The sequence below is a fragment of the Triturus cristatus genome, chromosome 8 (genome assembly GCF_964204655.1).
Source record: "Triturus cristatus chromosome 8, aTriCri1.1, whole genome shotgun sequence".
NCBI lineage: Eukaryota > Metazoa > Chordata > Amphibia > Caudata > Salamandridae > Triturus > Triturus cristatus.
In genome coordinates this window covers 261,360,824-261,649,181 of record NC_140591.1, presented here as the reverse complement: position 1 = coordinate 261,649,181, position 288,358 = coordinate 261,360,824, and positions in this window count along the sequence as shown.

Sequence of the window (288,358 nt, the reverse complement as noted above, 5' to 3'; positions counted from 1 at the left end):
AATTATTTAAAAAAAAAACAAATTATGCTGGTATCCTTTCATGCAACCAAGACTTTTTTTTAACACATCTGGAAAATCACTCATCAAATTGTTAACAAATTTCTCATCCTCCACTATTTCCACAGCACATACTTTTTCTCTTAACAAAATAGGTGGATTAGAATTGGGATCAAGGTAACCCCCCAAATCACCTTGATGGATCCAACTAATAACACTATCTCCCTTCTTGGAGACGTAAATTTTCCCATAGACCATTCTGCCCTTATATTCAATCAATCCTATGAAATATCCATGAAGTTTAATTGGTTCACCCCCATAAGCCAATGTAGTTATATCTGCTTTAAGCAAGACAATTTTATGCTTTAACCTTTTAGTATAAAAATCACTTGAAATTATTGTAATTTTTGCTCCTGAATCGAATAAAACACGAGTCGTTTCACCATCAACCAAACTTTCATCAGTTGGACACAATTTTTTATCACAGCGATTTCCAACTTCTAAAATAATTTGACCACATTCAAAATCCTTGTGAATATCATCCAATTCTTCCTCCTCATAAACATCTACTCTCTTAATCTTCGAATCCAGCTTGCTCTTGCAAACAGATTCAAAGTGACCCTTCTTCTTACACCTTGAACATTTATGACCAAGAGCAGGACACCTTCTATCATTAGCAAGATGCCCTATTTTATCACATCTGTAACATTTGAAAGTTTTTGTCATGTCATATGAAGTATTACCCAACTTACTTTTGTCTACTTGAAACTTGTCTTTTGTTCTAAACTTAAGATTGTTATTCTTTTCTTTAACCACTTGTACCTTGACATCTTTTACTCTATCTTTTTTTATGACTGCAACACAGTTTAAAGAGTGTTCAATTTTATTAGCTCCTAGAATGACCTCATCCAGTGTAGGTTCATCCCGTAACCATAATTCCTCTCGCACTTTGTCCATGTTGCAACCCAACATGAACCGATCACGCACATGTTTATCTGTTAGGTTCTCAAATCTACACGACGATGCAAGTTTTCTTAAACTTGTTAAATAACTTTCTACAGTTTCACCATCATTTTGAACTCTCTTACCAAAGTGGTACCTCTCTAGGATTGTGCTTATTTTTGGAAGATAATGTTTATCTAACTTGGTAATACACACTTCGTGATCATTTAGGCCATCGGCTTCAGAGCTTGGCAAATCCGGGAGATGATCAAAAACATCTTACCCTTCAGAACCCAAGCAATGGAGCAAGAGAGATGTTTTCCTTTCAGCACTTAATGAAGCGCCGCAAACTCTTGCATACCTCTCAAAAACACTCTTCCATTTTTTCCATTTATTAGGAGGTTCACCTGGTTGAGAAAGAAAGAAAGGAGCTGCCGTAACATTCTGAATTGCACCAAACATACAAAATGGAATGCTTAAAAATGATATATGCAAAAATGCAAGAACATTTTTGTACAGTTATGTGACTCAAACTGGCAACAAAATAAATAAAGATGTGACATAAACAGTTGATATTACTATCAAATGATTAATATAAAAACAACATGCGCATCACTGAAGAAATAGTCATAAGTAAACGCCCTAAAATAACGTACCAATTAGCGTATAAATCGCTACTGTAAAATCATAGAAATCACATAAAGCAGAAAGGCAAGATACACTTCAATCATCGTGTGTATTGCTGTTGAAAATGTTGTTAAAATCACATAAATGGAGTAAAATGCACTGCAATAGACCTGTGTATAACTGTCACTCGTTGCTATGCAGCTGTAAGGGCAATTAAAATGATATCCAGCGTGTAAACGTAAAGACGCTTCAAATTAATTCTCAAACCTTTAAATAGAAGCTTCCAATCAGCGCGTGTATCGCTGTTGAAGATGTCGTTAAAATCTCATAAATGAGATGAAGAAAGCACACTGCGATCAATGTATAAATGGCTGTATAATCATTGCTAGGCAGTAGTAAGTGTAACAAAATAGCTTCCAACTTTTGACGTAATGACGTGGACCGTGATGACGATGGGATGCAATGTAGAGACGTGTAGAAAAGAAGCTGGCGATCGAAGATGGATTATACAGGTAAGACGACTCTCGCGCGTAACAATTGTTTAAAACATCAAGTTTATGATTTTCAAATGATGCAAACAGGTGCGCAAGAGTAAATGTTTAAAGAATGCAGCACTAAAGTTTAACGTATTTTCACCGGCCATTAAAATCACACCTTTCCTGGAGCGCAATCTTTCAAAATTTAAGTCCAGAGTTGGGAACAGTACTTTTCTCACGTTCTTATTAAAACAGAGATAAGATGGCTTTAGCGCTTCAAAATAATAACGACCATTAAGGCTTTAGCACTTCAAAAACGTAATACAAATCTTTCCAACAATGTTTTACTACGATGTCTTACTTCAGATCCAAATACAAATTAGCAGAACAACAAGACGGTCTCAGAAGAGATTTCTTTAAACAAATACACCAGATTCCTGAAAGAGATCAAGGGTGAGCCCACATCGACTAGAACTTAAACTAAGCTCATGGGTGGCGAAAGACTCCCAACCCCATATTCAAGCACGAAAATTCAGAATTAAATTGAAAATGTTGTACTCTTCTTAACAGGAACTTCAGATGTATAAATTTAATTTATTCCTCTATATACATATAGAAAAGAGTGAGCCCACATCGAATAAATCCTTTCTATTCATTTTGGGAATGTGGCGAAATGCTCCCAAAGCTTAAATCAATAGTATAATAACAGAGGAAAATGATGAAATCTCTTTCTCACCAAAAAGTGAAAATTCCTTGGTGTCAGGGTGTTAGAATCCTTGCTGTTGAGATCTTCTTGAAGACTGCCGACTACGCCAGTGTGACATTTGAAGAAAATACTTTGCAGTCTTCAAGGGGTTTAAAAGAGGTTTAATCTTCAATGAAAGATCCCATCCATACAGGTTACACCATACCAAGCTGTCTAGCTCCAACTGCTACTTCTTCTCCTATCACCTATATACATTTTGTTAACAGAGTAAGCAGGACAATAGATACAGGGAGTGATAGACAATACAAACCATAGAGAGGATACAGTAGAATTGAGGATAACAGGATACTACACCAGTTTAGGTAGATAATAAATTGTAGGTTTATTGAAGAGGATTACCAGTTAATTACAGGTTACAAGTCACTTAAGGGAAACCCCACCAGGAGCAACATCCTCCCTGCTCAACCCACTCTATCTGTCAATAAGCCTCCAGTCATCCACCAGCATTCCAAGGCATTACACACTCTGGCTAACCATAGCAAGGAACCATGAAGACATGCACATAATACATCTAAAGCACAGCAGATTATAACACAATTATTTAGATTTTGGTGGATGATTTACCACCCGTCACAAATATGACAGGTTTATGGATATCTTGTTTGTCTTATAACAAGATTCATAGAATATAATGCACTTGTAACAAGGTTGACAGAATAACTGTCACGTTTGTGATGGAATAACTCTAAACCAGGTTCAAAGCACCTAACTTTTCATTCCTATCTTCATTCCTATCAACGTTTAAAAATAATTTTCATTATTCAGTCTTGTAAGAAGTCTGAAATCTGAGCCAGGCATTTATTCTATTTCCTTGAAAATATAAAATGTCCCCGTCCATAAAACATTCTGGTCCACAACAGCAAGCATCATAGTGTGGCGCACACTTCTTGAATCCATCACCAGTGATCTCATCTCTTTCTGACGTTTGACAGTATTAAAGGTCAAATTTAAGTGTGGTGCTGATACATCTTTTTTGTCTGTCCTGAGCAAGAATCTTCTCCTTGATAAGGTAGCCCTAAATGTACACAATGAAAGTAATTGGAGCTCCACCTTCCTCAGAAACTGAAAATGGTACTCAATGAGCCTAGATGACAGTTGGCTATTTTGGTAAAGTCCATATTTCATCTCTCAGGGCAATTTTTTGTAACATTACACCAATCAACTTAGTGTTCACCTCTTTGCTTTCTGTTGTTTCAGCAGTTACATTTGGAACAACTACAATTCGAATGTTGGCTCATCACGAACAATATTCTAAAACCTCATACTTCTTTTCTAAACTTTACATTCTTCCTTATGTTCACATAGGTGTGGAGTATAGAGTGGCTTCCAGTTTGGACATGTGTTTGTCCATTGCCACATTAACTCCTGTTAAGGACTGTAGGAAACTGGGTTGCTGGTTGAGGGGTGTGAAACCTTACTCAAACTGTAACTGCAATCTCTGTCCAGGTGAAACACAAGCAAACTACAAATTAACCTTTGCTTAACCGCCTGGTAGATTGGCACAAAGCAGTCAGGCTTAACATAGAGGCAAAGTGTAAAGAAATTATCCAGCACTTCCGACAATAATAAAGTGAAAACAGAAAAAAATTAATTGCCACATCTCAAAATTCTGATCAGTAGAATCGGAGATATGCAATTTCAAAGTTTTAAGTAAAAATAGTGCCTAGAAGCACAAATCGTCATGCCAGACTGGGACAAAGTCACATGTTCAGGGTGACCGCGATGGAGCACGGGCCAGATACACAGACCAAGTTAGGCCCGCTCAACAAAGTACCTTAAATCTCAGTTGTGAAGTGTTGCGAGATCCCACGTCGAGGATTTGTTGTGCAGTGGCGGTTTCGATAAAGCTGCGGGGCAGTGATGTGGAATCCTATGTCATTATCAAGGATGCCATTGACATGGGGCTTGCATCCCGCTGCGGCAGCTCCTAGGAAGCTGTGAGGCTGCGATGAGAAGTCCTGCGTCATAGTCATGGATGCTGTAAATGAGGGGCCAGCGATACATAAGCCTGCGTCGAGGGTGCATCACACAGCGGCTGTACCGAGCAGGCTGCTATGCGTGGTCCTCTGTCTGTGATGCATCACGCAAAGTTGGTTCTGCCCACAGACCACAACTGAGTTGGCAGAGCACCTTCAGGCTAACTTCCAAGAGTCCAGGACTTGGGTAGCACCATTTGGAGGGATAGGACCCACAGCAGGTGTGGTCCAGGTGCTGGCAGCGTAGCAGTCCTTCTTGCAGAGTAACACAGCAGTCCTTCTGATTCCTCCACAGGTCCAGAGGTGTACTGAAGATTTGGGTCTGAGGGTCAACTATTTATACCTGGTGCTAGCTATGAAGTAGGAGAAGGATCTGGAGGTTTCTACGCCCCTCCCTCGAGGTGTCTGGAATTTCCTGCCCCCAGCATGTCTGGGGGCACAAAGGACAAGTGTGTAAGTGTGCTCAGATGGAGGCTTAGTGATGTGCAAGTGCGGTAGGTGGTATCAAGTCAAGTCAAAATATCTTTATTCAGCATATATTGATATAAAAGTATAAAAACATAAATAAACAATGCAATAAAAACAATCTATTTGATTCTTTCCAGTTACAGCATTGAAACATGATCATTAGCTTAAAGAAATAAAAATAATTGAAGTATGGGAATCCTGCAAGGAACACGATTTAATGTGAGTTAGAGGGTTATCTGTTCATATTGGTTTCTGAATTGTAACACATAAGAACCTTCATGACAGCATGACATATATCTATCGAAGAAAGCCACTGTAGAAACTCCATAGCAGGCACATAAGCAATGCTTATCTCAAAAGCGATGAAAATCCTAGCGCTAACTGCCAAACGTGAGATTATCGCTGGAAATCCAGCGATAATCTCACAAAGTTTGGCGTTAGCTTGATGATAGGGCAAGGCAAACTTAGCCATGATATCCACCTTCCATAGGATATCATGGCTAAGTCAGTCCTGAAGCAGGCGTAAGGAAATTAGCGATAACATGGGTTATCGCTACTTTTCTTGCCGCTATGCTTCATAGCGTGGGGCTTGATGATAGCTTAGCGACATTTCTCCTGTCATGTCAGGGCAGAAACGCCCACTTTGCATCTCATTAGAGATGCAAAGCTGGGCGTTCAGTATTCAGGCGCTAATGCAAGGTTTCACACGATAGCGTGACCTTGCTGATTAGGCGATAAAATTATCGCCGCTTTTCACCCGAAAACGGACGCAAAAGCGGCAATAATTTTTTATCGCCTCGTTGCTGATATGCCCCTGAGTTTGGGGTTTTGGACCGTGACAATAAAAACCTACTTCACCACGGTCTTCAAATTCAGCACATTGCATAGTCTTTTATATGTGCAAAACTCTGCATAGAGAAATTTCACATTATCCTTTGCATCACCCTTAATCTGTGAGGGTTGTGGAAACATTTCAGGGAGGCCTAATTTGCCAAAACATGCTTTCATATTAGCCAACCACGGTATGTTATTCACATTTTGCAGACATAAACAATCTAAAATGCACTCTCTCTCCAGATATGCTTCAGGGTTCAGCCAACATTAGAACCATAGTAGAAGTGGGGCAATATTTAGCTGGTCCTCTATAAAGATTAGCCCAACTCTTGGCAAATAAAATTTATGGTACTTTTCGGAACTGCTAATAACCAGCGTGCAAAACCATTCTTAATGCGCTACAGTGCGTCAGCCTAAACAGCAGCCAAAATATATGTTGTCTTAAACAATGTCATCATATCTAGCAAAGGCTTGTAATTTAAAATCCCTGAGAAACGAAAGATAGCTTCCATATTTTTCCCATTTGTTGGAATTTCATTAAAATGTGGGCTTTCCATCTTTAGTTATACCCAAATAGATACAAAAAATATTTTGCCTTTTAAGTATAGTCCCCCCATTCTAAGGGGCTTAGTGTTTGTAAGGCCACATGTCATGATATAATATTTTGACTGATTTATTTTTAAATCCAGCCCCTCCGTATACTCTGTAAAGTGCTCCGATAATATCTGTAAGCTGTTAGATGTGCGGGAGATCAAAAACGCATCATCTGCGTACAGAATTATAGGGAGTGACTGCTATTCCATCTTTGGTACATCCACCCCGCTTTTAAAAGGTGTTCAGTTATGCCATTTCTATATAAACCAGGAAGAAGAATAGGGCTAAAATGCAACTGTCTTACCCCTCTGTGGGATTCTACTTGCAAAGTTAGTTCCCCCTGCAGCCCATAATGTACAGCGATCTTTAAATCGTAGTGCAAACGTTTTAACAGGGAAGCGAGATCTAATTAAAACCCTAACTTCTGCATTATTACCTTAAGTGTTGCCCTATTGACTAGTTCAAATGCACTTGAAAGATCTATAAGGGCCATGTGGACAGCCCCCCCACCTTTTACCTTTACATATTTGCTAACGATACGATGAAGATTTAGGGTTTTCTCTATAGTGCCAATTCCTGGTCTAAACCTGAACTACACAGGGGTTAAAATCTTATTCTCCTCAGCCCAGGTTTTTAAAGCAGCCAGGATTACCCGTAGAGGGTTTTAGCAGTAACATCAATTAAGGAGATTGGCCTATTACAGGTTGGGGTAGTTTGTCTCCTTGTCACCATCCACCGCACATCTCAGGACATTAGTTAAAACTGGTCCCCACAAATCAATATCTAGTTTGAAGAGGTCCACTGGCACCCCGTCAGGGCTGAGGGCTTTTCCTGGTGCTGAGAGGTTCAATGCCCTGACTACTTCATCCAGTGCTACAGGCATGGATAGAGGCACTGAGGGTACATCTGAAAAGGGTGCCCCAGAGCAGTCATCCATGCGGAACTTGTCTACCCCACTCTGTTGAAAAATTCTAGAGAAGTGAATTATCCACTCAACTTCGGGGATCAGGGCTTCCACTTTGGGAGTGTCAGGCTCAGAGAAGAAATGGTGATTTATGACCTCCCAAAATTTTGTGCTGTTCCTTTAGGCAGCCGTGACTGATAAGTCTTCCCAGGCTTTTATCCTTAGCTCCCTTTTTCTTGCCTCTACTATTTCCTTCTATTCACATCTTATTCATATACCATATTCATTTTAATGTGGGCTTTAAATGTTTATGGGAGGTCGAATATGCAGCATTGAACCAGCGATGTAAATGGAACCCTCTGGTGGTTTATCGGCCCTCAAACCTTCTCTGATTGCTCCACGTAATTTGTTGAATCCCTCTTAATACTGTCAGACTGGAAGAGTCCAATGCCAAGCAAGCTTGTATAGATTCCGTATTCTACCAAACTATTTTATGAGTAAAGTTCATGGGGTCAGTGTGTTCCCATCTCATCTTAATGCCTTTACTCTTATTAAACACCTGTTTGTGCCCTATAAAGGATGAAATAATCCTAGTGTTTAAATCAAGGGTAATGGTACCTGAGGCAAATGGGGATAGTTTTATGATCTAAAACCAGAGGGCCAACACCCGTCGAGATAATCATAAAATCTGTAGTGCTCCCCATGCCCCGTCCGGTAAACGCAGGGATATTTTCACAGTGGTAACCCCCTTGGTTCACAAACATTTGTTAATCTAACTTAAACATGAGTGTGTTTATGGCATTGCCCAGCAAATTGTGCTTAAAGCCACCCTGTTCAAACCATCATCCTCCCGTGGCAAGTCGCATAGCTGGCTATCTCCCAGGGAACAGAGTGTATGTAGTATTAAAATCCCCTATCCAATGCCACAATTACTTTCTTATTCAGATGCAAATAGAAGCTGTCTAGGAATTCTTCAAGATACTCAATTGCTTTAGACACCTCAAGGTCAAAAATATGATTATAAAAATTGATCAACAGAATATCCCATTCGCCCCTTAGAGATATTTGTAATACTAGAAACTGCAAAGATGACCATTAAAGAACAACATTGACTATATCAATTTTTACTGAGACAAAAGTAGCGAGCCTACCGCGTGGTCTGCCTGCAGAAGAAGCCGGAGCTGTTTGGAACAGAGTGTGAAACAATTAATGTGACAAGAATTTGTCATCCAGGTCTCTTGCGCACAAATAAGATCAAGAGAAGACATAAAATGTAACCAATCCGGGTTATCTAGCTTGCGATGAGCACCTGCAATAGTCCACAGGGCCATGTTCAGCCATTTTTGTTGATCTTTACTAGCTGTGGGTGGACATTTTGGGTTCCAATACCTTGGGGGCCATTGACCAGAACAGGTAGCTCTGGCGCCAGAAGAGTCCCTCAGTGACTCGAATGAGGCGCTGGATTGCTGTCCTCTAGATCCACTCTGTCCAAAGTACCTGGCTTAGGAGAGGAGGTCACACAAAGCAGGGGCCATTCTAAAGCACCAGGTCGTCTCTGTGATCGAAAAAACTAGTAGATTAAAAGCTCTCACCTAAGGAAAGTCAATCATTTTGATCCAACGAAGCAAGAGCCCTGAATCTTTTACCCACCAGCACCAAAAGATCTGAGCAGTACTTGTTTCCCTCATTAAAGCAGGACTGGGTGGGTTTACCCTTCTAAAAGACGAATATAAATGTCAGTAGAAGAAAACACGGGGACAGGATTTTAATGGGGCTTAATTTTGCCATCACTGCTCTGGCCAATGCCAGGATTTCTCCCGCTGTCCTGGGATTTCTAAAATGTATAATGACAGAGTCTCCTTGAAATTGCCTTTCTAGCTAACCGATAGCCCGTGCACAGAGCACAAAAATTACATCATTAAACAAATCCCTCTGGTCACCGATGTTGTGGCTCAGCCAGTGAACCACTTTTTTTGCCAGAGCACGAGTTGACTCAGCTGCACCGTTGATAAAGGGGGGACGTTTGCCAGGACAACCACATATGTACTGGCTTCTGGATGAATATGGATCACTGTTGGCAGGGCTGCTCTAGCCTCTGGAGCAGTATGATTTACCATCAGTTTTATCAGTGAAGGCTGCAGCCTACTTCCCATACTTGTGGATTTGGCAGTTGATCCTGTGCCACTATTACCACTCTGTGTACTATCCCCGACTCCTTCTTTCACATGTGTAGGGATAGTTGGTGAATGGACATTAACTGCAGGAGCTTTCTTCTTTACACCTCTTGATGTTTGCGCAGGAGGAGAGTTTGAAGCCTCTTTATTAAGTGTGGTGAGAGCTTTTAAACCAGCCTCAGTGGCTGTAAGAAGTTGGACTTGAGGACGTAACCTCAAGTCCAGCAGATCACTGTGAAACCCTCTAAGATTTGCCATAGAGCCTCACTTGGAGAAGATGGTGACCAGTGTGCTGCCTTAAAGCCTGCTTGACCTACTCAACTTGCTCATTTCAGGTTTTTATAGTTGTGTCCTGCACTTTGTTGCTGGTTCACACTCCAATGATGGGATATTAGATTCGGCTCTCAAAGTCTCGGCTGGCCCACCCCCACTGTCCGCACTTTCCCCAACATCAGCTGCCTCCTCCAACCTTCCTCAGATGCCACCACAAGAAGTTGAGATTTGGACTGACCAGACAGGGGCATAGTAATGGGGAGTTTGTTTGTGAAGATGACCTAGATAGAGTAGGAGGTAAAGTCCAGGCAAGATCCTCTGCTTTTAAAGAAAGCATCCTTTCTGCCAGCTTTATTTCGTTAGCTATTACATCTACCGCCCAAAGAAAATATTGTCAATCATTGAATGTGGTTGTACCTGGGAGCAAGCGGTTACTGTACTGCCGGTTTTTCTTTTCCTCATTTCCACAAACAGCTCATGGACTGGGAGAAAAAAGAGCAGACAGTACCTATTCTTCAACTTCTTGGTAGACAGAAGGCGCAAAGGAGTCCCCAAGGAAACCACAAGCCACATGAAAGAGGAAGCACTCAGCCCAGCTTCAGTCGGGCTATGATGGGCTAAGAAAGGCCTGGCTTGGCCTGGTCTTTGCCCAGGCACAAGCCTGGGAGCATCCCCTGCTATAGGAGTTCATTTGCGCTTTAAGCACGTCCATCACCCTCGGCCCCTACCTACCTTGTGTTGTTCTGGGGGATCTAGTCCCACCCCAGACAGCAAGGAAAACAAAAGTTCAGGATGGCAGGAGCAGCATTTAAAACAACCTGCGCTGCGGGACTTCACTTGAACTTTTAAGCGTGTCCGTCACCTCTAGTCTTTGCCTTCTTCATGCTGTTCTGGAGGATGAAGTCCCACCCAAGACAGTAGGGAAAACAAACGTTAAGGATGGCAGGAGCAGCGTTAGCCCATTCTGCAAATACTTATTTCACTGTCTGGTCAAAGACCAACTGCCAGCTCATGTCATGCGACCCAGGATACAGACTGTAGGTATCTAATGGTTAGGACAAGAAAATGGCAACTTTTTAAAAGTGGCGTTTTTAGAATTGTGACTTAAAATCTGAGTTTATCATTACAGAGCGTTTTTGTAAATGACAATTCTTTAGACACCAAACTCAACATTTCTGCTTGCTCCCAATCGAAAGTTTGCACTTATTAAATGTAAGAAGGTAACCCAATGTTATTATATGGGAGAGGTAGGCCTTGCGGTAATGGAAAACAAATGTAAGAGTTTTTAACTACCAGGACATGTAAAACTTAAAACGTTTTAAATACACTGCACCCTGCCCTATGGGCTGTTTAGGGCCTACCCTATGGGTGACTTATATGTATTAAAAAGGAAAGTATAGGCCTGGCACACAAAGACTGTAGTGGTAGCCTGAGACAAGTTTAAAAGACGACTTAAATGGGATGATCAGTGCTGCAGTCCCACTAGTGCATTTATTTACAGGCCCTTGGTACATGCATTGTCACGTCACTAGGGACTTACAAGTAAATTACATTTTCTAGTTGAGTGTAAGCCAACTTTACCATGTTTTTAAAGGCAAGAGCACAGCATGTTAGCACTGGTTAGCAGTGGTAAAGTGCACAGAATCCTTAAAGCCAACAAAAACAGGTTCAGTAAAAAGGAGGGTGAAGGCATAAAGCTTGGGGATAACCATCCAAAACGGGACAAGTCCAACAAGGACCTAATCTTTCCTTATAGCTCCTTTACTTTCTCATTTCAGCATTCGAGGTTAGCCATTTGTATTGCTCAAGTGATTTTAATGTATTTCACTTCTTGAAATATAGATTGTAAAAGTTATTCAGAAGAATTTTCAGGTTACCAAACTAGGATCTGCACCACCAAGATGGTAAAAGTACTTGGACTCTCAGGCATCACCAGTCAAAAATCAATCTTACTGACACGAACACTCAGCATTGAATAACTGTGGTGTCCTCCAGCCATGCCACTAATCCAACTTGTCTGCCAGGTGCAAGACAGCAGGACAATAATGAAAGTACATCTCAATCATTTAAAAACCCAATTTGGAATTCAAGAAGAAGAGCTAACATGCCTGGTGAAAAGAGAAGTAAAGGTCAAAGGAGGGTACATCCACGACTATGATAAAAATAAGAACCCCAAATCCTTTGAACCTGACTGAAAAAAGAGGGTATCTCCTGAACTGGCTTCGTCACTGATGGGTCTACCTCTATAGCCTCAAAGGGCCTGCCTGGGTATAGAGAGACAGGGCACAGAATGATCCCACTACCTTAAGAATGCAAAAGAGATTCTCTCAGGGGCAAGAACTCGAGAAGTCACCAGGATGGAGGAAGACAATGATGTAACTAGATTACACAACATATGTGCTTAATCAGAACTCAAGATACAGTCTTCTACATCACCCTACTGATTCCTTTGCTACAAGTGAGCTAGAACAGTCCACGGATGAATTAGACATATCTTCCCTACCGGAAACTCAGAGAGCTATGATAATGCTCAAAGGGTTAATGGTAGCCTCAATTAAAAAATGGAAACAGAAACACTCATCCTGGCCCAAGCCCCAGACCAATTTGAAGTTTTCTATCCTATTGATATACATAATTAAATACATTAGATATGCATTATCCTTGTGCTATGGCTCTGACTGGACATTAATATTTATTGTTAGTGATTACTGTGTCTTACTGAATCTGAGTTCCAAATCTATTCCATCAAATTGAGAAAGGCTTCACTGCTTAACCTAGTTATCACTGGAAAATACAGAAAAGATTATGCAAAATGTACCAATTCTGTGGGTGAAGTTGTGTGAAGTTTTTTAAACTTTGTCAGGTTACAAAATTTGTGGGCTTCACGCAAAATTGCCGGTGGCAAATATTTACCACATTTATGTTTTGGGGAGAATTATGTGTCTAAAACAGGTTTGCATTTTTGTCCCCACAGAATCTAATTTTAGTGGGTTTTATTACACAACATATATTTTTATTTGTATTGAAACAATTTCCTGAAGTTTCAAAGTAAAGACCTGAAGTGGAAGTAGGCAATGTGCGACAACTTTACTGACCTGTAATTAAGAATACTGAAACTGTTATTGACAAAACAAAACCACGATACAGTAGTTTGAAATGCCCTGGGACACCACTGGTAACCAATAGTGCCCACCAACCATCACACTTACTGCTCTTTAACCAATATCTGCTACAAAATCCAATTTCACCACCATTTAGTTGGATTAAAAAAATAATATAAACACCAGTTGAATTAACTTTGTAGCTCATTGTAGGCGAAAGACACATAAAGTAGTATTTTAATTGTAATGTAACTTTTCCTATAGAGACACCACAGAATGTGCCAATCATATTCTTTTACATTTCACATTTAAACTCAGGGCACCCTGCTTTGTGAGCTGCAAGGCCTACATAAGTGTGACTTACTTAGGAGGTCATTACGATTTCGGTGAAATCACTTCAGCCCGACACCCCATCAGTTATGGGACCGACCGTCACCAGGTTGGCGGTCTCGACTACCTCATAAGGATGCGACCAAACACTGTTCCGTCGCATTCCTACATTTTACTATGGCAGCATGCATTCCGGCAGTAATGCATGCTCCCAACCTGAAATGGGAGGTGCTGTACATCCCTGCTTTCAGACATGGTTTCCATGTCGGACATACTGGCATGGAAAACATGTCAGAAATCGTCATCATAATCTGAAAGGTGGAAAGGCCCGTCCTTGAGATAACAGGCTGCATTCCGACTGGCGGATGGGCGCCTATCGGAAGCTAGCCGGAAGACCAGCCTGTTTCCTTTCCAGCCACCTCCATTGTAATGAGAGGGTCGGAAAGGAAACTGAATGGCTCATTGCGATACGGCTGTAAAGGGTCCGACCGCAGGTCAGAGCCTTTACAGCCGCATCATAATCGGCCACTTAATGTTTAAAAATAGGATTCCCTTCTATCAAAAGGAATTATTTTAACAGGTCTTCCTGCAGGCTTAAAACCGTTAGCTGTCAGGCTAGGCATGTAGGCCTGAAACCATGTTTTCCTTGCCAGCCCAGTGGATGGCACAATATGTGCTTCAGTCCACAGCCCAACATCTCAGAGAAACACTGTGGTACTTGTGATACAGTCGAAAGGGAGTGTAGTGAAAGGTAACCTACAGGCCACAGCTGTATTTTCTTCACCATATACAAGAGCCTTAATGAAAATTTAAATATGCCAGCTGGAGAGTACCCAATGTTATCTTGTTTTGTGTCAGAGCACGTGCACGGGGGACTAGATAGCAGTGGCTAGAGCAAAGAGTTACAAAAAACAACTTCAGTCCACAAATAAAGTGGGCATGCCCAAACCAAAGAAGGACTGTTTTATAAACTAAGTTCATTCACATTGCATTTTTTGGTAATGTGAATTTATGTGCACATCTCCACAAAGATATACGGTAGGGGTAGTACTTCTATATGAAGTATTGAAAATGTGTATAGTCAATGCTCCTACACTTGGTTTTGTTTTTTGAGGTGATTTTAAATGCAATTCTTTTTAGATATTTACAGTTTTTCACTAGGACAGCTTGAGGCAAAACCTACAACAATCATTTTGTCTTCATATTACTGGCTGTAGGAAGTAAATCAAATATTCTGGACCACACTGTTGGCAGAGTTCATACAGGTCAAACAAGCTAACACTTCTTCAGCAGGAACTGATAGTTGAGCAATCCATAGTTTCTTTATAAGGTAACCAGGTACACCCTGGCAATCAGGAGGCTACAGTCAGAGCCAACAAGGAGGCCACCCAACAGGTCACCTGCGGAAAATTACCAAGTGCCACCAACCCTATAACGAGCACACTGATCAAAAATGCAGGAAGGCAATGCAAACTCCTGACTGCGTGCAAGCTTCAGGTAACCCTCAGGTCAAGCAGACGCTTGAAGTGCAGACGGGCTAAAGGACTGCAATACTTGGATAAATATGTAGACGATTAGGAGATTAACGCTTTTAGACTTGTCATGATACATAATGTTTACATTTCCAATTCAAAGACTATTTTCAGTGTGAGCACACAGTAGGAGCCTTACACTGGGAATACATTTGCAGTGATTATATCATTCTATGCAGTGCTTTTGTAATTTATAATGTTACCAGCTCAGTCGTTTTAGCTTCCGAGCCAGAGGCTCGATTCATGCATAGCATTTACATTTGTTTGCATCACTTTGGGAAATGCGTGCATATCCTCAATTCATTTAGCAAGTCATCAGAAATTGTCAGCCACGCTGATTAAACTATTCAAAGGTGTGTTGAATAGATTTGTATTGCAAATAAGCAAGCAAGAAAAAAAGGTTTCAAAGCCAAAATGGCAACTCATTTGAATTACCCAGATGGCATGTTTAAATAGCAGAATCATTAACCTTGAGTGATGTGAATAGGGAGGTTTGGCAAATAACAAACATCTAATTATAGGAGAGACAAATGTTATTGACCTAGAGGTGCAGAGGATTTCCAGGTATAACTTGTAAATACACTCAGAGGAAAGGTTTAACTTGGGTTTTGCACCACCTCGGTGGTACTCACAAGGATGCAGCTTGTCTTGCACTAGACTCGTAAGAAACCCCTGCACTTCAGCAATGAGACCCTCGAGCCATCTTCTAATGCAGGAGAAGCAATTCTGCGTCAGAACAGGTGGAAGGGCCATTGAATCATTCCTGTGTATGTGCGTTGAGATGGTTTCTTAGTACTAAGCAACCGAAGAGCCAGCACCTTCCTTGTTACACCTGTCACGCCCTGTCTCATCTCCATTTCAGGAAGAAAGTGAAGACATATCTAAAGAAGAAGCACCTTGTTACGTCGAAACATCTTCTGAAACTTTCTCTAAGGCGCACTCCCCTGCCCCCTTCTCCTATTCCTGACTGCCCATTCCCTCCTATATCTACTTGCCCTATAGCTGTCACCCATCTGGGTCCAGGCAGGGGCTAAGCTTCCATTGGTGCAGCTGGCACAGTGGCACCGGGACCTAAAGGCACGAGGGGACCCATCCGGGTCCAGGCATGGGCTAAGCTTCCATTGGTGCAGCAGGCACAGTGGCACCGGGACCTAAAGGCACGAGGGGACCCATCTGGGTCCAGGCAGGGGCTAAGCTTCCATTGGTGCAGCAGGCACAGTGGCACCGGGACCTAAAGGCTCGAGGGACCCATCTGGGTCCAGGCAGGGGCTAAGCCTCCATTGGTGCAGCAGGCACAGTGGCACCGGGACCTAAAGGCTCGAGGGACCCATCTGGGTCCAAGCAGGGGCTAAGCTTCCATTGGTGCAGCAGGCACAGTGGCACCGGGACCTAAAGGCTGGAGGGGGCTCATCCGGGTCCAGGCAGGGGCTAAGCTTCCATTGGTGCAGCAGGCACAGTGGCACCGGGACCTAAAGGCACGAGGGGACCCATCCGGGTCCAGGCAGGGGCTGAGCTTCCATTGGTGCAGCAGGCACAGTGGAACCGGGACCTAAATGCTCGAGGGACCCATCTGGGTCCAGGCAGGGGCTAAGCTTCCATTGGTGCAGCAGGCACAGTGGTACCGGGACCTAAAGGCACGAGGGGACCCATCCGGGTCCAGGCAGGGGCTAAGCTTCCATTGGTGCAGCAGGCACAGTGGCACCGGGACCTAAAGGCTGGAAGGGGCTCATCCGGGTCCAGGCAGGGGCTAAGCTTCCATTGGTGCAGCAGGCACAGTGGCACCGGGACCTAAAGGCTCGAGGGGACCCATCTGGGTCCAGGCAGGGTCTAAGCTTCCATTGGTGCTGCAGGCACAGTGGCACCGGGACCTAAAGGCTCGAGGGACCCATCTGGGTCCAGGCATGGGCTAAGCTTCCATTGGTGCAGCAGGCACAGTGGCACCGGGACCTAAAGGCTCGAGGGGCTTCATCCGGGTCCAGGGAGGGGCTAAGCTTCCATTGGTGCAGCAGGCACAGTGGCACCGGGACCTAAAGGCTCGAGGGACCCATCTGGGTCCAGGCAGGGGCTAAGCTTCCATTGGTGCAGCAGGCACAGTGGCACCGGGACCTAAAGGCTCGAGGGGCTTCATCCGGGTCCAGGGAGGGGCTAAGCTTCCATTGGTGCAGCAGGCACAGTGGCACCGGGACCTAAAGGCACGAGGGGACCCATCCGGGTCCAGTCAGGGGCTAAGCTTCCATTGGTGCAGCAGGCACAGTGGCACTGGCACCTAAAGGCACGAGGGGACCCATCCGGGTCCAGTCAGGGGCTAAGCTTCCATTGGTGCAGCAGGCACAGTGGCACTGGGACCTAAAGGCTTGAGAGACCCATCTGGGTCCAGGCAGGGGTTAAGCTTCCGTGGTGCAGCAGGCACAGTGGCACCGGGAACTAAAGGCTCGAGGGGACCCATCTGGTTCCAGGCAGGGGCTAAGCTTCCATTGGTGCAGCAGGCACAGTGGCACCGGAACCTAAAGGCTTGAGGGGACCCATCCGGGTCCAGGCATGGGCTAAGCTTCCATTGGTGCAGCAGGCACGGTGGCACCGGGACCTAAAGGCTCGAGGGGACCCATCCGGGTCCAGGCATGGGCTAAGCTTCCATTGGTGCAGCAGGCACAGTGGCACCGGGACCTAAAGGCTCGAGGGGCTTCATCCGGGTCCAGGGAGGGGCTAAGCTTCCATTGGTGCAGCAGGCACAGTGGCACCGGGACCTAAAGGCTCGAGGGACCCATCTGGGTCCAGGCAGGGGCTAAGCTTCCATTGGTGCAGCAGGCACAGTGGCACCGGGACCTAAAGGCTCGAGGGGCTTCATCCGAGTCCAGGGAGGGGCTAAGCTTCCATTGGTGCAGCAGGCACGGTGGCACCGGGACCTAAAGGCTCGAGGGACCCATCTGGGTCCAGGCAGGGGCTAAGCTTCCATTGGTGCTGCAGGCACAGTGGCACCGGGACCTAAAGGCTCGAGGGGCTTCATCCGGGTCCAGGGAGGGGCTAAGCTTCCATTGGTGCAGCAGGCACAGTGGCACCGGGACCTAAAGGCACGAGGGGACCCATCCGGGTCCAGTCAGGGGCTAAGCTTCCATTGGTGCAGCAGGCACAGTGGCACTGGCACCTAAAGGCACGAGGGGACCCATCCGGGTCCAGGCAGGGGCTAAGCCTCCATTGGTGCAGCAGGCACGGTGGCACCGGAACCTAAAGGCTCGAGGGGCCTCATCCGGGTCCAGGCATGGGCTAAGCTTCCATTGGTGCAGCAGGCACAGTGGCACCGGAACCTAAAGGCTCGAGGGGGCTCATCCGGGTCCAGGCAGGGGCTAAGCTTCCATTGGTGCAGCAGGCACAGTGGCACTGGGTCCTAAATGCTCGAGGGGACCCATCTGGGTCCAGGCAGGGGCTAAGCTTCCATTGGTGCAGCAGGCACAGTGGTACCGGGACCTAAAGGCTTGAGAGACCCATCTGGGTCCAGGCAGGGGTTAAGCTTCCTTGGTGCAGCAGGCACAGTGGCACCGGGAACTAAAGGCTCGAGGGGACCCATCTGGTTCCAGGCAGGGGCTAAGCTTCCATTGGTGCAGCAGGCACAGTGGCACCGGGACCTAAAGGCTTGAGGGGCCCATCTGGTTCCAGGCAGGGGCTAAGCTTCCATTGGTGCAGCAGGCACAGTGGCACTGGGACCTAAAGGCTTGAGGGGCCCGCCAAATCTTGATTCTTGCTGTATTTTACAATTCAAACAGCATCCAGAGGGGCCATTTCCTTTTCCATTCACTAGGCCCCATGACGCTGGCTGCGCCACTGGGTTCATCGAGCACTTCTTACCCATGCTCCCCTCTTTCCTCGCCTGCTGTGGATGCCCCATCTCTCTCTTGTGCATTGCTCTGTATCTTAGTAGCTGGGTTCTGATGCACGCCACATACATATCTACAAACACACATACACTCGGCTCTGGTGTAAGGAATCCAGCAGTGTTTAAAGCATGAACTCCACCACCCTGTAAAGCAAAAATTGAGGAATGACTATTTGAAATATAATGGATTCCAATGTGTTCTTTTCTCACCAGCGGCCATGGCAAGGGAGAAACCAGCATTCAGATTTCATATATATCAGGCACGATATATTTTCTTAACATTTGGAGGGGTTTGCGAATGCAATGCCAAGGTAAGCAAAGCCCCAGAAATGCCAGCTATGCTGACAGGGTTTTACAGAATGTGGACTTCAGATGCCAGTGCTGTGTCACTTGGGAACCATGCCATGCTGTATTACACAGAAAGTCTTGGATACAGGCCCACATGTTGGCCTTCAAATAAACAAACATAAGAAATATGGCACCACAAACATGGCTTTTTGTGTACTGTTTACATCCATGAAGGGATATGGCTCCCTAACATATCTACAGGAACGAGGGGTGTAGCATTTTAATGAGACAGTCTTATCAGTCACGATTATTTATTTGTTTGATGCTATGTTTACATAGGCAGCACAAACATTAAAAAGATATCAACTCACAAGGAAAAATTGATAAAAAACCTTAATTGAAGGAATATTTCAACAATATTAAAAAAAATTACTCGACACAAGCGATATTCTCTCAATTCATGATTAACTGAGCTAATCCATTACCTCTTCCCAGTTGCAATTTTCTGAAAATGAAATTAGTAAAATATACGACCATTTTTTAAATTCGGACAGAACAAAATCAAGCGTAGGAATGGAGGGTCACTCTGTTCACAAATAGGGCACTCTGTCCCACAGACTTGATTGATTTTCTTCATTTTCCATAATATGTGTTGAGGGACTTGTGTAAGTCTCAGTTTTAACATCCACCTTCCTGTGTCCCCAATTGGATATTTCTAAAATAAGACTGTAGTAGTCTAGGCTGGTCAGAGTTGATTATAGGTTCTGGCGTGTTTTATGCATGTAGATCAGCACTCTTCCATTGATGCATGTTTTTATTACCGCTGTAATGATTTTCTTCCAGTCAGCTTTAGGCAGAGAATTAGGCTTAACTTTTTTGCTTACATTTCAGCGCCCCTGAATTTGCTTAATATTTTTACATCACTGAGAATTACAATTTGACTCAAGAGATTTCATAATCAGTAGTAAAATTGAATCACGCTTTGCCACCCTTAGACTCTACCAATAAGTAAACATGCTTTGAAAACACTTATACTTAAGTCTGATTATTTCCAGTTCCAAGCACAGCACATGCTCAGATGTTCAACAATCCAAGTTTTCCAGATGGAAATTTTTACTGATTCAATTTTCACTCAATCATTTTGACCAATATGCCACATCCATATAACAAGATGCTTACAATTTTTTTAATATATGTTTCAGTGCCTCCATTGATTTATGGCTTAGCTGATGATCCAGTCTCCAAAAGACACCTGCGCATTCCATCACTTCTTCAATATGTTTAAAACTAAGGTTACTGGACAAAGTTACTCCCAAATTGGTCGGTAGCGACCACTCCATAAGGGCCGCTGGGCTATAGCCTGCATGTTTTGGACATAAAGAGTGTCTGTCAGGCTGAGCAAAGGTCAGTCTGACAGATGCTCTTTATTTTCAGGTCAGGCAGCCAGGAACTAGACATGCACTAAATGCACAGGCGCCTGGCTGCCTGAGGTGGAATTTGCTAAGCTGAGGATGTCACAACTTCTGTGGGTGTGACCTCCTCTTCCACTCAGAAAAGGTCCTTGAGGCCCTCCCCCTCGTGACGAGGGAGAGCGTCAGTGATAGCCTCGTACCTGGGCGCTTCAGTTTTAAGCCCTGAAGTGCCCATGGCTGAGTTTCTATCACTGACACCTCCTCTTACTCAAAACTACTCTGTGATGACGTATGGACTGCTGCCTCCCTTCACTGGCTCAGCTTACAGCTAATGAGGAGAGGCAGCAGTCCCAACACTGCTAGCACCTCCCAGGCTTCCCTCCCCAAGAGCAGCAGCAGGTAATTGGTTTTTATTGACTGTTTGGTGCATGTGTGTATCAATGGATGTGTATTTGTGAGTGAGTGTAGTAAATGAATGAATATGTGTGTGTGCGCATGTCTGCATGTGAATGCATGGGTGTGAGTGCATGTGTGTGTGGTCGCCCCCCCACCTAAGTGACTGCTGCATGTGTGTGTGTGCCTCCCCACGCTCCTTTAAGGTGTACTTACCGACCGCCCCTGAAATTGGTATACTTTTTTTTACCAGCTATAACTTGTGACCACTAATAATCCATGTGAAATTCCTTTTACTTTTTTAAATTAAATATCATAACTTTCGTTGCTTTTTTTAAAATCATGGCAATATTTGGCAAAAGTATCTAAAGCTCACTGTAATACAGTTGGTGTAAGGTTGAACACAATTGTGTAATCCACATAAAACTGACGTGATATGTTCTTGGTTTAATTTGGGAGCAAAACAGAAATTGTTTCTTAGGACATCTGGTGCATCTGCTATGTAGATAGAAAACAATAGTGGAGCGAGAATGCAACCAATCCTTAGACCTTTCTGGGTTTGAAATTGATGGAGCGGGTAGTACAAAATTTTGTATACCCCCTATTCTGCATGAATATACTAATTAAATAATCTATTAAACATAATAATATTAAATGAGTTTGCATGTTTTCTAATCAACATTATTAACTTATAAAATACACTTGGGATTTGCATTTTGCATGGCTAAATAACTTTTCTGACTAAAATCCGTACGCATACTAACAGTAGTATATGTAGTAAATAGATTTCTGCATGATATATGTTGCTTTTGTGATGTCATTGTAATGTTGCCCGAGATGACAACAAATGGGTGAATATGAACGCTTTAAATGTCGCTATACGCTAGATAAATACATACACATAGAGGGATTAGTAAGGGGTTAACATTAGATTCATTATTTCTATGTTTTAATTACTCTTTTGTGTTTGTTTTGCTTAAGTTATCCTTTGGGCCTAAAAACCAAAATGTCCGCCGACGCGACACAAGGTGATGGTCACTGCTCCACGATGTCTGGAGTGAAGTGCGCAGCTGCGACAAAACATCCCTGTGGCCTAGTCATGACCTGCGCCTTAGTGTTCCCGAGCAAGTCCACGGTGGGACCGCAGCCAAGCTGAATAACAAAAGGACTCTTAACAAAACCAGAGTGAACTGACTTTGTGATGTCATCTTTGAACTGTACCGAGACTCCGTCGGAAGATCTAAACCGACCAATCACGACTGCCCAAAATTTACAATTTGTATCTTCTTTACCTCCATTTCATTATAAATTACGTGGTAGAATAGAGAGAAATATTCCATTATATCATTTCACATCATCGACGAATCTTTGACGAAGAAGACGGTGACGCTGCGTGACGCTACTGCCTAGGGTGACTGATGCGTTCCTGAATCTTTGACGGACTAAATGCTGCCTATCATCTGATGAACTGCAAACTTATCTAAACCTATGGGCATAGGTAAATGCTTGCACGTTTCTGGACCTTGTCCACCCTTTGGGTCTGTAGCGTGCCAAGCGAAGAACTCTGATTTGCTATTTACCAATTGACTGCCAATTTGACTACGCTATGCGAATGACTTAAAGGACGCCCAATAGCCAGATTACGTAAATATGGTGTTCTGTGATTTACATGGAAATTGATAAAAACTTGCTAAATGCGATTTGAACTTTCAATAACTTTTAGATAAACAAATATTGATTAACAAGAAATGCGTTAGTGTGATTCATTGAGGGAGGTAAGATCGAAATCTTGAAATGTGTTTTAGCTGGTTCTAAAATCATCATCAACCAATCCAACTAATTTGATCCATCGATCACATGGGAGGAGTGCCTTGATGTTTTAAGATTGAGATCTGCAGGAGAAAGGGTGTTAATGTATAGATATGTAAATTATATTTCTTTCCATAGGTCATAAGGTAGTCCTTTCATGTCGAGTGCTTGAACCGCTCATCTCTCCTGTATGTGCAGACCAGTGTGGAGTGACGTGAATGTTGGTGTTATGGACCCCACCAATGACTGCATGTGTGAAAGCATTAGTGTGAGGTCTGGTCTGTGACGAAGGGAGGATATCGGTCTCGTCTATTTCCCCGTTACCTAGGTTTTCCGTGCTCCATCAAAGTCCTTGAGATAGTACTACATTTTCAAAGATGGATCCTTAACCAGGCATCTTTATGAAGATTACATATTAACTATAATAGTCCCAATTGTATTCCCCACTACAGCATTTTTCTCTGTAGCGTATTTCTATCTACATAGTTGAATGCCATTGAGAGGTCAGTATATGCCACATTTAATGGTACTCCTAGATCATTAACATATTTTTCAGCAAATAATCATCAATGAAGCTTTATTTCGACATCCAGTGTCATACAAGCAATAGCAGAAAAAAACATTGATAAGGCCAATAAAACAAATACAAAGGCATCTTATCACACGGCAATACACTACAAGTGATATAGTAAATAATCCATCCAGGTGCTCTGTTTCACCTTCAGTGTAAACTACAGTTCCCTGGATCCACCTTTTAAAAAGTTAATACAGATCATGTCAATAAAAACATACAACCAGTACAAGAAAAAAGAAGAAAACAGCGTAGCAATTCATCTTAGATGGGGTCAGATAACAGGATTCGACCCCCCAAAAACCTTATAAAGGAATCCAACCCTCCATAGGATAAAAACCGTATGAGATTAAAAATAGGAAAAAAAGTGCATGTGCATTGAATATAGGTTTAGGGCTAGGGGAACCATAGAGCCCTGCGGTGATTGAATGTCAACTTGCTTCGACAAATATAAAAACAATACGCTAAAAAGTGATGTGATATATTGTCTGTCCAGTACTCGATTTCGCCCTCAGTATAAAATATACATCTTATCAGTAAAAACATACAAGTAGTGCAATAATAAGAGGAAAAGAGAAACAATGCAATGATTAATCTTGAATGGAATTGGGTGGCAGGGTACGACCCCCCCTGAACCTTGTAGAAGGATCCAGCCCTCCATCCGATAGCAACACGTGATTAAGAGGAGAAAAAGGGGTATGTGTGTAACATATAATTTTCGGACTGAAAAAATCAACCGTGGAGCCCTACAATCATTAAGTGTCAGCGTGTTTTGACAGAGTGCTGTGCTAATCCTGTCCAAACCTTCTGTCTGATCAGCCATGCATGACCTAGAAACTTTGCAACACAGCACGCAAAGAAAGGTCTGGGATTGGTCCCAAGAATGAGCAGAGCAACCTGATAGTCCCGTGTTCCCAATTGCTGGAACAGTGGTTTTAGCCACTTGTCCCTCGGGAGGCTATAGGGCCTGCAGGCAAATAGAACATGAGCAACACCTTCTAACGAGGCCGCACAGCAAGGATAGTTCTTTGATGTTTGCTTGCACGAGTGCCATTTCGCAGCAGTCTCACAAACTGGAAGTGTACCGAACCTAAAATGGATGTATAACATCCTGTCCCGTGTGATCTGAATAGTATCTAAAAAGGGCTCTAGACATCTAGTTTGTTTGTGGAGATAAAATTCAACAGTTAGTATGCCTAAGTTAGGTTTACAAACTGCTTGGTGGTCCACCCATTCCCGGTAGCGATGTGTTAGCTCTTTCTTCGTGGGTGGGTCTTGCCTATCCCAATGTGCTTGGAGCCCCAGAGCTGACATCATTTTCCTTACATAAGAGATCCAGCCTATTTTGCCGCCAGTGTCTAATCGTATCACCTCTGTAAGGGCCTTGGCAAAGGGAAGGAGCTCTGGGTTCGCCTAACGCGTGCCAAAAAGAGGAGCGGGCGCAGCCGCGCTATATCGCCAATAGATTGCCTGCCCATGTCGAGCATTAGAGGAGTGAGGGGGGTTGATTGGGGCAACATCACCAGATCTCTGAAATACTTATTCTCAGATCTGCAAAGATCGTGAGCCTTTTCCGGTCCCCATAACTCTGCACCATACAATGCTGCTGCTGATGCTTTGGCGTCATAAACTTGGAGGGCTGGGGCTACCGGTCTACTGTGTGAGAGGCGATGTTCCCTCTGAAGTGCACCCACTACTTGTTTGTGCCCCAACAACATCTTTGCTAGGTGGGGCTTCCATGACATTTTGTCAGTAGTCAGACACCAAGATAATCGAAGGTGTCCACACTTTCTAGGGGTATTCCATCTAGCAGAGGGGTGCTCCTTTAGGACTTGGGAGGTTTGAAAGCCATACATTTGTTTTTTAGAGTGTTAATAAACAGCCCCCGGTCGTCACAGTAGAGATGGAACCTGTTGAGTGATTGCTGCAACCCTGCTGGTGTCTTAGACACCAGCAAGGTATCGTCAGCGAATAAAAGAGTCGGTACCTTATCGCCCTCCAGGGTTGGCGCATCTGTAGGGGCTTCTTGGAGGAAGCTAAGCACCCCGGTCATATAAAGAGAGAATAAAGTGGGGGCCAAGACTCAACCCTGCCTAACTTCCCTATTGACTTGGATGCTCTCTGTTAGTTGTCCCTGCGCCCCCATCTAACCTGGGCATAGTTTCCTTGGTGTAATCGAACCAGCAGGTTTAAGATGAATAGGGAAATGCCCATGTCCCCAAGAGACGACCACAATTTGCACCTAGGGACCAGATCAAAGGCAGTCTTTAGATCAATGAATGCCAGGTAAAGACTGCCTTTGCTAATCACTACGACCTTCCTATAGATAAGTAGTAGGCGGAGCACCTGGTCAATAGTTCCCGTCTTAGGTCTAAAACTGGCATGGTACTGGGAAATAATGTCATTATCATCTGCCCATAGCTGGATCCTCTGCAGTAGGACTCTGCCAAAGACCTTCTGCAAAACATCAATCAAACTAATAGGCCTATAATTTGAGGGGGCCTCTCTAGGGCCTTTTGTATTGATCGGAACTAGCTTTGCACCTTTCCGGGACCCAGGAACAGGAGCCCCGCTGGCTATGGAATTTGACAAAAGGAGAATGTAACGTTCCCAGTTCGGGGTATCTGCAAGAAATAGGTCACCCGGGCAGGCCATCCCGTCCTGCTGCTTTGGAGGGCACAACTCAGCCTCTATCTCCGCCTGGTCGAAAAGCTCATCGTCACCATAGGGTCCAGGGGGAGCCACAAGCTCCAAGGGGGGCATGGCCTCTTGTGTTGACTAAAGGCTCTGAAAGTGATCATACCATTCCTGACCTGTGATATAATTTGGGGGCAGGCATGCACCTGACCTACTGCCCCATGTCACTAGAGTCCAGAATAATTTAGCAGCCTTGGACGAGCTAGCTTCTTTGAGTTGTTGCCATCGAGATTCCTCCCAAGCTACCTTCGCCTGCTGCAGAGCAGCTCTATAAGATTTCCTAGCAGCTTTAATCAGGGGGCAATTCTTGTCCCTGATTGCTGCGGCTAAGAGTAGTTGTTTACATCTGCAGTCTTTAGTGTACCACGAGTGGGGTCCTTTTGCTGGGATACTGGGTTTAGTACAAGAGTCAGGGGCTAAGAAGTGTACGTTAAGCCTCAGGTACGCTGGCTAGCCCACTTGGGCTGGAGGTGGCAGCCTGAAGCTCAAGTGTGCCTGCAGCCAGATCGTGTCGCATGCCCACTATCTTAGACTCCTGTAGAGATACCTTCTGCCATTTTAAGAATCTATTACAATTCGAGGGGATGACCTCGCTGGTGGTAGTCGGTGGCAAGGTGCTCGCTGAACGGTTGGGGGCTTCTCACAGGGGTTTAATGGTTAGACAGAGGGGGTTATGGTCACTTTCTAGAGTGGTGCCCACGCTCATGTCGATCAGATCACCCCAGAGCCGCACACCAAGGAAGATATAATCAATGCGGGATGGGCTACTGACTCTGTTATATGTGTCGGCACCCTGCTTATCGGATGATGTTCTTCCGTTGGCTGCCCTAAGACCAAACTCAACAGTGGGGGCATTAAGTTGGAGCGCCAACTGCGTCCATCTTTTCACTGGTGGGAGATCTAATGGAGGAACTGCCCATTTGGTATCATCGTTCCTGGTTCCTAACAGATCATCTTTGTCCAGGGGCTCAAATTTACAGTTAGAATCACCTGCTATGACTACTTTAGCGTGAGGAGGGCAGATAGATAAACTCTCTTCCAGTGTTACGATGATGGGTGAGGGTCTGCCCCCTTTGGTCCTCCTCAAATAGACATTAAACAGATTTATTGTGACTCCCCCCTGAGGCCTCGTATGCTAATCCACAGAATGTCGGGGCTGGAAATAGTGAGACTAGTAATTTTTCAACACAAAGCAGTGCTCACCCAAGTGATCAATCCCCCTGATGGGCGCCCTCTTCCCATAGTTGTCGCTGGTGAGCACAAGCAGACATAACTTGATTTGTATAGAGGCACCAAGCTTCAAGTCTCCTGAAAAATGTAGATGCCAACATCATCAATTTGATCATTCTAATCGGGAGATGACATTTTGCTGCCTAGCTTGGACACATTCCACGCTATTACCCTCAAATGTTGGTGATTTGCCGGGTTGTATACATCATTTCGGAAGGGAATACAGTGGCTAGATGGAACGTGTGCAGGGGATTGGTGGCTTGGGTCTATTGGGAGGTTTTCTCACGCCTCTTCGCTAATGGTAGGAGAGGGGCTACTAATACCAACTTCCCACCAAAGACTCTTCTCCTTATTTTGGAGTATCTGCTGCAAGGCCATGGCACTGATAGAGTTAGTTAGACAATTAAATATGGAAGTGTGTAAACCAGGATGCCTCTATACTTCGCTGTGTAGTCAATCATTGGTCGCCAGAGAGGAGCCATCCGCTAAATGGGAGAGTAAATGGGGTGCAAACTGTCTGGCCTGATCGCAAATTGGGAAGTGCTTAAACTGGATGGAGGAGGTTTCTGGGGCACAGGTCCGAAATTCTAAGGCGATAAGATTTTCTGCCAGGTTAGCCTATTTAAGGGTAAGCTTGATGGAACTAGATGGCTGCCCGGGATAGGAACATCTCTGGGCCCTAATCATGTCATCTCGGATTACCGAACAGCAGTCCCTGACGTAGCGAATCCAATGGATTGCTTTGTTTAAGCAAATTAATTATTTTTTTGGGTGAAAATGCTCTTATAAAAATTTCAAACATGGAACATCCACTGAGTCCCGACCCAGTACAAAAACATGCAGTTCTAAGATAGGTTTGTGGGGGGGGGGGGGGGGGGGGGCGTGGTCTACACGCCGAACAAGATAGTGGCAAACTGCTGAGCTCCGCTCGAGCATGGAACCTTTCATCTGTGTACACTCATATTGTACGCTTGGATAGGCGGCTTCATGCCCCGAATGTTTTCCTATGGTGTTGACATCTTCTGAGCTTATTTTAGCTCTCCCAGAGTGCCTTATTTGACCTGGAGCTGCAGCAGTGAATTTCTCTTCAGACGAGCGCCCACCATTTTACAAGCGTGCCACTCACATTTCTATAGCGCCCTGCACAGGGATACCGGCGTTTCCTAAAACAAACACTCAGAAACGATTTCATGCATCTTTACCTGTCCGTATAGATGCCTTTTAAGTAAAAGACATGTGCAATGTCTTTTTTCATGTTTCTTTTGGCACTTTATTTCTTCACTGAACTATTTTTAAGTAATGTTGTTTGATATGTCTCCATGCTGTTTTAATCTCACAGCATTTATTTTCTTCCTAAATATTGCTCCTGTTTTGCTCTTTTACCCTTGGATTTTCATTATCTCTTCCTGCTGGAATTTTGACTATTGGAGTGCCTTCTTTGCTGCTGATATATTTCTGTTCAAACTAGATACTTTTATCAGTACAACAAGAAAAGGGGATGGTTGGGTATCAATTGCGCAAAGTTGTGATGTAATCAATTCAATATATCCGATTGCTCAAAGGATAAGATAATGGCCACACACCAATTACCAGAAATGTAGACCAAGTCGACACCATTATACACAAAAAAGGGGATATATCCTGAGCCAAATTCACAAAATTCAAGTACAGTTCTTAAATGAGTGTCGACACAGATGATCTTCTTTATCTTCTTTATTCCTTTATAGTCCTTCAAAAAAATGCCCTAGCCTCCAACACGTGTTTCGTCTCTTTGTTGTGTGAGCCACAGACTTCCTCAGGACAGAATTCATGCAACGTTCCTACAGGAGTATACTCGGAGCACGCCTTTCTTTTTCTACGGTTATGAGATGGATTCTTGATATACAGGAAATGGTGGATACACCTCTTCACTGTCAGCTAGATCGAGTGACTAACAGTACATTTGGAATGTGATATATGAACACTACTTTAACATTGAATACTGCTATTATAATAAATTTTGGAACGTTGCGTGAATTCTGACCTGAGGAAGTCTGTGGCTCACACCACAAAGGGATGAAACACGTGTTGCCGGCTAGGACTTTTTTGAAGGAATATAAAGGAATAAAGAAGATATAGAAGATCATCTGTGTCGACACTCATTTAAGAACTGTACTTGAATTTTGTGAATTTTGCTCAGGATATATCCCCCTTTTTTTAAGGATACTTTTATCTTCATTTTGGAGACCTTTGTACTTAATTTTAAGCCACTGCATATTTCTACGTGCTGTTGCTTTTTTACATGGCCAGGCTCAGACCACTCCCAAAGTTAGTACACCGCCCTTTACACTGCGCTAAAATGGCCAGTGAAATCCTTGCTACCCTAAGCCGCCTTCTGGCACCAAACCCAAGCGGGAAAAAAATGATCCACCCTGTCCCATTATTTAATCTCACAATTCTGCTCTTAACACTATACTTGATAAGGTGAGGGGTCTAAACTCCTTCATGAGTGCCATGAATGAAAAACTCCAGCAAATTGAAGATAGATGAATTACCATGGAAGCTAATCAGTTTTACATAGAGCAACATATAAGTGATCTACAAGATGCCACTACTAGGATTCCTCTTTTGTAACACGAAATCCAAAAGCTCAAATTTCATACAGAGGACCTGGAAAATAGAAACAGACGTAATAACCTATGTCTTTATGGCCTTCCAGAAAGTTTGTAGGGTCCTGACCTCCTTACCTTCTTGAAAAAGTTCTTTGCAGAGCTTTTACATTTTCAACATGATCCTCATCTGAACATTCAATGTGCACATCGCCTTGTGTCATTTCCAACCTCAGTCTGAAAAGCCTAGAGGAATTATAATGTTATTTCTGAAATTCACAGACTTGATCCGTGTGTTGAAAGCAGCAAAAGAGAAATGTCGTCTTATATGGTTTGCCCACAATATCTACATTTTTCAGGATTTTTCCAATGCACTAATGCCAGAAGTAAATAATTTTTTGCATTCCATTCTCAAATGATCAATTACAATGACATGCATTTTGCATCCCTGCTTATGTAAAATTACCTATGAAGGCACCTCATGATCTTTTGAAGATCCTGCCAAACTAAAATCTTTTCTCCAAAGTATTTTACCTCATTCTATGGATATTTATGCCCAGCGCTCTTAAATAACTCTCTTTACTAATACTTATTCTCTATTCTTATTATTTTTTTCTTCTATAATTATTCTTCATGGCGTTTTCATTTTTTTTATACTAATCTTTCTCTCTCTGCCACTCTTCTTACTCTTGGTGCTGCTAAGCCTCATGCTCATTTCTTATGCTCTTCATTTCAGATCTGGATTTTTTCACTTGGCCTGTCTTTTCATCTTAATATTCACTTCTCATTCCTTCATTATTTTCTCCTTTTCTTCTTTTTCTTCTTCTTATTTGGTGAGTGCTTTTAGTGTTGTTCATTTTTATTTTTTCATTACATTTATGTTTCATATTCTGTTAATAAATGGTGTCTTTTTATTCCCTTCAGCATAACTGCAGCTTGTCACGTGTTCCTGTATCTCTCATCCCAACCCCCAATATGTTTAACTTTGTCTCATGGAATGTTCGGGGTCTGGTACACCCTCTTAAAAGACAAAGGTACTTTCTCATTTGTCTGAATTCACTTCACATGTTGCTTTTTTGCAGTAAACTCACTGCAATGATGTTGAATCCCTTAAATTATAAAGGCAATGGGTAGGCCACATTGTTTATTCTCCTGCTGTCAATCATAAAGGTAGTTTGGCCATTCTTTTTTCATAAATCATTACATGCACAAATGATATCAACTCAATGTGATAATGAAGGATGATGGGTATTGGTGACAGCTGTAATTCATAATAGACACATTTAAAAAAATAAAAATATTTATGGTCCTGTTAAACCAGATCCAGAGTTCTGGAATGACATCAAGATGATATTAGCTTCTATTGATGATCCTAACATTATTGTTGCAGGAGACTTCAATCAATGGTTAGATCCTTTCGGGATAGGAAGTCTAAATGTAAATTAAATGCTGAAAAATCTAGAAAAAACATTTCAATCTGCCATTGCCACTCGTTCATTAGTCAATGTTAGAAAACATGTAATCCTGATACGTTTGAATTTATGTTTTTTCCAATGCGCATCTCACCAGCTCTAAAATTGATTATATATTGGTTACTAAACCTCTACTTCCTTCCATTCAATCCTCACAAATTATCTCCATTTTCATATCGGCCAATGCCACTGTGTTGTCCTCTTTTGATTTATCTCTAAATAACTCTAAAACTGGTCTTTGGATATTTAATAATTTTCTCATATTGGGGAATAATTTCATTTCAGAAGCTACTACCTTTATTAAAGTTTTTTTTAATGTAACCAACCTCTGGACACAGCTATTCTTAACACCTGGGATTATTTCATAGCTTCCTTAAGGGCCTTCACTATAGCTTACAGAGCAAAAAAAAAGAAAATAAGAAACTATGCCAAACATAATACCTTGCTACAGCAACTTAAAACACTAGAACATACTTATTTTTCCTCTAAATATTCTTCTGCTCTACATGAGTTGATTAATGTCAAGTCTGCTCCTAATATATTTGTCACTGTTGATGCCTGCAATATTCTCCTTAAAGCCAAAACAGAGCATATTTTTTATCAGCTAATAACTTTCCTTTGGATACCTTATAACTCACAGCTCATACACCATTATACAACATATCTCATGACTCTACTCCTAAGGCTGCCTATTTATATAATATGGTATCATCCTCTATTGATGTAAGATCCAAAACTTCTATTGAATTATTGTGGGAAGCTGACTTATCTATCTCGTTACCTACTCATGCTTGGGATAAAATATGGCTTAAAATATTTAAGACATCTAAAGCTGCTTGAATTACGCAGTCTTTATTTTTTGTTTATAACAGACTTCTCCTTACAACTTCTTCTACGTTATGCTAATCATGTTCTTCCCTTATAGGGACTTTAACTCATTTACAATACTATTGTTTCAATGTGTTTACATTTTGAGAAATAATCTCATAAGCCTATGTTATTTAATCTCTTTATTGCTCTTGCTTTTAAATTTAAAGTGATACTTTCATGCTGGAAAGACACTTCTAAATGATCTCTAGTAACCTGGTGAGATTTTGTTTGTGATGAACACAGAATAGCTACTGTTTCTGCATTTTTGATACATCAGAAAATTAAATCTGATCTATTCTGGTTATCCTTCACTACCTCTTTCTTCTCACTCACCTATATCTTAGATACCATCTTTTCCTTTCTTTTTCTTTTGTTTCTCTGTTTTTCTTTTCCATATATAAAACATATTTGTTATATTTTTATCATATAATTTACTGTCCGTATGAGGACATTGACGTTCCGCTCACCTACCAGGTGCACATAAACTGGTTTAAAGGCACCCTCCCTCACACAAAAGACAATGTAAGACTAGGTCCACTCGAAAGAGCCTGTCCTTGTGGCTTACACACCACATCCAGACATTGACATCATGTCAGTGGCAGCCTTACATCTGCTTCATAAAGAAATAATACAACTTTACAGAAACCTGACACAGTTCGTGATGAGAACACTCACACTTCAGTCAACAAGAGTTACACAAACAGGACAAATTCAGGGATCTAAAACTAAAATGACACCACAAACACTACAGCAGTTATGGGTAAAATCTAAAATGCCCACTAAACGTGAGCAAATGCCATTCTGTATTGCTCAAAAAATAACCCACCTACAGGCAGTATTTCCTCTCACCAGCCCTCTAGAAAACCACAGAATGTTATCAATCTGCTTGCCAATGGGGATAGCTCCCCAGATAGAGGATTGTACCACTTGGGGTACAGTTTTAGCTGCCATATATACCAGAACTTATGGTATCCCGACATTAGCAGTAATACCAGATGTATTAAAAGAAATACAGAATGAGTATGGAGCAGAACCTACTCTGAACTTAGGGATGAAATTGTTAGGTAATTTTGCCCAGGTATCAGCTATCATACTAGCTAACATTAAAGGGGATGCAGCAGCAGTGGCAATACACCAACGCCTGAGGGATTTCACTCCTTTACAACAGGAACGTGAATCACCTACAATTATTGAAGACACCTATGCTGAATTAGGTAGAGATAGTTTGGGAGCTAGAGCAACAAAACCTCAACTGATGGGAGGACCTGAAAAGGATGGCATCAAGAAAGCACCAAGAAGACATGGGATAATAACAATCAAAAACAAAAGTACAGAGAGAATAGATAACAATCCAGGGGTGGGTCCCCTCAACAGGAGCCCTCCGAAAGGAGGTGCAAGGTTAGGAATCGTGATAACATTAAAAATCCTGACAGGTATCAGGATACTGATACACATTCCTCTCGTTCCTTTCAGGGTTCATCAAAAACTCCGAAAGGGAAGAATGGTCAGAACACAGACAAGAAAAGCGTACAAAGTCCAGCGACACACCAGACACTTCAGATTTTACTTCCAAAAAATAAGAGAACCCAAAATCAAAACCTCAATTTAAAAGAAGAAATCAGCAGGCCTTAAAGTTAGACATGCCCAGAATTCTGAGGACTCAACTTCTGAACAGTGAATGGGCTTTGACGATGCTAGACAGCGCAGCAGAAATAACAATAGCTCGCCAGAACCTGATGGAATTTCTTGTGACAGTGGAGTTGAATGAGCATATCACGGTGGAAACACCTGAAACAAGGGTAAGTGGAGGGACAAACCCAGAAAAATTAAAGGTCTCTCTTGGGAGAACCTGAGTTATGGCTATGACCTCCTTTTAGATGAAAAAGAGTGGCCGCCTGAAATTGTTATGGATTGCCCAAAGGGAGAAACAGTAATTTTACCAGCTTTTCCCGACCTTGTTCCAATATACTTAAAACCCACATACGTGCAGGAGTGGGTGGTAGCCCTTGCTCCAGCACTATATCGCAACCATATTGGGTGGGATGCTGAGTCACCTCACCATATAATTCCAGTAAAAACTACTCCAACTCCACAGAGACAGTACCCAATAAAACAAGAAGCTAAAAAACAAGTCAGGGAGATCTTAGATCAACTTGAATACCAAGGTGTAATTGAAACTTGCACCTCTCCAATGAATAATCCTTTGTTTCCCGTAATGAAACCCGATAATTCATACCATCTAGTTTTAGACTACAGACATCTGAAGATATGCACAACAACAAGTCAGGGCAATACACACCCTGCACCACACAACAAACAATCATGGAGACACACACTGCAGGAGTGGCTGCACAGGAACACACAACACACAGCACTGTAGCACAGGGCCAGAGAAACACACACAAAACCACACTCAGGGAAATATAAATGAGGACAAGGAACAAATGAACACATACAAGGAATTAACATCCAAATGGACACACAGCCTGCACAGTCACACATACATACCACAGACTGACACACACACATATACACTCCCTACATGCCAACAGCAATGGAGTACAACAAATAGGGAAACCAAAGTGGGCTGCACACAAATGGAAGGCCATGGAGACACACAACAAGCATTTGTACATCACATCAACACAAGGAACAGAGCACAACACCCTCACACCATCAAATCACACATGGCTGGCACAATCAGTGAACACAAACCACAGACAGCACAGTGCTACAACACAGGGAGACAGCAAGGCAATCCACATATAGGCACAATGATGAAAGGAAGGCCCTGAAGTCAAACTGGGAACTGCCACACATCCATACAACTACTTCATAGGAGCACACCAGCAGCACTACACACAGGGACCATCTACACACCTCAGGACTGACAAACACCAGTAAGAATCTACACACATACCCTTCTCACAACAGCAGCACACAACACCTGTGCCAAACACACTGAAGGCTGGCAACACTTGACAGTCAATACACACACAAACAACCACACACCCTGGGGTCAGCCACAAACATCACACACACACAGACACATGGATGCGGCCACAAATGTGGAAACAAATACAACAGACAAACACATAGCCCAACAGAAACATACACAGAGCCACAACAACATACATGCTCTGTGCAGCTAAACTGGGGAAAGGCAATGGGAGCACAGACACAACAGAAGTGCACAACTCATCACTCAGGAACAATGCACAGACAACATACCACAACACACACAAGAAGTGCACCATCACAGAATAACACAGCCACAGCAAACAAACAACAGATGCACAGGCAGAACAATCTCATAGCAAACACAGCAGGACATCAGGGGATTCACACCAGGCACCCACAAGGCAACACACACACGCAGCACTGCATGCACAACAAGCGGTGTGTGCACACCAATCATACAAGACAAACACAGACATCAGTGACAGAACAGCAACCCACACAACACCATACAGCACCCCCAGGAAGTGCAGCAAAAACACAAACAACACACATACATCCAATACAACACCCAATAGATGCACAAGTCTGGGACACAAAGGTGGAAACAACTTGACCACAGGACTGGGCAGCACACACAGTTGATCTGCATAGGAGCAACCATGACTGACAAACAGCACGGGAACATCACACATGACCCATTGGGGAAATGCCCTGAGTGACACATTGACCCTGGACAAAGAACTGCACCACAAAGCACAGTGGCACAAATGAAGTCATGGGGAGGCACACACACATATAAACCAAGGGGACAGCTCACACCAAAGTGAAGTGTACTAGATGTCAGTAGGGGACATGGCAGGAGTGTACCATACCCAAAGAGAGGAAGTGCAGACCCACAATGGGTAGGCAGCTGAAGCACAGATAGGGGAGGGCATGACATCACACACAACATGCCACACAGGAGGCAAGAAGGCACCATGGGACAGCAAGGCATGAGAAAACACAACTACAATGGCAGTGTGGAGCACAGTCCCCACAAACAGCAACAAGACACATGGATGTGCAACAAAACACTACACTGACTTGCCAGTAACACCCTCTGCATACACACAAGTGACAACAACAACAAGTAGGAGTCAGACAGAACTGCAAGGACACACCAACACACTGCACAGTGCACAACATACAACTCACACATGGGCATACAACCACATCCACATGGATGAACAATCAAAACAACAGGCACAACTCCTGGGTGACACATGTGTGTAGTTGACATTGCAGAGGCATGCACACATCAACACTCCCAACAAACTCACCCCCTTCACACTGCACACTACCTGGCCATCCAAGAGCACAAATGGAAAGTAAGCCATGGGACTAGGATGACTGGCCATCACAAGATGACCACACACATACTCCACTGGGCACACATAAAGGAAGAACACACATGCATGATGACCCTGGACAGCCTGCCTGCAATACTGTGTGCAGAAACCCACTCTGTGCTGGCAGTGACCTCCCCCTGGCATGTGTACAATAGAGCCAACATGAATCAATCAAGTAAATGACTACTGCTAACCATTCGAAATTGACACCATTGCCACCACAAGTATCTGGGTCAAGCTGAAATGAAGACCCTGTCACCCCTAAAAAAAGAGAGTAAGTGAGGCCAAACATTGACCATGTTGAAATGCCACACAGACCATGTGGCACAGTAAACCATTTACACACAGTAAAATAACTTTATTCAGTAAGGATACTGACAAAATAGACAACAGGAAAAAAACTGTCTTTATTCACATATTGCACAGATAGGTACCATGACAAGAGAAGAGCAAGGCACAAGATGCAGAGCATGTCCATGAGAAGCCGCACAGGCAGGGGGCACACAGCCGTGAACGACAAGGCCAGTGGGCAGGATAAAGGGCAGACTGAGTCCGTGAGAAGCTGCACGGGCAGGGGGCACACAGCAGTGAACGACAATGCCAGTGGCCAGTCCAGGGTGCAGACTGAGTCCATGAGAAGCTGCACGGGCAGGGAGCACACAGCAGTGAACAACAAGGCCAGTGGCCAGTCCAGTGTGCAGACTGAGTCCATGAGAAGCTGCACGGGCAGGGGGCACACAGCAGTGAACAACAAGGCCAGTGGCCAGTCCAAGGTGCAGACTGAGTCCATGAGAAGCTGCACAGGCAGGGGGCACACAGCAGTGAACAACAAGGCCAGTGGGTAGCACAAAGTGCAGACTGAGTCCATGAGAAGCTGCACGGGCAGGGGGCACACAGCAGTGAACGACAAGGCCAGTGGCCAGTCCAGGGTGCAGACTGAGTCCATGAGAAGCTGCACAGGGAAGAGTTCAACACAGCAAAGAGCAACAAGGCCAGTGGCCAGTCCAGGGTGCAGGCTGAGTCCATGAGAAGCTGCACGGGCAGGGGGCACACAGCAGTGAACGACAAGACCAGTGGCCAGTCCAGGGTGCAGACTGAGTCCATGAGAAGCTTCACAGGGAAGGGTCCAACACAGCAAAGAACAACAGGGCCAGTGGCCAGTCCAGGGTGCAGACTGAGTCTATGAGAAGCTGCACGGGCAGGGGGCACACAGCATCAAACAACAAGGCCAGTGGCCAGTCCAGGGTGCAGACTGAGTCCATGAGAAGCTGCACAGGCAGGGGGCACACAGCAGTGAACGACAAGGCCAGTGGCCAGTCCAGGGTGCAGACTGAGTCAATGGGAAGCTGCACAGGGAAGAGTTCAACACAGCAAAGAACAACACGGTCAGTGGCCAGTCCAGGGTGCAGACTGAGTCCATGAAAAGCTGCACAGGGAAGGGTCCAACACAGCAAAGAGCAACAGGACCAGTGGCCAGTTCAGGGTGCAGACTGACTCCATGAGAAGCTGCACGGGCAGGGGGCACACAGCAGTGAACAACAAGGACAGTGGCCTGTCCAGGTTGCAGACTGAGTCCATGAGAAGCTGCACAGGGAAGAGTTCAACACAGCAAAGAGCAACAGGGCCAGTGGGCAGGACAAAGTGCAGACTGAGTCCATGAGAAGTTGCACAGGGAATGTGTGCGCCTGTACCTTTCCATGGTCAGCAACACAGTCAGGGGGCAGTACAGGCCCACCTGTGTGAGAGACAAGTGTGTGAGGGTGACTACCACTCAGACTTGGCTGTCAGGTGGACTGGGAGCTGGCTGTGTCTCGGGGACTGTCGGGGCACTTGCCAGGGGAGAGAGAGGAACAACTGAGGTAGAGCTATCAGTGGCTTGGCAAGCCGGAGGGTTGCTTGGACCAGGTGGTGTAGTGGCACATGGGGGTGGAGTCATGCAGACGGGAGACACGGTGTGGCTGGGAGATTGTGGAGGGGTGCCCTTCCATTTATTGGGGATCCTAAATGGCTTGCCTGACTTTGGATCAATTGGAAGTGGTATGGGCACAACAGGCACACTCACCACCACTGCTGCAGCAGGTGCAGGCGCTGGCAGCCCCTCTGGTGATGTGCTGGACCCAGCGGAACGCTTTGTCTGGCTTCGCCTCTGCCCCCCCTTCCCCTGTTTACTAGCTAAAGATTTACAAAAGAGGTCTAGGATATAGATACAGCACTTATCCCTGTCTCGGGAATATCAGTAATTGTATGGTGCAAGGATCAGAGAAGCAAGACCCCTTCGCTTCCCAAAAAGTGGAAGAAAACTTTCACTCAATGCAATTAAGAAATTTTGATCCGCACTCAAATGCAAAACACAAGTCCATCCAATTTGTATGTTTTTAAATTGTTCTTTATTTTCATATTCTTTCTTCTAGTAGCCTTCCAAGTAGCCAACGCGTTTCGTCCTGTTTAGGGACTTCTTCAGGGCTACAACATAAATAATAACTATTGTTAAAAAACTTTTACCATAAAAACTTTTTTTTCTTTTTTTTAGATACAGTCAAATTTACAATTATAATTGTATTAATTCGATGCAATTTTACATTCCAAAAGGTTCATGGATCTAATCCACCAGGCACATAGTCCTTCATGACAATACTAACAGAAGTACCATGTGTATCAGTATGGAAATTAGACAGTATGGGAAACTCATAGAGTACTGTCAGACGATTACTAAAAAGACCATACTGAAACAAAACAGACTTAATTTTTTCATTTTTTACATTAAAATCATATGCTTATGCATCTTTCTTTTGGAAAAAAGGGGAAGTCCTATGTCTCATTTCCTTTGTCTCTAGCCACAAAATAGTCCCATACATCATTGTATATTTCTTGTTTTACATTTATGTACAACACCAATTACACTTTCAATACCTCAGCCGATGATTTTCATATAAGTGTTTGAATGATTCTCGTTTCGTTGGTTCTACCTCGTTTTTCTCTCTACAAGAATATATACATTACAATGATTGCATAGTATCATCAGTCATGTTTCAAAAACCAATTATATATCAGTGCATTACGTGTATTATGATAATATTCATATATAAAGATCGACAAAAATCCCAAATTTCTTATTTATAATTTTTAAGAATATAGGTGGCTAGAGCATATCAATCGCAACGTTTTTTATACGAAATTCAAATATCACTAAAATCAAACCATAGTGTCATACCTTAAATAGTATTCAGCCGTGTTTGATAATTTGCGATCAAGTTGGTGAACATCCTAAGTGTAGGAGGATATGTCTTTTAATAGCTTTAGGTCATCGCTATTTCAGGCATCTAATAAACAAAGGTAAAAACAAAACTCTTTTGTATATGCCAAACAAACACATATGTGCATTACCATGCACACACAGTAACAGGCTGCATAATTCTAAATCAATATAACTATATGCAGCAAAATAAGCAAACTGCCCTCATTAGCCCTAAATAATCGGCAAGCGAGGCTATTTTAAACACCATTATCGCCCATCTTCGATGGGGCACAGAATTGGTGGTTTCAAAAGAGCTATCACTCTATTATCATGCTTCACAAGCATGGCGAGTTCAACAAGCCACGAGCTTAAGAAGCCAAATCTCAGGATTGGTGCAAGCACTATCAGGCATTGCGCAAGCACTATCAGGCATATAGCATGTAAAGGATAACCGCCATCTTGGAAGGGCTTTTTAATCAGATTCTACTGTACATGTGATGAGCGTGCATTCAAGAACCAGTCTCCATTTATATTTGAAACATAACACCAAACATACAGCGATCTCTACATGAAAAATTTAAACATCGTCAAGCGCGGAATTCTAGATGCCAAATAGCTATTCTTATCACAACGTGCTAAAGTCAACCTTTAATGTTGTTAGGAGGGAAGTGATCACATACGGGCATAGGTACATGATACAAAAAAGTTCTCGCCCTTATTTACCGTAAGTGTGGTTTTCTAAGAGCTGTCACTCCATCGTCATGCTTCACAAGCAAGACGAGTTCCACGGGACACCGACTTAAGACGCTACATCTCAAGGTTGGCGCATGCGCTGTCAGACACATATCGTGTAAAAGATATCCGCCATCTTAGAAAGGCTTTTTGATCAGACTCAAGCCCAAAATTCTAAATGCCAAGTAGCTATTCTTATTACGAAACTAGTGTCGGCCTCTAATGTTATTTAGAGGGAGGTGATCACATACGTGCATCGATATATAATGCAAAAAGTTCTCGCCCTTATTTACCGTAAGTGAGTCTTAGAAGAGCTGTCACTCCATCGCCATGCTGCACAAGCAAGACGAGTACAACGGGCCACGGGCTTAAGAAACTAAACGTCAAGATTGGCGCATGCGCAATCAAGCACATATCGCGTAAAGAGTATCCGCCATCTTGGAAAGGCTTTTTTATCAAACTCTACTATACTTAAAGTGGGCTTGCATTGAAGATCCGGTTCCCATTCATATTTGCAATATACTACCAATTACACAGCGATCTCTATACGGAACAACCATTCTCATAATAACATGATATTCATATCTACTATACTCGGAGATATAAGTCCATACTATCCGATGCGCAACATGGTGAGTGAAAAATTATAAATAAAACCGCCATCTTGGACGGACTTCCAATTCAAAACAAACATGCTCGATCTAACCGGTCGGCTTACATTGTATATTCCACACTTGCCACCAAGTGTGAAATGATGACCAATAGATAAAATATAGGCCAATAATGAAAGGTAGAATAGTCATTTTATGAGATGACCACTATTATACCGAGACCCAAATTTTTCCACAGTGAATGTATTGCGAAACCCATGATGCAAGTTCACTACGTAGATATTATCATAGTGATACTCCATGGCAATATAACAGTATTTGAACGTTTATATATCACTTAGGATTCCGTATGTTTTCAAACCCTATTAAGTTTAAACGTTTCTATATCACTTTGAGTTTTATATATTTTCTCAAACCTCATCATGAGGTCATAATTTAGAAAATTCCATCACAAATCAATAAATATTATAATTAATGTCATGTTGCAAATACAGAAGACATAATTATTTAGCAAACGTCCGTCTATTACATCATAGAAATTATCCTATCCATGATTTTATCAATAGTGACATAAATATATGACAAACATGTAGAGAGTGCTTGTAAGCTTCAGAAATCTCATAGCAAGACATCCCATTACCAGAATATTGCTGGATAAGAAATACAGTTACAATACTACAGGAAATAATGCATTTCTGAGTTTACATTCAGTCCCTGATGCATAGTCCTCAAAACACATATCCATTTTGCTTCTTTCTGTCTGAGGAAAAGTTCTCTATTCCCCCCTCTTTCACCTACAACCACATGTTCTATTGCATGAAACCAGATGTTCTTATTCTCCGGATGATCATTTTTTATGTGCATCGCAACTGAATATCTTTCATCCATGTTTTTTATCGCTCGCATGTGCTCTTGTATCCTCACCTTCAGGCAACGTATACTGCTGCCCACATAGATCTTGCCACAAGCACAGCCTATAATATAGATGGAATAAGTCGTATTACAGTTGATGAATGACATGATTTTATATGTCTTGCTTGTGTTGTGTGAGAATTCACTAGTTCTATTTTTGCCTATTTTGCAAACTGAACAATTGCCGCACACAAAAAAGCCATTTGGTTTACTAGGTAACCATGTGACCAAAGTCTTGTCTGTATCCATTGTTTTTACATAGCTAGGACAGAGCTTCTGTTTAATAGTAAAACCTTTTCGATAGACAACCTTAGGTTTACAGGGCACAATATTTGAGAGACTTGTATCCATATTCAGCAAAAACCAATTTTTCTTTAGTACATTGTAAATATGATTGCTATGTTGATCGTACTGTGTTATGAATAGTACATTATTCTCTGGTTCCATGCCTTTCTTTTTATCATTCATTTTATGTACATTGCCTTTTAATGTTTGTTTTCTGTCAAGTTTTTTGACTTTTCTCTCTGCCTTTTCTAAACATTCATGGTCATAACCCCGAGCTGTGAAATTCGATTTGATGTTATTCACAGTATGTACAAATTCAGTTTCTTCACTACAATTCCTTCGGGCTCGAACCATCTCACCATAAGGTATGGCATTGATGGTATTCCGAGGATGAAAGCTCAAGGCATGGAGCACACTATTGCATGCCGTAGGTTTTTCAAAGATCTTACTTTCAATTTTTCCAAGTTTGATATACAGATTGAGGTCAAGAAAGTCAATGCCCTGTTCACTATAGGCTATAGTAAGCTTGACATTAAATCTGTTATTGAGATACGCATGGTATTCTCTAAGGCTTTCAGCGCTTCCATTCCAAATCATCAAAATGTCGTCAATATAACGACCATAGAAGATGATTTTATCCAACCAAGCATGGGCCCCTCTGCCAAAGGTCTGCTCCACCTCATACAAACCCATGAAAAGGTTTGCATAAGATGGAGCAAACCTCGAACCCATCGCTGTACCTTGTTTCTGCAAAAACCATGTTCCATCATGCAGAAAGACATTGTTTGTAAGTATCAATTCTGCTATTTTTATTAGCATTTGAGTGTGATCTAAGTGACTAGCACTTCTTCTGTACAGGAAAAATCTTAGGGCTTCCAGCCCATTTTTCAGCTGGATACAGGTATAAAGACTTTCAACGTCCATGGTGACAAATAACAAATCATCACTGTCCCAGTTGAAGTCCTCTAGTTTGTCCAAAACATCACCACTATCTCTCAAGTAGGATGGTAGGTTTTTCACATGTGGCTGCAAGAACCCATCCAAGTATTCTGCTAGATGTTCCGTTGGGCTACCATTCCCAGGGATTATTGGTCTCCCAGGAGGGTTTATAAGTGTCTTATGAATTTTAGGGAGTGAGTAAATGCATGGAAACCTTGAATTATTTGCTTTTAAATACTCATACTCCCTGTCTGACAAAAGGCATATCTCATGCCATTCCCTTAAGTGTATGTTTATGTTGTTTTCAATTTCAGGGATTGGGTTGCCCCTCAATTTCTAATAGCAAACCTCATTGTTTAGTTGCCTTGGTAGTTCGCCCAGGTAATCCTCTTTGTTTAAAATAACAACATTACCCCCTTTGTCTGCCTCACGTATGACAATATTACTCCGCCCCCTCTATCAACAGCCAGTATAATATCTGAAGGTATTACGCGTCAGCGGGACGCGTTTGCGGGACATCACCCGGGACAAAGCCCGGACTAAGGGCGGACCCTCTGAGACCCTCCGAGGCCGATCGAGGCTGGGCTGGGCCAGGAGTGACTCTGCTGCATCGTGGTAATTGGGAGTTTCTCTTTTCTTTTAAACATTGCCATGGCTTCTAGTGAGACTGTTATGCCTGGGGAGAAACCAAGGCCAGTGGTAAATGGCCCCCTTGACAGTTATTTTAAAAAAACTATCGTAACGGATAAGGAGCTGGACACTACCCTGGAGGAGCGCAGACTAGAACGTCGTCGCTCTATTGAAAACATGAAACGTAGAGCTCCAGAGGTTGTTTCCCCAAACATTCCTGTTGTCGAGAGTGGTAGTAATGGTGTAAACGACACCCCCCTCTCGCAAGAGGGTGTTCCGCTATTGTTACGTGACTGTTCGCCCACAAACTGTGTCCCTAGTGTTCAGGTTATCAGCGATTCTCTCCCCCCACATGCCATAAGTCATTCTAAACTTTTTAATACGCGGCTTGTGGGACGGGGGGTAGGAAAAAAGGCTAAGAATCCGAACAAGGGGATTATTCATGGCCCTCCTCCCAGGAAAAAAAGGCGTAGGGTGGGGGTGACCAATGGCCCCAGAACACAGCATTCAGAATTTGGCCACTATCTTTCTAAAGGGTCTGTTTCTGGGTTATTAATTGGGCCAGATCATAGCCAGACGGCGGCCACTAGTACCTGTCCAACGGCTGTGAACCCTGTTGTGACCCCCCCAGAGCCTGCTCTATCAGCTGAAGTTATTCCACAGGTGCCCATTCCCATAGATTTTTTACCCCAACTGGGGGACATGATTAGCATTCTCCTTTTACCAATTACTGACACCTTAAGGAAGCTGGAGCATAGGCTAGCGAACATCGAATCTACAATGAGAAATATGGCCGTTGTAGGTAAGGTTACAACGGATGGTACTAGTAAACAGGCTGGAGCTCCCCTTATAAATCCACCCAGGGAACCTCCTGATCTTAGTAGGAATGTAGTGCAGACTGTGGGCCACCTAACTACGGATCAGGGCAGAAATGAACCTTTGTTGCCGAAGGAACATTTAGTTAGCAAGCCCGTTATGGATTTGGTGGAGGAAGCCAGTATTGCCCCAGAAGGGAGCACTGTCCAGGCGCAGGGTAACCTTAGGTGGGAGGGGGTTCCTGGGACTCATGGTCTTCGGGTTGATTTACCCCCAGAAGCTGCACCCTTAGTGGTGGTGTTGACTGGGGTTCCTGTTTTAACTGTTAATAAGAGTGAGGATTATGCCCAGCTTAAAAACAAAACTATCCACTGGCTAAGAACATATAGACCCATAAACAGGAAAGTAAATGGTGAGATATTACATGTTAGACGTCTCCCATGGCTTGGTGGAAGGAATAAAGACGTCGAAGGTGATATAGTTCTGATTAATTTCAGAGACCCAGAAGCGGTAGCTCTTATATTGAACTGGCCCCTCGGCAATGGTAATAGCCAAATTCGCCCTCGATCTTTGACCTATTTCTATCCCAGGTCTTTGGTTTTCCCCACATCCTATGTAAGGAAAAATCGTTCAGTTTACGCAAATGACCCCACTGCCCTTTATGCACCAAATCAGCGAATCGATCACCAAGGTTGGAACACGGTTCCCTTTAGTGGCCACAGGAATAACAACATTCGGAGAATGGAGCACCTGAGGCCTTTTACACCTTTAGAATTAGGGAACAGGTTTGATGTTTTTTCCAGCATTGATGATTGTGATTGAAAATTACAGTTTGGGCAGGGTAGGCGGGAGGGTCCAATTGGAGGTGGAGTTGCGGGGAACGTTACTGTGTTACCCAATGTGGTTGATGACCCCCAAAGTAGTGATGTGCTTCTCCAGGATGCAGAAAACACTACTTTAAGAATTCCTAATGTGATAGATACCACCACATGTACTGCCGAAAAAAGTATGTTAAATCCAATAATATTATCGGCCACAATAGATACCAACCCATCCCAAGTAGCCTTAGAAGAGAACCTAAGGGCCATTACGTGGAATATAGCTGGGCTAGCCTCTAAGGTAAACACCCCCATATGGGCTGATTTTATTAAACAAGGTTATGATATTATTTGCCTGCAAGAAACTTGGGATAGGGCCGAAGTACATGTTGAGGGCTATACTTCTTTTAACGTGCAGGCTGTGGCATCCCAAGCTGGTCGAGCCAAGGGTGGACTCGTGACCCTGATATCCACTGCACTGACTGAGTTCTGTGTTAGTGATCATGTAGTTCTAGGCGAACATGCCTCGGTTCTGCGTATGGTCCATAGCGGATGCAGAGACTTAATAATAGTGAACTTTTATAACAACATTGCTGGGCACAAACAGGGAAAGTTTATTTCTGATATAGAGCAGGCCATTGATGCCTTTTTACTGAGTACACCCAAACCTGCTGCCATCATATGGGTGGGAGATTTTAACATTAAATCATGTACCTATGCACTCAAGGGGGCTTGTGGCCATAGGGAGGAGTACTCGGGAACGGAAACAACATGTGTATATAATCATTTCCCGCATAACAACTATGGTAGTGCTCTGAATAACCTATTGGCCAAATATGACCTGGACCTCCTTGAATGTAATAAGAACAAAAACAACGTTAGATGTCCAACATTTCATGGGAGGAACAGTCAAACATTTATTGATCATATTATGATATCTTGCTCTGTAGCTTATATTAATGTTTGGGTGATTGAACAAACGGTCAGTGATCACAACAGTGTAACCGTTGAACTATTGGGTTGGGGAATCAAAAGGAATACCTTTGGTCAACCAATTCAGGACATTGTTGCAGTAAGACCGAATGGGATGAGAGTGAAATGGACAAAAGTTGACCCCATTAAACTTGTTGCCAATGTGATCACAAACTGTTGTGGGGAGGTCGAATATTGCTTATTGCTGGACCCATGCCCACGAATTCTGTTATCCAAATTCCTAACTATTACCAAAACCATTGAGAAATCCCTGACACACAAACCTCGGAAATCAAGGAAAGTTAAGGCGGTGTGGTTTGATGACCATTGTGCGCAGTCTTTAAAAAGGCTAAAAACTTCACTTGATGCAATACCAAGAGACGTTTGTAAGATCAGGGAAGAGCGTCATAATTATAAAACTGCACTTTCCATTAGGAAGAAGGAATTGCAGGATGCGGCATGGGAAAAATTAGACCAGGCTGCAGATACTAAAGATCATAAACTTTTTTGGGACACCATAAATAGCCCATTCTTGAAGAATGACAATGTCCCTGAACTAACTTCGCAAGTCAGTTGTCAGGCCTGGATAGCTCACTTTACTGGGATTTTTAATTCTGATTTTACTACCGTTTTTAATTCTAATGTTTTAACTGATACTCCAACCTGTTTTAAATGGGAGAAATTATTGTTCTCGGTGACACTAAGCGAGGTGATTGTGGCAATTGAAAAGAGTAAGGGGGGGAAAGCCCCGGGCCCAGATGGGGTCCCCGTGGACTTTTTTAAATCTGAGATTGTTCTATGGGCCCCCATTTTAACCCGTTATTTTAATGCTGCAATCGAGGACGAGTTACCAACCTCATGGGGTCAATCCATCTTAGTACCACTTTTTAAAAAGGGTTCTAGGGCTGAAGCACGAAATTATCGCCCAATTTCACTTTTAGACTCGTCGTTAAAGATTTTGAGTCGTATACTTCTGGTGAGACTAGAGACCTGGGCTGAGGACAATAATGTTCTTTCGCCTATTCAGTTTGGGTTCCGAAGGGGTTTAGGAACTATGGAGCAGTGCGTGAATCTTGAACTTATCATCGGCAAGTACACTAAAGCCAAGGAGGGGAATTTGTTTATGTGCTTTGCCGATTTAAGTTCTGCTTTTGATTTAGTGGAACACGCACTGCTCTGGCCAGTACTACTTGACATGGGCGCACCACCTGAAATCATCCACCTCTTGGCTAGAATGTATGGTAATCTTTCAAGTAAGGTTAGATTCGGAACAAATGGTGAATGCACCCCCCTTTTTAAAATTGGTAGAGGGATCCGACAAGGGTGTGTGCTTGCTCCCCTTTTATTCTCCCTTTTTATGAATCAGGTTGATCAATTTTTACAAGAATCTTATGCTGATGCTCCCATCATCAATGGAAAGCAAATACCCGTCCTACTATATGCGGACGACGCGGTCCTGATCTCCAGGACCGCGAATGGGTTGCAAAAGTTAATTGAGAAATTTCATATTTTTATTCAGGGCAGAAAGCTTAAAATTAACAAGGGTAAGACTATGACTATGACTTGTGGTAAGAAAATAAAGAAAAACAAGTCATTCTTTTTAGATGGGGATAAACTTGAGGCAGTCCGACATTTTTGCTATTTAGGTATCACCTTTTCAGGTGATGGGAGATGGGTAAACGAGCAATCCTGTGTTGGTATGAAGATGACCAGAAATACAAATTGCATCTTCAGATTCGCCTCGAAATTGGGGGGTCGTAGAATCCGTGAGATGATTTCTATCTATAATTCAAGGTGCATGTCCTCTGCTTTGTATGGAGCAGGGATATGGGGATATAATCGTCAGATTGCTCTGTCCATCCAGCAAGAGGAAAACAAGTACCTGAAACGACTATTATGCCTCCCCGCTTCTGCCTCAAACGAGATTACCCACAGAGAGCTAGGCATAAATCATGCCGCAGATCTGATTGCATTGCGTCCCTTGTCCCTATGGCGGTCCATATGGGCCAAAGAAGAAACTAGGTTTACCCAGGAAGTAATTTTGGACTGTATCCAACTAGATCGTCATTCGAAAATTCCCTGGTTAGAACATATTCACTCCTGGTATAAGATTCTCTTTGGCCAGGATATTTTTAAAGATATTTTAACAACATCGGTTTTAACAAAGCGTAACCTTAAAACCATTTACTTGGACCATGCAAAAGGGACCAGAACGAAGGAGTATGCAATGCAAAGTACGTTCAAATTATATTTGGAGTACAATCTTAGTACAAGATTCCCACCTTATCTTACATTTGTTAGTATTAATTCTCATCGCTTCGTTCTAGCACGCCTGAGGTTGGGAATAGTCCACCATCTGGTGGCTTTCCCAACCGTAAAAAAACCCGGGTCATGTCTGTGCCCATGCGATGGGAAATCAAAACAGAGCATCTGCCACTTTTTACTTTTTTGTAATTTTTATACTGGTTTTAGGAAGTTTTATTTGAAGCAACTATTTTTAGAATATAAGATATACAATACAAGAGCCGCAATACAATTGTTGTTTGATTTGGCATCCCCGAATGTGTGCTATCGCGTGGCCACCTACATTTTAAAGTGCACCTGGCACAGGAAATCAATTATTATATGATCCCCTCGTTCCGTTATCCCCGCTCACCCGTTGGCTATGACTATCGGTGATTTACTGTTAAGTTACATTGTTTGTTGTATATTTATTTCTGTACTGGCATTTGCACAAACTTTCATTACAAACAAATTGCTGCTAAAATGTCTAAACTGAATTAACTCCCCCCTTAACAACTATTATTAAAATGTATTTAATGATTAAATTTAACTCTGCACACAAAGTGATATACTTTATTGATTTAACAATATTGGCATGGATAGTGATGTAATTTTAAATGTTTTTGTATTTAATTTGCATAAATTTGATTCTTTACTGTTTTGATGTATGTTGCTATATGGTTGTACTTGTACATACCGAATAAAGCATTTTGAATTGAATTGACAATATTATCATCATTACGGAGATCAGACAAAGTCTCTTTCTCTTTTTTAGAGAGATTAGGGGGACAAGTATATAATTTGTTGTTTAGAAACTTGTCTTCCAATAAATGGAGATCAGTCGTGACCTTTTTGTAGAATTTTTCTATTGCTGTATTATTGCATGATGGTGGAATGAATTTAGATGTAGGCCTCAAACCACTATCTAAGGTAAGATCCTCCTCAATGTTCAAATCATCTGCCGTCACTCTGATATCATCAGACAAATTTTCATCTTCCAAAGTCAGCAGTGTATGAATAGTATTGACCTCTTTAATGGAAAGCAAAGACTCAGAAATTGTCTCAGAAATATTAGGCATACCAGTTTGGTTCATTTGATTTTCATGAAAAAATTGTTTTAATTTTACTTTCCGGACAAATTTAAACAAGTCAATATGGGCATTCGTGAAATCACATTTTTCAGACATGCAGAAGTTTAGACCTTCCATTAACACATTTTCTTCCATCATGGACAGATTACGTTTAGACAAGTTTACAATTTTCAGATTATTGCTGTCATTATCATTTGCTGTTTGAGGAATGCCATTTCCTATCGAACGGGCTATCTCCTGTTCTGATTGAATTTTGTTTGCTGTCTGGTTTGGACGCCTGCTTTTATGTTTGCGTCCGCCCCTCCTGGTTCTCCTCTTCCCATGGGTTTCTTTTTGTTGCCCAGTCGATATCTCTGAACTTCCCTTAAAAAAAGGGAAGTCTGATGTTCTGGAATATCTGTTCCTGTGGCTCCACTGTGATCACTCTCAATTGAAGAGAGAGAGATGTCACTTGATGTAGCACTACGATCTCTAGATCTGTTTAGGTTGGTATTATCTTGTCTGCTCGGAACCTCATCGTATTTCCTTGCAAAGGTAAATATCCTCCCCTTTGAGTAATCACCTTCATCTCGGATAATTTTTTTCTGTTTCTTATCCCTCAAATAAGTTTGGTAACTGGCCAGCTCATTTTTCAAAATTTCATAATTTTTCTTTGTTGCATCATCCAGTTTCAATTCTTTAATCTCTCTCTAATTTATCAATTTCTTCCCTTAGTTTAGCTACTTTTCTTTCTGCGTTCTTGACTAGCAATTCCATCATCTTGTAGGATGCATCATACAATCCCTCTTCCCAATCTTTTAATAAATCAGCGTCAAGATCTTCAAAATTGGGGAAAATTAATATACGTAACCCTCTAGGGATTCTCCTGTTCTCCAGGTACTTGCGCATGGTGTTCCCATCCCACCATTTGCTAAGCTCCTGCTTCCTTAGACGTTCAAGTTTAATAAATGTATCTTTGAGGCCCTCATTACCAGGGACCCTCAAATTGGTATTGACTGTCGTGCCTGGATTTTTATTAAATAAGTCGCCAAGCATGGCCTCTCGATTGTCCTCAAAATTCATACTCGGTATTAATTATATAAATCCCAGACGAATAGTGCAGGTTATCCAAAAACAGCAAAAGATTTACAAAAGAGGTCTAGGATATAGATACAGCACTTATCCCTGTCTCGGGAATATCAGTAATTGTATGGTGCAAGGATCAGAGAAGCAAGACCCCTTCGCTTCCCAAAAAGTGGAAGAAAACTTTCACTCAATGCAATTAAGAAATTTTGATCCGCACTCAAATGCAAAACACAAGTCCATCCAATTTGTATGTTTTTAAATTGTTCTTTATTTTCATATTCTTTCTTCTAGTAGCCTTCCTAGTAGCCAACGCGTTTCGTCCTGTTTAGGGACTTCTTCAGGGCTACAACATAAATAATAACTATTGTTAAAAAACTTTTACCATAAAAACTTTTTTTTCTTTTTTTAGATACAGTCAAATTTACAATTATAATTGTATTAATTCGATGCAATTTTACATTCCAAAAGGTTCATGGATCTAATCCACCAGGCACATAGTCCTTCATGACAATACTAACAGAAGTACCATGTGTATCAGTATGGAAATTAGACAGTATGGGAAGCTCATAGAGTACTGTCAGACGATTAATAAAAAGACCATACTGAAACAAAACAGACTTAATTTTTTCATTTTTTACATTAAAATCATATGCTTATGCATCTTTCTTTTGGAAAAAAGGGGAAGTCATCTGTCTCATTTCCTTTGTCTCTAGCCACAAAATAGTCCCATACATCATTGTATATTTCTTGTTTTACATTTATGTACAACACCAATTACACTTTCAATACCTCAGCCGATGATTTTCATATAAGTGTTTGAATGATTCTCGTTTCGTTGGTTCTACCTCGTTTTTCTCTCTACAAGAATATATACATTACAATGATTGCATAGTATCATCAGTCATGTTTCAAAAACCAATTATATATCAGTGCATTACGTGTATTATGATAATATTCATATATAAAGATCGACAAAAATCCCAAATTTCTTATTTATAATTTTTAAGAATATAGGTGGCTAGAGCATATCAATCGCAACGTTTTTTATACGAAATTCAAATATCACTAAAATCAAACCATAGTGTCATACCTTAAATAGTATTCAGCCGTGTTTGATAATTTGCGATCAAGTTGGTGAACATCCTAAGTGTAGGAGGATATGTCTTTTAATAGCTTTAGGTCATCGCTATTTCAGGCATCTAATAAACAAAGGTAAAAACAAAACTCTTTTGTATATGCCAAACAAACACATATGTGCATTACCATGCACACATAGTAACAGGCTGCATAATTCTAAATCAATATAACTATATGCAGCAAAATAAGCAAACTGCCCTCATTAGCCCTAAATAATCGGCAAGCGAGGCTATTTTAAACACCATTATCGCCCATCTTCGAAGGGGCACAGAATTGGTGGTTTCAAAAGAGCTATCACTCTATTATCATGCTTCACAAGCATGGCGAGTTCAACAAGCCACAAGCTTAAGAAGCCAAATCTCAGGATTGGTGCAAGCACTATCAGGCATTGCGCAAGCACTATCAGGCATATATCATGTAAAGGATAACCGCCATCTTGGAAGGGCTTTTTAATCAGATTCTACTGTACATGTGATGAGCGTGCATTCAAGAACCAGTCTCCATTTATGTTTGAAACATAACACCAAACGTGCAGCGATCTCTACATGAAAAATTTAAACATCGTCAAGCGCGGAATTCTAGATGCCTAATAGCTATTCTTATCACAACGTGCTAAAGTCAACCTTTAATGTTGTTAGGAGGGAAGTGATCACATACGCGCATAGGTACATGATACAAAAAAGTTCTCGCCCTTATTTACCGTAAGTGTGGTTTTCTAAGAGCTGTCACTCCATCGTCATGCTTCACAAGCAAGACGAGTTCCATGGGACACCGACTTAAGACGCTACATCTCAAGGTTGGCGCATGCGCTGTCAGACACATATCGTGTAAAAGATATCCGCCATCTTAGAAAGGCTTTTTGATCAGACTCAAGCCCAAAATTCTAAATGCCAAGTAGCTATTCTTATAGAGAGGGGCCCATTCTTGGTTGGATAAAATCATCTTCTATGTTCGTTATATTGACGACATTTTGATGATTTGGAATGGAAGCGCTGAAAGCCTTAGAGAATACCATGCTTATCTCAATAATAACAGATTTAATGTCAAGCTTACTATAGCCTATAGTGAACAGGGCATTGACTTTCTTGACCTCAATCTGTATATCAAACTTGGAAAAATTGAAAGTAAGATCTTTCAAAAACCTACGGCATGCAATAGTGTGCTCCATGCCTTGAGCTTTCATCCTCGGAATACCATCAATGCCATACCTTATGGTGAGATGGTTCGAGCCCGAAGGAATTGTAGTGAAGAAACTGAATTTGTACATACTGTGAATAACATCAAATCGAATTTCACAGCTCGGGGTTATGACCATGAATGTTTAGAAAAGGCAGAGAGAAAAGTCAAAAAACTTGACAGAAAACAAACATTAAAAGGCAATGTACATAAAATGAATGATAAAAAGAAAGGCATGGAACCAGAGAAGAATGTACTATTCATAACACAGTACGATCAACATAGCAATCATATTTACAATGTACTAAAGAAAAATTGGTTTTTGCTGAATATGGATACAAGTCTCTCAAATATTGTGCCCTGTAAACCTAAGGTTGTCTATCGAAAAGGTTTTACTATTAAACAGAAGCTCTGTCCTAGCTATGTAAAAACAATGGATACAGACAAGACTTTGGTCACGTGGTTACCTAGTAAACCAAATGGCTTTTTTGTGTGCGGCAATTGTTCAGTTTGCAAAATAGGCAAAAATAGAACTAGTGAATTCTCACACAACACAAGCAAGACATATAAAATCATGTCATTCATCAACTGTAATACGACTTATTCCATCTATATTATAGGCTGTGCTTGTGGCAAGATCTATGTGGGCAGCAGTATACGTTGCCTGCAGGTGAGGATGCAAGAGCACATGCGAGCGATAAAAAACATGGATGAAAGATATTCAGTTGCGATGCACATAAAAAATGATCATCCGGAGAATAAGAACATCTGGTTTCATGCAATAGAACATGTGGTTGTAGGTGAAAGAGGGGGGAATAGAGAACTTTTCCTCAGACAGAAAGAGGCAAAATGGATATGTGTTTTGAGGACTATGCATCAGGGACTGAATGTGAACTCAGAAATGCATTATTTCCTGTAGGATTGTAACTGTATTTCTTATCCAGCAATATTCTGGTAATGGGATGTCTTGCTATGAGATTTCTGAAGCTTACAAGCACTCTCTACATGTTTGTCATATATTTATGTCACTATTGATAAAATCATGGATAGGATAATTTCTATGATGTAATAGACGGACGTTTGCTAAATAATTATGTCTCGTGTATTTGCAACATGACATTAATTATAATATTTATTGACTTGTGATGGAATTTTCTAAATTATGACCTCATGATGAGGTTTGAGAAAATATATAAAACTCAAAGTGATATAGAAACGTTTAAACTTAATAGGGTTTGAAAACATATGGAATCCAAAGTGATATATAAACGTTCAAATACTGTTATATTGCCATGGAGTATCACTATGATAATATCTACGTAGTGAACTTGCATCATGGGTTTCGCAATACATTCACTGTGGAAAAATTTGGGTCTCGGTATAATAGTGGTCATCTCATAAAATGACTATTCTACCTTTCATTATTGGCCTATATTTTATCTATTGGTCATCATTTCACACTTGGTGGCATGTGTGGAATATACAATGTAAGCCGACCGGTTAGATCGAGCATGTTTGTTTTGAATTGGAAGTCCGTCCAAGATGGCGGTTTTATTTATAATTTTTCACTCACCATGTTGCACATCGGATAGTATGGACTTATATCTCCGAGTATAGTAGACATGAATATCATGTTATTATGAGAATGGTTGTTCCGTATAGAGATCGCTGTGTATTTGGTAGTATATTGCAAATATGAATGGGAACCGGATCTTCAATGCAAGCCCACTTTAAGTATAGTAGAGTTTGATAAAAAAGCCTTTCCAAGATGGCGGATACTCTTTACGCGATATGTGCTTGATTGCGCATGCGCCAATCTTGAGGTTTAGTTTCTTAAGCCCGTGGCCCGTTGTACTCGTCTTGCTTGTGCAGCATGGCGATGGAGTGACAGCTCTTCTAAGACTACACTTACGGTAAATAAGGGCGAGAACTTTTTGCATTATATATCGATGCACGTATGTGATCACCTCCCTCTAAATAACATTAGAGGCCGACACTAGTTTCGTAATAAGAATAGCTACTTGGCATTTAGAATTTTGGGCTTGAGTCTGATCAAAAAGCCTTTCTAAGATGGCGGATATCTTCTACACGATATGTGTCTGACAGCGCATGCGCCAACCTTGAGATGTAGCGTCTTAAGTCGGTGTCCCGTGGAACTCGTCTTGTTGTGAAGCATGACGATGGAGTGACAGCTCTTAGAAAACCACACTTACGGTAAATAAGGGCGAGAACTTTTTTGTATCATGTACCTATGCGCGTATGTGATCACTTCCCTCCTAACAACATTAAAGGTTGACTTTAGCACGTTGTGATAAGAATAGCTATTTGGCATCTAGAATTCCGCGCTTGACGATGTTTAAGTTTTTCATGTAGAGATCGCTGTACGTTTGGTGTTATGTTTCAAATATAAATGGAGACTGGTTCTTGAATACACGCTCATCACATGTACAGTAGAATCTGATTAAAAAGCCCTTCCAAGATGGCGGTTATCCTTTACATGATATATGCCTGATAGTGCTTGCGCAATGCCTGATAGTGCTTGCACCAATCCTGAGATTTGGCTTCTTAAGCTCGTGGCTTGTTGAACTCGCCATGCTTGTGAAGCATGATAATAGAGTGATAGCTCTTTTGAAACCACCAATTCTGTGCCCCTTCGAAGATGGGCGATAATGGTGTTTAAAATAGCCTCGCTTGCCGATTATTTAGGGCTAATGAGGGCAGTTTGCTTATTTTGCTGCATATATTATATTGATTTAGAATTATGCAGCCTGTTACTATGTGTGCATGGTAATGCACATATGTGTTCGTTTGGCATATACAAAAGAGTTTTGTTTTTACCTTTGTTTATTAGATGCCTGAAATAGCGATGACCTAAAGCTATTAAAAGACATATCCTCCTACACTTAGGATGTTCACCAACTTGATCGCAAATTATCAAACACGGCTGAATACTATTTAAGGTATGACACTATGGTTTGATTTTAGTGATATTTGAATTTCGTATAAAAAACGTTGCGATTGATATGCTCTAGCCACCTATATTCTTAAAAATTATAAATAAGAAATTTGGGATTTTTGTCGATCTTTATATATGAATATTATCATAATACACGTAATGCACTGATATATAATTGGTTTTTGAAACATGACTGATGATACTATGCAATCATTGTAATGTATATATTCTTGTAGAGAGAAAAACGAGGTAGAACCAACGAAACGAGAATCATTCAAACACTTATATGAAAATCATCGGCTGAGGTATTGAAAGTGTAATTGGTGTTGTACATAAATGTAAAACAAGAAATATACAATGATGTATGGGACTATTTTGTGGCTAGAGACAAAGGAAATGAGACATAGGACTTCCCCTTTTTTCCAAAAGAAAGATGCATAAGCATATGATTTTAATGTAAAAAATGAAAAAATTAAGTCTGTTTTGTTTCAGTATGGTCTTTTTATTAATCGTCTGACAGTACTCTATGAGTTTCCCATACTGTCTAATTTCCATACTGATACACATGGTACTTCTGTTAGTATTGTCATGAAGGACTATGTGCCTGATGGATTAGATCCATGAACCTTTTGGAATGTAAAATTGCATCGAATTAATACAATTATAATTGTAAATTTGACTGTATCTAAAAAAAGAAAAAAAAGTTTTTATGGTAAAAGTTTTTTAACAATAGTTATTATTTATGTTGTAGCCCTGAAGAAGTCCCTAAACAGGACGAAACGCGTTGGCTACTAGGAAGGCTACTAGAAGAAAGAATATGAAAATAAAGAACAATTTAAAAACATACAAATTGGATGGACTTGTGTTTTGCATTTGAGTGTGGATCAAAAATTCTTGACTGTTTACTAGCTGTTACCCCTACAGTGCCCTCCGGCCCCTGCTTCACTGGGCTTGGAATGGGAGTCGAGGTGGTTGGTGATACTGCCTTGGAGCCCTTCCTAGGTGTACCCTTGGTATGCACCACCTCCTTGGTGGGCACAAACACTGTACGATTATCTTTGCTCGATGCTTTAGGGGCAGGAAAGTCCTTGGATGGGGATGCCACTGAGGCATGTGTGCCTGAGGTCTGCTGCTTTGCTATTTGTCCACTGGAGTCGCCTGACAGGCTTTTCTCCCTGCGCTCTGGGGTGCCTTTGGTCTTCTGTGGGGATGGCGTCTGTGCCCAGGGCTGCTGGGTTGCTGCTGCTGTGTGCTCCATGTGCTGTATCGTGACTTTGATGAATGTGGACCATGGTCACTATCGTCAGACGTGGCCACTGCCAGAGGGGTGGACAAAGGGACTGGAGCTGGACTGTGAGTATGTGCCTGTTGCAGGGCAGACGTCACTGTTAATGACAAAGCCTGGACTGTCCAGTGCAGCACACCCACGTCGGAATGTATGCCCTCCATGAATCAACCACCTGGGCCAATTTCTTGTCGTGGTCAGTGAAGGCATTGAGGAGAGCTGTCTGGCCTACACACAGCTGGTGCAAAAGGTCCACAGACTCAGCACTGATGGCAGCAGGGGGGACAGGGGCAGGGGCAGCGGTGCCAGGGGTGAATGACACTCTTCCCCTCTTACTGAGGCGGACATGGGCAGCACCAGAGGAAGTGACTGGGAGTGTGGGCAATGGCCGCTGTGTGGTGAAAGTCGATGCAGAGTCCCCGTTCCCTGTGCCCTCCAACATGGATGCATCCCCGCTGGCATCGGATGATGTGGTGCTTTGCTTCTCAGGCTGGGATTCCTCCAGCAGACTCCTGTCCCCCTCTGAGGTGCTGGTGACATCTGTGTCGCTGGGCTTCTGGGCAGCTGTGGTGCTAGTTTCACCCCCACTGGTGTCCGTCTCCTGTCCCTCCGTAACCACAGGTGATGCTGCATGAGAGAGAGAGATGTAGGGTCAGGTCAGTGGCAGCAACAGAACAAACATATGCAAGCAATGCATGACAAAAGTTGACCAAATCTACATGTTGCACACCACAGTGTGCAATCACATTGTGCCAACTCACTACATAGACTCAAGCAGTGCGTCAAAACTGGAATCTCAGGCATGAGTGAGCCATGTGACGTCCACAAAGCACAACACCCTGCTTGTGGCTCTGTTCAAACAGACACACACCTAGTTCTGAGCACACCTAGGGACATGATGGGGGCACACTACTTGTTGCCAATGACAGAACTGGATGGAACAGGAGGGGACAACACAGACCCAGACTACAACATGACAGTCCACAATGGACATTAGCCCATGCCACCCACCATGTCGTATCTTGGGGACAATATAATGCTGCACATTGCTGTAAGATGTGTAGGCCTACCTAATATGGGTGCATGCAATGGATGCATTGATGTAGGCACAGTCAGATTGGGCACACTGCCGTTCCCTCGCATGGGATTCCCAAGACTACACCAATGCAGAAGAAACCTGAAGAGCACAACTCAGAATGTAATGTGAAGGCACATCATCCAAATCACCTTTGTAAGTACAGGTAGGGCAAATACATGCCACAGGCACCCAGCCAGCAGCCACTTACATGCCACAGCATCACACTACCAACATCACATAGGCCAGCGCTGGCACAGGCTCTGTACACATGCAGCGACTCCCGGCCAAAGTCAGACTCCCCAAATGCTCACCCCTTGCTTGCTGCTGAGGCTCCTTCAAACATGCATCTAGCTCAGGCTGTATCACCGCCAAGATGCGCCCCATTAGTGGTGTCACGCTGCGCCGTGCCAGACGCCCAGTGCGAGGAATCAGTCCCAAGGTCACCTCCGCCACATTCTTTGGCAGCTGGCTGATGTCGTCCCATCTCTTGTGGCAGTGGATGCGCCGTCGGTTTGAGACACCAGAGCTCGCACCTTTGCTGCAATGGCACTCCACATGGCCTTACGCTGGTGTACCTTGAGCTGCAGGCATGGGAGACAAGAGGGGGAAATGATCAATGACACAGGGTCATGTACCGACATCTATCAGTATAGCAGCAAGATACAAAATCATCACATATCCAACGAAATAGGCAATCAGAGACTAAAGTACAGCTCACATGGGACACCTGCATGGGAAAAGCTGATGTTAAAGCATGCAGGTGTGAGGGGGAACACAGTCCCTGCACATCTCACACACATGCAGGATGCCAGCACTGAAACACCCATGTAGCCTGCCCACATCTCCAGTCCATTGTTGGCTTGAGCAACACATAAATCACATGTCAATCTGTGTTTGGGGGTGGACTTACTGTGGCCAAGACTGCGCAGCCATCAATGTCCCTGTCCTGTGAATAGATGAATGTGTCATGGTGGTCACATTGAGGGACATCATCACACAAATACAAAATGCCATTCACAAGGGCAGTTGTGTGCAAAATACAGTGCTGAGATGGCCCATAGCTGGAGTGCAATGTGAAAAAACTGATGTCATACTCTGTAAGTTAAGTGAGGTGTCCTTGTCTTTGTAGGCGGGGACTGTGCAGGCCAGCTGGGCTCACACTGAGATGGACTACAGAGGCACACACAGCCATCCAGCCAAGCAATCACTGTCCTGACTACAGCATGGACAACCTTCTGTGTCACTGTATGGCTGACAAAACAACACAGGTCACTCATACATACATGTGCAGGGAGGGAAAGCTGTGGTATTGGGTACACACACCCTCCCACTGGAGACAGCATGTCAGGCAGTGCATGACACACACTACCCCACACCCCCAGGCACATATTGCATCAGTCCAACAACATGTGTGACCCCCCTGCCCTACCCTACCACTGTTGAAGACTTACCACTACAGTTGAGGCACCATATAGCCTTGGGTACTGTGTGAGCACCTCGTCCACCAGGACCTCCAGCTCCTCGCTTGTGAAAGGACTTACACGGATCTTATCTGTCCTTGCCATCACTGTGGACATGAGACAACAGCGGCGGGATTGGGTGGTGAGGGGTCTCAGGCAGCAGTCCCTGTTGGCAGCAGCAGGTGAGGGGTCTCAGGCAGCAGTCCCTGGAGGCAGCAGCAGGTGAGGGGTCTCAGGCAGCAGTCCCTGGAGGCAGCAGCAGGTGAGGGGTCTCAGGCAGCAGACTCTTGAAGCAGTGGAAATGTGAGGCTCACTTCCACACATATATAGCCCCCTGGGGTCATTTCAAATGTGCCAAGCTGCAGCAATTGGTGGTCCAGGTCTGCCTCTTTCAAATACATCCAATGACCACCTCCGCGGTGGCGGAGCACGCTTACTGCGATCTTCAAAATTGCATCATGCCATCGCAATCATGGCTCCCATTGGCTGTAAGGGCATGCTCCATGGCAGTGACACAATGCTGTGGCCCGAGGTGTGCTACCACGATGGTGCATCTTTCAAATGCAGCCAATGTCCGCCTCCGCGGTGGCGGAGCACGCCTACCGCGATCTTCAAAATTGTACCATGCCACCGCTTTAGAGCTTCACATTAGCTCTATGGCAAGCTCCATGGTGGTGAAACACCGCAGGGGCCTGGTGTGCGCTACCGCAATTTTAGTGGCGGAGCATGCCAACCGCCATTTCCACATATCTGCATGCCTATCACTACAGCCCCTTTGTGAATGGGGGTGCTGGTGACACACCGCCGGGGCCAGGCGGTAGCTACCGCGATTTGGGTGCCATACATTGACACGAGGCTCCGCCATTCAGGCGGCGGAGCATGGCAACCGCCATTTCCACATGTGTCCATGCCTATCACTACCGCACTTGTGTGAATGGGGGTGCTGGTGACACACTGCCGGGGCCAGGGGGTAGCTACCGCGATTTGGGTGCCATACAATTGCAATGGCCATCTGTCAAACATCAACAGTGCACAGTGCCAACATGCTCAATGGCACATCATTGTGCACATGATGCCAATGTTCAATTTACTCCACTGATGGCTACACATGCCATGTTTGTGTGTGTGTGTCGTAGATTGGCCTGTACCCACTCACATGTCACTTATTGTTATTGTTAATTTTAGTTTATAGAGCGCTTAATACCTGCAGGTCTCTAAGCGCTGCATTTGATGTTGGTGTAGGCAGGACAGTGTTGTTCTGGACTGTACAATGTGTACACATGTCAATGTGTTGAGGTCCAGTGACAATCACAGCGATGCTCGTCTCAGTGAATGATGATCTATTTTGCATTGCCTCTCATGTCTGCTCATGAACACATTCGTCATTCCAGCGCCGACTGTGGCCATTGTGTGGTGGATGTGTGCCAGGTTGTAATGACGCATTAAGGTGTGACAGGTACAGCAGCTAGGTATGAGACAGTGGTTTTGATTAGTTACACATATGCTGGATGCTATACTCCCAGCCGTGCCCATGTGAACTGTGGCCATATCCCTATGTGCATTCACATTGACCAAGGTGGTGTTTGATGTACTTGTCTTGTGTAAGTTAACAGGTGTGCCCTTTGTGTAGCTGAAGGTGTCCCTTCATGTAAGCTGGTCTGTTAGTCACTATAGATGTCAGTCATTTTTGTCGTTGTGTCATCCAGAACGTGATATGCTGTGCACATCTCATGATGTATTGCATTGACATGTGTCCACTATCATCTCAAATAGGAGGAGGCCAAATTTGACTCGTAACTTGACTGTGCTGGAGGACATGGAGGATGTTGCAATCATACGGAACTGCCGCCTGGACAGAGCCACCCTGATAATCCTTAGTGATCTGTTGGAGCCCCACCTGCAGCCCCGCAGGACATATCCAACAGCTTTCACCCCTACTTATAAGGTGATGGCAGCCCTGCATTTTTATGCCACTGGATCGTTCCAGGAGACAGTGGTCAGCGCTGGTGGGATGTCACAACCGATGTTCAGCATGGTGCTGCGTGATGTACTGTCCCCCATGAGGCTATACAAGGACAGATACATCCATTTCCCCAGGGGTGCTGAATTGCCAGCTGTGAAGGGAGACTTCTATCCCCTTAGACACATCCCCAATGATGCTGGTGCCATTGATTGCACCCATGTCGGTCTTGTGGCACCACAGGCAAGTGAGCACATTTACCGCAATCGCAAGCATTACCACTCCATCAATGTGCATGTGGTGTGCCTGGCAGATATGACCATCTCGCACGTGTGTGCCAAATTCCCAGGCTCGGCCCATGACTCCTACATCCTGTGGAACAGCATAGTGCCGCAGCTGATGGCTAATCTTCTTCCCGAGCGTGCATGGATTGTGGGTGAGTATGCCCAGTCGTGTGGCGTGCTGTGTGTCTGACCTGCTGCCCTGAGCCTCTGCGATTTTGCAATGTCTATTTGTGCTTGTCATACCTAGGTGACTCTGCATATCCCAACCATCCCTGGTTGCTGAGCCCACTGCGGAATCCCAGGTCCCTGGCTGAAGTCCGCTACAATGAGGCACATGGGAGGACACGTCGTGTGGTGGAGCGTACATTTGGTCTGCTCAAGTCACGTTTCCGCTGCCTGGAAAAAACTGGGGGTGCACTGGCATACTCGCCCAGGAAGGTGTGTCAGATTGTAGTGGCATGCTGAATGCTCCACAACCTAGCCATTTGCAAGGAGATTTCCCTGCTCCTGGATGATGGTGAGGACCCAAGGCTCCAGCCTGCAAACCAAGCCATGTCCAGTAATGAGGACAGTGGAGAGGAGGAAGGTGTTGACCTGCGTGAACAGTACATCACCCGCTACTTCACTTGATGGTGGGTGTCAATGTGCAACATACCCATTGTCTGATGATATTGCTGTTGTCATGAAGGGGCATGTGAGAATTGTAGCATCAGCCAGTTGTAGACTCAGTGGTGGTTGAAAATGTTTCTGGGACATGTCATTTGGGAACATCAAGAGGATGTGTATGTTGACACTTGGTGGCCATTGTGACATGTGCATGTTGGGTTATCCTAATTGTAGGGGTTGTGTGATGTCTGTGATGCCACACCCAGACCAGTGACAGTTGTTCTGTTGTGTTTCCCTAGGTGCCCTCGACTTCTCCGTGCCTACATACAGCCCATGCTCCTGGTACATTGTGATCATGTTGAAGACTGTACATCCTGCAATAAAGACGGAGCAGAAACGACAACATGTGTGTGAGGCTATTTTATTTACAATGGTCAGATGAGAGGGGGATGTACATTTTCATTGGGGGTGGGGTGGAGCAGTGAGTTGCCAGTTGTGGTAGATGAGATAGTCGAGTAGTCACCACATTGCTGTGGTGACCCATTTCAACAGACAGATGCCATTCACAAGGCAGTGTGAGGAAGGACAGTCCAAAAAGTCAATGCAGTGGTAGAGAGAGTTGCCATCATGGCTGGTTCCTTGACTGGTGTCTGGCAGGTGCTTGGCATCCAGATACTCCCAGGGTCTTCTTGGGACGGCCCTTTCGTCGTTTGGTGGGGGGCCCTGCTGCAGCGCCAGTGGGGTCTGAGGACTCACCCCTCCCTGTGGGCGCAGGGGAGGATGGTGAACTGTTATCGTGCGGCCCACCAGAGGGAGGTGGAGTTGGTGTTTGTGGCACATGCCTGTCCCTCAGTACCGCCACTTGCTGGCCCAAGAGGAGCACGATTTGTCCCATGCGGATGTCGATGGACCTCATCAGCAGGATGAGCTCGTGCAACAATTCGTCCGACCGGCCCGTTCGTCCCAGGGCCTGTTCGTATGCACCCAGGACTCTGGTGATGTGTTCCAGGGAGTGGGTTCCAGCCTCCTGGTGTCCATGGGTGACTCTGCCCCTCCCACCTGCCCTGCTGCCACGGACCTGTTGCCTCACCACTGTGGGCACCCGCATCCTCTCTCTGCCCTCCTCTGTCGGCGGTGTGTGCTGGTCATCCTCTGGGACATGGAGGGTGTTGCAGGCAGCACTTGTGGTAGTGGTGGTGGTGGTGGTGGTGGCGGTGGCTGCACAGGCCGTGACAGCAGGAGTCTGCTGTGAAGTTGTTGTTGGCGCAGATGTGGTGGGGGGACGATGGGGTCCTGGGACCTGTTGCTCCCTGGCACACCAGATGGGCCGGCCTCGAGCTCATCGTCCATGGAATCCTGGGAGTCATCATCCGAGAGTCCATGTACTGGGGGTGGAGACTGGCTCTGCAGGTTGCTGGTGTTGTCCTCTGGAGTGAGTTCTTGGTCACCTGTGGGTCAGATGTGAAATTGTCATTGCAGTGCACCCGGCAAGCTTTGTGCTAGCTGTGTGTCATTCACTTTTTGAACACTGCACAACTGACATATCATCACATTGTTGACTATGTGCACTACTGTGCTTCCTGACATGATGCAGTGATGCAGGCATTACTTGTCTATGGTGTAAGTTGTCAAGGCATACCATGCGAGCCGTGCATAATTAAGGTTTACAGGGAATTCTTGCCATCTAGGGCCTGGCACATCATGTGTTTAATCGAGAACTCATTGTTGATTTGTCTGACCTGGCAGGCGCCACATCTGGCCATGGACTGGCCATTGTCATCTCCTGCATCCCTTTGTCCTGTCATGTGCATATCTTGATTTGTGCCACCACACATGCCTTCATATTTTTCTGATGGTCCTTGTTGCACTTGCCCCATGGCGATGCACATGTAACTAGGTGCTGTGCATGATTGTGCCCTGACTTTCTTCTACTTGTGCATTGGTGTGTCACACTTTTTAGCTGTGACAGTTGCCTTAGCTTACCTGTGTGCACTCTGTGCTTGGCAATGGGGTAGGTATGCCTCTTTGTGCAATGAGAGGGCTGGTGTTGTCATATGGCACCATTTAATTTGTGAAAAATCTGTGGGTGCACGTACTGGCTACTTATCTGTAATTTTGTTACGTGTACTGCAATGGCTTCCAACTGCTCCTGGGTGGGGGAGTGCTCCATCCTGCTCAGGTGTGGGACAGAGAGGATGTTGGGAGTAGTAGTGCAGGCCTCCTAGCCACAAACGCCCTCCCGGGGAAGATGGCTACCTACCTGTAAGTTTGATGAGGGTTGTGTAATGACTGACACATGCTTCTGGGTGGGGTGGGGGAGAGATACATCTTGGTAGGCTGCAGGACAGGGGGCATGGTGGGAGTAGTGGTGCAGGCCCCCTACCCCAGACACCCTCCCAGGGAAGATGGCTGCCTACCTGTGAGTTTGATATGGGTTGTGTAATGACTGACACATGCTTCTGGGCGTGGTGGGGGAGGGATCCATCTTGGTAGGCTGTGGAACAGGGGGCATGGTGGGAGTACTGGTGCAGCCCCCCCACCCCCAGACACCCTCCCAGGGAAGATGGCTGCCTACCTGTGAGTTTGATGTAGGTTGTGTAATGGCTGACACATGCTTCTGGGTGTGGTGGGGGAGGGATCTATCTTGGTAGGCTGTGGAATGGGGGCATGGTGGGAGTAGTGGTGCAGGCCCCCCACCCCCAGACACCCTCCCAGGGAAGATTGCTGCCTTCCTGTGAGTTTGATGTGGGATGTGTAATGGCTGACACATGCTTCTGGCTGTGGTGGGGGAGGGATCCATCTTGGTAGGCTGTGGGACAGGGGGCATGGCGGGAGTAGTGGTGCAGGCCCCCCACCCCCAGACACCCTCCCAGGGAAGATGGCTGCCTACCTGTGAGTTTGATGTGGGTTGTGTAATGGCTGACACATGCTTCTGGGTGGGGTGGGCGGAGGGATCCATCTTGGTAGGCTGTGGGACAGGGGGCATGGTGGGAGTAGTGGTGCAGGCCCCCACTCCCAGACAGCATCCCAGGGAAGATGGCTGCCTACCTGTGAGTTTGATGTGGGTTGTGTAATGGCTGACACATGCTTCTGGGTGGGGGGAGGGATCCATCTTGGTAGGCTGTGGGACGGGGGCATTGTGAGAGTAGTGGTGCAGGCCCCCCACCCCCAGACACCTTCCTAGGGAAGATGGCTGCCTACCTGTGAGTTTGATGTGGGTTGTGTAATGGCTGACACATGCTTCTGGGTGGGGTGGGGGAGGGATCCATCTTGGTCGGCTGTGGGACAGGGGGCATGGTGTGAGTAGTGGTACAGGCCCCCCACCCCCAGACACCCTCTCAGGGAAGATGGCTACCTACCTGATAGTTTGATGTGGGTTGTGTAATGGCTGACACATGCTTCTGGGTGGGGTGGGGGAAGGGATCCATCTTGGTAGGCTGTGGGACAGGGGGCATGGTGGGAGTAGTGGTGCAGGCCCCCCACCCCCAGACACCCTCACTGTGAAGATGGCTACCTACCTGTAATTTTGTACTGCAATGGCTTCCAACTGCACCTGGCTGGGGGAGTGCTCCTTCCTGCTCAGGTGTGGGACAGAGGGGATGTTGGGAGTAGTGGTGCAGACCCCCCACCCCAGACACCCTCCCGGGGAAGATGGCAACCTACCTGTGAGTTTGATGAGGGTTGTGTAATGGCTGACACATGCTTCTGGGTGGGGTGGGGAGAGGGATCCATCTTGGTAGGCTGTGGGACGGGGGCATGGTGAGAGTAGTGGTGCAGGCCCCCACCCCCAGACACCATCCCAGGGAAGATGGCTGCCTACCTGTGAGTTTGATGTGGGCTGTGTAATGGCTGACACATGCTTCTGGGTGAGGTGGGGGGAGGGATCCATCTTGGTAGGATGTGGGACAGGGGGCATGGTGGGAGTAGTGGTGCAGACCCCCCATCCCCAGACACCCACCCGGGGAAGATGGCTACCTACCTGTAATTTTGTTAGGTGTACTGCAATGGCTTCCAACTGCTCCTGGGTGGGGGAGTACTCCATGCTGCTCAGGTTTGAGACAGGGGGCCTAGTGAGAGTTGTAGTGCTGTCTGCCTGTACACATGCACCCATGGTAATGTTGGTAGCTACATTTGTGGTGAATGGGAGTGGGTGAATGTTGGATCTGTGAGCCATGTTTTTGTGAGTGTGTGGTGCAGATGGATGGAATTTGTCCTAGGTGGTGTAGCTTTGTAGTTGTGCAAGACAGTACATGGCAGAGTGGCGGTAGTCATTTGTTTGTAATTACCAGCCTCCACTCCCCCGGCTACTCCTGTGAGACTCTCTGGATGCAGTATAGCAAGCACCTTCTCCTCCCATTGTGTGAATGGTTTTGGTGGAATGGGAGGGCCACTGGCAGTCCTCTGAGCCAGCTCACGGTTCTTGCTCCTCCTCTCCTTGACCACCCTCTTCAGATCATGCAAACGTTTCATGATCTCCTTTTTTGATCTTGGGGTGGTCCCTACTACATTGACCCTTTGGACTATCCTTGCCCACATTTGTGTCCTTGTGGCTAATGGCGTCTGTTGGACCAGGTTACCAAAAAGCTGTGGTTCCACTCTGACTATCTCATCTACCATGACCTTCAACTCACTATCAGTGAATTTGGGCATATTCTGTGTGGCCATGGTGTGTGGTGTGCAAAGTGGTTGTGGGTGCAGGAGTGTGAGTGGTGGTTGTGGTTGTGCTATGTATGGTGTGTGTTGTGCAGGGGGTTGGTTGTGCTGGTGTGGAGGTGGTGGTGGTGCTGTGTGTGGTGTGGCTAGTGATGTTGTGCCCTTTGCCTCTCCTGACAGTTGGAGTATGTGTCCCTTCTCTCCTGGAGTATTGCAAGGGATTATACTCAGCTATTTGGGTGTGTCCAATTGGGGTGTTTCTGACAGGTGTGTTGACTTGGGATTTGTATTTTTCGTTTTGCCACGTGGTTGTGTCATTAGGGTGTGTTTTGTGTATTTGGGGGACATGGCTAGTTTTCTGTGTGCACTTTTTGGCCTTCTTGTGGGGTCTTGGCTTCGTCCGCCATATTTTTTACGGTTTGTCCGCCGCGATAGCTGTGCTTCAGCTCTTCTGCTCTTCCATTCATCCCATTGTGCGACCATGGCAGTCAGAGACAGCGGTACGTACCGCGGGACCATCGGGGATATCCTAATTTCCGGTGCGATGTCTCCGCTATACTTGCGGCGGGTTGGTGTTTTTCCGCCGCAATTCCAACTGCCGCGGACGGATTTTGGCCATCTCCGCCCACTACTCGCGGTTTTTCTCGGCCTCGTTCTGCTGCGTTCTGATTTTTTGGGCGGTTAATCCTAATTCGGCCACCGGTTTTCCCACGGTGCCGGCGGGTGGTTGTTTTCCGCTTCCATGGAGGTTGGGGTGCTTTTCCGCCCGTCATCCTAATGGACCTCTAGATATCTCAAATTGATTTTTCTGCCGAAATAAAGCACCTGAAAGCAGGTATCTGACAGCATTCTCAGCACTAGGTTCCCAGCTTCAATTTTGTTGACTCCCCAAGGGTATAAGAATAGACCTGGGTTTTTCTCAGCTAGGGTGACAGAGTTACGTCAGAATTTCGATGAAGAGGCATTGTCCTATGTAGATGATATTTATCTGATGGATGATTATTCAAAGGTTCACTTGGCCAGGGTGAGTAACATAATTTTGGGGTTTGCGTCTGAAGGCTACAAATTCAACTTTAAAAAAATCAAAAATAGCTCACCTCAATGTCCTATTTTTGGGATACTAGTTATCAAGGGAAGGGAAAAGCCTGGCAGCTATCTTTTTAGAAAGGTGTGCGATGGTCCAACCTCCTAAATCTTTGAAAAACGCACAATCCATATTGGAATTTTTAAATTTCGGCAGAACATACATTTTAGATTACACAGCAAAAGTAAAACGTTTCTACAACTTAATAAGACCAGATTTTTCAGTTAGGCATTGGACACAGGATCACACAGATATCCTTTGTTCCCTACAAGCTGACATGATAGCATCAAAACACTTGCAGACACGCGTCAATGTCCGTAACCTGGTGGTCCGTGTTATAGCGGGTCAATCTGGGTTCTCTTAAATAACCTTCAATGGAGGAGAAGCAGTACCCATAGCATATAAATCACACTTGTACACAAACGCTGCAATGCGCTTTGCTTCTACAGAAAAAATGCTGACAGCAGTACATACAGCTGTAGTAAGAGCAAGAGCACTGGCTCAGGGGAAATGAATAATTGTCGTTACAGGCCTTGGAGGATGCTACAAAGGCAATTTATTTATTTACTTATTAAGTTTTATATAGCGCTGGCAGACCCGGAGGTATCAGAGTGCTTTACATGAGGAAGAAACAGTGTTTCAGAACATGGTTACAAAGTTACATCAGTTACTGGAGCGTAGTTACAGGAATTATATGAGTACAAAGGCATGGCATAATCATGAGGAATAAAAAAATAGGCAAGGGGAGAGAAGAATGGGGGAGTGAGGGAAGGAATAGGGGAGGTAGAGGATAATAATGGAGGGAGGAGGAGGGGAGAGTATAGGAGGCACAACGGGGAGATGAGGAAAAACAGTGACTCCTCTATAGCTGCATGGGACAGCTCCACCGGTCATCGGCCAGAGGTTGCTCAGGCACCGCAGTACATACAGATAGGTTATAGTTTCCGCCTAGGGGAGCATAGTCCAAAATGTTCCATCGAGCGCGCCGGTCACGCTGTGTTTCCAGTGGTAATGGAGTAAAAACCCAGGCCTCCGCTGTGAGAGACTCCCTTGTCGCTGTGGACTCTGTCAGAGGGATCTCTGAGACTCCAGGACATAAATGCTTTGGAAAGGGGCCCACTCTTGGTGGCCATTATTAGAAAATTAGTGTGTCATATTAATGCTTACAAGGCGGAGGAGCATCGTCCATCACAGCATGGTAATCGCAGGCATCCAAGAATTGGGTCGATAGAAACCTTTTGGAGCAATCAAGGGGCCATCATTTTGAGGAGGACAGAGCGGAGAACAAGATGCCGGCGGTAGAAACAGGGTACGGCAATCAAAGCAATCAGGGTCTCCTCATTTTAAAGCTTACAAGGCAGAGGGAAGCCGGCCATTGCAGTGCGGTGATTGTAGGAACAAATAATGGTGTGTGTAGGCACAACATCTGAACAGAAATTTAAAAAGCATCAGAATGAGCGGGGGCATGCGGGCAAACAGCAGGTGCAAGCCCCCACCACAGCATTCAGTCAACAGATATGAGAGGGGGGGACCAAAGCTTCCAGAGAGGGACCATCAGAAGCCCAATGGGGGCGTAAGTGCATTGCCGATCAATTGGCTTATACATCAACCTATTGCGGCAGAAGTTTACCCCAGGGCAGTTCGGTCGGGTAGGAGAGCGGTTCGGATCATAGGCCCAGACCGCAGCGGTTCTCCAGAGCCAGGTGCTTCATTCATCAGCTACTCAGGGAGTACCACTCTTGTGGCCCGTCCTTGCAGGGGAGCAGTGCGGTGCAACGGCACATGTCACTCCGGAATCTTCAAGCACCATGCTTCAAACCTCATGCACTCAGGGAGCACAGCAGGAGAGGTGTAGCGTGGGTCACCGGTTCCAGGGGACCATTTGAGGCAGAGTGCAGCACCATGCCCCAGTTCGTCAAACGAGGTGCATAGCAGAATTGCCAGCCAGGGAACACAGTCCTCGATGTTGGGATCTGCAGGGAAGCAGCGCGATGAAGGACGCAGGTCCACAGACATCGGGGGCTGTGTGGCGGCAGGGGGTAGACCAGGCCCTGCCATCTCGGAAGTCTCCCAACCGGATGCCAATACCCCAGGCAACTCGTCCATCCAAAGCCAGTGCCATATGCATTCCGATGAGCTCAGGTGGCGGTCTGTGTCGAAAGGCTCCTCAAGGCAGCAGGCAAACAGAGGCGCTTGCCCTAGCAGTCCTGTCCGTGGTGGAGCATGTAGAAAGGGCTCATGCAGGTGGCCAGAGAGCGAGGACAGGCACCAGCAGCCCTGGCAGTGGGGGCAATCAGGGAGAACCTCACTCCAGTGCCCATTAGCGCCCTAAAAAAAGGGCAACGAGAGGGAGCATGTCCCAGCCCGAGGGAGAGCTCGACGAGCAATGGGATGGTGTGACTAACGCTGGGAGCAACCTCGTCTCCGAGCATCTGGTGGTGAAGGAGTCGCATTCCGGAGCGAAGAGGCAGGAGTGTCCGGTCGCCTGAGGACGGCTCGGGGGGCCTGGTATGACGAGGAGCGGTGAGGCCAGCGAGGCGAAGGAGTGTCGGGTGGTGAGGGATCATCTCTCACAGTAATAAACTCTTCAATAGTAGTCCGATGTTGGTGGTGTTAGGTTGTTTGTAAAATTAGGGGTGGATGGCCGAGTATGCAGCAGGATTTTTATCAATTTTAGTAATCCCTGACCCGGGAGCTGCAGGGGAGAGCTCCTGCCCAGTGGCCATCTTGAGCCAATCGATGATGTGGAATGCCATTACTTTCTGGCTTGAAGTTGACTTGAGATATCTTTCATCCAGTCCATGACTTGCGATGCGCTCCACTTGGTGACGGGCTCCATGTTCGTCCCCCCAGTCCTACGGTGACTCCCCGCTCAGCGCCAGTCCCACTCCTCCATGGATCCTGTGCTCTGCCCCTTTGCTTGGAGCCCCGCAGGTGCCTTGGCATTCCCTGAGCCTGGCCACTGGCTGCCTGTCAGCCGCCCGCGCGCTTAGGCAAGCGTTTCTAATGCTAAAGCCTTAAATCCAAGAAGGATACAATGGGCTAATCCTCTCACTGCAATGGATCTAGGATACAGATATGACCCTAGTCTAAAAACACAATTTTCCTGCAATATGAACAAGAATATCCTCTACCAAATGAAATAATGCCTCTAGATCAGTATGAATATATCATTTACACTGATGGATCTGCTCAGCTGGCCGTAGGAAGTAAACAACAATCATGCTGCTTGTGCGATTGTAAAAGATCGTATACAGGATGTTAAGTTCCATCCTAGTGATATGAAGACACAGTCTCTAGGAGACTGCACGGCTCAGCTGGCAGAACTAAAAGCCCTATTACTGGCACTAATAAATACAGATCGATAATTCCCCACACTGATTGTGTCCGATTCTTTTTACTGTGTCCAGTCATACAATGAATATCTGCACTACTGGGGTCAAAATGGGTTTAAAGACTCAAAAGGTGGCACAATTAAGCATAAAATGATATGGGAACAGGTAGCTGAGTTGAAGAACGAACTACCAAAAGCTCACGTGATACACACGCTGAGTCATCAATGGGATGACATTCACATTGAAGAGAATTCATTGGCCAATTAAGCTGCGAAGAGGGCAGTACGAACTGCTGCTGTAGCTGCAATCAGTTGTTCAAAAACAAGAATAGACGGACAGATAATGGTAGCTGTCATTGCTTCACGCAAAAACAGCACAGCCTTACTGAAAGGTTTTACACTCAAGTACTCCTGCAAGTTAGATGCAAACAACATTCCGTATGCTCAGATTCCAGGAGTGGGGGATAGAGTAATACCAAACATGGATTGCAGATTAGGCTTTATACAAGCTGCACACAAGAGTCTAGGTTCTACACACGCAAGGAATACCAACACAGTTTATTTACTGACACAACGCTATTGGTGGCCTGGTTTATCTAAACAGACAAAGAATTTTGTCCTGAAATTGCGACATCTGCCAGCAGATGAAGGGCTCCACCGTGGCACGTCCAGCGCAGACACGTTTACTAATATCAGACAGACCACTCCATTGTGTCTATTTGGACCACTGTGGCACATTAGATGGGGCTAACAGGTATATCTTGGTGGCAGTGGATTCATGCTCTAGATTCGAGGAGAGGAAAAACCGGGGCTTAAAGCAGTCTTTAACAGCAAGAGCATTAGGTTTGGGTGGTAGTTGGGTCAATCACCTATACGGGGTCCAACAAGCCCTTAATATTATGCCAACAAGTTCCATAGGAGGTGTCACTTCTTACGAGGTCCTATTTGGGACAAAAATGTGGGTACCTGATTTCGATTATGAAAGCACAGTGGCAGATGAAAAAACATTTGACATCGATAAACATTTGGCTGTTTTACAGGATCTGAATGAATCCCAGGCACGACTAAGCAACGTGCAAGTAAAACTCACCGCCACTGGGGAAGTCAAATCAGTAACGGCAAGACCTGTCTGGAACCCAAAACTCGGGGATCTGGTCAGAGAAAAGATCAAGGACAAGAAAGAGTTTGGGCCATCATACAGAAAGCCAGTCCCTGTCTTGCCTGTTGCAGGAACAAGAACAGTACTTCTTCCGCCTCTTGCCAGAAAAAAAGAAAAGAGATTTGTCTCCAATGATCTGATCAAACCACACTATGTGACCGATACTGAATAGTAGGCCTCATGAGCTTCTGGGTAGCCGACGCTCTCCTCTCGCTACCATACAGGAAGTTTAGACGGAAAGACTCATAACATTTGAAGAGTCACCAATACAAAATGATGGAATTTCCAACAATGAAATGGAAGTCGTGCCTTTGGAAACAGAACTTCAAAACAGAAATGAAAGACAAATTTCAATTCGGCCTAACACTGATGTCTACATCAATATTCCTCGACAAGAGACACATGCCAGTTCAACAATACCTGCTGATCTACCAAAAATAGATCGAACTGCATCTGGCTACTTCATCGATTTTGATACCTTCTCTCTTGATCCCAGTGAACCTGAGACAACCCCAGCTCCAGGTTCCCATAAGCAACTAATTCGTAACTTTTTGCACTTTTCTGATAAAACCTTACTTAGTATCACCTTGGCTCCAGCTCTGGATCATAACTGGACTGTTCTGGATTGGCCTAGTGACTGTTTTTTGTTTACTCATGAATGGAAAATATCTCCCAGAATGCTTTGCAGTATCAAACGTGAACCTGGTCCTGAAACCTCATACATCATCTCACGTTGAACAAAGAGACCTGTTTTCCGTGAACATTACAGCTGTTCCATTTCCTGATCGTATAGTTTGGGACAAGGTTGATTATGATGTATTTGGTCCCACTGAACTTTTGAAAATACCACATTTATTTACAATCTCTCTAAATTATATCATTACCTCCGGTACATTTTCTGATGATTGGGATTTTGAAACTGTAAATAATATGTTGTCTGATTTAGAACAATCCGCTGTATTTTCAAGAAATGAAATGTTAGAGGACACATCTATGCACTATGTACTGTTATCATCATTATGGTCATCACTTTTTACACAAATCCAGTATCCCATGAAATGTTTTTCCTTACCACCAATAGGACATTGGCCGACACCACCAGAAGGTAGTTCGATAACATTTGCACAAATATTTTCTTATTTTTCAGGGTTTAATACTTCTGACCCAACCTTATATTACTATAAGTTTGCACCTACACCTGCACAGAAAAATATGCTAACTAACACCAAACAGATTTATTCTGCATCCTTTATTTCCCAACTGTCTGAACAGGGTTTTGACTTATGGAAGGACACTATAGACATAAAATCAGTCTGGAGTTCAAAGGAATGGCAGGTCCAGGGAACAGAAGCACTATTTAGAGCATACCTCATTCCACAGCAGATAATATTTCTGAATGACACTGTGCAACAGACTTCCTGTCTTGGACTAGCCAAGAACAAGGCTTTGAACACACCTCGGATTTCCACACCTTCACACATCAATTTTACATCACGTGGAGGAGATACAACAGATGATATCATGTAGTACAATACATCAGACCCCAATTGGAAGAGATGGTTTGTTTGGCCCACAGACACAAACAGATGTCAATCAAGACTCAGGGGTACAAATGAAGGGTTTAGTATCCTAGGCCAGACCAACGCTATGTACAAAGAGAACATCCAGGGGTGGTGACATCATACAGTGTTGGGAAGTTGTGCCTCGATTGGCTAAAAACCTCAACACTGTCCCAGGTAAAACAGCACTTATCCTTACTCTCAGATGAGGTGGATTTAAGGGATGTTTTTGTTAGGCCCCCAAAAGCCACGTCAGAAATGTTTCTTATACGCTGTCTATAATGAAATCTGGAAAATCTCTCAACAAGAAGCTGCTGAGAGACTTTGAGAAATAGATAGAATTAACCTAGAAAAAGCATTAGCTGTGGCTGACAATGGGCTGACGACATTAACATCCAGGATTTATTTATTGGGCAACATTGTATCTTCTGCTACAGATATATGTAGTTGTGCATAATACAACACGGACAATCTCAACTACGTTCTATTATGTTTTTTAGCTAGACAATGCAATCATTGCGAGCTCGTTATGTGCCTTGGCGATTTATCAACAGTACGTCCCCATACAATCTAACTGAGAAGTAGATAACGATGGCACATAGGGGAGCAAAATATACAATGCTGAGTATTGAAAAACTAGCCAAGTTACCTTTTACTGTGGCAGAGACACCATCCACAAAATAGTCAATACAAGGCCATATAACATTACCAGTCACAACTTTCCAGTTTCAGTATTGCCTAGAACAACAACAGACTGGCAGATATGAAGCAATGGGTAGGGAATTCATCAAGGAATCTTGGGAATAGCCATACAGATTATGATGCTGGAATGGGGACATGGAAGTGTTTCTTAGCAGTACCAACTGCGAGAATTCTTTAAGTGGATCTCTCATATGCCAGGATAGCATGCTTCACGTGGCCTGCAAGGGTTCAGTTGCTAATTTATCCTGTCACTTGAAAGGATCCCCAGCTGCCGTGATTATTCCAGTGTTCGAGTTACTTTCAAATGGGAGTTACTTGATGCTGAATGATCAAGGTTGTTGTGGGATGCTCCCGGGCATCGCATATCTTGTCACTGTAAAATTCAGGGTTACTTTCTGTATTTAAGTATTGTTTCCACCGACCCATACAGTCTGGGAGGCACTGTTATGGCATTCATTGAATGTTTCCTTTATACGGTTTGATAATCTGAGCAGAATGAAAGCCATGTTTTTACAGCAAACCGTGCAATCAACCTCCACCACAGAAACTTATGATCTACAGGTTGCAAGGTCCTCGACACTAGTATGAACAAACTGCCCTTTCAACTTCAAAGAAATGGTACAACGTATCTTTAACATGTCTGATACGACGGGTATAGTACACCTATTTAAGACCACAGGTTCTAGACTGTTGTGCACCTCTCAGACAATCCTCTGAGTTATTACCAACTTCATGTATTCCGTATTCTGAGGCATTTCTGGAGGGCTTCCGCTGATCCTGTTCCTAATAGCAGGTATCATGATTGTCATTTTTCTGCTACGCAATGGACGTCCCAGTCACCAAGGAGATGGAAAAAACGTTCATGGAGCGCCGATACCGTGATCGCATGGTACTCTATCTGGGCACCCCTTGCCTTCGTGAACTAAGTTAATCTTGGTTCCTTTCATTTAGACCAGTCTGGATCGATTGTATTCTGCCTGTCTTCTGATGCCTGTTCTGCAGACAAGAATGCATGTTGGACTTCTGTCTAACACTTCCGTCAGTTGCGCCACCGGACGTTGATGCTTATCTGGACCCGGTAATGGCCCATGTTCTGTAGTGTCCTCAGCGTATTCCAATGTTAATGTCTGCATTCTTTGAGCCACCACAGGATGCTTCAGTCTTGTTGGAATGGATACCGGCTCCTCAACAAGTACTAAGGCCTTGGACGGCACACAGGCTTCCCCAGGGGCGGGTGTGGAGAATACAGAGGAAAATCTGTGTTCAATTGACCTGATCTGCAAACTATAGGACTTTCTTGCCTATATACATTGTTGGTTTCCGTTTGTCAGTATTTTTATATATATTTTTTATCACATGTTGTGTGTTAGACTGAATGACTGGTGTGCTATTGAGTGTGCTTGCTGGCGTGTATGATTTTGTTGGGGCAGAGAAGTGATTTATAATGGCATTCTTTCTGATCTTATTTGTGTTTATCTTGTCTAATCCTGTTTGAATTAATTGCAAGATTTAAATTTGTGATTTGTGTATTTAGCACTCTTTTTTTCAAATGAATTCTCACTCTTTGTAAAACTCAATATGAAAAATAAAAAATAATGCTTTTTACATAATGTGTTATTTCTAAAGAACATTTGTTTTTTAGGATAGCAAATTATTTTTTGCGAAAGTAACATGAGTCTTTCTTGGGGGACTATATAAGCCAAGGGCTATTAACAAAAGGAATATAGGTCCTGCAAGAGGTCCTTCACAGGTTTTTGTTGTCGAACTATATATACGAACATATTTTAGTAAGACTTTTACTGCTTAAACTACGATCTTAGCATTTTTTAGCATTTTTAAATATTTTTTAAACACACTAATGTTTTGAACTAATTAGTTGTTTGCGTACAAATGCCTAGAAGTATGTTCGAACTTTAGTATGTTGTTCAGTCGGATGAGGAGTGGGTGTTATGTTACATATAGGTACCCCAATATAGGCTCAGGTAGTCACCTAATCTTTCACCTATATTCTCCCCTACCATTACACTACATAACAGTTCTTCGGACTGACCGTCTTACCTAGTTATGATACTGCCTACAGGATGTAGGGTTTTCCCTGAAAACTGGCCTCATCCATTATGCATGAGGATTCTTTGAAACTCAGCAGAATTACCAACTCCTGCATTATAACTATGTAATAGGGTCATTCCTTCCATCATCCTAAGTCCAACATGACACAGCAAGGTAGAACCCCTGAGGGTACCACTTTGGGCATATAAACACCATATCTTGCTGATGTAGCCAGAGGAAAAAAGGACTTCAATGCTGACACACTGACACCAGACACTGAGGTTCCTGCACGCAGACACTCCAGCTCGCAGTGGTCTGACATCCCTTGCGGGGTGTGCATCTGGAGACCAAGATGGGGTCCCACAGTTGCTCACTTCAGGCAACGGGGTTGACTTTATCCTAGAGGGATTCTTGGCTTTACACCTACATACATGCTAGGTACACTTAGGTACATCTAGTTAGAGTTGCATCATAGGAGTACGCATTTTTACTGTTATGTATTTTATATACTTGCCTGTATTCATTGTTTTAGCACGATGGTAGGAATCCACCATCCTTTTACTCTCTTAGGGGCATATCATCAAGCCCTGGAGATAAAACTATCGCCGCTTTAGCGTCCTTTTTCGAATGGAAAGCGGAGATAATTTTATCGCCTAATCAGCAAGGTCACGCTATCGCGTGAATCCTTGCATTATCGCCCTTTCCCCCAACGCCCATCTTTGCATCTCTAATGAGATGCAAAGTGGGCGTTCCTGCCCTGACATAACTGGAGAAATGTCGCTTAGCGACATTTCTCCAATTATCAATGGGTACTCTAACCTGCAGGGCGACAAGCAAAGTAGCGATAACCGCTGTTATCGCTACTTTCCTTACGCCTGCTTCAAAACTGACTTAGCCATGATATCCCATGTAAGGTGGATATCATGGCTAAGTATGCCTTGACCTATCAGCAAGCTTTCGCCAAACCTTGTGCGATTATCACTGTGTTTCCAGTGATAATCGCACAATTGGCAGCTTGCGCTCTGAATTTTATCGCTTTGGAGATAAGAGTTGCTGATAGCACGCTATCTCCATGATAAAATTCAGAGTTGGCCGGCCATAATTATCCTCGCGCTAAGAGCGCTGAGCGATAATTATCGCATGGCCTTGATGATATGCCCCTTAGTGCTTCTAATCATTTATATCTGTTTCTGTCTAATGATTTTTTCAGCACACCTATTTTACACTAGAATGACGCTGGTTCAATAAATGCTTATTGAAAAACGTCCCCACCGTTTATTCTATGTATCTCTGAGACAAAGTGAGCACGAGTGACTGAGCGAAAAATATCACACTGTTTCCACCATTCTGAAGATCAGGGTTGTCATGTTCTATAGTTGCCAAGACCTATTCTCTCCTTGGTAAGAGGGGTTTCTAGTGGCACTGTGAGCTAGCTGGTACACAGGCTAACATACCCAGTGAGGGTGTCTAGAATCAGTCCAGACACCAATCCTACATTGTATGTTGTCTAAACTCGCAGGTCCTTAATAGGTTTTATGGAACTACACGACATGGCGCCACCAACTTTTGTGTGGTACTTATTTAACAGTCAAATCTGAGTAGTTCAGTCATGCTTTTCTCAGAGACCCCTACTCACATTTCCCCAGAGATGTCTGGAGTGGGAAGTGAACTATCCGCCACAGCTGAGTAGGCATATCCTATGTATTGGCTGTAGGTTTATCAAGCTAGAAGGACAAACAGTTCCTATTGTGCATAAAATCTTATCTCAAGTCCTATATAGGTTTATAGGAACTACACGACAATGGGTATTGGTGACGGCTGTATTTCATAATAGACAAATTTCTTTTTAGTGTATATTTATGCTCTCGTTAAATCAGATCCAGACTTCTGGAATGACATCAAGATAACATTTGCTTCTATTGATGATCCTAAAATTATTGTTGCAGGAGACTTCAATCAATGGTTAGATCTTTTTACGGATAGGAAGTCTAAAAGTAAATTAAATGCTGACAAATCTCATAAAACATTTCCATCTGCCATTGCCACTCGTCCATTATTCAATGTTTGAATAACATGAAAAACATGTAATCCTGATAGCCGTGAATTTATATTTTTTTCCAATGTGCATCTTACTAGCTCTAAAATGGACTATATTTTGGTTAATAAACTTCTACTTCCTTCTATTCAATCCTTCAAATTATCTCCATTTTCATATCGGACCATGCCCCTATTTTGTCTGATTTTGATTTATCTCTAAATAACTCTAAATCTGTTCTTTGGATAATTATTAATCTTCTCTTATTGGATAATAATTTCATTTCAGAAGCAACTACCTTTATTACCACTTTTTTTTAATTTAACCAACCTCTGGGCACAGCTATTCCTAACACCTGGGATGATTTCAAAGCTTCCTTTTGGACCTTCACTATAGCTTATACAGCAAAAATTAAAAAATAAACTATGCCAAATATAATACTTTGCTACAGCAACTTAGAACATGCTTATTTTTCCTCTAAATATTCTTCTGCTCTACAAGAGTTTATTAAAGTCAAGTCTGCTCCTAATATATTTGCCACTGTTTATGCCTACAATATAAGTCAAAACAGAGCAGGCAATATGTTGGCTAATTATTTAAAAATTACATTTGAACATAAAAACATTGGCCCTATTCGAAATGAACGCACCAATAAAATTGCCTCCTCAGATGCTTACATCTCTAACACGTTCCAAGAATATTATTAATTATTGACACCTACCCTTTAGAACATAACATGCATATTTTTATAAATGGTCTCCCTAAACCTCCTCATATCTCTGATTAATTTGATTTATTAGAATCTGAAAGAACTCTCCAGGAGATTACAGATACCATCAAATCCTTAAAAAAAGCTAAAGCCCAGGATTAATTTTCTATCAAATTTTTCGCTTCCTTATCTTCCATTTTCATCCTAAACTGCTTGAACTTTGTAATTCTTTCATTTCTAACTCTAAGGCCAACAGTTCCTTTTTAGAAGCCTTGATTGTCCTTTTCCACAGACCTGATAAAGATTATACCCTATATAAAAATGACCGTCCTATCTCATTAATTACTTATGATTGGAAGATATTTGCCAACATTCTAGCATCCCGCCTTGAAACTATTGTTCCCTTACTAGTAAAAATTGATCAATCTGGTTTTGTTAAGGGCAGACTTGCTGCAGATAATGCTAGAATGTTTTCAAGCATTCTTGCATTTGGTAAAAAATACCACTCTTCCCATTCTGCACTATCTCTTGATGCTGAAAAGACTTTTGACTGTATCAATTGGCAATTTATGTTTACTAATCTCCGATGGTATGGCTTTGGCCCTAATTTTATTTCGCTGGTATAATTGTTATATTCGGATCCTCGCGCCAGTGTTTTTGGTAATGGTCGCTTTTCCCATTATTTTCTGTTACATAGAGGTACACGACAAGAGTGTTCTTTCTCCCCTTTGCTATTTATTCTTTATTTTGAGCCTTTTCTCAAACGTATTCATTATAATGCTTTTATACGATGTTTTAAACATAATTAAGGCTCCCTGTTTTCTGTTTTTCCTGATTTTTACAGTTAAATACAGATACAAAATATTCATTTTCTTGTCTGTATTTATTTTTAATGTGGATAAAAACGGATATTTGGTTGCTTTTTCAGTAATTTTAAATACTGTCTGCCATGAGTGCCAGGCCAATAGATGTGTGGATTGATAGATAAGGATTTTAAAAAAGTGAGGAATCACAGGACTGAAACCTGGCAGACTTCCAAGCATGAGTGCATATTTATCGGCTTAATGCATGTGGAAATATACTAATTTCAGCTAAATTTTTTCACAAAGCCCAAACTTAATATGGATAAATACAGATAAAATTTGCAAAAAATAAATATGGATAAATACAGACAGAAATGGCTAAAAATAAATACCATAAAACCGGGAGCCCTAAACAAAATTCAACTGAAATTAAATTATTGGATTAAGTTTATGATATTTTTGTGTAAATGTCTAATCCCCTTTCCTCGTTGACTCCTTTTTTGATTTGATTTGATTTTTGAACTTGTAAAGCGCACGAATGCCCAAAGGCGTCTTGGCGCTACTGTTAGATACAATTCAGTTTACTGAAATTAAATTGTACTCCAGTATCTCTGTATATAAATTACATTTTGTTAAAACTGAAATATTACCATTAAATTCTTCATGTTATCAATATATGTTTGCTGATACTAATTTAACTTGTTGCCCTACTGAAATAAAGTATCTTGGTATTTGGTTTTCTTCTACAAAATCAGTTTATTTTAAAACCCACACTACAGAAAAATATTTTCAACATGGTCTCTTCTCCATGGTGGGGTATGTTGGACACCATTAATATGATGAGTGTAATGCTTGTCCTTTATACATTTTCTATGCTACCCTTTCGGAGATCTATGTCCTATTTCTTCCAAATTAATTTAATCTGCACCAAATTTCTTTGGAATCATAAGCATTTCCGTATTGCTTTGACTAAACCTAAATGCCCCAAGGCAGTGACCGTTTTCCTGATTTGAAGTTATATCACTCTGCATTTTGCCGTAGCATATGGTTTTCTTAATTCTCCCATACCACAATGGATTGCATTTGAACAATCTCTATTAAACAGTTTCTCATTTGAGGATGTAATTTATATGTCTAATTGTACCTTTATATCAACCAACCTCATACTAAAATACTCCCAACAATTGTAACATACAATATTGTCTAAAGGTTTTGCTTTATATTAATGTTTCCTTGCTTCCTGTAGTTAGTATAACAAATATATTATATTTCAATGTAAATCATTTTATTCCAAACACTGGTAAGAGAAGGGTATTATGTTTAGTTATCAGCTTATACGAAATAACTCTATTATTCCTTTTTCCCAATTGCAAATACAAATCTACCAAGTTCGTTTTTACAGGAATATCATTTACTATTGTCCTCTTTTCAATCCTACTTAGCAGCTAATAACTTTCCTTTGGATACCTTATAACTCACAACTCAAACACTATCATACAACATATCTCATGACTCTACTCCTAAGGCTGCCTATTTATATAATATGGTATTATCCACTATTGATGTAAGATCCAAAACTTCTACTGAATTATTGTGGGAAGCCGACTTATCTATCTCATTACCTACTCATGCTTGGGATAAAATATGGCTTAAAATATTTAAGACATCTAAAGGTGCTCCAATTACGCAATCTTAATTTTTTGCCTATAACAGAACTCTCCTTACTCCTAAATGTTCTTCAACGTCTTCTCCGTTATGCTAGTCATGTTCTTCCCTTACAGGGACTTTAACACATTTACAATACTATTGTTTCAATGTGTTTACATTTTGAGAAATAATCTGGTCCAAAGTTTGAAACATGTTCAATGCAACATTCAATTATTAATCCAATTTTGTTTTCTTGGAAATGCTTCACCAGATTTTGCTCAATTCTCTCATAAGCCTATAATATTTGATCTCTTTATTGCTTTTAAATTTAAAGTGATACTTTCTTGCTGGAAAGACACTTCTAAATTATCTCCAGCAACATGGTGGAATTTTGTTTGTGATGAACACAGAATAGCTACTGTTTTTGCATTTTTGATACATCAGAAAATTACATTTGATCTATTCTGGTTATTCTTCACTACCTATCTTTCTTCTCACTCACTTATATCATAGATACCATCTTTTTCTTTCTTCTTCTTTTCTTTCTCTGTTTTTCTTTTCCATATATAAAACATATGTGTTATATTTTTATCATATTATGTTATTATTATTCATATTCTAAGCAATCCCACTATTTTGTAATACAAATTGTTACTATTCAATATTGGTATGATGTTGCCACTGTTGACAATTTACTAGTTTTTAACTCTCCAAATAAAAAATATTTAACAAAAACAAATAAGATAGGTAGGTCAGCTAAAATGAACATTTAAGCAGTTAGATCATCGAAGCATATACAGAACACTGGTATCATAGTCTGGACATGGGCCTGTGTTTAACCCCCACCCAATCTGCCCATGCTCTCCGTACCCCAACTTCAGAAGGTAAATCCTCATTCCAATCTGTCCACCAAGAAATAACTCTCTGTAGTACATGGCTCATCTGTCAACATAATATGATAATACAAAAGATCAACATTCCAATGCCAAGCAGAGAGTGAACCTCACATTCAGACTCAATCAAAAATGCCCAAATTCTTTAAAGAAGGGTGGAGTACCATATGTGCTATACCGCCACTCCACAAAGCATGTACAAGCTTTCATTTAGTCTCATAAAGAAGTTGGGCACTGTTTGAATTGCTAATCAGTATATGTTAGACCTGGCATCTTTGGCGTGGTTACCCCTGACTTTTTTGCCTCTACCTCCTGTATTTTTTACGCTATGCTGGATTTAGTTTTTGCTGGTTTAGATGCTTTGGGCACTTTGCCACTGCTGATCAGTGTCAAAGTGCAAGTGCTCCCTTGGTAAATTGTTATATTGATTGGTTATCCATGATTGGTATATTTGTTTCACCTGTTAGCCCCTAGTAAAGTGCACTGCGTGTGTCAGGGCTGGTGATTCAAATGCTACTAGTGGGCTGCAGCACTGATTGTGCCACCCACAGGAGTAGTGCTAAAAAGAGTGCCTATGTGCAGTCCAGGACTGCCATGTCGACCTGGCCAGTGCACCCACTGACCAGGCCTTATCCTTCCCTTTCTGTATATGTCAGGCATCCCTATGGTGGCTCTAGGTACCCCCCTGGGCTGGGTGCAGTGTATCTGAAAGGTAGGGCATGTACTGAGGTGTGTAACATGCCCTGGTAGTGAATTACAGCCATTTTCGTTTTTCACTGCTGAGAGGCTATCTTGTCCATAGGATAGAATGGTGGAGGCTGTTTACATGCCTATCTTCCCATAAGGGCAAGATAGAAAATCCAAGTTTGGTATCTTTTTGTTCAGAATTTAATTATACATCTTTTTAGCAAGATGGTTTTTAAATTCACTGTGTGAGAATAGCACTTTTTAGAAAGTAGCTATTCTCCTGTTTAACCTTCCTGTGTGCCTGTGTGCTGGTTGGCTGACTGGTGTCATGTGATGGGCTAAGTGGCTCCAGGAGCCTGGATGAGTCAGCAGCAGGGTGAATAGGGAGATCTGCTTTAGATGGGTGGGAGGAGTAGTCCCTGGGTTTGAATAGGGCTGCCCCTGCCAGCACAATGCTGGCTCCACCCCCTGCTGGCCAGGCTGAGGACTCTGCCTCTGCTGGCACAAAGAATGCTCCACCTCCTGCTGAGCGTCTAACGACCCTGCCCCTCACTCTGAAAGGAACCAGGTGCTCCAGGGCAGAGCACACCCAGGAACCGGTTTGAGCAGGGGAATCCCCCCACTGGAACAAAGAGAGACAAAGACTTGGAGGGGTATAAGAAGAGGACCCCAGACACCTAAACTTTAGATCACTTTGGAACTAAGAAGAAACCTCTGCCAAGGAGAAAGCTGAAAAGAACTGAAGAGGAGAAGACTGCCTGCTTGCTGTTTTGCTTTGCTGCCAAGGAGAGGGGAAGGACTTTGCTGTGTCCCCTTCTTTTGATTCTGATCTCCAAGGGCCTGTGAAGAGCTGGCTCCCTGTTAAGAAGTCCCAGGAACAAAAGGACTTCACCACCAGCTCCCCTGGAACTCTGCTGAAGGAGTTCTGACCTGCCTTGGAGTGCTTGCCCAGTCTTGGGGCCTCAGGAGGTCGTTTTGCTGTGTTTGGGAGCTGGGAAACAGAAGCGTGAAAAAGAGTAACTGGTACCCAACGCATCATCCGATTGCGTGTCGCAAGAACGAGAGTGCGAGGAGAATTTCATCGCGGCGTCATCGCAGCACCCGGAGTCCCCGCATCGCCGAGTGCGTCGAGCATCGTTCCGGTGTGTGAAGATTCCTGACGCTGCGAGGGTCGTCGCAGAACCAGTTTGCGGGCCGCACCACTGCCGGTGCGTGAAAGTATCCAGTCGCTGCGTGTGTCGACGCAGAGTCCCGTCCCGCGACGCATCGAGGGTTGCGGCGCCAGAAGTCAGCGCTGCGCCGCGCATCGCGCCGCACCGAAGATCGTCGCATCGTACCTGTGCGTGAAGCTTCCCCCTAAGAAACCTACGCAACGAAAGCCAAAGTCATCGCATCCTCCCCCTACAGATCGGAGCCGGCGCATCCACCTCTGCTGCGTGAAGCAGGGCTGCTGCCAAGCCTCCCCAAGGTCTCAGGAGTATCGCATCGCCTTTGCCATCTTCCTTGTTATAGCTTTTGGGAACCTTATCGCAACTACAGGTACTGTTGGGCACGAGAGTGTCGCATTTTGTGCATTGAGAGTCGCATTGTGCAGGACACTGACTTTTACATCCTGGAATACTTTCTGCAAACTCTTGAACTATCTTTAAAGTAATCTTTTTAATTGTATGTTGGTTTGTCTGTAGTATTTGGTCTTGTGAAGTTTTTAGTAAAGATACCTTATTTTTCTAAAACTGGTGTGGAGTAAATCTGTGGTGTTTTCACTGTGTTACTGTGAGTGTTTGTACAAATACTTTACACATTGCCTTTGATAGCCTAGACTGCTCAGGCCAAGCTACCTAGAGGGTGAGCAGGGGTTATCTTAACAGTGTATCCCCCTTTCCCTGACTAGAAGCAAGGGTCCCTACTTGGACAGTGGTACCTAGCCTGCCAACCTGAGACCCCCAGATCTAACATTGGTGGTCAGCGGTGAGGATTGAACTTGTATTTGTACTTGACCCACAGTAATTGGTGTACATCACTAGTTTAAGTGCAGACCAATACGCAACCACATACTGTATTTTTTGGTTCTATTTTTGAGTAACTCTTCAAGAGCATCATGTCTCAGGTGGCAACAAGTGAGAGGGCAGAATTGGAGTTTTCCATTGAGGATCTGTATTCGTACAAGGTTGAGGAGCTCAAGCAATTCTGCAAAGACCTTGGTTGCCCTGTGAAAAGCGGAGCTAGAAAGGATGTGCTACAAAGAATCTTAAAGGCCTGGTGGGAGGCCCAAGAGGAAGGTGGTGCAAATGAAGAGGATGGTTTTGTTCCCCAAGATCTGCCCGTGGGCAGAACAGTCTCAAGGGCTGGCAGCTCCCATTCCAGTAGGGGGCTCACTCCAGAGGAGTTGGAGGAGAATCAAAGGGTGAGAAACCATGAATTGGAAATAATGAAAATGAAAATGAAGCAATTGGAAGTAGACAAGGCGGCGGAGGAGAGCAAGAATTCCCGTGCCTTGGAGGAGAAGAAATTGCTTCTGGCTCATGAAGTGAGCATGAGAGAACTGGACATCAAGGCCAAGCAGGTGGAGTCCGGTTCAAATGGTGGCAGCGCATAGCCAGTGCAGGGGGGTAAAGTATATATCCCCAAGGATTTAGTACAGAATTATAATAGGAGTGAAGATATCTATGCCTGGTTTACCTCGTATGAAATAGCGTTGAGAATGAATGGTGTGCCTGAACAGCATTGGGGGGCGGGCCTGTGGAAACATTTTGAGGCTTCTGGGAGGAGTGCTCTAGAGCCCTTAGAATTAGCAGGTACCATGACCCATCCCAATATGAAGGAGGCCCTATGTCTCAGGTATGGACTTACTCCAGAACAGTATAGACTGCAGTTTAGGAACTCCAGGAAGAAAGAGTCTGAGACTTGGATGGAGTGTGTGAATCTGTACTCGCGGGCACTGGAAGGTTGGATGAAGGGCAGCAAGGTAACTGATTATAAGGGGTTGTTACATTTAATTAGTTGGGAGCACTTGAGTAGTCTATGTGTTCCAGAGCTGCGCCAGCATCTTTTAGACAGCAAGCTGACGGACCGCATTGAGCTTGCTAAGGAGGCGGACCGCTGGACCAGTACCAGGGTCCACAGAGGAATTGTGGGTACCATTGCCAAAGGTGGGCAGGGTCCCCAGCAGAAGAGTGGGGGGGACAAGGGTAACCAAAAGGAGTTCTCACAAGGGCCCCAAAACAGTCCCCAGGGTAACCAGTCCCAGCCCCCCAAGTCAAAACCCAAACCAACCTGACCCCCTAAGGGCAGGTCGGATAACAAGGGTCCCATTAGGTGTTATCACTGTCAGGAATTGGGTCACAAATCTCCTGTGTGTCCCAAGAAATCCCAGGCACCCTCTGGTGCTCCAACACCGGGTATAGCTAGTGTAGCTTTTGGTGGGGATTTAATTTCTAGCGATTTGGAGGGATTAGCAGTTATGTCCCTTGTCTCTTTAGGAGACACAGAGATGGTCCAGGAAACCCCTGTCCCTGATAACACTAAGAAGTACAGGCAGTGGGTGACCATCAATGGGAAGAGGGTGGAGGCTCTCAGGGACACTGGAGCCAGAGTGACCACGGTCAGGTGTCAGTGGGTCCCTGAGGAGCTGATCATTCCCGATGTACTTCACCCTGTAGTGTCAGCTGACAACTCTGTGTGCCTTTGCAAAGTAGCACATGTTCCCTTTGAGTGGGGGGGGGGTCTCAGGTCCTCTCAGAGTTGTTGTTTAGTCCATCCATGCCAGTAGACTGTCTGCTAGGTAATGACCTGGAGAGTTCCCCATGGAAGGAGGTGGAACGCCAGGCTCATTTGGAGATGTTGGGTTTGCCTGAGTGGGTCTGTGTGACCACCCGGTCCATGGCAGCCAGACAGGTTTGTGAAGCAGACCTGCAGCCTGAAACAGTGGCCCAGGTCCCTGCCAGAAAGAGGAAGGGCAAGGGGTGTGGTGCGTCCACCCCCGCTGTTCCCATGGTCCAGGAAGGAGCCGAACCTGCGGGGATGCCCTGGAGCCTACAGGGGAACAGGTAGCTGAGCTGGGAGACATACCTGAGCTGACCCATTGGCAGCAAGAGGGTGGTCCCTCCAGAGAGGAATTCTGCCAAGCGCAGAAGGCATGCCCTACTCTTGAAGGTCTGCGGCACCAGGCTGCAGACCAGGCAGCAGGTGCTGATCCGAAGAACTTCTTTCTCTACTGGGAGAATGACTTGTTGTACAGTGAGCATAGGTTTGCTGATCCCAGTGGATCACGTACCCTGGTGGTACCCGCAGGGTTCAGAGACTTCCTACTGGGTCTGGCTCACGACGTGCCTCTTGCAGGACATCTCGGGCAGGACAAGACCCGACAAAGGCTTGCCACCCACTTTTACTGGCCCGGGATGAAGACGGACGTCGCTTCCTTTTGTAAACCATGCCAGACTTGCCAGGCAAGTGGCAAGGCTGGAGGAAAATGCAAAGGCCCTCTCCAGCCTTTTCCGGTAGTGAGCACCCCTTTCTAGCGGGTGGGGATAGATATTGTGGGGCCACTGGACCCCAGGACAGCCTTAGGCAACAGGTTCATCCTGGTCCTGGTGGATCATGCCACCCGGTACCCGGAGGCTATCCCTCTCAGGACAACCACAGCCCCGGTGGTGGGCCGTGCGTTGATGGGGATCTTTTCCCGTGTGGGTTTCCCCAAAGAGGTGGTATCTGACCGGGGTACCAACTTCATCTCCAGGTATATGAAGTCTCTGTGGGAGGAGTGTGGGGTAACTTATAAGTTCACCACTCCTTACCACCCTCAAGGAAATGGGTTGGTTGAAAGGTTCAACCGGACCCTGAAAGGCATGATCATGGGGCTGACAGAGCCCATGAGACGGAAGTGGGACGTCTTTTTGCCATGCCTATTATTTGCCTACAGGGAGGTACCACAAAAGTCTCTAGGGTTCAGTCCCTTTGAGCTTTTGTACGGGCACCCTGTTAGAGGACCTCTCAGTCTGGTGAAGGAGGGTTGGGAGAAATCCCCTGGGAAAACCCCCCAGGATGTGTTCAGCTATGTGCTGGCCATCCGCAACCAGACACAGCCCTTCCGGGCCCTCGCTTAGGCGAACCTGGAAGCCAGCCAGGATGAGATGAAGAGGTGGTATGACCAGCATACCACTCTGGTGGAATTTCAACCTGGGCAGATGGTGTGGGTGATGGCGCCAGTGGAGCCTTGCGCGCTCCAAGACAAGTGGACTGGGCCATATGAGGTGGTGGAGCGCAAGAGTGAAGTGACCTACCTGGTCAACTTGCGGTCTCCCAGGAACCCCATGAGGGTCCTACATGTGAACCACCTCAAACCCCATTTTGAGAGGTCTGAAATAACAATGCTACTTGCTACAGATGCAGGGATGGAGGAGGATAGCGATCCTCTTCCTGACCTCCTGGAAGCTAAGGAGCAAGATGGGTCAGTGGATGGAGTGGTCCTCTCGCCCACCCTGACCCCAGAACAGCAGAGGGACTGTCGCCATGTGCTGGGTCAGTTTGCATCTCTGTTCTCCCTGACCCCCGGTATCACCAACTGGTGTGTCCATGACGTGGACACGGGAGATAGCATGCCTGTGAAACAGAAGTTTTACCGGGTGGCTGACAAGGTCAGGGCCAGCATCAAGAAGGAGGTTTCTAAGATGTTGGAACTAGGGGTAATTGAGCCCTCCAGCAGCCCCTGGGCTAGCCCAGTGGTACTTGTACCAAAAGCTGCTGCACCAGGTGCCACTCCAGAACTTAGGTTTTGTGTGGACTACCGTGGGCTCAATGCGGTCACGAAGACTGACGCACACCCCATCCCCAGAGCTGATGAGCTTGTGGATCGGTTGGGAGCTGCCAACTACCTCAGTACGTTTGATTTAACTTCTGGGTACTGGCAGATTGCCTTAACTGATGGGGCCAAGGAGAGGTCTGCGTTTTCAACGCCAGAGGGGCACTTCCAGTTCCGTGTCATGCCCTTAAGGTTGAAGAACGCCCCTGCCACATTCCAGAGACTGGTCAACCAGGTGCTGTCCGGGCTGGAGCAATTCAGCGCCGCATATCTGGATGACATTGCTGTGTTCAGCTCCACTTGGGAAGAACACTTGCAACACCTCTGCGCAGTGTTGAGGGCTCTGCACAGTGCAGGCCTCACTATCAAGGCCAGTAAGTGCCAGATAGGGCAGGGTTCGGTGGTGTATTTGGGACACCAAGTAGGAAGCGGCCAGGTGGCGCCCCTACAAGCCAAGATAGATACCATCCGGGCCTGGGAACCCCCCAAGACCCAGACAGCGGTGAGAGCCTTCTTAGGACTCACCAGGTACTATCGCCGTTTTGTCAAGGGGTATGGCACCATTGTTGCTCCCTTGACAGAACTAACTTCCAAGAAGTTACCGAAGAGAGTGATTTGGACCAGTGCCTGCCAATAAGCTTTTGATGCCCTGAAGGAGGCCATGTGTACAGCACCTGTACTCAAGGCGCCTGACTTCTCCAAGGAATTCATAGTGCAGACAGACGCTTCTGAGCATGGAGTCGGAGCGGTGCTCTCACAACTAAATGATGAGGACTTGGAACAACCTGTAGCTTTCATTAGTAGGAGGCTACTTCCCAGGGAACAGAGGTGGAGTGCGATTGAAAGGGAAGCTTTTGCTGTGGTCTGGGCGCTGAAGAAGCTGAGAAGCTGGTTGGGACTCACGGGTTCAGACGGACCACAGGCCCCTCAGATGGTTGATGCAGATGAGGGGTGAGAATCCTAAGCTGTTGAGGTGGTCCTTTTCCCTACAGGGGATGGACTTTACGGTGGAACACCGCCCCGGTACAGAACACGCCAACGCTGATGGTCTGTCCAGGTTTTTCCGCCTTAGCGATGAGAACTCCCAAGAGGGTGGGTAGTTCTCCCCACTTTCAGCTGGAGGGGACACGTGTTAGACCTGGCATCTTTGGCGTGGTTACCCCAGACTTTTTTGCCTCTACCTCCTGTATTTTTGACGCTATGCTGGATTTCGTTTTTGCTGGTTTAGATGCTTTGGGCACTTTGCCACTGCTGATCAGTGTCAAAGTGCAACTGCTCCCTTGGTAAATTGTTATATTGATTGGTTATCCATGATTGGTATATTTGTTTCACCTGTTAGCCCCTAGTAAAGTGCACTGCGTGTGCCAGGGCTGGTGATTCAAATGCTACTAGTGGGCTGCAGCACTGATTGTGCCACCCACAGGAGTAGCGCTAAAATGATGTCTTAGGCCTGCTTGCAGTGCCTATGTGCAGTCCAGGACTGCCATGTCGACCTGGCCAGTGCACCCACTGACCAGGCCTTATCCTTCCCTTTCTGTATATGTCAGGCATCCCTATGGTGGCTCTAGGTACCCCCCTGGGCTGGGTGCAGTGTATCTGAAAGGTAGGGCATGTACTGAGGTGTGTAACATGCCCTGGTAGTGAATTACAGCCATTTTTGTTTTTCACTGCTGAGAGGCCATCTTGCCCATAGGATAGAATGGGGGAGGCTGTTTACATGCCTATCTTCCCATAAGGGCAAGATAGAAAATCCAAGTTTGGTATCTTTGTGTTCAGAATTTAATTATACATCTTTTTAGCAAGATGGTTTTTAAATTCACTGTGTGAGAATAGCACTTTTTAGAAAGTAGCTATTCTCCTGTTTAACCTTTCTGTGTGCCTGTGTGCTGGTTGGCTGACAGGTGTCATGTGATGGGCTAAGTGGCTCCAGGAGCCTGGATGAGTCAGCAGCAGGGTGAATAGGGAGATCTGCTTTAGATGGGTGGGAGGAGTAGTCCCTGGGTTTGAATAGGGCTGCCCCTGCCAGCACAATGCTGGCTCCACCCCCTGCTGGCCAGGCTGAGGACTCTGCCTCTGCTGGCACAAAGAAGGCTCCACCTCCTGCTGAGCGTCTAACGACCCTGCCCCTCACTCTGAAAGGAACCTGGTGCTCCAGGGCAGAGCACACCCAGGAACCGGTTTGAGCAGGGGAATCCCCCCACTGGAACAAAGAGAGACAAAGACTTGGAGGGGTATACGAAGAGGACCCCAGACACCTAAACTTTAGATCACTTTGGAACTAAGAAGAAACCTCTGCCAAGGAGAAAGCTGAAAAGAAGTGAAGAGGAGAAGACTGCCTGCTTGCTGTTTTGCTTTGCTGCCAAGGAGAGGGGAAGGACTTTGCTGTGTCCCCTTCTTTTGATTCTGATCTCCAAGGGCCTGAGAAGAGCTGTCTCCCTGTTAAGAAGTCCCAGGAACAAAAGGACTTCACCACCAGCTCCCCTGGAACTCTGCTGAAGGAGTTCTGACCTGCCTTGGAGTGCTTGCCCAGTCTTGGGGCCTCAGGAGGTCGTTTTGCTGTGTTTGGGAGCTGGGAAACAGAAGCGTGAAAAAGAGTAACTGGTACCCAACGCATCATCCGATTGCGTGTCGCAAGAACGAGAGTGCGAGGAGAATTTCATCGCGGCGTCATCGCAGCACCCGGAGTCCCCGCATCGCCGAGTGCGTCGAGCATTGTTCCGGTGCGTGAAGATACCTGACGCTGCGAGGGTCGTCGCAGAACCAGTTTGCGGGCCGCACCACTGCCGGTGCGTGAAAGTATCCAGTCGCTGCGTGTGTCGACGCAGAGTCCCGTCCCGCGACGCATCGAGGGTTGCGGCGCCAGAAGTCAGCGCTGCGCCGCGCATCGCGCCGCACCGAAGATCGTCGCATCGTACCTGTGCGTGAAGCTTCCCCCTAAGAAACCTACGCAACGAAAGCCAAAGTCATCGCATCCTCCCCCTACAGATCGGAGCCGGCGCATCCACCTCTGCTGCGTGAAGCAGGGCTGCTGCCAAGCCTCCCCAAGGTCTCAGGAGTATCGCATCGCCTTTGCCATCTTCCTTGTTATAGCTTTTTGGAACCTTATCGCAACTACAGGTACTGTTGGGCACGAGAGTGTCGCATTTTGTGCATTGAGAGTCGCATTGTGCAGGACACTGACTTTTACATCCTGGAGTACTTTCTGCAAACTCTTGAACTATCTTTAAAGTAATCTTTTTAATTGTATGTTGGTTTGTCTGTAGTATTTGGTCTTGTGAAGCTTTTAGTAAAGATACCTTATTTTTCTAAAACTGGTGTGGAGTAAATCTGTGGTGTTTTCACTGTGTTACTGTGAGTGTTGGTACAAATACTTTACACATTGCCTTTGATAGCCTAGATTGCTCAGGCCAAGCTACCTAGAGGGTGAGCAGGGGTTATCTTAACAGTGTATCCCCCTTTCCCTGACTAGAAGCAAGGGTCCCTACTTGGACAGTGGTACCTACCCTGCCATCTAGAGACCCCCAGATCTAACAGTATCTCAATCACTAAAATGGTCTAAAGTCAGCAATACTAATGCATCAATTGAGGACAGTTTGCACATTTCCAGTTATGGGTGGTATTCAGTTTAGCAACTCCCAGAAACTGCAATACCATATACCATTCCTCTTTTGTTGTAGACTTCAAGTCTGCAGGTTTTAAGCCCTAGAGCTTCACTTTGGGTGTAAAAGCTACACGGAAACCCTGTATGTTTATAAGCATTTCAGTCTGCAGGTTTTATGCCCTAGAGCTTCACTTCAGGTGTAAAAGCTACAGGGAAACCCTGTATGTATATAAGCATTTCAGCCACTCTTTCCCAAAAAGGTTGAACTTGAGGACATGCCCACCAAATATGCAGGGTCGCCCACAAGGCCCCAAAACCTCTCTAACACCAAGGAGATACATTGTGGAATATGTGATGCAGTTCAAATAGAGTGTAGTGCCATGCAGTTCCTACTAATCCGTACGATCTGTTTGTTGGACAACATAAACTAGGGGCTTGGTGCCTAGACTGGTTCCGGACACCCCGCAGTATATATTAGCCTAGAAACTAGCTAGCTCACAGTACCACCATAAGCCCTCCCCCCTAACTTTAGCAGGGAGCGAATGGTTTCAGGCAACCACTCAACATGACAACTCTGACCCCTCAGGGATCACCGAAAAGGTACAGGACCTTTCGCTCAGTCACTCCTGCTCACTTATTCTCAGAGAGGTATACAGAGAATACACAGTGGGACGCTTTCAATATATTTATTGAACCAGCTTTATTCTGGTATAAAATATTTGCGCTGCAATGATTAATAGACAGAAGCAGATAAAAGTGATTACAAGCACCAAAAGCATAAATAGTAGATATAGTTCTACCATAGGGCTAAAACTGTGCATATATATGGCGGCATATTAAACAAGGCAGTAATCGAGCGTACTCCTACTATGCAAGCCCTACTCTGAGTGTGTGTAGGTGTGGAGACAAGAATCCCCCAAGGGACGATCCAACCCTATTACCTGATGGGAGAGAATGAAGGACCCTGACTTGGTCACAAAGTAGGCACCACTCACGAGATGTCAGACCGCTGCGTGGTGAAGTCTCAGCATGCAAGGACTCTTGGTGTCAGCTGAAGTGCCTCCTCTACTAATCTATCAGGATGCTCATCTTGTATAATAGAAAGTAGCATTTTTTTCCCCAAGTTTTATATAGCGCAAACTTGACCTGAAGTTATCAGGTATCAGAGCGCCTTACATGAGCACCAGTTACACAAGGACACATTCATTTTAATTAGGCACAGGAAGATTAAGAGATTTGCCCAGAATCACAGGATGTTGAGCATCATTGCCGAGATTTGAAGCTGGTTCCCTAGATTTGACTTCGACCGCCTTAGCCATTAGACAACATCCATTGCCATGTGCATATAGATTTGTGATGTTAAGGATATGTAGATAGCCCTGTCACCCTGTGGATGAAGATAGAGATGACATTTGTACATAGTGAGAAATGAGACCTTGTACATGATGTTCAGAGCATTATGATAATGGTGTGCAAAAACTAGATGTGTAAACAAGTTTATTTTCAGAGAAACTAATCCAACATTGTTGCGCACGCAAATATGTGCAAAAGTTCAAGGCTAAAATGTTATTGTGAAGACAATGTAAGAAATAAGCTGCCTCGCTACATGGGCCAAAATCCGGAATATATATATTTAAAAAAAACATATTTTATTAATTTTCTTGCTGTAACTAACCCCGGAATATAACAGTAGTGCCAGTCAAATTGAATTTTATAGTGAATTTCTCTTTGTGGGACCAAAGCAGAAAATGAGCGAATATCGGTTCCCATGTGTTCCTGGTGCTTATGTTTAATCCATTTTCGAAGAACCTGTTCCTACTCCTCATAATGTTTCTGCAAAGTGGCCAATTCCTGCATGAGAAACAACTTTTAAAGTCTAGAGGTAGCGCACCAAGTGCCCACGAGGGAAGGGATAGAGATTTTAAATGGGGTTTTATCCCAATCCCTGGTAGTGGCTCAGTGGAGAGGAGGGTGAGTGATCCAATGGTGGATCTGAGAGTTGTGTGGACTTTCTGCCTCAGGGAGATTAAACTCTACCTTGCCTTGCAAGAAAGTCTTTGTGGTTGCCCCAGCATACATATCCAAAATCATTCTGTACCCTCCCTCCACTATCGAAAGGCCAGTCTCTCCACAGACTAAGTAAAAGCAGCATTGTAGTGAATTGACATCCCCTCAAAATGACTTAGGTATCCCATGCTCTCAATGTGGTGCTTGCAGGAGTGCTAAAGTAAGCATTGGGAGGAGCCTATATTGCTTCTCCACTCAGACTAAATCACAGATGGGTCCATTTTGCACCAATTTTCTTGGATTTTAATACAGTTCATTCTGTAACAACTTTGAGTTGGGCAGCCGCATAGTAATGAGGAATTCTGGGCGCAGCTATTCCCTCACCCAATTTTGAATCAGTACACATTCTTTCATGGACCCAGCCAACAGAGAAGCTAGAGAGCTATGCAAACCCACAGTTCATGGATATGTGTTACTAAAGTTGTGCCACGGTGCTGGCCCTATTTAGAAGTGCTTACCACTCCCCAACACTGGTTTCTCCTTAAGAGATTCAGGTTAAATCCATTGCACTGGTTATTAGCCAATTCACAAGGGTAGAATACAGTAGGAGATCTGGAGCAATGTGACTGTGATCATTTCTCAACCCAAGATACCATGCACTTTGTTATGTTCTGCCATCATTTCCGCTCATTAAGGCAACCCTTCACATTGGTACTATTAAAGGGATGGACTTTGCACAAGCATGACCTGCTCTACTTTATCTGCATATACTACCAGGTGCATTAGTCTGTTTCCGTATGGCTAGCTTTCCAGTGGGGGCAGTTATGTCTAGAAAGAGACAACCCACTCTAGTGGTGGGTTTGTAGATGCAGCTGATGTTATTATAAGGAGTATGATTTGTAATTTATTCATTGGCAGTATGGATTGGTGTTCATTTATTGTTTTTATTGTCTACCTTTTAACCTGCATGAAGTGTTTATATCATTGGGATATCGTTCTCTGCTATTTTTATCGTTGTCTTTTATGTTTTTATTTAATTGAATAAAGACTAATTGAATTGAATTGAAACAGTAGTTTCTGAGGGTCCATGGAGATCTGCTACTCCAAATAAATTTCAGTAGTAGTGGTTGGATTTGCTTCAAGCCCTGTCCAGCCAGACTGGAAGCGCCTGAAACATATAACGTGGGTGCGGCAGGATGGACATCTTTAATACATCAGTCCTGCCTGTCTAACAAAGAATAATATTTCCCCAGGACCCTAAGTCCCTCTTTACAGATGCAATCGGGGAGGGGGAGGGGGGGTTAGTTAAGAGTAAAGCTCTCTGGGGGGATCTTCAGAATTCAGACCCTGAGATATTTGATAGAGTTTTTAACCCATCTGAAGGAGAAGGAGGCTTCCAGTGTCACTACCTCATTGTCTGGCATCACCTCAGAATGTCATAATTAATTGTATGCTCAACGGTGGCCTCAAAAGTTCATAAGTGGTCCAATATCACTGGCAGAGATGTGTTGGAGGAAAACAATGTTAGCAGTACATCATCTGTGTATAACAAGATTTTGTAATCCCATGCCCTGAATGACATACAAAACACTGATTTGGTTTGTCCTATCAGGCTGGAGAGGGGTTCAATGAAAAGAGCAAAAAAATGGGGAAAGTGGGAATCCCTGCTTGCTGCCCCTGTGAAGTGTAAAATACGTAAATGTCTGGTCATTCAGAGCAACCCTCACTGTTGGCTCAGCATAATTAGAAAAAAGATTAACAAAAGCGGGGCATATATACGTCTTACGTAATGTAATGCAGGCAAGACAGATAAACTGCCTTCCAAAGACAAAAGGATGGCAGGAAGTTTCTGAAGATATGCTTTTTCGACCAGGTGCATGGTAGCTAAGGCTATTTTAACATTAGGAACTGAATTAACGGCCTATCCTAAAGCCGACTTGACACTTAAGTAGTATCGGAGCACTATAAACTCAATCTTCAAGGTATTTGAATATATGTTTTATTCAGATTTTACCTGGGAGGTCCGCTAAGGAGGTCATTCTGTAATTTTTTATCAGAGTCAGTTGCCAGGGTAAAACAAGTGAATGATAATGCACCTCTTATTACTGTTCAAGCCTTACCAAATCCCGAACAGGCACTGAGGTTAGGCATGTCATGGAATCTATACTGGGGGTGGCCACTGACAATTTCTCCATGTTCCTTTATGGTGGCTGATGTGCTGCTCACCTGCTCTACTTTCGAGACATTGCCATTGCAAGGCTTACCTCTTTTCTTCATGACCAGTTACAATTTGTCTTTAGCTATCCTTTTCAGCTCTTTTTCAACCCACTTTCTTGCAGAGTTCCATGGTGCTCTTCGGTAAGCCCCACCCTTTTTAATTTCTATTCTTCACCCCTTTCTGCTTTTATCCAATCTTTTGGATTTGTTGCAGGGATTCTGCACATATACAGAACTACGCGCAAGAAACCAGGACCTCGGTGTACAGTGGTGTACCAACCGCCCACCTTAGTGCCCGGAACACCTATCCGACTAGCTATAGTATATCTCATTTGTTCTCTATACTACAGCGAAGCAACCAATGATTAGACATCCTAGAACATGTAACTCAGACTCTCTCAGTAATCGCAGGAGCAAGAACACTCCTTCGCCAACTCACTTATACTTGTCCACAACATAAGTAACCAGCGACACAGTATAGTTTAAAATGTTTATTTTAACTAACATGCTATATAATGCAGTATACAAGCCAATACTAGCAGCAAAATGCATAAACTCAATATAGTGAGCATTGTTACAATTCCATAAAATATGAACGGGGAGATCATTTTATAAAGCTAGTGGAGAAAAGGCTAATGAGCCCAGCCACCCTCCCCATGCTGGGAACTAATTTATAATAATTATAGAAGACCTCTGGGCTTTGTCAGGGGGACCACATACCTCCAGGTTTAGATGCAAAGATTTACATCTTCGGACAATCACAGCTCTTCTCCTCGGAAAGGTTTTCTTCGAGTGCCAAGCATGCATGTCATGCCATATTAAAAGCACTCGATTTTCAGTAGTGCAGCTGTGGCAGTATTATGTCTAACATGTGTGGGACTGACCAACAGCAGATTAACAGAGCACATTGTTTTTTGAGCTTGAACATGATGTGCAGACAGAGCCTCAGAGTACAGCAAGAGAAGTGAAAGGTAGACGGTTCTCATGTGAGCGAGCACAAGCAGAGGAATTTGTGAAAAACAAATGTATGTAGAAATGTATGCGAAAGCTGCAACATGGCAGCCAAGCTTATACTAACTTATGCTAACTTAGCAATGTATGCAGTGAATCCATAACCTCACTACAGATTCATATGTTTTTGCTATACTGATGGTAGTCAGCTTCTGGTCTATCTGGACATGGATATTCTTTCTACCAGCTCCTGATTTGTGTAATGACTTTCAATCATTGCCAGATGGATTGCCAGATGATGAACTTCAGTTGCTGGTGGATCAGGGAGGCAGGGCATCTCTTATCGTCCTCTAACTCAGTGTTTGACACTGTGACGCACTCTGCCAATCTTACTAGATTATCTCCTTTACTGTCTGTACGTTACTTTGATTTCTATCTTTTCTTTCACAATACTCGCAGTCTGTACATCCTGCACCTTTCACATCTTTTAACACTGAAGCTCTGGGGTCCCTTAAGAATCCTCATCGATTCCTACTCTTTTTCATTTATATGTCAACTCTTTACCAGTGCTTATCCACATTTTGGATCTTTTGGGGATGGTGTGCACTGATGACACTCAAATAGTCAGTATGGATTGTAATTAAGGCACTGTTTAGTCCAGCTTTCACAATTGGTTTTGAAAGGTAGCAGACTGGATGAAAGAAAACACTCTTAAGCTGATTCAGATAGGCATTTTTGTCATCGTATAACCTCCAGCATTATTGTATCCAGCCTATTGCTTCTCTGAGCTTGGCTCAGCCCTTCATTTGTGCCAAATGTGTAAAGAATCTCAGTTTACTCTTCAATGACAAGTGTGTATTTCCAAGTCATTCTTACTGCCAACATCTGCATCTGCTTTTTGTACCTACCGATGTGCAGGTAATTTCTTCTGATGCTCTCCATAGATCTCTGAAATCACTCATTTAGCTGAATATTTTCTGATGCTTAGAATGCAATAAATCACGATGTCTTGGATTTCCACACCTATAGGCTCTCTTTTTGTAGTCCAAATGCCGCCTGCCACATTCCCTGCAGTTTCTCAGTATCTAGTCAACCAGTAAGTATGCACTAGCTTATCATTGCACAATGGGTCCTCTTCAAGGCTGTATATGTGGCTCACATGGCTTTTCACTATACAGGACCCCTTATTTATAGCACCTATTCCGTATTCAAATCTCTATCCGTCTCATTCATTATGCAAATGTAAAGGGCAGAGTTACCAAGACTTTGCATCAGTGCAAAGTCCACAAAGTGTCCCAAAGTGTTGGATGGTTATTTACTTACTAAATATATTTTGCAGTGGAAAGGTGGCCTTTTCTTGGTGCAAATTGTGCTTTGTGCCACTTTGCACCAGGGGAGCATTATATGGACTGCGCAAGCACCCATAGTTTCTTTCTTTTTTTTTATTGCCTTGTTGATTTTGTATTATTTGTGATAACAATATCAACCATCATAGTCTTCCCTACCCCGACGCAAGTCTTCCTGGAATAACGCACACCCTTGAGCCAATGTCATAGCATTGTAAGTCAAATGTATTACTGTTAGAAATGGGGGTCTCTAATTGGCAGAGGTAGGTACCTTTGTCCAAATAGGGACCCTTGCTTCTAGTCAGGGTAAGAGGGATACACACTTTAGATAACCCCTGCTCACCCCCTTGGTAGCTTGGCACGAGCAGACAGGCTTATTCCAAAGGCAATGTGTAAAGTATTTGTAACAACACTCACAGTAACCCAGTGATAACACTAGAAATGGATACTACACTGGTTTAGAAAATTAAGTATCTTTATCTAAACTTAACAAGACCAAAACAACAAAAATCCAACATACAAGTATGAAGAAAAATTACTTTCAAAACGTTTTAGCAACTGAGTCCAAAACTATGGATGCATGATTTCTTGCAAAGTACCAATTGTTGCAACAAAGTTCACCAAGCCACACAGCTGCAGCGATGAGAGGTGTCGAAAAACAAAGAGATGCGTCATTCCTGAGACTTTCTTGGATGCAATGCTACAGTTCTGCTGTACACAGGGGAGCCATGCGCCGGGTCTGGTCTGTAGGGGGAAGCGATGCATCAGTTCTGAGATGACTCCGATCCACGGGTGATGCGTCAGGGAAAACTTGCGGCACAGGGATGATGCATGGAAATACGGGATGCGTCCGCAAACGATGCAGCAGAGGCGAGCGGCGCTGTGTCGACCTTTCCATCCGTGATCCCTCGATGCATCGATTTTTGCAGCGGCGACAGGCGCTGCACCGGTTTCAGCAGCGGCGCAGCGGTGCGGAGGGATTCTTCTCGCACCACGGCGTTGCATCGTAAAAACTGTTGCAAGAAGAGCGATGCGTCGATTTTCTTGTTGTTGCATTGCTTCCCAGCAGCAGAAACAACCTCCAGAGGCCCCACACAGTCACAGATACTCCTGGCAGGTCGGATCTCCAAGCAAGGAATTTCAGGGGAGCTAGGGGTGAAGTCTTTGTGTTCCTGAGACTTCAAAACAGGAGGCAAGCTCTACTCAAGCCATTGGAGACTTTCCTCAAGTAGGGGACACAGCACACAGCAAAGTCCTTCTCCTTTCCTTGGCAGAAACAGCAACTGCAGGCCAACCCCAGACACACCTCAAGGGCAGTACTTCTCCTCAGTTTCTCCAGCTCTACTCCTTAGCAAAGGTTCCTCTTGATTTCAGAAGTAGTCTAAAGTTCAGGGGTTTTAGGTCTAATACTTATACCCCAAAAAGTATTTTTTCTCTCAGTGCAGAGAAGCACTGTGCCCAGTCAAAACCAGTTCTGGGTGCCACTTTGCAAGTGCACAACAACCTCCATTGTCAGTGTGAGCCCTGGCTCCAGACACACCACAAGGGGGTGGAGGCATCATTGTAGAAGGCAGACAGGCCTATTCAGGTGCAGGTGCTAACCCTCCCACCACTCCAAATGCAGATCAGGCCTATTCAGCCTAGCACTGACTCATCCAGACTCTCTGGAGCCACTGCACATCCCCAGCCCCTGTCATTCCAAAGCCAGACAGTCAATACACATCCTAGCGGAAGCACACAGGATGCCTAAGCAAGAAAATACCTACTTTCTAAAAGTGGTATTTTGAAAAAAGATGCATCTTTAGATTCTGAGTTCAGGAATACTAAAATGTATTTTCCTACCTGGTCCCAATGGTAAGTTATATTTATAAGATGTTATACATTAACTCCCATGCTTTCCTATGGGGACAGATTACATTAGCGAAAAACGAAATTGGCAGTATTTCACTATCAGCCCATGCCACACACACCAGGGCATATCCTACCTTTCACATATACAGCACCCTGCCCACAAGGGTACCTTGGGCCTACCTTAGGGGTGACTGACATGAAGGAAATGGGAAGGTTAGGGCCTAGCATGTGGGTGCACTTTCCAAGTCAACATGGCAGTTAATAACTGTGCACAGACACTGCGGTGGCAGGTCTGAGATACCTTTTCAGAACTACTCATGTGGGTGGCACAATCAGTGCTGCAGGCCCACTCGTAGCATTTGATTTACCAGCCCTGGCACACTTAGTGCACTTTACTAGGGACTGACCAGTAAGTCAAATTTGCAAATCATGGTTAGCCAATCATGTACACAATTTATACACAGAGCATATGCACTTTAGCACTGATTAGCAGTGGTAAAGTGCCCAGAGTCCTAAAACCAACAACCACAGGTCAGGAAAAAATAGGAGGAAGAAGAAAAAAGTTTAGGGATAATCCTGCAAAAAGGGCAAAGCCAAACAATTACATAATACTTTGAATATGTGATATAACTTTATCTAACAGCTAAAGTTGAAAGTTCTATCCCATTATAGTTCTGCATGTTTCAATCCGGCACAGCTAGTGACTCCATCTTATCAATCTCCTGAGTTTCTTCATGTGTCAATTCTTTTTTTCACTAGTTCCCACTCCATTGCTGCCCCTGATTTTAATCTGTTTATTTCAAATTTTGTCTCAACTCACATTCATCCGAAATCCGTTGAAGCAGTCTTTTTCCTACCAAAACTTCATTGGTAGCTGGTTCCTGAATTATCACGCTGCTACACATGTTTTGCCACCACCAGAACTAATTTTATCACTTTAGACAGAACTTCAGTATGCTTAGTCCTAGGCACTAGTCCCAGAAGACAAGGTTGTTCCGTAGATTGCAACACCATGCCCATCAAACTAAGCTTTCAACCACCTCCATCCAAGATCTCAGTATTCCTGGGCATTCCCACAACATATGTATGAAGGTGCACTGTCTGTTTACATTTAGGACCGAGGTCACTGGCATTTGGCTTTATTTTGTGTAGCAGCTGCGGTGTTACATAAACTCTGTAGATACACTTATAATTAATAATCTTCAGCCTTCGTTTACCAGTGAATTTTTATCAGTTACCCCAAAGTTAAACCCCAGACACACTCCTCTTTTTCCTCAACTAGACCCTTCCCTATTGTGTCTTGAGCATGTCCAATGTTGTATCTTTCTTTGGTATGAGAAAGCCATATAACCTTGAAATTAGCTTGTCCTCTTCTTGCATCCCTATCAACACTTGAATAAAAGGATGTATGTCTGGCTCTTGAGCAAAAGCCTGCAACAGCTTTAGCATTGCTGCTGCAAATACCGCATAAAATAATAAGGGCCTGATTACGATGTCAGTAGTAGTTGCCGATGTTGCCGCGGATGCAGAACCGACCAACAGAAGGTCGGTGGTCTGACTCCGCAATTATGATGCAACAGCACATGGTGCGGTCGCAAGCTCCCAGTTCTCTATGGGAGCTTGTGCTGCCGTCGAAAACCGGCAGCACCACAAGTTCTCATAGAGAAATGGGAGTTTTTGTTAATCCTTCCGTGGTAGGCACATCACGGTGCCTGCCACGCGGTGTAGGTATTAACAGGGTAACAAACAAACAGATTCTCTTTTCTACCTGATAAGAATGAAATACACTTGTTCTAGACTACTGAAATCTAGGCAGCTCATGTGTTATAGGTACCATTGAGTGGGATCATCCAAAAAACATTGGAACATTGATCCCCAAATATCAAAACAGTGGTTTGAATGTATAACTGAAGCAGCTCCCCTCCCTCTGGGAGCCCATTGCTCATGGGGTAAAGAACTAATTAAGTAATATTGAGTCTAAAGCTGATAGGGTGCCCAACTTCATTGAATGTGGCCTCCATATTGCCCCATGTATCCACTGGGTCTCTGGTCATGAGAATGTCATCAGCATACAGTGATATAATCGTGCTCATGCCCTTCAACTAAATGTCATTGTTTGTACGTCGAAGTCATATAAATTGTGTCAGTGGTTCAGTTACTAACGAAAGAGGGGGGAACTGTTCCTCATGCCTCTGTGCACTACCCAAATCCCAGAAACCCTATTCCCCACCTTCACCTGTGCCACGCTCCCAGCATACAGGAGGTCCGACTTCCTCAGGAAATCATGTCCCAAATGGCATGCACCAAGTGTTTGCTTCATAAATACCCAGTCCACAGTACCAAAAGCCTTAAGTGCATCAAGACTTACACCTCCACTCTTCTCACCATTTTTTTCGTGGCATTCTCCATGATAAGAAATGCTTTGCTAATATTTGTGGCTGTTGTATGTCCTACCACAAATCTGCTTCATCTGTGTGGGCCAAAGTCTCGGCTGCCTTTGCTAATCGTGTAGGTAATATTTTGCCTAGAGTTATGGCATGCACATCGAATGTAGAGACTGGTCTGTATGACTCACAATCCAGAGGATCCTTCACAAGCTTAAGTGAGACCACTATGTGGGCCTCATGAAGAGATTCCAGAAGAGTCCCTTTCTCTAAAGCCTCTTGGAACATAGCTGGCAAAATCAGCAACACCTGCAAAATCAACAAATCGCTATATTGATGGAAGAATTTGTCCGGTAGGCAATCATTTCCAGGATCCTTTCACATTCTCATATCTCTAATAGCCATATAATATCTGCTTCATCTATAGTCCCATTAAGAGCATTACATAGTTCTGCTGATAATTTCTCCAACTGAGCCTCCTCCAACAAGGCAGCAATATGTACTGTATCTGCCAAGCCCTGGCCAGTATACAGCCAGCATAGAATCGATACAATAGGACAGTAGGCGTTCCACATAGTTCACCTACAACCCCTACATATCTGCCATTTTCATCTCTAAATGTGGAGTCCACTTTAAGTGGGACAGAAGGGGCCATCGACAGGATCACCACTTATACTGAGGATGTGAAACTGACATACCACCGTGCCCCACCATTTTGTTTGCAATTTGTCATGTTCTCTAGACGTCAAATGTGTTTCTTGAGATATAATTATGTGTGGGTGTTTCTTTGTCAGATATCTATATATACTTTGTAGCTTAACAACATTTTGAATCCCTTTTACATTCCAGGATATAGCTGTCACCTCCCATGTCAAGACATCAATATTTCATAATAATGCTCATGTCAAAAGTGTAATGACTTACCACTGTCACTAAGTGTGAGCTCTTCCATCCCCTTTCTGTCCCTCCTATCCTATCCCCCTCCAGTGTGGCAAACCACAACCTCGCCTCCAAAAATAGTACAAGCAGTACTCCCTCCTTTTACTAAAAATGGAGCCGTACATTCCCCATTAATGGGTGATTTCTTTCGATTCCCATGTGAGGGTCACAGAGGTTGCCCCGAGCACTGAAGAGAGTAACACGAATCGGGAATCTAAATAGGCACTTTGGCTCACACAGTTCCTGCCACATGTACTGGTAACTGAAAATCGAAGTACAAAACCTGATGTACTAGAATAGTCAAACCAGGTTTTGCGTTAAAAAATAGTTCCTCTTTGGAGAAGGCGCAAAGTTGGAGAAATGTTTTCATTTCTCCAATTATTCTATGCTTTGCAGTGTACTGCACTCTGTAATGCACATCCAATTTGTGGAATTCTATAGAAAGTGCATATCACTAGGCATCCTGTTTCTGCTCCAGCACAGATGATGAGAGCAAGAGCAAGCCATTTTCAGTAAGTATGGCCCTTTATTGCTTTCTTTCCCTTGCACAATACAGAGCAGAAACTTTGGTTGCCGCATTGCGTTATAAAACATAAATCAAATACTACATACAGCTGCCTCCTGTATACAAATCGACGTAGGCAGTCAGTCATGATAATGATGAGTAAAACCAAGAAATGGTCTGCCCCTAGTTCTGTGACTTCAATCTAATCTCTCTTCTGGATTAAGCTCCTTCACATCTTTTCTTTTTCCTGCTAGCTGACTCTATCTTGTGGCAGGACACCTTTTTTGGCATCAGAGCATTTAACATTCATTCATTTATTTATGAATCAAAACTGAAGGCCTTGTTATGAGTTTGGCAGTTTGTGAACCGCTGTACCTGTGGTCCTGGTCGACTGCCATATTATGAGTTGGGAAGATTGCTATTGCAAAGACTGTGGCTGAACCATCGACACCACCAGCACACTGCAGACCGCGTGGTTATGGAAAAATAGCAGCCATAGAGCAGTACAGAGAAGTTTAACTGCTGTCTGTATTACGAGTTGGCTTTCAGACGAGCTGACCGCAGCATTTGGACCACCAGCTTCAAGTTGGCGGATAGTAAGGATTTGTAGTGCATACTCACCCCTTTCCTGTTTTACCAACATAGTTCAACGTGGATCCCTATCTTCCGGTCCCCCTTCATAGCAGCATCTTCACACTGAGGATTATGACCCTGTTTGTGGTGATATACAGGTGAGCCCTTTTTGTGCCATAAACCCATTGCCTAGACTGACTACATATAAGCCAGACTCCAGCAATGGGTAGATGGTATTTTTCAACATGTATCATACATATATGGGCATTTGACAGATATGCAGTCAAAATGTTTACACAGGCATCAATATATATGGAAAAATATTCACCGCCGCAAGATCTCCGCAGCCACAGCGCCGTCCCTGAGGTAAACTTGTAATACAGCGATCTGAAAACCACCAGCACTGTGGTCTACTGGCTGCCGCGGACACGGTGTTCAGGCGGTCAGACCACCAAACTCGTAATCAGGCCTTAATTGAAGCTCAGCAGTGAGACAACTTAAGTTCTTGTCCTGAGTGCTCCAATACCCTTGGACCTGCCTCTTCCATGGGCTTACCAACAGCACCCTCAGCTGTATTATATAATATCTGTATTTTCTTTGATAGCAGAACATCCTTTAAACCCAGAAAGGTAAACTTGCTGCCTCCCATTTGCTGTGCCTCAGGACCTTGGAAGTCTTAGTTCCATTGCTTCCCCTTCATTGCCATAAACCAGCTATCCAGTATTTGGTGTCATCACGTCTTAATCATAGAAACTCTGACTATCTTGGTCTGAACAATAATTTCTGGCACATTTACAAACTATCCAGAGTGCATATGGCAGATTGAATTTTGACCTTTTTCATCGGTACTCATTATGTGAACATCTGACTGTGGTGCACAATATTTTATATTGTGTCAGACACAAACATTGTCAAAAAATATTGTGGTGACAATAAAATCATGGCACAGAATATTGCATTATGAGTATTATTTTTTAAGTGCTTGATATAATTTTATTAACACATAGCTGTATTTAATTTCAATTTCTAAAGATTGTGTAATGCTTATAATGTGTGTTTAAAGTCATTAATATGGTCATTTTAGTTGGTTGTAATTTTTTGCATTTATTTTTGTGATATTTTAAAGAGTTTCTGTTAGATTTTTTTAAATTTTGGTGGCCTGTGGGGTTTGTAGAGGAGTAGGATGGAAAGTTATTTAAATCTATATATTTCCATACTTCTTTACAATTTGTAAAAATGTATTGGCTAATCAGATTATTAATTATGTGAATTATTTGTTAAAATATTACATTTATATGACTAAAATTGTATTTGAATTTTCTATTGGTTCATATAGTATTCTGTCAAATATTAAATTAAAGAAATATTTTTAAAAATGTAATTGTTAATTATTTTATGTTTTAATGGAATAATCACACTAATAGGTATGTTCTGTTTAAAAGATCTACTTTAAAAAAAAATGTAAATATTTTTTGATGTATCATTTCCCATTTTTGGGTGGTTGTTGGCATGGTAGGGGAAAAAAGTGTGAAGTGTTTTTAGTGCAATTTGTGTGTTTAAATTGCTAAATAATATTTAAATTGCTCACTTTTTTAATAAGTTACAGTTCTGAATATTTTTTAGTAATTTAGTAAGATTCTGGTTATTTATAGTAGCTATTTAAATACAAATGTAACTTACTTATATTTTAGGGATTTATTTATCATAATTTCAAATGTTGTGATTTTTTTAAATACATTTAATAAAAGCTAATATATACTTTTTCAAAACTTTCCATATTGCTGTTTAGGTTGAAGTGGGAATAGTAATTTGACCCATCCAAAGTCTAACACTTTCCTTGCTATTGCTTAGGTTGCTTAGGTTGGAATTAGAATAGGAATTCTGATGCCTCCAAAGTCTAACCCTTTCACTAGTATTGCTTAAGTTGGAGTCGGAATAGTAAATGTGACCCTTCAATAATCCAACATTTTCTTTACTGTAGCTTAGATTGGTGTGTGAATAGTAAAAGTCATCTCTCCACAGTCCAACACTATTCCTACTGTTGCTTAGGTTGGATTAAGAATAGTAAATTTGACTGCTCTAAAGGCCAGTGTTTTCCCCATTGTTATCTAATTTGGAGTGGGAAGAGTAAACATGATTACTCCAAAGTCCCACAGTTTCTGTACTGTAGATTAAGTTGAAGTGGGAATAGTAAACCTGCCTCATTCAAAGTCCAACACTTTCCGTACTGTTGCTTAGATTGGAGTGGGAATAGTAAATCTGACCCCTCCAAAGACCAACACTTTTCCTACTGTTGCTTACATTGGAGTACAAACAGTACATTCGACCCTCCAATGTCGAGCATTTTCCCTACTGTTCCTTAGGTTGGAATGGGAAAATAAATGTGACCTCTTCCAAAATCCAACATTTGCCCTACTATTGCTGAGTTTGAAGTGGGAATTGTAAATCAGATCCCTCCAAAGTCTAGGACTTTCCCTGTTGCTGCTTAGGTTGGAGTAGGAATATTAACTTGGACTTCTCCAAAGTTAAATACTTTCAGCAACGTTTGTTAGGTTCGAGTGGGTGCAGTACATTTGATTCCCTTCTGATGCTTATAGAAAGCCAGAGTAGTAAATCTGACCCCTCCATAGTCCAATGCTTTCCCTACTATTGCTTGAGATGAAGATGGAATAGTACATTTCACCACTCCATAGTCAACTTACTATTATGTAGTTTGGACTGGGAATAGTATATCTGACCAATCCCTGGCACTCAAATCTTTCCCTACTGATGGTTATGTTGGGGTGGGAATAGTACATTTGAGTCCTCAAATTCTTTAACACTTTCCTTTCTGTAGCTTAGGTTAGAGTGGAAACCGTAACTTTTATCCTTCTAAAGCAAAATAGTTTTCCTACTATATTTTAGGTTGGAGAGGGAGTGGCAAACTTTATTTTGAAAAATGTAATATTTTTCAACTTTTTTGTGAATTTGGAGTAGTAATTTTATTTTATTGATGCCATTGGTTTTGTTTTTAATTTAATAAAGTTTTACTGTTTGTTTTATTATTAATATTTCATGTTTTGTTTCTTTAGATGTAGCTTTTAAAATATTTTCCCCTTTGTCTTGGTATATATCTACTTTTATAAATTAGTTTATTTTTTTACTTATGTTTACACTTTAATTGTTTTTGTTGAATATATTTGTGTGTGTTTATTTTACCATATATTTGTATTGTAATTTGAATGCATCTTCTGTTTTTATTAATTCTAATAGTTTAATAACAATATTTTGTTAAGATGTAATTTTATTTATTTTATAGTGATATTTTAATTTTAGTGTTTTCAATTTAAAAAAAATGTATGTTATATATTTTGTGTAACAATTATTTTTAGTTATTCTTAGTTTTATTTCTGTAAACATGTATATATTTGTTATATATTATTTAGTTTATATATTGTTTAGTTTTAGATTTCTTTATTTTTGGTTACTTTTTGGTGTTATAGTTTTTATTAGTATGTATTAGCTTTATTCACACTTTTTGATATATATATCTGCCAGCCAGACATTTTAAGATAAAATAACAACGAAACAAAAAAAACCATTTAATTGTAATTTTGTGACACATTTGTATATTTGCACTATGATGCACCAAGCACTTTTTATGTACTCATGCACTTATGGAATAGTAATTTAGCACATTTGCACTTTGAATAAGGACAGTCATGCTCGTTTTGCACATGATGATGGTAATGAGACATTTATTGAAGACTCTCTAGACGATTTTAATTATGTTAGATGGTCTAACATATGGATGGGTTGATATAAGCTATATAGGAGCGCATCAACATTCATGCAGTTAGAAACATTTTAGATACTGGCCCCATTAGATGTGATACTATGTGCTATGAATTTGAAAATCAAATGATTCTTAATAACACTATATCTATTATTTACAATGTATACTTATATTTATTCAACAGTAAGTTCTCCTTTTAAAAAAAAATATATATAATTGTTTTAGAGATGTACATAGAAAGTCTTTTTAATAGCGGAGATCGCACCATAATGTAGTCTGTTTATTATTTCTGTTTTAAAAAATGTCATGTGATATGGTCAGGTGTTTTGTTTCAGAGATGTTAACGTGTAGCAATTCACTATGTAATCAAGGTCACTCGTTGACCGAAAAGCGTAATGACATGAGGGATACATGACCAATAAACACAACTGCAAGTTTAGAGGAGTTTGTGCTCTTTTGGACTGTTTCGAGAAAAACGGAAGGGCGGATTTGCGAATTTGATATATATATCAATTTATGTCCATCAAGTTTGCTGTGCTCGGTGGTTCCCAGCATGCGGTGTGGGTGCCTGCAAACGGCAACAGCAGCCGTTAATTATAAGTCTGGAATCCTCGATAATTCCCCAAATGTAGAAAACAAGGAGCGGCACACCAGGAGACTGCACAATTTTTATTGTGCACCAATATCAAAGACGATGAGTTTCGGCGTGTAGCCTTTTTCGTGTAACTTCCTGTACAGCAAAGTCCTATAGAAATAGGCCTCGTTGTTCATAAATATGAACAAAATACTTTGCGCTACTATCACAATCATGATACAAAAATAAGATAATATAAATGTGCCATTGCTATAATAATCATTATTTGATGCATCCAGAAATTATCTAAGAAGGTAATCACAATTTAAATTCATCATTGTGAGAAATTTATACATAATCTGTTTTTTGTGTGTTTCGCGGGCGGCAGTTAATAAAGTTTGAATTCAAACCAAGTGACGGACTGTGCACTTCAATCTCTTGATAAGTGCCAAAGTAGTACATACACATTTATGTGAGCACGATTCAACAATGATCATTGATTGAATTATAAAGTGCATCTGTTATGAAATGATGAAATTCAAAACTTTATTAAATCATGTAGGGCGGCATTCTGTTGGACGGACCGACCAAGAGCTTATATAAGATATTAGAAGACTGTGTACATCGATATCTGAATATCATATTGAATTAATTGCAAGATCGAAATGCAAACAGTTGAATTGTGTTCACATAAATGTCTATGTACTACTTTGGCATCAAGAGTTTGAAATGCACAGTTCGTCACTATATATATACATATCTGTATAATAAGAATAGCGGTTGCTTCACGATGGGTAGAACAGGTGCGAGATGAATGGGGGAATTTAGTAAATTCCGATGCGCAGATCACGGAAGCCTTTGCAGGGCACTTTCGGGCATTCTATGCTGCTTGGGGCCTGGGCTCGCAAGAGGACGCGCTACAGTACATGGCGGATTTAGACCTACCGACGCTCGCGGATGGAGACATCAAAGAGCTGGAGGCCCCCCTTACGTTAGATGAGGTTAAAAAGGCGCTGGCCAAGCTGCGGGTGGGGAAGGTGCCGGGCCCGAACGGGTTCCCCGCGGAATTCTTTAAAAAAACGGCGGATCTTCTGGCTCGCCATCTGTTGGCGTTATTTGAGGGGGCACGGGGAGATTGGCCACGATCGTCCCAATTTTCAAGGAGGGGAAACCGCCGGAGGAGTGCACGTCGTATCGCCCAATCTCGCTGCTTAACACCGAGGTGAAATTACTGGCGACGGTGCTGGCCCTCCGGCTGCGGCGGGTGATCCCAGATTTGGTCCATCTGGATCAGACGGGCTTCCTCCCCAGTAGGGCGACGAGACTGAATCTGAGGCGCTCGCACAACTGGCTACAGGCGGTGAGTGGCCGACGGGACCCTCACTGGTTTCTCTCCTTGGACGCGGAAAAGGCGTTCGATGCGGTGCATTGGCCCTTCCTGGAGGGAGTCATGGGGCGTCTGGGATTCGGACCTGTCTTCCGCCAATGGGTGCGACTACTGTATACGGACCCGAGGGCGCGGGTGAGGGTAAATGGGGTCACATCGGGGGAATTCCCTATTTGCAGGGGTACGCGGCAGGGATGTCCGTTGTCCCCCCTGCTCTTCACGTTGACGATAGAAGTACTGGCGGCGCGGGTCAGACAACACCCGGAGATTCGAGGTTTTCGGAAGGGTCCGCTAGACGACCTGGAGGAAAAAATATCCCTCTATGCGGACGACGTCCTTCTTTATGTTCCACACCCCGACACGACAATCCCGATAATTTTCTCAGAGCTAGAACGATATGGTGCCCACTCGGGTTACAGGGTGAACTGGCATAAGTCGGTGCTATATGCCCCGGAGGGGCGGGAGGACTGGCCGTGTCTCCCAGACAGGCTCCAGATGACGACGGAGGGGTTTCAATATCTTGGAGTGTTTATAACACTAGACCGGACTGTCTCTTACAACAGGAATATTGGGAGGGTTCCGACCAATTTCGTGGAGGACGCACACAGATGGCGTCGGCTGCCGCTTACGCTACTGGGGCGTGCAGCCATGTTTAAAATGATAACGCTGCCCAGGTTCCTGTATGCGTTCCAGAATGAATACTATCCAGTTCTTAGTCGGGTCTTTCGAGAAATTGATTCGGAACTACGTAGCTTTCTCTGGTTAGGTAGACAACCCAGGGTGGCGATAAAGACCCTGCAGCGGCACCAGTATAGCGGGGGGATCTCGCTTCCCAACATTGAGGCCTACTACTGGGCGGAACACCTGGTATACATTAATGACTGGCTTCACGCCCCAGCAATGCACCCGACGTTTGCTTTGGAAAGATATGTCATGGGCGCCCACTCGTATCATTATTACTTATATGGTGGCAAGGGTACGGGACGGTTATTGACGGCCACTAAAATCACCCTGGCGATTTGGAAAAGGGCGACCCGGGTGATTGGCTGGGACAGGAAACTAAGTAGACAGACGCCCTTATGGCGCTGCACATGGCTACCAGAACTGAACAAGTTGAGGGGGTTCACGCACTGGGATAACATCGGGGTGTCGACACTGGGAGACGTACTAGTGAGGGGGGAGCTGAAGTCCTTTTTGGTGCTCCGCAAGGAATTTGGATTGCTCCCCACGCAGTACTATAAGTACGCGCAACTGAAACATGCTTGGCAGGCAGAGGGGTTACAGACGGTCTCTCTTCCCGAATACGCACCACTAGAGGGGAGACTGCTGCAGGAACACATGGTGGAAAGGGCGGTGTCCCTCACATATCGGACCCTCATGAACAATATGCCAGATACTATGGGGGCGCTTCGGGCAACCTGGGAGGCGGATGTGGGTGAGATGGACGAGGTGGACTGGGATACAGTTCTCATGCACCCACGAGCGGTGGCGATTAAGTCCCGGCTGCGGCTGATCCTATTCAATATTCTGCATAGAACATACTTTGATAGACTCCGACTGTTCAAAATGGGACGGGTAGGGGACACGTCGTGTCTGAGGTGCGGAAGGGAGGGAGGGAACTTCTATCATGTACTTTGGATTTGCCCGCAGATTCAGGGGTACTGGCGGGGGATCCTAGGGGAACTGAGTAAGGTGCTGGAGGTGCCACTGCAGGAGGACCCTAAGTTAGTGTTACTGGGTATGACACATGATGTGGACCTCCCCCGCCCGCTGTTGACTTTCCTGGTACTGGCTCTGGTGGTGGCAAAGAGGGACGTAGCAAAATATTGGGGGGCGCCCTCGCCACCCCGATTGGAGGAGTGGAGGAGGGGTCTTGACGCCTACATGGCGGCCGAAAGGGTCACGTACAAAGCACGAGGCTGCCCCAAAAAATTCACCAGGGTGTGGTCCTGATGGCGGAGATCTCATGGCCTGGAGGGGGGACTCTAGTGGGGCGGTGGAGTGGAGGGGACCGGCACGGTTCATGGATGATGTGTACAGCCCTAGGGCACGGACAGTGGTGTATACTGAAGACGCTGGTGCCACCCGCAGAATAAGTCCGGAACAGACTTCTTGTGTAATGAGAGAGGGGGGGGTGGAGGGCGGGCGGGGTGGGTGTGGTGCTCAGTACTGACCTGTTTGTTTGGTTGTTTTACCAATAAATGCCAATAAAAATGTTTATAAAAAAAAAAAGAATAGTGGTTGCTTGCTCAATAAAGGATTCCATGGCACTCCGGTGCAGTTCAATCGTTTTTTTAAAGCTGCTTAGGCAAAGGCACAAGCGCCAATGTGTTTTGGTGTTTGCACGCCACTTGGTCACAATATTGACCATGTTTCACAATACTTTTTTGTACTCATTTGGTCATACACCAAAATCAACACAAAAGAAGGAATAACCTTATATTTAGTAGCCCTCTTAGAGTGGATTATGATTCATAAATTGTTGTTTCACAATTCAAAAAACAAATTCGATTAGTTTCTGTGTGCATTTACATAGGTTATATGCTGCTAATTGCAAATCGCATACATTACATTATCTAATTTCACCTTTCTTTTCCCCTGGTAGACGGGCAGGCAAAGATTTCATGATATTTGATCTCCATTTTGGAGTCGTTTTTCTAGTGCATAGTAGAACTGTTAATTCACAGTCTACCACTCTTTTCCTCCTTTATGATTGTAATAAAGGATCTTAATTGGACACATTATTTTTGATGCCCATAATACTTATGCCATGTATTATATATTTTCTTGTTTCACACTTCTTGATGTTCTGCCCAAGTGGGCATAGTCTCTATTTGCAAATTTAATTTATCCAAATATAGGCTCTTGAACAGCATCTTTCTTAATTAAATAATCTATCAAAGCATCTATCACCTTAAAGCAATATTAACAAATATATCAATAAATCAAACCAGCATTGTTACTGCGACTCTCCTGTAGAAGTAGTCACTATGCATTAGCTACTACCGAGTTTTCCCTTGCTGCTTCTCTAGCAGCTTGTCTTCCTGTAAGCAAACACAAAATATAAACATAATTATGGTTAAAAACTTCTTTTGTGGATTGTTCATAATAACTTAAAATCATGATCTCAGAACTGGCACTAAGATTCTTCAAATATTTTGTAATTAAAGGTGTACAAAGAGCTCCTCATGAATGTTCAAACCTAGTGGTTCATTACAGTCCATTTCTAAATTGTACCGTGACTCTAGTCGTCTGAGCTCCTTCTCTCTGTCACCCTCTCTTGTTCTCTTGGGCACACTGTGAATTACACTGTATTTCAAAACCTTGTGGTGTGGTCCCATACATGTATTTTGTGTAGGTGTCGTGCCACTGGAAAGCTGCTGTCATTATTTTTTATCACTCTAAGGTGTTGCAGGATTTGCCTGTGCACAGGTAAAATAGTACTTCCTACATACCTTTTGGGGGCGGGGCACAAAAGGGCATATACAGCAAGATCAGTTTTACAAGTCAAATGTTTCTTTATTTTTATGGTTTTACTGAATGGAGTTTTCAATGCACTGAGATTCAACCCATTCTCACATGCTTTGCATTTAGAACACTTTTTGAAACCTGGTTTGGGTCTACGCCAAGTATGTACTGTAGAAACCACCTCATTCTTGACTAATAAGGTCTCTCACAGGTCTCTTTTTTAAATAAGTTACTTGCGGTTTATTAGGGAAGTTCTTTCCTATGATGGGATCTTTTTTGATCAAATGCCAAAATTTGGCAACATTTTTTCTAAGCATGATGTGTTTCTCATTATATGTGGTGATGAATCTCACTCCCTCATGATCAGTTCTCTTTTTTCCAGTAGTTTTGTCAGTAAACAGAATTTCTTCTCTTTTCAATCTAGACACTTTCTTTTTTGCCTGTTTTATTATCTGTGCTGTGTACTCTCTCTGTCACAATCTAATTAGCATACTAGATTATGTCTTTCAAAAATGTTCTTCAGTATTGCAGTTGCGTCTTGCCCTCAGTAGTTCACCATAGGGAACACTGCTTTTTAGTGTATACAGGTAAAAACTACTAGCATGCAATATGCTGTTCCCTGCCGTCGGTTTCCTAAACATAGTGGTAGTTAACTTAGAATCTTTTACAATAACTTGTTAATCCGAAAGATTCATCATTTTATTATTTATTTCACAAGGTAGTTTGAGTTAATTCTTTCTACAAACACTCTGGCTGTGTTCGCATCTCCCTTCTAGACTGCAAATACGCCATCAATGTAACATACCCACTTAACTATCTGTTCTGTCCATTCTTTTAATTCTGGGCCATTGAGCACCTGCTCCTCCCACCAGCCCATATGCAGATTCGCAAAGCCGGAGGCGAAGTAGGTGCCCATCGTAGCCCTTTGTTGCTGCTGGAAAAGCTCACCATTAAACGAAACAATATAGTGTCTCAAACTCCATTCCATCATTTGTAAGATCATCCCATTGTGTTTTGTAAAATTTCATGGCCCTAGCTCTTAAGAACTTTTGAGTGGCATTTAGGCCATCGCTATGTTTTATGCTTGAGTAGAGTGAAGTCACATCTAATGAGATCATAAGCATATCCTCCTCCCATATTATATCAAAAATTATTTTCCAAAAATTCTGTGGTGTCTTTAATATATGAGGGAAGATTTGGCACTAATGGCTGTAAAAAATGACCAATATAAATGGACATATTCTCATACAAACTATCTATGGCTGCTACTATGGGTCTCACCTAGTGGTTTAGCCTTGTTTTTATGAATTATAGAAATAAGGTAGAAAACCGGTAACTTGGGTACTGTTTAAAAAAAAAAAAATCCATTCATCCCAGTCGATCAGATCAGCATTTCTCCATTCTGTTAGTTGACTGAGGAGCTTTTCATTCACTTCTTCATACTCTATTATCGCAATTCTAGTGTAACAATCTGTGTTATTCAATTGTGAATACACTTCTCTTATGTACATTGTTTTGTCCCAGAGGACTACATTTCCCCCCTAGTCTGATAACCTTACTACACATTCTTCATATTTACTCTCCTTTCTCACCAGCTGTTCTGCTTTTCTAGTTTTCATATTAGATTTCCTCTGTATTTTCCTCAGTTCTATGGACGTTCAGTCTGAGAAGACCTCTATCCCATCCTTCATTGTGGGGGGGGGGGGGGGGGTGAATTTAGATTTTACTCGAAATTCTGTTATCACTTTCCCCTATATCAATGCCTGCCATTTCCAACATAAGAGTCTCATTAAATTGTTCTTGTGTTTCTGGATTACCTCTCTCTAGGGCAAGAAGGAGTCCCAGACCCTGGGCATCAGCCACTTGTAAATTGTCTTGTTGGTCTCCTTCCGTTTGCATGGGTTGCCTTGTTTAAGGTTTAATTTCAAAGAATTTCTTAAGTTTCAATTTACGAATACATTTATATAAGTCCACCCTAGTTTTGGCATAATCGAAAACTAAAAATGGACAAAAGGAGAGGCCCAAAGCTATCCTCTTGTGTTAACTTAATGTTTGTTAAGGTAATTACCATATTGGTTCCCGCTGTCAATTCGTGTAGCTGCGTGTAACTCTCCCCTTGGGTTCTTGGTGGTTTTCCTTGTCCCCTTCTCTTTTGTTGCCGCCTCCTTTTTGTTGCAGTTGTTTTCTGGGTCTGTGGTTTGTTCACCGGTCCATGCATAAAAAATGAAAATCTTCCTGTAGTGAAGTGCTTGCCTTGTCTTCTCGAGTCCACTCTGCTCTGTCTCCTTCTGATTCGGTTCCTGTGTCAGAGCTGAAGTTGCTTAATGAAACCTCTTTTCTCAGTTTGTTCTCTTCTCCCTGTCTTTGTCTGCACATGGTTTCAAATCTTCTGGCAAATGTGAATATTTGCCCTTGTGGGTGCATGTTATCTCTGTGGAATTTATGGGCTTTTCTTCACTTTACTCCTTCTTCATGTTTAGACATTCCATGATTAATTTCCGATTTGAATTGTGTTACTTTGTCTTTATTGTTTTCTTTGCTGATTTGCTCATTGATCTGTTTTATTTGTTCCAGCAAATCATTTCTCTCCAGTTCAGCATATCTAATTAGTGTGGTCGTCATGTTCATGGAGCTTTGCGTGTTGCAATCAACCCATTTCTTTATTAAATCAGGATGAGGATTTTCATAGCTTGGAATAATCATTATGTGTAGCCCAGGGAAATCCTCCCTACTTCCACATACTTCTTCAGGGCTACCGCATCCCACCATTTGGATATTTCGGCCCTTGTTAGTCTTTCCAATTTCCTTAGATTATTCTGTAGAGTTCCCCCTGTGTCCTGCCTCCTCCTGTGGTAGTAGGTTCTTCATTTTGATTATTCCCATCACAAGTTGTCAGAGGCTGCGCCCCCTTTCTCCACCACTCTGCAAAAGCACATCCTGATGCACTACTAGTAGGGGGATGAAGTCCCCTTGGCTATTGAGGGCCCTTGGGGGCCAACTACTCCTTCTGTTACCTCCAGCAAGTCCCACACAGTGAGTTTGCTTAGAGGATTTTGGTGGCCAAGCCCTCTTTCTCCTTCCCTCTGCAAACCCGCCTCTTGGTGCACTACTATTTGGGGCCTCCCTCTAATTTTTAAAATAGCCCTGGGGAGATGGTGGTTAGCCGGGACGCGTGGCCCATCACATTTGTATATCCTAGCCCCTGGGAGGTGATGTTCCTCAGGGCTGCATGGGGGGCCCCTCCACACATCTTATTTCATGATAGTCCCAGGAAGGTGGTGGACCCCAGGATTGCGGGGGGGCGCATGATGCCCCGCATTTCGTAAAATGAGCCCCGGGGTGGTGGCAGTCCCCGTGGCTGCGGGGGGCCACATGTGCCACCGCACTTCAAACTATTAGCCCTGGGGAGGTGGTGGTTTGTAATTGACCCAGGACCACGCCTACCTTGGGGGAATAAAGTAAACGAAGCACCGGAGGCAGCGCTTATTTTTGTAAAAAAAATGTGTCCGGATTCATGAATCCACTACGAATCCCACTGAAATGTTTTCTAAAATACTTTTTGGGGGCACTGGGGGTCTCTAAGAGACCCCTGAACAGGCCCAGGGGGTCAGGGTGTATCTAACCTGCCCCCTCTTTTTGTTTTGTAATGTTTTTTCTTGTGACTCAGTTCAACTGGCTGCAAGCACTTCCTGGTAATGTAGTCTTGACAGCCAATCAGATCTCAGGCACGATGGAGGGCTTGCAGATCTATTGTGGCCACAGATGTATATCTGAGAAATCTTTAAATTTCTCAGCAACTACTAAATGGATTTACACCATTTAACAAAAAGAGTGCTTACTGAACCAAGGGCTACCTTTCTGCCAAATGTGGTGCAATTCTGTTCAGCAGTTCAGGCTGTAGCTGTGTCTAAAGTTTCCTATGAAAATTAACATGGAGAAAAAGCATTTTGGACCCCCCCGTTTTCCTCGGCCCCCGCTTGATGGATAACTCAAGCATTTTCAAGACAACAGCTGACGTGAACACCCCATTAGTTTTGAAGATTTGGCGAAGATTCCTCAAAGAGCGCCAAAGTTATTGGCAAATCAAAAAGCGCTTCTCCTATGGAAACTAGGTCCGAAGTATAACTACCTACTGGCGACCACCAGTAGGTAATATATATATATATTCACTGAAAAAGCATTGGCAATAACTTACACCCCCGCAATGCACTACTTATGACCTCACATATTACATCACTCATGACATGGTCAGTGACATCAATTGTGACATCACTGACAACATCTCAAATGACATCACTGATGACATCATCCAGTGAGTGTAAGTATTTTCTAAGAGTTTATGATTGTTAACGATATATACTAACGTACTACAAAAGTTAAATTACTATATTAGGTGTACTACTACTGAGTGATACTGCTTCTAACATATATTATGTGAGTGGCTGTGTGACTGTATGTATCCCTGTGTGTATGGGTGAGTGAGTGGCTGCATGGGTGTATAAGTGGATGTGTGAGTAGCTGTGTGGGTGAGTGAGATGCTGTGTGAGTGGCTTTATTGGTGAGTGAATGGGTGTGTCAGTGTCTTTATAGGGGAGTGAGTGGCAGTGGGAGTGGCTCTATGGGTGGGTAAGTGTATGTGTACTGACTGTATGGGTAGTGAATAGGTGTCTGGCTGTATGAGTGAGTGACTGGGTATGTAAGTGGCTGTATGGGTGAGTGAGCAGCTTTATCAGTGGGTGTTTGGTTAAAATAGTTGGTGTGTGAGTGGCTGTATTGGAGAATGTGTGTCTGTGTGAATGACTGCATAGGTGATTGAGTGGATGTATGAGTGCTTGTATGGATGTTTGAATGGGCAAGTAGTTGTCTGGGTATTGAGTGAGTGTTTGAGTACTTGTTTCAATGAGTGAGTGGTTGTGTTGAAAGGCTGTATGGGTGAATGAGTGGGTATGTGAGTGACTGTGTAGGTAAATAAATTGGTGTGGGAGTAGTTGTATGGGTGTTTCTATGTGAGTGGCTGTATGAGTGAGTGACTGGTTGCATGAGTGGCTGTATGGGTGAGTGAATGGTTGTGTGAATGGCTGTACCAATAAATGAGTGGGTGTGTGAGTGCCTCTGTGGAGGAGTGAGTAGGTATGTGAGTACTGGTATGGGTCTGTGAATAAGTATATGAGTGGTTGTATGGGTATGTGAGTGGGCATACAAGAAGTTGTATCGGAATGTGAGTGGATGCGTGAGTGGTTCTGTGGATGATGCAATTTGAGATGTCATCAGTGATGTCACTGACCATGTCATGATTGATATAATGTTAGGTTATAAGCAGTGCATTTCAGGGGCGTAAGTTAAAGTTAGCTCAGGCAAATATAACTGCTGAATTTCTCTGGTTTTGTATGAGTGAAATCTGAGCCTAACTATAAAATCCCTGTAGCATTTGGTTTTCCCAGTGTATTTCTAAGGTTTTTTTAATTCTATTTCCTAACTATAACGTCCTGTAACTTTTGTTTTTAAGGGAATTTCTAAGGTTTTTTAATTTTATTTTATAAATGAAAATTGTAACCTTTGAGAGGGAGTGTGTGAGGCGTGAGTGTCTCAGTGGGTGTCTGAGTGTCTCAATTGGTGGGTGTCTGAGTGGGTCTGGGTGTACCTGCATAAGTATCTCACTGAGTGTGAGTGTGTGCTTGAGTGTCTGACCTGGTCTGTGAGTGAGTACATTAGTGTCTGAGTGGGTCTGTGGGCGGGCGCAGGATGTTATATTCTGTTTTACATATTCAATTATATGCACGTTTTCACACTGTGTATTAATAACATAAGCACTGTGCATCTTTCATAAGGCATTCCATGTTCCATTTGGATTGTCTTAACCTACATTCCACTGGTTGCCTCAGTTGTCACTGGAGATCAACCTGTGAGGATGTAAGCCGTGCTGCCAATAAATCATCTTCAAACTAATTGGATTATAATGGATTACTTACAATGGCGACAAAGGGAAGACTACCATACACTCCAGTCTTAACTGCAGCACGGACGCGGAGTGTATGCAGTTACCGACGCTGGATTTAATTGATTTCCTTACTGTATACTCATCGAGGTACATTATTTTCATTCATAGAACTTGTGCTGTATCGCTTTGGTTAGATTGGATTCGCATGTCAAGACTCGAGATTTGTGTGACTTTCCGACTTTGAGTTATTCAATTGCCTGCCTTATTTCCAAATAACTTAAAGAAAAACAGTGTTAACCTATGCCTACCGTTCTCGAGACATCTGCCATCACTGTGTGCGTCAAGATTCTATTTGGACTCCGGTGCCGAGAACCTACGAAAATGAACGCGCAACAGGCCAGCGTAATCAGTCAATTGTCATCACGCTGCAATGTGCGTGCAACGTACATCCGGACGGGCATTTCACACGTTACCATGACAACAGATTAGAGTCACGGTTCACCGTAAGAAGAAATTCTGTGTTTCGCTCTCGGATTGAAACGCTAATTCTTCTTAAGCGTTTCAAAGGATAATACTAATATAATTTCACCGCTACCACGAGGCTGTGCAATTTTATTTCAAGGAAATATAAGGGCAACTTTGATATTCGAGGTACAGGTTGGTTTTCATTTCATTATTTACTCAGAGAAGGATTCCTGAAATACAGTACAATATATCCATTACACAGTTATTTATTTCACACTTTTGACTTTCAGAAGGGAATTTTATTTAAATATACCATATCCAGATATCACACATCCTTAAATCTTTTGTGCAAAATGCAATTTGAGCCACCAGCCAAATGTTTACAAAATAAAGGAGACCCACCCATTCCTTGGTCAAGATGGAAAGAGGAATTTATAAACTATATGAAGGCTATAGATGGTGAACATATGGGTGCGAAGAGGAAAAAGAGTATTTTTTTTCATTGCTTAGGATCAGAAGGACTGGATGTATTCAGAGCACTTCCTCAAGTTACGACAGTGAACGGGAGTGGGGATAATATGAATGTTTATGTTAAAGCCCTAGCTAGGATGGAAAAGAGATTTTAAAAAGTTACTAATATCGCTGTGAACAGATTAAAATTTTATACATAAGAACAAAAGGAGGAAGAATCGTTCGACGACTTCTTAACTGCACTCAGATCCTTGAGTTTACATTGTAATTTTGGTAGCATTACGGACGAAATGATCCTTGATCAAATTATTGTTCACGTTAAAAATAAAAAAACTCAAGAAAAACTATGGGTCATGGAAGATCCCAATTTAGAAGAAGCTATTGCCACAGCAAAATCTACTGAACAATCAAAGAAATGAATGGATATTGTAAACAAAAAGTCTAACACACAACCAAAGAGGAGGAGATTTGTGTTGTTAAATCAAAAGCTGAACCAAAAAATGATAATTCACATGGAAGCGTGTCAAAACCGGCCTATAGTCATCCAAACAGGAAGTTAGACACAATCAGTGGTCACACTTTTTGTTATAGGTGTGGCAGTAAATTCCATGTTGCATCATTTTCTGGTTGTCCCGCCATTAATAAAGAATGCAGAGTTTGTGGTAGGTTGGGTCATTTCAGTAATGTTTGTAGGGATGTGAAACGTCATTCCAATCGTACACGTAACATCTCCAGTAATTCGGAAGCCTACAAAGTCACCAGTATCAAAGAAGCTTCAGAACAGGACAAAGGATTTGTGGTCTCAATTTTAAACAAAGATCCTGACATTAATCTGTCATCACCCGTATGCACCTTCAGCATCATGGTGACTGATATAGATCTCATGGTAGACTCCGGATCACCTTGGACAATTATCACTATGAAATATTTCAACGAGAAATTAGTTGATGTTTGCGATTATAACAATTTACAACCTTCAGATATTTGTGCAGAAAGTTTTGATGGTTTTAGGATCGATATAGATGGTTTCCTACATGTAACCTTAGGTTTTAAAGGAAGGTTGGTTCAGATTAAATTATACATTGCCATCAAAGGATTAAATGTTTTGGGATGGTGTGACCAATGGAGGTTGGGCATAATCCTCAATCCACGATCCAATGAACCTGTTTCCTTAAGTGAAGAATATGGTAAAAACATAGCTATCATCAACCCAAATGATAGTTTAATTAACAAAGAAACAAAAGTTTATTGAAACTTATGATAAAGTGTTTTGTGACAAATTGGGAATGTTGAAAAACTTTACACACAAAATTATTCTAAAGGCAAATGCCCTACCTGTTAAACAAAAATTAAGAGGTGTACCCATAAACATAAGGGAGGAATTAAGGGATATGTTGAAAGATTTAGCGGCTGAAGGTATAATAGAACCTATCGAGTCCTCCGAGTGGGTTCCGCGCATTGTTTTGGTGCGCAAACCAGACCAGAAACTCAGGGTGTGTGTGGACTTGAGGGTCTTAAATACAAATATTGTCATAGATTGTCATCCACTTCCAAACATTAATGAAGTAGTATCTATGTTGGATGGTGCTAAAAAAAATCCACGTTAGATTTAAGATCTGCATACCACCAAATAGAGCTCACAGAAGAGTCAAAGAGATTAACTGCATTCATCACCCCACAAGGCTTGTTTCAGTATACCAGAATGCCTTTTGGTTTGGCATCTGCAGCGTCTGTGTTCCAAAGTGTTATGTTCCACATTTTCAGAGACATAGATGGGTATGTTAAATGTTTCCAAGATGACATCTTAATTTTCTCGAAGGATGTTGAAGAACATGAATCACATCTAAATGAAGTATGTAGAAGACTAGGTAGTCATGAACTAACTTTGAAAGCCCATAAGTGTAAACTATTTAAACAATCTGTGGAGTACTTAGGACTGGAGATGGCGTAGTACCAAAAAAGTCTAATGTTGATGCCATAATTAATGCTCCCACTCCTAAAAACAAATATCAGCTATTATCATTCGCAGGAATGTGCGAATATTATAGCAAATTCATTGAAAACTTTGCAACAAAGATGGAGCCCTTACGAAAATTATTAAGGCAAAATGTTACATTTTCTTGGGAAAATGAACAGCAGAATGCTTATGAAAGCATAAAAAGAGATTTTGTGAATGCACCCACGTTGAAACCTTTTAGAATGAAGAAAGAGTGCATTATTACAGTTGATGCCAGCCTATATGGTCTAGGTAGCGTACTATCCCAGAGGGAAGGTATGCATGAATGGAATGTTGCATTTGCATCAAGGACTTTGAATGAAACGGAACGTAAATATGCTGTCATTGAGAAGGAGTTACTTGCATGTGTATGTGCAGTAGAACACTATAGAATTTATGTGTGGGGAAGTAAGTTCATACTCAGGACAGATCACAAACCCTTAGTTACCATTCTGTCTACAGGTGGAGGTTGGAATTCCACTGCCAGAATTTCTAGGTTGGTATCAAGGCTTCAAGAGTACAATTTTAAGACTGAGTATGTGTCAGGAAAGAAAAATGTCACTGCAGACTTCCTATCACGATTACCATGTAACCATGATGATGTTAATGTTGTTAAAGAGACAGATTTTGTTGTAAGCATTAATGACTTTGTTCCTTCACAGTTCCAAGACATTACAGAACAATTGTGGTCTGAATGTGAAAAAGATGATGACAGATGGAGTGATCTAAAAAGAATTATTTTAGATGGGTGGCCAAACAAACATCAAGTAAGGTCAGAATTGATACCATTTTTCAATGTCTCAGATCAATTAGAACTAGAAGGAGATTTGATTTTGAAAGGTGGCAAGTGTGTGCCACCTAGAAGAGTTTGGGAAACAATTCTTAAAATAGCTCACAAAACTAATCCAGGAATTTCAGCGATGAAAAGGTTGATTAGAAATTATTTCTGGTGGACAGGTATGGATAGGTTTATTGATCGTGTGGTCAGGGAGTGTGATGAATGTATTTCCAGTGAAAGGATGTTGAAGGTAAACTTCCCACCCATGAAAATTGTCCCTTGGCCCAAGGAACCTTGGCAGAAAGTAGCATTTAATATTTCAGGACTGTTTAGTAATTTACCTGAGAATTGTAGATTTGCCTTAGTCATTATTGACTATCATTCAAAATGGCCTGAGGTTAAGTTTGTGTCAAAAGCTACCACCAGTGACATAATTGGTTTCTTTCAATAAATTTTTGCACATGAAGGATGTCCTGCAAATTTGCTATCTGGTAATGGTGTGCAACTCACATCACATGAAATGAATGTGTTTCTTAATAATTGCAGAATCAAGCACACGTTTACGTCCCTTTACGAACCACACGAAAATGGGCAGGTGGAAAGGTTCAATAGAGTCCTTAAATCTTTTGTCTCAGATTCTGTAAAATATGGTAATGATTGGTTGAGTGCCTTGAGAGAGCGTCTTTGGGTTTATAGAATAACTCCACATACCACTACTGGCATTAGTCCATTTAAGTTACTAAAAGGGAGAAATCTTTCATCTAGTCTATGCCCATGGTGGTTCAAAGATAAATGTAAGGAGTTGGCTAATGATAAAGAATGTGTGCATGTTACTGCGGAGAGGGTAGAATGTAAACAACTCAAGACCAAAAATTGGTATGACAACAAATGGAAAGTAAAAATGCATAATTTTAAAATGGGAGATTGGGTTAAAGTTTTAAAACCTGGTCTAGTTAACAAAGGCTCTGGAAAATTTGGTAAGGCCATACAAATAAAATAAATCTTCTGTAACAGCGTTATTACTCAAGATGGAAAGGTCTGGAATGTTAGGAGATTAGCCAAATGTCCTGTCAAAAATCCCAGTCAAATTTTTTGTGCTAGAAATTATGATCACAATTCCACTATTCGACCCTCAGTACATCTTAAAGATACAGTAGCTTCAAGAGTTAAATTCAATAATCGTATAAGAAATGTCCCCAAAAAATCTTATGATTTTGTTTAATTTAAATGTTATGTTCCATTTATGTTCACGATGATATATGTATATTTTTCATGGGTATATTACCTTTTTGTTGATAAGGGAGATATGTTATATTCTGTTTTACATATTCAATTATATGCACATTATCACACTGTGTATTAATACCATAAGCACTGTGCATATTTCATAAGGCATCCCACGTTCTATTTGGATTGTCTTAACCTACATTCCACTGGTTGCCTCAGTTGTCACTGGAGATCAACCTGTGAGGATGTAAGCGGTGCTGCCAATAAATCATCTTCAAACTAATTGGATTATAATGGATTTCTTACACAGGAGTCTCTGAGTGGGTCTGAAGGTGGATGTGTGAGTGTCTAAGTATGTCTGTGAGTGAATGTGAGTGTATGAGTGGGTCTGTGAGTGGGTGAGTGAGTCTCTGATAGGGTCTGTGATTGGGTACATGAGCCCATGAGTGGGTCTGCGAGTGGGTATATCAGTTTCTGAGTGGATCTGTGAGTGGGTGAGTATCTGTGTGGGTCTCTGAGTGGGTATGTGGGTATGTGAGTGGATGTGTGAGTGGCAAGGCCACATTTGAATTGGGGTTGTGGCTGCACGGCCCCCTTACTCAGACTGAATTTGGCCCCATGGACCCCATCCACTGGGGCCCTGTCATAATTTAGTTGGGAAGGGGGACCATGTGAAACCTCCTCCCTGGGCAGACTTTGCCCACAGGGACCCCTCCCCCAGGGCCTGGCCATAATTCAGTAGGGAAGGGGGACCATGTGACCCCATCTCCAGGCTGATTTTGGCCCCAGGCACCGGCCTTTAAAAATACCTTCTCAATAGGAGAGGAACCATACAGCCCCTCTCCTCTAACCAATCTTGGCCCCAAGGACCCCATTCCCTGGGGCTCGCCCATGGTTTCCTGGGTGCCCCTAGTTCACCAAGTGTGCAGTGGGACTACAGGGAGCATAAAGGCCCTCGGTCCCTGCCATCTTCCTGCCTCTTGCAGGAGCCAGCTTTGCTTTTACACACAGTGAGCTGCTAAAAATGCACCACCCTATGCATGAAAGCAGTTCATCTGTTTCCCTACTCACTTGACAGTGGGCAGGGAAACAGATGAAAGCTCCACTTCCAGCAAGCAAGAGCCTTTTCAGAGCTATTGCTTGCTAAAAGGTAAGTGTTGCATGACTTAGCAGGAGTGGTTAAAGTTCCCGCTAAGGAACAGCAAACAGCTATTTCCTGGGGTGGGCACCTTAGGACATAGTAGGAGCGGACATTAGTGGGTGGTGGTCCCTGGAGCCATATGTGGCTCCAGGTCGGAGGCCCCCCTCCATTGCAGTACTTTGCCCCAAGGAGGTGGTAGTCCCTGGGGCTCCAGGAGGGTGTGTGCCCCACTTAAATTGAAAGAATTGACCTGGGGAGGTGGTGATCCCTGGGGCTGTGGGCGTGCTTCGTGGGCCCCCCACATTAAGTTGATGTCAGCCCCGGGGAGGTAGTGGTCCCCAAGGTATGAGCAGGGCCAGTGGGCGCACCTGCATACATATTTTTAAGTGCCCCAGGAAGGTGTATGTATGTATATATATATATATATATATATATATATATATATATATATATATATATATATATATATATATATATATATATATATATATATATATCCACAGAAAAAACGCACACTTCCTCCAGCAGCGTCAAACAGGCCACACCAACGATGCTTTTCAACCAGTTCATTTATTTAAAACAAACCAAACAGGCATTACGCGTTTCGAGTCCTGCGACTCTTAATCATATGCCAAGCTGACATTACGGTGGGTTCGTTCAGCTTTTAAATACGTGACTTGTTAGACATTGAGAAAGGACAATCTCTCCAATTAAAGGAACAGAATCTTTTTCAAGTGTTCAAAAAATGCATCACTCATTAATACATTTTTGCGCAGCGAGGGTAAGTACCAACTTTTCATTATTCTTCAGGTTCATCCTTTACACCAAGTGGTTGTTATTCAATGTTAACCCTCGTTGACACATTTATTCCGTTATTGACTTTGTTTTAGGACTTCATATCCCACAATGCTTCACATCTGTCCTTAATGCTTTACTGGTTCCCAATGTCGATATTGGTGAAATTTCACTGATTTGCACGGTTTCAGTTCATCTGAAATCCACAGTCCATATGCCATTCCAAATGGTGGTGCTGCCTTCCTGACCTGGACCGGCCGATATATTTCAAAAAAACGTTTGCCCACAAGCGAAGGCGCACACAATGACAGGCGGATGCAGCCTTTCACGGAAGTATCCTTTATTCAGCAAAACCGGCAAACTGATGTACTGAAACCGTGCAAGCAGGATGGCAGGTTTGCATGTATTTAAACTGACTATACACTGAAGGCTCTATGGAGAGTTTGAAAAAATGTTGCTTGAGGCAGAACCCACTAAGGGGTATATTGCAGCAATAGAACTACAGGTCCCAGAAGCCTTGTGATGAAGAAAGCCCAGCAGAGGGCGATAAAAATACCTAATTAGGGACTTGTTCTTCTCGCATCTGCCCATTTGCAAGTTGTCCCGTGATCAAACGGCAGGAGCTGCGAAACGCGTTGGGAAAGGCTAAAGGAAATATTCAGCTGTGTTTGCCAGTTTTGCTGAATAAAGGATACTTCCGTGAAAGGCTGCATCCGCCTGTCATTGTGTGCGCCTTCGCTTGTGGGCAAACGTTTTTTTGAAATATACCGGCCGGTCCAGGTCGGGAAGGCAGCACCACCATTTGGAATGGCATATGGACTGTGGATTTCAGATGTACTGAAACCGTGCAAGCAGGATGGCAGGTTTGCATGTATTTAAACTGACTATACACTGAAGGCTCTATGGAGAGTTTGAAAAAATGTTGCTTGAGGCAGAACCCACTAAGGGTCATATTGCAGCAATAGAACTACAGGTCCCAGAAGCCTTGTGATGAAGAAAGCCCAGCAGAGGGCGATAAAAATAGCTAATTAGGGACTTGTTCTTCTCGCATCTGCCCATTTGCAAGTTGTCCCGTGATCAAGTGGCAGGAGCTGCGAAATGCGTTGGGAAAGGCTAAAGGAAATATTCAGCTGTGTTTGCTGGTTTTGCTGAATAAAGGATACTTCCGTGAAAGGCTGCATCCGCCTGTCATTGTGTGCGCCTTCGCTTGTGGGCAAACGTTTTTTTGATATATATATATATATATATATCTGTATATAGATATATAGATATATTATCTACTGGCAGTCGCCAGTAGATAGTTATAGTTAGGACCTATTTTCCATAGGAAATCCGCAACATTCTATTCCCAATAAGTCTGGCGCCGGTTGATGAATCCTCGTGAAATTTTCCAAACTTTTGGCCAGCTCCGCTTCGCTCCTACCCTGAAAGTTTCGTGGTGATTCGTAAAGCGGGGGCCGAGAAAAAAGGGGGTCTCAAAACACGTTTTCCCCATGCAATTTCCTATAGGATCTGTTGTCGCAGCTACATCCCGAACCGCTGAATGGAATGACACCAAATTTGGCAAAGAGGTAGTCATCAGTTCAGACTTGTGCCTTTTGCATAAATGGTGTGAATCCGTTCAGTAGTTCCTGCGAAAATTAGAATTAAAAGTACATAAATATCTATGGCCGGGGAGGATCCGCGGACCCTACCCGCACCGTGAGCCCACCCTCCCCGAGCCGAGCGCGCACCCTCCCGATCACTCGCTGAATGCTAATTGGCTGTCGAGTGTCTCTCTACATTCGAAACCAGGAACTGTTGGCGGCCATTTTCTGCCTCGGTAGAAGCGAGGCAGAAAATGGGAACAAGTGTGTAAAACATATAAAGGGGGCAGAGTGGAAATACTCTGACCCTCTAGAGGTGCTTAGGGGGTCCCAGAAGGACCCCCTGGGGCACCCTTTATTAAAAATAAAAAACGGCGAAATGCGCGCACGGTGCGCGCATCCTATCACGTTGGCTGCGCGGCACCAGGGAAATTTTCTTTTTAAAAAGACAAGAAATCATTGGTTGTATGACTACTTTGTACACTGAAAGGTAGGGTGTATATTTCTGTTTTTTAAAGGTATGATTCTTATTGGTTAACAAAAACAGATTGTAAGGAACATTATATATGATTAGCTGATATGTTGAAAAGTGAAGCACACTTCCTCTCTTGTTTAGCAACATTGTGTACTGAACTTCTGACTTGTGTGCTCAGTGCAGTGTTCCATGACCTGTTTCTATGGTAACAGGGAGAAGGCAGATTGGGGGAAGGGTTGAAATGTATTTCAGTTGGAAAGGGTTGAAATGTGTAACCAATAGAAATGTGTGTTTGCTTTTGAGTTTATGTGTGAAGGATTGTGATTTGATGTTTACATGTATATGTGTGGAAAATGAAAGGGAAACTTTTCCATTCTTTGTTTTTGCTGAGAGGTGCACAGTGCAGAGATTCTATAAAAGAGAATATGGTGAGTGACTGATATACTTCTTAATCTACAAAATAACTTGAAAGATGAGTTATTTAATTGTGAGGGGATGTATGTAGACTATTTTGATTTTAATCAGACTAATGTATTTCTCCTGCTAAAGTGTAGGGAGTACTTTTTTTTCTCTACAATCTTATTGACAGTGTGTGTGCATGTAGAAACCATTCTGTGATAAGCATTTGTGTTTTTCATGTGTTTGAAGACAGATAACTGTGCTGTTTTTATATTTTGGTAGAATTAGAAACCAGTCATTGTTTATGAATTTGTGAAATGAGTTATGTTATGTTTCTATACTAAAATGTAGTACTTCTTCTAGATGAAGAAATGTGTTTTGGTATAGTGCAAAGGATAGTGTTGTTTGTCTAGAATCACACAGTGAGTATGTGTGCATTTGGGAACCACTGTGAGAGAAGCATTTGGTAACATCGTGTATTTGCTGACAGATAACTGTTTTAACCTGTCATGTTGTGAAGTTTTAGTAGCATTAGAAGACAGTTACGGCTTATGCTTTGTTTAAATGAGTCAGGCTTTGACAGAAAAGTGCAGTCCTGAAATATGTAGATTGTGTGCAGTTCCCTTACCACTTGCACTGTAGTGAATGAGTTTTGGTAAACTCCTAGGGATAGTGGTGCTTGTCTAGAATCACACTGTGAGTTAGTGTGTATTTGGGATCACTGTGAGAGAAGCATTTGGTAACATCATGTATTTGCTGACAGATAACTGTTTTAAAACCTGTCATGTTGTGAAGTTTTAGTAGCATTAGAATCCAGTCTTTGCTTATGCATTGATTAAATGAGTCATGCTTTGACACTGATGTGCTGTACTTAAATATGTAGATTGTGTGCAGTACCATTAACTCTTCTAGACTAGTGAATGAGTTTTGGTAAACTCCTAGGTATAGTGGTTGTTGTCTAGAATCACACTGTGAGTCTGTGTGCATTTGGGAACCACTGTGAGAGAAGCATTTGGTAACATCGTGTATTTTTTAGCAGATAACTCTTTTAAAACCTGTCATGTTGTCAAGTTTTAGTAGCATTAGAAGCTAGTCTTTGCTTATGCATTGATAAAATGAGTCAGGGTTTCACACTAAGATGCAGTACCATGTACTATTCTCTTCACTGTGGCAGAACTGAAAATTTAAAAGTTTTACCCAAGCACTGTCCTAGAAGTAGTCTGATGATTTAGTCACTTTCTAAGTACCAAATAGACTGCTTCAAATGGCTATGCAGTATGCATGTAGTGTTCTAACATACTATACACTTGTCTTTTACACCTTCAATTCCCTAGTCAGTATCCATACACTTCCAGGAAACACCCTGTCACTCCCTTTGCAGTCCTCTAGTGACCCATTCAACACCATGTACTAATCCATTCACTGTGCCAAAACCCAAACACTTATAAATTCACCAAAACACTCTCTTTCCAGTACTCTAATGATTCCGTCACTGGCTAAGTATTCATGCACTGAGCCAAGTCTTAGCACATGGACTTCTTCAAACTCCTATCCACTATGCATGCAGTCCTCTAACCACCTACACACTTGTCTTTCACACCTTCAATTCCCCAGTCAGTATCCATACACTTCCAGCAAACACCCTGTCACTCCCCTTGCACTCCTCTAGTGACCTATTAAGCATCATGTACTAATCCATTCACAGCGCCAAAACCCAAACCCTAATAAATTCACCCAGGCACTCTCCTTGCAGTACTCTAATCATTCAGTCAGTACCCAAGTACTCATCCAGTGACCCAGGACTTAGCATATGGACTGCTTCAAACCCCTATCCACTATGCATGCAGTCCTCTAACCACCTACACAATTGTCTTTCACACCTTCAATTCCCTAGTCAGTATCCATACACTTCCAGGAAACACCCTGTCACTCCCTTTGCAGTCCTCTAGTGACCCATTCAGCATCATGTACTAATCCATTCACTGTGCAAAAACTCAAACACTTATAAATTCACCAAGATACTATCTTTGCAGTACTCTAATCATTCAGTCAGTGCCTAAGTATTTATGCACTGAGCCAGGCCTTAGCACATAGACTGCTTCAAACCCCTAGCCACTATGTATGCAGTCTTCTAACCACTTAGACACTTGTCTTTCACACTTTCAATTTCCTAGTCAGTATCCATACAGTCCAGCAAACATCTTGTCACTGCCTTTGCACTCCTCTAGTGACCCATTTAGTACCAAGTACTAATCCATTCCCTGTGTGAAAAGCCTACCACTTATAAATTCACCTAGGCACTCTCCTTGCTGTACTCTAATCATTCAGTCAGTACCCAAGTAGTCATGCAGTGAGCCAGGCCTTAGCACATGGACTGCTTTAAATGCCTATGCAGTATCACACCTTCAATTCCCTAGTTAGTATTCATACACTTCTAGCAAACACCCTGTCTCCTTATAGTACTGTAATCATTTAGTCAGTTAGCATGTAGTGTTTTAGTGAGGTAGGTTTTAGGGCATGAACTGCTTCAAAGTAGTATGCACTATACATGTAGTGTTTTAACCATCGTCACACTTGTGGTTCAGGGCTATAGTTTCTTAGTCAGTATTTATATAAAATGTGTTTGTACAGTAATGGAATAGTATAATTTTGAAAGTTATTAACCCCTTGCGTGCGGGAGAAATAAACGGCGTTCGCGATCACGACGGCTCCCGGCCGTCGTGCGCACACGCCCACCGTAATGCACGACGGCCAGGAGCCGTCGTGCGCACACAAGGGGTTAATATACATTTATTTGTGATTCTTTTTTACAGATACAGAACAGGAGTGTTTCTCATCTGTTTGCACTCTTCTCGTGCAAGATTGTTTGGATGAAGGGTCCTTAGGTGTTTCATCATACTTGCTGTGCCGCACGAGTATTTTTTGTTAGCATCCCCTCGTAACAGAACTCTTTTGAAAATCTTGCACATGAGAAAGTTGGCATTGGTCTTTGTTTGCCCCTCGAGAAAAGTAGAAAATTTCCACATCACTGAAGGAAAACTTTTTGGGCGTGGTGTATCGTCCAAAAATTCATCTTTAGATTTGGTGAATATTTTAAAGCGACATCATTTACAGGTTTTGTAAGTTAAAGTTAAAAAATTATGTTAGCTGTGTGCATTTTATATATCTGTGATTTGTATCTTGTTTTTTTTTTTGAGAATGGCATGTTGGTTTTTTTTTAACAATCTTAGAGATTGTGTTTTTTTTGTCCGCTGTTAAGTGATGAGTACGATTGAAATCACTATTTTTAGTCAAATTTAATATATTCTGAGAACAGCAAAAAAGGCAATAAAATAACTTTGTGGAAATTATGCTGTGTTGTAAAAAATGTATTATTACATGTTATAATTTTTTTTTCCTTTTCTTTCACAGATCCACATTTTAAAATAAGTTATTTATTTGAATTTATATTGGAATGAAAAACAGAAAAAAATGTATACCATTTTTTATTCCTATTACTGTGAAGGTAAGTTTAACTAAGTCTCAATATGCAGAATGAAGAGGTCTGCAAGAAGCTACAAAGTTGAAACATGTTTCTAAAAACACTCTGTTTATGTAGTTTTGAAATCTGACCATAATCAGATATCATGTGACCTGCAAAAAAAGAGATTTGAGGGGTTCATAATATTTCCCATTTTAGCTATTGAAGGACCGCAATCATTTCAATCATTCTTCTTTGAACATCTTTGCAGACAAAACTCTGTGCTTACCTTCTATCATTCGCAAGGAAATTTAAAAACGGAAATATGTCACTTTTTGTAACATAGTTATTGTGCAAGATACTCTTTCATATTTACAAAGAGAGGAAAAGGCACTCTGTGCACTTTTTATACTCCATGTAAATACAACCTCATCATGCACACCACTTTGTGTTGAAAGGGTGTTCTATAAGTGTTGTTGTGCATGATTGCACTTAATACTCATAGAACAAGACACATGTCTAGATTTATCAGAAATCATAAATATCGATATGTGTGTGAATGCTGCACCATTCTAAAATTGGTGTAGGAAAGCACAAGGAGAATTGTTTTAATTTCTCCACATTTTTATATCTTCAATGCATGCTGAAATGTTCAGCATACATTGAAGGAGCAAAATGCATTTTCTCATTGTTTTTGTGCAGGAAGGTGTGTCTTCCTGTAGAAAAACAAACAGCACATGACACAGATGTCCTTGCACTATGATGCAAGGGTGCCTGTGTCACCACATGGCTGCAGTTTAAGAAGCCGTGCAGAGAGAAGCATAGATTTGCAACATATTTATGTACATATGTTGCATCCCTGTGCTTCGGAAGTACTACAGCACACTGCAGTTAAAGAGGTTACTGTGTGATGCTGCAGCACTTCCTCATAGTTCTGCACTTATACATTCACCATATGCTACTAATGCATTCATTCAATCAATTACGTACTACACATACATTCATCTAAACTTTCACACACTAACAAAGAAATTTAGCTCTTTTTTTAAACCAGGAAAGTTAGTTCTTAGAAGAACTTTTTTTCTTCTTCTTTTTTGTTTTTTAATTTTTTTGTACTTTTTGGAACAATTTTCTTATTTTTTAGTTTTTTTCAAAAGGAAAAAAGACAACAGGAGGAACAAAACAGTCAACTTCTGCAAAAAAAAAAATAAACACAAGTTTAGCACTTGTGGTTTTGCTGCGCTCGGCAGATTAGTTCAATTGACTGCTCGCCGTAGCATTGTAGTTTGTTGCATCTAATGCAACTAATTTTTAGTTTTCCAAATTCTGGACGTATGTCCGGGTGAGTGCTTGATGGTGATGCTGCAGAAGTGCTTGCCACTGCTGGCTGAGGCTGCTGTCGGAGTCTTCTGCATTCCTGCTTGGCCAGGTTCACGGGATGCAGAGTCCTCAGGTGTTTTAACATACTTGCAGTCCCACAAGAGTATTTTTTTGATGTATCTCCTCTGGAAAGCACTCTTTGACATATTTTACATGTCACTTTAGTTGAATTAGTTTTATTTTGTCCTTCTGGGAAGGAAAAAAAATTCCACACCACAGAGGTGTATCTTTCTGGACGAATGGTCTGATTCTGATGGTGGCTGCTGTGCAGAAGCCATTGTCTTCAGAAAAATTGCAGCTGTGGAAATCTTCCCCAAAAAGTTTCTTCTAGTTCTAAGGTGTGAGATGTTCCTCCAAAGAAGCTCTAAGAATGATTGAAATGGGTGGGGTCTTTCAATAGTTAGAATAGGAAGTGTAATGAACCAATCAAATCTCTTTTTTTGCAGGTCACATGGGATCCGCGCACCGTGCGCTTACGCAGCACACACCCAGCGCGCATCCGCGAAATTGAGTAAAAAAAAAATAGGATTAGATGTAAAAATATATTAGTTTTAGGACTAGTTTAGAGTTTGTCTTCAATTAATATTCACATGAAATAGATATATATATGTTTTTTTAAATGTTAAATAATTCGCGGGATCCGCGCACCTACCACGTCATAGACGCAGATGACGCATCGCGGAAGCGCGTAAACGTCGCGTTACGTACATCGAACGTGTCGCGTATACGCTGGGAGTCGCGTACCGGTCGCATTGCGATCGCGCACTGAACACGTACCCAACGCATACCATGCGCGGATGCTATCGCGTAGTGTTGGAAAACCACTCCCACACTAGAAGGGGTGGTGGTGGTCTTCCGGACACACTGTGGTAGCTTGGCTCGAGTGGTCAGGAATCAGGCTCCGTGCTAAGCATACAACATACCCAAACAATAACCATGCGTGCATCCGTTCCAAAAACGACTCTACACCGTAAAAATTATGAAAATATTCTTCTTTATCTTTTTCTCTTAGTTGCTGATTGGAAAAATAAATAGGTCAATCACAATATACAATTTTAAATAGTGCAGGTTAAATAAATATTATCTGAAGATTCAATAAATAGGGGTGATCATAAATACAAGGGACATAAATATCAGTGCAGGTAATACAGGCAATTAAATATTCTGAGGCAATAAATACTGTACCAATAAATATTGTACACCATCAAGTCCTGTGGACCTATAAATATAGTGAAGCAATAAATAGGTAAAAAACTCAATAAATACAGTACCCCCAATAAATAATTAAAAGTATACAGCAACACTCATGTAATCAGTTGACATTTCAATTCCTAAGGGCTGATTTGGCCCAGGCACAGCTTGTAGGGTGGTGGAAGGCTTGAGGGGGGCTACTCCCTGGCTGAGACAAGGCTGAGGCCTAAACTGAGGTAGATCAAAGGGGAATACCAGTGCCCTGGCTTTCTCTCTCCACACAACCTCTCTAGGTTAGTCCCAGTTCATCCCAGGCACAGTCAGGTTGGTTTCAGCACCTCCCTAGCCCCTTAGAGCAGTCTCTCAGGTCTCCACAGGGCCTTAGGCGCCCTCTACTCCACTTACTGCCCTTTTTCTGATGTTCCGACGCCGCTGGAGTCGTGTCGACGCCGTGAGGCGGTTCCGGTTCGGTCTCGGCGGCCTCGGCACAATGTCAGTTCTTTGACGACGCCGGTAGGCGGTTCCGGTCCGATGTCGGCGGCCTCGGTTCAATCTCGACCTCCGATTCGACGGCGTCGGGCAGTCTCTACTCGATGTCGACCTCGGGCGGCTCCGGTCCGATGGCGCTCTCGGCTTCGATGACGTCGGCCGGCCCGGCCTCGATGTCGACTTCCGGCGACTCCGGGGTGCGATCCTCACCCCCGACCTCCGGTGCTCCTCCTCTCAGGTTCCGGGCGACTCCGGAGTGCGATCCTCACTCCCGACCTCCGGTACACTTCACCTCGGTCTCCGACGACTCCGGAGGGCGGACTTCACTCCTCCGATGACGCCGCTCACTCGACCTCGGTTAACTTCCTCCTCGACCTTTGGTATTCCTCACGACCTCCGTCGGCGCCCTCTCACGACCTCAGGCGGCTCCGGGTACGACGTCTGCTTCTTCAGTCAGCGCCGCTTCTCCACCTCGGGCTCCAGGTCTTAGGCTACTCGACGCCGGACTCCAGGGAAACCAGTTTCCAGGTCAGGATCTTGCTGCTTTCTGCTTCTAAGGCCTGTTCCTGCTGTCCAGGTCCTTAGGATGAGTTTTTCTGGCTTCTTCCCACACAGGGCTACAGGCTGGGATCCATCAGTAGGGACAAGTATCAAGGGTGGGTTTATGGACCCCACTCCAGGCACAAGTTTCCACCCCTGCTGCTTCACTCCTTCCTCCTTCACTGTTGTGCTGCTCTCTCTTCACCAGTCAGGTGCCAACTGCCAGCTCCAACTGCCAACACTCTGTCTTAACCTCCCAACATTCTAAACCGCCTCCAACTGTCACAGAGTTCTGGAATCTTCTGGAATGTTCTGGAAGGTGCTGGTAGGTTCCAGTGGATGCTGGTGATGTCACAGGTGGCCACCATTTTGTGCTTCAGGCCCTCAGACAGAAGTTTCAGGGGTAGGTAAAATGGCTCCCTGAATCTGCAGCAACACGAAAAAGTCTGGTGGTTCCCAAAAAGGAAAAATTCAAACAGGGTTTGAGGCAAAAGTGGGACAAAATAAATAATGATGAGGAGGGACCACCCAAAGGGCTGACAGGTCTAACACGCGTCCCCCCCAGCTGAAAGTGGGGAGAGCTACCCAACCCCTTGGGAGTTCTCATCACTAAGGCGGAAATACCTTGAGAGACCGTCTGCATTGGCGTGGTCCACTCCAGGCCGATGTTCCACCTGAAAGTCCATTCCCTGTAGGGAAATAGACCACCTCAACAACTTGGGATTCTCCCCCTTCATTTGCATCAGCCAACGAAGGGGTCGGTGGTCGGTCTGAACTAGGAAGTGCGAGCCAAACAGATATGGCCGCAACTTCTTCAGAGCCCATACCACTGCAAAGGCTTCACACTCTATTGCACTCCACTTCTGTTCCCTGGGAAGTAGTCTCCGGGATAGGAAGACCACGGGTTGATCCAGACCCTCTTCGTTGAGTTGCGATAACACTGCCCCAATGCCATGTTCTGATGCATCTGTCTGGACAATGAACTCCTTGGAAAAGTCTGGGGCCCTTAAGACCGGGGCCTCGCACATGGCTTTCTTCAATTTCTCAAAGGCTTGCTGACAAGCCTCCGTCCAGACTACCCGTCGAGGTTGTTTCTTGGACGTGAGCTCCGTGAGGGGGGCTACGATGGTACCGTATCCCTTCACGAAGCGACGGTAGTATCCCGTGAGGCCCAAAAATGCTCGGGCCTCAGTCTGTGTCTTGGGGGGTTCCCAGGCCATGATGGCCTCGATCTTCGCCTGGAGGGGTTGCACCGCTCCCCTACCCACCAAGTGTCCAAGGTACACTACCGACCCCTTCCCGATCTGGCACTTGCTGGCCTTGATCGTCAATCCAGCTTGTCTCAGGGCCTGGAGAACAGCTTGCAGGTGACGCAAGTGATCCTCCCAGCTGTTACTGAAGACGGCTATGTCATCCAGATAAGCAGCAGAGAAACTTTCCATTCCGGTGAGGATCTGGTTTACCAGGCGCTGAAACGTGGCAGGTGCGTTCTTGAGCCCAAAGGGCATCACACAGAACTGGTAGTGGCCATTGGGCGTGGAGAAGGCTGACCTTTCCCTTGCTCCATCAGTCAACGAGATCTGCCAGTACCCTGAAGTAAGGTCAAAGGTACTTAGATATTGGGCAGCTCCCAGCCGGTCAATCAATTCATCCGCCCTAGGGATCGGATGAGCATCAGTTTTTGTCACTGAATTCAGTCCCCGATAGTCCACACAGAACCTCAGTTCTGGTTGGGCACCCGGTGGTGCAGCTTTCGGTACTAACACCACCGGACTAGACCAGGGGCTGCTAGAAGGTTCAATCACTCCTAGCTCCAGCATCTTAGTGACTTCACTATGAATGCTGGCCTTCACCTTGTCTGACATCCGGTAGATCTTGGACTTCACAGGTGGGCTGTCTCCTGTGTCCACGTCATGGACGCACAGGTGAGTCCTACCCGGGACAAGGGAGAACAACGAGGAGTACTGCCCCAGGACCTGGCGACAGTCCTCCTGCTGTTCAGGAGTTAGAGATGGGGAGAGAATCACTCCCTCCACCGACCCATCCTTTTCTTGAGACGCAAACAGATCAGGGAGAGGCTCGCTTTCCACGTCCTCTCCTCCGTCAGTCACCATCATCAAGATGACTTCGGGCCTCTCGTGGTGGGGTTTGAGGCGGTTGGCATGCAGCACCCGCAGGGGCTGACGAGGGGTCTTCAGGTCCACCAAGTAGGTAGCCTTACCCTTCTTCTCCAACACCTCAAAGGGTCCTGACCAGCGATCCTGGAGGGCACTAAGCTCTCCTGGTTCGATCACCCACACCTTCTGGCCAGGCTCCAACTCCACCGGGTGAGCATTGTGGTCATACCACGCCTTCATTACTGCTTGGCTGGCTTCCAAGTTGTCAGAAGCTTGCTTCCACAACTTAGCCATTTGGCTCCGGAAGGCCAGCATGTAGCTCACCACATCCTGGGGGAGCTTTCTGGGAGTTCTTTCCCATCCGTCTCTCACCAGGTTAAGAGGTCCACGTACAGGGTGCCCATACAGAAGCTCGAAGGGGCTGAAGCCCACTCCCTTCTGTGGCACTTCCCTGTAAGAGAAAAGTAGACAGGGTAGGAGGACGTCCCATTTCCTCCGCAGGCTCTCAGGCAGACTTCTGATCATGCCTTTCAAGGTTTTGTTAAACCTTTCCACCAGACCATTGGTCTGGGGGTGGTAAGGAGTTGTGAACCGGTAGGTCACTCCACACTCCTTCCACATCGCCCGCATATACGCTGACATGAAGTTGGTCCCCCTGTCGGACACAACTTCCTTGGGAAAACCCACTCGGGTAAAGATTCCCATCAGGGCCCTAGCCACAACAGGTGCTGTTATGGTCCTCAGAGGTATTGCCTCTGGGTACCGTGTGGCATGATCCACCAAAACCAGGATAAACCTGTGACCAGCTGTAGTCGGCGGATCTAATGGACCCACAATGTCGATGCCCACCCTTTCAAAGGGGGTGCTAACGACAGGAAGTGGTTCCAGGGGAGCTTTCAGCTTCACCCCTGTTTTCCCACTGGCTTGGCAAGACACACATGTCCGGCAGTAGGTATCGGACGACACTTTCATCTGAGGCCAATAAAAGTGTGGGACAAGACGGGCGAAGGTCTTGTCTTGCCCCAGGTGTCCTGCCAATGGTATCTCGTGAGCCAACTCCAGAAGGAAGGCTCGATAACGTTGAGGAACTACCAAGGCTCGTGACGATCCATGTAGGGGTGCCTTGGGTTCACTGTAGAGGAGGCCATCCTCCCAGTAAACACTGTAGTTCCCTTCAACGTTCCCTGCTGCCTGGGCTTCGGCCTGTCGCCTCAGCCCCTCAAGGGTAGGGCACTCCCTCTGGCCCTGGCAGAATTCCTCCCTGGACGGGCCTCCCTCCACGTGCCACTCGGCCGGGATGGGTAGGTCCTCCAGGTTGGTAACGTCCCCCTCCGCAGACTCCTGGTCCACCACCTCCGGTGGCCTATCCGTCCTACGGGGTGGAGACGCCGAGGCAGGCTCCTCCTGTCCTCGGTTCTTCCCTTGACTGGCAGCTGGCTGGGCCTTTGTTCCAGGCTCCAGCCGAAATGAACTCCCTCTTCGGGTAGTCGCGGACCTTGTGCTAACACAGGCCCAGTCAGGTGTACCCAGCATCTCGGTGTGAGTCCGGTATTCCACCTCCTTCCAAGCGTTGTGCTCCATATCATTCCCCAGCAGACAATCGACTGGCACGGCAGGGCTTACGGCAACTCGAAGTGAACCTGCAACCCCCCCCCATTCAAAGGGAACCTCGGCCACGGGATAGTGACCTGTTCTGCCGTCAGCCATCGCGGCTGGGTGGAGTACATCGGGAATTACCTGCTCTGGAGACACCAGTTGACTACGCACCATAGTCATACTGGCTCCTGTGTCTCTCAGAGCCTCCCCTCTTTGGCCGTTGATGGTGACCCACTGCCCATACTTTGCGGTATTTGCGGGCACCTGGATCTTAGGAACCATCTCCCGTTCTCCCAGGGACACTAAAGTGACACCCGCCCACTCCCTTCCCTTAGTTAAGGGCATCTCCTCCCCGAGCACTACACTAGCTACTCCGGGGGTCTTTCCTCCAGTGGGAGGGGGTGATCGTTTCTGACACTTCGGATCTCCTTTATAGTGTCCAACGCCACCGCACTCGTAGCAATGGACAACCCTTGGCTGCTGACTCTGGCCAGGATTAGGGTTTCTGGGTGGGTTAGCCTTAGAGGTGAATCCTGTTCCCTTCCCTTGGAAGTTATTTTGGGGGCCTTTGGAGAACTCCTTTTTCTTTTCCCCTCCCTCTTTCTTCTGGGGGGCGCCCTGTCCGGCCTTTTGAGTATCCCCTCCAGTCCCCCTTGTGGATACCCGGGTACTAGCCCAAATGTCCGCCTCCTCAGCAAGCTTCCGGGGACTGGTCAGCTTGCTATCCACCAGGTGTTGCCGCAGTTCAGGGAAACATTTCTCGAGCAGGTGTTCCTTCAGTACTAGGTCAACCAACTCCTCGTAGTTCCTCACTTCACTGCCCTGAATCCAACCCTCCATTGCCTTCTTCGCATAGTCCAGGAAGTCCACCCAATTCTGCGTGCCCAGTTTGTGACTACCCCTGAACTTCTGTCGGTACTTTTCAGGTGTTAGTCCAAACTTTCTGATGAGCGCCAGTTTCATGGTGGGGTAGTGGGTCTGCTCATCCTCTTCGAGGGCCAATAAAGCATCCCTACCAGCTGGAGGCATGTACTTGTACAATCCCCCTCCCCAGTACTTCTCTGGAACCCCATGGGCCCTCAACGAGACCTCATAGGCCGCTAGCCACTTGGCGATATCGTCGCCCACTCCATAGCTAGCTACTATGTCCTTTGGCAGGTATGGTTTAGGCTCCCTGGTGATCTCTTGGGTTTGGCTGCCACCATTAGGAACAGGTTGTGCCCCGATTCTCAAGATCTGAAGATCTATTTCTTTCAGTCGTAATTCATGGGCCATCCTCTGCTCCTCCTTCTCCTTTTCCAGCCTTGCTAAGTCCCATGTGAGCTGTCTTTTCTCCCTCCGGTCTGTTAGCTCCACTTCAGACAAGCCACCGCTAGAGGCACTGCTGCCCTTCCTAGAAATGGTTCTGGGCCCTGCTGACAGGTTCCCCACCTCAGGTTGGTACATCTCAGCCCCCTCGGGGTCAGGCTCTCCATCCCTGTCTTCCTCCTCAGCCTTGCTTTCTCGGCGTGCCTCCCCCCAAGCCCTTAAGCTGGTTTGGAGTGCACCCTTCTTTGCTCCTGGGGGACAGTACACCCCCTCCCGCTGGCAAAACTCCCTGAGTTGGGCCACAGTGTAGGTTTCTAGATTTTCTAGTACAAACTCCATCTTGCCCACTCAGGTTAGAGGACAGGTTTTTGTGCAGTAACTATGCAGGGGGGTACCTTTAATAATACCTCCTCCCACCACCAGAGTAAATTTGGAAAAAACAAAAACCCACAATTAGGAAGGCCGCAATTGAGAAAACTCCCGGTGTAGGCCTATGGACTACCCACAGTTATTGTTGAGTATACGTAGGCACAGCTCTATCCCACCACTGAACACCAATTTATGTTGGAAAACCACTCCCACACTAGAAGGGGTGGTGGTGGTCTTCCGGACACACTGTGGTAGCTTGGCTCGAGTGGTCAGGAATCAGGCTCCGTGCTAAGCATACAACATACCCAAACAATAACCATGCGTGCATCCGTTCCAAAAACGACTCTACACCGTAAAAATTATGAAAATATTCTTCTTTATCTTTTTCTCTTAGTTGCTGATTGGAAAAATAAATAGGTCAATCACAATATACAATTTTAAATAGTGCAGGTTAAATAAATATTATCTGAAGATTCAATAAATAGGGGTGATCATAAATACAAGGGACATAAATATCAGTGCAGGTAATACAGGCAATTAAATATTCTGAGGCAATAAATACTGTACCAATAAATATTGTACACCATCAAGTCCTGTGGACCTATAAATATAGTGAAGCAATAAATAGGTAAAAAACTCAATAAATACAGTACCCCCAATAAATAATTAAAAGTATACAGCAACACTCATGTAATCAGTTGACATTTCAATTCCTAAGGGCTGATTTGGCCCAGGCACAGCTTGTAGGGTGGTGGAAGGCTTGAGGGGGGCTACTCCCTGGCTGAGACAAGGCTGAGGCCTAAACTGAGGTAGATCAAAGGGGAATACCAGTGCCCTGGCTTTCTCTCTCCACACAACCTCTCTAGGTTAGTCCCAGTTCACCCCAGGCACAGTCAGGTTGGTTTCAGCACCTCCCTAGCCCCTTAGAGCAGTCTCTCAGGTCTCCACAGGGCCTTAGGCGCCCTCTACTCCACTTACTGCCCTTTTTCTGATGTTCCGACGCCGCTGGAGTCGTGTCGACGCCGTGAGGCGGTTCCGGTTCGGTCTCGGCGGCCTCGGCACAATGTCAGTTCTTTGACGACGCCGGTAGGCGGTTCCGGTCCGATGTCGGCGGCCTCGGTTCAATCTCGACCTCCGATTCGACGGCGTCGGGCAGTCTCTACTCGATGTCGACCTCGGGCGGCTCCGGTCCGATGGCGCTCTCGGCTTCGATGACGTCGGCCGGCCCGGCCTCGATGTCGACTTCCGGCGACTCCGGGGTGCGATCCTCACCCCCGACCTCCGGTGCTCCTCCTCTCAGGTTCCGGGCGACTCCGGAGTGCGATCCTCACTCCCGACCTCCGGTACACTTCACCTCGGTCTCCGACGACTCCGGAGGGCGGACTTCACTCCTCCGATGACGCCGCTCACTCGACCTCGGTTAACTTCCTCCTCGACCTTTGGTATTCCTCACGACCTCCGTCGGCGCCCTCTCACGACCTCAGGCGGCTCCGGGTACGACGTCTGCTTCTTCAGTCAGCGCCGCTTCTCCACCTCGGGCTCCAGGTCTTAGGCTACTCGACGCCGGACTCCAGGGAAACCAGTTTCCAGGTCAGGATCTTGCTGCTTTCTGCTTCTAAGGCCTGTTCCTGCTGTCCAGGTCCTTAGGATGAGTTTTTCTGGCTTCTTCCCACACAGGGCTACAGGCTGGGATCCATCAGTAGGGACAAGTATCAAGGGTGGGTTTATGGACCCCACTCCAGGCACAAGTTTCCACCCCTGCTGCTTCACTCCTTCCTCCTTCACTGTTGTGCTGCTCTCTCTTCACCAGTCAGGTGCCAACTGCCAGCTCCAACTGCCAACACTCTGTCTTAACCTCCCAACATTCTAAACCGCCTCCAACTGTCACAGAGTTCTGGAATCTTCTGGAATGTTCTGGAAGGTGCTGGTAGGTTCCAGTGGATGCTGGTGATGTCACAGGTGGCCACCATTTTGTGCTTCAGGCCCTCAGACAGAAGTTTCAGGGGTAGGTAAAATGGCTCCCTGAATCTGCAGCAACACGAAAAAGTCTGGTGGTTCCCAAAAAGGAAAAATTCAAACAGGGTTTGAGGCAAAAGTGGGACAAAATAAATAATGATGAGGAGGGACCACCCAAAGGGCTGACAGGTCTAACACGTAGGGATCAGGAACGGTGCGCTTAGGGTGCACGGATCCGAAAACATTGAAAAAAATATATAAAAGAAAGTTTTGCACATATAGTTAAAAAAATATTTTGAAAAATATAAAAAAATATGTTTGAAAAACCCATTAAGTTCAAATAATACTTTTAAATTTTTAAAAGAATGAACTGAAAAAATAAGTTTAAAAAATGTTGATTAAAAAGTATTTTAAAAAAAATGTAATTAATGAAATTGACACACTGAATTTGAAAAATATACAAATCCAATCAAAATCATTAAACATGATATCTTCAGAGATAAGTTATAGATAGGAATTAGCATTTAAAAAACCTTTGAAATTCACTGAAAAAACCAAAGGCTTCAGGGGCGTTATAGTTAGGAATTGGCACTTAAAAAACCTTAGAAATTCACTGAAAAAAACATAGGTTTCAGGGGTGTTATAGTTAGCTGGACATTTCCCTCGTACAAAACCCTAGAAATTCCCCTGTTATAGTTAGTTCAGCTAACTATAACTCGTGCCCCCGCAATGCACTGCTGATGACGTCACATATTACATCACTCATGACATGGTCAGTGACATCACTGATGACATCACTGATGACATAACAAAAACTGATTGAAAGGAACATTAGATATGATAAGCTGATATGTTGAAAAGTCAAGCACACTTGCTGTTTTGATTAGAAAACATTGTGTGCTGAACTTGTGACCTGTGTGCTCAGTTGAGTGTACCATGACCAGTTTCTATGGTAACAGGCAGAAGGCAGATTGGGGGTTGGGTTCAAATGTATGTCATTTGGAAAGGGTTGAAATGTTTAACCAATAGAAATGTGTGTTAGCTTTTGAATTAATGTGGGAAGGAATTTTATTTGATGTTTACATGTATATGTGTGCAAAATGAGAGGGAAACTTTGCCATTCTTTGGTTTTGCTGACAGGGGCACAGTGCAGAGATTCTGTGTAAGAAAATCTGGTGTGTGACTGATATACTTCTTAATCTACAAAACAACTTGAAAGGTGAGTTATTTAATTGTGAGGGGATGTATGTGGTCTATTTTGATTTTAATCAGACTAATGTATTCCTCCTGCTAAAGTGCAGGGAGTACTTTTTTTGTCTACAATCTTATTGTCAGTGTGTGTGCATGTAGAAACCATTCTGTGATAAGCATTTGTGTTTTTCTTGTGTTTGCAGACAGATAACTGTGCTGTTTTTATGTTTTGGTAGAATTAGAAACCAGTCATTGTTTATGTATTTGCAAAATGAGTCATGTTTCTACACTAAAATGTAGTACTCCTTCTAGATTAAGAAATGTGTTTTGGTACAGTGCAAGGGATAGTGTTGTTTGTCTAGAATCACACAGTGAGTCTGTGTGCATTTAGCAATCATTTTGGTACTAATGTGTAGTAGAATATTTTCTGCAATGTGTGCAGTCACCTTACATCTTGTAGACTAGTAAATGTATTATGTACAAGGGATAGTTGGCTGTCTACAATCACACTGTGAGTCTGTGTGCATTTGGGCAATTATTGTGAGAAAAGCATTTGGTAAAATCATGTATTTGCTTGCAGATTACTGCTTTAAAATTTGGTTTGTTGTCAAGTTTGAGTAGCATTGGAGGCCAGTCATTGAAATATGTAGAATGTGTGCAGTCACCTTACTCCTTCCCGAGTAGTGAATGTGTTTTGGTATAGTCCAAGGGATAGTGTTGCTTGTCTAGAATCACACTGTGAGTCTGTGAGCATTTGGGTAACCATTGTGAGAGAAGCATTTGGTAACATCGTGTATTTGCTGACAGATAACTGTTTTAAAATCTGTCATGTTGTCAAGTTTTAGTAGTATTAGAAGCCAGTTATTGCATATGGATTCATAGCCCCCCTATTAAAATGGTTATCAATCTGGCAAAATTCGGAACTTGAGTTAAATCGTGAAATTATTAAAGATTGTTTATCGCTCGAGTTCGGAAAGGCCATTCCTTGGTTGCGCTATGTTAAGAACCTAAGTGACGAAATAGGTCGCCCAGACATATTTGATAACCCTAATAATTTATCAAAGGGAGACATAAAATGGGTAAAAGATACACATAAGCTTAGAACAACTTTAGCTAGAGAAGAAAAGGAGTTAACAAAACCTACAGTAAAGGCCCATCAGTTATTAATAACTTCAGGCAGCATAGAACCCTATTTGACCATAGTGAATAATATGAATCATCGCTTTTTATTGACCAGGTTTAGACTGAACAAATACCATCTTTTGCTTACTGATTCTGTTGGTTGGATGAAGGACAGGGACTTGGAGATCTGTTCTTGTGACAGATTCTCCCTTAAGGATACTGCTCACTTTCTCTTTTTTTGTAACCATTTGTCCCCTCTCCGTAAAAAGTTCATCATCCCACTTATTAAGAACAAAGGATTTAGACAAGTCAAACCTGCTCTTTTGTATCTCCAGCTGCTAGGTACTACTTGGGAGATTTTTAACATAGCAAATTTTTTGGCTATTGCGATGAGATTAAGGAAAAAAATCAAGTGGACATAGTGTTGTTTATAATTAATTGTGAATTTTGATTAAATTTGACCAAGTCTTATTTTTAGTATTGTTTTAAAATCCTTTGTAAATGCTCATTTTAATTGTTATTTATTGTATATATATGTGATGTTTTGCACTTTTATGGTTCTTGATACGAGCCGAATAAAGTAATTTTGACAGTGACTGACAGAGTCAGGCTTTGACACTAAAGTGCAGTACTGAAATATGTAGATTGTGTGCAGTCCCCTTTCCCCTTCTAGAGTAGTAAATGAGTTTTGGTAAAGTCCAAGGGATAGTGTTGCTTGTCTAGAATCACGCTGTGAGTCTGTGTGCATTTGGGAACCACTGTAAGAGAAGCATTTGGGTATATTGTGTATTTGCTGACAGATAACTGTTTTAAAACCTGTCATGTTGTCAAGTTTTAGTAGTATTAGAAGCCAGTTATTGCATATGCATTCATAAAATGAGTCAGGCTTTGACACTAAAGTGCAGTACTGACATATGTAGATTGTGTGCAGTCCCCTCACCCCTTCCACAGTAGTGAATGCGTTTTGGTAAACTCCTAGGGATAGTGTTGCTTGTCTAGAATCACACTGTGAGTCTGTGTGCATTTGGGAACCACTGTAAGAGAAGCATTTGGGTACTTCATATCTTTGCATACACATAACTGCTTAAAAACCTTTCTTGTTCTCAAGCTTTGGTAGAATTAGAAGCCAGTCATTGCGTATGTATTCACCCAGGAACTCTCATTGCAATACTGTAAACATTCAGTTAATATCCAAGTAGTAATGGAGTGAGGCAGGCCTTCGCACATTGATTGATTCAAACACCTATCCACTATGCATGCAGTCCTCTAACCATCTACACACTTGTCTTTCACACCTTCAATTCCCCAGTCAATATCCATACACTTCCAGCAAACACCCTGTCACTGCCCTTGCACTCTTCTACTGATCCATTCAGCACCATGTACTAATCCATTCACTGTGCGAAAACCCAACCACTTATAAATTCATCCGGCACTCTCCTTGCAGTACTCTAATTATTCAGTCAGTACCCAAGTACTCATGCAGTGACCAGGCCTTAGCACATGGACTGCTTCAAGCCCCTATCGACTATGCAGGCAGTCCTCTAACCATCTACACACTTGTCTTTCATACCTGCAATTCCCCAGTCAGTATCCATACACTTCCAGCAAACACCCTGTCACTCCCCTTGCACTCCTCTAGTGACCCATTTAGCACCATGTACTAATCCATTCACTGTGCGAAAACCCAACCACTTATAAATTCATCAAGGCACTCTCCTTGCAGTACTCTAATTATTCAGTCAGTACCCAAGTACTCATGCACTGAGCCAGGCCTTAGAACATGGACTACTTCAAACCCCTATCCACTATGCAGGCAGTCCACTAACCACCTACACGCTTGTCTTTCACACCTTCAATTCCCCAGTCAGTATTCATACAGTTCCAGCAAACACCCTGTCACTCTCCTTATAGTTCTCCAGTGACTCATTCCGCAACATGTAGTAATCCATTTACTGCGCCAAAACCTAAACACTTATAAATTCAACCAGGAACTCTCCGTGCAAAACTGTATAAATGTAGTTAATATGCAAGTAGTAATGGAGTTAGGCAGGCCTTAGCACATGGATTAATTCAAATGCGTATCCACTATGCATGGAGTCTTCTAACCACCTACACAATTGTCATTCAGACCTTCAATTTCCCAGCAGTATCTATAAACTCCAGTAAACACTCTTTCAGTCCACTTGCACATCTCTAGTGACTCATCTGGCACTATGTAGTAATCTATTCACTGCACCAAAACACAAAAACTTAAAAAGATTAACCCAGGCACTCTCCTTGCAGAACTGTAATGATTCAGTCAGTACCCTGGTAATCATGCAGTGTCCGAGGTCTTAGCTCATGGACTGTTTAAACGTCTATCCACTATGCATGCAGGCCTCTAGTCACCTACACACTTGTCTTTCACTTCCTCAATTAACTAGTTAGTATCTATATAATTCAATAAACGCCCTGTCACTCATCTTGCACTCCTCCAGTGACTGATCCAGTCCCATGTGCTAATCTATACACTGCGCCAAAACCGATAAACTTAAAAGTTTCACCCAGGCAGTCTCCTAGCAGTAGTTTTATGATTCAGTCAGTACCCAGGTACTCATGCAGTGAACCATGCATTACCACATGGACTGCTTCAAAGGTCTATCCAGTATGCAGGCAGGCTTCTAACCTACTATACACTTGTCTTTAACAGCTTGAATTCCCCAGTCATTATCCATGTACTTCCAGCAAACACCCTGTCACTCCCTTGCACTCTTCCAGTGACTTATTCAGCACCATGTAGTAATGCATTCACTGCACCAAAACTGAAACACCCAGGCACTCTTCTTGCAATAGTCTAATCATTCAGTCAGTACCCAAGTACTAATGGAGTGAGGCAGGCCTTAGCACATGGATTGATTCAAACGCGTTTCCACTATGCATGGAGGCCTCTAACCATGTACACAATTGTCTTTCACACCTTCAATTCGCCAGTCAGTATCCATACACTTCCAGCAGACACCCTGTCAATCCCCTTACTCTCTTCTAGTGACTCATCCGGCACCATGTAGTAATCTTTACTGCACAAAAACCCAAACCCTTAAAAGATTCATTCAGGTACTATCCTTGCATTACTCTAATGTTTCAGTCAGTATTCAGGTACTCATGCAGTGAAGCATGTCTTTTGACAAGCACTGTTTGAAGTAACTATCCACTATGTATATAGTGGTCTAACCAGTTTTACACTTGTGCATCAGGCCTACCTTTGCACAGTTACAACACAATTGTCTTTCAGACCTTCAATTTCCCAGTCAGTATCTATAAACTCCAATAAACACCCTGTCACTCCAATTGCACAACACCAGTGACTCATTTGGCACTATGTACTAATCTATTCACTGCACCAAAACCCAAAAAATTAACCCCTTGCGTGCGGGTTTATTTCTCCCGCTGTGCGGGAGAAATAAACAGCGTTCGGAAAAACGACGTCTCCCGGCCGTCGTGCGCACACGCCCACCGTAATGCACGACGGCCGGGAGACGTCGTGCACCCGCAAGGGATTAAAAAGATTCACCCAGACACTCTCCTTGCAGTACTCTAATGATTCAGTCAGTACCCAGGTAGTTATGCAGTGATCCAGGTGTTAGTCCATGGACTGTTTCAAACGTCTATCCACTATGCATGCAGGTCTCTAGCCACCTACACACTTCTCTTTCACACCTTCAATTACCCAGTCAGTATTCATACAGTTCCACCAAACACCCTGTCACTCCCCTTAAGTTCTCCAGTGACTCATTCGGCACCATGTAGTAATGTATTTACTGCGCCAAAAAACAAACACTTATAAATTCATCCAGGCACTCTCCTTGCAATACTCAAAACATTCAGTCAGTACCCAAGTACTATTGGAGTGAGGCAGGCCTTAGCACGTGGATTGATTCAAACGCCTATCCACTATGCATGTAGGTCTTTAATCACCTACACACTTGTCTTTCACACCATCAATATCCCAGTCAGTATCCATACAGTTCTTGCAAACACCCTGTCACTCCCTTTGCATTTCTCCAGTGATTTTTTTCAGTAACATGAAGTAATCCATTAACTGTGCCAAAAAACAAATACTTATTAATTCATCCAGGCACTCTCCTTGCAATACTCAAAACATTCAGTCAGTACCCAAGTACTAATGGAGTGAGGCAGGCCTTAGCACATGGATTGATTCAAATGCCTATCCACTATGCATGTAGGCCTCTAACCATGTACACAATTGTCTTTCACACCTTCAATTCGCCAGTCAGTATCCATACACTTCCAGCAGACACCCTGTCAATCCCCTTACTCTCTTCTAGTGACTCATCCGGCACCATGTAGTAATCTTTACTGCACAAAAACCCAAACCCTTAAAAGATTCATTCAGGTACTATCCTTGCATTACTCTAATGTTTCAGTCAGTATTCAGGTACTCATGCAGTGAAGCATGTCTTTTGACAAGCACTGTTTGAAGTAACTATCCACTATGTATATAGTGGTCTAACCAGTTTTACACTTGTGCATCAGGCCTACTTTTCCACAGTTACTATGCATACACTCCTGCAAACACACTGTGACTGCTGTTGCAAACCCATAGTGAGTCTTTTAGTAGCATGTAGTGATCTATTCAATGAAGTAACATTCAAACAACTGTGATTTCACTCAGTGTCTCTCCTTATAGTAGTGTAATCATTCAGTTAGTTAGCATGTAGTCTTTCAGTGAGGCAGGCTTTAGGGCATGAACTGCTTCAAAGTAGCATGCACTATGCATGTAGTGTTTTAACCATCGTCACACTTGGGCTTCAGGGCTATAATTTCTTAGTCAGTATTTATATAAAATGTGTTTGTATAGTAATAGAAAAGTATAAATTATAAAGATATTAATATACATTTATTGGTGATTATTTTTTACAGATACTGTTTTTCACCATTAAATAGAGAAATCATGCCAGAAAAAAAAGAAAAGATAAGAACAGAGAAAGGAGAGTTACTTGAAGAAAAATCAACCACAAGTATTGAATGAACAACATAACGTGGCTAGAAAGAAAAAATCTTCTGGTAAGATCACAAAGCAATTTATTTAAAATGTTTGTAGGACCAGACGGAATGTACAGAATGCTGAAACCTCTGAGAATGCTTCAACTAGAAAAAATATTCAAAATAATAGGAAAAGCAAAAAAGCAAATGGACAGTCAAAGGAGACGAAGTATGGTAAAAGAAGGCAAAATCAGTGTAAGGAAATACGCAAAAAAATATTTTACAAGAGAGTAGTACATAATTTGCTGAAAGATGTGAAGAAATATAAATATTTGAAAAGCGTGTGGTTGGTCGAAAAAGAAGGTTTGAGAATATCTGCACTGAAGGTTTAGGAGAAGGGAAAAGAACAAGATAATGTTGTGATTGCAAGTAAAAAGAAAAAGGACACTATTGAAGAGATTTGGTTATCAGTTTGAAAATAGTTCAGGTGTCAACTGCTATGCTAATGTAGTGGTCAATGTTGTTTTTTATCTTGAAGGTTTGCAAGAACAAATTATGCAGAATCGGCAAAAAAGATTTTGTTCCTTGTTGCATCTGTTTATGAAAAATTGACAACAGATACAAGTAAAATAACTGTTTCAGATGTTCGTAATATTTTGGATGTGTGTTCTGGTTCTACACAATTTACGCAAAATATCCAACAAGATGCTCAGGAAATGTTTATGTATATACTTACCATTTTTGAAAATGAAGGTGTAGAAATAGAAAATATTTTTGGCCTTTGTTACAAATGGGAACATCATTGTGAAAATTGCATGTATACATCTAGCACTAATGTAGACACTGAAAGATTTCTATATTTAACATTACCGGACTGTAAATCAGTGTCTTTCAATAAATTAGTTAAAGGTGCAAATAAAAACATGGAGTGTAGCCAATGTAAATCAGAAATGTTATCCACATTATTTAAAAAAAAAAATATGGACAATATATAATTTTAATGATGCAACGTTGTACAGCTGATGGAAGAAAATTGAATACTTTAATAAAGCAATTTGAGGCAACACAACTATCAATATCAAGAAGGACTTTTGTAGCAATTGCAATAATTTTCCATGATGGTCCTTCAACAATATCTGGACATTACACTGCCTATCTAAAATGTAACAAAGGCTGGACACTTTGTAATGATGCCCAGTTGGTTTTCAAACAACGTTTGCCTAGTGAATTTCCAAATTCCTACCTAATATTTTTAAAGCCAAAGTTTTAGGAAGATAATTCACTCTCTGAGGAATTTATTATTATAATTTAATAGGATTAATATTGGACAATTTACATAAAAAGGAGTGCAAAAATACCATTTGGCCTCAAGGAAAGGTATATGTTTGAATTATGGACTTTTTCATGCTCATTGACTCGGTGAATATTTTAAAGCGACAACATTTACAGTTTTTATAAGTTAAAGTTATAACATTTTGTTAGCCATAAGCATTTCATATATGTGTGATTTGTATTTTCTGGTATTGTACTGAGAATAGCATGTTGGTTTTTTTAAACAATCTTTTTGATTGTTTTTTTTTGCCCGCTGTTATGTGATGAGTACGATTGAAATCACTATTTGTAGTGAAATTCAATATATTCTGAGAACAGCAAAAAAGGCAAACAAATTACTTTGTTTAAATTATGCTGTGTTGTTAAAAATGTATTATTACATGTTTGTCGCCGTGCAGGACATGCAAGGAGGGTAGGCCTAAGCAAGAAAGCGGCCTCAAGGACTACTGCGTTTACGTCCTTTATTTACAGATATAGGGCAGACAGCAACACCAGGTTGAGTACGAAGGGCATCGACGTTCCTCTTCTCGTCAGAGTCCCCGGCTCATCTCCTAGGTCATCAGGCTCAGCCCAAAAAGAAAGATGAGAACGGGATTTAGTCGAGTGTCCTCCGGTCTATTTACCGTTAAGGGGAAGGGGAGTGTGGGTATGGCAAACATGCACTGGCCGTCACCATGTGTAAACCAAAAGATGTAGGAAGTGTGGCAGTCCTCGTACCCCAGCCAATAGGGAGAGTTAAGGTCACCACAACACAATGTGACCACCCGCTTGCAGCTACCCGTTCCCTCCCGTGGTGTATAGAAGTCCCCGGAGTTTCCTCCGTACCTGTTTTAGCCACGCTTCTCCTGAAGCTTGGCGGTGCGATGAGTGTTGTTGTTGGCCTCCTGGCTCTCCCTCCACTGGGCTCCCACAACGCTCTTTGCCAGTCGATACCTCCTCTGGCCGACAACCGCTTCTTCTCTCTGCTTCTCTCCCTCTCTCCCTCTCCGCTTCTCCGTCTTCACTCTAGGCTTTCGCACCGGCGTCTTCCGCATCCACCTCTTTCTCCACCACCGATGCGTGGGATAGGCTGGCGAAGGCTGACGTCACGGGGGCGAACTCCACCTCCGACGGGTCCGGATCGTCCTTAAAGGGCCCGTCCCATCCCTGTGGACGAGAACGACAATCACCTTCCGATCTGGTTCCGTCTGTCCCGTCGACCCCGTGACAATGTTATAACTATTTTTTCTTTTCTTTCACAGATCCTAATTCTAAAATAAGCAAATTACCCCAATTTACATTACAAAAAACATCTGAAAAAAATGTGTACCATTTTTTATTTCTATTACTGTGAAGTTAATTTTAACTAAGTATTAATATGCACAATGGGCAGATCTACAAGAAGCTACAAAGTTTGAATACGTTTTTTAAAACACTCTGTTTATACCTCTGTAGTTTTGGAATCTCCCTGTCATAGGATATCATGTGACCTGCAAAAAAACAGATTTGAGTGGTTCATAATATTTCCCATTGTACCTATTGAAGGACCGCAATCATTTTAATCATTCTTCTTTGAGCATCTTTGCAGACAAAACTCTGTGCTTACCTCCTATCATTCGCAAGCAATTTTCCAAACAGAAATATGTCACTTTTAGTAACATAGTTATAGCGCAAGACACTCTTTCATATTTACAAAGAGAGGAAATGGCACTCTGTGTACCTTTTCTTCTCCATGTAAATACAACATCATCATACACACCATTTTGCATTGAAAGGGCGTTCTATCAGTGTTGTTGTGCGTGATTCAACAGAATACTCATAGAAGAAGACACATCTCCAGATTTATCATAAATCATAAATCATAAATCTCGACGTGTGTGAATGCTGCTCCATTCTCCAATTGGATTAGCAAAGCACAACAAGGAGAATTGTTTTCATTTCTCCTCATTTTTTAACCTTCAATGCATGCTAAAATGTTCAGCATACATTGAAGGAGAAAAATGCGTTTACTCATTGTTCTTGTGCAGGAACGTGTGTCTTCCTGCACAAAAACAAACACCACATGACACAGATATCCTTGCACCATAGTGGCATATGGCTGCAGTTTAAGCAGCTGTGCAGAGAGAAGCATAGATTTGCAGCATATTTATGTACATATGTTGCATCCCTGTGCTTCTGAAGTACTACAGCACACTGCAGTTAAAGTGGTTACTGTGTGATGCTGCAGCACTTCCTCATAGTTCTGCACTTATACATTCACCATACGCTACTAATGCATTTGTTCAGTCAATTACGTACTACACATACATTCAGCTAAACTGTCACACACTAACAAACAAATATAGCTCTTTTTTTAAACCAGGAAAGTTAGGTCTTAGAAGAACTTTTTTTTTCTTCTTTTTTCTTTTATATTTTTTTTCTTGGTTTTTTGAACACTTTTTAATTTTTGGGGGTTTTTCTTGGAAAAAAAGGAAAAAACAGAACTGGAGGAACAAAACAATGAACTTCAGGGGGAAAAAAAAAAACTAGCAATGATGGTTCTCTTGCTTTCGACAGATAAGGTCAATCGACTGCCCTCCATAGCAAAGTACAGCGTTGCATTTTATGCAGAGCACTTTTGAGGTTGCAAACTGTGGACGGATGTCCAAGTTTTGCACAGATGGATCCACCCTTGAAGTACTCGGCTGTGATGCATTTGATGGAGCTGGAAGAACTCGCATTCTTCGGCATTCCTCTCGAGCAAGGTTTGCCGGATGGAGGGTCTTCAGATGCTTCATCATGCTGGCTGTACCACAGGAATATTTTTTGTTGGGATCCCCACGGGAGAGCACTCACTGGCAGATCTTACATGTCACTAAGGTGGCATTGGTTTTGGTTTTCCCCTCAGGAAAAGTGAAACATTTCCAAACCACAGATGTGTATCTTGGTTGGCGTGGTGGTTCTTCCAAAAATTCATCCTCAGATGAATGAGCAGATGCTGGTGATGCCTGCTGGCCTGAAGCCATTGTTTTTCAAAAAAGTTTGAACTAAGTGTAAACTTGGCCAAAAAAAGTTCTTCTCTGCAGAGAGATGCTCCTCCAAAGAAGATCAAAGAAGAATGATTGAAATGGGTGGGGTCTTTCAATAGTTAGAATTGGAAGGATAATGAACCAATGAAATCTCTTTTTTTCAGGTCACATGGGATTCGCGCACCGAGTGCAAATCCGCGAAATTGCATTTAAAAGGAATATAGGATTAGAAGTAAAAATATATTAATTTTATGAGTAGTTTAGATTATGTCTTCAATTAATATTTACATAAAATACATATATATTTGTTTTTTGACATTTAAAATATTTTGCGGCATTCGCGCACCCACCGCGTCAAACACGCACATGATGGTTCGCGGAAGTGCGCGAGCGTCGCGTAACGTACTTCGTACGTGTCGCGTATGGGCTTGGAGTCGCGTACCGGTCGCAAAGCAATCGTGCATGAAAATACGTACCCAATGCATACCGTACGCGGATCCTACACTACAATCGTAAAATGGCGACTATGTTCCACGCAGGGATCGAGAAAGGTGCGCATAGGGTGCACAAATCCCAAAAAAATGGTAAAAAAAACCAACAAAGTATTAAAAATATAGTTTAAAAAATATTTTCAAAAAATGGTTCTTCCAAAAATTCATCCTCAGATGAATGAGCAGATGCTGGTGATGCCTGCTGGCCTGAAGCCATTGTTTTTCAAAAAAGTTTGAACTAAGTGTAAACTTGGCCAAAAAAAGTTCTTCTCTGCAGAGAGATGCTCCTCCAAAGAAGATCAAAGAAGAATGATTGAAATGGGTGGGGTCTTTCAATAGTTAGAATTGGAAGGATAATGAACCAATGAAATCTCTTTTTTTCAGGTCACATGGGATTCGCGCACCGAGTGCAAATCCGCGAAATTGCATTTAAAAGGAATATAGGATTAGAAGTAAAAATATATTAATTTTATGAGTAGTTTAGATTATGTCTTCAATTAATATTTACATAAAATACATATATATTTGTTTTTTGACATTTAAAATATTTTGCGGCATTCGCGCACCCACCGCGTCAAACACGCACATGATGGTTCGCGGAAGTGCGCGAGCGTCGCGTAACGTACTTCGTACGTGTCGCGTATGGGCTTGGAGTCGCGTACCGGTCGCAAAGCAATCGTGCATGAAAATACGTACCCAATGCATACCGTACGCGGATCCTACACTACAATCGTAAAATGGCGACTATGTTCCACGCAGGGATCGAGAAAGGTGCGCATAGGGTGCACAAATCCCAAAAAAATGGTAAAAAAAACCAACAAAGTATTAAAAATATAGTTTAAAAAATATTTTCAAAAAATATAAAACATAGTTTAAAAAAATTTACATAAAAAAAATCATTAAAAACAAATTATTTTTTAATTTTTACAAGAATTAATTGAAAATAAATCTTTAAAAATTGAAAAACAATATAAAAAAACATAATTAAAGGAATTGACACACTGAAATATGAAGATTTAGAAATGCTATGAAAATCATTAAACATCATAGCTTTAGAGATAAGTTAGAGATGGGAATTAGCATTTAAAAAACCTTTGAAATTCACTTAAAAAACCATGGGTTTCAGGTATGTTATAGTTAGAAATTAGCATTTAAAAAACCTTTGAAATTCACTGAAAAATCATAGGTTTCAGGCAATGTATAGTTAGGAATTAGCATTTAAAAAATCTTAGAAATTCACTGAAAAAACCATAGGTTTCAGGGGTGTTATAGTTAGCTGGACATTATCCTCATACAAAACCCTAGAAATTCCCCTGTTATAGTTAGTTCAGCTAAATATAACTCGCGCCCCTGCAATGCACTGCTGATGACGTGACATATTACGTCACTCATGACATGGTCAGTGACATTACTGATGACATCACTGACGACATCTCAAATGACATCACTGATGACATCACTGATGACGACATTCATGTGATCATTTGATGCTTCTCGTCACACCCTAATATAACCTTTGATACACCCACTCTAAATTACATACTGCCACTCTCAAAACCATAGACACTCCAACACCAAAAAGTACATACCCCATCACAGAGTCTTACGTCTAACCCTGGGCGTAGTTCGCGAACTAGCACTTCGCGAAGCTACGCAAAGTGCAGTTCGCACTACGCGAGCTACGCGTAGCACTTCGGGAACTGCGTAGTACCTTGTTCGCACTGTGCCAGATGTCGTTTTCAATGACTGCACAGTGCGGACAAGCAACCGGCACTGTGCAATCATTGAAAATGGCATCGTGCACAGTGCGAGCTGTAGTTTTCTGCTGCTCGAGTAGATTTTTACTCGAGTGGCAGCTTTCTCAACGCGAACTGGTAGTTTCTCATCGCGAGCGGACGCGAGCATATGCGACCACTCGCAATGAGAAACCTGACCTCCTCGCGTTGGGAATCTCGCCGGGAGGTTTATTTACCATGCTCGCGATCGCCAACTTGATGTTGCTGATCGCGAACAAGGAAAAAGTCTCGCCGGGATGTCATTTTGCTTGCTCGCGGTCGCCAACTTGACGTTGAGGACCGCGAGCAAGCAAAAAATGACCGCAGCACTACGCAACACTACGCTACGCGTGTTCGCACTGTGCTACGTGCAGTTCGCTTAGTGCAAAGTAGCGTGAACTTCGCAAACTACGCGAGCGAAGCGTAGTGCTTTGCCCAGGCTTACTTACGTCTAAACACCCATCCACTCACTCACTCACCCGTACAATCACTCATACTTATGGTTACTCAGTACAGGACTATCATATGCACTCATACACCTATATAGACACTCCCACACAGCTACTCATCCACAGAGTTACTCACACACATACTCAGTCATGCAAGTAATTAATCACTCTGCAATTTACTCACCTATACAGTTATACACACACAAGCTCAATTACTCATACAAATACTAGCACATTCTTATGGTCTTATACAATTAATGATACAAGCACACACTCATCCATACAACCACTCACACTATCACACACTCTCAGTTATAGTCATTTTTGTACTCCAACATACATATATACTGCCGTTCACATATGTAGTAAATTACACATGTACTAATGAAATATATATTCACACACTAACACAACCATACAGATATTCACCCACCCATACGGTCCATTACAGACCTAGGTGCCAATTCCGATCCTGTAAAACCCGGGTACAAATGGTCGTATGGAGCGTTTTCTCCGTACGACTCGTACCCGGGAATTCCACCATACAAACCAGCAAGTACGATTCGTACAGAAATACCATTTCCGTATGAATCGTAAAAAACACTGTACGGCTAAAAAATACATACAATTCCGATCCCAGACAGCGCGTACGCGACGTCCGCACGGAGTCAGTCAGCGTTTTACGGACCAGCAAGTACGATTCGTACTCACAGCACTCCGCACGGCTATATTTTTACGGGAGCCAAAAAGTGCCGGAAAAGCTAAGTCCGCCGTAATGCACGAGGAAAAGGGGGCCCGCTAGGCGACGTGCACGCCATCACCCACATCGTACGTGTCATCATGTACGGTGCGTACCCCAACATTGCATATGTATGGACCGTATCTCCCACCCCCCGTATGTACGGACCGTACCCCCACCCCTGTATGTATGGACTGTACCCCCCACCCGTGTATGTATGCACTGTACCCCAGGCATACCCCCCACCCGTGTATGTACGCACTGTACCCCAGGCGTACCCCCCACCCGCGTATGTACGCACCGTACCCCAGGCATACCCCAATCCTCGCGTATGTACGGTCCGTACATACGCGGGTGGGGGTACGCCTGGTGTACGGTGTGTACATACGCGGGTGGGGGGTACGCCTGGGGTACAGTGCGTACTTACGCGGGTGGGGGGTACGGTCTGTACATACGGGGGTGGGGGGTACGGTGCGGACATACGCGGGAGGGGTGGGAGGCTGGGGGGGCCGTACGACTCGTACCCCGGGCACAAGTGTACTCGGGGTAGGGCTCGTACAAAGTTCGCTCCGTACGGAGCCTTTTCCATGCGCTTGTGTTTTCGGACGCGCGGTACGGATCGTACTTGCGCGCTCGGACTTCAGTTTTACGATTTGTATGTAAAACTGTCCAGGGATGTCTCATAGACTTTTCCCTAGGCGATTCGTATGTATTTTCTCACGTACGAATCGTACTTTGCTGTTTGTACGGGACTTGTACGATTCGTACGTAAAAAAATACGGATACGGGTCGTACGGGAAAAAAAAATCCAGGATCGGAATCCACCCCTTAGTGTTGAAACCATGCACCCAGTGAACCACCCACTGACACATCTATGCACAGAGTCACACACATCCCACCCATACAAACACTCAGGTACCCATACAGATACTCAGACACTCAGACAACCAATCAATAACTTATATAGACATTCATGTACCTATTAACAAAACCATGCATCCGCTTACACACGAACAGACAGACGCATAGTCATTCACACAGTTTAGTCATTAACTCATGCATTCAGAAAGATACATTTAATGACTCACTTATACAGTCAGTCACGCATATACAAAATGATCCATTCACACACTTATACACTCACTCATTCTTCAATATGCCTTTCCCTATATATAATAAACATATTTAAAGTTTATAGAAACACACAGACACTGGATGATGTCATCAGTGATGTCATCAGTGATGTCATTTGAGATGTCATCAGTGATGTCACTGACCATGTCATGTCATGTTTTGTATGAGGGAAATGTCCAGCTAACTATAACGCCCCTGAAACCTATGTTTTTTTCAGTGAATATATATATCTATATCTATATCTATATCTGTATCTGTATCTATATCTATATATCATGTGATCAAGGCTCATGTCGGGCTGAAATGCGTCATGGCGGCATTTTGCACATCTAAATAAATGAATTTGCACATAATTGTGGTCCGTATCCGTTGTCCATAAGGAGGCATTAGCGGAGTTCTTGGAATATATATATATATAGTTAGGAGCTAGTTTCCATAGGAAAAGCGTTTTTTGATTTGCCAATATCTTTGGCGCTCTTTGACGAATCTTCGTGAAATCTTTACAACTAATGGGGTGGACCGGTCAGCTCCTGTCTTGAAAGTTTCAGGGTGATTCGTCAAGCAGGGGCCGAGAAAAAAGGGGGGTCCCCAAACATGTTTCCTCATGTTAATTTCTATATGAATTTTAAAACAGGTCACAGCCTGAACTGCTGAACGGAATTACACCAAATTTGGCAAAAAGGTAGGTCTTGGTCTAGAAATCCGTTCTGTAGTTTCTAAGAAATTCAAAAATAAAAAAATATCACTATCTGGGCGTAGCCTAACCACACATCTCATCGTGAGATCTGATTGGCTGTCAGTACCCCAAACCAGGGAGTGTTGGCAGCCATCTTGTGACTCGGTAACCAAGATACAAGAAAACAGTAGAAAAAGATAAATGCAAGAAAAGGGGGCTGGGTAAAAACACCCAGACCCCCTAGGCCTGCTCAGGGGGTCCCACAGGGACCCCCAGGGCCAAGAAAAGCATTTTTTTTTTAATCGTCCAAATTCGTGTTGGGTGTGTGAATCCGTCCGAGAAAAACCCAGGGGCTTTGTATAAGCCCCCAGATGGGCCAAGTCCCAGGGGCAATGCACAGTTAATTAGCGGGGGCCCCCTCTCCGGGGCTTTATTCATTATGTGTGGGGGGCACGCAGCCCCCCCGCAGCCCTGGGGACCCCTTCATCCCTGGGGCTTCTAAAGAATGTGTGGGGGGCTCCTGCCCTGCCATGCTGCCCAGGGATCACCACCTCCGTGGGGCATTCAGCAATATGTATGGTGGAGCCACGTGGGCACCTGAAGCCCTGGGGACCACCACCTCCCCGGGGCTTAAATTAAAATAAACACGTTTGTGGGGGCCCCTGCCCCCCACTGCCCCGGTGACAACCACCTCCCTGGGGTACTCATTATTTAAATATGGGGGTCCGTTGCGGACCCCTGGGCTCCGGGGACCACCACCTCCCCTGGGCTTTGAAATGCTGGGAGGGGGCCGCATGGCCCCCCATCCTGGAGCCCTTGATTGCTCTGGGGATCGCCACCTCCTAAGGCCGGCTCCTGCAATGTCCCCGGATGCCCAGCCCAGGCCCAGGACCTTACCGTTTGCTATGGCAGGGCAAGAGCACGGCTCCCCCCGCCCTATCATAGCAAACTCCTGCTTTGATTTTTGGACGCAAGAGCAGGAAACCTGCTTTTGCTTCCAAAAAGCAAATCAGAATTGCGTTTGTACAAGGGGAGCTGCATGTCAGCAGATCCCCTTGTGCAAAAGCAATGCCGGCTCCCGCAGGAGGCAGGGAGCTAGCTGGGACCATGGGGGCATTGGGGCTCCCCCCACAGTCCCCAATGGTGAGGCCAGGCCCCAGAGGATGGGGTCCCCGGGGCCAGATGAGGCCCGGGAGGGGGCTACGCGGCCCCCTCCGCTGTAAATAAAAAAATAATTTTTAAAAAGGCAGGCCGGCCCCAGGGGATGGGGTCCCCAGGGTCAATAGTGGCCTAGAGAAGGGGGGCCACACAGCACCCCTTCAGAATAAATAAATGTTAAAAAGGAGGCCATTCCCCGGGGGATGGGGTCCCCGGGGACGAAATTAGCCAACTAGCCCACCAGGTACCACCAGTAAGTGCCACACAGCTCGATTGCAGAGAGGTGGTCTGAGGCCACGCCCCTTTTTACACCACTCTGCAAACACGCCTTTTGATGCACTGCTGGTGGGCGATGAGGTCGTCTTTTGTCCTGAGGACCTCAGGACACAAGTGGACTTCATCCCCCAAACAGCAGTGCGCTAGGAGCTGCGTTTGCAGAGTGGTGTAAAAAGGGTGTGTGGCCTCAGACCATTCTTAGCAATCCAGGTGTGTGGCGCTTACTGGAGGTACCTGATGGGCTAGTTGGCCCCCAGGGACCCTCAGGAATGAATACCCCAACTTAGAACATGCAGGAGGTGTATTTGCAGAGTGGTGGAGAAAGGGTGTGTGGCCTGTGTCCACCTCTCAGCAATCCTACTGTGTGGGGCTTACTGGAGGTAAGAGGTAGGGTAGTTGGCCCCTAAACGACCCACAGCAGCGAAGGGGACTTCAATCCCCATCCAAGAGCACACCAGGTAGTGCGTTTGCAGAGTGGTTGGCAAAGGGGACGTGGCATGCTATAAGAACTTACTAATCCTGCTGTGTTCGACTTACTGGAGGTAATAGGAGGGGTAGTTGGCCCTTAAGGTTGTCCTTGGGGGCCAATGACTTCTCCTATTACCTCCAGTAAGTCCCACACAGTGGTATTGCTAAGAGGTCTTCAGAGGCCATGCCCCCTTTCCCCAGCACTGTGCAAATGCGCCTCATGGCACACTATGGGTTGGGGGATGAAGTCCACTTTACTCTTGAGGGACTTTAGGGGCCTCCTGGTACCTCCTGTAAGTCCTTCGCAGAGGAAATCCTGAGTGCTGGTCGGAAGCCCAGCCCCCTTTCTCCGCCACTCTGCAAATGCGACTAGTAGTTAAAGAAGCATTTGCAATGTAATAGGTTTCACATTTGCAAGAGTTAGAGCTATTGGAAATGTAAATGTAAAAGATTTTTACTAATGTTTTTGGGAGTGGAGTGAAAGTACGTTGTGTGTAGTGGAATTATGTGGTATGTTGTGCAGTGAAATTATGTGGATAGAAAGTATGTGGTATTTAGTGTATAGGAATTATGTAGAGTGGGATTATGTGTTAAACTGAGTAATTGTGTAGTATGGTAGTCTATGTTGTGGAGTGATAACTTCAGGTTTAGTCTTCCTTGTCTCTATAGAAGTTACACTATAAACACGAGACAAAAAAAGAAGGAACCACTGAAGAGCACTTCCGGACCTAGTTAGAGGTATGAGCAAGGCCACTGGAATTATGCGACTGTTTGGCTGCACTGATTTTCGCATAATGACCAATTTTCCGCATTTGCCACATAATCCATCATCTGCTGTATAATCTGCAGACTTGAACAAAAAAATCTTGTTTCTAGCTCAAACGTTACCAAAAATGCAGCGACAAGTGTTACAGCGTGGTGGAAGGTCCTTTGCAAATCTCGAATGGTCAACTGTTACTTATTGCTAAATGTGGGTGTTAAATTGGTACAAATGGTGCGCAAGTCACTCTTGCTTCTTTTTGCGCTTCTCTTGCCTCTTTCTGTGCTTATCTTGCCTCTGTCTGCACCTCACTTCCCTCTGTCTGTACCTCTCATGTCTCTTTCTGCACCACATGTGCCTCTTTCTGCACTTCTCTTGCCTCTTTGTGTACCTCTTTTGCCTCTTTCTGCATCTCACTTGCCTCTTTTGTACCTCACTTGCCTCTTTCTGCACTTTTCTTGCCTCTTTCTGCACTTCTCTTTCCTCTTTTGGCACTACACTCACTTCTTTCTGCACTTCTCCTTCTTTCTGCACTTCTCTTGCCTCTTTCTGCACTTCTCTTGCTTCTTTCTGCACGTCTCTTGGCTCTTTCTGCACTTCTATTTCCTCTTTCTGCACTTCTGTTCCTTCTTTTGGTGCTTCTCTTGCCTTTTTGTGCAAATCTCTTGCCTGTTTCAGCACTTCTCAACCTCTTTCTGCACATTTCTTACTCTTTCTGAATTTCTCTTGTTTTTTTCTGCACTTTTCTTGCCTCTTTCTGTACTTTTCTAGCCTGTGTCTGCACCTCACTTGATTCTTTCTGCAGTTCTCTTGCCTCTATATGCATCTCACTCTCTTCTTTCTGTACCTCTCTTGCCTCTTTCTGTACTTCTCTTTCTCTTTTCTGCACTTTTCATGCTTCTTTCTGTACCTCTTTTGCCCCTTTCTGCACCTCTCTTACCTCTTCCTCCACTTTTCTTCCTTCTTTCTGTGCTTCTTTTGCCTATTTTAGCACTTCTCTTGCTTCTGTCTGCACCTCTCCTGCCTCTTTCTGCACCTTACTTGCCTCTTTCTCTACCTCTCTTGCCTCTCTCTGCACTTCTTTTGCCTCTTTCTGCACTTCTCTTGCCTCTTTCTGCACTTCTCTGGCCTCTTCATGTAACTCTTTTGCCTCTTTCTGCACCTCACTTGCCCTTTTTCTGCAGTTCTCTTGCCTTTATCGGCACCTCACTCTCTTCTTTCTGTACCTCTCTTGCCTCTTTCTGTGCTTCTCTTTCTCTTTTCTGCACCTCACTCTCTTCTTTCTGCACCTCTCTTGCCTCTTTCTGCACTTCTCTTGCCTCTTTCTACACTGCTCCTACTTCATTCTGCACATCTCTTGCCTCTTTTTGTACTTCTCTTGCTTCTTTCTGCACCTCTCTTGCCTATTTCTGCATCTTACTTGCCTCTTTCTTTATCTCTCTTGCCTCTTTCTGCATCTCACTTGCCTCTTTCTACACTTCTTTTGCCTCTTTCTGCACTTCCATTTCCTCTTTCTACACCTTTTTCTTCTTTCTGCAATTCTCTTGCCTCTTTCTGCACTTCTCTTCCCTCTTTTAGTGCTTCTCTTCCCTCTTTCTGCACTTCTCTTTCCTCTCTCTGTACATCGCTTGCCTCTTTCTGTACTTCTTTTGCCCCTTTCTGCACTTTACTTGCTTCTTTCTGCATTTCTCTTGGCTCTTTCTGCACCTCTTTTGCACTTCTCTTCCCTCTTTCTGCACGTCCCTTTCCTCTTTCTGTACCGCACTTGCCTCTTTCTGCACTTCTTTTTCCTCTTACTGCAACTCTCGTGCCTCTTTCTGCACCTTGCTTGCCTCTTTCTGTACCTCTCTTGCCTCTTTCTGCATCTCATTTGCCTCTTTCTGCACTTCATTTGCCTCTTTCTGCACTTCTCTTGCCTCTTTCTGCACTTCTCTTCCCTCTTTTTGTACTTCTCTTCCCTCTTTCTGCACTTCTCTTTCTGCACTTCTATTGCATCTTTCTGCACATCTCTTACTTCTATCTGCATCTCACTCTCTTCTTTCTGCACCTCTCTTGCCTCTTTCTGTACTTCTATTTCTCTTTTCTGCACTTTTCATGCTTCTTTCTGTACCTCTTTTGCCTATTTTATCACTTCTCTTGCTTCTGTCTGCACCTCTCCTGACTCTTTCTGCACCTTACTTGCCTCTTTCTCTACCTCTCTTGCCTCTTTCTGCACCTCACTTGCTTCTCTCTCCACTTATTTTGCCTATTTCTGTACTTCTCTTGCCTCTTTCTGCACTTCTCTTGCCTCTTCCTGTAACTCTTTTGCCTCTTTCTGCACCTCACTTGCCCTTTTTCTGCAGTTCTCTTGCCTTTATCAGCACCTCACTCTCTTCTTTCTGTACCTTTCTTGCCTCTTTCTGCGCTTCTCTTTCTCTTTCCTGCACCTCACACTCTTCTTTCTGCACCTATCTTGCCTCTTTCTGCACTTCTCTTGCCTCTTTCTGCACTGCTCTTACTTCATTCTGCACATCTCTTGCCTCTTTTTGTACTTCTCTTGCTTCTTTCTGCACATCTCTTGCCTATTTCTGCATCTTACTTGCCTCTTTCTTTATCTCTCTTGCCTCTTTCTGCATCTCAGCTGCCTCTTTCTGCACTTCTTTTGCCTCATTCTGCACTTCCATTTCCTCTTCTTGCACTTTTCTTTCTTCTTTCTGCACTTCTCTTGCCTCTTTCTGCACTTCTCTTCTCTCTTTTCGTGCTTCTCTTCCCTCTTTCTGCACTTCTCTTTCCTCTTTCTGTACATCGCTTGCCTCTTTCTGCACTTCTTTTGCCCCTTTCTGCACTTTTCTTGCTTCTTTCTGCACTTCTTTGCTCTTTATAAACCTCATGTTGCGATTCTCTTCCCTCTTTCTGCACGTCTCTTTCCTCTTTCTGTACCACACTTGCCTCTTTCTGTACCTCTCTTGCATCTTCCTGCATCTCATTTGCCTCTTTCTGCACTTCTCTTACCTATTTCTGCACGTCTCTTGCTTCTTTCTGCACTTCTCTTGGCTCTTTCTGTACTTTCATTTCCTTTTTCTGCACTTCTCTTGCTTCTTTCTGCCCGTCTCTTGCCTCTTTCTGCACTTCTCTTCCCTCTTTTAGCGTTTCTCTTCCCTCTTTCTGCACTTCTCTTTCTGTACTTCTATTGCCACTTTCTGCACATCTTTCTTCTTTCTGCACTTCTCTTGCCTCTTTCTGTACTACTGTTGCCACTTTCTGCACCTCATTTGCCTCTTTCTGCACTTCTCTTGTCTGTTCTATACTTCTCTTGCCTGTTTCTGCACTTCTCTTCCCTCTTTATTCATTTCACTTGCCTATTTGTGCACCTTACTTGCCTCTTTCTGTACCTCTCTTGCCTCTTTCTGCATCTCACTTGCCTCTTTCTACATTTCTCTTGGCTCTTTCTGCACTTCTCTTGCTTCTTTCTGCACCTCTCTTGCCTCTTTCTGCACCTCACTTGCCTCTTTCTATACCTCTCTTGCCTCTTTCTGCACCTCATTTGCCACTTCCTGCATTTCTCTTGCCTCTTTCTGCACTTCTCTTGCCTCTTTCTGCACTTCTCTTGTCTCTTTCTGCAGTTCTCTCATCTCTTTATGTACCTCTCCTGCCTCTTTCTGTTCCTCACTTGCCTCTTTTTGCACTACTTTTGTTTCTTTCTGCACCTCTCTTGCCTATTTCTGTACCTTACTTGCCTCTTTCTGTACCACTTGTGCCTCTTTCTGCACCTCAATTCCCTCTTTCTGCACTTCTCTTGTCCCTTTCTTCATTTATCGGCACTTCTCTTGCCTCTTTCTGCACTTCTCTTGCCTCTTTCTGCACAAGTCTTGCTTTTTTCTGCATATCTTTTGCCTTTTTGTGCGCATCTCTTGCCTGTTTCTGCATTGCTTTTGCCTCATTCTACACTTCTCTTGCATGTTTCTGCACTTCTCTTGCCTCTTTCTGCACATTTCTTACTCTTTTTGCACCTCTGTTGCTTCTTTCTGCACTTCTCTTGCCTCTTTCTGCACCCCTATTGCTTCATTCTGCACTTTCCATGCTTCTTTCTGCATCTATCTTCCTTCTTTCTGCACAGCTGTTGTCTCTTTCTGCAGTCGTTGTTGCTCTTTCTCTAACTATCTTGCCTGTTTCTGCCTTTCACTTGCCTCTTTCAGCACCTTTCTTGCTTTTTTCTACACCTCTGTTGCCTCTTTCAGCAATTCTTTTGCCTCTTTCTGCAGTTCTCTTGTCTGTTTCTGTACCCCTCTTGCCTCTTTCTGCACCCGTCTTCCCTCTTTGTGCAACTTTCTAGCCTCTTTCTATACCTCTCTTCCCTCTTTCTTCACCTCTCTTGTTTCTTTCTGTACCTCTGTTGCTTCTCTCCGCACTACTCTTGACTCTTTCTGCACCCTTTGCGCCTCTCTCAGCACCTTTGTTGCTTCTTTCTGCACTTCTCTTCCTTCTTTCTGCATCCCTCCTGCCTCTTTCTGTGTCTCGCTTACCTCTTTCTGCACCTCTCCTACCTATTTCTGCACCCCTCTTGTCTCTTTTTGCACCTCTGTTGGTTTTTTCTGCACTTCTCTTGCTTCTTTCTGTACCTCTTTTGCAAATGTCTGCATCCCTCATGCCTCTTTCTGCACCCCTCTTCCCTATTTCACCACCTCTCCTCCTTCTTTCTGCACTTTTCTTGCTTCTTTCTGCACTGCTCTTGCTTCTTTCTGCACCTCTTGTGCATATTTCTGTATCCCTCTTACCTCCTTCTGCACCCCACTTCCCTCTTTCTGTACCTTTCTTGCCTGTTTGTGTACCTCTCTTGCCTCTTTTTCGGCACCTCGGTTGCTCTTTCTGCACTTCTCTCGCCACTTTCTGTACCCCTCTTTCCTCTTTAAGCACCTTTGTTGCTTCCTTCTGCACTTCTCTTGCTTCTTTCTACACCCCTCTTGCCTCTTTCTGTACACCTTTGTGCACCTCTCTTCACTTTTTCTGCACCTCTCTTGCCTTTTTCTGCAGTTTTCTTGCCTCTTTCTGCACCTCTGTTGAATCTTTCCGCACTGCTTGTGCTTCTTTTTGCATCTTTGTTGCAAATTGCTGCATCCCTCTTGCCTCTTTCTGTACCCCTCTTCCCTCTTTCTGTACCTCTCTTGCCTCTGTCTGCACACCTGATCCCTCTTCTGCACCCATTTTACCTGTGTCTGCAACTCTCTTGCCTCTTTCTGCAGTTCTCTTGCCTCCTTCTGCACCTCACTTGCCTCTTTCTGTACTTCTCTTGTTTCTTTCTGCATCCTTCTTCCTTTTTCTGCACATCTCTTGCCTCTTTCTACACGTCTCTTGCCTCATTCTGCACATATCTTGGTTCTTTCTGCACTGCTCTTGCCTCTTTCTGCACTGCTCTTGCCTCTTTCTGCACCCCTCTTGCCTCTTTGTGCACCTCTTTTGCTTCTTTCTGCACTTCTCTCTCCTCTTTCTGTACCCCTCTTGACTCTTTATACACCTCTGTTGCTTCTTTCTACACTTGTATTGCCTCTTTCTGCATCTCTCTTCCCTCTTTCTGCACCCCTCCTGCGTCTTTCTGTACCTCTCTTGCCTCTTTCTGTACCTCTCCTACCTAGTTCTGCACCCCTCTTGCCTCTTTTTGCACCTCTGTTGGTTCTTTCTGCACTTCTCTTGCTTCTTTATGTACCTCTTTTGCAAATTTCTGCATCCCTCATGCCTCTTTCTGCACCCCACTTCCCTATTTCACCACCTCTCTTCCTTCTGCACTTTTCTTGCTTCTTTCTGCACTGCTCTTGCTTCTTTCTGCACCTCTTGTGCACATTTCTGTATCCCTCTTCCCTCTTTCTGTACCTCTCTTGCCTCTGTCTGCTCACCTGATCCCTCTTTCTGCAAACCCTTTTACCTGTTCCTGCAACTCTCTTTCCTCTTTTTGCAGTTCTCTTGCCTCCTTCTGCACCCCACTTGCCTCTTTCTGTACTTCTCTTGTTTCTTTCTGCACCCTTCTTCGTTTTTCTGCACATCTCTTGCCTCTTTCAACAAGTCTCTTGCCTCATTCTGCACATCTCTTGGTTCTTTCTGCACTGCTCTTGCCTCTTTCTGCACCCCTCTTGCCTCTTTGTGCAACTCTTTTGCTTCTTTCTGCACTTCTCTCTCTCCTCTTTCTGTACCCATCGTGACTCTTTCTACACCTCTTTTGCTTCTTTCTACACTTGTATTGCCTCTTTCTGCACCTCTCTTGCTTCTTTCTGCACCCCTGTTGTCTCTTTCTGCACTTGTCCTCCCTTGTTCTGCAACTCTCTTGCTTCTTTCTGCACTTCTCAAGCCTCTTTCTGCACCTCTCGTGCTTCTTTCTGCACCCTTCTTCCTTTTTCTGCATATCTCTTGCCTCTTTCTGCATGTCTCTTGCCTCTTTCTGCACATCTCTTGGTCCTTTCTGCACTGCTTTTGCCTCTTTATGCACTCCTCTTACCTCTTTGTGCACCTCTTTTGCTTCCTTCTGCACTTCTCTCTCCTCTTTCTGTACCCCTCTTGCCTTTTTTTGCATCTCTGTTGGTTCGTTCTGCATTTCCCTTACTTCTTTATACACCTCTGTTGCTTCTTTCAGCAATTCTCTTGCCTCTTTCTGCACTTCTCTTGCTTGTTTCTGCACATATCTTGCGTCTTTCTGCACCTCTGTTGCCTCTTTCTGCACTTCACTTGCTTCTTTATGAACCTCTGTTGCCCCTTTCGGCTCGTCTGTTGCTTTTTTCTGTACTTCTCTTGTCTCTTTCTGCACCCTTCGCGCCTCTTTCAGCACCTCCGTTACTTCTTTCTGCACTTCTCTTCCTTCTTTCTGCACTCCTCCTGCCTCTTTCTGTACCTCTCTTGTCTCTTTGTGCACCCCTCTTACCATTTTCTGCACCCCTCGCCTCTTTTTGCACCTCTGTTGCTTCTTTCTGCACTTCTATTGCCTCTTTCTGCACCTCTAACATAGAGGTATTTTCGATCCCCCTGCCCTATTATGTACTAGGGTCTTAAGGGGAGTTCATGCCAATCACAGGGGTACCCCAACCCATAGTGTACCCTAGTGTATGTAGATGTTTTCACTATATTCTATGTGTCGTTCAGCATAGCACTGGCTCCGGGCCTGGTTATTCAGAGTCACTTACCACCAGTACCAGTCAGCAAAGTGTTGGGGGCACGGGATGACTTTGCAACAAGGCCTCTTTCTGCATCTCCCTTGGTTTTTTCTGCATATCTCTTGCTTCTTTCTGCAACTTTCTTCATCTTTCAGGAATTCTGTTGCCTCTTTCTGCATTTCTCTTGCTTCTTTCTGCGCTTTTCTTCCTCTTTCTGCACATGTCCTACCTCTGTAGGAATAGTTATACATTTGCATTTCAAAAATCTTCAAAATTCACTGAAAAAACCATAGGTTTCAAGGACTTTATAGTTAGAAATTATCATTTAAAAAACCTTTGAAATTCATCGAATAAACCAGAGGTTTTAGGGACGTTATAGTTAGTAATTAGCATTTAAAAAACCTTAGAAATTTACTGAAAAAAACCACAGGCTTTAGGGATGATATAGTTAGGCTGACATTTAGCTGAGTGAACTAGAACTCGTGCCCCTGCAATGCACTGCTGACGATGTCACATATTACATCATTCATGACATGGTCAGTGACATCACTGATGACACCACTGATGACATCTCAAATGACATCACTGATGACATCACTAATGACATCATCCATGTGATAATCTGATGCACCTCTTCTTACCCTAATATAACCTTTGATACACCCACTCTTAAAATACAGACTACCATTTTAGAAACCATAGACACACCGATACCAGTTACTACATACCCACTCACTGATTCCTAGGTCTATACACACATCCACTCATTCACCCATAGAGTCACTCAAATATGCAGTCACTCATCAATATGGCAGTATCATATGCACTCAAATACCTATACAGACATTCACACACTGCCACTCATCCATAGAGTTACTCACACACCTAGTCAGTCATGCAAAGAATCAATCACACTCCCATTTACTCACCTATACAGTTGTACACACACCACCTCACTTATTCATACATATACTAACACATACTTACACTCTTATACAATCACTAATACAAGCACACACTCATCCATACATCCACTCTCTCAATCACTCACTCTCACATATAGTCATTTATATACTCCATCACTCGCATATACTGCCTTTTACATATGCAGTTACTCACATATGTACCACTGAGACATCCATTCACTCACTAATGCCCCCATAAACACACTCACCCACCCATACAGTCATCACAGATGCACTCTTGAAACCATACACCCAGTGAATCACCCACTCACACATCTATGCACACCCCCAACCCATGCACACAGACACTCAGGCATCCATACAGATACTCAGACAACCAATCACTAACCCATATAGACACTCATTTAGCTACTCACCAACCAATGCAACGGTATACACAACAACTGACAGACTAATACAGACATTCACAGTTTAGTCACTAACCCATGCATTCAGTAAAACACGTTTAATCACTCACTTATACAGTCACACACCTACTAAATCATTCATTCAGACACTTATACACCCACTCATTCTTCAATACACCTTCGCATATATATATATATATATACATAAAACATTTTTAAACTTTACCGCAACACACAGTCACTGGATGATGTCATCAATGATGTCATTTGAGATATCATCAGTGATGTCATCAGTGATGTCACTGACCATGTCATGAATTATGTAATATGTGACATCATCAGCAGTGCATTGCTTGGGCACGAGTTATAGCTGAACTAACTATAACAGCCACATTTTTCTGGTTTTGTACGAGTGAAATGTCTAACAAACTATAATGTCCCTGAAATATGTGATGTGATCAAGGTCGTGGGAACGCAACCGAAACGTGTCATGTCAGGGTGCACGGAATAAAGTTTGCACTGAATATTCATTTTTGGTAGTACGAGACTACGGAGAACGGGATGGTGAACTTTATATATATATATATATATATATATATATATATATATATATATATATATATATATATATATATATATATATATTATCTACTGGCGGTCGCCAGTAGATAGTTATAGTTACAACCTAGTTTCCATAGGAAATCTCAAAATTCTATTTTCAATAACTTTGGCGCCGGTTGACGAATCCTCGCGAAATTTTCAAAACTAATGGGGCGCTCCGTTCAGCTCCTATCCTGAAAGTCTCGGGGTGATTCATCAAGCAGGGGCCGAGAAAAAAGGGGGGTCCCAAAACACGTTTTCCCCATGCATTTTTCCATAGGACCTTTAGACACAGCTACAGCCCGAACGGCTGAACAGAATTACTTGAAATTTGGCAGAGAGGTAGCCATAAGGTCAAGGAAGTGCCTTTTGCAGGTCTGGTGTAAATCTGTTCAGTATTTCCTGAGAAAATAGCATTTAAAAGCATATATATATGTGGGCGGAGCCTAACCACACATCTCATCCTGAGATCTGATTGGCTGTCAGCACTTCATCCAAGAAGTGTTGGCAGCCATCTTGGGACCAATATACATGATAGCACCTCATTAAAAAGCATTGCAGTTAATAGAAGGTTTTAAGACTTTAGTTACATTATAAATCATTTGTTGATGGTACCATACTCATTTTAGGAATTGTGGTATGTTCTAAGATGATTTCACCATGTGAAAAAGCCTTCTGCTGGGATATCATGATTGAGAGAAATATATTTTCTCATGCTTTTACCACAGAGGTTTGGAAGGTGATCTATAAGCTAAACTGAGAGCTTATTTTCTGTAAATTCACATTATCTTTCTCAGTCATGTGAAAATGAAGTCTGACATTCTCAGTAAAACATGTACATCCAACAAGGGCAGAGACTGTCAGTTGATTCCTTTGTGTTCTACTGCAGCTTCCCAGAGTCTTCTAAAGAACAAATAGAGCGCTAACAGTCCTACTTATGACAAACGTATGGCACACCTGAAGCCATCTTGCTTGGATTAAAGTGGTAACTCTTAAAACATTTAATTTAAAAAGGAACAAAATGAGGGGGTTCATTTTTCCATAAAAAGTATGATTAGTGCTGCAGAAAGAAAAATTAGGGCACATTTTGAGTGACTTCTCAAATCCTCTTCTATTTCATTAAAAAATTCTGACATGCAGATTGAAACATGCACTTTCAATACCAGCAGCAGTTTTCCCTGGTGAGCAGTAGCTTTACTACAGTGATCTAATGAGCAAAAAGAGTGCTAACATTCTGAATTTATGGCAAATGTGTGACACATCTGAATGCCTTCTTGATGGAATCAAAGTAAAAAACTGAAAGTATTTCCTACTGAGGAGACTGCAGTAAATGAGTAAATTAGGAAACTTCATAACAAATAAGTCTCCCAAGATGGCCACCAAAGACAAAAGAGCCCAAATGTAGCCCAAATATCACCCAGATGTAGCCCAAGTATAGCCCAATGACAGAATGTCCCAGAATGTTCTTAAAAACAACTAGAGCGCTTACTGTCTTCATTATGACAAAAGTATGGCACACCTGAAGCCATCTTGATTGGAATAAACTGGTAACACTTAAAACATTTAATTTAAAAAGGAACACAATGAGGGGGTTCATTTTGCCATAGAAATTATGATTAATGCTGAAGAAAGAAAATGAGGGCACATTTTGAGTGACTTCTCAAATCCTCTTCTATTTCATTAAAATATTCTGACATGCAGACTGAAACATGCACTTTTAATACCAGGAGCAGACTTCCATGGTGAACAGTAGTTTTACTACAGTGATCTAATGAGCAACTAGAGTGCTAACATTCAGAATTTATGGCAAATGTGTGACATATCTGAATACCTTCATGATGGAATCAAAGTAAAAAAATGAAAGCATTTCCTACTGAGGAGACTGCAGTACATGAGGAAATTAGGAAACTTCATAACAAATAAATCTCCCAAGATGGCCACCGGAGACAAAAGAGCCCAAATGTAGCCCAAAATCACCCAGATGTAGCCCAAATATAGCCCAATGACAGAAGTGTGCAAAACACTTATTATTTTGTGTTTTTGCAGTGTTATATAGTGCAGACTTGTCAGGTATTGGAGTGCTTTACATGAGCATTGGTTACATCACACAAGAACAAATTCATTTTGGTTGTAGACATGGGGAGACTAAGTGATTTGACCAGAATCACAGAATGTCGAGCTGAAGCAGAAACTTCAACCTGGTTCCCCAGTTGCAAAGTCTGCAGTTCTGGAAGTAACACCACATCCTCTCCCCTAAGTGCAACATTTAATCAAGTGGTCAACTGGATAAAAAAACATAAAGATAACAAATAATTTAAAAGTGCTTTGTCGCTATTTGAAAACTCAGAAAATATGTCCTTATTTTAGTCTTTTAGAGCACTAACCATAATTTTGATGCCAATAAGACCCTCTCATATATGTAATTTCTAAAGGAAATGCTCTAGGTATTACAGTTTTGATTACATCAAGATGATGTCAGGCGTTCCACACTTTTGTAATAAATATAGAATGTTAGCAATCTAGTTGTTCATTAGGATACTGTTGAGAGGCAGAGGCCAGGGGCACGGACTCTGAAAATTGAAGGCAGGTAGGAGGGTGCAAAGGCAACAATTTAACCACACTGAGCAGGCAGGAAGGGCCGTGGAAGCACAACAGACTATGGAGGGCAGTGGAAAGGGGGGCAGGGGCAACAAACCAACAATACAGGACTTGCAAGAGAGGCTGTGGCAATGTAATAGACCATTGTGGGCAGAAGGAAGAGGCAATGGTAGTACAACCATACATGCCAACAGACCCGATTCAGCCAGGAAACGTCCAATGTTTTTAAGCTCAAATGGGCTTTATTTGATCTGTCTCCTGTCTACAATCTCCTCTTTTTCAATGTAACTCAAAGGGGAAAATCAAAACCCCAGTTTTTTTTCAAAATCTCCCTCTTACCAAGTTCAAAATGTTCGCAAGTATGGTACATTGGATCATGGAAGGAAATGGGATAGGGACATGGACTTGGATAACAGAGGACAGGAGGGACATGGAGAGGTGCACCAAACTGACCCTGCAGGGCAGGCATCAGGGTTTGCAGCAGCACAATACACCACACAGGGCATGCAGGACGGGAGTGCAGCACAACAATCCTTAGAAAGCAAGAGGGAGGGGACAGGACCATGCACATGGACAACAGAGAACAGAGGGGCAAGAGGCAATGGTAGCTAGCTGACCATAATGGACAGACAGGAGAGAAAGCTGCAGCATAACAGACCATAAAGGGCAGGAGGGACGGATCAGGGGCATTACAATGGAACAGACAAGCCAGGAGGGAGGGAGTAGGGGTCTGCACATGTAAACAGAGGGCTGGGGGCAAGGGGGCAGGGCAGGAGCAGCAAGATAGCCATGGAGGTCAGGCAGGATGGGCACTAGAAGCAAGACACACCATGAAGAGCAACAGTGAGACTGTGATGGCATACACACAGACCATGGAGGGAAGGTGGGAGGGGGTCAGGGACAGCTAACTGACCACACAGGGAAGGTGGGAGGGGCCATGGCAGCACAGAAGACCATGCATGGCAAGTGGGAGGGTTAGTGGCAGCACAATGGTTATGATGGGCAAGAAGTAGGGTGCAGGGGCGTGCACAAAGGACGATGGAGGATAGAAGGGAGGGTCAGGACCTGTGCACAGACAAGAAAGTTCAGGGGAAGGGGCCTCACACAGACCACATGGGGCAGGCAGGAGGAGCAGTTGCAGCACAACAGACCAGGGAGGGCAGAAGGGTGTGGCAGTACAATGGACCATGTAGGACAGGAGGAAGAGGATAGGGGCATGGCATGTGGACAGGCAGGGTGGAGGTGGCAGGGACAGGTTACAGTCATCTGACAATGCTAGGCAAGTGGGAGGGGAGTGTCAGCTCAACAGAACACTCAGAGTAGATAGGAGTGGCAGGTCCATGGGACATGGTGAGCAAAAAGGATGGAGCAGGGGCATGCACAAAAACATCGGAGGGCAGGGGGAAGGAGAATAGGGGCAGCAAGCTAAGCACAGAGTTTAAGCAGGAGGTCAATGATGGGGCATAGAATTGGGCAATGGAGGGCAGGAGGAGTGGACTGGTACATCATACTAAATTGAGGGCAGTGGCAGCACATCAGACCATGCATGGCAGTAGGGAGGAGGCTAGTCCATGGATTCACACAACAGAGGATAGGGAGGAGGGGGATGGGGCAGCAAGCTAACTGTTCAGAGAAGTCGGGTATTAGGAACTTTATTGTTTTTAAAACATTGTGTCTGTGCGAACTACTTAAAATATGAACAAGTATGCAGCATAATCTCACTTTTATTCAAGAAGAAGAGGACGTTTGTGACTGTGACTCGGGGCTCACTTGGCAGAAACACCCCCTGACCCTCCACCCCCTATCGCAAAATGTAATGCCCGTGAAAAGGGTAGGTGAACACAGTGTTATATAGAACATAGTCCTGAGAGCACGAATGAAAATGAAAACTAGATATAGTGTATGGTATAAACTATGCACCAAAAAGTGTGATATAAGATGAACCGGGCGTGAAATATAATATGCAATACATTGTGCGCAATGACAGATTCATTGGAGAGCGCGAGATAGCACAGGCACTAGCGTGTGCTATGCGATATGTGCCTTGGAGTGTAATATGCACAGGGCAGTGTTGTGTAACCTAACTAGTCTCTAAAGTTGTAATATAAAATATGTGCTGGGGAGTGTAACGTTGCATATGCACTGTGACAAAGATATGGATCCCAGATGTTAATATGTATGGCATAGCACTGTGCGTTATAACATAGGCATCGAGGAAGGCACGTTAGATGGAGCAATATAACCCGTGCGAAGACAAGTGTGGCATGACATATTCACGGGGTGGTGTTACAGTGCACATGGGCTAGAGAGTGTCATAGCATATGCACTAGCTAGTGGAATACAACACAGAGGTGTGTGGCACTCGGCAGGCAATGGTGGGTGTAACACAGCATTGGGCTCTGTCAGGAGCGCGCTGTGACTCTCAAGTGATGTTTGTCCCCTTTCCATAGAGTAAAATAAAAAGTATTACACATCTGGCAGTGGATGTGTGTTTTATTAACCGTGAGGGGGGTTTCTTGCATAGTTTTGGTCGAATTTTTGTCGAATCCCCTTTGAATGGCTTGGTGTGCATGTGTATTAAATGTGCCCGTCAATAGCTACCCATGTTTGTTTAAATGAACGACAAGGGTGTGTACCGGGATTAGGCACGGTAGGGCATCAGACATGTCAGAGCTTCACTAGTGGTGTAAATACATTCCACGTGGATTCATTGCATGCATAGTCGCCTTTTAATGAATATCACGCAAATCGTCATGGTGATAGGTACGTACGGTTTGTCCAGCATGTCCTAGGTGTGTCTATAAATATATATTTTTTTAAAATAATAAAAAACAGTTGCCGGCCCTGGGGACTGGGGTCAAAAAAATATAATTAGGAGACAGGCCCTGGGGGATGGGGTCATCAGGGCCAATAAATTAGAATAAGAAGGGGAACCACACAGCCCCCCTTCTTAAAAAATTTAAATAAATAAAAGACTGGCATCGTGCCGGAGGCCATGCCCCCTCCGTGCAGCACTCTGCAAACGCGCCCCCAACAGGCATCTCCAGTATGCGCCAGGGAGCTGCGCTGCAGACAGGTGTTCTGAGGCCAAGCCCCTTTTTACACCTCTCTGCACCGCAGCTCTGTGGCGCTTACTGGAGGTACCTAGTGGTCTAGTTTGACCCTAGGGACCCTTAGGATTCAAGGGGACTTAATCTCTCAACTTAGAACAGCCACAGGGCGTGTTTACACAGTGGTGAAGGGACGGGACGGGGCCTGAGGTGACGTGTGCAAACACGCACTATGGCACGTTTTAAATTGGGGATATAATTTCCCTTCAATACTGAGGGCCCCTGGGGGCTAACTAGCCCACCAAGTGCTTCCAGTAAGCGCCACTGAGCTGCATTGCAGAGAGGTGGTCCAGGCCGTGCCACTTTTTACACCTCTCTGCAACGCAGCTCTGTGGCACTTACTGGAGGTACCTAGTGGGCTAGTTGGACCCTAGGGACCCTCAGGATTCAAATGAACTTAATCTCCCAACTAAAAACGGACACAGGGCGTGTTTACACAGTGGTGAAGGGAGGGGACGGGGCCTGAGTTAACGTGTGCAAAAACGCCCTGTGGCCTGTTTTAAGAGGTAGTTTTAATCCCTATGCCCTATTATATACTAGGGGCTTACAGAGGAGGTCATGCTAATCACAGGGGGACCCCAACGCATAATGTTCCCTAGTGTATGTAGGTGTTTTCACTCTATTCTAAGTGTCTTTTAACATAGCACTGGCTCTAGGACTGGTTAGTCAGACTCAGTTACCACCAGTATCCGTCTGAAAAAGTTGAGGGTACAGGATGATTTTGCAACAAGGCTTCTTTCTGCTCTTCTTTTTGTTCTTTCTGCACGTTATCCTTCTTCCTGCACTTATCTTCGTATTTGAGGACTTCTGTTGCTTCTTTCTGCACTTCTTTTGTTTCTTTCTGTGCATTTTTTCTTCTTTCTTCACATGTCCTATCTCTGTAGGCATAGTTAGAAATTAGCATTTAAAAAACCTTTGAAATTCACAGAAAAAAACCATAGGTTTCAGGCACGTTATAGTTAGGAATTAGCATTTAAAAAACCTCAGAAATTCACTGAAAAAACCATAGGTTTCAGGGGTGTTATAGTTAGCTGGACTTTTCACTTGTACAAAACCATTGAAATTCCACCGTTATAGTTAGTTCAGCTAACTATAACTCGCGCGCCCACAATGCACTGCTGATGACGTCACATATTACATCACTCATGACATGGTCAGTGACATCACTCATGACATCACTGATGACATCTCAAATGACATCACTGATGACATCACTGATGACATCATCCTTGTGATAGAGTGGCAGACCTCCTCTCACCCTAATATAACCTTTGATACACACATTCAAAAATAGAGACTAAAATTTTCAAAACAATGGACATACCAATACCAGTTACAACAACCTCTTCAGTAATTCTAAGATCTACATACACATCCACTCATTCACCAACAGTCCTATACAGTCACTCATACATGTACTCACTCATCATATGTACTCATACACCTATACATCCTGTTACACAATGCCACTCATCAATAGAGTTACTCACACACATAGTCACTCATGCTAATAAAGAATCAAACATACATTTACTTGCATATACAGTTATACACACACCACCACACTTACTTCTACGGAAATTTACACATACTTAGTCTTTTAAACAATCACTTATAGAAACACATACTTATTCATACAGGAACTCTTTCAATCTCTCACTCTCACATATACTCACATATATACACCAATAGTCACATATACTAGTTTAAAACATATGTAGTTACTCATAAAGACACTATTGAGACAGTCATTCCCTCACTAACACACCCATACACACACTCATCCACCCATACAGTCCTGCACACATGCTGTGTTCAACACATACAAACAGTGAGTCACTCATTCATGCACCTATGCACTACGTAATACCCCCCACCGAACCATGCAGACACTCAGACTGATACTCAAAAAACCAACTAATAACCTATATAGACACCCATGTAGCTACTCACCAACCCATGCAGCCACTTATACACAAAGTGAGAGACTGATACAGATATTTACATATTTAAACATTACTCACTAAGCCATGTATTCACTATGATACACTTAATCAGTCAGTTACACTATCAATTTTTCAAAAACAAATCATCCATTTAGACACTTATATACCCATTTATTCTTCCATCGACCTTGAGATATACATATATAAAACATATTTAATTTTCAGAAAAACACACATTCACTGGATGATGTCATCAGTGATGTCATCAGTGATGTCATTTGAGATGTCATCAGTGATGTCATGAGTGATGTCACTGACCATGTCTTGAGTGATGTAATATGTGACGTCATCAGCAGTTCATTGTGGGCGCGCGAGTTATAGTTAGCTGAACTAACTATAACGGGGGAATTTCAATGGTTTTGTACAAGTGAAAAGTCCAGCTAACTATAACACCCCTGAAACCTATGGTTTTTTCAGTGAATATGTATATATATATATATATATATATATATATATATATATATATGAAATCCACAATCCTGAGCCAACCCAATCACGGGCGCAAGAAACAGGTACGGACCACACTTTAAGAGAAAGTTTTTCGTTTATTGTTTGCAGATAAACGTGGCTATTTCAAAACAAGTGCCCAGCCTGACGCGTTTCGACTGCCCCACGGCAGTCTTGATCACATGACGCGCAGGACCAATCAGTGCAAATATATAGTGGAAAACATAGAAGGCACATGTTACTGCTATTCTAATTGGTTTAAATAAACACAGTGCTCAAATAATTAAAGGGCCATATACTCTAATACATTTATGAAGATCTGATACCACATAAAACAGGATATATAAAATCCACGATGAAATAAAGAATCAAAGCATAGTGCTCCTATTGCAGACATAGTGTTCTGTAATTAATCTTCATTCAATCAACTCTTCCATATGAGTGCAGAGTATGTTTGTGGTTATCACCCTCATTCAAAATCTGAGCACTGAAAACATATTTTTTCTCATAATGAGATTTCAACAGTACATTAGAAAGTGCCAAGTGATTTAAAAATAAAGTGCTTATGTGCAAGTGCAAAAAAGTTCGAAAAATATTTACACATCAAATAACTGTATAAATACAAAAGGTAGCAGCATGTTTGTAAAGTGCCCTTCAAAAAAAAAAAAAAATATATATATATATATAAAATAATAATAACCTGGTATTTGTAAAGCGCAAACTAATCAGCCGTAAGGGTTTCAAGGCACTGGGGGCGTCGGGGAGTTTAAGTGAGCTATTGCCCAGAGTCACATGGTGCTGAGCCGATCTGACTCCAGTGCTGGGGATTGAACCGTGAGCCCCATGCTCTCCCTCTCCCTCTCCCTCTTTCTTTATATATATCACACATCAACTTCCTGCCTGCCGATCCTGGCAGTACACTCAGGCACGGACCTCAACAATATCCAAGAAAGACTTCAAGGAGACTCCAAACAACTTCAATGTCGTGAGGAAAGCAGTGTAGACTTTATTCGAAAATTATCCACATAGATGCAGGCATAGTTCCAGTCATGACGCGTTTCGCTTGCTACAAGCGAGCTTGATCACATGATGCGCCATGTAAGCAGGAAACCGAACAAATAACAAAATGTGCTCTAATGGCTCTGAAAACACCATCGCCACGTGAATAAAAATAAAGAGACTGGAGCATATATAGGATGATCTCATCCTACTTACTAAATGAAAGTGAAGAGCTCCACAAAAATGTTTACCTTGGAATGTACACAAGCATGTGTAAATAGAGATTGGTAACGATCTCAAAAACAATTATAAATGCATATTTTGACAGGAAAATCAGCCTAACAGTCATCATGACCTGATATAAACAGCAGCTCAAATGTGTAAATACGCAAAATGTACATTTAATACTGGAAAGTGGCAATGCCTAAGTGCAATATATAATGCCGTGCATATAGAATCCAAGTATAAATAAATGTGCAAATACGCAAAACTCTCAAAATGACTGATATAGTGCAAATATGCAACAAAAGTGCAAAATGCTTATATATATAAATCTTGTTTTTACCTTAACAAACATGATTGCACAAGATTACCAGAGACGCCAAACTATGTGCAGATATGCAAGCCATAGATGAATAAAGTCAGGATCTGTAAATTAGGGCAGTGTACTTAAGCAATATTGTAAATACACATAGAGGGCAGATGGATATGAACATTTGACAAATTCAAAATAGTGAACTGAAGGGTATGTTGGACATAACATAAAGTGCTAGTGTATAATGTGTCATGAAAGCCAATAGAATATATCACTTAATGCATGGTAACTACTATAATGTCCATTCAAACCAGATTGTAAAATATGAACATGTTGATATTCGTTAATAAACCATTGTCATACTACATACTGCCATAGATACCCAGTGGTTAACATTTTCTCAGCCCTTATGGCCATCATTAATATTGTGGGGAACTTGGCGTAATAATACTCTTAAAACAATTATATACAAACGTATTGATGTTAAAAAAGCACAAAACTACAGCGTAGCTCAATCCTATCAATGTAAAAACTTATACAAAGATAAAAACCAGTCTATAAAAACAAATTCATGTAATAAAGTGCAAGGTGAGCAAATGCCTGTGCAAAAGTGATACTGTGTAACTAACACATTCAATAGCAGCATATATACACACACTATTCAAGCCTGAATAGCTATAAAGTGCAAGTGCCCAAAGAAGTAATGTAGTTCACAGAAAAAAAGGAATGAATATTAAGAGAAACCTTAGAGAGCAAATTTAAACAGTAATTTGCCGAATAAAATCATGAGTGTGGAGAAACCTCAGAACATATGGCTGAACATATTCTAAATCAGTTATTACCATCATGCATGGGAGTGGATCTTATACCCTAGAGAAAGTTGTGCATGTCCTCACTCATGTTCATACCATTAGGCATTTTTGTATCGAGGGCCAGAATAAAATGAGTTTCGCGCAAACCTTTTTCTCTGTTCCCTCCCCTTCCAGGAATGGGAACAGCACCTAAAACAGTGTACTCTAAGTCTTCCAGTTTATTCTGATGAACCAGTTTAAAATGCCTAGCAACAGGATAGTTAGGATCAGAGTTTACAATGGCCCATACATGTTGTAGGATCCGTTTGTGTACAGGGAGCTTTGTGCCCCCTATATATTCAACAAAACACACAAGATGATGGACGGAATAGCTTGACTCTAGTGGCGTAGTGAGCACGGGACCCACGTCTGGGCATACCCTTCCCACATAGGGCGAACAGCAAAACACACAAGATGATGGACGGAATGTTGCACATTGGCAAAACATTCACCCCAATCACAGATCTGGGTTTTATCCATCGTTATTTTGCTCACCATGCCACCCCAGTTCAGACATGGCCATATGCAAATCAGTCTTGACCCTGTGCCTCATGGGAACAGTCCAGCCCGAACTGCCAAGCCATGTCTTCGTTGGACCGGAATCAAGCATTCTAGGACCGGTTTCGGGGTTTCACCCCTCTTCAGCCAGGATAGCTTCACTCCAGTGGTGTAGTTTGCACGGGACCCACGTTTGGGCATACCCTTCCCACATAGGGCGAACAGCAAAACACACAAGATGATGGACGGAATGTTGCACTTTGGCAAAACATTCACCCCCCAGTCACAGATCTGGGATTTATCCATCGTTATTTTGCTCAACACGCCACCCCAGTTCAGACATGGCCATATGCAAATCAGTCTTGACCCTGTGCCTCATGAGAAGAGTCCAGTCAGAACTGCAAAGCCATGTCTACCCTGGACCGGAATCAAGCGTCCTAGGACCAGTTTCGGGGTTTCACCCCTCTTCAGCCAGGATAGCTTGACTCCAGTGGCGTAGTGAGCACGGGACCCACGTCTGGGCATACCCTTCCCACATAGGGCGAACAGCAAACACAAGATGATGAACTGAATGTGGCACATTGGCAAAACATTCAACCCCAGTCACAGATCTGGGTTTTATCCATCGTTATTTTGCTCAACATGCCACCCCAGTTCAGACATGGACATATGCAAATCAGTCTTGACCCTGTGAATTAGCATTTAAAAAACCTTGCAAATTCACAGAAAAAACCATAGGTTTCACACACGTTATAGTTAGGAATTAGCATTTAAAAAACCTTGCAAATTCACTGAAAAAACCATAGGTTTCACACACGTTATAGTTAGGAATTAGCATTTAAAAAACCTTGCAAATTCACTGAAAAAACCATAGGTTTCACACATGTTATAGTTAGCTGGACATTTCACTCGTAAAAAACCAATGAAATTCCCCCGTTATAGTTAGTTCAGCTAACTATAACTCGCGCGCCCGCAATCCACTGCTGATGACATCACATATTACATCACTCATGACATGGTCAGTGACATCACTCATGACATCACTGATGACATCTCAAATGACATCACTGATGACATCACTGATGACATCATCCATTGAGTATGTGTTTCTGAACAATTTTAATATGTTTAATATATATAGGGAAAGGCCTGTTGAAGAATGAGTGGGTGTACAAGTGTGTAAATGGATGATTTTCTGTGGTGCGTAACTGACTCTATAAGTGAGTCATTAAATGTATCTTACTGCAGACTAGTGACTAAACTGTGTAAATGTCTGTATGTGTCTGTATGTTGGTGTATAAGTGGCTGCATGGTTTTGTGAATAGCTATATGAGTGTCTATATGAGTTATTGATTGCTTGTCTCAGTATCTGTATGGGTTCCTGAGTGTTTGTGTGGGTAGGGTGTGTGTTACTCTGTGACTAGATGTGTGAGTGGGTGATTCTATGGGTGCATGGTTTTAAGAGTGCATCTGTGATGGACTGTATGGTTGAGTGAGTGTATGTATGGGTGTGTTTGTGATTGAATGTATATCTCAGTGGTACATTTGTGACTAACTACATATTTGAAAGGCAGTATATATGCGTGTAAGAGTATATAAGTGGGTAGATGTTAAAGTGTGTGATTGTGAGAGTGACTGTATGGATGAGTGTGTGCTTGTATCAATGATTCTATAAGAGCGTAAGAATGTGATACATAACGCCCCTGAAACCTTTGGTTTTTTCAGTGAATTTCAAAGGTTTTTTAAATGCCAATTCCTAACTATAACGTGCATGAAACCTATGTTTTTTTCAGTGAATTTCAAAGGTTTTTTAAATGCTAATTCCTATCTATAACTTATCTCTGAAGATATCATGTTTAATGATTTTGATTGGATTTCTATATTTTTCAAATTCAGTGTGTCATTTCATTAATTACATTTTTGTTAAAATACTTTTTTATCACCATTTTTAAATGTATTTTTTCAATTAATTCTTTTAAAAATTAAAAAATATTATTTGAACTTAATGGGTTTTTCAAACATATTTGTTTATATTTTTTAAATATTTTTTTAACTATATGTGCAAAACTTTATTTTATATATTTTTTTCAATGTTTTTGGATCCGCGCGCCCTAAGCGCACCTTTCTCGATCCCTACGCGATAGCATCCACGCATGGTATGCGGCGGGTACGTGGTTAGTGCGCGATTTCAATGCGACCGGTACACGAGTCCTAGCCTATACGTGACACGTTCGATGCACGTAACGTGACGTTTACGCGCTTCCGCGATGCGTCATCTGCGTCTATGACGCGGTGGGTGCGCGGATCCCGCGAAGTATTTAACATTTAAAAAAACATATTTATGTATTGCATGTGAATATTAATTGAAGACAAACTCTAAACTAGTCTTAAAAATAATATATTTTGACATCTAATCCTATATTTCTTTTTAATTGAATTTCGCGGATGCGCGCTGGGTGCGTGCTGCGTAAGCGCACGGTGCGCGGATGCCATGTGACCTGCAAAAAAAGAGATTTGATTGGTTCATTACACTTCCTGTTCTAACTACTGAAAGACCCCACCCATTTCAATCATTCTTCTTTGAGCTTCTTTGGAGAACCACCTCTTTGGAGAGAAGAAAATATTTTAGACTAAGTTTACACTTCGCTCTAATTGTTTTCAACCATAAATGGCTTCAGGGCATCAGGCATCACCTGCATCACCTCAAACCTCTGAGGATGAATTTTTGCCGGAGTTACCACGCAAAGAACGTTTCTCTTCAGTGGTATGGAAATTTTTTACTTTTCCCGAGGGGCAGAATAAAACCAATGCCACCTTGGTCACATGCAAGATTTGCAAAAGAGTCCTATCGAGAGGGGATCCTAACAAGAAATACTCTTGCGGCACGGCAAGTATGATGAAGCACATGAGGACCCTTCATCCAAACAATCTTGCAAAATAAGAGTGCCGATGGATGAGAAACACTCCTGCTCCTGCGCCATCCACCTCATTGCAGCCGAGCACATCAAGAGTGCATCCATCAGACTAAACCTTGGACATCCGTCCTCAATTTCAATTTTTAAAAGTGCTCTGCACTAAGTGCAATAAGACTTTGTGCTATGGCGAGCAGTCGATCGATCTGATCTGCCGCCGCCAAGAAAGTCATATTTGCTAGTTTTTTTATTGTTCCCTGAAGTTCATTCTTTGGTTTCTCCTGTTTTGTTTTTTGTTTATTCTTTTCAGAAAAATCAAAAAAATCACAAAAGAAGAAAGAACAAAAAAAAAAGTTATTGTAAGAACTAACTTTCCTGGTTTAAAAAAAGAGCTAAATTTCTTTGTTATTGTGTGAAAGTTTACATGAATGTATGTGTAGTACGTAATTGACTGAATGAATGCATTAGTAGCGTATGGTGAATGTATAAGTGCAGAACTATAAGGAAGTGCTGCAGCATCACACAGTAACCTCTTTAGCTGCAGTGTGCCGTAGTACTTCCGAAGCACAGGGATGCAACATGTGCACATTAATATGTTGCAAATCTATGCTTCTGTCTGCACGGCTGCTTAAACTGCAGCCATGTGGTGACACAGGCACCCTTGCACAATAGTGCAAGGATATCTCTGTCATTTGCTGTTTGTTTTTCTACAGGAAGACACACCTTCCTGTACAAAAACAATGAGAAAATGCATATTTCTCCTTCAATGTATGCTGAACATTTCAGCATGCATTGAAGATATAAAAATGTGGAGAAATTAAAACAATTCTCTTTGTTGTGCTTTCCTACACCAATTGTAGAATGGCGCACCATTCACACACATATCGAGATTTCTTATTTCTGATAAATCTAGACATGTGTCTTGTTCTATGAGTATTAAGTGCAATCATGCACAACAACACTTATAGAACACCCTTTCAACACAAAGTGGTCTAAATGATGAGGTTGTATTTACATGGAGTATAAAAAGTGCACAGAGTGCCTTTTCCTCTCTTTGTAAATATAAAAGAGTGTCTTGCACAATAACTATGTTCCAAAAAGTGACATATTTCCGTTTTTAAATTTCCTTGCAAAATGATAAAAGTAAGCACAGAGTTTTGTCTGCAAAGATGTTCAAAGAAGAATGATTGAAATGATTGCGGTCCTTCAACAGCTAAAAACGTGAAAGATTATGAACCCCTCAAATCTCGTTTTTTGCAGGTCACATGATATCTGATTATGGTCAGATTTCAAAACTACATAAACAGAGTGTTTTTAGAAACGTGTTTCAACTTTGTAGCTTCCTGCAGGCCTCTTCATTCTGCATATTGAGACTTAGTTAAACTTACCTTCACAGTAATAGGATTAAACAATGGCATTCATTTTTTGCTGTTTTTCATTCAAATAAAAATTGTTAAAAATTGCTTATTTTAAAATTTGGATCTGTGAAAAAAAAAAAAAATTATAACATATAACAATACATTTTTTACAACACAACATAATTTCCACAAAGTAATTTGTTTGCCTTTTTTGCTGTTCTCAGAATATATTGAATTTCACTAGAAATAGTGATTTCAATGGTACTCATCACTTAACGGCGGGCAAAAAACAACAATCAGAAAGATTGTTAAAAAAAAACCAACATACTATTCTCAGTAAAATACCAGAAAATACAAATCATACATATATGAAATGCTTACAAATTACAAAATTTTATAACTTTAACTTATAAAAACTGTAAATATTTGCCGCATTAAAATAATCACCGAATAAATGACCACCAAAAAGTCCATAATTCAAAAATATACCTTTCCTTGAGGCCAAATGGTATTTTTGCACTTCTTCTTTATGTAAATTGTCCAATGGTAGTCCTATTAAATTATAATAATAAATTCCTCAGAGACTGAATTATCTTCCTAAAACTTTGGCTTTAAAAATATTAGGTTGGAATTTTGTAATTCCCTAGACAAACGTTGTTTGAAAACCAACTGGGCATCATTACAAAGTGTCCAGCCTTTGTCACATTTTCGATAGGCAGTATAATGTCCAGATGTGGTGGAAGGACCATCATGGAAAATTATTGCAATTGCTACAAAAGTCCTTCCTGATATTGATACTTGTGTTGCTACAAACTGCTTTATTAAAGTATCCAATTTTCTTCCATCAGCTGTACAACGTTGCATCATTAAAATTATGTATTTTCCATATTTTGTTAAGAATAATGTGGATAACATTTCTGATTTACATTGGCTACACTCCATGTTTTGAATTGCACCTTTCACTAATTTATTGAAAGACACTGATTTACAGTCTGGTAATGTTAAATACAGAAATCTCTCAGTGTCTACATTGGTGCTACATGTATACATGCAATTTTCACAGTAATGTTCCCATTTGTAAGAAAGGCCAACAATATTTTCTATTTCTACACCTTCATTTTCAAAAATGGTAAGCATATACATTAAAAATTCCTGAGCATCTTGTTGGATATTTTGTGTAAATTGTGTAGAACCAGAACACACATCCAAAAGATTACGAACATCTGAAACAGATTGTATTTTACTTCTATCTGTTGTCAATTTTTCATAAACAGAATGCAACAGAGAACAAAATCTTTTTTCCCCGATTCTGCATAATTTGTTCTTGCAAACCTTCAAGATAAAAAACAACATTGACCACTACATTAGCATAGCAGTTGACACCAGAACTATTGTCAAACTGATAACCAACAATCTCTTCAACAGTGTCCAATTTCTTTTTACCTGCAATCGCAACATTATCTTGTTCTTTTCCCTTCTTGACATCTTCAGTACAGCTATTCTCTAACCTTCTTTTTTGACTAACCATACGCTTTTCAAATACAGGATATTTACCTAAATTTGGAGCATACACCCTTCTTAACCTATTATACTCTTTTACACAGTTTGCATCTGCAGTAACCTTTGTCTCATCAAAATCAATCAAGAACAAACCAGATAATGTTCTAACTCGCGACAAAGCAACATATGCCATACCCTCTTTAAATACAGTAGATCCAATGTTCACCAATGCACTGTCTACACTTAATCCTTGAGATTTATGAATAGTCACTGCATATGCCAGAGAAAATGGAAATTGTTTCCTACGGACATATAAATCTTTAACAAGCAAAAAACAAACTGAACAATGACCAATTTCTTTAACTTCCTCAATCGGATCAAATTTAATTTTCAAAAATTCAATTCCTTCTTTTTTCTGATAATTCACAAAATCCACCACTTTTCCCATTGCACCATTAACTAAACCTTTCTCTACATCCAAATTACGCCTTAAAATTACCCGACAGTTTACACACACATACAATGTCTTTTCCAAACTAGCAGTTTTAGATATTTTTTTTTCTAAACAATCTAGTTTTGATCTCAACTTACCCGTCAAAATAATAGTGATTCCTTCATGTAGTATTTTATTGATGGCTTCCATTTTAACAATTTCTTCATTTTCCAATTTTAATAATTCTTCGTTAAATATTGAACACTTACGCAGTGTCGGCATTAAGCAAATCACTGACTTATTTTTAGCAATTTCCACGTACACTTTTGCGGCAACTGCATTTTCATTTGGAAAGACATTGCAAAGTAATCGACTCTCCAAAGCTTCTATCCCTTTTTTTGAAAGAATTCCAATTCTTATATCTTGAAGAATACTTCCATATTCAGCATCATTTGCCTGTCGCATATTTGTTGTCAGTTCTTTGTATTCAATCAATCAACCAATCAACAATAGCTTTATTTGGTTAAAAATTTTAAAACCATCAAAGCATACGACGATATTTCATATTGCAAATAGTTACAATTACAGTAATCTGAAAAATCCAATAATACAATACCAAAATAAACACAGTTAACAAAGTTTCATAAATAATAAATAATACAATATAATTGGCAAACAATCACAGTAAAAAGTATGTCAACCCAGTGATTCTACAATTTTTGCATCTCCATAAAACCAAAACTAATTCATTAATCCACGTTCTCCAACTGTCAGACAAAACTAAAAATGAGGGAGGTGCACAAAGAACTACACCCGATTTCTACACCTGATGGCCCCTATGATGTAACTGGCTACCCCGAAACATACCAGTGGTGACCCTAACATTTGCAGATAAACCATTGCGGGCCTCACTTGCTCAAAATTACAGTTCTTAAAAATGGGGCAGATAAATTTCTTGCACTGCAAAGTGTAAAATTTACAAAAGAAAACCATATGCAGCGTATTTTGTTCTGAGGTGCTATCACAAGGACAGGGCCCCAGGGTACCCTCTTTGAAAAAACCCTTCGGGTAGGCTAACAGCCAGGGAAGCATGCCATGCTTGAACCTTATTAACAAAAACAGATGGAATGGTTTGCTTATATAGGTCAGGTATGGCTGAATCTCACTGCCTATACTTAACATGACAAATCTCCTGACTGTCGGCTTACCCAATTCCCCTCCTTCCCTCAGCAACATTGCTCTACTCACAAACTGAGTCTTGATGGCCTTTATTTCTATTTTACTCATCACACTTGGTTTATCAAATAGGTCGGGGTAACCAAGTGACTCCAAATTAGATGTGATGTATCGCAACCAAGGAATACACATGGCTTTATCAAGAGACAAGCAGTCTTGAATAATAAGTTGATTTAGGTTCGGAGGATGCTGGGCCCAAACTCTTAACCAGCCTAATAATGGAGCCACAGAAATTTGATCAGTAAGGTAACCTACCCCCAGGTCTTCATGAATATTAAAAATAGGAGCAGATGAGGGGAGTGACAGCAGTTTCCGGAAAAAGGCGCTTTCTACTGATTGGATCTCTGTCGAGGCCTTGTAACCCCATACCTCGCTACCAAATAGGGCCATGGGAACACACTTGGCGCTATATATCTTCATGACCACGGGCAGGGGTTTACAACCCAAGCGTTTTGCAAAGCCCAACAGGACTCCTGTAGCCCTAGCAAGAATATTCTTTTTCTGGGCACGTTGCATGACCCAAGTTCTCCTATCATCAAAGACGATCCCCAAATATGGGAAGGTCTGCACTTTTGTGAGCTCCTGCCCGTTTACAGTAGAATTTGACCTTTTTCGCCCCCCCACACCCGATTGACATGGAATGAGATTTTTTAAAATGTATTAATAGGTCTAAAGAAACCATAAAATCGTTAAATCCATTTAAAAGGGCTTGTAGGCCTCTCGCGGTTCTTGCCAGCAGAACAGTGTCGTCCGCATACAGTAATGCGGGGATCAATTTAGTGCCGGCTCTGGGGATATCCTTGGTGGTCGAAATTAAAGCATCGCCCAGATTGTTAATGTAGAGCGAGAAGAGCAGGGGAGCAAGAATGCACCCTTGTCTTACCCCTCGCTTCACCTGCCAAGCTTCTGACAGACTCCCGTCATCACTGTAGCGGACGATAGCGGTGGTGTCCTCGTGAATGAGTGCCAGAAAGGCAATCAACACTGGGTCCAGCCCCAGTACCACTAGGGAGGCCCACAATTTTTGGCGATTTACATGATCGAAAGCAGTGGACAAATCCATAAACGCTAAATGTAAATCCCCCTGCTTAGCGACCGTGTACTTCCCAATGATAAGATGTAAATTGAGGCATTGACCCACCATGCCCTTTCCTTGTCTGAACCCATATTGTAAATCTGAAATAATGGATTTATCCTCCAGCCAATTGGTTAATCTAGCGAGGACTACTTTACCCATTATCTTCATAGCAGAGTACAAGAGAGAGATAGGCCGATAACATGCCGGATCCTCTCTTGAGCCTTTTTTAAATAATGGTACTATGACTGCTTTACCCCAAGAACTCAGAGCACCAGCCTTAGAAACTGCATTAAAAACAGAAGTTAAAAGCTTCGCCCAATACCTTGAATCTGCCCTATAAAGGTCCACGGGAACACCATCCGGACCTGGAGCTTTGCTTTTTGCCATTAACTCAATTGCCTCCTGGACTTCGTCTTCATTGAAATGAATTTTCGAAGCCAGGTTTATGTCCCCATAATTCACTGGGTTAAGTTGAGGAATTTCAGAATAGAGCCCACTAAAATGAGCCACCTATTTATCTGGTGGAATCAGACAGTCTTTGATTGTGTTCTCCAACTAATTAAAAAGTGGGCTATTAATTACTTTCCAAAATTGGGTACTATTTTTTAAAACACTTGCTTCTGACAATTCCTCCCAAGCCATATTCTTTAACTGAATTTTCCTTGCCTTTATTGCTTTTTTGTAGGTCCTTCTTGCCTCCACAATCTTCCTTGCGTCTTTCCCACTTTCTTTTAATGCCGCTAAGAGTACAAAATGCGCACTAGAACATGCTTGATCAAACCAGTTTTTAAATTTCTTAGGCCTTGGTCTCCCATGGTAGGTTAAGTTACCCGCTACTTGTTTAGTTATTCTCTCGAAAGCACCAAGGATTTCAACTGGTTGTGACTCTATTGACAAACATATACTTAGATCCACCATGTTACTATTGTACAGATTCTCAAGGAAATCAGTTGGGGTAATAACGTCCCATCTCAAACGTCTACCCTGATGAATAGGGACTAGGTTTAAATTAGCAATCGCAGGCAGAGGGTTTGACCTAGACACAGCATTTATATTAATTTCCATAGTCAGAGGATTATGATCACTTAAGGCATTTTGAGTGACACAAAAAGAACCTATGAGGTCCTTCAAAAGACAAGAAATAAAAATGTAATTAATAATACTATGATGGCCCTGTCCAGTGAATGTAGGGACAGGAGATAAGGAATCTTGTACAGGTGCAAATAAATGAAGGGCAGATACAATACGCTCTAGGTACATCCCACCCTTAGAGTGTTCAAAGTGATTTACATCATGAGGGCAATAGTCATAATTAAAATTTTCAAAACAGTTGAGATGACATACATGAATATTAAAATCGCCAAAAAGTAAAAAAGAGTAAGCTGTAACATTACTTGCATCAAACTCATCCAAAAATGTAAGCAATGCTTTTAGATGCTCCAATTCATCCGACCTAGTAAATGAGTTATAAAAATTCACCACTAATAATGACGGGAGATTGGCACCTTCAAGTTTAACCGCCAGTATGTTTGGAGAACTTGTCACTAATAGTTCTGTGCTATACAATAACTTGAGGCTGAACAGTAACAGGAGACCCCCCCCCGAGGTCTCCCCATCGAGGAGGGCACAGCGTTTTTAGTAAAAGACTGATACCCATCCAAATAATAAGGATCTTTAGACTCCCACGTCTCTTGCAGGGCAATTATATGGTAGGTAGAAAGGAAAGCCTCCCAATTTGTATCGCCTCTTTTCGTTCTCAGACCGGCAATATTCCAAGACAAAGTCATGATTTTATTTGTTGATGAGGTTTCCCCCCCCCCAACCCCCTCTCTTGTGGCGTAAAATTCACCGGATTTAATAAACGGGGTTGAAAATCACCAACCTCACTATTTATAGGAACCGTGACAGTCGCATTACCAATTGTAACAGGAGGAACTATTTCACTCTCGTCTACTTGAACCACCTCGGAGGTTCTCTGACTAGTTCCTTCACCATAGACTGCTTTTAGGGGTAAAATACTAACACCAAGGCCATTAAGGTCCATATTATATTCCGCAGTCAGCACCGTCCCAGGTTCTTCAAAGAAAGCCAGACTAAGATCATTATGGTGGGCTGGAGTGTTAACTACGCTGAGTCAATCATTGACATCTAAAGTGCTGAGGACCTCATATCTGTTGCTAAGAGCCAAAGTCCTACTCGCAGGGACGAAATGAGGGATCTGTCCACTGTTTCCAATGGTTCCCAGAATGTGGGGTGGGTAAAAAAAACCCAACGGCAGAACATTAACATAGTCCTGATGTAATCTAAACGACCCTGCCTGTCTTAAGATGTTAACTACCAGATCGGGAGAACTAAAGCTCACTACAACACAGTCACCCCTCAACGACTTATTGGTCTTTCCAACCCATGGAACCCTTCTAACCATCTTAAAACTATCAAAAAGACGGCTCCCCAGGACTGTCTTGCCTGCCAAAAAATGGAGGGCTTTATTTTTTAAGGAAGACCAATGCTCTTCCCTCCCATCGCTAGGTTTCGGAACTTTTGCCAGAATAACAGTATACGGGCAGGCCTCCGGTGGCACATGCAAAGATCGTTCCCTAGATGGCTGCACAGGAAGCGGGCTTGATCTCCCTATCATGTCCCTAAGCCTCAAATTGGCACCACCGTTAGATCCCAAAGCGGCTGGTAGTGAATTAGTGGGAGCTATAACAGTAGTCGTCATAGGCTCAACTAGATCAGAAACTCTATTTGCTTCTCCACTTAAAGGGAGCCTCTCGGAAGGGTTTAACCTTGGCAGTGATACTTCCTGGTCCGCTATGTGACGTTCGATGAGAGCGAGTCTGTCATCAATTTTATTAAGTCTGTCCATAACTGCCAGTAAAATTGCTCTCAATCGCTCGTCCATAATCTGTAATAAATCAACCATCTTAGCTCCTGTAGTAGTTGTTTCCCCCTGATCGATATTCTCATTAATCCCATGACTCTTGTCAACCGAGGACAGAGTGGCCGCAGTACTTTCCTGAGAAACCAACCCATAAGCGGAATCTAAGATCCTGGGTTGTTTAACTTGTTGACGTATGCCTTTAGGGCCTTTATTCGCTTTTCTTTTGCCCTTAACTATTTTAGTAGTACAAGCAACAGGGAGGGCACGTGACTGCCTAGTACGTGTGGCTGGCGGTGAGAGAAGAGGACTAGAAATATTCACAGAGCCTGGAGGAATAACAGAGCCAGGCTCAGCCACAGACTCCACGGAAAAATGACAACCTGCCTTTGTAATACTTGAACCTAAAATAGGATCACCAGGTCGTATCACAAAATTAGGCTGGGATAATGGCTCCAACGATAGCCTCCTTTCCACCATTTCAATTTCTCTAGAAACAACAGTTTCAGCCTTTTTCAAAAAAGCATCTAATGTCCCAGTACCCCCCATTACAGAACACTTACTGTTACTTTTAGCCATGACAAGAACAAAAACAATACTCAACGTAAAGATTTAACAACTTGCAAAAAGATGGAAACTCACAGCGTAGAAAACACCCCCCAATCACCCACAGCCTAAATTGACTTCGCGGAAAAATACCAGGGCAAGAGCCGTCTCAATAGCCACGTGCCGGTTCCGGCATGGCAATAAGCACCTTCAAGGCGCCAAACGTGCTACTCCACAAAAACCTAGCTCATATAGTCCTGGACAGCACGAACCGCCCCAGTCAGCAGAAAGTCAATGGCACCAGACAGAAAGTGTCCTATCTCGGGCAGTAAGGGGGGTGGCCCAGCCCAGCCTCTGGCTGCCCCTGACGGCCACAGACGGCCCGCCCTCTGCCCGGGCTCAGCCCGGCGCCGCCCGCGCGCGTCCCGCGACGCGGAGGGAGCCGCTCGAATTTAGCGCCTCCAGGCGCGGAAGTCGTCGTGCGTGGGGGCGGTGACGCTGCCGGGAATGCTGGAAGTAGTAGTCCCCCGCTGCACCGAGCAGCAAGCGCAATCAGCACAACAACGCAGGAAGGAGCGTCCACCTTCCGCGGGCGTGCAGCAGCCCCTGTTCAGCACCCACCGGACCCCAGGTAAGTTTCGTTGAAGGGCTCTCCTTCTATTTCTCCTGCAACAAAGGCACCCCTGTATTCAAAATTACTCCAAATGTTCACATTACCAACACTGCCAAGAGACTTTCTGGTATCTTCATGGGCAAGTGTTTTAAATACCGGTTGTCCTTTTACCGGTGTCAGTTGCAGTAGATCTCCAAAAACTATGACGTGTTTTCCTCCAAATAACACGTCAAACTCTGTTTTAAGAATTTTCTGCATTCTTAAATGCACAAAGGCAAGCATCAAGTTAGAAACCATGCTCACCTCATCAATAATGAGAAGTTTAATTTTCTTCAGCACTCTTGAAACTTCACAACAAGCTTCTCCAGATAGCTTGTGGTATTCCAATTTGCTCTCATGCTCTACTGGCAGCATTAGTAAACAATGTAAAGTAATTCCTTTAATGTTGTGTGCTGCCAACCCAGTTGGAGCAGTGACAACACAAGACAAATGCGACTCAGTTGTTTTTTGCAGATAACTTGTAATTACTTTAATTAAGAAACTCTTTCCTGTTCCAGCTTGACCACTCACATACATTCGGATAGGTTGAAATGATGTACATGAGAACACTCTCTTTTCATGAAGTAATCCATGGTCAATCTGCTCTTTCACTTGCTGATATATTTGTTTCTGTTCAACATTTAGTTGCTCTTCCAAGTTTCCTAACTGTATTGCATCTTCTTGTGCTTGATACATTGCTGTTTCCACCTCATTCACTGCAATCGCTGCTTCATTTTCAACAATTGGTTGTCCTAGTGGATCTTGAATCAGTGCAGCAGAACTTTGACTGTCTTGAGAACTGTCTCTAGCAATCTCAGCTGCAATTGTAGCTTCTTGATCAATTTCATCATTCAACATTTTCACATAATTTGCGAAAGCACTGCATTGTATGTTATCTTTACAAGCATTAAATGAATCTTCATAGCTGGGAAAATCTCCAAGTAATTCCAGTTCAGAACGCCATGGTTTGAACATTTGCAAAAGAGCTAAATAGTAAAATTCCCTTTTGTCAGCAGTGTCGCAACTCAGTTTTCTGTGATTAATTAAATTTCCTTTCCTTTGTTTCACCAGACATCCTTCAGAACCAATCACTCCATATTTTCCATTGTTGATGTTCTCTGTAATATTCCGTTTAAAAGTGTAGTTTTGCAGCACTTCATAGAGACACATGTTCTCAAGATGAAGACTTCTCTTTGGATAGTATGTGTTCAACATATTGGGTTTCAAAATATCTGTACTTTCAGGGTCATTTTCTGCTAAATATTCAATTTCTTGAACAGATTTCAGTACCTGATTTCGCATTCCTGCAAGACCTAGACTCACCCAAATGATTTGTCTACTTTTGGAATATAGACTTGCAGATGATAACCTATCTGAACATTCATATGCGCCAATTTCACGATGCGATAACATCTTCAAACTGAAACAGTTTAATTTCTTACTGAGACTCTCCTCGTGAGAAATCTCTTCCCACATTTCTTTCAATTCAGTCTTTTCTGATTTAGTAATGTAAGACGTTACATATCGAGCAACAGCAATAGAATTATCCGCAACATACTGAATATCCATGTTAGCGTTCCACATGGCTAAAATAACTGGATTGTAGTCATTTATGTATTTCGATTCTTCGCTTCTTCTTAAGTTGTAGGTGTTTTTCGGAGACTTTCTTGTGATGGTATGTCGTACAGCTGACATAAAACTGTTCACTCTTCCTTTGGCTAATTCAGGACGTGGAAATCCAAAACGACATTTGGTATAGAACTTATCCTTTGACTTGTACTTTCGTCAACAGTATTTTCCACACCTGTGGCTTTGAAATCGTAAGACTTGTTGTTTTAAGTTTTTCTCTTCTCTGCTATTTGGAAGAGCACATGTAGCATAATCTTCAATGAAAGACAAAACAGTTTCATCTGAATCTGTTCCAAATTTGGGGGCGTCCATGACCCATAACAACATATGTATGTGAGGAACACCTCTTGCTTGATACTCCTTTCTCCAAAAGAAATCCACAACTTCTCCAAGAGGAGGATTCTTTTTATTACAGATGAAAGACATCATAGCTTCAAATCTATGATTGAAATATCTGCATACATTGACAGGATCCAAGGAGCACAATTCTCCAGGTGTCTTGTATTCAATATTTTTTATATTGGAATTTGCCTCTCGAAGAATTCAAGTAAATCATCCCAAGCGTACTCAGTACAGCTTAGGGTAAGAAACCACGTAGGAGTTCCCAAGTTCCGTAGCATACATTTCAGTTCTCCATGTCGACGGTACCAATATTCATTAGTCCCACGCTGACATGCCATCAGATTAATCAACTGAGATTCTAAATGATCATCTCTCTGATGCACTTTATCCATAAAATCCTTTGCAGTTACATTTTGCAGATGCATTCCAGTTTTTAAAATGTGATTTACTGCATATGAAAGTCCAGACAAGTCACTTTCAAACAAAAGATGAAACATATAAGGGATACATTGTCGAAATCTTGGATCTTCTGCATATAATCTTGTTGTCCGATATTCAGATGCAGGAATCTGCACAGGACGTTCATCATATCGTCCACCTTTTCCTGTTGGAAACAACTGCGGGAAACAACGAGCTTCCAAGCTCTCTTCCCATACACTCATGGGACTTCCTGTTGTTTTTTTCATTTGAAACAACTCAATTGTATTCCCCATCACCTCTTTGGAATAAAGTGGATGTACACTGTAATGTTCATAGATCTCTTCACATCTGGACATGTCCACTTTTTCAATTTGTCCACTTAATGTTTCACTATCTTCTGCTAAATCTATTTCTTCTTCTCCAACAAACACATTTCTATAGTACTCATTATTTTTTATCAGATACAATGATGCCTTTTGCACTTTTCTAACATCCACTAACTCTTGCCAGATTTTCTTATTCTTAGTAGGAACACCATTAACTAGAATGACTAGTGGCTCATTTTCTGCATGATCTACACCAATAGTTTCAACATTTTTCCTTAAATCTAATGGTAAATAAATACACAACTCTTCTTTTCAATCCTCTTTGCAACTCTGATGGAGGTAATTTACTTGTTTTGGGCTCCATACGAACAATAGCCTGAAACGGGTGAACACATTGTATCAGAATAGACTCATACGTATTTAAATCCATCAGCTCTGGAGGAATAGCAACCAACTCTAGATTATTATGAACAGCTCTAACAGGCATTTTATTCTCATCTAATTTATTATAACAATATTTGCAAATACGCTGCTCACATCCCAAATCAAAACAATCCTCTACCAACAAATAAGTTGCAAATTCCATCCACTTATCATTATCTTCTATTTCACTTTTTAAATACAGATTGACACCCCTAGTCTGATTTTTATAGTGATTCCGCTGACAACAAATACAAGAAACATTTGGTCTTTCACCTGAAATTACCTTAAACTGTGATTTCATCCTCAAATTTTTCTGTAATTACAGGTTCTACATTGTCTTCAACATTTTGTTCTACTAATGTGTCAGTTTCTTCACTCTCTTGCTGAGGCCCAAAGTAACAAAACTCAATATCCTCATAAACCTGCTTCACATCTGAAACTGACCCACGTAAAAGAGCACAGTTCAACTCACTTAACTTTAGTGCTGGACTTTTGCATAATACAACCTTCTCACTAACTTCCGCATTGGAGTATGATGAACTGCCAGCATTCTGAAATGGTGAAAAACACTTTCATAAACTTTCCTAGAAAGATAAGCCAGAGATTGACCTTGCAAACCAGTATGTTTTCTCACTCTGCAAGGGTCTAGTCCTTGCAACAGCTTAATCTTTTGTTTTACACTTTTTTTAGTATAGACTCGAAAAAAACTATATAATTTTTCAATAGATTCCTGTCGTACACTACAAACACTACTGCAATCCCAAGTGTATACAGGGTTTTTAGCACGTCTCCCTAAAACTTCATCAGCTATCACTTCTTCTGCATTTCTTTCAATCATTTACTCTTTCTCCATTGGACAACCATCACTAACCTCATAACCTCTACCACTGGTGTCAACTGCATACAATAATTTTTCACTTAGTGAATAACTCTCTTCATTAAAGAAAGGCTCTGAACTAGAACTGTGTTTCCATTCTCCCAAAAAAAATCATTTTTTTTTTTATTAATAAATCTTTTCCTGCTACTTTTGGCCTTCATTACAAATATTGGTTTATCTAGTGATCGAATTCTGTTTAACAGTAAAATAAACAGTTTCCTTTTTACTTCAAAAGCCTTTTCCACAATGCTTTCAATATGCTTCTTCTTTTTATAAAATAAGGCTCTCTTTTTATATTTCTTCACATCTTTCAGCAAATTATGCACTACTCTCTTGTAAAATATTTTTGGGTGTAATTCCTTATACTGATTTTGTCTTCTTTTACCATACTTTATCTCCTTTGACTGAACATTTGCTTTTCTACTTTTCCTCTAATTTTGATTTTTGTTCTTACTTAAAAAAATTTCTGAAGTTGCAGCATTCTCTACATTCTGTTTGCTCCTACAAGCATTTTTAATAAATTGCTGCGTGATCTTACCAGAATTTTTCTTCCTTTTAGCCACATTATCTTGTTCGTTCAATACTTGTGGTTGATGTTTCTTCAAATAATCCTCCTGTCTCTGTTCTTTTCTTTTTCTTTTTTTTTCTGGCATAATTTCTCAATTTTAACGTTGAAAAACAGTATCTGCAAAAAAGAATCACAAATAAATGTATATTAATAACTTTCAAATTTACAGTATTCCATTACTGTACAAACACATTTTATATCAAAACAGACTAAGAAACTATAGCCCTGAACCACAAGTGTGACGATGATTAAAACACTACATACATAGTGCATACTACTTTGAAGACGTTCATGCCCTAAAGCCTACCTCACTAAAAGACTACATGCTAAGTGACTGAATGATTACACTACTAAAAGGAGACACACTGGGTGAGTACCAGGGTGTTTGCTAGAAGTATATGAATACTAACTGGGGAATTGAAGGTGCAAAAGACAACTGTGTAGCTGATTAGAGAACTGAATGCATACTGCATACACATTTAAAGCAGTCCATGTGCTAAGGCACGGCTCACTGCATGAGTACTTCGGTACTGACTGAATGATTAGACTACAGCAAGGAGACTGCCTGGATGAATTTATAAGTGGTTGGGTTTTCGCACAGGGAATGGATTAGTACTTGGTACTGAATGGGTCACTAGAAGAGTGCAAAGGGAGTGACAGGATGTTTGCTGGACTATATGGATACTGACTAGGGAATTGAAAGTGTAAAAGACAAGTCTGTAGGTGGTTAGAAAACTGCATGCATAGTGCATAGGGGTTTGAAGCAGTCCATGTGCTAAGGCCTGGCTCAGTGCATGAATACTTAGACAGTGACTGAATCATTACAGTACTGTAAACAGAGTGTCTTAGTGAATTTATAAATGTTTGCGTTTTGGCACAGTGAATGGATTACTGCATGGTGCTGAATGGGTCACTAGAAGACTGCAAAGGGACTGACAGGGTGTTTCCTAGAAGTGTATGGATACTGACTAGGGAATTGAAGGTGTCAAAACAACTGTGTAGGTGGTTAGAGAACTACATGCATACTGCATAGACATTTGAAGCAGTCTATTTGGTAATGGTTGGTTCACAACATAAGTACTTAGAAACTGACTAAATCATCAGACTACTTCTAGGACAGTGCCTGGGTAAAATTTTTTAATTTTCAGCTCTGGTGCAGTGAAGACAATACTACATGGTACTGCACTTTAGTGTCAAATCATGACTCATTTTATCAACACATAAGCAAAGACTGGCTTATAATGCTCCTAAAAGTTGGCAACATGACAGGTTTTATAACAGTTATCTGTCAGCAAATACACGATCTAACCAAACGCTTCTCTCACAGTGGTTCCCAAATGCACACAGACTCACAGTGTGATTCTAGACAAGCACCACTATCCCTAGGAGTTTACCAAAACTCATTCACTACACTGGAAGTGGTAAGGGAACTGCACACAATCTACATATTTCATGACTACACTTTACTGTCAATACCTGACTCATTTAATGAAAGCATAAGCCATAACTGTCTTCTAATGCTACTAAAACTTCACAACATGACATGTTTTAAAACAGTTATCTGTCAGCAAATACGCAATGTTACCAAATGCTTCTCTCACAGTGGTTCCCAAATGTACACAGACTCAGAGTGTGATTCTAGACAAGCACCACTATTCCTAGGAGTTTACCAAAACTCATTCACTACAGTGGAAGAGATAAGGGAACTGCACACAATCTACATATTTCACGAGTGCACTTTAGTGTCAATGCCTGACTCATTTAATCAACACATAAGTAAAGACTGGCTTCTAATGCTACTAAAACTTGAGAACATGACATGTTTTAAAACAGTTATCTCTCAGCAAATACACGATGTTACCGAACGCTTCTCTCACAGTGGTTCCCAAATGTACACAGACTCACAGTGTGATTCTAGACAAGCACCACTATCCCTAAGAGATTACCAAAACTCATTCACTACAGTGGAAGAGATAAGGGAACTGCACACAATCTACATATTTCACGACTGCACTTTAGTATCAATGCCTGACTCATTTAATCAACGCATAAGCAAAGACTGGCTTCTAATGCTACTAAAACTTGAGAACATGACATGTTTTAAAACAGTTATCTGTCAGCAAATACACGATGTTACCGAACGCTTCTCTCACAGTGGTTCCCAAATGTACACAGACTCACAGTGTGATTCTAGACAAGCACCATTATCCCTAGGAGTTTACCAAAACTCATTCTCTACACTGGAAGTGGTAAGGGAACTGCACACAGTCTACATATTTCACGACTACACTTTACTGTCAATACCTAACTCATTTAATGGAAGCATAACCCATAACTGTCTTCTAATGCTACTAAAACTTGAGAACATGACATGTTTTAAAACAGTTATCTGTCAGCAAATACACGATATTACCAAACGCTTCTCTCACAGTGGTTCCCAAATGTACACAGACACACAGTGTGATTCTAGACAAGCACCACTATCCCTAGGAGTTTACCAAAACTCATTCACTACAGTGGAAGAGGTAAGAGAACTGCACACAATCTACATATTTCACGACTGCACTTTAGTGTCAATGCCTGACTCATTTAATCAACACATAAGCAAAGACTGGCTTCTAATGCTACTAAAACTTGACAACATGACAGGTTTTAAAACAGTTATCTGTCAGCAAATACACAATGTTACCAAACGCTTCTCTCACAGTGGTTCCCAAATGCACACAGACTCACAGTGTGATTCTAGACAAGCACCACTATCCCTAGGACTTTACCAAAACTCATTCACTACAGTGGAAGTGGTAAACGAACTACACACAATCTACATATTTCACGACTGCACTTTAATGTCAATGCCTGACTAATTTCATCAACGCATAAGCAAAGATTGACTTCTAATGCTACTAAAACTTGACAACATGACATGTTTTAAAACAGTCATCTGTCAGCAAATACACAATGCTACCAAACGCTTCTCTCACAGTGGTTCCCAAATGCACACAGACTCACAGTGTGATTCTAGACAAGCACCACTATCCCTAGGAGTTTACCAAAACTCATTCACTACAGTGCAAGTGGTAAGGGAACTGCACACAATCTACATATTTCACGACTGCACTTTAGTGTCAATGCCTGACTCATTTAATCAACGCATGACTGGCTTCTAATACTACTAAAACTTGACAACATGACAGGATTTAAAATAGTTATCTGTCAGCAAATAAACAATGTTACCATATGCTTCTCTCACATTGGTTCCCAAATGCACACAGACTCACAGTGTGATTCTAGACAACAACCACTATCCCTACAAGTTTACCAAACCTTATTTACTACTATGGAAGTGGTAAGAGAACTGCACACAATGTGCATATTTCAAAAGTGCACTTTTGTATCATTGCCTGACTCATTTAATCAACGCATAAGCAAACACTGGCTTCTCATGCTACTAAAACTTGACAACATGACAGGTTTTAAAAGAGTTATCTGTCAGCAAATACAACATATTACTAAATGCTTCTCTCACAGTGGTTCCCAAATGCACACAGGCTCTCTGTGTGATTCTAGACAAACAACACTATCCCTTGCACTATAGCAAAACACATTTCTTCATCTACAAGGAGTACTACATTTTACTGCAGAAACATAACTCATTTCAGAAATTCATAAACAATGACTGGTTTCTAATTCTACCAAAATATAAAAACTGCATAGTTATCTGTCTAAAAACACATGAAAAAAACAAATCCTTATCACAAAATGGTTTCTACATGCACACACACTGTCAATAACATTGTAGAGAAAAAAAGCACTCTCTACACTTTAGCAGAAGAAATACATTAGTCTGATTAAAATAAAAATAGTCTACATACATCCCCTCACAATTAAATAACTCACATTTCAAGTTGTTTTGTAGATTAAGAAGTATATCAGTCACACACACCAGATTTTCTTATACAGAATCTCTGCACTGTGCACCTGTCAGCAGAACCAAAGAATGGCAAAGTTTCCCTCTCATTTTCCACACATATACATGTAGGGCCCGATTCACAGAACTAACTTAAGACAAAATCCTAAACTTACTACCATTTTGGTATTCACAGAAGGCACTTACTCATTTTGGTATTCACAGAAGGCACTTACTCATTTCGGTATTCACAGAAGTTAGGAGTCCTAACTTTAGGGCTCCTAAATGCCTTCTGTGAATACCGGAAGCCTTAAAATTAGGATTTTCTTCAGTTTAGTAGTAGTATAGTTAGGACTCCTAACTTTAGGACTCCTAAATGCCTTCTGTGAATACCGAAAGTCTTAAAATTAGGCTTTTTCTAAATTTAGTAGTAGTAAAGTTAGGACTCCTAACCTTAGGACTCCTAAATGCCTTCTGTGAATACCGAAAGCCTTAAAATTAGGATTTTTCTCAGTTTAGTAGTAGTAAAGTTAGGACTCCTAACTTTAGGACTCCTAAACTGAGAATAATCCTAATTTTAAGACTTTCGGTATTCACAGAAGGCATTTAGGAGTCCTAAAGTTAGGATTCCTAACTTCTGTGAATACCGAAGTGAGTAAGTGTCTTCTGTGAATACCAAAATGAGTAAGTGCCTTCTGTGAATACGAAAATGGTAGTAAGTTTAGGATTTTGTCTTAAGTTAGTTCTGTGAATCGGGCCTGTAAACATCAAATCACATTCCTTCCCACATAAATTCAAAAGCAAACACACATTTCTATTGGTTAAACATTTCAACCCTTTCCAAATGACATGAACTTCAACCCTTCCCCCAATCTGCCTTCTGCCCGTTACCATAGAAACAGGACATGGAACACTGTACTGAGCACACAGGTCACAAGTTCAGCACACACAATGTTGCTAATCAAAACAGCAAGTGTGCTTGACTTCTCAACATATCAGCTTATCATATATAATGTTCCTTACAATCAGTTTTTGTTAAACAATAAGAATCATGCGTTTAAAAAACAGAAATATGCACCCTACCTTTCAGTGTAGAAGGTTGTCAAACAACCAATGATTTCTTGTCTTTTTTCAAAATTGCATCTTAGCCACCATTTTAGAAACATCTTACTTTCCAAACAACCATTTCATTTGCAGAGACCATCTGAGTGCATCCAGACCTCCTTACAAGATGCTTACAGTGTGGATTGTGGGACACAGCTACATTTTCTGGAGCCAAAGGTATGCAGAAAACAAAGGCATTCACAAAGACCTAGGTTTGCCAAATTTAGACATTAAATGGATTGGACAGAGAGGGTTAAAGTGGCACCAATTGATGCCATTGGTGAAATCCTTCATGCAAATCCAACACTCTGTCCTCATAATAGTGCACTGTGGTGGCAATGACCTAGGCACTTTGACTGGGGTAGGTCTGGAAATGCTTATGAAGGACACCTTTGCAGAACTGATTTCACTTTTCCCTAAAACTGCCTTTGTGTACTCTAACATATGCCAAAGGCAATAATGGAACTGGTCCGATCATTTTTTTCCACAGATTGAGAAAGCTAGGAAACATGTAAATAAATATGTTTCTGCTTCTCTCCGAGACTACAGAATGGGGTCCATTTACAATAACAATCTGCACTTTCATATGCAAGAGATGTATAGGAGAGATGGAGTACACTTTACTGATGAAGTAAACAGAGTCTTCCTCAACAACTTTAGACTCTGTATAGGTACTTACTTATAAGTACCAAAAACTCTCAATGAACACAACAGCTCTTTTTAGAGCCACTCAAGAACAAAACACTTAAGCTTAATCTTTATCTCCCAAAAATTTCATTTTTTTCCCCTTGGATCCGCGAACCCACCGCGAGAGGATCCATGCATCCCGCCGTTTTTCTTTTTTTAAATAGGGGGCCCCAGGGGGTCCTTCTGGGACCCCCTAAGCACCTCTAGAGGGTCAGAGTATTTCCACTCTGCCCCCTTTATATGTTTTACACACTTATTCCCCTTGCTTCTTCAGCCTCGCTTCTACCGAGGCAGAAAATGGCCGCCAACAGTTCCTGGTTTCGAATGTAGAGAGACACTCGACAGCCAATTAGCATTCAGCGTGTGATCGGGAGGGCGCGCGCTCGGTTCGAGGAGGGTGCACTTACGGTGCGGGTACGGTCCACGGATCCTCCGCGGCCATAGATATCACTAACTTTTTTATCCTCATTTTCTCAGGAACTACTGAACAGATTCACACCATATATGCAAAAGGCACGAGTCCGAACTGAGGACTACCTCTTTGCCAAATTTGGTGTCATTCCGTTCAGTGGTTCGGGCTGTAGCTGCGACAACAGATCCTATGGGAAATTGCATGGGGAAAACGCGTTTTGGGACCCCCCTTTTTTCTCGGCCCCTGCTTGATGGATCATCGCAAAACTTTGAGGAGCGGAGCGGAGCTGGCCAAAAGTTTGGAAAATTTTGCAAGGATTCGTCGACCGGCGCCAACGTTATTCCAAGTAGAATGTTGCGGGTTTCCTTTGGAAAATAGGTCCTAACTATAACTATCTACTGGCGACCGCCAGTAGATTATATATATATATATATATATATATATATATATATATATATATATATATATATATATATATATATATATATTCACAGAAAAAAACATAGGTTTCAGGCATGTTATAGTTAGGAATTCATTTAAAAAACCTCAGAAATTCACTGAAAAAACCATAGGTTTCAGGGGTGTTATAGTTAGCTGGACTTTTCACTTGTACAAAACCATTGAAATTCCCCCGTTATAGTTAGTTCAGCTAACTATAACTCGCGCGCCCGCAATGCACTGCTGATGACGTCACATATTACATCACTCATGACATGGTCAGTGACATCACTCATGACATCACTGATGACATCTCAAATGACATCACTGATTACATCACTGATGACATCATCCAGTGAATGTGTGTTTTTCTGAAAATTAAATATGTTTTATATATGTATATCTCAAGGTCGATGGAAGAATAAATGGGTATATAAGTGTCTAAATGGATGATTTGTTTTTGAAAAATTGATTGTGTAACTGACTGATTAAGTGTATCATAGTGAATACATGGCTTAGTGAGTAATGTTTAAATATGTAAATATCTGTATCAGTCTCTCACTTTGTGTATAAGTGGCTGCATGGGTTGGTGAGTAGCTACATGGGTGTCTATATAGGTTATTAGTTGGTTTTTTAAGTATCAGTCTGAGTGTCTGCATGGTTCGGTGGGGGGTATTACGTAGTGCATAGGTGCATGAATGAGTGACTCACTGTTTGTATGTGTTGAACACAGCATGTGTGCAGGACTGTATGGGTGGATGAGTGTGTGTATGGGTGTGTTAGTGAGTGAATGACTGTCTCAATAGTGTCTTTATGAGTAACTACATATGTTTTAAACTAGTATATGTGACTATTGGTGTATATAAGTGAGTATATGTGAGAGTGAGAGATTGAAAGAGTTCCTGTATGAATAAGTATGTGTTTATATAAGTGATTGTTTAAAAGACTAAGTATGTGTAAGTTTCCGTAGAAGTAAGTGTGGTGGTGTGTGTATAACTGTATATGCAAGTAAATGGATGTTTGATTCTTTATTAGCATGAGTGACTATGTGTGTGAGTAACTCTATGGATGAGTGGCATTGTGAATTTCTGAGGTTTTTTAAATGCTAATTCCTAACTATAACGTGCCTGAAACCTATGGTTTTTTCTGTGAATTTCAAAGGTTTTTTAAATGCTAATTTCTAACTATGCCTACAGAGATAGGACATGTGAAGAAAGAAGAAAAAACGCACAGAAAGAAAAAAAAGAAATGCAGAAAGAAGCAACAGAAGTCCTCAAATACGAAGATAAGTGCAGGAAGAAGGATAACGTGCAGAAAGAACAAAAAGAAGAGCAGAAAGAAGCCTTGTTGCAAAATCATCCTGTACCCTCAACTTTTTCAGACGGATACTGGTGGTAACTGAGTCTGACTAACCAGTCCTAGAGCCAGTGCTATGTTAAAAGACACTTAGAATACAGTGAAAACACCTACATACACTAGGGAACATTATGCGTTAGGGTCCCCCTGTGATTAGCCTGACCTCCTCTGTAAGCCCCTAGTATATAATAGGGCATGGGGATTAAAACTACCTCTTAAAACAGGCCACAGGGCGTTTTTGCACATGTTAACTCAGGCCCCGTCCCCTCCCTTCACCACTGTGTAAACACGCCCTGTGTCCGTTTTTAGTTGGGAGATTAAGTTCATTTGAATCCTGAGGGTCCCTAGGGTCCAACTAGTCCACTAGGTACCTCCAGTAAGTGCCACAGAGCTGCGTTGCAGAGAGGTGTAAAAAGTGGCACGGCCTGGACCACCTCTCTGCAATGCAGCTCAGTGGCGCTTACTGGAAGCACTTGGTGGGCTAGTTAGCCCCCAGGGGCCCTCAGTATTGAAGGGAAATTATATCCCCAATTTAAAACGTGCCATAGTGTGTGTTTGCACACGTCACCTCAGGTCCCGTCCCCTCCCTTCACCACTGTGTACACTCGCCCTGTGGCTGTTCTAAGTTGAGAGATTAAGTCCCCTTGAATCCTAAGGGTCCCTAGGGTCACACTAGACCACTAGGTACCTCCAGTAAGCGCCACAGAGCTGCGTTGCAGAGAGGTGTAAAAAGGGGCTTGACCTCAGAACACCTGTCTGCAGCGCAGCTCCCTGGCGCATACTGGAGATGCCTGTTGGGGGCGCGTTTGCAGAGTGCTGCACGGAGGGGGCATGGCCTCCGGCATGATGCCAGTCTTTTATTTATTTTAATTTTTTAAGAAGGGGGGCTGTGTGGTTCCCCTTCTTATTCTAATTTATTGGCCCTGATGACCCCATCCCCCAGGGCCTGTCTCCTAATTATATTTTTTGACCCCAATCCCCAGGGCCGGCCACTGCTTTTTATTATTTTTTAAAAATATATATTTATAGACACACCTAGGACATGCTGGACAAACCGTATGTACCTATCACCATGACGATTTGCATGATATTCATTAAAAGGCGACTATGCATGCAATGAATCCACGTGGAATGTATTTACACCACTAGTGAAGCTCTGACATGTCTGATGCCCTACCGTGCCTAATCCCGGTAGACACCCTTGTCGTTTATTTATACAAACATGGGTAGCTATTGACGGGCACATTTAATACACATGCACACCAAGCCATTCAAAGGGGATTCGACAAAAATTCGACCAAAACTATGCAAGAAACCCCCCTCACGGTTAATAAAACACACATCTACTGCCGGATGTGTAATACTTTTTATTTTACTCTCTGGAAAGGGGACGAACATCACTTGAGAGTCACAGCGCGCTCCTGACAGAGCCCAATGCTGTGTTACACCCACCATTGCCTGCCGAGTGCCACACACCTCTGTGTTGTATTCCACTAGCTAGTGCATATGCTATGATACTCTCTAGCCCATGTGCACTGTAACACCCCCCCGTGAATATGTCATGCCACACTTGTCTTCGCACGGGTTATATTGCCCCATCTAACGTGCCTTCCTCGATGCCTATGTTATAACGCACAGTGCTATGCCATACATATTACAATCTGGGATCCATATCTTTGTCACAGTGCATATGCAACGTTACACTCCCCAGCACATATTTTATATTACAACTTTAGAGACTAGTTAGGTTACACAACACTGCCCTGTGCATATTACACTCCAAGGCGCATATCGCATAGCACGCGCTAGTGCCTGTGCTATCTCGCGCTCTCCAATGAATCTGTCTTTGCGCACAATGTATTGCATATTATATTTCACGCCTGGTTCATCTTATATCACACTTTTTGGTGCATAGTTTATACCATACACTATATCTAGTTTTCATTTTCAATCGTGCTCTCAGGACTATGTTCTATATAACACTGTGTTCACCTACCCTTTTCACGGGCATTACATTTTGCGATAGGGGGTGGAGGGTCAGGGGGTGTTTCTGCCAAGTGAGCCCGGAGTCACAGTCACAAACGTCCTCTTCTTCCTGAATAAAAGTGAGATTATGCTGCATACTTGTTCATATTTTAAGTAGTTCGCACAGACACAATGTTTTAAAAACAATAAAGTTCCTAATACCCGCCTTCTCTGAACAGTTAGCTTGCTGCCCCATCTCCCTCCTCTCTATCCTCTGTTGTGTGAATCCATGGACTAGCCTCCTCCCTCCTGCCATGCATGGTCTGATGTGCTGCCACTGCCCTCAATTTAGTATGATGTACCAGTCTACTCCTCCTGCCCTCCATTGCCCAATTCTATGCCCCATCATTGACCTCCTGCTTAAACTCTGTGCTTAGCTTGCTGCCCCTATTCTCCTTCCCCCTGCCCTCCGATGTCTTTGTGCATGCCCCTGCTCCATCCTTTTTGCCCACCATGTCCCATGGACCTGCCACTCCTATCTACTCTAAGTGTTCTGTTGAGCTGCCACTCCCCTCCCACCTGCCTAGCATTGTCAGATGACTGTAACCTGTCCCTGCCACCTCCACCCTGCCTGTCTGCATGCCATGCCCCTATCCTCTTCCTCCTGTCCTACATGGTCCATTGTACTGCCACACCCTTCTGCCCTCCCTGGTCTGTTGTGCTGCAACTGCTCCTCCTGCCTGCCCCGTGTGGTCTGTTGTGAGGCCCCTTCCCCTGAACTTTCTTGTCTGTGCACAGGTCCTGACCCTCCCTTCTATCCTCCATCGTCCTTTGTGCATGCCCCTGCACCCTCCTTCTTGCCCATCATAGCCATTGTGCTGCCACTAACCCTCCCACTTGCCATGCATGGTCTTCTGTGCTGCCATGGCCCCTCCCACCTTCCCTGTGTGGTTAGTTAGCTGCCCCTGACCCCCTCCCACCTTCCCTCCATGGTCTGTGTGTATGCCATCACAGTCTCACTGTTGCTCTTCATGGTGTGTCTTGCTTCTAGTGCCCATCCTGCCTGACCTCCATGGCTATCTTGCTGCTCCTGCCCTGCCCCCTTGCCCCCAGCCCTCTGTTTACATGTGCAGACCCCTACTCCCTCCCTCCTGGCTTGTCTGTTCCATTGTAATGCCCCTGATCTGTCCCTCCTGCCCTTTATGGTCTGTTATGCTGCAGCTTTCTCTCCTGTCTGTCCATTATGGTCAGCTAGCTACCATTGCCTCTTGCCCCTCTGTTCTCTGTTGTCCATGTGCATGGTCCTGTCCCCTCCCTCTTGCTTTCTATGGATTGTTGTGCTGCACTCCCGTCCTGCATGCCCTGTGTGGTGTATTGTGCTGCTGCAAACCCTGATGCCTGCCCTGCAGGGTCAGTTTGGTGCACCTCTCCATGTCCCTCCTGTCCTCTGTTATCCAAGTCCATGTCCCTATCCCATTTCCTCACAATGGAAAATATAGTTCCCAGGCAAACATACACAATAATGGTACAAATTGATAAGCACAGAAGTAGTAAAACAAACAAATAGTGTAGTTTACAATTTTAATTAAAAAAGAAGATAAAAAATCACATAGTGTGAATTGACAATATACAATAAAATTGAAAATTACAATGGTACAATTCAATAATATCAATTATAAGTAGTGGCAGAACATAAAATATCTTCACGACGCGCGTTTCGGCACAGAGTGCCTTCGTCAGGAGTAGCCACAACAGATCTAAATAATTAATGAGAACAAAAATTATTAAACATACAAGTCTGTGCTACAGCTTTAATATTACAATGCTGAGTTTGTCTGAAAAAAGGTTCTTTTCATCGATCTATTACATACAACTGATACTTGCGTTAGCATGATGTTGCAAATGAAAAAAAGAAGAAGAGAAAAGAGAAAAAAGAGGAAAAGAAAAAGTAAAGAGTAAGTGAGGAAAAACATAGTAAGAAAGAAAAAAGAAGAAATATGAGCGGAAAAAGCAGAAAAAATGAGGGGAAAGGGGGTAACAAAAGAAAAAAGGGGGGGAAGAAAAAAGAATAATGGTGAGTATGATAGATTGATTCCCAAGAAATATATAATTTCTGAACGTTTTTCATGATTGTGAATATATAAAACACCCGTGGTAAAAGGGGGGAAAGGGATGAAGAATAAGTTATAATAATGAATAGGTTTCTTACTTATGTGTTAAACAAAGGAGGATCAATTACGTATGTCTATGGGGGCAATATCGACCAGAATTATGGATTCTTCCTGTTCTTTATATGGTTCCTTTCGTTTCTAGCAAAACAAACGAGTGATTAAATAAAAGGAAAAAGTTGTAGTTAAGGTATTAATATAGGGAAAAAGATGAAAGGGTGGGGTATTTACTTCTTTGTGCGATGATTCTTTAGTAAGAAAGGGGATGATGTTATTCGATTTCAATCCTGTTGGTCGGAAAAGTGATGTTCCTAAGTCACACCATAATGCTTCTTCCAGCAATGTAATTAATGAGAGGGAATAAAACCTGTGATTCTAGGGATAATGAAAAATTGGAGTAAGAGAATAGAAACATCTGAAATTTAATGTTCAGAAAGCGGCAGTACTGTCTTGATATAAACAGGTATGAGTGCCAAAAAAAACGGTAATGAGTGTTGATTACATGTAGGATAACAGTTGAACTTGAACTGAGATTCTATATTCATTAAGGTAAATTAAACTAATTGGCGAGGCATGTGAACTCAAACTATCTTAAGAATATGTGTCTGTATATGAAATAGTTAGATTTACCTTAAATTACTGATTGTTTCAGAGGATATTCTGACAACTACTCGAATACGGCAAAGCGTGTAGACATTGGATAGGCAGATAAAATGATGGCGGAAATGAGAGATACACATGCAATGATGCTTAAAGAGAAAAAAGAGAGGGAATACTAGGTTAGGTACAAGTAACTATAACGATAATTACGGGAAGGTATAAATAAATATATATACGCTTACCGGGATACGTCTCATTAATCTGTTACAACATGAGACAAAAAAAAAAAAAAAAAAAACAGGAAAGATAGTTAGGCAACTTAAGGGTCAGGATGTGGGTATTGAAAGGGGAGCGTATGGAGACGATTGGTTCGCTTACCGGATGGTTAAGTATCTCGATTTTAAAGTTGATTCCGCTCGTCAGAGTGTTGTGTGATAAGATCAGAAGGTAGACGCGCTGTGAGACGTTAAATAAGCGGAGCTAGTTGGAACGCGAGATCACGTAACGGCTCTGACGGTACGTGTGTGATCAAAACTGTATGGGAAGATCTGATTGGATAAAGAGACTGGGACCAAAACTAGGTGGTGTGTGATTGGTCCATGTGATCTTTTTAATGATGTGCTTGTTGATGAGAAATAAACAAAAATGAGAGATGGTGTCTCATTGGTTGGGGGGTGGGGGACGAAAAGTAATCAAAAAAATGGACAGGTGTAATAGGTCCACAGGCCATAATATTAATAGGGAATTAAATGAACTGTATAAGAAACCGTGTGGTGTGTCCAATGACTGATTAAAAAGGACTAAGTTGTAACTGATTATGTGGCAAAAAGTATGGCGGAGATAAAGAAAAAGAAAATAAACGGGATAGTGAACAGTGTCATAAAGTGAATATGAAGTTCACAAGTAGAATATAAGTAGAATATACGTCTGAGTTAAAAGGATTGACTGAATCGATATTAAGGACAATGTATATAAGGCATAGAGGTAGATAATACTTGTAATGCACTTATTTAAGGAATTCAAATGATATGTTAACTTTGGAGGTAGCAGAGAGGTGGGTAAGAATCACTGTAGGGTATTAGATGATAGCGTTTTCCCAGGGTAAATCATTATTTAAACCATTTTTAAATGTGTTCAGATTAAAAATCCAATAAACTTCTTGTTTTTTTCGGATTTTTTGGCCACCTTCTGCATCTGAGACTTTGATTTTTTCTAGTATTCGCCATCGAATGTCATCTGGTTGGTGTTTGAAATCTGTGTAATGTTTAACTAGAGGTGCTGTAAATTTCTTGGTTTTAATCGCTGAACGATGTTCTGTCAATCTGGTTTGAATAGTTCTAGATGTCTCTCCTACGTAGCCTAGATTGCAAGGGCAGAGGAGCAAATAGATGACATTTTGAGTTTTACAGTTCCATAATCCTTGCGCTTTAATGGTGACATTGTTGAATGTCATGTGTTCCTATCCCATTTCCTTCCATGATCCAATGTACCATACTTGCGAACATTTTGAACTTGGTAAGAGGGAGATTTTGAAAAAAAACTGGGGTATTGATTTTCCCCTTTGAGTTACATTGAAAAAGAGGATATTGTAGACAGGAGACAGATCAAATAAAGCCCATTTGAGCTTAAAAACATTGGACGTTTCCTGGCTGAATCGGGTCTGTTGGCATGTATGGTTGTACTACCATTGCCTCTTCCTTCTGCCCACAATGGTCTATTACATTGCCACAGCCTTGACGGAGGGTTGATTTTGTATCACAGGGGGCCCCTGGCCTGTTCTGTCCACACCTGAAGTATGAGACCCTTGTCCTTGCCCTGCCAGCCGCATTTGTAGGCCGTATTAAATTGACCAGCGGGTCCTGTGTTGCTATATAATTATCCTGCGACATCCTTACCACTCAGCCAGCATAAAACCCCTGTGTAGGCCCTTCTGTTCAATATGTAGGCCTCTTTGTTAAATTGACCATAGCTCTGCAATTTTAGTGTATAGCAGTCTGAAGGCAGGTCTGCGAGGCCTTCTGCTCCAAACTAGTAGCCCCCACCCTACCCGAGTGCTCCGTGCTCGGTATCAAAGTTCAACATCCCCCTGAAGCTGTCGACATACAGTAGGCTGCATCCTGGACTGGTACTTGCTTCCTGGGCAGGTTTCCCGCTTTTAAGGAAGTGGCAACCGCAGAGCGTCAAGTTAGGAGAACTGAGGAGATTTTATACATGAATATATTGAATTCCCGTGCTTGCTCTATGGAACTTACGATAAGCGATTGGCCTGAGAGACTGACCTTTTCACCCAGTCCATTGTCAGCATTAAGTGGGTAAATGACGAAATGTCTGGTAAAATCTGCAGACGAAGCTTTTGGGTAGCATACGTAGGTAGATGTAGCGTGCAAAGGAGCCCACAAAATGATATAAAAAGGGAGCACCCACAGATATCGACGGACTACCTCGCCGTCTGTATGTAGGTTAACAGGCTGTGCAGGTTTTCCCCAAGAGCTGGGAGCTCTTGTCTTCCTTTGCTTAAAATGTCTTGCTCTGCTTTGCTTGAAGTATCTTATTCTATTTTACCTATATGAAATGTCATGTTATGTTTAACCATTGTTCTCTTTACTTTTGCATTTAAAAGATTTTGTATTGTAATTGCAGGAATGCTTGCTCTAAGAGTAAACGTGAGTGTTCCTAGGTAACATTTTCCTTGGTGTAACTTGTTTCTCATGATGCATTTATAGATGTGTTTTCTCTCTCTCTCTGTCAGTACATTAATTGAGATACAGAGAATATCATGACAGCTGTATGATTATCTGGATTCTGTATTTTGTACTTTATGTCTCTATTCTGCGGTTTCTTTGAAGTTGCATCTTCTCATTAAACTGCCATTGTATTTGCTTCCAATTCCATGTCTCATATGTCTGTTTTCTTCATTTTTGGAGCAAGCGTTCCTAAGCACCCCGGCTCAAATTAAGGTGCCCCTTTTGTCTCTGACTCACTCTCCTGCTCAGTTCTGTGGTGGCTCCCGGGGCTCTGGGGACCGCCCCTAGCTTCCTTGACCCGTAATAGATCTTCCCTCCAACAGCCTCTCTTGCAAGTCCTGTATTGTTGGTTTGTTGCCCCTGCCCCCCTTTCCACTGCCCTCCATAGTCTGTTGTGCTTCCACGGCCCTTCCTGCCTGCTCAGTGTGGTTAAATTGTTGCCTTTGCACCCTCCTACCTGCCTTCAATTTTCAGAGTCCGTGCCCCTGGCCTCTGCCTCTCAACAGTATCCTAATGAACAACTAGATTGCTAACATTCTATATTTATTACAAAAGTGTGGAACGCCTGACATTATCTTGATGTAATCAAAACTGTAATACCTAGAGCATTTCCTTTTAGAAATTACATATATGAGAGGGTCTTATTGGCATCAAAATTATGGTTAGTGCTCTAAAAGACTAAAATAAGGACATATTTTCTGAGTTTTCAAATAGCGACAAAGCACTTTTAAATTATTTGTTATCTTTATGTTTTTTTATCCAGTTGACCACTTGATTAAATGTTGCACTTAGGGAAGAGGATGTGGTGTTACTTCCAGAACTGCAGACTTTGCAACTGGGGAACCAGGTTGAAGTTTCTGCTTCAGCTCGATATTCTGTGATTCTGGTCAAATCACTTAGTCTCCCCATGTCTACAACCAAAATGAATTTGTTCTTGTGTGATGTAACCAATGCTCATGTAAAGCACTCCAATACCTGACAAGTCTGCACTATATAACACTGCAAAAACACAAAATAATAAGTGTTTTGCACACTTCTGTCATTGGGCTATATTTGGGCTATATCTGGGTGATTTTGGGCTACATTTGGGCTCTTTTGTCTCCGGTGGCCATCTTGGGAGATTTATTTGTTATGAAGTTTCCTAATTTCCTCATGTACTGCAGTCTCCTCAGTAGGAAATGCTTTCAGTTTTTTACTTTGATTCCATCATAAAGGTATTCAGATATGTCACACATTTGCCATAAATTCTGAATGTTAGCACTCTAGTTGCTCATTAGATCACTGTAGTAAAACTACTGTTCACCATGGAAGTCTGCTCCTGGTATTAAAAGTGCATGTTTCAGTCTGCATGTCAGAATTTTTTAATGAAATAGAAGAGGATTTGAGAAGTCACTCAAAATGTGCCCTCATTTTCTTTCTTCAGCATTAATCATAATTTCTATGGCAAAATGAACCCCCTCATTGTGTTCCTTTTTAAATTAAATGTTTTAAGTGTTACTAGTTTATTCCAATCAAGATGGCTTCAGGTGTGCCATACTTTTGTCATAATGAAGACAGTAAGCGCTCTAGTTGTTTTTAAGAACATTCTTGGACATTCTGTCATTGGGCTATACTTGGGCTACATCTGGGTGATATTTGGGCTACATTTGGGCTCTTTTGTCTCTGGTGGCCATCTTGGGAGACTTATTTGTTATGAAGTTTCCTAATTTCCTCATTTACTGCAGTCTCCTCAGTAGGAAATACTTTCAGTTTTTTACTTTGATTCCATCAAGAAGGCATTCAGATGTGTCACACATTTGCCATAAAATCAGAATGTTAGCACTCTTTTTGCTCATTAGATCACTGTAGTAAAGCTACTGCTCACCAGGGAAAACTGCTGCTGGTATTGAAAGCGCATGTTTCAGTCTGCATGTCAGAATTTTTTAATGAAATAGAAGAGGATTTGAGAAGTCACTCAAAATGTGCACTAATTTTTCTTTCTGCAGCACTAATCATACTTTTTATGGAAAAAGGAACCCCCTCATTTTGTTCCTTTTTAAATTAAATGTTTTAAGAGTTACCACTTTAATCCAAGCAAGATGGCTTCAGGTGTGCCATACGTTTATCATAAGTAGGACGGTTAGCGCTCTAGTAGTTCTTTGGAACACTCTGGGCAGCTGCAGTAGAACACAAAGGAATCAACTGACAGTCTCTGCCCTTGTTGGATGTTCATGTTTTACTGAGAATGTCAGACTTCATTCTCCCATGACTGAGAAAGATAATGTGAATTTACAGAAAATAAGCTCTCAGTTTAGCCTATAGATCACCTTCCAAACCTCTGTGGTAAAAGCATGAGAAAATATTTTTCTCTCAATCATGATATCCCAGCAGAAGGCTTTTTCACATGGTGAAATCACCTTAGAACATACCACAATTCCTAAAATGAGTATGGTACCATCAACAAATGATTTATAATGTAACTAAAGTCTTAAAACCTTCTATTAACTGCAATGCTTTTTAATGAGGTGCTATCATGTATATTGGTCCCAAGATGGCTGCCAACACTTCTTGGATGAAGTGCTGACACCCAATCAGATCTCAGGATGAGATGTGTGGTTAGGCTCCGCCCACATATATATATGCTTTTAAATGCTATTTTCTCAGGAAATACTGAACAGATTTACACCAGACCTGCAAAAGGCACTTCCTTGACCTTATGGCTGCCTCTCTGCCAAATTTCAAGTAATTCTGTTCAGCCGTTCGGGCTGTAGCTGTGACTAAAGGTCCTATGGAAAAATGCATGGGGAAAACGCGTTTTGGGACCCCCTTTTGTCTCGGCCCCTGCTTGACGAATCACCCCGAGACTTTCAGGGTAGGAGCTGAACGGAGCGCCCCATTAGTTTTGAAAATTTCGTGAGGATTCATCAACCGGCGCCAAAGTTATTCAAAATAGAATTTTGAGATTTCCTATGGAAACTAGGTTGTAACTATAACTATCTACTGGCGACCGCCAGTAGATAATATATATATATGTACTTGCTTTATAACCCCAAATGTTAAAGGTTAGTTATAGTGTTATAGTGTGAAAACATAATTTATATATATATTTCTATACAAAACAGAGTACACAACATTAGGAATTCATTACTTATAGTTATAACTTGAAATATAATATTTACCTCTGCCAATACTATCTATAACTCGCAGACCTCCATACACAGTGCTATACACCTACTAACCAGACTACATAAACTATAACTGGTGCCTTCTCCATGCGCAGCTTATAAGCTTTCATATAAGATCAGTTATACTACGTAAAATGAAAGCATTCATAGCAACACTCGATGTCTTAAATTACATAATTTTTGTGAAGATTGTGCGTGGTAAAAATATATAAATTGAGATGAGGTATAATTTACAATCTCTGTAATGTTGTTGAAGAAGAAATACAGCTGTATTGCTTTCTAAGAATCAGCAGAGTCTCTATGGTGCTTGGTGTTATTTAGTATTATTGGGTTGTATTTAAAGCCCAATGTTAATGTTAGTGTGTATTTGTAGAGCGCTCGTACGCAGGGTTGGCTTCATGGCGCTGGCAGACATCTTGACAAGGCAGCGGAAGCTAATCCTGAGTGAACAGCCAGGTTTTCAGGAGTTTCCTAAATGGAAGAAGATCAGTGCATGTACGAAGCTCAAGAGGGAGGGAATTCCACAACTTGGGCGCAAGAGTGGCAAACCTGCGGCCTCCAAGACGGGCCCTCTTGAAGTTCGGACTAGTAAGAAATGAAAGGTGAGAGGATCTTAGGTAATGAGTGGGGGAGTACCTGAGTATAATGTGGTTGATAAATTCCGGACTGGTACCGTGTAAAGCCTTGAAAATAAGGCAACCGGTTTTGAAAACACAGCGACGTGACACCGGAAGCCAGTGTAATTTCCTCAGCAGAGGAGAGGCGGGTTGCCATTTAGGTTGGTGGTAGATCAGACGGGCAGCCTGGTTTTGGACCAACTGAAGGCGTTTGAACAGATAATGGGGCATTCCCAGGTAGACCGAGTTGGAATAGTCTAAGTGAGATAGCACAGTAGAGATCATAGTTTGGACCAGAGCTTCATGAGTGAGAAAGCGATGAATTTTCCTAATTTTTCGCAGTTGGTAAAAACACTTGGACACCACTGCTCCAACCTGGGCTTTTAAGGATAGACCACTATCCAGAAGTACCCCTAGAGTCTTGGCGGAGCTAGAGGGGATGGGAGGTGGGCCGAGTGCAGGAGGGCAATATTGGGGGCCCCAGTGCTTAAGGCTGTCCCCGGTAAGGACCACTTCCGTTTTTCCAGGATTTAGTTTCAGGTGGTTCAGATCCATCCAAGTTTGGATGAACAACATAGTCTCCTGCAACTCCGTGACGGAGTCATTAGACCCGTCAACCCTGAGAAGGAGCTGCAGGTCATCAGCATAGTTGAGAACCAGTACCTTTCTCTCTTTCAAAGATTTAATCAGAGGGGACATATAGATGTTGAACAAGTGAGGGGAGAGGGCCGAGCCCTGAGGCTCAGTGTGGATTAATAACCAATCACGTGATGTTTTTCTTGTTAGTGTTATTTCTAACCTAGTTTCTCTTTGTTATCATTGTCATGTGACTATAAATGTGTATTTAAAATGCCTTTTTAATACTTGTTAAACATTATTGATGCAGACTAGTTTATTTTTCTTATCTCATTTTGGTTTTTAACATTACATTATTTGGTCAAATCAATTGGCTGGGTCTGAACTGGGGTGATGAAGTGAGCTAAATATGATGGATTCAACCCCGATCTGTGACTTTGCCAATGGATTCAAGCTAGCCTGGCTGATGAGGGGTCTTATATGAAAATGGTCCCAGGATGCTTGTTTCCGGTCCAGGGAAGACCTGGCTTGGCAGTACGGGCTGGACTGCTCCCATGAGGAACAGGGTCACGACTGATATGCTTATGGCTTGGTCTGAACTGGGGTGGTGAAGTGAGCTAAATAACGATGATGGATTCAACCCATATCTGTGACTGGGGGTGAGTGAAAGTTTCAGCGCTCCGTCCATTATCTCCTTGTATTTGCTTTGTTCACCCTAAGTTGGCAGGGTATGCCCAGACGTGGGTCCCTTGCTCACTTTGCCACTGGATTCAAGCTAGCCTGGCCGATGAGGGGTCTAATCCGAAAATTGGGCCTAGATGCTTGTTTTCAGTCCAGGGAAGACCTGGCTTGGCAGTTCGGGCTGGACTGTTCAAATGAAGAAGATGGTCACGACTGATTTGCATACGGCTGGGTCTGAACTAGAGTGGTGAAGTGTGCTAAAGAACAATGATGGATTCAACCCAGATCTGTGACTGAGGGTGAGTGTCAGAAACATTTCAGCGCTCTGTCCATTATCTCTTTGTGTTTGCCAAATTATATATTTGAGCAAATTGTTGTCCTCCTTTCTTTTCAAACCTAAAACCTTGGCTTGCCAAACATATTTAAATAAGTTTAGTTAATGATACAATTCTTTATTTATATGTCACTAAGTCCTGCAGTACTTTGTAGCTACTTTCACGAGAGTACCACGGTGCAGCCTAAACTTTTTTTTAAAACATAAGTCAATCAAAATACTTTTCCCTCCCTCTATAGTATTTGCTAAACGGACTCAATCAATCAATAAATCAATCAGGGATTCTTTAAGCGTGCTACTCACCCGTGAGTGTCTCAAGGCATTTGTGGTAGGAGCAGCTCCGGTCAGTCAAAGAGCCAGGTCTTGAGGGTCTTCCTGAAGATGGTCAGGGTGGAGGCGCGTCTAATGTCGATAGGGAGCTCATTCCAGGTTTTGGCCACGATGTAGGAGAAGGTTCTGCCACCCGTTTTTGCTCTGAGGATGCGAGGCGGTTCGATGAGGGCGAGGTCGGCTGATCAGAGGTTCCTCTTGGGTACGTGGAAGGAGATTCTGTTGTTGCGATATTGGGGTCCGGTGTTGTGGAGGCATTCCTAGGAGTTGGTGAGAATCTTGACAGTTACTCCCTTCTCAATGGGTCGTGGAGTGGGTGGAGTAGAGTATGTTGCCAAGGTTCCGGGGATAGTCTGTGAGGATGGAGGGATGCTGAGGGCAGTGGGCCACCAGGTGTTGTCCCATGCAGAGTGGGAGGGTCTGAGGACCTCTGTCTTCTCCGAGTTGAGCTTCAGGCAGCTGCTGCTTATCCAGGATGCAACGTTCTTCATTCATTCCTGGAAGTTGAGTCTGGTGGTGATGGGGTCTTTGCAAAGGTAGAGGATGAGCTTGGTGTCGTCAACATAGGATACTATGCTGAGTCCGTGCTGTCTGACGATGGCGGCTAGGGGGGCCATGTAGATGTAGATGTTGAAGAGCTTGGGACTGAGTGATGATCCTTGGGGTATTCAGCAGTTGATTTCCGTGGGTTTGGAGAGGAAGGGTGGTAGACTGACTCTTTGGGTTCTGCCGGTGCTGAAGGAGTGGTTCCCTGCATGCCGGCGTCGTGGAGTTTGGCAGTCAGTATGTGGTGGGAGACTGTGTCGAAAGCTGCAGAGAGGTCGAGTAGGATCAGGGCTGCAGTGTGTCCTTGGTTGAAGAGGGTGTGGATGTCATCTGTGGAGGTGAGTAGAGCGGTCTTGGTGCTGTGGTTGCTGCGGAATCCGGATTTTGAGGGGTCAAGGATGGAGTTCTCTTCGATTAATTTTGTTAGTTGGACGTTGACGGTCTTCCCGGTGACCTTGGCCGTGAAGAGGAGGAGGGAGATGGGTCGGTAGCTCTTGAGGTCCTTGGGGTCTGCTGAGGGCTCCTTTAGTAGGGGTCTGACTTCTGTGTGTTTCCAGTCATCGGGAAAGATGCCGGTTTCAAATGTGCCGTTAATAGTGCAACGTAGTTCTGGAGTGATGGCGGCGGCGGCTCTGTGGAAGATGTGTGGCAGGGGTCCGTGGGGGCTCCTGAGTGGATGCTTTTCATGGTAGATGCGCTGTCTTCGGTGGTGACTGGGGTCTAGGAGGAGATGGTGGTCTGGCTGGCCTTGCTGGAGGAGGGAGTAGTATCGGAGTCAGGTGTCTGGTCATTGAAGTTGTCATAGAGGCCCTTGATTTTCAGATGGATGTAGGAGCCGAGCTTGTTGCAGAGGTCCTGGGAGGGGGTGATTTCTGTGGTTTTGCTGGAGAGTTTGGTGAAATCCTGGATGATGCTGCAGAGTTCCTTGGGGTTGCTGGAGCTGGCGAGGATCTTATTCTGGATGACGGTCCTTGTGGTGGATTTGATGTGTTGGTGGTATTCCATCATGGCGTTCTTGTAGGTGGCGCGGTCTTCCGTGGATTTGCTGTTTCTCCAGTTCTTTTTTAGACATCTGCAGGTGCGTCTGGCTTCTTGGAGGTTGGTGGTGAACAGGTGGCTTTTTTGGGGCCCTGTCTGTTGGGGTAACGTAGGGGTGCTCATCTGTGTAGTTGGTGATTTATCTGTGGAGTTCTTTGGCTTTTGTTGAGGTGGTGGGGGCATCACGGTTTAGGGTGGAGTTGAGGTGTTCCTCTGTGACCTTGCTCCAGTTTCTTCGTGGAGGGCGGGGTGCAGGTTTGGGTGGCGTGGGTTTGTTGACGAGGAAGTGTACACAGTGGTGGTCCATCCATGGGGGTTGTGTGGTGGGGCTGAAGCGGACGTTGTTCCCACCTGCGAAGATGGGGTCAAGGGTGTGTCCTGCCTTGTGGGTAGGACTGATGATGAGCTGTTTCAATCCGATGTTGGCGAGGTTGTCCAGGATGGTGGTGGAATTGGGGTCGCTGGGGTTGTCAAGGTGGAAGTTCAGGCCTCCGATGAGTATGTAGTCCGTGGAGGCGATGGCATGGTGTGCGATGAGGTCAGCAATGGTGGTGGCGAATGAAGCGCGAGGTCCGGGGGGTCCGTAGGCGAGGGTGCCACAAAGTGTGGTTCTAGGACTTGTCTGGATCTGGAAGTGAAGGTGTTTGGGGGAGGAGTCACTCATGGGGGTGGCGGAGAGTCGGAGGGCGCTCTTGTGTGTGATGGTGTGTCCTCCTCCTGGGTCGTTGGGGTGATCCTTCCTCTGGATCTTGTATCAGTCAGGGATGGTGGTGGCGATGTCGGGGGCGGAGGAGGGGTTGGTCCAGGTTTCTGTAAAGAAGGCGACGTCTGGCGAGAGGTGGTGGAGGACATCCCAGATCTCTACAGCGTGTCTGTGCAGGGAGTACACATTGAGGAGGATGCACTTCAGGGTTTTAGTGGTGTTGGTGTCCAGCATGTGGGTGGAAACTTTGGGGGTGCAGAGGGTGTTGAAAGTCTGGCAGCAGTGATGGCAGGAGATCTGGCCATGGGGGTGTTCAGCGTAGACAGCTGGCAGTTGTTGTTTCTTCCGGGGTTGAGTGCGATGAGGGAAGCAGAGTCATAGTGGTGGGAGGCTGGATATCCCACCGCCCTGGCGCTGGTCACGGATGGAAGCAGACAGGTGCAGGCGGGCTTGCCTGTGGTGTGCCTTTGGCATATCAGTGGTGCGCCCGCACAGCTACTGCCATTAAATAGGGAAGGGGAGGGAAGCACAGCTGGGAGGCAGGAGCGAGAAGCGATAGGGAGAGGGGCCATGGGGGCAGTAGCAGCAGGAAGGGAGATGGGCATGGAGATGCAAGAAAACAGTAACTGGGCACAACATAACCAGAACAGAACCAGAACAGGAAACAAAAACAGAACAAGGCACAATAACAAAGCTACAGGGCACTGACCACAACAGATGCAAAATGAGCACTGCACAGAAGCGGCCGACAGCAGCCTCAAACACCTACCAGGCGGAGGTGAACGCCGGCAGCAGTACAGACAGTGGAGCTGCTGGAGAGGGAGCAGGTCTCAGACCTGGAGGTCAGAGGTCATGCCTTTCTGCACATTAGCAAAACAGTGATAAGCTATATTTCACATAAAAACACAGAACTAAGGAAAAGTGTGGTCTATACAATATGGCTGCCTCTTCACATTGCAGTGTGCTTTCAGTAACCAATCATATTGTGGTTTGTCATTGCCAAGTACTGTGTTGTACCATAAAACCACAACTGTATACCGTGGCCCAGTATAGCACAAAGTTGTTTTCCCTTATTACTTAAAAACTACTAAAGCCAATTTACATATACTACCGAAATGGATCCTTTCTGCCCAATAAGCTATGTTCCTTCAAATCTCATCATAATCTGTTCAGAAATTTAGAAATTCACTGGAAAAATAAAAGGTTAAAGTAACGTTATAGTTAGGTGAATATGCCAATGACAACATTACCATTTTGAGCTAAAACCACTCAGACATTCACCCGTTATAGTTAGGAGCACTCCCTATAGCTTGCACCCCCTCCGTGCACTGCTTTTGACCTCACATATGACATTACTCATGACATAATCTATGACATCATAGAAATCATTAAAGAAGGGGGCCATGAGCCCCCCGGAGCCATCAAAGGCCTATGGAGCCCATCCATGCGGCTGATTACTTTAAGGCAGGGGGCCACCCAAACCCTCTCCTTAAACCTTTAGTGGCCCCGGGGAGCGCACCCCGACAAATAGTGGTTTCCCTGCTTGCACTGGTGTGGGCAGGAGCATTTGTGAATCTCCTGCCAAGGAGGAGCAAACATAAAGTCTGCTCCCAGTTGGCAGGAACAGACTTTTGATCTGTTTCCCTTCCCACAGTGATGTGGGCAGGGAAACAGATCAAAATATTGCTCCTACCCAGAGGAAGCAGCATTAGTAGCTGCTCTCCTTGGGTTGGAGCAATGCTGGCTCCCACTGCATGTGTGGAGCTAGCTGGGTCTGCGGGGGCTCTGGGGCTCCCCCCATGGCCTCCAACAAGTATATGGTGGGTGCCCTGGGTGGGCACCAGGGCACCCATCTTTCATAGTGTGGGCCCTGAAGATGGGTTCCCTGGGGGCAGATAATGGCTATGGGGGGACGAAGCCCGTGCCCTTTATCACCCTTATTGTTACTAGTGGTCCTGGGGGATGGGGTTTCCAGGGCCTATCAATGCCTTGGTGGATGGAGACCCTAGGGCCTAATAAGGTTCGGGAAGAGGGTCTACATATCCTCCTCCCCTTTAATTGAAGAAAACAGCCCTACGTGTTGGGGTCCCCAGGGCCTAATAAATCTCTGGGTGGGGAGCAATGCAGCCCCCTTCCCTTGCATAAAAAAGGCTCGGGAGGGTTGCCATTTGGTCCCCCCCTCCTCTATGAAAAAGACTTGGGGAATGGGGTCACCAGGTGCTAATAAGGCTTGGGTGAGGGGGGCACATGGAACCCTCCCCTTTAAAAAACAGAAGGTCCTCTGGCCAACACCCCGCCGTGCATAGCCAAAGGCCATGAACAGCAGGAGTTGGCTTTCTACATGGTAATAAAATATAACTTTACATTAAATAACCCTAGAAATTCACTGAAAAAACACTAAGGTTAAAGTAGTGTTACAGGTAGATGTGATGAAAAGATTATTTTTTTTAAACGTACAAATTCACAAAAATATCCTAAGGTTACCGTAATGTTATAATTAGGTGAATATGTCAGCGACAACATTAAAATTTTGAACTAAAAAAAAAACAGAAATTCACTAGTTATGGTTAGCAGAGCTAACTATAACTTGTGCCCCAGCCATGCACTGCTTAAGACACGACACCACTCATGACATGTTCGATTACATAATTTATGAAATCATTATTAACATCTCAAATGCCATCATTGATGACATCACTCATGACATCTCTTATGACATCATCCAAGCTTCTTTTGTACACATTGCTCTATGAACTGGTATAGCATTAGAGCAATGAATGAGGGCACCTCTCATATAAATGCAAGCTCTGACAATGGTTGTATAAATAACATTATAGACCCAATATCAATTTATGAGCTTGATGTTAACAGAAGGGTTAAAATGAGTTTCACACAAATCATTCACGGTGTTCCTTAGGCTATGAACATGATTTTTGCTACAGGATAGATTCTGAAAGGGATGAAGATCAGGCAATTAGAGACATTTTGGTGGAAATGGGTTTTGACATTGATATGTAATCACAGAGTGATATCAAGCCTGAGAGTTGTTTTAACCCTAACACTCCCCATGATACTATTGATTTGTTTCAAGAAAAAATGGTAATGGAATTACGCAAATTAAGGGATTAGAAACATCATAGTGGATACAATCTGACAAAAGACCAGAAAGTAGCATTACATACATTGGCAAACAGCACACATATCATCATTAATCCCTCTTGTAAAGGAGGGAATAGTGCTCTTATGGACATTGTCCAGTATTGTGAAGAAAATCATAGACAGTTATGTGATGACAGATGGTATGCAGTGATTAGTCAGAAGGAAGTATAAAAAAATAAATCCTTGAGTAACATGATTTACCGAGGGTGTGGAAAGCTAAAGAAATAATTGATGAGGATGAGTATACATTTTTGAGAGTGGGTCATCTGAGAACACCTATAATATGTTTCTTACCGAAAGTGCATAAACATCTCACTAAACTGCCAGGAAGACTCATAGTTTCGGCTAATGGTGGTTTTCTGGAATCACAGCCATATATTTGAATCATTTCTTGGCACTACATGTGCTAGCATAACCCTCTTATTGTAGAGATAATACAGACTTTCTTACTAAGATACATGGGATCCATTAGGAAGACACCTATCAAATGATGACCCTGGATGTGAATTCCCTATTTACCTGTATTGATCAACAACAGGGTATAGAATAGATGCATGTATCTCGTTCCTACGCAGAACATCAATCACATTCTTGAATCCTACTTTTATTTTAAGTAAAATTATGACTTTCTGTTTGAGACAAAATAATTTCACATTTAAGAATGTCTACTACCGCCAGGTCTCCAGGACTGCGTTGGGCACCTGCTTTTACCCTCAGCTTTGCCAATGTACTCCTTGATTGGTAGGAGAAGCAGGTGATCTGGATTGAGGAGCATGAAATCTACACTTCCCACATAGTAATATGGAGAAGATATATTGATGATCTGTTTATTATATAGATTGGTCAGGAGAGGTTGGCAGAAGAATTCGTAAATAAACTGCAGGTGAATGATCTTAATCAGAGTTACAGTTAAAAACTGGACACCTGTCTTATGGTAGTTAAGGGACAACTGAAGACCAAACTTTATAGAAAGAGAATAGCTAGTAATAGAATATTTCATGCTAGTAGTTATAATCCTACCAGTTTAAAATGGAGTACTTTAGTAGGGGAGTTTATTCTGTGCAAAAAGAAATTGTTCCAAGGAGAACTTTTACAGCATGGATAAGGCCAGCATGATGAGTAGATTACAAGGAAGTGGTTATTCCAACAGAGTCCTCAGTGCAGTCCAATAGAGAGAGTGGAATCCATGAAACAGGATGATTTACTCTTTTATAAAACATGTGAGGATTTGTCCATAAATCAAATTCGATGTATCACTGATTTTAGTAGAAAATCCACTAACATCAAACTCATGAATGAGCACTGGGGAATCTTGAGTGCGGATCCAGTATTGCACTCTATGGTAGGGCTCCATGTGGGCATCACAGTAGTGTGATAGGTAATTGGCAATTTGATGTGATGTAATATGTAACATGCCTGTCATGTGATGTGTCATTAATGTAGCGTCAGGCACGTGTTAAGCTTTGAGTGTGTACATGCACCATGTTATCTTTTATAGTTGGATTCATTTGAGTTAACCTTGATCTCTGCGAGCGGTAAGCATTGATATTCCAAGCAGCACAGGCACAGTCTTTTGGGATTCCTGCTGTTGGCTCACAACTTACTTTGGAGCTTCTTTCTCATCTGCGTCGTCACTACAATCACCTATATGAGAGCAACAGCACTGAAGGATACACTAACACATAGTCATTTGCAGAAAACCACCAATGATGGGTGGCTAAATAGTTCAGGTAGATTTCACAAATGTGAAAGATGCAAAGCATGTAAGCACAGTAGCAGTCACAGAACGTAAGTATTGCCCAATCGAAAAGAGAGAACTATTCTACAATTTATCACTTGTACAATGGGCTACAGTGTTTACATCTTGGAGTTCCCTGCAATCTGTGGTACATGAGAAGCACAATGAGAATAAAAGTAAAAAGAGAAATTAAAAAGAGAATACTCGAATTTGTGTCCAATCAGGAATCATGATGTAACACATCCTGCTACAAGACACTTTGAACAGAAGCATAAGAGTAATCCTGACCTCTTCAAATTTTTGGGTATTGACAGAATTGATAAATTGTCAAGAGGAGGAGAAAAGAAACAATTACTATGCATACCTGAGTCACATTTCATTATTGATCTGTATGCTAAGATTCTGCGTGGGTTGAACGTGGATGAGGAACTTGCTGTTCATATACAAGAAAGAACTGTTTTATTTAAATTTGACATGCTATATATTGCATACAGATATCCTAGAGTGACTATACATTTATTTCGATCACGTTTGCATCATACTTCAATATCAGGTGGTATTGCTTTTTAAAAAAAAATGATCTAATGTAGTCATAATTTCTATACATATACTGAATAATGTTAATATTGGGATCAATTAATCTGATACAGCAAATAGAGAATAAACCTTTTCTTTTGTGCCAGAATATCTGAATATATAATATTGAGTGATATTCTCCAATGCCTATAACATTTAGGATCAGTGTTAACTTTTGCCCATTGGGACCCAGCAACCATGTGGAATGCAAACATAGATTGTTGAATATAGAAATGGATTCCATTATTTAATGGTAGCTCACTGGGGCGTTTCAAAACTGGCAGGGTCTCTCAATATGTATTTCACACAAAGGGCCCACTTGGGCAATAAGAATGTTTAGAAATTATAACTATGAAACAGCAGGTACATGTGGATGATTGAATTGTGGACATTAAAATGATTATTTGAATAGTGGTAATAATCTGTAAATGTGTACAAATTGCATAAGGTATGTATATATACATTGCACATCCAACCTATTATCAATGAGTTGTGAAAACAACAATCACTGTTTAAGAAAATGCTGTATTATTCATGATAATATAATAGTACCATTGGAGTGACATGAAGAGAAACAGTCAATGTCGTTGTTTGGTTAACTTTTGATGGGCTAGCTTGTTTTTTGGATTTTTATGTTAGGTGAGTGGTTTCCACTATATATTTTCTACAGTGGATTGAACACACACTCGAAAAAGACTGTAAAGCAGAAACACTATGTTGCTAACATCATAATAAATAAATAAATATATAGAAATGTAGAATGGCCTGGGAAGGGTCCCTCTCCTTCTGAAATGAGGCCCTGGGGATAGGCTCACCAGGAGCTACAATAGCTCTGGGATGGGGCACACTCACCCTACTCCCCTTAAGAAAACAACAGGGCCCAAACTAGTCTTGACACTGGCCCTCATGGAAACAGTCAAGCCTGAACGCCAATCCAGGTCTTCCCTGGACTGGAAAGAAGCAACCAGGGACCTGTTTTGGGGTAACACCCCTCCTTAGCCAGGCTAGCTTGAATCGAGTGGCAAAGTGAGTAAGGGCCCCACGTCTGAGCACAGGTTAAAATCTGATTTGTATATGGCTGGCTCTGAACTGGGGTGGCAAAGTGAGCTAAATAACAATGATGGAGTCAACCCAGATCTGTGACTGGGGGTGAGTGTCTGAAAAGTTTCAGCACTCCATCTATCATCTCCTTGTGTTTGCTTTGTATACAAACAGAAGCATGCCGTACTCTAGTTATGAAGTTCAGACCTGGTATTCTCCCAGCCATAGTTTATTAATCAAAATGGAGTAAGCTGTTCATGAGCAATGACCTTTGTAACTATGATTTTGGTGCAGAGACATGACACTTCATGCTGTTTGGCACAAAAACACAAGCTGCTCTCCATAAACAGCTTTTTTGTTATTTAAAATAACCTGTACCAAAGCTTTGACATTCTGTAATAGATCCGATGATCCTATAGTATAGTTTTAAGTACCTACCTACATACAGTCCACATGGCTTCTTCAGAGAAGGAATTGGAGAAAGCCCCAATACTCCCGTTCCCAGCTAAGGTCATCGAGAAGATAGTAAACACCCAGCTCACGCGACACCTCGAAGACAACAACATCCTAGACCCATCACAATCAGGATTCCACAGCAACCACAGCACCGAGAACGCCCTCATCGCCGCCACAGATGACATCAGGATCCTGCTAGACAACGGCGAGACGGCGGCCCTCATCCTCCTAGACCTCTCCGCCGCTTTCGACACCGTCTGCCACCGCACACTACGCACGCGCCTCCACGACGCAGGGATCCGAAACAAAGCTCTGGACTGGACCACCTCCTTCCTCTCCGGCAGAACTCAGAGAGTCCGCCTCCCCCCGTTCCACTCCGAGGCCTTCAAGATCATCTGCGGCGTCCCACAGGGATCCTCCCTCAGCCCGACGCTGTTCAACGTCTACATGGCACCACTAGCACGCATCGCCCAAAAACACAAACTCAACATAATCTCCTATGCCGACGACACTCAGCTGATCCTCTCCCTCACCAAGGACCCCCTCACCACCAAATCCAACCTCCACCAGGGAATGAAGGCCTTCGCCGACTGGATGGAGGACAGCTGCCTCAAACTGAACACAGACAAGACAGAAATCCTCATCCTCGGGTCCAACCCCTCCGCATGGGATGACTCTTGGTGGCCCATGTCACTGGGGTCCCCCCCGGCCCCCACCGACCACGCAGGCAACCTGGGAGTCATCCTCGACTCGAAACTCTCCATGACTAAACAAGTCAATGCAGTCTCCTCCACCTGTTTCAACACCCTCCGCATGCTCCGCAAGATCTTCAGATGGATCCCGACAAACACGAGGAAAACTGTCACCCAGGCCCTGGTCAGCAGCAGGCTCGACTACGGAAACGCCCTCTACGCCAGAACCTCGTCCAAGCTCATCAGCAGACTACAGAGGATCCAGAATGCCTCTGCACGCCTGATCCTCGACGTCCCGCGGCAACCACATCACCCCCCACCTGAGGAACCTGCACTGGCTCCCCGTCGACAAAAGAATCTACTTCAAGCTCCTGATCCACGCACACAAAGCACTCCACAAAACCGGCCCAGCCTATCTCAACAGCCGACTCTCCTTCTACGTACCCAACAGGAAACTCCGCTCCGCTGACCACGCCCTGGCCACGGATCTACGCATCCGGAGAACTACTTCCGGAGGCAGATCCTTCTCTCATCGCGCCACCAAGACCTGGAACACCCTCCCCCCCCCACCTACGTCAAACCGAAGACATGCTGACCTTCAGGAGACAACTCAAGACCTGGCTCTTCGACCAGTAACTTCTTCCCCCCCACCCCCCAGCGCCTTGAAACTCACCTAGGTATGTAGTGCACTTTACAAGTTACATGATTGATTGATGGATTGATTGATTGAAATTGGATTTTATGTGGCTATTGAACTAAAAACACCTTTTGTATGTGATCCAAGATTAATTATTTTTAGTTTATTATAGAGTCATGTAATGGAGTTTTGTTTTATTACAAATTATTCACTGTTATGTATGCATTGTAGAAATATGAAATTGAAGGTTTATTGCTATAATCTGTATATTTGTTATTTTAAATGTCTAAACGTATGCCTAATGCTGAAAACAATAAACTATAATTGCAAAAGATATGTAATCTGTTTGTTATCATCTTACAATAACTAATTTTCTTGCATACCCAGGTACAGTCTGCCATGTTTTAGTCAATTAAATGGCTGGCAAGGAAGCAAGCATAGGCATGCAGATCAAATGTGTGACATGGCTTAATTGAAGTAGGCTTTATGCTTTGCAAATAATAAATAGCATCTGGGACTTAATCTTAGACTCCAGTGTGAGCCATTGAAGTGATTTCAGTTTTGGTTCAATGTGATCAAATTTCCGCAGGTTGAATCTGACTATAAGGCTATTTGGAAGATCTGTAAGTAATAAATTGATGGATATCCCTTCACCAAAACTCCAGGGGTAGCAGAAGTAACATCACACATAATTTACCTCAATAAAATCCCAGGAAGTGACATCATCATGACCTTTGACTTGGGATCATCACAGGAAGGGGTGTTCCTATCATATAAAAAAGTATGTTTCAATTGAATATATTGCTACAGAGTACAGACTAGAACCAGGAGCTCAGATCATTTATGCCACACACAAAGAACCACGGTTTGATGTTTCCCCTAGTGAATAGTACAATGGGATATGTATTAATATATTATAGGGAGCATTTAAGTTCACACATATAAATTGATATGCACATTATATTGAATATGAACTATGCTATTCCTTATTGTCAATACATTTTGGTTCCTGATCATTTGCAAGGCACTATCACTTTTGCAACTCACAGAGGTGAAGGTTTTGTCACACACATACTTTTTCATGTATTAGCAATAATGAAACATAGCAGCAACTAGTTCACATATGTGTTTGCTTTATAATAAAGACATTTAATTGGTAGAATGTGCACTGCACCACTGAAATAATTTATTTTACAAAACCTAAATGTAATGCCCTAGTCCCAGAGAAAGCTGCAGAAAGTAAATAGTCATCATTAAGACACTGTTTTCCTTCTGTTCTTCCATGGGGTGGCTGGTGATCTTTGAAAGTGGTGGGCATAGTACTTGTAAGACATAAAGGATAACCAGTTCCTCTTTTATAGCATATATGGCATGGGCAAGGAAACTATCACTGCATGCCAAGGGGTCTTTGTCGCTGAGAGATCTGAATTTCAGATCGTGTTGCCCTCACACACCTTTTTAGGGGTGTCATGCTTCATCATAGGGCACTCCTCGTCGGACCTGCGCTGCAATGTCCGACGGGCCTGGTGGCAACTTTGGCGGAGTTCTTTTGATCTGTAAAAACGCCGTATGTGAAGAGTGTATATGGGCAGTCAGTGCTATGTGAATCTTAACGTGAGTAAGTGATTAAAAAAGGCTCCAGGTCTGTAGAAACTCTTTATTCAGTCTTAGAACTGGGTCTCAAATAAAAGCAGTGGGGCCACCTATAGGGCTTAAGGTACCTTGGTGGCTGCTAGGTGTATATCAGGACGACATGTTTCGTGTCTTGGGGGCTCCAATATCGAGCGACACTTCTTCAGGACCTACGGTGTATCTTGACGAATCTGGTTAGAGTACGTCAGACAAACTACGCCTCCAGAGTTGGGGGGGCGTAATAGAGACAGAGGCGAATCCCAGATGGGGACATCACCCACCCCGCTTCGGGAGCCCTGGTATGAGGAGATCCTGCCCTCTACATAGCTGTTGGTTACCTTTTAATATATTGGACTGACTCCCCCTCCTCCATGTTACACAACCCTTGCCGACTAGTTTGTCTGACGTACTCTAACCAGATTCGTCAAGATACACCGTAGGTCCTGAAGAAGTGTCCACAGATGGGTTAGCAGAGCACCTTCAGGCCCACTTCCAAGAGTCTATGATTGGGGTTGCACCACTTAATAGAGTATGACTCAAAGATGGCAGAGTCCAGGTGCTGGGTTCAGGTTGATGGAGCCCTCTGTCACTGAGGCTTTAATCAGGAGGCCGATCAACTAGCCCTTGGAGTCACTCTCAGGTTCTGGGATGCCTGTTCCCATTTGGTACTTACAGCTTATTAAATGTAAGAAGGTAACTCCAGATTTATCACATAGGAGGGGTAGACCTTGCAATAGTGGAAAACAATTTTGAAAGATTTTCACTACCAGGACATGTAAAACTTTAAAGTTCATGTCCAACCTTTTAAATACACTGCACCCTGCCCCTTCGGGCTGTCCAGGAGCTAACCCGTGAGTAACTTGTATGTATTACAAAAGATAGCTTGGGCCTTGCAAAAGATTTACTTTCCAGGTCGAAATGGCAGTTTAAAACTGCACACACAACCTGCAATGGCAGGCCTAAGACATGTTTAAAGATACTTAAGTGAGTGGCAAAATAATTGCTGCAGGCCCACTAGCACCGTTTAACTTACCAGCCCTCTGTGCCACTTATTTAGGGAGTAAATTAAATATGCCAATTGGGTATGAGCCAATTCTACCATGTTTTAAGGAGAGAGCACAAGCACTTGTGCACTCGCTAGCAGTGGTAAAGTGTGCGGAGCCCTTAGGCCAGCAAAAACGAAGTGAGCAAATTCGGATATAAGTAAAACAATATACAATCTTTGAATCTACTATTGATGCAGGTTTCAAAAAGACTATTGTAGGTCTATTTATGTCTGCAGTGCATTGATCCTAGTGGGGACATTTGATGCTATTAAGGTGCTGTTCTGCCTTGCTACATTCAATTCAACCATACCTCCTCACCAATTCAAAGGACATTTATAAATATACTGATGGAATAGTGAAATACATTTTTATGAGGAAAAAAATCATTTCAAGCAATTAGTTATTAAATAGTAAGCACAAATAGGCCCCGTAATTGTGGCTGAAATGTGATTTTCTTCCAAACTGTGAAACATCTGCACGTTTATGCAAAGCAGTAACAGCCGCAAATTAAATGCATAAATCCACATTAATTACCTACATGAAGGGTAATATTTGCAATGTTCTCTGCTTAACATTGTACTCAATAAATAATCATGTTTTATTTCTCGGAAAGCACACATTTCTGACAAATAGCATCACGCCATATTAAGTCTGTCTGCTGCATAAGTTGCACCTGGATTCGCTATGGGCAATATGTGCCTTCCAAACGATATCACAGGTTCCATCCTACAAGGCGTATGACACACTTTCTTTCATTAGACTGATGTACCTCTTCTTTCCATTAGGAGGACACTGCTCCACTTCCGCTCCATTTCTGTATTGGGCTCTAATAAATTATATTATTTCTATACTAACGCCGTCATTTAGAGAAATAGATAATCAATGCTCTTGTTATTGTCACACATCTCCTGAGATCACTGAGCAGTATTAGTTCTGATATTTCATTCTGTCAACTTACTAATGGCATGATGGCCTATTTATGGACTGGGTGGTAAAATAGCTGTATTTCCAATTAGTCTGATCTCAGTGTGATTCCACACTTTTCCTAGGAACAGGGCTTTAAGTGGGAATAAAAAACTGGAGGGTCTCTCAAAGGGCCGTGGCTGATGTAATTAAGGGAGTGGCTTAAAGGCACGTAAACTGAAAATCTATGCTTAGCTTAGTGTGCCGCCCACTTGTATTTTGCTCTTTCTGTCATTATAATACAGCAAATAACATTACACTTACAACAAGCCAGTACTATTGGCTTTGTCGATGGTTGTTAGTTGCACAAGATAAATAAGCAACTACCATGCCTTCGTAGTATAGCATGTTGAACATGTTTCAGTTCTAAAATGGTGGGCCTGTGAAAGAACTGTAACAAGTCTCTTTGAAGTTACATCACAGGCAGTGTAGGGTGGTACTGCTGCAGAGTTAAGATTTTTTTTTTTCATGGTGAGGGCAAAAAGGGAGAGCCCGATGGGGACCCGTCTCGGCACCTGCTTTTAAGAACTGCTGGTGCTGAGCACCGCCAAGACCCTGTCCACCTAAAGCCCTGCCTAAGAATCTGTTTAGTGGAAGTTTTAGTGAACACTGATGGTTAAAGCAATGCTGGCCCTAAAGAATCAGTGCTCCTCTATGCGGTGCTCTAGACAGATTCCTTCCCAGTTTCGGCTCGCAATACTCGCAGGTGGAGGGGGTGGGTACATTTCACGCAGGGGGGGTTCAGGCGGGGGTGGTTACGGTTAAAATAAAAAGAAAACTTACCTGACCGGGTTCCGCGCCGCCTCTGCTCTTGGGCCTGGTCCAGCGTTTTCCTGCTCCTGAACAGTAACAGGCATGCCTCTCCTCCCGTAAGCCAATCACAATGCTGCAATGGCAATTTAAAATACCATTTTATGTTTCTGCTTCTCGCAATGCGAGAAAGCAGTGGGGCGACGCTCCTCCACCCTAAAGGAGGAGCCGACCCTGCCAGCAGAATCCTTTCCTCAATGTCCGCCTGGCGGAAGGTCATTTCTCGCACAGTGAATGGTTTCCGGCAGAACTTGAGACCAGAACCCAATTACACGCAGCTAAGAAACTCCTGAAAACGAAGAAACTCCTGAAAACTGTGGGGCATATTATCAAGCACGGTGTTAAAATTATCGCCGCTTTAGCGGCAGAAACCTGCCGCTAAAGCGCAGATAATGGGCTTGATAATATGCCGCAGAGAATTCCAATAGAAGCCCAGGTTGACACCAGAACATGGGCTTCTATGGGAATTCTCGAGGGCATATTATCAAGCCCATTATCGCCGCTTTACCAGCAGTTTTCTGCCGCTAAAGCGGCGATACTTTTAATGCCGTTTCTTGATAATATGCCCCTGTATTCTTCCGACCTGCCTTCAAGGAACTCCATAGAACAAGCGCTGGATCGGAGAATTTTGGAAACAATCGCACGTCTGCCTTTCCCTGCTTCTCTGCTATAACGTTGAACTCTTTCACACCTCTGCCAGACGGTCTCATGGAACTGAATGGAGACGAAAATCCCTTTATAAAACTTCCTAATACAATAAATAAACAATTTCAGCTTTTACTAATAATCGTACAATGACCATCTGAAAGAACAAGGCCTCTCATGGACAATAAGACAGCGAATTATTTTGACTTTCTCAAACTGCACACCAGGGGTGCGCCGCCATCATTATCAAAGTGTTTGTCCAAAACGATTTAATAGTCGGAGTGATTTCTAATATAATATTTGCTCGTTTTACCTCGTTCCCAGTGTTTTCCATAGTTAGACTATGCACCAGAAAAAAAGGAAATAAAAAAACGCATTTTTAACAGCCTCTTACTTGAAGCCATTTAAAGCGATTGCCTTTCCCTCACTTCGCGGTCTCCATTTTAGATTCCATGCCCCGGCACTTACAAAGCTCCTCACATTCCGCCTGAGTGAACGCCTGCCTGCTCTAGCGCATCAATGCACCCATTCTGAAGTCCTATTTTTGTTGTGATGCTCTTTGCAGCCGCAAAGAAGAATGATAATGCCCATTCATATCATTAATTAGGTTCCGGAATATAGCTCACCAGAGGGTGCGTGGCAGGTCACGTTTCCATTCACCCGCGCCACCTGCATTTCCAATGGCTGTTTATGCAGTAGAATACACACTTCTGTCGCTGCTGGTTGATTGTACGCGCTGGTACAGCTCATAATTAATTATCCATTTACTTAGTTCGCTAAGTATTCGTTTTGAACCTGAGTCATAACCAAATTAGCTTCCAATTTGCTAAAATAGTCATCTTTTGCAATTTCCGTCCCTCGTCATGCCACTGCGCGTAATGACATTCTTTCCGCATTGATTACTCTCAAAAGTAGGGAACCTTCTGCTCAAATCTTTTTCAACCTTTAAGTGTTAAAACAGAAATAGTGTCCATCTGACAACTGTAACAACCAGCTTTCATGAGTGATTAGTGTTTTCACGTGCGCCATGAATCGCCTTCGCATCTGTTTATCACGTCAGACTCGCTCACACTGGATATGTCCGTGAAACGAAACCATTTAGAGAAGGACGGCACCTGCAAGTGCATTTAGCTAGGGCTTTAAGTGGGATGAAAATGTGTGTGTGTTGGGGGGAAGGAGGAGTAGGGTCCATGAAAGGGGCGTGTCCTGTCATATACAATGTGGGGCAGATTTACAAGAAACTGACGCATCTGTACAGATGCGTCAGTTTCCCTGCACCACCCTGAGAAACCCTTGCACTATTTACAATATGGTGCACTATGGCGCTATGGCGCAAGAATTGACAGATGCATCAGAAATTCTGACGCATCTGTTGGCGAAAAAGTCACGCATTGCTGAAGTTGCGTCGCAAGCACAACGCAACTCCAGCAATGGGTGCTGCGGCCTATTACTAATACACTGCATCACTCCCTTTACGCCTGCTTCAAGCAGGCTTAAGGTTTTGACGCAGTGGCGTCCTAAAAGTCACGCAGTGAAATCTTACAAGGCTTTCCTGCGTGGGAGCGCCTACCCTGCATACATTATACCTGACGAAAGCCTGCGTGGGAGCGCCTACCCTGCATACATTATACCTGACGCAGGTATAATGTCACGCAGGGCTTTACAACGTGACGCATCGCCCTAGATGCGTCACGTTGTAAATTTGCCGCATTTTTTACACCGCTGTTGTGTCACAAAAGTGACGCAAGGGCAGCGCAAAAGTGCCGCAAGGGGCTTGTAAATCTACCCCTAAAATTCGGGTAGAGTTCCACCCTACCCAAACATTTGCATAGAATAACAACTGCAACCGACATACTTGACCATTGCTCTGTGTGATTTGCAGAGAGGCCAAGGATTGCATGAACACCTTTTTACCCCTGACAGGCAATGGGAGAAACTCACGCAACGTTCAATTCAAACTAAGCACTAGACACAAGTAATCTGAGGCCTGAAAAAAATGTAACACAACAGCATGGAAAAAGCAAACAGTCATAAGGAAGGAAAGATTAAATAAAGCATGTGAAATATAAACAGCAGGGACACGGATTACCTTAATGTTTATACACACATTTTCCAGAAATCGATCAGTGTTTTGAATGAAGGGTAAAGAACATGAATACAGGCTCCGAGAGGGGGTCCTTTCAACATCGTTCTACTGAGTTTCAAACTCGAAGGGACCCGGTCCACTTAAAAACCTGATTCAAGCAAAGTGAGGGTGTGGCATAAGACCTAGAACGGTCTACCTTGAAGCTGGGGAAGCGGGTTCGAGTCTTGACAGGGATGCTCAACATCCTTTGATTCTGGGCAAATCACTTAGGGGCATATTATCAAGACAGGCGATAAAATTATCGCCGCTTTAGCGGCAGAAAACTGCCGCTAAAATGGCGATAATGGGCTTGGTAATATGCTCTATGGAATTCCAATTGAAGCCCATGTTATATGTGAAGGACATCTAACCTGGGCTTCAATTACCTGTCTTGATAATATTCCCCTAACTTTGGGAAACAAAGAGAGCTGGCTTTTTGACAGGGGCACTGTCCTTTACATCTAACCTGAGCTTCAATTGGAATTCCATAGAGCATATTATCAAGCCCATTATCGGCAGTTTTCAGCCGCTAAAGCGGCGATCATTTTATCGCCTGTCTTGATAATATGCCCCTTACTCACCCCATGAATGTGCCGTCTCTAACATAACTGGTGCTCATGTAAACCGCTCTGATACCTTCGGGTCGAGTTCACGCTATATAAAACTCTAAAAAAAAGACATAAAAAAAGCCTTGCATCCAGCACCGCTTTAAGAATCTGGAAAAACATTGCAGGAAAGATTAAGATTTATATCATAGATAACTGGTGTTAATCTGGAGTCACATTAAATCAGGTAAATATGAGCCTATTCGGCAGGGTAACTGGAATTATATGGCGGGGTTGACTAAATTATACAGCAGAAAAAGGCATATCATGCGGCATATTACTTAATATTTTGCTATTTTTACATGCTAACGCTGTCTTGGCAAACATTTCACCTTACTAGCACCAGTATAACACACACAAAGCAGTAATAGGTGACTGATGATGGCAATTAACCTTTGTAAATATCTTTCCCCGGAAGGGGCATGTTTCACAATGTTTTTAATACCTTTTGATCCGTTTGAGCAAGGAGCAATATGTTAAAATCTGCGGATTATGCAACAGATGATACATTATGTGACAAATGCATCAAGTCCATAATTATGCAGAATGCACAGTTTTAAAATAATCTCTTAATTCCAGTTAGTAACACCTAGCAAATGGCAAAAGTCTAGCACAAAGCATTATATAACAAATAATAATTATCATCATTATTAGTATATGTATTATTATATACCTGCATTTCTAAATTATAATAAACAACAAATATTTGTGGTGAATGTTTTCTAGCGCATAAGTCATGAGACAATTATACCGCAAAACATCTAAGTCTATTTAGAACAGAGAACACTAAAAAGACTCACAATTACATCACTTATTAACTGAGGGACAGAACTGGCATACTGAAATCCACTCCCTCTGAGTGTTTTATTATAAGTCTGTAGTGACCAGGAAGTAGTGTTGGTTGGCACAAGTAACTGAATATATGTCAGAACTTTCTTTTCACACCACACCGCCGCCCTCTAGTATCGCTACTTACCTCCTTGTAGAGAGGCCTTTGACTATATGAGCTAGAGGATCTGCTTGCACTCATATACCAGAGCTGTAGCTTTCATAAACCATCTGCTGTGCATTATTGAAAACAGTGTTGAACCCTGTGACTTGTCCTAAATATTACGAATAGGTGGTAAGAATACTGCAATATAGAAGTAGAAGTAATCTGCATATAATTGTGCACCCTACTCCCCATAACAAAGAAGCTGCTTTCATGGTAATCCCCACGTTTTGCCTGGTGTCAGTGTGTTTTTGACTTAGTCTGCTGGGTTCCTGCTAAACAAGACCCTAGCATCTATGCTTTCTCCCATACACTGGCTACTGCTGTACCCTTATAAGCCCCCAGAATATGGCACTGATGTACCCAGGGCATAGGTACACAAGGGTTTCCAAAGGGCTGCAGCTTGTATTGTGCCACCCATGGGTGTCCACTTAAACTGTGACTTCAGGCCTACCATTGCAGCCTGAGTGAGTTGGTGCTTGCACCTCTCAAGACAGATATGTCTCCTTATATCTGAGGCCACTGAACTTAAAACTTATAAGTCACCCCTATGGCAGGTTCTTCAGTCCTGAGGGCAGGCTGTTTGGTTACAAGAGTGGGGGTGCGTCTGCATGAGGAGAACACCCCTACAAACCCCAGAGTTGATTCTCCAGGCTTTGTAAGTGCGGTCAGCAATTTTAAGGTATATAGTGGGCATCAGTTCTTTCAAGATGTCTAACTATATAGTGACTGCACTGAACCTGGTCATGTTTGGTATCAAACATGTTGGAATCATACCCCAACACTGATTCTAGTGCTGGAAGTATGATCCCATGTACTGGGAGGCTCCCTAGGAGATCCGCGTATTCCTGGTAACAGCCTTTCAGGGTCTTCCAGCAAGCTGGTTCTGCTGCCGACCACAGGCACGATTCTGCCCTCCTGCTGCTGAGCTCAAACAGGGGAAGACAGAACAATAGGTTTCCTGTCACAGGAAGGTGTGCCCAACTCTTAGACAGGAATTTGGGCCCCATTATGATGGCGGGCAGATCGCCACTGCCCGGCTGGCGGTGGCGATCCGCCCGCCATCACAACCTCATTCATACCCGCCACATTACCATGGCGGGGGTACCGCGGCGGATGGAAAGTCCGTCCACCACTTTTCCGCCGGTCGGCAATTGTTACGATTGCTGCCGGGCGGAACTGGGGCATGATATGGGTACCGCCATCCATATCATGATGCCGGGTTTTCAGGGCCTTTCCATGGCGGCGATGCTGCCATGAAAAGGCTTCTTGGGAATTGCTTTGTGGGCCCGTTGCGGGCCCCCAAGGGAGTGGGGGTGAGGGGCTGCACTTTGGGTTTACCAATGGTACCCCCTACATTGCCATGCTCAAGGTGGCAGGCACTGTGCGGGTCCTGCTACATTGTGCATGGCAATGCACGATGTGCCTCTTTGGCATTGTGGCGGGTGCTACAGCAGCACCCGCTGCAATGTCAAAGATACGGACTGCGACTGCCATGGTGGCGGTCGCATCCTAATTTTCGGTGTGGGACCCCTGCACCGCTGGTGGCCTGTCCCAACACGGCTAGGGTGGCGGGCGGACTAAAGTCTGCCTGCCATCCTAATGGGGCCCTTAGTGTATTGGGCTGGGGTGGGGGGACAGTTGTTGCCATCCTTGCATACTCTGGTTTGAGCCAGTTCAGTAACACTTGGACTGGCACAAAACTGGAGAAAGGACTTGGAAGTATCTTCCCCTCTGTCCTGCCCCACTTATGGGAGGGACCATGCGTCGCTCCAATCCTTTCCCTAGGGTACTGAAGGGCTCCCCTTTGGGTGGGTCCATAGATTCATTGTGGAACAAGACTCACCTCTGAAATCAAGACACTCTTCGTCCGTCTGGACACTTGGACTTCGACTGGAACCAAGACTGCATCAAGGAAGACTCCTGCTGCTCCTGGTCTCACTGTTCTTCAAGTCTTCTGCGATCTGTGTCTGTGCTTTATCCAGGTTCTCTAGAAGGCCTATGAGCATCAAGGACATCTGAAGTAATCTCTCTTGGAGTGACAGAATCACTCCCCTGCATCTGCATGCACCACAACAAAGCTGACGGGTCTGCTGCTCCTGTCGTCCCATGGAAATCCTGAGGCCCAGCAACATAGGGGATTGTTCTACAGCTTCCTCGAGGCCTGACCTGTCCTCTCAGCAAGTTTGAGGACAGTATCCCTCGTCGGAGCCACAGGGACCAAACCCCTGTGCACCGCCTTCACTTGTCGTTGCCAAGACTTGTTGGCTCTGCACTTGAGAGCTTTTTGGGCTACGAGAAGCTCCAGCCTGCAGCACCTCAACCCTTGAAGATCAGCTTTCTCACTGTATCCTCTGCACCATGGGCCTCCATCTTTTGTGAGTTGCCTGAGGTCCTCTTGTGACTCCTGTACCTTCGCTCTGTGGGTCCTCCTGAGGGTCTTCTCTTGCTTCAGTTGACTCCCCTGCCTGCTCTGACTCTCCTGCACTTGGTGAGTCTTTTGGCCCTTGCTTTGCTTTCCACACCAGTTGCTGCTACTAAGGCTTGTTGGTGCTCCCACTGGCCACCAGCCACCTAGACACCGACATTCTACATGGGACAGCTTGTGCACGGTTCCCAGTCTTCCTCAGCATCGCTTGGTCCTCACAGCTGCAGCAACAAGGTCAATGTCATCTCTTCTGAACCTATCGACATCAGTGGACAGTGTGCATCCGTGCCTCCTAGTCACCTCCAAGGGTGGATTCCTAGTCACCTCCGAGTGGCATAGACTATGCTTGCAGGTTCTTCACTTCCAGAATCCACCCTTGGATTCCATCAAACTACTTTACAGTCTTCTCCAGAGGCATTTTCTACTAAGTCTCCCATTGTCGTCTACGGCACATTCCAACATCACTTCACCTCTACGCACCTGGCTTCTCTAGTGCAGATAACCTGGTTCCTTGGGCATCCACGGGTGGGGTGACTCTATAACCTTCTGTGTTCAAAAGGTTTTCTTTAGGGTACTCCTGGAAGGGTCCTTCTTCTTAAAAACTGCAACCTTAACTTCTCCTTTGACTTCCATTGAGCATGTGGCTGTGTTTCCACTCTGCACACAGCCTCAGTGGGGTTCCTGGGTACTTAACTTTGGTGGCCTTTTTTACCCCTAGCTACTCTGAGTCTTCTGGTCGAAATCCCGTTCTCCTTTGCACTTCGCAGTCCACTTTCTTAGTATATGGTTTGGCCTCCCTCTGGAGACCAGTGTATATTTCCCCTACTTACCTGTCAAAGTATTCTTGTGTATTGTGTTAATATCTCCGGGCAGGAGCTATACCAATGTGTTAGTGATTGTGTTGTGTAATTAATAGACTTACTTTTATAAAAACACTGTGTAGTTCTTTTTCATCTAATCTACACTGTAGAATAAATGTGGTAAAAGAAACTGCATTACACTCCTCAAAGATTAGCGTGAAGGGGGCTCTGCACAGCTATCACTTTGAGAGCATAAGGGGCGTCTGGATTAGTGCAGGGTGCACCACTTGAATAAGGGTGCACCATTGCAGAGATGATGGAGATATATTTAAAAGGCAATAAAATTTGTTTAAAAAAAAGTGTGTATCATATACTAAGCTTACCGCCTACAAGGACCCTCTAATATCTCATAGGCTGACGAGCTTATCGATGAGATATAAAAAGTCCTGGAACATTGAAAAGGGATCTGAGTTTATTAACAAAATGTTGAAGAAATCAAAATTCCAGGGTCTCCAGAAGAAAGCACAAGTAGTGATTGGTTGCCAGGACAGTGCCAAGTTCCTCAACTTTCTTAGAGGGTAATTACTTCAGAGAAAGCAGTCTTAAAGGAAAGGTACTTCAGATCAACCTTTATGAAAGGGTTCAAATAGGAATGTTGGATATACCAGAGCATCAAAAGTAGATCTTATCATAGTAAGATGGCATAATCAAAGGATAGGAAAGAAAAACACTCTTCAGCAGAGAGAATCAAACCTCACTATATTTTCTCATGGGGCTCCTGCCCAATGTGATCACTACTAAGGTGCCTATTCGGATCCTGGAAAAAATTTCCCCGTACGACTCGTATCCGGTCTTTTTACCGTACGAATCGTACAAGTGCCGTACAAACTGCCAAGTACGATTCGCATGGGAAAAAGTCCATACGAATCGCATTGGGAATAATTCCCCACACGTCCTCGGGTCGGAAAAAGTGTCCGACACGTCCCCGACCGATTTACCGTACAAATGTGAAAAGTGAAGTCCGACCGCGCAAGTACGATCCATCCCGTGCGTCCGATGTTACAACCGTATGGAAAATGCACCGTACGGACCGAACTCCCATAGCAACCATGGAGACATGTGCCCGCATACGCGCCGACCCTCCCCCGTGTATGCTGGGGGTACGCACCGTACATACACGGGTGGGGGTACGACTCGTACGTACACGGGTGTACATACACGGGTGGGGGTACGACTCGTACGTACACGGGTGTACATACACGGGGGGGTTTGGCGCGTACTCACGGGGGCTGGGGGGGGGGTACGGCGCATACCGGGCCCCCTAATCTGGTCGTTTCGCGGCGTACTTCGCTTTTCCGGCACTTTTTGGGTGCCGTAAAAATATTGCCGTCCGGACTGCTGTCGGTTCGAATCGTACTTCCTGGTTCGTGAAACGCTGCCTGAAAGCGTCCCGACGTCACGTCGGAGCATTCCCGGATCTCATTCGTATGTATATTTTCGTCGGTCGGTGTTTTTTACGATTCGTATGGAAATGGTGTTTCCGTGCGAATCGTACTTCCATGTTTGTAATGTTTTTTTCCCGGGTACGAGTCGGACGGAGAAAACGCTCCGACCGACGGTTCGTACCCGGTTTTTCCAGGATCGGAATCGGCACCTAAGTGTAGAGAATGGGCAATTCCTCTCAGTAGCAACACCACAGTCTTCAGCCTCCAGACAGTTCACCCTATCATTACTGGCCATCTGTGGGGAGAGGAGGAGAACTGAGGTTCCAGGCCTGGGTTTCCTGCATCTGGCCAAAATCAGGAACTACTGCTTCCTTCAAAATGAAGAGGCAACCAGGATCATCTGTATATATTTTCTCTCCCAAACCTTACTAGGACTTGTTGGATTACAGGGATTGAGCGAATTGAAACAATTGCCACTGAGGATAGTAGAAAAGTGAACACACATGAGGCTATTATAAAGAGATGGAATCAAATTTCCCAACCAGCTTATTCCTGCATTTTTTACAGCAATGTGCCAGGAGACAACCGTTTGAGAGGCAACACATCCAGCCATGGTTGGCCAACTTGATATCAGATATTCCTGAATGTATCTTTCCGGAAGGAGAAGGACCAGAACATCTAAAATAACCTACTTAAAGCATCTACTTGGAAATTTTAACATGGGAATATGGGAAGATAACTGGATGTATTTAACCCAACCCTAGGTGAAAGAGGAGGGATTGAGGGGCTGGGTATTATCTGTAGAAGTGGCACGAAAAATGGTTATGTGTCAAGATAAACCATCACCGCATGATCAGTTACTAGGATGAAAAAGAGAGCTGATGGGAAATACGTTGTTTTTAGCCGTATTTTGCTCCTCTAATACAAGCAACTAAAGAAACATTTGAATATTAGTTCTCATAATACTCTTAAAGAACCAGAGAAAGAAACCAGAGATTGGAGGATCAATCTACTAACCAGAGAAATAAACCAGAGATTGGAGGATTAAACTATACTCTCTGTTTAAACTGCATCATCAAAGATCACATTCATTTGGTAAAACATGTTCCAGAAAACACACAATGTATTCTGCATATCATACTCAGCTAATTGTGATAACCCCTCAAGCAGACAGTCAACTTGTTGAGATGGAAAGCACAAAATTCAGAGATCATTGCCTTGGCACTAAGCATAATTACAGGTGCAGGTTGATTAAATCTAACAGACAAAAGACTTTTGCAAATTAGAGTGCAAGACAATATGTCAGGATTCCTGCCGTGCCTCTGGCAGCGGTACCAGGGCGGGTGCCCCAGTTCGGGCAAGAACCTGCTCAGCCGTGGGCACTGCACTGTCACCTGGCGGCGTAATTGGTGCCATGGCAACCGGAGTCACACAGGTAACGAGAGCAGCCTGGACTCCATCCACTGAGGCGTCATGAATAACTTAATTTCCCTGCGCCTACCAAAAGGGATCCGACACCTACAGATCAAGTTAGCACTATAAATATTTTTTCAAACATCTGACAGGTCTTTTCCTGATCCAGCAGCGGTGTCATAGAGCAGTATTCGCCAGCCCGTTGTGAAGACAGAGCAGCTGCCCCTTATAACCAACAGGGCAGGGGCCGCAAGCAATACATGACATGAGACGAATACAATAAATAACACGAAGGGGAGAAGCAATACACAGCGCAGGAGCAATACAAGAAACAACACGCGGGGCAAGAAATACACAGTGCGGGAGCAATACAATAAACAATGGGTGGGGGAAAGCAATACACGGCGTGGGAGAAATAAAAGTAACAATGGGAATGTGAGCAATTCAAAAGCAAACCAAGCCTAAAGAAAACAAGGAGCTTGGGAGACCGCTTTTGTTTCTGTTGCTATAAACAACCTACACCTGCAATAGTCAGATGGTAGGGAGAGGGAGAGGTCATCGCACGCAGTACCGTGTGATGGCCAACAAAAATATTCTCTTAGTGAAATTGCTGGGGAGAGTCAGCATTTCTGAGTGCCACAGATAACAACCAATGGCAATTGGTGGATGTGCCAAAAGCCCACAGAAGACATACAACAGCTGTTGATGCTCAACCTAAAAACAAGGAGAAATAGAAATATTTCTCCTTATTGTGCCACTCCTATGCCTCCCCCTGGGAGGTGTAGGATTCTGATGCATTCCCACGTTTACAAAACGTTGTAAATCTGAGACTGTGTCAGGTTGCATGGATGTTCGTTGGACCACGCACAGCAACACCCATGAAACACCACTTTCATGTAGAGCAATGCATGAAAGGTGCCCATATTTACAAGGCCATGAAAAGTCATGCATGGTGACTTTACATGTCCTGGTAAATATAAGCAAGCACATTGCACTGCCAGTGCGTTAAAAAAAAGTGATGCACAGTTGGCACATTGGGCTTGTACACGAGGCCCTAAATGTTTGCCATTTGGCAATGCAAATACTCAAGGTGGATGTCTGCAATCCATTGCAGGTCACCGTGTCCGCGGTGCTAGAAGTATGAGTGTGGCAGGTGCTACACCACCCCCAAAAATAATCGTGCAGCAATTCAAGAGAATGAGCCATAAAAAGGCCTACAAATAATAACACTGCATTTGTTGTCTGGCAAAGTCTCCTGACAAACTGCTTCCTATTACTTTAACTTTGAGATCGCTCTTAACTGTACTTTTAACTAACTGCAAGGCGAGGGAAATTTATGATGTGAAATAAGTGACTTGTTTGCTGGGGTAAATGGAACATTATGGGAAAGCTGTATGATGTCAAATACTTTCTAACACCAACATTTAAATACTTACCAATGAACTATACAAATATTTCAAAATATATCAGCAGTAAGGAAAGTAGGAATGAGACATGTTCAGGGTTTTTGTAATGCGATGTAAGCAAAGATTTTAATAAGATCAAACAAATGTGTATAGGGCTGGGGAGTGTGCAGGTTCATTTAGTTAGGTTCGGTAAGATGTACTGTTACAATTCTATGATGCACAAATGATAAATATGCACTGAAACCTAATTTCCATGTGCTATCAATTGTGTGTCATATTTGTTTAGTAGTAAAACAGAAAGTCTGACGCAAATCTAGTGGCTATTTCAAAAGAAAGTGTGCTTAGTAAGTGGCAGTGCATATCACACCATACTTTTGTCATATGTTCGGAACAGTACGTTTCAGAATGAGCAACTGAATGCATACCTTTACCCTGTCATTCTCCTTCTGAATAGTCATGGCTCATTTGCTACACTTGTTCTTGCTGTGACACCTGGATGTTTCACTATCCCAGTGACTTCACCAACTTAACGTTGATAGCAGCACCCCGCCTCTGAAATTGTTCCAGCACCACTGCACCATGTCGATGTTCATAGCCAATCTGAAACTTGTCTGAATAGTCATTTTAACATGCAACCTAGAAGTACATAGGTCACAATAGAATAGTGTTTGTGTCTCATTAACAGTGCATTGCCACTAGTGATATGTAGTAGTGCGTAGACTTAGAAGGTGAAGCAGAAGTTGGTGGTTGGGGGGACATTGCATGAGAATTTGGTGGAACCAGGCCATTCAAGAATATTTACTCCTTTGACCTTGAAGCACAAGTTCAAATCCACTTCAGATATCAGCAACATGGTGAGTTTGGAAAAAGTGTTATTGAGTCATGCCACAGTTACTGATATCAGGGTTGTAAGAAATTTGGTCACTGGCTGCCGGACTGAAACCCTAGTCAAGCAGGAACCATAATCCTTCTCAGTGTACGTCACAAGCAAACCCTAAAATAACCTGTACTCAACCCTTGCCTCGGCTTAGAGCAGTCAGGCTTAATTCAGAGGTAACATGAAAAAGTAATTGTGCAACACTTCAAACAGTAGCAGAGTGAAAACACACAAAAAAGGGTTCCCACTCCAGATTTGAAATATATAGTAAGTTTTTAAATTAAAAAACACAAGACCAAATTGACAAAAATCTACTCTTTAGAACTGGAAAAAATGACAAGTTCAGGCCATGGATGGAGTGCGGACCGGATACAGGGACCAAGTTAAGCCAGCTGAACAAAGTACCTAATGTCCTTGGTACACGTTCTGTGTTGCATTGATTTGCAAAGCTTTGCATAGTCCACTGTTGGTTTTGATTAGGCTTTGCGATGTACCTTACCTTAAATTCAGGTTTGCAGAGCATTGCAAGAGTCCTTTTTTAATGTGCATTTCGTAGCCAAAGTGAGGCATCAGTTGTGAGTTTCGATGTTTTTGAGGATCCTCTCAATGAGGGTTTGTGATTAGGCCTGGGTGGAGTTTGCTGAGTCCTGTTATGTGGATCTCCGAAAAGAGATCAAAAAACTAAACTGCGCTACAAGGGGTTCCGTAAGTGGCAGAGTGTGTTAGGTCGCACCGTTCACGCTGATTTTTAGCACCTGGTGTTTGACCCACGCTGGAAAATAAGCAAAAATAGCACCATGTGCAGCAAAAGAGGGCACTACTTATTTTAGCCGCTCGAGTAGATATTCTATTCGAGCAGCAGCCTCCTCAATGCAAACGGATGGTTTCTCAACGCGAACAGTCGGGACCATCCATGACCGCACGCATTGAGATATCTCACTGGGAGGTGGTCTAGCATTTATTTTCCTCACTCCCACTCACCAACTAAACATTGGCGAGCGGGAGCAAGGAATAAAACTAGTTTCGTAATTCCGCAGAGTGCAGAAAACACTACAAACTACGCGAATGATGCAGAGTTTACCGCCCAGGGCAATCTGTGATGCGAAGTCTGGTACCGGGATCACTGACATAATATTAACAGATACAATATCCACCTACTATTTTATCGACACCAAAATATCGATTACACTATTATCGACGACCTATACTTATTTAGAAAAATACACAAATATCGACACCATATTATCGCCAAAAATAAAATATCGACAAAGGTACCCAAGCACACGCAGAAATAAAGTTTACAAAAATTAATGCGTTAATTAGAACATGTAACACAATAAGTGAATCTCCGTTTCTTTCTTCAATTTAATATTCATGTTCTCATAGTAAGTTTGCAGTCTTCACAGTGGTTTCCAAGCCAACACGTGTTTCGTCGCCTCTAGTATTATTGTACATGCGACTTGTTCACGGCTAGGTACAAATTGATATGGTAAATTTACATTAGTCCAGCTGTTAACTCAAGAAGTTTTGCATACATTTGTCGATACTTTAAACAAATGTGCTCCCAGGGTTGGTGTTAGACTTATGATTTCTCTACGTGGGAGGTGCTATCACAAGGCTATGGTATATAGCATGCGCCGTGAGGTCAGGTGAGTACTATCCGTCTTTCATCAGTTTGTGACCAACCAGATACATGTAGCTCTAGCGTGAGGGCGATATATTGTGAAGTTACATATGTGTAACTTCACAATATATCGCCCTCACGCTAGAGCTACATGTATCTGGTTGGTCACAAACTGATGAAAGACGGATAGTACTCACCTGACCTCACGGCGCATGCTGTATACCATAGCCTTGTGATAGCACCTCCCACGTAGAGAAATCATAAGTCTAACACCAACCCTGGGAGCACATTTGTTTAAAGTATCGACAAATATATGCAAAACTTCTTGAGTTAACAGCTGGACTAATGTAAATTTACCATATCAATTTGTACCTAGCCGTGAACAAGTCGCATGTACAATAATACTAGAGGCGACGAAACACGTGTTGGCTTGGAAACCACTGTGAAGACTGCAAACTTACTATGAGAACATGAATATTAAATTGAAGAAAGAAACGGAGATTCACTTATTGTGTTACATGTTCTAATTAACGCATTAATTTTTGTAAACTTTATTTCTGCGTGTGCTTGGGTACCTTTGTTGTTGACCTTTGTGGCTCTGACCACAATCCTTTTGGGAGGCTAGTGGTTCTCCCCTACCCTTGAGCACCGCCACTGATTTAGGACGTCACTAATATCAGGTGTACTCGCTACAAGCGCCTAGTCTCTATTAAGAATACCACTGCCTAGTTCAAAACAAAAATAAAATATCGTTTTCAGTATTATCAAACACACAAATATCGTTACATAAAATATCAGACATGGTTAAAAAATATACATGTCCAAAATATCGATGAAAACAATATAGACAGCAATAATATTGTCTTTTAAAAAATATCGACAGCTTAAAAATTATTAAAACTAACATATATTAACACAATTTTGTTTTTAACTATAAACAAGCACTCCATACAAAATAAATATAATATGATCTATTTTTAATATATTAATATATAAAAGCCTAAAATATTTAGTAAACCCACTACTAATTAATATTTAAAACATAATTAAATAATATACACACAGCATTTAACATCAAATACAATCTAAAACACATTTAACAGACTAAATCCGCTTTAAAAAGAAGAGGTATCACTAACAACTGCCAAAACAATTAAAACAATTAACAATAATGAATAAAAGGCTCGCACTAATAAAATACACCAATCACAGAAAACAATCAATTAAATAAACACTGTATAAACAACGAAAAAACAATGTTCATTTTCCACCTCAAACCTACAAAAAAAGAAGAAGGGGAAACTCTGTTAGATTGCTGCCAGAACGCAGAACTTCATTGAAGAAAAAAGATTTCAAACTGCACAAAGTAAGTAAAATTCTATTGAAAATGTAACACTACTACAACTCTTCAACACAAAATATTTATAAAAAATAAATAACTAATATCTATGTTTTAAATGTATATCTCCTCTACAGATATTTTTCAAGGCATACAACAAATCCAAGAACAGCATGAACAATAAACTCAGAAATAAAATAAGTATACAAATATTTTATATAAAGCAGTTACCTAAAATATCTAAGCAAAACCCCACTTTCTCCCACATTCCCCACCACCTAGTACACAATAAAACAAAAGTATTAAAATTAATTTTTTTCCACCAACATAAACATCTTCAACAAATCTGAAATTAAATACCAAAGGAAGTAGTGCATCAGTATTAAAATTGACATCAAATTCAACATTGTAAGTATATCAAGAACAATATATATATATTGCTCTTGATATACTTACAATGTTGAATTTGATGTCAATTTTAATACTGATGCACTACTTCCTTTGGTGTTTAATTTCTAAAAAGTATAAAGTACATATTTTTTTGTTATATATATATATATATATATATATATTACCTACTGGCGGTCGCCAGTAGGTAGTTATAGTTAGGACCCTGTTTCCATAGGAAATCCGCAACATTCTATTTTGAATAACTTTGGCGCCGGTCGACGAATCCTCGCGAATTTTTCAAAATAGGTGGGGCGCTACGCTCCGCTCCTACCCTGAAAGTCTCGGGGGGATTCGTCAAGCGGGGGCTGAGAAAAAAGGGGGGTCCCAAAACGCGTTTTCCCCATGCATTTTTCCATAGGACCTTTAGACACAGCTTCAGCCCGGACGGCTGAACAGAATTACTTGAAATTTGGCAGAGAGGTAGCCATAAGGTCAAGGAAGTGCCTTTTGTAGGTTTGGTGTAAATCTGTTCAGTATTTCCTGAGAAAATAGCATTTAAAAGCATATATATATGTGGGCGGAGCCTAACCACACATCTCATCCTGAGATCTGATTGGCTGTCAGCACTTCATCCAAGAAGTGTTGGCAGCCATCTTGGGACCAATATACATGATAGCACCTCATTAAAAAGCATTGCAGTTAATAGAAGGTTTTAAGACTTTAGTTACATTATAAATCATTTGTTGATGGTACCATACTCATTTTAGGAATTGTGGTATGTTCTAAGGTGATTTTACCATGTGAAAAAGCCTTCTGCTGGGATATCATGATTGAGAGAAAAATATTTTCTCATGCTTTTACCACAGAGGTTTGGAAGGTGATCTATAGGCTAAACTGAGAGCATATTTTCTGTAAATTCACATTATCTTTCTCAGTCATGTGAGAATGAAGTCTGACATTCTCAGTAAAACATGTACATCCAACAAGGGCAGAGACTGTCAGTTGATTCCTTTGTGTTCTACTGCAGCTTCCCAGAGTGTTCCAAAGAACTACTAGAGCGCTAACAGTCCTACTTATGATAAACGTATGGCACACCTGAAGCCATCTTGCTTGGATTAAAGTGGTAACTCTTAAAACATTTAATTTAAAAAGGAACAAAATGAGGGGGTTCATTTTTCCATAAAAAGTATGATTAGTGCTGCAGAAAGAAAAATTAGGGCACATTTTGAGTGACTTCTCAAATCCTCTTCTATTTCATTAAAAAATTCTGACATGCAGACTGAAACATGCACTTTCAATACCAGCAGCAGTTTTCCCTGGTGAGCAGTAGCTTTACTACAGTGATCTAATGAGCAAAAAGAGTGCTAACATTCTGAATTTATGGCAAATGTGTGACACATCTGAATGCCTTCTTGATGGAATCAAAGTAAAAAACTGAAAGTATTTCCTACTGAGGAGACTGCAGTAAATGAGGAAATTAGGAAACTTCATAACAAATAAGTCTCCCAAGATGGCCACCAGAGACAAAAGAGCCCAAATGTAGCCCAAATATCACCCAGATGTAGCCCAAGTATAGCCCAATGACAGAATGTCCCAGAATGTTCTTAAAAACAACTAGAGCGCTTACTGTCTTCATTATGACAAAAGTATGGCACACCTGAAGCCATCTTGATTGGAATAAACTGGTAACACTTAAAACATTTAATTTAAAAAGGAACACAATGAGGAGGTTCATTTTGCCATAGAAATTATGATTAATGCTGAAGAAAGAAAATGAGGGCACATTTTGAGTGACTTCTCAAATCCTCTTCTATTTCATTAACAAATTCTGACATGCAGACTGAAACATGCACTTTTAATACCAGGAGCAGACTTCCATGGTGCAGTAGTTTTACTACAGTGATCTAATGAGCAACTAGAGTGCTAACATTCTGAATTTATGGCAAATGTGTGACATATCTGAATACCTTCATGATGGAATCAAAGTAAAAAACTGAAAGCATTTCCTACTGAGGAGACTGCAGTACATGAGGAAATTAGGAAACTTCATAACAAATAAATCTCCCAAGATGGCCACCGGAGACAAAAGAGCCCAAATGTAGCCCAAAATCACCCAGATGTAGCCCAAATATAGCCCAATGACAGAAGTGTGCAAAACACTTATTATTTTGTGTTTTTGCAGTGTTATATAGTGCAGACTTGTCAGGTATTGGAGTGCTTTACATGAGCATTGGTTACATCACACAAGAACAAATTCATTTTGGTTGTAGACATGGGGAGACTAAGTGATTTGACCAGAATCACAGAATGTCGAGCTGAAGCAGAAACTTCAACCTGGTTCCCCAGTTGCAAAGTCTGCAGTTCTGGAAGTAACACCACATCCTCTCCCCTAAGTGCAAAATTTAATCAAGTGGTCAACTGGATAAAAAACATAAAGATAACAAATAATTTAAAAGTGCTTTGTCGCTATTTGAAAACTCAGAAAATATGTCCTTATTTTAGTCTTTTAGAGCACTAACCATAATTTTGATGCCAATAAGACCCTCTCATATATGTAATTTCTAAAGGAAATGCTCTAGGTATTACAGTTTTGATTACATCAAGATGATGTCAGGCGTTCCACACTTTTGTAATAAATATAGAATGTTAGCAATCTAGTTGTTCATTAGGATACTGTTGAGAGGCAGAGGCCAGGGGCACGGACTCTGAAAATTGAAGGCAGGTAGGAGGGTGCAAAGGCAACAATTTAACCACACTGAGCAGGCAGGAAGGGCCGTGGAAGCACAACAGACTATGGAGGGCAGTGGAAAGGGGGGCAGGGGCAACAAACCAACAATACAGGACTTGCAAGAGAGGCTGTTGGAGGGAAGATCTATTACGGGTCAAGGAAGCTAGGGGCGGTCCCCAGATCCCCGGGAGCCACCACAGAACTGAGCAGGAGAGTGAGTCAGGGACAAAAGGGGCACCTTAATTTGAGCCGGGGTGCCTAGGAACGCTTGCTCCAAAAATGAAGAAAACAGACATATGAGACATGGAATTGGAGGCAGAATACAATGGCAGTTTAATGAGAAGATGCAACTTCAAAGAAACCGCAGAATAGAGACAAAGTACAAAATACAGAATCCAGATAATCATACAGCTGTCATGATATTCTCTGTATCTCAATTAATGTACTGACAGAGAGAGAGAGAAAACACATCTATAAATGCATCATGAGAAACAAGTTACACCAAGGAAAATGTTACCTAGGAACACTCACGTTTACTCTTAGAGCAAGCATTCCTGCAATTACAATACAAAATCTTTTAAATGCAAAAGTAAAGAGAACAATGGTTAAACATAACATGACATTTCATATAGGTAAAATAGAATAAGATACGCAAAGCAGAGCAAGACATTTTAAGCAAAGGAAGACAAGAGCTCCCAGCTCTTGGGGAAAACCTGCACTGCCTGTTAACCTACATACAGACGGCGAGGTAGTCCGTCGATATCTGTGGGTGCTCCCTTTTTATATCATTTTGTGGGCTCCTTTGCACGCTACATCTACCTACGTATGCTACCCAAAAGCTTCGTCTGCAGATTTTACCAGACATTTCGTCATTTACCCACTTAATGCTGACAATGGACTGGGTGAAAAGGTCAGTCTCTCAGGCCAATCGTTTATCGTAAGTTCCATAGAGCAAGCAGAAAATAATGGGTATTGTACGGGAATTCAATATATTCATGTATAAAATTTCATCAGTTCTCCTAACTTGACGCTCTGCGGTTGCCACTTCCTTAAAAGCGGGAAACCTGCCCAGGAAGCAAGTACCAGTCCAGGATGCAGCCTACTGTATGTCGACAGCTTCAGGGGGATGTTGAACTTTGATACCGAGCACGGAGCACTCGGGTAGGGTGGGGGCTACTAGTTTGGAGCAGAAGGCCTCGCAGACCTGCCTTCAGACTGCTATACACTAAAATTGCAGAGCTATGGTCAATTTAACAAAGAGGCCTACATATTGAACAGAAGGGCCTACACAGGGGTTTTATGCTGGCTGAGTGGTAAGGATGTCTCAGGATAAATATATAGCAACACAGGACCCGCTGGTCAATTTAATACGGCCTACAAATGCAGCTGGCAGGGCAAGGACAAGGGTCTCATACTTCAGGTGTGGACAGAACGGGCCAGGGGGCCCCTGTGATACAAAATCTACCCTCCTTCAAGGCTGTGGCAATGTAATAGACCATTGTGGGCAGAAGGAAGAGGCAATGGTAGTACAACCATACATGCCAACAGACCCGATTCAGCCAGGAAACGTCCAATGTTTTTAAGCTCAAATGGGCTTTATTTGATCTGTCTCCTGTCTACAATATCCTCTTTTTCAATGTAACTCAAAGGGGAAAATCAATACCCCAGTTTTTTTTCAAAATCTCCCTCTTACCAAGTTCAAAATGTTCGCAAGTATGGTACATTGGATCATGGAAGGAAATGGGATAGGGACATGGACTTGGATAACAGAGGACAGGAGGCACATGGAGAGGTACACCAAACTGACCCTGCAGGGCAGGCATCAGGGTTTGCAGCAGCACAATACACCACACAGGGCATGCAGAACGGGAGTGCAGCACAACAATCCATAGAAAGCAAGAGGGAGGGGACAGGACCATGCACATGGACAACAGAGAACAGAGGGGCAAGAGGCAATGGTAGCTAGCTGACCATAATGGACAGACAGGAGAGAAAGCTGCAGCATAACAGACCATAAAGGGCAGGAGGGACGGATCAGGGGCATTACAATGGAACAGACAAGCCAGGAGGGAGGGAGTAGGGCTGGGGGCAAGGGGGCAGGGCAGGAGCAGCAAGATAGCCATGGAGGTCAGGCAGGATGGGCACTAGAAGCAAGACACACCATGAAGAGCAACAGTGAGACTGTGATGGCATACACACAGACCATGGAGGGAAGGTGGGAGGGGGTCAGGGGCAGCTAACTGACCACACAGGGAAGGTGGGAGGGGCCATGGCAGCACAGAAGACCATGCATGGCAAGTGGGAGGGTTAGTGGCAGCACAATGGCTATGATGGGCAAGAAGGAGGGTGGAGGGGCATGCACAAAGGACGATGGAGGATAGAAGGGAGGGTCAGGACCTGTGCACAGACAAGAAAGTTCAGGGGAAGGGACCTCACAACAGACCACACGGGGCAGGCAGGAGGAGCAGTTGCAGCACAACAGACCAGGGAGGGCAGAAGGGTGTGGCAGTACAATGGACCATGTAGGACAGGAGGAAGAGGATAGGGGCATGGCATGTGGACAGGCAGGGTGGAGGTGGCAGGGACAGGTTACAGTCATCTGACAATGCTAGGCAGGTGGGAGGAGAGTGGCAGCTCAACAGAACACTCAGAGTAGATAGGAGTGGCAGGTCCATGGGACATGGTGGGCAAAAAGGATGGAGCAGGGGCATGCACAAAGACATCGGAGGGCAGGGGGAAGGAGAATAGGGGCAGCAAGCTAAGCACAGAATTTAAGCAGGAGGTCAATGATGGGGCATAGAATTGGGCAATGGAGGGCAGGAGGAGTGGACTGGTACATCATACTAAATTGAGGGCAGTGGCAGCACATCAGACCATGCATGGCAGGAGGGAGGAGGCTAGTCCATGGATTCACACAACAGAGGATAGGGAGGAAGGGGATGGGGCAGCAAGCTAACTGTTCTGAGAAGGCGGGTATTAGGAACTTTATTGTTTTTAAAACATTGTGTCTGTGCGAACTACTTAAAATATGAACAAGTATGCAGCATAATCTCACTTTTATTCAGGAAGAAGAGGACGTTTGTGACTGTGACTCCAGGCTCACTTGGCAGAAACACCCCCTGACCCTCCACCCCCTATCGCAAGATGTAATGCCTGTGAAAAGGGTAGGTGAACACAGTGTTATATAGAACATAGTCCTGAGAGCACGATTGAAAATGAAAACTAGATATAGTGTATGGTATAAACTATGCACCAAAAAGTGTGATATAAGATGAACCGGGCGTGAAATATAATATGCAATACATTGTGCGCAATGACAGATTCATTGGAGAGTGCGAGATAGCACAGGCACTAGCGCGTGCTATGCGATATGCGCCTTGGAGTGTAATATGCACAGGGCAGTGTTGTGTAACCTAACTAGTCTTTAAAGTTGTAATATAAAATATGTGCTGGGGAGTGTAACGTTGCATATGCACTGTGACAAAGATATGGATCCCAGATTGTAATATGTATGGCATAGCACTGTGCGTTATAACATAGGCATCGAGGAAGGCACGTTAGATGGGGCAATATAACCCGTGCGAAGACAAGTGTGGCATGACATATTCACGGGGTGGTGTTACAGTGCACATGGGCTAGAGAGTGTCATAGCATATGCACTAGCTAGTGGAATACAACACAGAGGTGTGTGGCACTCGGCAGGCAATGGTGGGTGTAACACAGCATTGGGCTCTGTCAGGAGCGCCCTGTGACTCTCAAGTGATGTTCGTCCCCTTTCCAGAGAGTCAAATAAAAAGTATTACACATCCGGATGTGTGTTTTATTAACCGTGAGGGGGGTTTCTTGCATAGTTTTGGTCGAATTTTTGTCGAATCCCCTTTGAATGGCTTGGTGTGCATGTGTATTAAATGTGCCCGTCAATAGCTACCCATGTTTGTATAAATAAACGACAAGGGTGTCTACCGGGATTAGGCACGGTAGGGCATCAGACATGTCAGAGCTTCACTAGTGGTGTAAATACATTCCACGTGGATTCATTGCATGCATAGTCGCCTTTTAATGAATATCACGCAAATCGTCATGGTGATAGGTACGTACGGTTTGTCCAGCATGTCCTAGGTGTGTCTATAAATATATATTTTTTAAAAATAATAAAAAACAGTGGCCGGCCCTGGGGATTGGGGTCAAAAAAATATAATTAGGAGACTGGCCCTGGGGGATGGGGTCATCAGGGCCAATAAATTAGAATAAGAAGGGGAACCAAACAGCCCGCCTTCTTAAAAAACTAAAATAAATAAAAGACTGGCATCGTGCCGTAGGCCATGCCCCCTCCGTGCAGCACTCTGCAAACGCGCCCCCAACAGGCATCTCCAGTATGCGCCAGGGAGCTGCGCTGCAGCCAGGTGTTCTGAGGCCAAGCCCCTTTTTACACCTCTCTGCAACGCAGCTCTGTGGCGCTTACTGGAGGTACCTAGTGGTCTAGTTTGACCCTAGGGACCCTTAGGATTCAAGGGGACTTAATCTCTCAACTTAGAACAGCCACAGGGCGCGTTTACACAGTGGTGAAGGGAGGGACGGGGCCTGAGGTGACGTGTGCAAACACGCACTATGGCACGTTTTAAATTGGGGATATAATTTCCCTTCAATACTGAGGGCCCCTGGGGGCTAACTAGCCCACCAAGTGCTTCCAGTAAGCGCCACTGAGCTGCATTGCAGAGAGGTGGTCCAGGCCGTGCCACTTTTTACACCTCTCTGCAACGCAGCTCTGTGGCACTTACTGGAGGTACCTAGTGGGCTAGTTGGACCCTAGGGACCCTCAGGATTCAAATGAACTTAATCTCCCAACTAAAAATGGACACAGGGCTTGTTTACACAGTGGTAAAGGGAGGGGACGGGGCCTGAGTTAACGTGTGCAAAAACGCCCTGTGGCCTGTTTTAAGAGGTAGTTTTAATCCCCATGCCCTATTATATACTAGGGGCTTACAGAGGAGGTCATGCTAATCACAGGGGGACCCCCAACGCATAATGTTCTCTAGTGTATGTAGGTGTTTTCACTGTATTCTAAGTGTCTTTTAACATAGCACTGGCTCTAGGACTGGTTAGTCAGACTCAGTTACCACCAGTATCCGTCTGAAAAAGTTGAGGGTACAGGATGATTTTGCAACAAGGCTTCTTTCTGCTCTTCTTTTTGTTCTTTCTGCACGTTATCCTTCTTCCTGCACTTATCTTCGTATTTGAGGACTTCTGTTGCTTCTTTCTGCACTTCTTTTGTTTCTTTCTGTGCATTTTTTCTTCTTTCTTCACATGTCCTATCTCTGTAGGCATAGTTAGAAATTAGCATTTAAAAAACCTTTGAAATTCACAGAAAAAACCATAGGTTTCAGGCACGTTATAGTTAGGAATTAGCATTTAAAAAACCTCAGAAATTCACTGAAAAAACCATAGGTTTCAGGGGTGTTATAGTTAGCTGGACTTTTCACTTGTACAAAACCATTGAAATTCCCCCGTTATAGTTAGTTCAGCTAACTATAACTCGCGCGCCCGCAATGCACTGCTGATGACGTCACATATTACATCACTCATGACATGGTCAGTGACATCACTCATGACATCACTGATGACATCTCAAATGACATCACTGATGACATCACTGATGACATCATCCAGTGAATGTGTGTTTTTCTGAAAATTAAATATGTTTTATATATGTATATCTCAAGGTCGATGGAAGAATAAATGGGTATATAAGTGTCTAAATGGATGATTTGTTTTTGAAAAATTGATTGTGTAACTGACTGATTAAGTGTATCATAGTGAATACATGGCTTAGTGAGTAATGTTTAAATATGTAAATATCTGTATCAGTCTCTCACTTTGTGTATAAGTGGCTGCATGGGTTGGTGAGAAGCTACATGGGTGTCTATATAGGTTATTAGTTGGTTTTTTGAGTATCAGTCTGAGTGTCTGCATGGTTCGGTGGGGGGTATTACGTAGTGCATAGGTGCATGAATGAGTGACTCACTGTATGTGTTGAACACAGCATGTGTGCAGGACTGTATGGGTGGATGAGTGTGTGTATGGGTGTGTTAGTGAGTGAATGACTGTCTCTATAGTGTCTTTATGAGTAACTACATATGTTTTAAACTAGTATATGTGACTATTGGTGTATATATGTGAGTATATGTGAGAGTGAGAGATTGAAAGAGTTCCTGTATGAATAAGTATGTGTTTCTATAAGTGATTGTTTAAAAGACTAAGTATGTGTAAGTTTCCGTAGAAGTAAGTATGGTGGTGTGTGTATAACTGTATATGCAAGTAAATGTATGTTTGATTCTTTATTAGCATGAGTGACTATGTGTGTGAGTAACTCTATGGATGAGTGGCATTGTGTAACAGGATGTATAGGTGTATGAGTACATATGATGAGTGAGTACATGTATGAGTGACTGTATAGGACTGTTGGTGAATGAGTGGATGTGTATGTGGATCTTAGAATTACTGAAGAGGTTGTTGTAACTGGTATTGGTATGTCCATTGTTTTGAAAATTTTAGTCTCTATTTTTGAATGTGTGTATCAAAGGTTATATTAGGGTGAGAGGAGGTCTGCCACTCTATCACAAGGATGATGTCATCAGTGATGTCATCAGTGATGTCATTTGAGATGTCATCAGTGATGTCATGAGTGATGTCACTGACCATGTCATGAGTGATGTAATATGTGACGTCATCAGCAGTGCATTGCGGGCGCGCGAGTTATAGTTAGCTGAACTAACTATAACGGGGGAATTTCAATGGTTTTGTACAAGTGAAAAGTCCAGCTAACTATAACACCCCTGAAACCTATGGTTTTTTCAGTGAATATATATATATATATATATATATATATATATATATATATATATATATATATATATTCACTGAAAAAACCAAAGGTTTCAGGGGCGTTATAGTTAGCTGGACATTTCCCTCGTACAAAACCCTAGAAATTCCCCTGTTATAGTTAGTTCAGCTAACTATAACTCGCGCCCCCGCAATGCACTGCTGATGACATCACATATTACATCACTCATGACATGGTCAGTGGCATCACTGATGACATCACTGATGACATCTCAAATGACATCACTCATGACATCACTGATGACATCATCCATGTGATAAATTAGTGCATCTTCTCACACCCTAATATAACCTTTGATACACCGACTCAAAATTTCAGACGGCCATTTTGAAAATCATAGATACTCCAATTTACTCACCTATGCAGTTAAACACACTCAAGTTCACTTACTCATAAAAATAGTACCACATTCTTACGCTCTAATAGAATCATTGATACAAGCACACACTCATCCATACAGCCACTCTCACAATCACACACTCTCACATATACCCACTTATATACTCTTACACACATATATACTTCCTTTCACATATGTAGTTAGTCACACATGTACCACTGAGATATACATTCAATCCCTAACACACCCATACATACACTCACCCAACCATACAGTCCATCACAGATGCACTCTTAAAACCATGCACCCATAGAATCACCCACTCATACATCTATGCATAGAGTCACACACACCCTACCCACACAAACACTCAGTCACCCATACAGATACTCAGACAACCAATCAATAACCCATATAGACACTCATATAGCTATTCACAAAACCATGCAGCCACTTATACACCTACACACAGACACATACAGACATTCACACAGTTTAGTCACTAGTCTGCAGTAAGATACATTTAATGACTCACTTAAAGAGTCAGTTACGCACCTACAAAATCATCCATTCACACACTTTACACCCACTCATTCTTCAACAGACCTTTCCCTATATATATATTAAACATATTAAAACTGTACAGAAACACATACCTACTGGATGATGTCATCAGTGATGTCATCAGTGATGTCATTTGAGATGTCATCAGTGATGTCACTGACCATGTCATGAGTGATGTAATATGTGACGTCATCAGCAGTGCATTGCGGGGGCGTGAGTTATAGTTAGCTGAACTAACTATAACAGGGGAATTTCTAGGGTTTTGCATGAGGGAAATGTCCAGCTAACTATAACGCCCCTGAAACCTTTGGTTTTTTCAGTGAATTTCTAAGGTTTTTCAAATGCCAATTCCTAACTACAACGCCCCTGAAACCTATGGTTTTTTCAGTGAATATATATATATATATATATATATATATATATATATATATGTTGCAACAATCACTCCATCAGGAAATGACACGAACTCCTCTTAGTGGCAAAGTGCAAAGTGGAATTTATTTTCAGTTCTCACTGCTGTTGGTCATGACGCGTTTCGGCCGTACCGTCGGCCTTGTTCACATAACGACGCCATAGCGGGAAAACTCCAATTTAAATGTTTTTTTCTCTTTCAAACCCAGTGTCACATGATTAATAAACATGGAGGATAGACTGCGGCATTTTTACACATACTAGATTTAGAAAACAGACTGGATAGTAGTTCTCTACACAAATTACATACTGTTACATAAAGTTGAAGGAATAATAAATATATACACATTTGAATACACATTTATGTTTAAATAAATAAATAAATAAATACATAAATATATCTCAGTATAAATACGGTATAATTCAATGTATATTTAAATCATTTTCTTAAAATAACGGCATAAATGCGTAATGTAATGAGTCTTAAATGTGTAGTTATCAACCTGATCTCAATATCCATCAAAGCTCGTCTGTGTATGTGTAAAGAAGAAGAAAGTGTCACAGAGAAAGACTCTACTCCATAATTAAAATCACCCATAAAACAAGGAACAGTGTAAAATCATTTGGTTAACCCCTCAAATGTGCAAAGTTGCAAAAAGTGCATAATGCAATTCTCCAATAGGAATTAAATTTGATGCACCATCCATATTGGGAGGTACATATTGGTACGTGTGATAAAGTGCTGAAAAAATGTGCAAAGAATTGCCTATTTACTTCCACAATTAAATAGTATAAAAAGAAGAATAAATGAAAGTAAATGTAAGCAGTGTCCATGAGTAAATTAAATCAATGGAAACTGCAGAGGGGCAAAAGTCCTAAACTAGATGTGTATTGATATCCAATAAGTGGATCAACTAAATCTAAAGGATCCTATTTATGCTTGTATTGATTCCTAAGTGTAAGATATGGGCAAATATCAACATCATTGCAATAAAATTTGACAGGAGATTGGTTCCAGAGAACTCCTGTTAATGAGGCCATTATAAAGTTTCTCCAAGCAGACTTATAAGCAGATTTAAAGGTAGGTATACATATCTTCAGTGGTATTTAACCCATAGGGAACCTTCGTATCCATTTCCAGTATTAGGCGGGTTTCTAATTGCCTTAGTAGCCTTTCCCTATTGCCTCCTCGGCGCAGTTTAGGGACGGCATCAATTACATAGTAACTAAGACATTTTAAGTCATTGTTATGTTTGTCTTTGAAATGACGAGCCACAGGATAAGTGCTGTCATTATTAACAATGGCTCTCAAATGCTGAAGGATACGGGTGTGAACTTGAAGTTTGGTGCTACCTATATATGATAGGTCACAGGTACAAGTGAGGACATAGACAGCATATTCCGTACGGCAATTAAAATGCCCTTCGATTGGTGTTTCCTTGGGACTAAACGGAGTTTTGTATGTAGTACGATTAGTCCCAAATTTGCATGCTCTGCAGGATGTGCACTTGTAAAAACCTTTCTTTGGTTGTAGCCAGGTACTATTGGATACATTTTCTGGGCTGCTTTTAACCAGCTGGCTTCTCATGGATGCAGCACGTCTATATGTAATAGACGGTTTGTCTGATAAGAAAGGCGCCAGTACACCATCGGTTTTTAAGATGGGCCAATTTTTATTAATAATAGCCCTCAACTGTCTATGTTATCTGTTGAAAGTCATTATGAGACGCGGAGCATTCTCCTCATCTCCATTGTGTCTTGTAATACGTGACCTCTCAGTTTTGCATAATAGTTGTTCTCTGGCTTTCAGTGCTGCTTTGTCACTCGCTTGTTTGAGAATAGACTCACTATAGCCTCTTGCTCTAAATCTTGCCAGCGCCTCTTCAGTACATTTTGTAAATTCAATTTCAGTACTGCAAATTCTTTTAAGCCTTAATAGTTCCCCATAGGGGATACTTCTGATGAGGTGGCCAGGATGGGAGCTAGTCGCATGTAAGGTGGAGTTACCTGCGGTGGATTTTCTGTATAGTGTGGATTCCAACTTGTTACCTGATATATAGATAGTAGTATCTAGGAAAGAGACCTGTGTTTGGCTAATGTGAGATGTAAATTTCAAATTTAGTTTGTTAGTGTTGATCTCATTGATGAATAATACAGCACTATTGGTGTCCCCCCTCCATATCAGGAACACATCATCAATGAATCTTAGCCAATACACTATTTTGTTCTCATATTTGGAACCCAAAGAGCCCCTGAGAACCTGCTCCTCCCACCAGCCCACGTGTAAACACGCGTAGCTGGGAGAGAAGCAGGCTCCCATAGCCACGCCTTCGTTTTTGACAGAATAGTTTGTTCTCAAACAAAAAGAAGTTATTGTAAAGGCACCATCTAATCATTTGAATAAGCATCTCATTATGATTGTGAAAAATGAGAGGTCTAGTGTCAAGAAAATGTTTAGTAGCATTCAAACCACTTTCATGATTAATACTCGTATACAATGATTCGATGTCCAGTGTAATGAGCGAAAAACTCTCATCCCATATTATATGTGTAATTTTTTCAAGGAAGTCACTAGTGTCCTTGACATACGATGGGAGAGTCTGCACATGCATCTGTAAAAAATAATCCACATATTGTGAGATTTGTTCGCTCATACCACCTATTGCAGAGATGATCGGTCTACCAGGTACTGGACAAGTTCCCTTATGGATTTTCGGGATAAGGTATAGTGTGGGAATTATTGGATATTCGTTCATCATGAATTTAAATTCTTGGTTTGATATTAGTCCATTTCTTTTCCAATTCATTAAGTCTTTTCTCAAGTTTTCCTTCGCCTTATTATATTCCCCAATATTACTGATACCATAGCATTCCGAGTCCGATAATTGTTTGTGAGCCTCTTCTATATATTCTTTGCGCGGCCAGATGACAACGTTTCCGCCCTTGTCGGATTTATTGATAATAATATCCTTGTTGTTACTTAATTTTCTGATGAGGTTCTCATATTCAATATCTCTATATGTGAGTCTCGTTTTGCTGTGGTTTGTATTGTAATAAAGTTTTTTTATTTCATCTGTAGTTCTCTACTATTATGGATGGGGTCCCCGGGGCTACAAGTGGCCTAAGGGGAGTGATGTCATGAGTGATGTCACTGACCATGTCATGAGTGATGTAATATGTGACGTCATCAGCAGTGCATTGTGGGCGCGCGAGTTATAGTTAGCTGAACTAACTATAACGGGGGAATTTCAATGGTTTTGTTCGAGTGAAATGTCCAGCTAACTATAACACCCCTAAAACCTATGGTTTTTTCAGTGAATTTCTAAGGTTTTTTAAATGCTAATTCCTAACTATATCAGGCCTGAAACCTATGTTTTTTTCAGTGAATATATATATATATATATATATATTCAGTGAAAAAACCATAGGTTTCACACATGTTATAGTTAGCTGGACATTTTACTGATAAAAAACCAATGAAATTCCCCCGTTATAGTTAGTGCAGGCAACTATAACTCACGCGACCGCAATCCTCTGCTGATGCTAATACTGTATTTAGACACTTATTTACCCATGTCTTCTTCCATACATTTTTAGCTATACATATATTACAAATATTTTTTTTTCATAAAGACACATATGTCATCAGCAGAAGATTGCGGTCACGTGAGTTATAGTTGCCTGCACTAACTATAAGGGGGGAATTTCATTGGTTTTTTATCAGTAAAATTTCCGCTAACTATAACATGTGTGAAACCTATGGTTTTTTCATTGAATTTGCAAGGTTTTTTAAATGCTAATTCCTAACTATAACGTGTGTGAAACCTATGGTTTTTTCAGTGAATTTGTACGTTTTTTTAAATGCTAAGTTACTTTTCGCCATTCGTGGCGTGCGCGCCCACTTAACGCAGTTCGTTCCGTGCGCGCACGGTGCGCTTCGCGCACCGTGCGCGCACAGTGAGCACGCGGTGCGCTTCGCGCACCGCGCGCCCACTTTACGCAGTTAGTGCCGTGCACGCACGGTGGGAACGCGGTGCGCGTAGCGCACCGCGTGCCCGCGTTACGCTAGATGGGCCATGTACACACGATGCGCTTCGCGCACCGTGCGCACATGGAGGACATATGATGCACTTCGTTTTTAAAGGTAATATTTTAATTTTTCGCAGTAGTTAGAAGACATGCACAAATGGTGCCCTTCGGGCACCATTTGCACACGGGGTGGAGAGAGTGTGGATAATTTTTTTTTTTAATATTTTTTTTTTAAATATTTTCGTTTTTCACTATAGTGTGATAAGCCATGAACACTTGGTGACCTTCGGTCACCAATTGCACACGGGGTGTGGTTAGTGTGGATAATTTTTTATTTTTTCTATTTTTTTACCGTACGCGTACGGTAAGCGTAATCGGCGAAATTTGCGAAAAAATAAAAATTCCGTTTTTGGCCTTGGGGGATCTTTGGGGACTCCCTCTACATGGCTATGTGTGTGGGAGCTGTGAAAACAGCCCCTTTAAATGTTTTTGTGCTTTGTTTGTTAATCATCACTCTCAGTGCGAGAGAGAAAATGGCGGCCGCCGCTTCCTGGTTTCGGCCGATTCGAATGTTTACTAAGATCGAAGAGCCAATCATAATCGCGCTCGCGCACGCCACCGTACGTGTACGGTAAGCGTACCGTAAGCGCACCGTAAGCAGGCTCAGATATATATATTGATTTAAAGGCTATTTTCTCAGAATCTACTGAACAGATTTACACCAAACCTACAAAAGGCACTTCCTTGACCTGAGGACTACCTCTCTGCCAAATTTCTAGTAATTCTGTTCAGCCGTTCGGGCTGTAGCCCTGTCTAAAGGTCCTATGGAAAAATGCATGGGAAAAACGCGTTTTGGGACCCCCCTTTTATCTCAGCCCCCGCTTGACGAATCCCCCCGAGACTTTCAGGGTAGGAGCGTAGCGTAGCGCCCCACCTATTTTGAAAAATTCGCGAGGATTCGTCGACCGGCGCCAAAGTTATTCAAAATAGAATGTTGCGGATTTCCTATGGAAACGTGGTCCTAACTATAACTACCTACTGGCGACCGCCAGTAGGTAATATATATATATATATATATATATATATATATATATATATATATATATATATATATATAAATTCACTGAAAAAACCATAGGTTTCAGGGGTGTTATAGTGTTATAGTTAGCTGGACTTTTCACTTGTACAAAACCATTGAAATTCCCCCGTTATAGTTAGTTCAGCTAACCATAACTCGCGCGCCCGCAATGCACTGCTGATGACGTCACATATTACATCACTCATGACATGGTCAGTGACATCACTCATGACATCACTGATGACATCACTGATGACATCATCCAGTGAATGTCTGTTTTTCTGAAAATTAAATATGTTTTATATATGTATATCTCAAGGTCGATGGAAGAATAAATGGGTATATAAGTGTCTAAATGGATGATTTGTTTTTGAAAAATTGATTGTGCAACTGACTGATTAAGTGTATCATAGTGAATACATGGCTTAGTGAGTAATGTTTAAATATGTAAATATCTGTATCAGTCTCTCACTTTGTGTATAAGTGGCTGCATGGGTTGGTGAGTAGCTACATGGGTGTCTATATAGGTTATTAGTTGGTTTTTTGAGTATCAGTCTGAGTGTCTGCATGGTTCGGTGGGGGGTATTACGTAGTGCATAGGTGCATGAATGAGTGACTCACTGTTTGTATGTGTTGAAGACAGCATGTGTGCAGGACTGTATGCGTGGATGAGTGTGTGTATGGGTGTGTTAGTGAGTGAATGACTGTCTCAATAGTGTCTTTATGAGTAACTACATATGTTTTAAACTAGTATATGTGACTATTGGTGTATATAAGTGAGTATATGTGAGAGTGAGAGATTGAAAGAGTTCCTGTATGAATAAGTATGTGTTTCTATAAGTGATTGTTTAAAAGACTAAGTATGTGTAAGTTTCCGTAGAAGTAAGTGTGGTGGTGTGTGTATAACTGTATATGCAAGTAAATGTATGTTTGATTCTTTATTAGCATGAGTGACTATGTGTGTGAGTAACTCTATGGATGAGTGGCATTGTGTAACAGGATGTATAGGTGTATGAGTACATATGATGAGTGAGTACATGTATGAGTGACTGTATAGGACTGTTGGTGAATGAGTGGATGTGTATGTGGACCTTAGAATTACTGAAGAGGTTGTTGTAACTGGTATTGGTATGTCCATTGTTTTAAAAATTTTAGTCTCTATTTTTGAATGTGTGTATCAAAGGTTATATTAGGGTGAGAGGAGGTCTGCCACTCTATCACAAGGATGATGTCATCAGTGATGTCATCAGTGATGGCATGAGTGATGTCACTGACCATGTCATGAGTGATGTAATATGTGACGTCATCAGCAGTGCATTGTGGGCGCGCGAGTTATAGTTAGCTGAACTAACTATAACGGGGGAATTTTAATGGTTTTGTACAAGTGAAAAGTCCAGCTAACTATAACACCCCTGAAACCTATGGTTTTTTCAGTGAATTTCTGAGGTTTTGTAAATGCTAATTCCTAACTATAACGTGCCTGAAACCTATGGTTTTTTCTGTGAATTTCAAAGGTTTTTTAAATGCTAATTTTTAACTCTGCCTACAGAGATAGGACATGTGAAGAAAGAAGAAAAAAAGCACAGAAAGAAAAAAAAGAAGTGCAGAAAGAAGCAACAGAATTCCTCAAAGACAAAGAAAAGTGCAGGAAGAAGGATAACGTGCAGAAAGAACAAAAAGAAGAGCAGGAAGAATCCTTGTTGCAAAATCACCTGTACCCTCAACTTTTTCAGATGGATACTGGTGGTAACTGAGTCTGACTAACCAGTCCTAGAGCCAGTGCTATGTTAAAAGACACTTAGAATACAGTGAAAACACCTACATACACTAGGGAACATTATGCGTTGTGGTCCCCCTGTGATTAGCGTGACCTCCTCTGTAAGCCCCTAGTATATAATAGGGCAGGGGGATTAAAACTACCTCTTAAAACAGGCCACAGGGCGTTTTTGCACACGTTAACTCAGGCCCCGTCCCCTCCCTTCACCACTGTGTAAACACGCCCTGTGTCCGTTTTTAGTTGGGAGATTAAGTTCATTTGAATCCTGAGGGTCCCTAGGGTCCAACTAGCCCACTAGGTACCTCCAGTAAGTGCCACAGAGCTGCATTGCAGAGAGGTGTAAAAAGTGGCACAGCCTGGACCACCTCTCTGCAATGCAGCTCAGTGGCGCTTACTGGAAGCACTTGGTGGGCTAGTTAGCCCCCAGGGGCCCTCAGTATTGAAGGGAAATTATATCCCCAATTTAAAACGTGCCATAGTGCGTGTTTGCACACGTCACCTCAGGCCCCGTCCCCTCCCTTCACCACTGTGTAAACGCGCCCTGTGGCTGTTCTAAGTTGAGAGATTAAGTACCCTTGAATCCTAAGGGTCCCTAGGGTTCAAACTAGACCACTAGGCACCTCCAGTAAGCGCCACAGAGCTGCGTTGCAGAGAGGTGTAAAAAGGGGCTTGGCCTCAGAACACCTGTCTGCAGCGCAGCTCCCTGGCGCATACTGGAGATGCCTGTTGGGCTAGTTGGCCCTCAGGGACCCTCAGTATTGAAGAGGAATTAATTCCCCAACTTACAACTCGCCAGGGGGCGCGTTTGCAGAGTGCTGCAAGGAGGGGGCGTGGCCTCCGGCACGATGCCAGTCTTTTATTTATTAAAATTTTTTAAGAAGGGGGGCTGTGTGGTTCCCCTTCTTATTCTAATTTATTGCCCCTGATGACCCCATCCCCCAGGGCCTGTCTCCTAATTATATTTTTTTGACCCCAATCCCCAGGGCCGGCCACTGTTTTTTATTATTTTTAAAAAATATATATTTATAGACACACCTAGGACATGCTGGACAAACCGTACGTACCTATCACCATGACGATTTGAGTGATATTCATTAAAAGGCGACTATGCATACAATGAATCCACGTGGAATGTATTTACACCACTAGTGAAGCTCTGACATGTCTGATGCCCTACCATGCCTAATCCCGGTAGACACCCTTGTCGTTTATTTATACAAACATGGGTAGCTATTGACGGGCACATTTAATACACATGCACACCAAGCCATTCAAAGGGGATTCGACAAAAATTCGACCAAAACTATGTAAGAAACCCCCCTCACGGTTAATAAGACACACATCCACTGCCGGATGTGTAATACTTTTTATTTTACTCTCTGGAAAGGGGACGAACATCACTTGAGAGTCACAGCGCGCTCCTGGCAGAGCCCAATGCTGTGTTACACCCACCATTGCCTGCCGAGTGCCACACACCTCTGTGTTGTATTCCACCAGCTAGTGCATATGCTATGACACTCTCTAGCCCATGTGCACTGTAACACCACCCCGTGAATATGTCATGCCACACTTGTCTTCGCACGGGTTATATTGCCCCATCTAACGTGCCTTCCTCGATGCCTATGTTATAACGCACAGTGCTATGCCATACATATTACAATCTGGGATCCATATCTTTGTCACAGTGCATATGCAACGTTACACTCCCCAGCACATATTTTATATTACAACTTTAGAGACTAGTTAGGTTACACAACACTGCCCTGTGCATATTACACTCCAAGGCGCACATCGCATAGCACGCGCTAGTGCCTTTGCTATCTCGCACTCTCCAATGAATCTGTCACTGCGCACAATGTATTGCATATTATATTTCACGCCCGGTTCATCTTATATCACACTTTTTGGTGCATAGTTTATACCATACACTATATCTAGTTTTCATTTTCAATCGTGCTCTCAGGACTATGTTCTATATAATACTGTGTTCACCTACCCTTTTCACGGGCATTACATTTTGCGATAGGGGGTGGAGTGTCAGGGGGTGTTTCTGCCAAGTGAGCCCGGAGTCACAGTCACAAACGTCCTCTTCTTCCTGAATAAAAGTGAGATTATGCTGCATACTTGTTCATATTTTAAGTAGTTCGCACAGACACACGTTTTAAAAACAATAAAGTTCCTAACACCCGCCTTCTCTGAACAGTTAGCTTGCTGCCCCATCCCCCTCCTCCCTATCCTCTGTTGTGTGAATCCATGGACTAGCCTCCTCCCTCCTGCCATGCATGGTCTGATGTGCTGTCAATTTAGTATGATGTACCAGTCCCCTCCTCCTGCCCTCCATTGCCCAATTCTATGCCCCATCATTGACCGCCTGCTTAAACTCTGTGCTTAGCTTGCTGCCCCTATTCTCCTTCCCCCTGCCCTCTGATGTCTTTGTGCATGCCCCTGCTCTATCCTTTTTGCCCACCATGTTCCATGGACCTGCCACTCCTATCTACTCTGAGTGTTCTGTTGAGCTGCCACTCCCCTCCCACCTGCCTAGCATTGTCAGATGACTGTAACCTGTCCCTGCCAACTCCACCCTGCCTGTCCACATGCCATGCCCCTATCCCCTTCCTCCTGTCCTCCATGGTCCATTTTACTGCCACACCCTTCTGCCCTCCCTGGTCTGTTGTGCTGCAACTGCTCCTCCTGACTGCCCCGCGCGGTCTGTTGTGAGGACCCTTCCCCTGAACTCACTTGTCTGTGCCCAGGTCCTGACCCTCCCTTCTATCCTCCATGGTCCTTTGTGCATGCCCCTGCACCCTCCTTCTTGCCCATCATTGCCATTGTGCTGCCACTAACCCTCCTGCTTGCCATGCATGGTCTTCTGTGCTGCCATGGCACCTCCCACCTTCCCTGTGTGGTCAGCTAGCTGCCCCTGACCCCCTCCCACCTTCCCTCCATGGTCTGCGTATATGCCATCATAGTCTCACTGTTGCTCTCCATGGTGTGTCTTGTTTCTAGTGCCCATCCTGCCTGACCTCCATGGTCATCTTGCTGCTCCTGCCCTGCCCCCTTGCCCCCAGCCCTCTGTTTCCGTGTGCAGACCCCTATTCCCTCCCTCCTGGCTTTTCTGTTCCATTGTAATGCCCCTGATCCGTCCCTCCTGCCCTTTATGGTCTCTTATGCTGCAGCTTTCTCTCCTGTCTGTCCATTATGGTCAGCTAGCTACCATTGCCTCTTTCCCCTCTGTTCTCTAATGTCCATGTGCATGGTCCTGTCCCCTCCCTATTGCTTTCTATGGATTGTTGTGCTGCACTCCCGTCCCGCATGCCCTGTGTGGTGTATTGTGCTGCTGCAAACCACGATGCCTGCCCTGCAGGGTCAGTTTGGTGCACCTCTCCCTGTCCCTCCTGTCCTCTGTTATCCGAGTCCATGTCCCTACCCCAATTCCTCCTGCCTACCATGATCCAATGTACCATACTTGCGAACATTTTGAACTTGGTAAGAGGGAGATTTTGAAAAAAAACTGGGGTATTGATTTTCCCCTTTGAGTTACATTGAAAAAGAGGAGATTGTAGACAGGAGACAGATCAAATAAAGCCCATTTGATCTTAAAAACATTGGATGTTTTCTGGCTGAAACGGGTCTGTTGGCATGTATGGTTGTACTACCACTGCCTCTTCCTTCTGCCCACAATGGTCTATTATATTGTCACAGCCTCTCTTGCCAGTCCTGTATTGTTGGTTTGTTGCCCCTGCCCCCCTTTCCACTGCCCTCCATAGTCTGTTGTGCTGCCACGACCCTTCCTGCCTGCTCAGTGTGGTTAAATTGTTGCCTTTGCACCCTCCGACCTGCCTTCAATTTTCAGAGTCCGTGCCCCTGGCCTCTGCCTCTCAACAGTATCCTAATGAACAACTAGATTGCTAACATTCTATATTTATCACAAAAGTGTGGAACGCCTGACGTCATATTGATGTAATCAAAACTGTAATACCTAGAGCATTTCCTTTAGAAATTACATATATGAGAGGGTCTTATTTGCATCAAAATTATGGTTAGTGCTCTAAAAAACTAAAATGAGGACATATTTTCTGAGTTTTCAAATAGCGACAAAGAACTTTTAAATCATTTGTTATCTTTGTTTTTTTTATCCAGTTGACCACTTGATTAAATGTTGCACTTAGGGGAGAGGGTGTGGTGTTACTTCTAGAGCTGCAGACTTTGCAACTAGGGAACCAGGTTGGAGTTTCTGCTTCAGCTCAACATTCTGTGATTCTGGTCAAATCCCTTAATCTCCCCATGTCTACAACCAAAATGAATTTGATCTTGTGTGATGTAACCAATGCTCATGTAAAGCACTCAGTGAAAGTATATGTATAGATATATATATATATATCCTGACCTGTGTTCTCGTGCAGCGCACTTGAACGTCGCCGTTCCCTCTCCTCTTACGACGGCGGTCCGCGACGAGGAGGCGAGCCTCGTAAATGAAACCAGAAAGCTGTTTTCCATGCAGTGACAGCAGTCGCGGACACCAGTAAACTTTCAGCAGTTTAATTTATTTTAGCAGAATAATAGCAACATATATATATTACCAACTGGCGGTCACCAGTAGGTAGTTATAGTTAGGACCTATTTTCCATAGGGAATCCGCAACATTCTATTTGGAATAACTTTGGCGCCCATTGACGAATCTTCGCGAAATTTTCAAAACTTTTGGCCATCACCGGTCCGCTCCTATCCTGAAAGTCTCGGGATGAGTCGTGTAGCGGGGGGTCCCAAAATGTGTTTTCCCCATGCAATTTCCCATAGGACCTTTACCCGCAGCTACAGCCCGAACTGCTGAACGGAATTACACTAAATTTCGCAGAAAGGTAGACCTTGGTTCAGAGTTGTGACTGTTGCCTAAATGGTGTTAATCCGTTCAGTAGTTCCTGAGAAAATCAAAAGTAAAATCACATATTTATCTGGGCAGAGCCTAACCACACATCTCATCGTAAGATCTGATTGGCTGTCAGCACTTCATCCAAGAAGTGTTGGCAGCCATCTTGGGACCAATATATATCATAGCACCTCATTACAAAGCATTGCAGTTAATAGAGGTTTTAAGACTTTAGTTACATTATAAATCATTTGTTGATGGTACCATACTCATTTTAGGAATTGTGGTGTGTTCTAAGGTTATTTTACCATGTGAAAAAGCCTTCTGCTGGGAAATCATGAATCAAGTTTGAGAGAAAACTATTTTCTCATGCTTTTCCCACAGAGGTTCGGAAGGTGATCTATAAGCTAAACTGAGAGCATATTTTCTGTAAATTCACATTATCTTTCTCAGTCATGTGTGAATGAAGTCTGACATTCTCAGTAAAACATGTTATCCAACAAGGGCAGAGACTGTCAGTTGATTCCTTTGTGTTCTACTGCAGCTTCCCAGAGTGTTCCAAAGAACAACTAGGGCGGTAACAGTCCTTCTTATGATAAACGTATGGCTCACCTGAAGCCATCTTGATTGGAATAAAGTGGTAACTCTTAAAACCTTTAATTTAAAAAGGAACAAAATGAGCGGGTTCATTTTGCCATAGAAAGTATGATTAGTGCTGCAGAAAGAAAAATTAGGGCACATTTTGAGTGACTTCTCAAATCCTCTTTTATTTCATTAAAAAATTCTGACATGCAGACTGAAACATACACTTTGAATACCAGCATCAGACTTCCCTGGTGAGCAGTAGCTTTACTACAGTGATCTAATGAGCAACTAGAGTCCTACCATTCAGAATTTATGGCAAATGTGTGACACATCTGAATGCCTTCTTGATGGAACCAAAGTAAACAAGCATTGAAAATGCAATAGGTCTCGCTCTCGTTTAAGTTAAAGCAATTCTGTTTGTAATTAGGTGGCTTTTTAGCTTTGCTTGTATTAGTGTTTTTCAAACTTTCATGTACATAACATACATATGTACGCATATATGTATATGTATATGTATGCATGCATTTATATTTATATAGATATGCAGATTATATATATATATGTTTATATATGTATGTATATATATTTATAATTTCTAAGCATATATTATGGCTCAAGCACATATGTTTGTATTTATATATTCTATTTATACATGTATTTATACAGTTACAATATATATATAATATATATTTATTTCCTGAAATAGAAACTGCAATACTTTTAACATTGTATTTTATGCATTCAAGCAGCAATGGTATGTTTTCTGTGTCACACTGGGAATTGTTTGTTGGCTGTTTTCGGCAATGTTTGAAAAACAGATTCGCGAAAGCCTGATAACAACTTTGTAGTATTTTTTCTAGGTTGGTTAGTCACATGGTGTTGGCACTTGAACACTGTTTTGCATTTAAAAATGGCGACTTACGTGTTTCAAATGACTTGTGAGCAAGGGTACTTGTTACCCAAACCGCGTCAGGTTCGAGGTTCTTAATAAATCATCATCTGGCCTCACATCGCTGGGTTTGTGTCTCTGTTCGCCAGCTGCTTGGAAGTGCAGAGAGTCAGGATCATCGTATATATATTTATATACACATACATATATATAAATGCATATGCATATATATGCATATATATGTGCATATATGTGCATATGTGTGCGTGTAGAGAGAGGTAGAGAGAGGTAGAGGTGTAGAGGTAGAGGTGTAGAGGTAGAGAGGTAGAGGTAGAGAGGTAGAGAGTAGAGGATGAGTAATAGAGAGTAGAGAGTAGAGAGTGAGTAGTAGAGAGTAGTAGAGAGTAGTAGAGAGAAGTACAGAGAGTAGCAGAGAGTGAGTAGGAGAGAGTAGTAGAGTGAGTAGTAGAGAGTGAGTAGTAGAGAGTAGTAGAGAGTGAGTAGTAGAGAGTAGTAGAGAGTGGGTAATAGAGAGTGAGTAGTAGAGAGTGAGTAGTAGAGAGTGAGTAGTAGAGAGTAGTAGAGATTGAGTAGTGGAGAGTGAGTAGCGGAGAGAGAGTAGCAGAGGGTAGTAGAGAATGAGTAGTAGAGTGATTAGTAGAGAGTAGTAGACAGTGGGTAGTAGAGAGTAGTAGAGAGTGAGTAGTAGAGAGTGAGTAGTAGAGAGTGAGTAGTGGAGAGTGAGTAGTGGAGAGAGAGTAGCAGAGAGTAGTAGAGAATGAGTAGTAGAGTGAGTAGTAGAGAGTAGTAGAGAGAGTAGTAGAGAGTGAGTAGTAGAGAGTGGTAGAGAGTGAGTAGTAGAGAGTGAGTAGTAGAGAGTGAATAGTAGAGAGTGAGTAGTAGAGTGAGTAATAGAGTGAGTAGTAGAGGGAGTAGTAGAGAGCAAGTAGTAGAGAGTGTGTAGTAGAGAGTGAGTAGTAGAGAGTGAGTAGTAGAGAGAGTAGTAGAGAGTGAGTAGTAGAGAGTGAGTAGTAGAGAGAGTAGTAGAGTAGTAGAGAGTGAGTAGTAGAGAGTGTGTAGTAGAGAGTGAGTAGTACAGAGTAGTAGAGAGTGAGTAGTAGAGAGTGAATAGTAGAGAGTAGTAGTAGAGAGTAGTAGAGAGAGAGAGAGTAGTAGAGAGTGAGTAGTAGAGAGTAGTAGAGAGTGAGTAGTAGAGAGTAGTGGAGTAGTAGAGTGAGTAGTAGAGAGTAGTAGAGAGTGAGTAGTAGGGAGAGTAGTAGAGAGTGAGTAGTAGAGAGAATAGTAGAGAGTAGTAGAGTTGTAGAGAGTGAGTAGTAGAGAGTAGTAGAGAGCGAGTAGTAGAGAGTGAGTAGTGGAGAGTGAGTAGTAGAGTAGTAGAGAGTGAGTAGTAGAGAGAGAGTAGTAGAGAGTAGTAGAAAGTGACTAGTAGAGTAGTAGAGAGTGAGTGGTAGAGAGTAGTCGAGAGTAGTAGTAGAGAGTAGTAGTAGAGAGTGAGTAGCAGAGAGAGATTATTAGAGGGTAGTAGAGAGTGAGCAGTAGAGTGAGTAGTAGAGAGAGAGTAGTAGAGAGTGAGTAGTAGAGTGAGTAGTAGAGTAGTTGAGAGTGAGTAGTAGAGACTAGTAGAGAGAGAGTAGTAGAGTGAGTAGTAGAGGGTAGTAGAGAGCGAGTAGTAGAGAGCAAGTAGTAGAGAGTGTGTAGTAGAGAGTGTGTAGTAGAGAGTGTGTAGTAGAGAGAGTAGTAGAGAGTAGTTGAGAGCGAGTAATAGAGAGTGAGTTGTGGAGAGTGAGTAGTAGAGAGTGAGTAGTAGAGAGAGTAGTGGAGAGTAGTAGAGTAGAAGAGAGTGAGTAGTAGAGAGCGAGTATTAGAGAGTATTAGAGAGTGAGTAGTGGAGAGTGAGAAGTAGAGAGTGAGTAGTAAAGAGAGAGTAGTAGAGAGAGAGTAGTAGAGAGTAGTAGAGTGAGTAGTAGAGAGTGAGTAGTAGAGAGAGTAGTAGAGAGTAGTAGAGAGTGAGTAGTAGAGTAGTAGAGAGTGAGTAGTAGAGAGTGAGTAGTAGAGAGAGAGTAGTAGAGAGTGAGTAGTAGAGAGTGAGTAGTAGAGAGAGTAGTGGAGAGTAGTAGAGTAGTAGAGAGTGAGTAGTAGAGAGCGAGTAGTAGAGAGTATTAGAGAGCGAGTAGTAGAGTGAGTAGTGGAGAGTGAGTAGTAGAGAGTGAGTAGTAGAGAGAGAGTAGTAGAGAGAGAGTAGTAGAGAGTAGTAGAGTGAGTAGTAGAGAGTGAGTAGTAGAGAGAGTAGTAGAGAGTAGTAGAGAGTGAGTAGTAGAGTAGTAGAGAGTGAGTAGTAGAGAGTAGTAGAGTAGTAGTAGAGAGTAGTAGAGAGAGAGAGTAGTAGAGAGTGAGTAGTAGAGAGTGAGTAGTAGAGAGTAGTAGCGAGTGAGTAGTAGAGAGTAAGTAGTAGAGAGTGAGTAGTAGAGAGTGAGTAGTAGAGAGTAGTAGAGAGTGAGTAGTAGAGAGTGAGTAGTAAAGAGACAGTAGTAGAGAGACAGTAGTAGAGAGCAGTAGAGAGGGAGTAGTAGAGTAATAGAGAGTGAGTGGTAGGGAGTAGTAGAAAGTAGTAGAGTGAGTAGTAGAGTGTAGTAGAGAGTGAGTAGTAGAGCGAGTAGTAGAGAGTAGTAGAGTAGTAGAGAGTGAGTAGTAGAGAGTGAGTAGCAGAGAGAGTAGTAGAGAGTAGTAGAGAGTGAGTAGTAGAGAGTGAGTAGTAGAGAGTAGTAGAGAGCGAGTAGTAGAGAGTAGTAGAGAGTGAGTAGTGGAGAGTGAGTAGCGGAGAGAGAGTAGCAGAGGGTAGTAGAGAATGAGTAGTAGAGTGATTAGTAGAGAGTAGTAGACAGTGGGTAGTAGAGAGAAGTAGAGAGTGAGTAGTAGAGAGTGAGTAGTAGAGAGTGAGTAGTAGAGTGTGAGTAGTGGAGAGTGAGTAGTGGAGAGAGAGTAGCAGAGAGTAGTAGAGAATGAGTAGTAGAGTGAGTAGTAGAGAGTAGTAGAGAGAGTAGTAGAGAGTGAGTAGTAGAGAGTAGTAGAGAGTGAGTAGTAGAGAGTGAGTAGTAGAGTGAGTAGTAGAGTGAGTAGTAGAGGGAGTAGTAGAGAGCAAGTAGTAGAGAGTGTGTAGTAGAGAGTGAGTAGTAGAGAGTGAGTAGTAGAGAGAGTAGTAGAGAGTGAGTAGTAGAGAGTGAGTAGTAGAGAGAGTAGTAGAGAGAGTAGTAGAGAGTAGTAGAGAGTAGTAGAGAGTATGTAGTAGAGAGTGAGTAGTACAGAGTGGTAGAGAGAGAGAGTAGTAGAGAGTGAGTAGTAGAGAGTAATAGAGAGTGAGTAGTAGAGAGTAGTGGACTAGTAGAGTGAGTAGTAGAGAGTAGTAGAGAGTGAGTAGTAGAGAGAGTAGTAGAGAGTGAGTAGTAGAGAGAATAGTAGAGAGTAGTAGAGAGAGTAGTAGAGAGTGAGTAGTAGAGAGTAGTAGAGAGTGAGTAGTAGAGTAGTAGAGAGTGAGTAGTAGAGAGAGTAGTAGAGAGTGAGTAGTAGAGAGAATAGTAGAGAGTAGTAGAGAGAGTAGTAGAGAGTGAGTAGTAGAGAGTAGTAGAGAGCGAGTAGTAGAGAGTGAGTAGTGGAGAGTGAGTAGTAGAGTAGTAGAGAGTGAGTAGTAGAGAGAGAGTAGTAGAGAGAGAGTAGTAGAGAGTAGTAGAAAGTGACTAGTAGAGTAGTAGTAGAGGGTAGTAGATAGTGAATAGTAGAGTGAGTAGTAGAGAGAGAGAGTAGTAGAGAGTGAGTAGTAGAGTGAGTAGTAGAGTAGTTGAGAGTGAGTAGTAGAGACTAGTAGAGAGAGAGTAGTAGAGAGTGAGTAGTAGAGGGTAGTAGAGAGTGAGTAGTAGAGAGTAGTAGAGTAGTAGAGAGTGAGTAGTAGAGAGTGAGTAGCAGAGAGAGTAGTAGAGAGTAGTAGAGAGTGAGTAGTAGAGAGTGAGTAGTAGAGAGTAGTAGAGAGCGAGTAGTAGAGAGTAGTAGAGAGTGAGTAGTGGAGAGTGAGTAGCGGAGAGAGAGTAGCAGAGGGTAGTAGAGAATGAGTAGTAGAGTGATTAGTAGAGAGTAGTAGACAGTGGGTAGTAGAGAGAAGTAGAGAGTGAGTAGTAGAGAGTGAGTAGTAGAGAGTGAGTAGTAGAGTGTGAGTAGTGGAGAGTGAGTAGTGGAGAGAGAGTAGCAGAGAGTAGTAGAGAATGAGTAGTAGAGTGAGTAGTAGAGAGTAGTAGAGAGAGTAGTAGAGAGTGAGTAGTAGAGAGTAGTAGAGAGTGAGTAGTAGAGAGTGAGTAGTAGAGTGAGTAGTAGAGTGAGTAGTAGAGGGAGTAGTAGAGAGCAAGTAGTAGAGAGTGTGTAGTAGAGAGTGAGTAGTAGAGAGTGAGTAGTAGAGAGAGTAGTAGAGAGTGAGTAGTAGAGAGTGAGTAGTAGAGAGAGTAGTAGAGAGAGTAGTAGAGAGTAGTAGAGAGTAGTAGAGAGTATGTAGTAGAGAGTGAGTAGTACAGAGTGGTAGAGAGAGAGAGTAGTAGAGAGTGAGTAGTAGAGAGTAATAGAGAGTGAGTAGTAGAGAGTAGTGGACTAGTAGAGTGAGTAGTAGAGAGTAGTAGAGAGTGAGTAGTAGAGAGAGTAGTAGAGAGTGAGTAGTAGAGAGAATAGTAGAGAGTAGTAGAGAGAGTAGTAGAGAGTGAGTAGTAGAGAGTAGTAGAGAGTGAGTAGTAGAGTAGTAGAGAGTGAGTAGTAGAGAGAGTAGTAGAGAGTGAGTAGTAGAGAGAATAGTAGAGAGTAGTAGAGAGAGTAGTAGAGAGTGAGTAGTAGAGAGTAGTAGAGAGCGAGTAGTAGAGAGTGAGTAGTGGAGAGTGAGTAGTAGAGTAGTAGAGAGTGAGTAGTAGAGAGAGAGTAGTAGAGAGAGAGTAGTAGAGAGTAGTAGAAAGTGACTAGTAGAGTAGTAGAGAGTGAGTGGTAGAGAGTAGTCGAGAGTAGTAGTAGAGAGTAGTAGTAGAGAGTGAGTAGCAGAGAGAGATTATTAGAGGGTAGTAGATAGTGAATAGTAGAGTGAGTAGTAGAGAGAGAGAGTAGTAGAGAGTGAGTAGTAGAGTGAGTAGTAGAGTAGTTGAGAGTGAGTAGTAGAGACTAGTAGAGAGAGAGTAGTAGAGAGTGAGTAGTAGAGGGTAGTAGAGAGTGAGTAGGAGTGAGTAGTAGAGAGTAGTAGAGAGTGAGTAGTAGAGTGAGTAGTAGAGAGTGAGTAGTAGAGAGTGAGTAGTAGAGAGAAGTAGAGAGTAGTAGAGCATGAGTAGTAGAGAGTGAGTGGTAGAGAGCGAGTAGTAGAGAGTGAGTAGTAGAGAGTAGTAGCGAGTGAGTAGTAGAGTGAGTAGTAGAGAGTAGTAGAGAGTGTGTAGTAGAGAGTGAGTAGTAGAGAGTGAGTAGTAGATTAGTAGAGAGTAGTCAGTCAGTGTCAGTCAATGTCAGTCAATCAGTGTCAGTCAGTGTCAGTCAATCAGTGTCAGTCAGTGTGAGTCAGTCAGTGTCAATCAGTGTCAGTCAGTGTCAGTCAATCAGTGTCAGTCAGTCAGTTTCAGTCAGTCAGTGTCAGTCAGTGTCAGTCAGTGTCAGTCAATCAGTGTCAGTCAGTGTCAATCAGTCAGTGTCAGTCAGTCAGTGTCAGTCATTCAGTGTCAGTCATTCAGTGTCAGTCATTCAGTGTCAGCTAGAGCAGCTCTGATGACCTGGTTCTCAGGTTCTAAAGCAGCTCCGCTGACCTGGTTCTCTCTCTCTAAAGCAGCTCTGCTGACCTGGTTTCTCTGGTTCTACAGCAGGTCTGCTGACCTGGTTCTCTGGCTCTAGAGCAGCTCTGCTGAACTAGTTCCTAGGCTACAGAGCAGCTCTGCTGATCTGGATCTCTGGCTCTACAACAGCTCTGCTGACCTGGTTCTCTGGCTCTAAAGCAGCTCTGCTGACACGGTTCTATGGCTCTAAAGCAGTTCTGCTGACATGGTTCTCTGGCTCTAGAGCAACTCTGCTGACCTGGTTCTCTCCCTCTAAAGCAGCTCTGCTGACCTGGTTCTCTCCCTCTAAAGCAGCTCTACTGACCTGGTTTCTCTGGCTCTACAGCAGCTCTGCTGACCTGGTTCTCTGGCTCTAGAGCAGCTCTGCTGACCTGGTTCTTAGGCTCCAGAGCAGCTCTGCTGACCTGGTTCTCTGGCTCTAAAGCAGTTCTGCTGACCTGGTTCTATGGCTCTAAAGCATCTCTGCTGACTTGGTTCTCTGGCTCTAGAGCAGCTCTGCTGACCTGGTTCACTGGCTCTAGAGCAGCTCTGCTGACCTGGTTCTCTCCCTCTAAAGCAGCTCTGCTGACCTGGTTCTCTCCCTCTAAAGCAGCTCTACTGACCTGGTTTCTCTGGCTCTACAGCAGCTCTGCTGACCTGGTTTCTCTGGCTCTACAGCAGCTCTGCTGACCTAGTTCTTAGGCTCCAGAGCAGCTCTGCTGACCTGGCTCTCTGGCTCTACAGCAGCTCTGCTGACCTGGTTTTCTGCACTCACGATGCACGCACCCGACTTAGCGAAAATATATTTAAAAATAATATAAGTTTATTATAAGTACAAATATATTATTTTTATGAATATCTTACTTAATCTCTTGCCCTAATGTGTATATTAAAGACACATACATATCATTTTGGAACATACATTTTTTTTGCGGGAGTCGCGCACCCAGCGCGCCCCAGAACGTATATGATGTCACGCGGGACCCGCAACCACGCAAACATCTAGTACCGTAATACACATACATATATATAAATGCATATGCATATATATGCATATATATGTGCATATATGTGCATATGTGTGCGTGTAGAGAGAGGTAGAGAGAGGTAGAGGTGTAGAGGTAGAGGTGTAGAGGTAGAGAGGTAGAGGTAGAGAGGTAGAGAGTAGAGGATGAGTAATAGAGAGTAGAGAGTAGAGAGTGAGTAGTAGAGAGTAGTAGAGAGTAGTAGAGAGAAGTACAGAGAGTAGCAGAGAGTGAGTAGGAGAGAGTAGTAGAGTGAGTAGTAGAGAGTGAGTAGTAGAGAGTAGTAGAGAGTGAGTAGTAGAGAGTAGTAGAGAGTGGGTAATAGAGAGTGAGTAGTAGAGAGTGAGTAGTAGAGAGTGAGTAGTAGAGAGTAGTAGAGATTGAGTAGTGGAGAGTGAGTAGCGGAGAGAGAGTAGCAGAGGGTAGTAGAGAATGAGTAGTAGAGTGATTAGTAGAGAGTAGTAGACAGTGGGTAGTAGAGAGTAGTAGAGAGTGAGTAGTAGAGAGTGAGTAGTAGAGAGTGAGTAGTGGAGAGTGAGTAGTGGAGAGAGAGTAGCAGAGAGTAGTAGAGAATGAGTAGTAGAGTGAGTAGTAGAGAGTAGTAGAGAGAGTAGTAGAGAGTGAGTAGTAGAGAGTGGTAGAGAGTGAGTAGTAGAGAGTGAGTAGTAGAGAGTGAATAGTAGAGAGTGAGTAGTAGAGTGAGTAATAGAGTGAGTAGTAGAGGGAGTAGTAGAGAGCAAGTAGTAGAGAGTGTGTTGTAGAGAGTGAGTAGTAGAGAGTGAGTAGTAGAGAGAGTAGTAGAGAGTGAGTAGTAGAGAGTGAGTAGTAGAGAGAGTAGTAGAGTAGTAGAGAGTGAGTAGTAGAGAGTGTGTAGTAGAGAGTGAGTAGTACAGAGTAGTAGAGAGTGAGTAGTAGAGAGTGAATAGTAGAGAGTAGTAGTAGAGAGTAGTAGAGAGAGAGAGAGTAGTAGAGAGTGAGTAGTAGAGAGTAGTAGAGAGTGAGTAGTAGAGAGTAGTGGAGTAGTAGAGTGAGTAGTAGAGAGTAGTAGAGAGTGAGTAGTAGGGAGAGTAGTAGAGAGTGAGTAGTAGAGAGAATAGTAGAGAGTAGTAGAGTTGTAGAGAGTGAGTAGTAGAGAGTAGTAGAGAGCGAGTAGTAGAGAGTGAGTAGTGGAGAGTGAGTAGTAGAGTAGTAGAGAGTGAGTAGTAGAGAGAGAGTAGTAGAGAGTAGTAGAAAGTGACTAGTAGAGTAGTAGAGAGTGAGTGGTAGAGAGTAGTCGAGAGTAGTAGTAGAGAGTAGTAGTAGAGAGTGAGTAGCAGAGAGAGATTATTAGAGGGTAGTAGAGAGTGAGCAGTAGAGTGAGTAGTAGAGAGAGAGTAGTAGAGAGTGAGTAGTAGAGTGAGTAGTAGAGTAGTTGAGAGTGAGTAGTAGAGACTAGTAGAGAGAGAGTAGTAGAGTGAGTAGTAGAGGGTAGTAGAGAGCGAGTAGTAGAGAGCAAGTAGTAGAGAGTGTGTAGTAGAGAGTGTGTAGTAGAGAGTGTGTAGTAGAGAGAGTAGTAGAGAGTAGTTGAGAACGAGTAATAGAGAGTGAGTTGTGGAGAGTGAGTAGTAGAGAGTGAGTAGTAGAGAGAGTAGTGGAGAGTAGTAGAGTAGTAGAGAGTGAGTAGTAGAGAGCGAGTATTAGAGAGTATTAGAGAGTGAGTAGTGGAGAGTGAGAAGTAGAGAGTGAGTAGTAAAGAGAGAGTAGTAGAGAGAGAGTAGTAGAGAGTAGTAGAGTGAGTAGTAGAGAGTGAGTAGTAGAGAGAGTAGTAGAGAGTAGTAGAGAGTGAGTAGTAGAGTAGTAGAGAGTGAGTAGTAGAGAGTGAGTAGTAGAGAGAGAGTAGTAGAGAGTGAGTAGTAGAGAGTGAGTAGTAGAGAGAGTAGTGGAGAGTAGTAGAGTAGTAGAGAGTGAGTAGTAGAGAGCGAGTAGTAGAGAGTATTAGAGAGCGAGTAGTAGAGTGAGTAGTGGAGAGTGAGTAGTAGAGAGTGAGTAGTAGAGAGAGAGTAGTAGAGAGAGAGTAGTAGAGAGTAGTAGAGTGAGTAGTAGAGAGTGAGTAGTAGAGAGAGTAGTAGAGAGTAGTAGAGAGTGAGTAGTAGAGTAGTAGAGAGTGAGTAGTAGAGAGTAGTAGAGAGTAGTAGTAGAGAGTAGTAGAGAGAGAGAGTAGTAGAGAGTGAGTAGTAGAGAGTGAGTAGTAGAGAGTAGTAGCGAGTGAGTAGTAGAGAGTAAGTAGTAGAGAGTGAGTAGTAGAGAGTGAGTAGTAGAGAGTAGTAGAGAGTGAGTAGTAGAGAGTGAGTAGTAAAGAGACAGTAGTAGAGAGACAGTAGTAGAGAGCAGTAGAGAGGGAGTAGTAGAGTAATAGAGAGTGAGTGGTAGGGAGTAGTAGAAAGTAGTAGAGTGAGTAGTAGAGTGTAGTAGAGAGTGAGTAGTAGAGCGAGTAGTAGAGAGTAGTAGAGTAGTAGAGAGTGAGTAGTAGAGAGTGAGTAGCAGAGAGAGTAGTAGAGAGTAGTAGAGAGTGAGTAGTAGAGAGTGAGTAGTAGAGAGTAGTAGAGAGCGAGTAGTAGAGAGTAGTAGAGAGTGAGTAGTGGAGAGTGAGTAGCGGAGAGAGAGTAGCAGAGGGTAGTAGAGAATGAGTAGTAGAGTGATTAGTAGAGAGTAGTAGACAGTGGGTAGTAGAGAGAAGTAGAGAGTGAGTAGTAGAGAGTGAGTAGTAGAGAGTGAGTAGTAGAGTGTGAGTAGTGGAGAGTGAGTAGTGGAGAGAGAGTAGCAGAGAGTAGTAGAGAATGAGTAGTAGAGTGAGTAGTAGAGAGTAGTAGAGAGAGTAGTAGAGAGTGAGTAGTAGAGAGTAGTAGAGAGTGAGTAGTAGAGAGTGAGTAGTAGAGTGAGTAGTAGAGTGAGTAGTAGAGGGAGTAGTAGAGAGCAAGTAGTAGAGAGTGTGTAGTAGAGAGTGAGTAGTAGAGAGTGAGTAGTAGAGAGAGTAGTAGAGAGTGAGTAGTAGAGAGTGAGTAGTAGAGAGAGTAGTAGAGAGAGTAGTAGAGAG